Source organism: Sapajus apella, unplaced genomic scaffold (assembly GCF_009761245.1).
Source record: "Sapajus apella isolate SASKATOON/1434 unplaced genomic scaffold, GSC_monkey_1.0 scaffold42, whole genome shotgun sequence".
Lineage (NCBI taxonomy): Eukaryota > Metazoa > Chordata > Mammalia > Primates > Cebidae > Sapajus > Sapajus apella.
Window position 1 is genome coordinate 10077088 of NW_022436982.1, and position 256765 is coordinate 10333852.

The following is a 256765-nucleotide window of genomic DNA, read 5'->3' on the forward strand; positions in this document are numbered from 1 at the left end:
TGATTTATCATAGATCCCAAGTGAAAAATATCAGTTCCTTACAATTGATGCTATGTTCATAAAATAATAAAATCAAATGCAGGATCTGTTTAAGAAAAGCCCTTAGACGTTTTTAATATTAATTGTTAACTAATTATAACATAATTTATACTTATATTAATTTATAAATATTAATATTGACATCTTTATTATTTATTCTAAATATTTGCCAGGAATCATATAGCTATAATATCCACTACAGGAAAAAAGTCACTTAAGTCACTCTTCATTAAAATCACTCTTTATTAAAATATGCTCCACAGTCCATATTCTTTGAGTTGAATTACTATTTTGTAATACCTAATATAAACAATTCTATGACTGACAATTTATCAAAAGGAATGGTTTTCTCCCCTTAAATTCCAGTTGGTCTGTCAGTGTATTGATGAGTATGAATAGCACTAAAAAGATAACTCAGTTGATCCACCAAAAAAAAGCTCAATAAATACTTGTTGATTATTTGACTGACCTGTCTATCAAAGCTAGAGAAACCTACTATCAGCTTAAGGGTATTTCAACTTCAATATTTTCAGCTTGCTATCTTCAAAAGCTATCCTGAAGAAAGGTGATTTTTCCTATTTAATCATACATTTTAATTAATAAAGGACAAAGCATCAGATGGTAACAAGCAGTTATGGTTATGTGAGAAAATGTCACATTTCTTGGATGCATACTAAAAGGTGCTGATGTGTAAGAGTAAAATAACAATGTCTGGAACTTGCTTTAACATACTTTAGCAAATGAATATAGAACAGACATGCACACATATTTTCACCAAAGACATGTACAGGAATATTAATGGCAGCATGATTTCTAATACCAAAGACAGGAAATAACCCAAATGTTCAACAGATTTAAAATGGATAAATAGCGGTCTATACATTCAACTGAATACTATACAACAACAGAATGAACAAACTACAGGTAGGTGAATCTCATAAACATGTTGAGAAAACAAAGACAGATACAAAAATATATACTACATGATTTAATTTATATAAAATTTCCAAAGGAGGTAAAACTAATCTGTTTTTAATAGAGGTCATAATACTGGCTGCTCTTCAAGTTGAGAATAGTGATGGAGGTGTCTGGATGGAGTAAAACAGTGAGGGGGTGTAAGGATGGAGAGAAAGCTTCTTCTCCACACAATGAAGATTTATTAAAATTACTAATAGATTTTTTTTAAAAGGTATACAAATTTATTAACATAATATGGATAGGGAGTCCTGCAAAGCTGAGACTCCAAGAAGGACCAGATGATTGAGGTTTATATACACTCTTCATAGGGGAGATAGAAATGGAGAGTTTAGGCAAATGAGAGGGGTAGTTAATGATTTTCAGGGGAAGTGAATGAGCCCAAAGCTCAAACAATTTTAAGTAAGTGATTCTCCTTGGAAATTGAATGGGACCACAAAATAGATGATAGTTTGGGACAAAGTTTGTGTGGGCTCTGGGTGTGCTGTTTAATGTTTAGTCTCTCCTTTGATATATGAGTTTTATTCTTCTCCAGCTAATGAAACTACAGGGAAGGAACTGAAAGCAAATGTGTTCCTCTTTGGTGGGTCCAATTTTTAGGTAGATAAGGGAATTTCAGAGAACAGTTTTGTTCTGTGGTTTGGGAGAGACTTGAGAGACAGAAGGTCAGGGTAAGGTCAAAGAGACACTGAAACTGCTTCTTTAGTTCATCATGTAAAAGAGCCACGTTTTTATGTATTGTTTTCTGAGCCCTGTTAAATGAAGTTTAACAAAAAGCTGTCCCTTTCATTTAAAGGTTTCTGTAACCTAACTGCAGGTGTAAATAGACTGTAACCTACTCTTGTGCCAGTCACAGAGTTTCAGCCAATTAAAGGTAGTCAACTCTTCAAGCTGGATTCAAATAAGGCAAACTCTGATCTGTAACCAGCCTGTTTCTGTACCTTGCTTCTACTTTCTATATGTCTCTTACCTTTGTCTAGCCATAAATCTTCTTTGACCACACATGATAGCACTGGAATCTCTCTGAAACTATAATACGTTCAGGAGGGCTGCCCTATCACGAATCATTCTTTGTTCAATGAAAGTCTGTTAAATTTAGTTTGTCTAAGGTTGTTATCTTAACAGCCCCAAAAGGGGCAATAGAAATCCTGGGGTTTTGCTGATTTTCTATTTCTTGGTGTAGATGCTTATGCTGGTATGTTCTTATGGTATATGGGACTTTTCCTGCATTTGTTATTCTTTCAAAAAAAAGTTTATATGAAATATTTCTATTAAGTAAAATGTTGAAGCAATCTCGGGAAAGTCTCAGTAACTGTTAAAATTGGGTGATAAAGCGGCGGTTTTGCCGCTGCCTTCGAGCAGCGGTTCTTGGTGCAGAGTCAGAAAAGCGCTATCAATCTGAAAGCCGCTGTTTTGGCCGGCACAGTGGGTTGCTCAGATTCTAGCGCCGGGAATCAACAAGTTGGACATCCATTCAGAAACCCAACTATAAAGACGGTAATTATAAAGACCACAGATGGATAAATCTATAAAGAAGGGAAGAAAACAGCCTAAAAAGGCTGAGAATACCCAAACTCAGAACGCCTCTCCCTCTACAGGGGATCACAGTTCCTCATCAGCAACAGAAGAAGGCCTGATGGAGAAAGACTGTGTTCCATTAGCAGAAGCAGGCTTTAAAAAGTGGATGATAAGAAACTTCTGGGAATTAAAAGAACTTGTTCTAACCCAATGCAAAGAAACCAAGAACTTTGAAAAAAGGTTTGACGAAATGTTAAAAATAACACACAATTTAGAGAGGAATATAAGTGAATTAATGGAGCTGAAAAATACAACACGAGAACTTCGCGAACTATGCACAAGTTTTAACAGCCAAATTGATCAAGCAGAAGAAAAGATATTAGAGGTCGAAGACCAACTTCATGAAATAAAACAAAAAGACAATATTAGAGAAAAAAGGATAAAAAAGAACGAGCAAAGTCTCCAAGAAATATGGGACTATGTGAAAAGACCTAATCTACGTTTGATAGGTGTACCTGAATGTGACGAAGAGAATCAATCCAAGCTGGAAAATACGCTTCAGGATATTATTTAGGAAAACTTTCCCAACCTAGCAAGGCAGGACAATATTCAACTCCAGGTAATACAGAGAACACCACAAAGATATTCCTCAAGAAGACCAACCTCAAGGCACATAATCGCCAGATTCACCAGGGTTGAAATGAAAGAGAAAATACTGAGGGCAGCCAGAGAGAAAGGTCAGGTTCCCCATAAAGGGAAGCCCATCAGACTCACAGCAGATCTCTCAGCAGAAACCCTACAAGACAGAAGAGAGTGGGGGCCAATATTCAACATCCTTAAAGAAAAGAACTTTCAACCCAGAATTTTACATCCAGCCAAACTAAGTTTCATAAGCGAAGGAAAAATAAAATCTTTTGTGAACAAGCAAGCACTCAGAGATTTCATCATCACCAGGCCTGCTTTACAAGAGCTTCTGAAAGAACCACTACAAATAGAAAGGAACAACCAGTATCAGCCTTTCTAAAAAATGCCAAAAAATAAAGAACATCAACATAATTAAGAAATTGCATCAATTAATGGGCAAAACAGCCAGCCAACATTAAATGACAGCATCAAACTCATATATATTGTTATTAATTCTAAATTTAAATCGACTAAATCCCCCAATCCAAAGACACAGACAGGCAAAAAAAGTCAAGACCCATTGGTATGCTACATCCAGATCCATCTTACATGCAAGGATACACAAAGACTCAAAACAAAGGGATGGAAAAAAATTTGCCAACCAAATGGAGAGCAAAAATAAATAAATAGAAAGCAGGAGTTGTAATTTTTGCTGATAAAATAGACTTCAAAGCAACAAAGATCAAAAGAAGCAAAGAAGGATATTACATAAAGATAAAAGGATCAATGTAACAAGAAGAGCTAAAGATCCTAAATATATATGCACCCAATACAGAAATACCCAGATATATAAGACTTATAAAGAGACTTGGACTCCCACACAATAATAGTGGGAGACTTACAGATCAATGAGACAGAAAGTTAACATCGATATTCAGGACTTGAACTCAGATCCGGAACAAGTAGACTTAATTAACATTCATAGAACTCTCCAATTTAAATACATAAAATATATACTCTTATCAGTACCACATCACACGTATTTACAGGTTTAAATGAAATATTGGTTGGCTGCTTGTTAATTATTTTCTTCCCTCATTTTTTTTTATGTCTCTATTATTAAACATAATTACAGGCATACCCATTTTTAGACTGCATTTTAGCCCAGGCAATAAAGCAACAACCCTGTTCTCTCTCCCTCTTCCTCTCCCTCTTTCTTCCTTTCCTTTATTCTTTTCTTTTTCTTTTTATTCTTTTTCTTTCTTTCTTCCTCTAAAAAAATAAAAATAAAAATAAAAATAAAATAAAATAAAATAAAGAGAAAATGGAGCAGAGGAAAAAAAATTGGGTGATAAATACGTGGGGATATCTTTTACTTTTCTTTCTACTTGTTTGTGTTTGAGATTTTTCATGTTAAAAGCTTAAATGTAATCTGAAAAATACAATTATAATTAGGTGAGGATCTGAGAATATAAAATGCATGAACCCTTCAGATATACAAATTTAAGTTATAGGTTTGTAAATACATATGGCATTGACTTTTATGAAAAATCATCAAGAGTCTGCCCCAAATGCCCTTCCCCTATACACACAACAGTTTATTGTTAAATTAAATTGAGTCACGCACCTTAGAGAGACTATCAGACTAACACAAATATAATCACACTGGATTCCAACATTGCCTTATTAAAGATGCTGAAGAAGTTAAACCAATTAGTCAACACTATAACAAAGGTGGACAACTTTCCTGACACCTGAATAAAATAGCTATGCCTAAGTGAGTTTTATTAACGTTTATGGTGTATATTCTAAAAACTAATTATAAAAGATTTGGATGAGGGTGGTAAGAGAAGGAAAAGGAAAAGACTAGTGGCTTCAGAGCTGTACATCTACAATTTTCAGCAAAGTAATTTCAAATTTAGATGCAGATAGAGTTGAACAAAATATTATTAGGCTATTGATTTTAAAAGGTAAAGAAAAATTTACCCTACAAGGAATAGTACAATATTTCATTATGTTAACATGAAACCTCAAGAGTTTGCTGAATAGAGCCTACTAGGTATGCATGCCAGAGACATTGTCTTTCAAATTAGGCCATTTTTATACCCACTATGAAGAGTGCTCTTTCTGATTGTGTTATTAGTTAAGCTTGCAAGCTTAAAAAGGTATTCTCATGGTATGTGAAGAAATAATTGATTTCCCCCTCTGCTTTGTTTTACTTCCATGAATATGCTTTTTGCATTACATATAATCAGAAAACTTGATGTCTGAGGTGAGGCTGAACACTAACAGCTCTAAGTATTGATTTTTTTTTTTCATTTTGAAACCACTTGCTAGATTATTCCTACTTTTTTTGCCTAATTAGAGAAAAAAATGTTTTACAGCAGCAAGTTACAACAGAAGTCTGTTTCTTTTCAAGCAAACTAGCATAGCTTGTTGCTTTTTTGTGTCAAAGCTCAAAAGGAAATCACACCTAGTCTCAGGGTATATGAATTGTAGTTAATAAACCATTACTCTCTGTGAACATTATGATTCTGGGCTCCTACTATTACATATTCCTTAAATTAAAATTTTTTTTAAAGCTCTCTCCATTCAGTACAAGTAGAATAGGCTTAACAATAAGTAATTGCTGATCATTTTTGCCAGATATTTTTATTACAATTACATAGTAACCATTGAAATGGGTTTGCATTTTCTTCAGGAACATTAATTTTTGGATTAAATAAAATACATGGTCTTATTTTAAATCGGGTTCATTTTATACAATACACCAATTTTTAAATGAGCTACCCTACACTTAATGTCATTAGTAAACAATATACTTAGTCACACAGGAATACTAGCCTCATGCATTGAAAACACTTCAGCATCTTGTTATGCCAGCCAAACCCCTGCACAGTGATGTAAACTAATAATGGCCACTTACATAACTGAAAGAATATAGAAATACAGGTTTTCAAGAACAGACATTTACTCTCATCTAGCCTCTCAAGGACAATGTCAAAATAGTAATTGTTATCTTTATACATTTAACCTATTTGGCATTTTCCCGGGAAGACTGAGAAACTGATTGCTATCTACATTTCTACAGAATTCCATGGGAAGTCTGCCGAATGCGATTTTCCAGGTTCTTAGCTCTAGACCTTTATTAAGATATGTCATATGACTTATCATAGGTCACGTCTGTTATGATGCGGCTGACTGTCTACAATGTTAACATCACCTAATTATTAACAACCAATGATTATTAAGAATTTACAAGGCAATATAGTAAATCCTTCACATGCTTAATCTCTATAAATATTCATAAAAGCCCTTCAGTAGATTGTACTTCTACTTCATTTCTTTATTTGACAGGAAAAGAATCTGAGACTGAAAAAAAGCATAAACATTGTGCTAATGATTATACAACTGGAAAATAGCAAACTTGAGATTCAAACTAGGTTTAACCAACTCTGAACAGAAAATCATCCTAGCCAATTTTCTAGCTTTTAAAAATACTGACTTTTTCTTTTTTATTTTGTTCCTTCTATTTAAAAGTAGAGCACAAGCATTTGCTGGTAAACTGAAAGCTGCAGCACTAAATCCAATACAATTCAAGTATCTATGCAAGTCATTTGAAAGTGTCTTGTTTTCTTTATTTGAAACAATCATCAATTGTACTGCTTTTATAAGATTAATTAAAAATGGTAATTACTCAAATGTTTCTAAATTTAATTTCCTAGTTGTTATCAATTATCGTAAAGATGATAGTTTTGATTCTTAAAATAATAACGACATAGAATACACTACGTTTGTAAAAAAGAAAGGAATTTTAAAATTTTTGAATCACAGATACTTGATGGTATAAAAATGTACAAGATCATCTGGTCCCTTTCTGCCTCACAACCCCCAGCTCCAATCCACTCTCCATAACACACACACACAAACACAAATACTAATCGAATGCCCTGTAATAGCATTTCCATAAGCAAAGATTCCATCTCTGCTTAATTGCTCAGGAATAAAGGGAAAAGGAAACTCTGTCTCATAAGTTTATTCCATTTTGCAGGTAGTTCCAACTGCTTAAATTCATTGAAAAATAATGCTTGTCTCCCAGTCTAAGTATGGTAACTAAAAATTTCAAACAAAAATTGGTCAAAATAACAATTACAACATTAATAAATAAGTTGTCTCCCTCTCACTCTATTTTTCCTTGTGAATTTTTATCTTTTTTTTCTTGTCTATGATTTTAATGTAATCTTAGGAGAATACACAAATACGCTTTCAATGCGTTTATTTAAAAGAAAGCTTCTCAAAATTCCTCACCTCAATGTCTGTCTTAAGAAAGGCCTCTTGTGATATATCCACTCCAAAGAGATTTAACTAGGATATGTATAGTGTTTAATTTTTGCATATGAAACATTTCACAGCTAGTTTTCCTATGAAATACTTAAATTTACATATATATTTGCTTAAATGCATAGATTTACACACACAAAACACTTCAGTTTATTGCACACTGAAAATGTATTTTGTTTTATGAGAATGAGCAAAAGGAAAAACAACCTTTTACAATTTTTAAATTAATAATTTAAATTATATATTTTTTTAAAGAATTAATTTAGTTTATAGATTTCTATTAAGGATCAATAAGAAAGAAATCTTCAAAAACTATTTTACCTGTGTTGTAACATCAAAATAAATCAACCAATAGTAGTGACATCTAAAAACTAATTTAGGCCACTTGCGATGGCTCACACCTGTAATCTCAGCACTTTGGGAGACTGTGGTGGGCAGATGACCTGAGGTCAGGAGATCTGGACGAGCCTGGCCAACATGTTGAAACCCATCTCTACTAAAAATGCAAAAGTTAGCCAGATGTGGTGGTAGGTACCTGTAATCCCAGCTAGGGAGTCTGAGGCAGGAAAACTACTTGAACCAGAGGTGAAGTTTGCAGTGAGCCGAGATCACGCCACTGCACTCCAGCCTGAGGGACCGAACAAAACTCCACCTCAAAATAAAATAAAATAAAATAAAATAAAATAAAAACAAATAAAAGACTAATTTGGTTAGTAGTTACAAAAGTATATTTAGATAGCTAGAATAGGTTCTAGTATTCAATAATACAGTAGGGAATTTATATTTAACAATATTGCATATTTCAAAATAGCTAGAAGAAAATAATTGTAGTATGTTCAACACAAAGAAAGGATAAACATTTGAGGTAATGGACAACCCAATTACCCTAATCTAGTATTTTATATTATATCCATGTGTCAAAATATCACAGGCACCCACAAAATATGTACAGCTAGCATATATAATAAAAATACCCACAAAACAAAGCAAAATGCATAAGAAATAAAATATTATAGAATTTAAAAAAAATCAAAGATCAACTCTCCTTCCTAAAAAGCAGTTTGTTTTCCCATTTTAAAATATAAGATTATTTTAAAAATTAGCTTTGTCATTTACTTTTGCATATTCTTCAGGTGAGCAGATGGTAAATAACTTTGTTCTTATTTGTTTTTGAAACACACTTTATAACTACGTTGTAGATTAAGGTAAATGTTATTGCTCTGAGAGTCCATTGGCTATTCAAGAGAGGACTGATTTTCTTATCTTTGTTTATTTGAGATACTTGAGAATCTTCACTCTATACTATCTGCAGGTTAAACTTAAGAGCAAGTCCAATTAAATTACTTCAAAATCTGGCACCAACCAAATGGAGCTAGCAGTTTTCTATCCATTTACTATAGAAAATGACTCCAACAAATTTTTGTCAAAGAGAACTCTCATTTTTAAAGCAAAATTGAGTGATACTATTAGCAGAATAAGTAAGTTAATTAAAAGGTTGGTTGTGGATAAGTATTGTTAATATCTAAATTTAGATGAACACTTCAAGTTATTCCTGTTGCTAAAAGATAGAAATACTAAAATTGATCACAAAATCTGAGATAATACTTGAAGTTAGTGCCTCTCACATAGTAAACAAATGTATTTTGAATGATTTATTTTGAGTTTAAGTGTCAATGAAAAAATAAGATATGCTCCAAGCGGAATAATTTCATTTATCTGAATTACATCTTTAAATATCTAATTATACAAATGTAAATAAGATAGTTTTACTTTCTAAATTGCTTTAATTCACCTAAATCCTTAAAAATATTTTAATTAAAAACTTTGGGCCAGGCTCAGTGGCTCACACCTGTAATCCCAGCACTATGGGAGGCCCAGGCAGGCAGATCACTTGAGGTCAGGAGTTCAAGACCAACCTGAGCAACATGGCAAAACCCCATCTCTACTAAAAATACAAAAATTAGCCAGGCATGGTGGCAGGTGCCTGTAATCCCAGCTACTCAAGAGGCTGAGGCACCGGAGGCAGAGCTTGCAGTGAGCCGAGATCTTGCCATTGCACTCCAGCATGGGAGACAGAGGGAGACTCCGTCTCAAAAAAACCAGCAAAAAACAACTTTGGTGGAGGCCAGGCACGGTGGTTTAGACCTATAATCCTGGCACTTTGGGAGGCTTAGGCAGGAGGATAACTTGAGGCCAGGAGTTCAAGACCAGGCTGGCCAACATAGAGAAACCCTGTCTCTACTAAAAAATACCAAAATTAGTTGGGCATTGTGGTGCATACCTGTAATCCCAGCTAGTCGGGAGGCTGAGGCAGGAGACGTGCGTGGACCTGGAAGGCGGAGGTTGCAGTGGGACGAAATTGTGCCACTGCACTCCAGCATGGCCAAAAGAATGAGACTCCATCCACCCCCGCCCAAAGAAACACAGCTTTGGTGGGCAAATTTAGAACTCAAGAAGAATGAAGCTAAAAAGAGCTAACCCATGTCAGTCAAAGCTAAAGTCAAAGAAAAAGAAACACGATTCTAAATCGAAGATATTCCTGTGAAAAAATTATCAGTAAATTAAAAAATAAAATTAACAGTTCATTTATATGCTACTTTAGATTGTGACTGCTGTGATTTTTCCTTCGTCATAATATTATGAATATTACACGTCAATTTTTGTGAGTGAGGTGGAGGGATTTATGGAGAAGGGAGCAGAACAAGGACAGGGTGTTTAAGAGCAGAAAGGCCAAGGATATTTTAAATGGGCCTTGAAAAGCTAAGAATAAAAGAAAAGTAAGAGGCAATCATTACAGTGAACAGGGAGAAAAAGTCAGAAACCTCTCTAAGAAGAAAGAAAAAAGGAGCAAATAGCAAATAAGAATTATCCCTGTTGAATGTGCAGGGAGAGGGATTTGGTAATTCTAGAAGTAGCCTATTCCCATAATAAAATATTGTAACACAACAATAAAAAAGAAGAAGCTAGAGTAATAAGTAAAAACATGAATAAATTTTACAAATAGTTGTATAATGTTGTGTAAAAGAATACAATGCAAAAATATAAATTGTACAGTTTCATTTCTATAAAGTTCAAAAACAAATATAACTAAATTACAGCATTAGAAATCAAGATAAGGGTGCAGAGGCAGTAATGATTGGGAAGGGGTATAATCCATACTTGTAGCATTTGGGCAGTGTTTTATTTTTTGACCTGGACAGTGGTTTTATGAGTTTTGTTTTGTGTTCAGTTGTTGAGCTATACATTTATACCTTGTGCATTACTCTTTATATGTGTTATATTCAAGGTGGAGCAAATCAAAAAATATGCTGATAAAAAAAATGGCAAGCCCAAAAAGCAATGAGATAGTAGTAAGACCCAAAGCCAAACTCTAAACTTCAGTTATCAAATTATTAAGACTCACAAACTAGTATCAATCTGTGAACATGGATAAGTGGGACTATCAATCTGTGAACATGGATAAGTGGGACTAAATGCCATAAAAAAAGTTTAATTAAAAAAGATAAATAAACCAGTGAATTTAAAATGAAGGTCAATTTTGGCCAGTCACAGTGGCTTACACTTGTAATCCCAGCACTTTGGGGAGGCCAAGGCAGGCGGATCACGCCACTGCACTCTAGCCTGGGCAACAGAGCCAGAACTCTGTCTCAAAAAAAAAAAAAAGTCAATTTTGAGAAATTTTTACTGAGATTAAAGAAAATAGGTTTTATATAAACATTAAATGCCAACTGCTAACATTGGACTTAATAGGGAAACAACAGACACACTCCCACTAAATGAGGAATAAGTAAAAGACATTGTTTACCACCCTTATTGCCCTTATTGTTTAACACTTATGCATTCATTTGACAAATGTTTATTTAGAACCAACTGGTGCTAACCACTATTTTACTCAGAGGGGAAAAATCTTTGTACAAAAATAAATACTCTACTTTCATAGAGACTACAGTATTCAGGGAAAAACCAATGAATACATAAACAAATAAATACTGGATGGGAAAACAGCTATAGATGAAAAATAAAGAAGGGTATATTACAGATGGAATGAGATAAGTTGGAGTAAAGGGTGTAACATTATTATTTTATATGAAGCGATCAGGGATATCTTCTCAAGATAACATATGAATAGCGAGACTTAAAGGAAGTGAGAGCAAATCATGGCGGCATATGGAGGGAAATCATTGCTGTAAAGACATTAGTCAATGCAAACACATATCCGAAAGAGTAAGCAGTATAAAAATTGGATTGGAAAAAATAAATTATCATTATTAGTAGATACTAAAATTGTTTACCTAGAAAATGCAAGAGAATCAGCTAAAAAGCTATTTCAAACACCAGTAAGACAACTGGTTTAATACCAATATACAAACAAATAGGCTTTCTATATTCAAACAACAACTTAAAGATGTAACGAAAAAAAATCCAATTTAAAATAACAACAAAAAGTATAAAACATCAGGAATAAATATAATTAGAAATATATTAGCTTGATATGAGGAAAACCTTAAAATGCCACTGATGGATACAAAACAAAAGGCAATTATGTGGAAAGATATATCGTGTCCATGGAAAGAAAAATTTAAGTTTATAAATAGTTTAATATTCTTTAATTTTTAAATTATAACTTTATCCCAATAAAAATAGTGAGACAATATTTTTGGAACTCCACAAGTGGCTTCTAAAGTTAATGTAAAAATAATCAAAAAAGAATAGTCAGGAAATTCTGAAAAATAAAGGTAATGAAGTAGGAGTAGAGAATGTTTCCAATTCTAGGTATTATGTCATTGAAAAACTACAATACTTAAATCACAATGAGAGAAAGAGGCATCAGCAAGGTGGAAGAATAGGTGGCTTCATACTTTCCCTCAACCTACGGACATATTGAATAAACAGTACACATGGATTAATTTCCTCTGTGAAATATACAGAAACTGAGAGACTCCTATACGTGGGGTGACTGAGACGACACTGATATCAAAACAGATAGGAAAAGCTGAGTCACACTCTTGCCATAAACCCCATCCATAGCACAGTGCCATACAATTAGGAGGGAACTATTAAATTCCAGCTGAAGAGTAATGAGTTGGCATGTCACACCTAGTGCCCCAACTTTTCCAGCTGAGGCCTGAGCAACTGGCTCCTAACTCATCTGTCTCTGTGAGGTAGCAATCTAGCATTCATTAGTCCCCTCGACCAACAAAGAAAAAAGACGTAGTTCAGAATGGATACATGGACACTTCTTGCAGCACTTCCTCCTGGCTCAATGCAGAACAAATAAACAATAAATTCCTGCTCCCAACTTCTTCCTCAAAGAAATTAGACTACATATCTAATATATTAACTTTTCTGACTGCTGCCTAAAGGTTGGTCTCTAACTAGCCTGTCTTTAGGAGCTATGGGGAAGGCAATTGCTAATCGTCTTAAGAGTGTGAATGAGTATGTAAGCACTCTGTGGCTCATCCCCCTGGATTACTCCAGCAATAAAACAGAGGCCTTCAGCTTCTACCTGGAAAGAGTTGAACTACTACACATCTGGCCTCACCCCACTTTAACTTTTCCAACTGTTGCCTGAGAGTGTGGCTTGTAACTCATCTGTTTTAGGTCACTGACAGGATATAGCATGCTCTAGTTTCTGGGGGTTGATAAGAACAAATGTGGTGGATTTGAGGGAGCAAAAAGCTTCAGTAAGTACCAAGCATCTCTGGCCAAGCTGATAAGGGTCATCTCCCCTATAAGGCCGGTATGTGAAGATTGTGTGATATGGTTTGGATCTGTGTCCCTAACCAAATCTCATATCAAATTGTAGTCCCCAGTACTGGAGATGGAGCCTGGTGGAAGGTGGTTGCATTGTGGGTGTAGATTTCTCATGAATGGTTAAGCATCATCCCTTTGGTGCTGTTCTCATGATAGTGAATGAGTTCTCATGAGAGCAGACTGTCTAAAAGTGTGCAGCCCAAAGTAACTTATAGATTCAATGCTATCCCCATCAAGCTACCAATGATTTTCTTCACAGAATTGGAAAAAGACACCATAAACTTTATATGGAAGAAAAAAGAGCCCACATAGCCAAGACAATCCTAAGCAAAAAAAAAAAGCTGGAGGAATCACACTATCTGACTTCAAACTATATTACAATGCTACTGTAATCAAAAAAGCATGGTAATGGTACCAAAACAGAGATATAGACCAATGGAACAAAACAGAGGCCCCAGAAAAAACACCATACAACTGAAAAACCTGACAAAAACAAGCAATGGGGAAAGAATTCCCTATTTAATTAATGGTGTTGAGGAAACTGGCTAGCCATATGCATAAAGCTGAAACTGGATCCCTTCCTTACACCTTATGCAAAAATTAACTCCAGATGGATTAAAGATTAAAACATGAGGCCTAACACCACAAAAACTCTAGAAGAAAACCTAGGCAATACCATTCAGGATATAGGCATGGGCAAGGACTTCATGACTAAAACACCAAAAGCAATGGCAACAAAAGCCAAAATAGACAAATGGGATCTAATTGAACTTAAGAGCTTCTGCACAGCAAAAGAAACTATCAATAAAGTGAACCAGCAACCAACAGAATGGGAAAAAAATGTTGCTATCTACCCATCTGACAAAGGGCTAATATCCAGAATCTACAGAGAACTTATACAAATTTACAATTAAAAACCCCATCAAAAAGTGAGCAAAGGATATGAACAGACACTTTTCAAAAGAAGACATTTATGCAGCCAACAAACATATGAAAAAAGCTCATCATCACTGGTCATTAAAGAAATGCAAATCAAACCATGATGAGATACCACCACACGCCAGTTAGAAGGGTCATCATTAAAAAGGAGACAACAGATGCTGAAGAGAATATGGACAAATAGGAACACTTTTACACTGTTGGTTGGAGTGTAAATTAATTCAACCATTGTGGAAGACAGTGTGGCAATTCCTCAAGGATCTAGAACCAGAAATTCCATTTGACCCAGCAATCCCACTACTGGGTATATACAGAAAGGATTATAATTCATTCTATTATAAAGACACATGCACATGTATATTTATTACAGCACCGTTCACAACAGCAAAGACTTAGAACCAAGCCAAATATCCAACAATGATAGACTGGATAAAGAAAATCTGGCACATATACAACATGGAATACTACACAGCCATGAAAACGGATGAGTTCATGTCCTTTGCAAGGACATGGATGAAACTGGAAACCATCATTCTCAGCAAACTGACACAAGAACAGAAAGCCAAACACTGCATGTTTTCACTCATAAGTGGGTGTTCAACAATGAGAACACACTGACACAGGGAGAGGAACATCACACACCGGGGCCTGGGCAGTTCAGGGCTAGGGGAGGAATAGCAGGGGGTACGGGGATTGAGGAGGGAAAGCATTAGGATAAATACCTAATGTAAATGACGGGGCAATGGATGCAGTAAATCACCATGTGTATACCTATGTAACAGATATGCATCATCTGCATATGTACCCTAGAACTTAAAGTATAATAAATAAATTTTTTTAAACTGTACCGCACCTCCCCCTTCACTTATTCTTGCCCCTGTTCCTGCCATGTGAGGCACCTTATTCTCCCTTTACTTTCCCCCATGACTGGAAACTTCCTGTGGTCTCCTCAAAAACAGAAGCTGCTAATTTTTCTATACAGTCTGTAGAACTGTGAGCCAGTTAAATCTTTTTTCTTTATAAATTACCCAGTCTCAGGAATTTCTTTATAGCAGTGCAAGAATGGACGAATACACTGAGAAAGATGGCTGATTTATCTGATACACAGAAGCCAACACAAGAGTCAAAGAAAATGAAAAAACATGAAAATATGCTTCAAATAAAAGTAAAGATAAATATCCAGGACTTTAATGAAATAGAGCTGTATGATTAAGCTGATGGAGAATCTTTTTAAATTTTCATAAAGAGGCTTGCCAAGGCTAGGAGGAAAACTCAAATTCAATATAGACATTTCAATACTGAAAAATTCAATACAGAAGTTTCAAAAGAACATTAGATCATGCAGAAAAAAGGGTCAGCAAACAAAAGACAAGTTATTGGAAATCATTGACAGAAGCAAAAAAAGAAAAGAATGAAAAGGAGTGAAGATAACTTAAGGAGTACAAGAAAGCAGACCACTGTGCATACTATGGGAGTTCCAGAAGGAAAAGACAAAAAGAAAGTGGAAAACAATTATTCAAAGAAATAATGGCTGAACATATCCCAAACCCAAAGAAAAAAATAGACATCCAAATCCAGGAAACTTAAAGATCATCAGGTAAGATGAACTCAAACTGACCCGAGCAGAGACAAATTATAATCAAATTGTCAAAAATTAAAGACAAGGAAAATTTTGAAAGCATCAAGAGAAAAATGACATGTACAGAAGAATCTTCATAAAACTATTAGCAGAATTTTCAGCAGAAACCTTGCAGAAAAGAAGTAAGATGATATACTTAAGTACTGAAAGAAAAAATCTGCCAACTAAAAATATAACGCTTAACAAAACTCTCCTCAGAAATGGAGACAAAGATTCTTTTAGGCAAACAAAAGCTGGGGGAGTTCATTACCACAAGACCTGCCTTACAAAAAATGCTAAAAGAAGTTCTTCAAATTAATGTGAAAGGACACTAAGCAGCAGCACAAGATCATAAGATAGTATAAATCTCATTGCTGAAGATAAATCTATAGGCAAAATCAGAATATTATATTATTGTAATGATAAGGGGAAAAACACTTTTAATAATAGCGTAAAAAAAGACAAAAATATTACAAATAACTATAAATTATATTAATGGATACACAATATAAATAGATGTAAGCTGTAACATTAATATTACACAATGTGCCACGGTGGGAGAGGTAAAAATATACAGTTTTTATATGCAAATGATGTTGAGTTTTAAAGGTTTAAAATATGCAATTAAACTATTATATATATACACATATATGTATATATATATAAATATGTATATATATTATATGTGTGTGTGTGTGCATGTGTGTGTGTGTGTGTGTGTATATATATATATTGTGTGTGTGGGGGGGAGAGATGGAGTTTTGCTCTGTTGCCCAGCCTAAAGTGCAGTGGCACAATCTTGGCTCACTGCAACCTCTGCCTCCCAGGTTCAAGCAATTCTCCTACTTCAGACTCCTAAGTAGCTGGGATCACAGGTGTGCGCCACCGCACCTGGCAGATTTTTGTATTATTTGTAGATACTGGGTTTCACCATGTTAGCCAAGCTGGTCTTGAAATGACCTCAAGTGATCCTCCCACCTTGGCTTCCCAAAGTGCTGGGATTACAGGTATCAGCCATGATGCTGGGCTTATATATATATTTTAATAGTGATGGGCTCTTGTTCTGTCACCCAGGCTGGAGTACAATAGCATCATAGCATCATCATAGGTCACTGCAGCCTCAAATTCCTGGAGTCAAGTAATTCTTCCTCAGTTTTTCAAGGAGCTAAGACAATAAACATACATGATCATGATCAGCTATTTTATGTATTTTGTAGAGAAAAGGTCTCACTATGTTGCACTGGCTTACTTTTCTTTTCCCTAAAGATGGGGGTATCAAACTTTTAGCCTCATGCATTCCTCACACCTTGGCCTCCCAAAATGCTGAGATTACAAGTGTAAAGCATCATGGTCAACCAAAACTATAACATATTTTATGTAAGAATACTCAAGAAAATATCTATAATAAAGTTACACAAAAGAAAAGAGAGAGATGAATCAAAGTCTATCAGTTAAGAAAAAAAGGTAACAGCTGAGTGCAGTGGCTCACACCTGTAATCACACCACTTTGGGACACCAACGTGGGAAGAACACTTGAAGCCAGGAGTTTGAGACCAGCCTGTGAAACATGGTGATACTCTGTCTCTATAAAAATAAAAATAAAAAATTAGTCAGGTGTGTTGGCATGTGCCTATTGTCCTAGCTGTTTGGCAGGCTGACGCAAGAGAATCACTTGAGCTCATGTCTCAAAGGTTGCAGTGAGCTATGATCATGCCAATGCTGCACTCCAGCCAGGATGACAGAGACCCTGTCTCAAAAAAAAAAAAAAAGGAGGAGAAAAAGAAGACAGAACATACAGTATGACAGCAAGAGAGAAAAAGAGAAACAAAAGAATTACCAGACAAACAAAACAGTTAACAAATTAGTAAATCTGTCCTTATCAATAATAATTAGTTAAATGTGAACGGAATAAACTGCTGCATTAGTTGAAATTCTCTAGAGAAACAGAACCTGTAGGATATATAGAGAGAAACGGAAAGAGATTTATTATACAGGATTGGTTCATGCAATTATGGAAGCTAAAAAAATTCTATCATCTGCTTTCTGTAGACTGGAGACTAGGGAAAGCTGGGGGCAGTAATCCAGTCAAAGCACAGAGGCCTGAGACACAGAGGAGCCAATAGTGTAAGACCCAGTACAAACCTAAAGGCTTCAAAATCAGCAACGCTGATAGTTGAGGGCAGGAGAAGATGGATGTCTTAGCTACAGAAGGAATAAGAACTTTGCCCTTTCTCCACCTTTTGATCTATATGGGCTTTCAATAAAATGGATGATGCCTACCCATTTTTGCAAAGTTGATATTACTCACTGCAATCCAAATGCTGATTTATTCTGAAAACACCCTCATATACCCACAGAAATAATGTTTTCAATCTACCCGGACATCCTTTGGAACAGTCAAGTTGAGACATCAAATTCTGAGACAACAGTAAGCAAATAACATATGCATAATAATAAATTTCAAAGGACAGGAGAGAGAAAAATATTTAAGAAAATAATAGTGGAAAATTTTCCAAATCTGAAAAACAACAAACCACTCAGGTATAGGAAGCTCGGATATCACCAATCAAATTCAATCGAAAGAAGAAATCTTCAAGAAAGAAAATAATAATCAAATTAGCAAAAATCAAATACAAAGAAAGATTACACAAGCAGTAGGAAAAATAAATATAGCACATTCAATCACACTCAAATATGGCTTTCAGCAGGTTTCTCAGCAGAAACTACATGCCAGGAGAGAGTGGGATGCTATATTCAAAGCCAAGGAGGAGAAAACAAAACAAAACAAAACTATTCACCAAGAATACTATACCTAGCAAATCTAACATTTAAATATGAAGAAGAAATACTTTCCAAGACAAACAAAAGCTGAGGAAATTCCCCAATACTAGGCTTATCTTAAAAAAAAAAAAAAAAAAAAAAAGGTAAAGAGCATTTTTCAACCTTAAAGAAATGGAAACCTAAATGTAACAAGGAAACATCTGAAGGTATTAAACTCATTGGTATAAAAAAAGAAAAAAAGGAAAGAGACAAATTCAGAATACTCTAATAATGTAATTAGGTTTTATCTCATCTATAAAGGCCAAAAGACAAAACTATTAAAAGCAATAATAACTATGATTGGTTAAGAGATAAGCCATATAAAAAGATATAAATTAAAAGATCAAGTAATCAAAATGAGGAAGTGTTAACGTATAGCATTTGTTTTGTTACTTTTCTTTGAAATCAAAGTTGTTACCAGTTTAAAATAACATTTTATAATTACAAGGTGTTTTTATAAGCCTCATCACAACCACAATGCAAAAACCTGTAAAAGATAAACTAAAAATGAATTGCATAGAATCAAAACTTACTACTAGAGAAAAATCACTTAACAAGAGTGCACAAAGAAAGAAAAAATGATCTACAAATAAACATAAAACAAGTAACAAAATGGAAGTAATAAAACTATACATATCAATAACTTTCCATGAAAACAGACCGAATTATCTAAATAAGAGACATAGAATGACTAAATGGATAAAAAACAAGACTCAGTTATATACTATCTACAAGAAACTCACTTGACCAAAAAGATATTCACAGACTGAAAGTAGAGGGATATAAACAGATATTCCATGTAAATGGAAAACAAAAAAAGAGAAGGTATTTCTATACTTATTCCATGAGCACAGCATTACCCTTATACCAAAACCAGACACGAACACAAGAAAAAAAGAAAAAGAAACAACTACAAGCCAGTATTATCAAATATGGTTGCAAAAGTCCTTAACAAAATACTAGGAAACTGAATTTCACAACACATTTAAAAGATCATTCATCATGGTCAAGTAGAATTCTTCCCAAGGATGCCAGAATGAATGAACATATACAAATAAATAAACATTATAGAAGTCACTAACGAACCTAGAACAAAAACTGGCAGGCATAGTGGCTCATGCCTGTAATCCCACTGGTGCCTACAAGTTCAATCCTGGGCAACATAGCAAGACCCTGACTCTCCAAATAATAATTTAGAAAATGAGTTAGGCATGGTGGTGCACCCGTGTGATCCCAGCTACTCAAGAGGCTGAAGTAGGAAGATCATTTGAACCCAGGAGGTTGAGGCAGTAGTGAGCACCACTGCACTTCAGCCTGGATGACAGAGAGAGAAACTGTCCAAAAACTAAAAAAATAAAACTACTGATATGGTTTGGCTGTGTCCCCTCCCAAATCTCATCTTGAATTGTAGCTCACATAATCACCACGTGTCATGGAAGTAACCAAGTGGGAGGTAATGGAATCATGCTGGTGGGACTTACCCATGCTATTCTCATGATAGTGAGTAAGTCTCACAAGATCTGAGAGTTTTATAAAGGGACGTTCCCCTGCACACGCTCTCTTGCCTGCTAACACCTAAACTCCTTCACCTTCTGCCATGATTGTGATGCCTTCCCAGTCATGTGGAACTGAGTTCATTAAACCTCTTTTTTTTTTTTATACAGAAATTACCCAGTCTTGGGTATGTCTTTATTAGCAGTTTGAGAATGAATGAATACAGCATATTGTTACCGGGTAGTGGGGTGCTGCTGTAAAGATACCCAAAAATGTGGAACGGACTTTGGAACTGGGTAACAGGCAGAGAATGAAACAGCTTGGAGGGCTCAGAAGAAGATTAAAATGTGGGAAAGTAGGGAACTTCATAGAGACTTGGAGAGCTCAGAAGACAGAAATATGTAGGAAAGTTTGGAACTTCCTAGAGTCTTGTTGAATGGCTTTGATTAATATCCTTATAGTGATATGGACAATAAAATCCAGGTTGAGGTGGTCTCAGATAGAGATGAGAAACTTGTTGGGAAATGAAGTAAATGTCACTCTTGCTATGCAAAGAGACTGGTGGCATTTTGTCCCTGCACTAGACATCTGTGAAACTTTGAACTTGAGAGTGATAATTTAGTGTATTTGGCAGAAGAAATTCCTAAGCATCAAAGCATTCAAGAGGAAGCAGAACATAAAAATTTGAAAAATTTGCAGCCTGACCTGCAATAGAAAATAAAAACCCATTTTCTGGGAAGAAATTCAAGTCTGCCGGAGAAATTTGCATAAGTAACAAGGAGATGAATGTTAATCACCAAGACAATGGGGAAAGTGTCTCCGTGACATGTCAGAGACCCTCATGATGGCCCCTTCCATTGCAGGCCCACAGGCCTGGAAGAGACCAGGTCCAGGGCCCCCTTGCTATGTACAGCCTAGGGACTTGGTGCCCTGCATCCCAGGTGCTTCAGCCATGGCTAAAAGGTACCTAGGTACAGCTCAGACCATGGCTTCAGAGGCTGCAAGCCCCAAACCTTGGCAGCTTCAATGTAATGTTGAGCCTGCAGGTGCACAGAAGTCAAGAATTGAGGTTTGGGAACTTCTGGCTAGATTTCAGAGGATGTATAGAAATGCCTGGATGTCCAGGCAGAAGTTTACTGCAGGGGTGTGGTCCTCATGGAGAACCTCTGCTAAGGCAGTGAGGAAGGGAAATGCGGGGTTGGAGCTGCCACACAGAGTCTCTGCTGGGGCACTGCCTAGTGGAGATGTGAAAAGAGGGGCATCATCCTCCAGACCCAAGAATGGTAGATCAATCAACAACTTGTACCATGCACTTGGAAAAACTGTAGACACCCAACATCAGCCCATGAAAGCAGCTGGGAGGGAGGATATACCATATAAAGCTACAGGGGCAGAGCTGACCAAGGCTGTGGGAGCCCACTTCTTGCATCAGTGTGACCTGGATGTGAGACACGAAGCCAAAGGAGATCATTTGGGAAGTTTAAAATTTAATGACTGCCTTATTGGATTTCAGAATTGCATGGATCCTGTTGCTCCTTTTTTGGCCAATCTCTCCCACTTGGAATGGCTGTATTTACCCAATGCCTGTATCCCCATTGTATCTAAGAAGTAACTAACTTGATTTTGGTTTTACTGGCTCATAGGTGGAATGGACTTGCCTTGTCTCAGATGAGACTTTGGATTGTGGGTTTTTAAGTTAATGCTGAAATGAATTAAGACTTTAGGGAACTGCTGGGAAGGCATAATTGATTTTGAAATGTGAGGAAAAATGTGAGAACAAAAAAGATTTGAGAGGAGCCAGAAGTTGAATAATATGGATTGGCTGTGTTCCCTTCTAAATCTTATCTTGAGCTCCCATAATCTACAGGTGTCATCAGGAGGACCCAATGGGAGGTAACTGAATAATGGGGGTGGGCTTTTCCTATGTTGTTCTCATGATAATGAGTAAGTCTCATGAGATCTGATGATTTTACTTGCCTGCTGCCATGTAAGACATGCCCTGCTCCTCTTCTGCCTTCTGCAATGATTGTGAGGTCTACCCAGCCAGGTGGAAGTGTGAGTCCATTAAACTTATTTTTCTTTGTAAATTACCCAGTCTGAAACTCAAAACAATAAAGGCCATATACAACAAACCACAACTAATAGAATACTAAATGGAACAATAATTGAAACTCTTTTCTCTAAGATCTGAAACAAGAAAAGGATGTCCATAAAATCCAAAATGATATACAGGTTCAGTGTAATCCCTATCAAAATATCAACAACATCCTTTACAGAAATATAAAATAAAAATCTCAAAATTGGTATGGAACCACAAAAGACTCCAAAGAGCCAAAGCAATCCTGAGCAAAAAGAACAAAGCTGCAGATATCATACTACCAAACTTCAAAAGATACTCCCAAACTATAGTAACCAAATCAGTATTGTACTAGCATAAAAACAGACACAGAGACCAATGGGACAGAAAAGGGAACCCAGAAATAAATCCACACATATAAAGCCAACACATTTTGAACAAAGGTATTAAGACATACACTGGGTGAAGAACAGTCTCTTTAATAAACGGTGGTGGAAAAAATGGGATATCCACATGCAAAAGAATGCACCTAGACCACTGTCTTTTGCCATATGCAAAGCCAAATCAAAATGGATTAAAGACTTAAACGTAAGACCTGAAATTATGACACTACCAGAAAAATTCATTGGGGAAATGCTTCAGGACATTTTTCTAGGCAGATTTTTTTTTGTGTGTAAGCCCTCAAAAGCACAGGCAACAACAGCAAAAACAGACAAATGGTATTACATCAAGCTGAAAAGTTTATGCACAAAGGAAACAATTAAAAAAGTGAAAATACAGTTTACAGAATGAGAGAAAATATTTGCAAATTATCTTGGTTCCTTGTCTGGCAAGGGATTAATAACCAGAATATAAAAGGAACTCAAACACCTCAACAGCAAAAAATAATAACCCTGATCTGATTTTAAATAGTCAAATTAGGTTAATAGACATTTCATAAAAGAAGACACAAAAATGGCTTACAAATATAAGAAAAAGTGCCCAACATCACTAATCATCAGAGAAATGCAACGAATATATGAAAAAATGATCAACATCACTAATCATCAGAAAAATGCAAATCAAAACCACAATGAGATATCATCTCATTCCAATTAAACGGTTATTATCAAAAAGACAAAAAATAACAAATGTCAGTAAGAATGCAGAGAAAGGAGAATGTTAGTACACTGTTGGATGGAATGTAAATTAGTATAGCCATTATGGGAAACAGTATGGAGGTTCCTCAAAAAACTACAAATAGAGCTACCACATGATCCAGCAATCCACTGCTGGGCATTTATTCAAAGGAAAGGCAATCAGTATATTGAAGACACATCTGTACCCTCATGTTTATTGCAGCATATTCACAATAGCCAAGATATGAAATTACCCTTGGTGTCCAGCAGCAAATGAATGGATAAAGAAAATATGGTATGTACATATAATGAAATACTATTCAGCCATAAAAAAGAACAAAATCCTGTCATTTACAGAAACATGGATGGAACTGGGAGACATTATGTTGAGTGAAATAAACTATGAACAGAAAATTAAACAATGTAGGTTTTCATTCATATGTGGAAGCTTAAAAAAAGTTTATCTTAAACAGGTAAAACATAGAACAAAGGATACTAGAGGCTGGGAAGGTCAGGAAAAGGAGGGAATAGGGATAGATTTGTTAAAGGATACAAAATTCTAGCCAGATAGAGGAATATGTTCTGGTTTTCTATAGCACTGTAGAATGACTACAGTTAATAATATAGTATATAGTTTCAAATAACTAAAAGAATATTGAATGTTCCCAATACAAAGAAATGATAAATGTTTGAGATAATATAGTAATTACCTTGATCTGATCAAGGTATTTGTATTTGTATTGAAACATCACTATGTACCACATAAATATGTAGAAATAATATATGTCAACTTTTTAAAGTATACTATACTAACTATAAGAATAAATGAAATACCTTAAATATATACAATTCTTATTTATCAATTATACCTCAATAAGATAAAAAAATATTTTTAGTGAGTATGGAATTTTGGCCTATGAATATATATGTGTGTGTGTACATATATATGTATATAATTCATACATGCATACCAGTGAAATATTAATAAACCTAAATAGATATGGGAATATAACAAATGATACAGCATTAAAAATTAGGACGGGGTGGTAGTGAAGATTGACTTCACTAAAAATTTTGTAAATAATTACAAACAGCCTAAAACAAGTCAAAAATATAACATTTAGAAAAAATCATTATCACTCATGCTACAATCAGTAGATTTCTTTAATACAGAGCTAAAAATTTTGTAAATAAAACAAATGGTCCTCAAATTTTGAAATGATTTCACTTTCCCTTAGAATATGAGAAATGCAAATGAAAAGAACAGTAAGATACAATTCTGACAATAAGATACAACTTTTTATGTATCAGATTGGCAAATCAGGATGTTTCCTTACATACTGTATTATATTTTTCTGTTTGTCAGAAAATAAGCATTTTCATAATTTGTCAGTCAGAATGTAAATTGATAAACATTGTCAAAATTTTAAGAATATAAATCATTTTATTAAGAAATTCTACCTTTAGGTATTTTTCCTACCGATGTTCTCAAACAAATGAAAAATGACACATGTAAAAAGAAGAACAGAAATGTTGGTGATAGTAAAATATAAGAAAATCTTAACTGCCTATCAATAGGAAATCAACTAAATATATATTACAGGACATTAAAATAGAAGTTTCTCCCGAGACATATATGATGTTCCAAAGAAAGACTGTTAGAATTTACAGAGCACATTTTAAAAATAATCACTATATCGAACTTTAAAACTTTTGTTCAACAAAAAAATATAATCAACAAAGTAAAAAGAAATCCTACATAATGAGAAAAAGCATTTGAAAATCATATATTGGTTCTTACGAAAGTTCTTAATATCCAGAATTCATATAGAACTACAATGCAGCAATAAGCAATCAAGTAACCTAGTTTAAAAATGGGCAATGCAAAGCAATCAGACAAGAGGAAGAAAATAAAGGGCATCCAAATTGAAAAAGATAAAGCATTATAATAAAATGGTTACTGTTTGCCAATATTATCACATACCTAGAAAACTCTGGAGACTCATCCAAAAAGCTCCTACAGTTGATAAACAAATTCAGTAAAATCGCAGAATACAAAATCAAAGTACACAAATCAGGAGCACTGCTATACTCCAACAACAACCAAGCTGAGAATCAAATCAAGAAGTCAATCCTTTTTACTACAGCTGCCACAAGAAAAGGAAAAAAACTGAAAACACATCTAATGCTCATGAATAGGAAGAATCAACATTGTGAAAAATGACCATACTGTCAAAAACAATCTATATGTTTAATGTAATTCCCATCAAAATACTATTATCATTCTTCATAGAACTGGAAGTAAGAATCCTAAAGTTAATATGGAACCCAAAAGAATATGCATAGAGAAAGCAATAATAAGCAAAAGGGAAAAATCTGGAGGCATCATGTTACCTGACTTAAAATTATACTACAAGGTTATAGTTATCAAAGCAACAAGGTACTACAATAAAAATAGGCACATAGACCAATGGAACAGAATAGAGAACCCAAAAATAAACCCAAATACTTACAGACAACTGATCTTCAATAAACCATACAAAAACATAAATTGAAGAAAGAACACCCTTTTCAATAAATAGTGCTGGGAAAACTGGCAAGCCACATGTAGAAGAATGAGCCTCGATCCTCATCACTCACCTTATACAAAAATCAACTCAAAATGAATCAAAGACTTAAATCTAAGACCTGAATCCATAAAATTTCTAGAAGATAACATTGAAAAAAACTCTTCTAGACATGAGCTAAGTCAAAGAATTCATGACGAAGAACCCAAAAGTAAATGCAACAAAAACAAAAATAAATGGATCTAATTAAACTAAAAAGCTTCTGCACAGCAAAATAAATAAGCAGGACAACAAACAGACAACAAGAAAATATTCACCAACTATGCATCCGACAAAGACTAAGATTCAGAATCTGCAAGGAAGTCAAATCAGCAAGAAACAATTGCATGAAAAAATGGTCTAAGGACATCAATAGACAATTGTCTTAAGAACACACACATGCAGCCAACAAACTCAGGAAAAAAAAAAGTTCAACATTACTACTCAACAGGGAAATGCAAATCAAAACCACAATGAGACACCACCGTACTTCTCCAAGAACGCCCATAATTTAAAAGTCAAAAAACAAAAGATGTTGGAATATATTCATAAAAAGGGAACACTTTGACACTGCTGATGGGAATGTAAACTAGTACAACCACTATGGAAAACAGTATGGAGATTTCTTAAAGAACTAAAAGTATAACTACCATTCAATCCAGCAATTCCACTACTGAGTATCTAACCAAAGGGAAAAAAAATTATATGAAAAAGACACATGCAAACACCTGCTTATAGCAACACAATTCACAATTGCAAGAATATGGAAACAAGCTAAGTGCTCATTACCCAATGAGTGGATAAGGAAATTGTGTCATACTACTCAGTCATAAAAAGAATACTACTCAGTCATAAAAAGAATACTACTCAGTCATAAAAAGAAACAAAATCATTTTTTGGAGCAACTAGGATAGAGCTGGAGGTTATTATTCTAAGTGAAGTAACTCAGGAATGGAAAACCAAATATTGTGTGTTCTCACTTATAAGCGGGAGCTAAACTATGAGGACACAGAAGTATAAGAATGATATAATGGTTTTTGGGGAATGTGGTGGGGGGAAGTTTGGGAGGTGGTGAGACATAAAAGACTACATATTTGGTACACTGTACACTGCTTAGGTGATGGATGCACTAAAATCTCAGAAATCACCACTAAAGAATTTACCCATGTAACCAAAAACCAGTTGTACCGCAAAAAGTATTCAAATAAAATTTAAAAACTAAAATTTAAAATGGGCAAAAGACATTTCTCCAAAGATGATGTATGAATGGTAAATAACCACATGAAAAGATGTTCAACATCACTAATCATAAGAGAAATGCAAATTAAAACCACAATGAGGTATTTCCTCATACCCATTAAGGTGGCTACAATTTAAACACAGAAAATAACCAGTATTAGCAAAGATGTAGAGAAGCTGGAATCCTTGTACACTGTTGGTGAGATTGTAACGTGGTGCAACAGCTATGGAAAAAAAGTATTTCTTAAAAAAATTACAAATAGAGCAACCATATGATGATTCCACAATCCCACTTTTGGGTATATATTCCAAAGATTTGAAAGCAAGGACTTGAAGAGGTATTTGCACAACCATGTTTACAGCAGGACTATTTACAATAGACTATTACAATAGGGGAAAACAACCCATATGTCCACTGACAGATGAATGGATAAACAAAATGTAGTATAAAGATACAATGAAATTTTATGCAACCTTTAAAAAAACAGGAAACCCTGTTACATAATACAACATGGATAAACCTTAAGAACATTGTGCTAAGTGAAATAAGGCAGCCACAAAAGGACAAATATTATTCCATTTATATGAAGCATCCAATGTAGTCAAATTTCTAGATATCAAAAGTAAAATGGTGATTACCAGGGGCTAAGAGGCTATTAGGATATAGCTGTTCTAAAAAGTTTCAGTTCTGAGAGATGAAAAAGTTCTGGAGATTTATTTTGCAACAGTTTAAATGTACTTAACACTACTGAACTGTACATGTAAAAATGTTAAGATGGTAAATGTTATGATATATGCTTTTTACACAATACAAGTTAAAAATAAAAACAATCACTAACACATTTTACTTCTTGAGTATTTAGTATTACCACAAGCACTTTACATAAATTGATTCATTTAAACATTACAAATCTATAAGAACATTATGCTATTATCTCAGTTTTACGGAAGAGAAAACTGAACTTCAGAAAGTTTAAGTAATTTCCCTTGTAACTGGCAAAGGCAGAGTATTAGTCTATTCTCACATTGCTACAAAGAACTGCCTGAGTCTGGGTGATTTATGAAGAAAAGAGGTTTAATTGGCTCACTGCTCTGCATAGTTGTGGAGATCTCAGGAAAGTTACAATCATGGCAGAAGGGGAAGCAAGCACCTTCTTCACAAGGAAGCAGGAGAGAGAGGAGGGAAGAAGAGCAGGAAAAAATACATTACAAAACCATCAGATCTTGTGAGAACTTGAGGGAATGAATTCTCTCCTCAGGTCCACAAGGGGCATGGTTTCAAAGGCAAGAACTTCCCAGCGACATGCTCGACCTGTCTTCTTTCATGTCTCCATCCGGGAGCTTAGAGGTCTTTGTTTAACTTTCACATGCAGGAAGATACACGGCCCAGATGAGCTCCCTTTGTCTAGAAAGCCCGCAAAAAGCTATGGGAGGACTGTAGGCCAAACAACAAATCAGGTGTCAGAAATCAAAGATTAATCACTCCAGGGGAAGTTTAAAGGAACTCCTTTCATAGGACAAAAAACTTGAATGGGGCAGGAATAACTCCCAGGTTAAAAGTCCTCTTCTCCCAAATCTGTGTGGACTCCATCTCTGGATCCCCTCCCAGGACAGTGTGGGAGCTTGCTCTATTTATCTTTTTTTTTTTCTCTGTCTCTGCCTAAATAAATCACTTTCTGCAAAACTCTTTGGGGTCTGATATTTACTTAAAGGAACTGACTGTGCCCAGCAGGGTCCTCTCCCCCATTCTTGGGTGAGTGAGGGACCAAGGAAGAACACATCCAATTAGGGAGTGACCGGAGCCCATTGTCCACAATTTGGTCACAAAGTCACTTACTAACATGAGAACAACATGCAGGAAACTGCACCCATGATCCAATCACCTCCCACATTTGACACAGAAGGATTGCAATTCAAGACAAGATTTGGGTGGGGACAACAAATCCTAACCATATCAGGCAGAATGTGAATGAGCTCATTTATTTCTTGCATCTGTGTCTCAAAATGCTAACCTATACTACCTTTTCTTTGCCTATTTGGAACCAGTTTCAAGACCAGTGGATGTCTCAGCTGGATCAAGGATACAAAAATAGCTCAGTGTATGGAAAGAGGGAGGATTTTGTGAAGCAATTTCCTTGGAGAGAAATGCTGCACTGATATAAGGAGAAAAGAATGAGGGATGTTCCTTCTTGAAGCTCAAGGAAGCAACAGGTGTGACGGCAGAACATAAGGGGGCTATTTTTGGTCATTATGTATAGTGCTGCTATAAACATTCATGTAGAAATTTTTCTTGAGTATATCAATAGTGATAGAAAATAGAGATTGCCTAGGCTGCAGGTGAGATAAGAAAAAGAGGAGTGATTGCTGATGTGCATTTTAATGGGATGATTAATATGTTCTAAAATTCTGATGGCTGGAAACTCTTAGAAAATACTAAAAACTATTCAACTGTATACATTTAATAGATTAATTCTCTTTTATTGGCTCTTACCACAAATTGCTTTATAAAAAGATAAAACATTGTTGATGCTACCGGCAGTACATATATGGTATGCCAATTTCTCTCTGCAATCTCGCTAGTTTTTGATGGGCATTCTTTTTTTTTATTTCAATACAATAGTTTTTGGGGAACAGGTAGTATTTGTTTACATGAATAACCTAGTTAGTGGTGATTTCTGACATTTTGGTATACCCATCACTCAAGCAGTGTACACTGAACACTGCTTGTAGTCTTTTATCGCTCATCCCCTCGCAAACTTCCCTGAGTCCCCAGAGCCCATTATATAATTCTTATGCCTTTGTGTATCTTAGCTCCCACTTACAAGTGACAACATATGATGTTTGGTTATCCATTCCTGAGTTACTTCACTTAAAATTCAGTAGGATTGGTAATAATTCTTACGATAAACATAGGACTCCAATCCCTTCTGGCTTGCAGGGTTTCTGCTGAGAAATCTGCTGTTAATCTGATAGGCTTTCCTTTATATGATTATGTAATAATTTTGCCTCACAGCTCTTAAGATTCCTTCCTAAATTTTGACTTTAGGTAACCTGATGACTGTGCCTATGTGATGTTCTTTTTGCAATGAATTTCCTGGGTGTTCTTTGAGCTTCTTGTATTTGGATGTCTAGATCTCTAGCAAGGCAAGGAACATTTTCCTGCATTATTTCCTCAAATATGTTTTCCAAACTTTTAGATTTCTCTTCTTCCTCAAGAACACCAATTATTAGGTTTGCTTGTTTAACATAATTCTGCACTTCTTGGAGGCTTTGTTCATTTTTTTAAATTCTTTTTTCTTCGGTAGATTGAGTTAATTTGAAAGTCTGTCTTTGAGCTCTGAAGTTCTTTCTTCTACTTGTTAGAGTCTATTGTTAAAACCTTGCAGTGTATTTTGTATTTCTGTAAGTGTGTCTTTCATTTTAGAAGTTGTGATTGTCTTTTCTTTATGATATCTATTTCTCCAAAGACTTTTTATCCATAACCTGCAGTTTAAAAAAAATTTATTTAAGTTGTTTTTCACCTTTCTCTGGTGCCTCTTTGAGTAGCTTAAAAATCAGCCTTCTGGATTCTTTATCTGGCAACTCAGAGGTTTCTTCTTGGTTTGACTCCATTGCTGGAAATCTAGTATGTTATTTTGGGAGTGTTATAGAACTTTGCTTTGTCATATTACCAGAATTACTTTTTTGGTTCCTTCTCTTTTGTGTAGACTATTTCAGTGGAAAGATCTGAAACTCAAGGTCTGCTGTTCAGATTCTTTTGTTTCACAAGGGAATCCCTTGATGTAGTGCTCTCCTCCTTTCTCTAGTGATGGGGCTTCCTGAGAGACAGACTGCAGTGTTTGTTATTGCCCTTTTAGGTCTAGCCATCCAATGGGCTACCAAGATCCAGGTTGGGGAATTTCTGCAAAGACTCCTATAATATTATCCATCTTCAGGTCTCCAAGCCATGAATACCATTATCTATTCCAGTAGAGATGGTAGGGAAATGAAGTGGACTCTGTGGTAGTCCTTCATTGTAGTTTTGTTTAGTGCACTGGTTTTCTCAAATGGCTGGTTATGCTAGCAGTGAAGTTGTCACATAGATGGACTCAGGACCTCTAGTTAGCCAGGTGCTGTAGGTGACAAAATTAGCTGTTGTTTTCTTTTTTGAAACAGGATTCTTCTGTTGTGAGTTTCTGTAATGGTCTGAGTTGGTTGGCCTCTTACCAGGAGGTGGCACTTTCAAGACAGCACCAACTGAAGTAGTAGAAGGGGGATAAAATCTCACCCTACACTGGCCAGGATAAGTACACAGGTTTCTCATCCTGAGCTCAGATTCTCCTTGGGCAGGGTTTGCCACAGTCACTGTGAAAAATGAGGATGTGGTTGCCAGGTAAATAGAGTGATGCTATCAGGGAAATTATGGCTGCCTCTGCTACATCATACAGGTTGCCAAGGAAGTGGGAGAAAGCTGATAGGGACAGGACTCATCTTGTTAGAATGTAGCCAGCAAGGCCAGACTCACTCCTACCATGTCCCCAACCACACTGAGATTATATCCACACAGCTGGCACGCAGGGCTGACTTTTTGCTCCAAGCTCCAAGCCTCCCCACTAAGAAAAGCAAGCAAGGCTCTTGCTCTCAGGCCTTGCCCTTCTCTGCCCGACTGCTTGCCCACCTGGACTGTTGGCTGTGGCTTCTCTGCTGGTGTCTGCACTTCCTGTTCCTGCTCCTGGATTCTGCTCAGGAAAATTCATGCTCAGTTGAAATTATTGCAAAATTTAGCTATGAGCTTCCTTCACCCTCTGGCCCCTCCCCAATTTCACTAGCTACCTTCCCTTCTCCAACAATCTCTGTGAGATAAGGCTAGGAATGGTTTCCCTGGGCTTGAGCTGGGGACCAGCAGTGCCTACAGGAGTCTTCACACTGCTTCTTCTACTTTTATATTTCACTCACCTCCCTAAATCTGTTTCAACTTTAAGTAAGGTTAAATCCTTCTCCTGCGATCTGGACTTTCAGGTTCCTCAGTGGGGATGTGGGTTCAGAGGCAGACTTTTCCCTGCCTCACACTTTGGGAACTCACAGTTGTGCTGTCTCATGACCTTTCTAGCAACAAGCCACTTCTTTCAAAGGGTCTGTGAATTCTTTCAGATTTCTTGATATGTTCCAGTGGTGGTTCTTGGAGTTCACAATGCTTACATCTCCAGATGCTGTTCTATCTATCCAAGTGGGAGCTATGTGTTAATCCTGTCTCCTGTCTACCATTTTGGTCCTTTTCCTGTGTTAACAATGAATTCTATGACATGTGAATATCTCAATAAAGCTGTTATTAAAAGAATTTAGGGGAATGCCAAAAACAATCAAGATAAATAATAGTTTAGTGGAAGATCTGAAAAAATAAAAATGCAAAAACAACTCATGTTGAGGAAAATATCAAAAATGTAAATTAAGACAGGCTGTTGTTTGTTTGCTTTATGACCTGACAGTATTGGGTGATGAAAGAGCCTTTTCCAAACAGCCCTTGTTCCAGGGCAGAAAGCCATATGTCCATCTCATTGTGTATGTTTATGTGGGTTGACAAAGGCACACAAACATATTAGGCAATAGTGAGGCTTTTAAAAAATTTGTTCTGTGAGTGTTTGGGTATGGGGAGAATTTTAAACTTTTTTCATTTTTTTCAAAATATAGGAGGATATTTTGATAAGTGTCCATAGGAGCGCAGATTTTTTATTCTGCTTCAGGTGCCAGTGTGTCTTGGCAAGGAAGTAGGAAGGAGCTTCTGTTGGGGCCAGTGAGAGAGCTCAAGATGGGCTCCCTGCAGGGGCCCAACTATCTGGGTACTGAGAAGTTTGGAGGTGAGAAGAAAGCTAACTTAGCATTTGACAGCGAGATCAAGAGAGTTCTGTGTTGAGAATGGCCCACAGTCCCAAGCTTGGCAAGAGAAAACATGTATTTCTCCCTGGTCCAGTTACAGATGGGAGAGAGAGAACCAAGTTGAGGCCATCTTTAGTTAACCTAAGAGGGCTATTGGTAACTGGCAAAGAATGAGGGGACTCATCACTGTGCCGCTGTGAAGGGTGGACTGTCGGAGAAATGTAAGTTGAAACCAGAGAGAAAAAGACTTGCTGAAGGAAAAGGTTCATGTCTCATGTCAAAAGAGGTATATCTGATGGGATTCAGCAGGGAATCTCTGAAAAGCCCACCAGGTAGAGTTCTTTTTAAACATATGCCAGGTCTAGGGGACATGAAGGAAGCCAGCTTAAAAGAGACTAGACTATATTTCTTACTCTTTCCTATTCTCCCAGCTCCGAAATCCTAAGCTCTGAAGGCTTAGAAACCAGCATATTTCAAGGTGTGGGGAGGCAGGTTAGAGGGGCTCCACAAGGAAGAAAGTTTCACATGAAAACAACTCCATTGCCCTTTTCCTCTGCAGATTTCTAAAATAAAGTTTGTTTGGAGAGAAAATTTTATGTTAAATCAATTTTGAATTGCTTATCTCTGGCCAGGCACAGTGTCTCAAGCCTGTAATCTCAGCACTTTGGGAGGCCGAAGTGGGCAGAGTGCCTGAGTCTAGGAGTTCAAGACAAGACCAGATTTGGCAACATGGTGAAACCCAGTCTCTACTAAAAAAATAAATAAATAAATAAAAATTAATTGAATTGCTTATCTCTGAATTTTGAAAAATCTCTGGCATGTGCATTCTGATTTTTGAATTTGGTCTGTGTTTGTGATAAAGTGCCTGTGGAACTGACTTGTTTCACAAGAGGGAGCAGGAAAGTCATGAGAATCTGCCCAAATTCCTACCCAGAGGCAGGCAGGGAAGATTATGGCCACTGAATACATTTTAAAGGAGTGCAGGCAGAAACAAATGTTTATTTACACTATGTTTCATGAGCCTGAGTTACATAATTTATATATGAATAAAAATGAAATGTTATGTACAATTCAAAAGAGTGCAGAAGTTGAATAAGTTTTTATAAGAAACCATATTCAAGATATAATTTTTAAAATATATAAAACCGTGGCCGTATGCTACTAAGTAAAGTAGACTAAAACAACTTAAAGATAAATTTAAAAACAGAAGAATGGAGAAAAGAAGGATTGCAAACTTAAGGAAATGGAAGATGGAAACAATATCATTAAAGAACTAATAATAAAATTCAATCAAGGAAAAAATGAGATAACAATAGTAAATGCAGATCTTTAAATACAAAAGGATGAAATTAAACAACAAGCAAAAAGTTCATAGAACTGGAGAAGTGATCGATTCTGTGCAACAAAGCAATGTATCTTAGGTTAAAAAAATAATAATAATAAAATAAACCAGAGGAACACATCAATGTATGCAAAGATATAATTTTTAAAAAATGAAAATTTCTCTGAAATGACAAAAATTTAATCTTCAGATTGAGAAGGAACATATATTCCAAGGAGACTTGATACAAACACTCAACACTGAGATAAGTCATTATTTGGTTTCATATCATTCCATAGAAACATTCTTAGCAGAAGCCACTGGAAAATATCTAAGAAATTCTAAAGGAAAAGAGATATAATGCAACATTACAAACCTTCAAGGTATGTAAAAATTCCTGTATATAAGATATGTAACAGCAATAGAGCATATAGATGTCTTCAAACATGCACCCTTTCCCACTAAACCCAAGCCAAATTAAAGAGAAAACCAGGTATGTACACATTACTTGATAATGAAATCCAGCTACTTAAGAAATGACTAAAAGGTAAGAAAATGAGGAAATGCATAAAAGGTCTTGAGTGAACATCAAATCCACTGAAAATATATTTAAATAATTACAGAACAGAATATAAATGTGTAAACCTTGGCAATATATAAATATATATATAAATATTGGCAATATATAAATAAATATTATAAATAACAAGATCAAGAGGTGGGAGAGGGGAAAAGGAGAAGGCTAATGACTTTTTTCTTTCAGAATAGGAAAACAATTGATGCCATAAGCAATTAACATATCTAGATTTTAGAGCTATAATTTCAACATTTTAATGTTTTCAATAATCTCTTCTTAACTTTTAGAGGGATCTCTTAAAAAGATAACATATCCTGCCAGGCAGCAGTGGCTCACGCCTGTAATTCCAGCACTTTGGGAGGCGGAGGCAAGGGGATCACAAGGTCAGGAGTTCAAGACCAGCCTGGCCAATATGGTGAAACCCTGCTCTGTTGAAAATACAAAAATTAGCCAGGTGTGGTGGTGCATGCCTGTAGTCCCAGCTACTTAGGAAGCTGAGGCAGAAGAATCGCTTGAACTCAGGAGGTGGTGGCTGCAGTGAGCCTAGATCATGCCACTGCACTCCAGCCCAGGCAAGAGCGAGACTGTTTCTCAAATAAATAAATAAATAAATAAATATCCTGTACTAAATACAACATTTATTTGAAGTACAGAATTCTACTCCAATTCATTTCAGCTTCATTTGGCTTCTTTCTACGTCAATACTTATTTATAAAAATAGCATGTATTATATGTTAATAATGGTTTAACAAAAAGTATTTGGAGTGATTTTTTTAAACCTCTTTTTACTTTCTGCATGAGTTGAACTCATTATAATGAGCAAGTGTTATATTTACAAAATCAATAGCAATTTTTCTTTTAAAAATGAACAGGAAAGATAAAATCAGAGAGACATTTAAGTTTTTCAACCAAGTGATTTTGAGCTCAATAAAAACAGTGTTGTAATTTAATTATTTCTCAGACTTAAGATTTTTCTCTGCACTTGGATAGATCTCATCTCCAAATTCCAGATAAGCCCTTCCATTTGAAAATCCTTTGATTCTGTAAACATAATTTAGCATGCAGAATAAGTCCTAGTACTTAAATTACTGACTTGGCTGCTAAATCAGTGGCATAGATGTGATCCAGGGTTGGAGCCAGAGGAAATGATGAAGGTTTGAGACTAAAAATTATTACATGATAATAAGAATGCAAAAAACTGCTTTTACTTTTTATAAAGTCATCTTTTGATCAGTCCCTTCTGTTTATACCTGTACACATTTCATTTGAGTTCATCACAATTTATTTGGGGTATGGAGATCCAGTTTTCATCAATGCTTTCCTCATACACATGAAGTATGAAAACCAATACATACAGAATGTGAACTATAGAACAGCATACTCTTTTACAAAGGTACATTCATACAGACTGCAGCATAGTAATTCCTTCCCCAATCTCCTTAGAATTTTTACTATATTACATGAATTCCCTAAGGTCAAAGAGCCTGACACATTTTTATTTGTATTTTATCTTTGTGAATCCTAAAGAGTAGATATTTTTACAAATATATATTTACCATGAGAATTTGTTACCTCACTACATAGATGTGGAAGAATAATGTCCCTCTAAAATGTCCACATTCTAATCCTCAGAATTTGTAAATATATTATATGGCACAGGAGAATTAAGTTTGTAGATGGAATTAAGGTAGCTAATCGATCATCTAGAGATAGGGAGATTATCCTGAATTATCTGTGTAGACTCAAGGTAATCATGAGGATCCTTATAAGTGCAAGTGAAAGGCAAGAGAGTCAGTGTCAGAGCGATGCAATATGAGAAAGATTCAACCTGCCACTTCTGGTGTTGAAGACGGAAAGGGGCCAGGAGCCAAGGAATGTGACTGCCCTCTAGAAGCTGGAAAAGGCAAGGAAATAAATTCTTCTCTAGAGTTTCCAGACGACTCTTAGCCCAGTAAGACCCACTTTGAATGTCTGACCTTCAAAACTTTGTGTTGCTGAATTGTGTTGTTTTAAGCCAGAAAGTTTATGGTAGTTTGTTAGATTAGCAGCAGACAGTGCAGTAAAGATTAAAACGAGGCACAGCATTCTTCCCTGGAACATACTTGTGGAAGTCCATACAAGGTGGCCCTTAGGAAAAACATAAAGTTGCTGTCTTGGGCCACCTGTTTCCTGTAAGCACCTTACTGCTTCCTGTGGGTAGCTTTGCTTCATAGAAACCATAGAATTCCAGGGCAAAATGGGCAGCTCCCAGTGAGATCAATGCAGTAGGTGGGTGATTTCTGCATTTCCAACTGAAGTACCTGGCTCACCTCACTGGGCCTCATTAGACTGTGGGTGCAGCCACAAAGGGCAAGCTGAAGTACGGTGGGGGTTTGCCTCACTTTGCAAGTGCAAGGGGTTGGAGAACTCCCTCCCGTAGCCAAGGGAAGCTGTGAGCAACTATACCATGAGGAATGGTACATTCCAACCCAGATACTAAGCTTTTCCCACACTCTTGACAACCAAAAGACCAGGAGATTCCCTTGGGTGCCTACAATACCAAGGCCTTAGGTTTCAAGCACAAAACTGGGTGGCCATTTGAGCAGAAACCTGCAGAAGCTAGCTGCAGGAGTTTTTTTTAAATAGCCCAGTGGCACCTTAAACACCAGAGACACAGAACCGTTCACTCCCCTCAAAAGGGGGCAGAAGCCACGTAGACAAAAGCCAGCGGATCCCATACCTGCGGAGTCCAGCAAGCTAAGAGCCACTGTATTGAAATACTTGCTGCCAGCACAGCAGTCTGAAGTCGACCTGGGACGTTCCAGCTCGATGTGGGGAGGGGCTTCCGCCATTACTGAGGCTTGAGTAGGCAGTTTTACTCTCACAGTGTAAACAAAGCCATCAGGAAGTTCAAACTGGGTGGAGCCCACCACGGCTTCAGAAAGCTGTGAAGCCAGACTGCCTCTCTAGATTCCTCCTATCTGGGCAAGGCATCTCTGAAAAGAAGGTAGAAGCCCCAGTCAGGAGCTTATAGATAAAACTCCCATCTCCTTGGGACAGAGCACCTGGGGGAAGAGGTGGCTGTGGGCGCTGCTTCAGCAGACTTAAACGTTCCTGCCTGCCAGCTCTAAAGAGAGCAGCAAATCTCCTACAGCGATTAAGTTCTGCTAAGGGATAGACTGCTTCCTTAAGAAGGTTCCTGCCCCCTATTCCTCCAAATGGGAAGACAGCTCCTAATGACAGATACCTCAGACTGCTTCCTTAAGAGAGTCCCTGACCCCTAATACCTCCTATCAAGAAGACAGTCTCTCAGGCCACGTGCAGTCAAATTAGAACTCAGGATTAAGAAATGCACTCAAACTGCACAACTACATAGAAACCGAACAACCACTGTGGAAGACAGTGTGGTGATTCCTCAAGGATCTAGAACCAGAAATACCATTTGACCTAGCAATGACATTACGGGTATATACCCAAAGAATTATTAAATCATTCTACTATAAAGACACATGCACACATATGTTTATTGCAGCACTGTTCACAATAGCAAAGTCTTGGAACCAACCCAAATATCCATCAATGATAGAGTGGATAAAGAAAATTTGGCACATATACACCATGGAATACTACACAGCCATAAAAAAAGGTTGAGTTCATGTCCTTTGCAGGGACATGGATGAAGCTGGAAAGCATCATTTTCAGCAAACTGACACAGGAACAGAAAAGCAAACACTGCATGTTCTCACTTGCAAGTGAGAGTTGAACAATGGGAATACATGGACACAGGGAGGGGAACATTACACACTGGGGCCTATTAGGGGATGAGGGACTGGAGGGGGATAGCATTAGGAGAAATACCTAATGTAGAAATACCTAATGTAGATGAAATACCTAATGTAGCAAACTACCACAGCACATGTATACCTATGTAACAAACCTGCACATTCTGCATATGTATACCAGAACGTAAAGTATAATTTAGAAAAAGAAACAAACAAACTAACCAACCAACCATAGAACGCCAAAACTGAAAAAGCCATGGCCCTTGGGATACCTGCACTGCCCGGTCTTCCCAGGGCCACACACATGGCACATGTTTCAGTTGTTTTCAGTCTTTTGCCATTCATTTCTGAGACACAGGTGGTGTGAGGGACAGCCACAATGAGACAGCCTACAGTGTACAATAAGGACAGAATGTCTTTACATAGAAACAAGGCAAGAGGTTCATTATCCAAAGGAGAGAACATTCCAGGGAAGGTTTCAATCTTTTTTCCTCCTGAGTGGGAAGGATGTCAGGAAGAAAAGAACGAGGAGCAGACTAGGAACAAACAAAGTTGGCAAGTAAATCCTATAGCAAAAAATTAGCAGATATCTAAACATGAAGATGGTGGTTTAATATCAGAGAAACTGAAAGGCAGGTATTGAGCTCTAGGACAGGTGATGAATAATATCTGTGCATGATCATACCAGTCAGTTAATGTACAAGAATCTAATACCCATTAGCAAAGCAAAAGGAGAAAAAGGCAGGAGACTGTTTACCAGAAAAGTATGGTCAAAGTAGAAAACTTTTAGGCTGAATCAATGCTAGGCTGAAAACTTCCAACATAAAGATTCATATATTGTTCTTACCCAGAGATAGGTATCATCTAAATGCAGGGTTGCAGTTAAATGCCCCCATTAGGGAATGGTATAAAGCTATATGAGCTGTTTCCTAGCTTGTCATTATAGAAGTGCTGTTGTCAAAATATAATACTTCTGAGTCTCATTCTCACTGAAGCCTTTATTTATTAGATAATACTGGGTGGGAGTAAATTTTTTTTTTTTTTTTTTTTTTTTTTTGGGACGGAGTTTCGCTCTTGTTACCCAGGCTGGAGTGCAATGGCGCGATCTCGGCTCACCGCAACCTCCGCCTCCTGGGTTCAGGCAATTCTCCTGCGTTCAGGCAATTCTCCTGCCTCAGCCTCCTGAGTAGCTGGGATTACAGGCACGCGTCACCATGCCCAGCTAATTTTTTGTATTTTTTTTTTTTAGTAGAGACGGGATTTCACCGTGTTGACCAGGATGGTCTCGATCTCTTGACCTTGTGATCCACCCGCCTCGGCCTCCCAAAGTGCTGGGATTACAGGCTTGAGCCACCGCGCCCGGCCGGGAGTAAATTTAACAAGATTGAGGCAGCACAACTCAGTACAGAAGTAAGTACAGAAGTAACTTCTCAACCTTCTTTGAGCTGCTGTGTTTTTTTTGTTTGTTTGTTTTGTTTTTTGTCTTGGAGATGGAGTTTTGCTCTTATTGCCCAGGCTGAAGTGCAAGGGCGTAATCTTGGTTCACTGCAACCTCTGCCTCCTGGATTCCAGTGATTCTCCTGTCTCAGCCTCCTGAGTAGCTGGGATTACAGGCGTATGTCACCACACCTGGCTAATTTTTGTTTTTTAGTAGAGACAGGGTTTCATCACATTGGTCAGGTTGGCCTCGAACTCCTGACTTCAGGTGATCCACTCACCTCGGCCTCCCAAAGTGCTGGGATTACAGGCATGAGCCACCATGCCTGGCCTGGGCTGCTGTTGTTTTTAACCCCTACATACCTGAAGGCCGGAGAAGTTAACATAAACCCATCAGTAATAGTTTACCATAGCAAGGGTTCCCATTTGAGGGGACTTTGAAAGGGGTTGTCTGACCAGGAAGGGGTGGTTTGCAAAAGCTCCTTAAGGTGATTCTGTTATATGCCACCTCCTGCCAATAATGCATCACCAGAGGGAATCCATCTCTCTATCCTGATGAAAATCACTGGTATAGTTTAAAGCTTGCCTCACTGGGAATCAGAAGACCAGACTTTGAGTCCTGGCTCCATAACTAATTCGACTTAGACCTTTTGGGATACTTTATAACCCATCTGCAGCAGAATCACCTATTACACTCGTTTAAAAATAAAAATTATCTATCCAGGTCAAAACAACTCTGACATTGTTGCTCAGGGTCTCCATTTTCACAGTCAGAGGTGAGAATCTGGCATTTTAAATATTGAAAGCTTCATATTGTAAATGAGTTTAGCCAAGTTATTTGGTTTTATTATGTGAAAAATAAGAGGGTTTGCATTGGAAGGTATTTATAGTCCTCCCAGTTCCTCACTGTGTGATAGTAGTTACAGGGACTTTGGACCCAAAAGGATATAAGTTCTAATATCAACTGCACTAGTGGCTTAAAACAAAAAAAGCATTTACTCTTGCTTATGGGCCTATGGGTCAGCTCTCCTGATCTTGGCTGGGGTCTCCCACGTTTAATAATTGGCTGGCTGTAGGCTGGTCTGGATGGCCACAGTTAGGACAACTGGACTCTTCGCCACATGATCTCTAATGTTTACCAGGCTACTTTAGGGCTATTTACATGGTGGTACCAGGGTACCAAGGGAGAGGAAAAGTGAAGGACTCTTGAGGCCAAGGCTTCAAACTGGCATGCTGTTACTACTACCACATTCTGTTGGTCAAAGCACTTTACAAAACTAGGCCAGATTCCAGGAGAGTAGATAGAAACTCCTTCTCTTGATGAGAGAAAGTGCAAACTCAATTACAAAGGACATACTCCTTTGCTCAAGCCTACAGCAGTGGTTTTCAAATCCTAGTTTGCATCAGAATAACCTGAAGGGCTTGCTTTTAATAACTAATAGGTTAATGGGTCCATCTTTCTTATTTAGTAAGTCTTGGATAAAGACCAGCAATGTGGATTTCTAACAATTTCCCAGGTGATGACGGTGCTGGCTGCGGATCACGCTTTGGGAATCACTGGTCTATAATAGAGTCTTCTACTCTATGCAAAACATTAAATTAAAATTTAACATATAAGGCTGGGTGCCATGGCTCACACCTGCAATCCTAGAACTTTGGGAGGCTGAGGCAGAAGGCTGAGGCAGGAGGATGAGCACTTTTGTTATTTCTCTACAAAAAAATTAAAAACAATTAGCTAGGTATGGTGGCATGCTACTTGGGAGGCTGAGGTGGGAGGATTAGCTGAGCCCAGGAGATCAAAGCTGTAGTGAGCTGTGATTTCACCGCTGCACTCCAGCATGGGCAATACAGACCCTGTCTCTTACAAAGAGAAAAAAATTAACATACAAAATTTTATTTCTAAGTAAACTTTATTTCCGGTATAGCTTAACATATATTATTCATGATATATTTCTCTCTTATTAAAATATGAAATTTTAAAAATCTAAATACTTTAGAGGACTTTCACTTTCCCTTTTTTCTGAAAAAATTATTTTTAATATTCTACCCTTAATCACATAATCTAATCAATTGCAAACCACTAAATGATTTTATTTCATCTCTCCCCATGCCTACATTGTATCCACCTCCATGATTAATACAATTAGGTGAATAAGGGAAAGGTCTTGTTGAATCAAATGAGAAAACTGTCTTTTATATTTAGTTAAAATTAACTAGAAACAAATTAACTAAAAATAATTGACTAACTGAAAGCTACATTCATAGTCTACATACTCATTGCAGAGATGAAGCAACAGACTCAGAGGAGTTGAGTAATTTGCACCAAAACACTAATTTTTGTTTAATCATCTGTTTGATGTATCATAAACATATATGACCTAAATCAATAGTCATCTACCTTCTACTCTCATCTTAGTTCTCCAAGTAATGAAATATCTCTGGAGATCTTTTGTAAGATCGAAGTTAATTGGTGATTTCCTGGTTCTCAGAAAATACATCCAGTTTTCTGTTCTTTATTAACAAGAGGGAGAGAAGTAATTACCAGGTTCTTACCCATTTTTTAAGAACACTTCTCTGGGAAGACGGTCATTAGTTACATTATACTTTGGAAAATGAGACTTAGATACGCAGAGATTTACCCATTACATCACACATTGGAGCTAGGGCTATTTATTTTAAGATCAAATTTCTTTTCACTGCATCAAACAAAATGATAGATAAAACTTCCAGATTAGCCTAAGTTAACTATCCATGATTAACTCATAATTAGCTAAATTATTTTTAGATTTGCAGTTACTGACAGTGACGCCTATAAATGGCCGAATATTCTTTACATTTTAAGTATTTCAAAGACCCTGCTATTTGCCTAACATGGTATTATCATAAGTAATTCTTATTAATCACTTACTATATGCACAGTATTATACACAAACCCTATATTTATTGTCCTAATTAATATTCAGGACAACTCTCTAAGAGACATACTAATTTTAATCTTCATTTTACAGATAAAAAACAGACTGAAATGATTAAATAACCACTCAAATCACACAGCTAGTAAGTGGAAAAGTTGGAGCTCAAATGAAATTCTGTTTGATTCAAAATTTTACTATGGTATCCATGGCACTATTCTGCCTTGCTACTTGTACATTTTTTTAATCAACTGCAGTAAAGTGATAGTACTACAAAAATAGCTTTGAATCAATTGAACACTGAGTCTGTTTCAGCATAAGAAATTTATGACAGAATGGAAGGGGAAAGGTGAAAAGGAAACATCTGGTTATTCAAAGAAATTACAACTGAAAGTAGCTATGAGACTGACGTGTTTAGCTAACACAAGTGACCAAGTGTGTGGGCCTCCAAAGCAGTCCCTTAGGAAGACATATGCTTATGTGAAAGATGCTATCCTTGCTATAACACATTTTAGACATGTTCTAGATCTTATTATTTTGTGTATATACTAAATTTTTTTTGTAACAACAATGAAAAATCCTGTATTACCTAGTTTTTAGGTGATTGCTCACTTAATTTACTTGATTTGATTCTGAACAACATTTTGGGTATTTTCCTAGATTAAATCCAATCTTCAGAGAACATATTGGATAATATTGCCACATTGCTGACATTCTCCAGAACCGTGATTCACATTGTAAACATGACTCCTAAAGAGGACATTTTAAATTGTATAGAAGCTGGTCGTGGTGGGTCATGCTATAATCCCAGCACTTTGGGAGGCTGAAGATGGACGACAGATTGAGGTCAAGAGTCTGGGGTTACAGTGAGCTATGTATGATTGCACCATTGCACTCTAGTTTGAGCTACAGAGTAAGACCTCATATTAAAAAAAAAAAAAAAATGTGTGGAGCTATGGCACCAAACTAGGATCATCAATTAAATAAGTATTTTATCATTTTCCAAAGTGAATATTCTGAATATTTCAATATAAATATATTCAAAGATAAATACATCCCAGTATGTTTATTTGAAAACAAAAGCAAAAATACATTATTGAAGAAAAGAGAAAATATATTTAGACTCAATATATATATTAGGTTCAGTCTTTTTTAGTACAATTATGGGGCTTCCTCAAAAAGAATTGTCAGTTGTGGGATTTTCAGAAAAAATGGTCCTTACAAACCCATTCCAGTTTCAATAATTTGAGCAGATCATCCAAACCCAAACCAGTGACCTAGTCATAGGTGCATGGGTGGAGTCTCAGAGAAGTTTTTTACCTGAAATTCTTCAAAATGGCTGACATTCAAAGTCATATAGATAATCAAGGCAGATTTTGTTTAACAGCAGAAAACAACGATGGTGGCAGGTATGTCAGTAACATAATATTCAGAATTTTCAGCTAAATATGGCTCAACTAAAGAGCAGTTTATTTTTTCGTATAAAACAAGATGTCTAAAGGCTGACAGTCCAGGACTAACTGAGCAAGTCAAGTTTGCTATCAGAAGCCTGGGTTCTTCTTATCTTCCTTCACCTTCTTTCAGCAATTGGCCTTCAGCTCACACATATTGGTTTATAATCGCAAGATGGTTGCTCTAGCTCCAGATATCACACATACCATGTAGGAAGAAGGGGGTAGGAAGAAGGAGCAAAAAGTGGTGACAGCTGTTGCTATTCGTCTTTCATCAGGAAAACAAAAGCATTTTCAGAAGTTTCCCCAGCAAATACGTATTTACATTTTTTTGTTTTTGAGACAGAGTCTCACTCTGTTGCCCAGCCTGGAGTACAGTTGCTACAATCTCAGCTCACTGCAACCTCCACCTCCTGGGTTCAAGCGATTCTCTTGTCTCAGCCTCCTGAGCATCTGGGATTACAGGCACTCATCACCAGGTCTGGCTAATTGTTATACTTTTTAGTAGAGATGGGTTTTTGCCATGTTGGCCAGGCTGGTCTCGAACTCCTGACCTCAGGTGATCTATGTGCCTTGACTTCCCAAAGTGCTGGGATTACAGGCATGAGCCACTGCGCCCAGCTGTATTTACATTTAGTTTGCCATAACTATGTGAAACAGCCACTACTAGCTGCAAAGAAAACTGGGAAATGAAATATTCAACTTTCAGTCTCTAAGTTAGAGTAAGACAAGGAGGGAGGAGGTTAAAAATTCATGTCGAGTGAGCCAAATTACAATGTCTGTCTCAATAGGACTGACCTTTTACTAGGCAGTATGTTTTTACACTTTGTATCATTAAATCATCACAACTGTAGGAGATGGTCCTTGTTCTTTTAATTTTACTAAAGAAGGAAGTGTGATCCAGAGTAATTAGGAGAATTGTACTAGTTACCCAGTTTATAAGCATTGGAACCAATTTCTGTATGACTCTAGAAACTCTGCCCTCTAACATGGGTAAAGAAATCTTAACAGCATGCAAACAAATGCTTTCCGAAAGACTGAATGTTGAACTTGCTTTTCAAGGGTAGCATGAAAGAGAATCTTTAAAAGCCTTACTGGATTCTTAGACAATGATCTTGTTTTTACATGTAGCAGAACTTGTTGAGAAGTTTCTAAAAGGATAGCCAAGGTTGCTTGGGATGAACAATCATATTCCATCAGCGACTGAAGCCCTTACATGACTCTCAACATTCACCCACTGGTAGGAGATTTATAGACAGTGAATTACTTATTTAATACCTAGCTTATATATTTTCCAGACTGGGTTTGCTTGTATTGATTATAATGTAGTCCTTGATGTACGCCAAAGAAACTCTTCTGCCCTCAATTTTTTCCTGCCATAGATAACACAGAGCCTGAAACACATCACATCTATAATCCCATTAACAAAAATAGAACATATTATTCAGATATTAAACATCTTTTCCAAGTGGTACTAAGGTTATTATGAAGCAAGCTAGAAACTTTTGGTAGGATAAACATTTTTGCAGGACAATAGTCTTTTCAAAAAATATTTAAAGTGTTTTGGGAGCGTTGATAATATCTTTACCTCCCAGAAAAAATGTATTTACATTTAAGTGTATAATTCTTGCCAATTCAGTACAACTGTGTTCCATACTTGGCTGAAGGTCTCTTTATTAAAGCTGAGTGAGTTGGTAAGTCTTAATAATCGCCAATGGTGTTAACTTCTCCCAGGTGCAAGCTTCTGTATCACAAGGTTAATACATTTGGTGCATATACTTATGGGAGCTGTTTTTACACATCTTAAAATTTCATTTATTAAAAGCCCCAGTTTCTAAATTTAAAGTTCAATTACTTAAGTCTGTTTTTCAAAGTTCAAAGAAAATATCTTTCTTCTATTAGTTAGCATTCCCATTCCTTCCATTTTCCCTGACTAAAGTTCAAGGTTAGAGAAGCAGAAAAGAACACAGAAAAATGAACTTAGTAAAGTGGATATCTTCCAGTATGCCTACCACCATTATTGAAAAGTCCATTGTAAACAAACTTACCCAGCCAGCTAGTGAGCTACTTTTTCAAAAATATCCTGGTAGTTTTCAATCAAGATGATGTATTCCAAGAAAAGTATTTAGTATCTTGCCCATCTAGGTCTTAAAGAAATGGAGAAATTTAATAATAAACTTTTAATACACTTTTGCTATGATTACAATTAATAACATACTACAAAACCCATTAACTATTTCCACTCTCAACTATTTTATAGTCATCTTTTTCATTATGCAATTTTTTTTTTTTTTTTGAGACGGAGTTTCACTCATGTTACCCAGGCTGGAGTGCAGTGGTGCGATCTCAGCTCACCGCAACCTTCGCCTCCTGGGTTCAGGCAATTCTCCTGCCTCAGCCTCCTGAGTAGCTGGGATTACAGGCATGCACCACCATGCCCAGCTAATTTTTTGTATTTTTAATAGAGACGGGGTTTCACCATGTTGACCAGGATGGTCTCGATCTATTGACCTCGTGATCCACCCGCCTTGGCCTCCCAAAGTGCTGGGATTACAGGCTTGAACCACCGCACCCGGCTCCATTATGCAATTTTATTAGTAAAACAATGTAAGAGAGGCCGGGTGCTATGGCTCATGCCTGTAATCCCAGCACTTTGGGAGGCAGAGGCAGGTGGATCACCTGAGGTCAGGAGTTTGAGACCACCCTGGCCAACGTGGTGAAACCCTGTCTTTCCTAAAAATACAAAAATTAGCCAGATGTGGTAGCATACGCCTGTATTCCCAGATACCCAGGAGGCTGAGGCAGGGGAATCACTGGAACCTGGGAGGCAGACGCTGCAGTGAGCCGAGATTGAGCCACTGCACTCCAGCCTGGTGAGAAAGGAAGACTCCATCTCAAAAAACAAAAAAGAGGAAATGTTTGAACGGTCTTCAGATGCCCTTATAAAGAGCTATTTACATAAAAACAATTATTTTGCTAATTTTATACAATTATGCATGATACATAATTATATATAATTCTTATTTTTACTCATTAAGGCATATCACTAAGGATTTCTTTTAGGCAAGCTTAAGTTAGTGTTACTGTTAGTCAATTAATTGATCAATTTAGATTTCTTACTAATTCCAACTGGCCTTCTCTTGCCCCCTACCCTTGCTTTTATATTTAATTTTAGGAAATATGGGAAAAGTCTGGTACTACAATAGAGTTTTTAAAAGGTGGGAAAAGCATTTGGTTAAAAAAAAAAAAAAAAAGGCAGGGAGACTTCTGAGGCCTTGCAGGTTTATGACCTGAAAGAATCACTGAGGTCAACATTACAGTTCCTTTTTTTTTGCTGAAAGCCTTCTGACAAGGTCTCTCCTTCCCATCTATTAAAAGTGGTTTCTTGTTAGAAGCAATTAAGAGCTGAAGGTTCTTTTGCCTTCCCTGTGGATCAGAAGCTCTTTGAGGAGTGGCATAAAATCTTTAGTGCTATCCCATGGCCTAGAGCAGGCTGCACAGCCTACACAAATTTTAACTGATTAATAAATAAATGGCTGACATAAAAAAGGAGAGATGCTTCATTAGACATAAATGCCCCGTTTTCTCTATGCTTCTTGCTTTCTCTTAGCTGCTATAAGACAACGATGATAAAAACAGAAGTGTATTACAGAGTCAGAGAAGTGGTGCTCCATAAACTCTAATAAACGTAAATAAATATCCGCACAGTTCTGGAGAAATAGCTCAGGATGTCTGGAAGGCACTTTGTAGCTACATCAGGAGCGTAGAGCATCACAGTTAAGTTGGAAACTGGAGGCTGAGTGTAAAATAAGTCTACTTGTCCACGTAGGGAAATAAAAATCATTCTGCCAGGCTTTCCTATAGAAGAAAAATCGGTGCCTATGAAGTAGGTTCTCGGGACCATTAACAAAGCTGAAAGATGGGGAAAAAGTCAACGGGGTGGGGTCAGTGGGGTGACAAAGATCCAAGGCTCCCCTAAAAGGGGGCGAAAGGAGAGATATTTTCTTTTCTTTTTTTTTTTTTTTTTGCCTCCCTGTGTCAGCCGGGACAACACAGGCGAGACTCAGAGTGGAGTGAGACGTAAAGAGGGTGTTGGGTCGGGAGGAGAAGGGAAGAGGGAGAGGAGGGGGTCTGGTCCCCAACGTGGTGACTTCGCTGCGCACCTGTGGGGCAGACGCTCTGAAGCGGGACGGGGGTGTTGGTCCGAGGGCGGACCCCATCGCCGGGGAAAGGAGGCCTCGCCCGAATAGGCAGTCTCGGACCCTGACACCCTCTCCAGCATCCTGGCAGCCCCTCCCGAGTGGGTCGAACTCCCTTTCCGTCCGGTTGCAGAGTTCTTCCCCGACTGGCTGCGCGCAGCCCGGGTGCAGAAGTTCCTCCTGCAGTTTCCGCCCCAGCTACGGCTCCTCGGGCTTGTTTTATTTATTTCGCTCTTCCCACCGTGCAGCCCGCCCCCGAGACCGTTCCGGGCGCTGGGAGGAGCGCGGCGCACGTGGAAGCGGCGTCCCGCGCCTCGGAGCAGCGCCGCGCCGGCGGCGCGTGTGGACCCGCAGTTGCAAACTATTGGCCAGCGATCGCCCCGCTTGCTCCGGCATCCAAGTCCGCCCCGCTCTCCTCGCCCCTTCAGCCTTCGCTGTTCGATTTTAGGATCTTCTCCTTCCTCAAGTGTTTGGATAAATTCGCCGTCCGTAATCAGTTTAGTTGGAAATTACCCGATGGTGTTCATCATTTTTTTGAACACTGACTGCAGAAAATGCCATAGGGAGGTGGGGGAAGAGGGAGCAAAGTGTGTGTGCGTGTGTGCGCGTAGAGTGAGAGGAGAGACGAGAGATACAGACGAGGGAGGGAGGGGAGAGAGAAAGAGAGACCTGAGGGGAGGGCAGGGGGCTTCCCTCTCCTGGAGGACAGACAGAATGATACATACTGTCATTAACAGTGTTGACCCACCCAGACCCCACCCTTCGGTTGCATCCATCATACAGTCATTACAAAGGGGCAGCGCTGTCACACTGCTTGCCCTGCTCCTGGGGCTCTCGGCTGGCTTAATGAGGTGCACCCAGCCGGGGCTATTGTGCAGCGCGAAAGAGGCAGGAACGAGACGGCAACGGTCCTAGCAGCTGCTCGCAGCAGCAGCCTCGCAGCAGCAGCCAACCCCACCTCAAGTGGATGAATGCCTATGGAAGTGTTTTCCTGAAGGAACCCGTCAGGCAGTGGAAGACTGTGGCAGGGCTAGTGAACTTAAATGGGGCTTTCCTCTCCTGCAGTTGAGCTGGCGGAGGCAAGTGCAGTCACTCGGGTAATCGCGGGGGTGCTGGGGGCGGGGGGAATGATGGTGGTGGTGGTGGTTTTTAAGCCGGTCCACGGTCAAAAGGCGGCTTGGATCAATTTCCCCTCCAACCACTCAACTCTCCCCTTTACCTTTTGTTTTGGTAGCTTGGCTTTTTCCACCCCCATCCTTTCCCTGGTGTGTTCTGAACCGTGCGTCCTGCTCCGGGGTTTGATTGTGCATTTAAATGTAATTCTGATTGGTGAATGTTCTCTCCTTTTTGTTGTGATTACTAGAGATACTTTAGCCCTGCCTTCCCAGTTCTGCGCCCAGCACAAGCAGTTTTGAAAATTTAAGTGCAAAAAGCATGACAAAGCAATATGAGGTTGCCGTGGTAAGTGAACTTTTAAACCGAAAATTACCATTTCTTCTCGTCGGCTCGGTCTGTGGGTGGTTTGAAGGGGAATCCTCACACACAAAGGGTTGAGGGCTGGGAGGAGGGGGTGGTTCAACAACAAAAAGAAACCCGTACAAACCAGTAGTGCTAATTTTGTTTTTTCTCTCTACTATGGTCAGTGGACAAGTTGTGTATTTATATGTTTGAGACTCTTGGAATGATAATGGGCTTGATGCATTTTAAGTGGGTGAGAGTTGGCAGTCAGCAGGGGAGACGTGTAGGGAAGGGAGGCGAAGGGAACTAGGTTATTGTCTGATTTCAAAAGAACCTTGAAGCTCTGACTTCGTGAACTCGGCACATTAGCCGGGTCATTCCTGATCAAAATCTTGAAAAGGAACAGCGGGGTCATCCTCAGCTACTACAACTATGTGTCCTCACCTGCAGTTAGACCATTCTTCCTCACACTTCCTCAGGTAGCAACATTTGAAGCCATCATTCCTAGTCAAATTTTAAATGCTGAATGATGATGAGATAATACATTTGCAAAGTTGTGGTCTTGAAAGATTTGGGGCTGGGGAAAAGAATTGCTTATTAACCCTCCTTCCCACTGCCCTCTACCCCCCTCCCTCTTCCAATTCATCCCAGTTTTTAAAGTGTACAGATTCATTCAAGAGTCCTTCATCGGCATCCTCTCCTAATTAACCCCTTTTGTTTTAAAATAGGAAGTATATTTCAGGGATAGATTCCTGGGTTTTGCCCCTTTATCTCACTCATTTTCCAAGAATAGTCATCCAACACAGTATTTGTGACAAAGTAAACAATTCCAAGTTGGGTAAAAGCCTTTGCTCTGGAGAGTTATAAATTTTTTGGCCTGTTCTGCACTTAAAAAAAAAAAAAAAAAAGGATTAATAGTGCTCAGTAGTTGTAAAACTTTCAGTTGCCTTTTTAACTTATCCAGGGCTGTTGCCATGGAGAGAACTGGGATGCCCCGTATTGAAATGGACCTGCCCATTCTCTAATGAGGCAAGGCCATCTCAGTTTTCCCATTTGAAGGATGGGATGGAAACAGAAATACCTACTGAAAGGAATTGTTTTGTTGAGTCCATTCTTAATTTTCATTTATGTGTGTGTAGATATAATTGCATGTGGCTACATTTCTCAGGACCTATTTTGAAATAAAGATTTTAATAAAAATTAACTATAAACTTCCTGTGATCATAGGAAACACAGAAAATAACTTTAAAAATACGAATTGTATTGCACTAAAGGTTAATGTACTTTAGTGGGCATATATTTTAATAACTTATTTTGACAACTGACTTATTTTTTGCCTATTCTACATGAATTTACTGTAGTTCACCAGTAACTATCACAGGAAAGTGATACTTTATGCACTCAGCTTCCAAAACCATCTTTATTGATTTTAGTCTAGCTGTTTGCAATAACTATCCTTAAAACAGTTTTCAATTTGAGACCTAAAACACCAAAATGGTTAAACTACAAATTTGTTGGCACAAGAGGAATCAATTCAGTAAAATTTGTGAAAAAAGTCTCAGAAGTGTTTAGATTAGAACATAGTATATCTTTGTATTTGCAAGAATTTCACTTGGGAGGTTTGCTTCTCCTACCCACTAATATTCTTAGACCACAGACAATAAGCTAACAATGTTCTTAACTATATAATTAATTTTAGATCATATTACTCAACTATCATAGGATTTAATTTTATAATGAATCTTGAACTTTACTAACACTACCTGGGCTTTAAAAATAAATACCTTGAACTATGTGTATACAGTGCTAAACAAAGTAAGAATTCATTATCTAATACTGATGTATAGATATTTATATATAAGTAAATATATATCCTGTATACATGTAAAATTATGTTACTTTGACATGTGGAGAAAAACCTTTATTCAGAATTATTTTTATCATAATCATAATCTCAAGTCATCAGATTTACTTAGTTTTCACCCAAACACTGAAAATACTGTTTCAGTTAAGTAATACAGTAAAAATTAATATTTAAAATAAGCTGGGTAATTGAAAATTATCTTCTAAATAATTAACAGTGCATATAATTTAACTGCCTATTTAGACTGTTTAATGCTATATAGTCCTCATACTTTCCCTCACCATAATTCTGTGCCAATTTTAGGTTTGCTAAATATTCTTAACATAGAAATTTAAAATGTAAAAGTGCAATAACCAATTTTTTTCTACAAAATACAAATATTTTTATTTTCAGTTTAGTTACTTTTATACCAAAATTATAAATGTTCTATTTATGTTATTGGCACGTTGAAAATACAGTGGTCATGTTCTGATATTTTTCTTGAACCTCAGTTTATTAGAATAAGTCTTACAAATAGCAGAATGCTTATAATGTTCATAAGCACAACATTCTTAAGTGTTTCAACTAAGCAATGCTCTGATAGAAAGTCATTGCTTCCAATAACAGTGACTCACTTTAAGTGAAAAGTATTCATGCATAAAGGAGAAAAGTGAGATGTAGAAAGTGAAGGTGGATGGCAGCCAGGTTATCGAATGGTACATTGCAGGTTTTGCCCTTTGTACGATACCCAGGGCATGCAATGTACCTGCAAGCATAAAGGCAAAAAAGAAAGGATGATGTGACATTATAATTTTAAAAATGCAAAAATAATCTTCATTTATTTCTAATTGGTATTAAAAGTAGTATGTACCCTATGTCAAATATAGAATCTAAAATCTTGAAGACATTAACTTTTAATAGTTAACATGTGTTGTCTACCTGCTATAACCCAGTCATGGATTCAATCATGTATGTAAATGCCTTATATTTAGCATCTCAGTTAATCTTCAAAACGCTTTAGGTGGTAACTTTTATTTCACCTAGAAAGTGAATACCTAAGGTAAGATAGCTCATGAACCATAAAGTAAAGATGTGAATCAAAATCTGTCTGACTCCAAAATTGGATCCAAAATCAAAATGAGAATCAAATAATAGAAGGATAGGAGATACTACTAAATTTTAAAAGGCCGTCTGCGTTAAAACTCATATGTAACTGCCCCAAATTCTGAGCATAGGGATTGCCTGTCAATCTTGGCACTTTCGCAATACAACATTTTTTAAGAAAAAAGTTTCACTGAAATTTTTCTAACTATACCCAAATTGGGTTTGGATACATAGCCTGGTTTGTCTGGTTGTTTTTCTTTTGGGACATTAAATATGGAGAATTTATTCTCGATTCCATTCCAAAAACAAAAGGAGAGAAAGATTAACTCAGTTATAATGACAAAAATACTTTAAAATAAATAGCAAAGATGCCTACTAAATAAAAGGAAGATCTAACAGTACCGTTTTCCTTAAAAGGAAACTTAAATAAGCAGAGTGATTTTCACAATTTTAACAACTAAAATGGGATTTAATTTTTCATTTTCAAGACTTAAAATTTTGATTACACTTACATTTGCTAATATAATAAAATGATTTTTACAGGTAGCAAATCATTTGATATTTTTTACCATAATATATATTTTCTAAGCAAGAGTTTACTTTGATATACTTAATCAATTAACTTCTAATCACAGTGAGTAAGGGGCATTTTTTAAACTGCCTTCATTTTGTGAACTAACGAAACTTGTAAGTGATAAAGAAAATAAAAAGTTTCAAATAGGGCCCTACTATATGATTCCTTTTTAAATATTAAAGATGATAGACTTTCTAATAAATACAGAGAAAACATCCTTTCCCATAAAGTGCTCTAATTTTGATCTTTTTTTTTTACAAAATCTTTGGACCTGAGAAATGAGGATATGAATTTTCTCTATTCTTGGGTTGATTAGCTTAGACATGGAGTAGAGATGATAAAAGTTTGTCAAGGTAATTCATTCAAGCATCTTTAAGTAACAATGAAAAAATGTTTCAGGGCATCATTGACATTCAACAAAAAACTGCTCAATGTTTCACTTTTCGCCTGAGAAGAAATGAAAGCACTCAGAATAACTCTATCTGCATTTTATGCAGTAAATGGGCTTCTGAGTTGTTTTCTGTAAATTTTTTTTAATTGCTTTACTTTTCTTAATGCAGAGAGCTCACAGGTTAAAATAGTGTTTGAATTAATGATCTTGTTAAGTGAATAACTTAAAAAAAGTGATACATCCCATTTTGTAAGTTTCAATTTTTTATAAAGTGAAACCATCCAAATTAGTCATGTTTAAACCACATTACTATGAAAGTAATAATAGATTTTTTAGTCAGATAATTTTGGAATTTTAAGAACCAGGTTATAAAGGGGAGAATTACGAGGCTTGAGCATTTCAACCCCACAGTATTCCAGCATTCAACCATTCAACTCTGTTTTACTTTGATCTTGGAAAAAACCCTCAGTTATTACCCCTCCCAAAACTAATTTTAGTTATTGGTCTAATTTCAAATAAAATTCAGGCCAAGTTTTTATTATAGCTAATAAAATGTTCATATAATTTTCTGTTTCATCCTTGATGTGGAAATTTATATTACATGATTATGTACTAAAATCCTATGACCGTCTATACAATTTTTCTTTCCATTCATATTCATTAAAGTGTACAAATCTGTCTATATAAATAATGAATATGTGTAAGTATACATATAAAAGTTATGGTTATATCAATATGAAGCTAAAGGGAAAATTATTAAAGCAGTTGTTCATTTTTAAATTTATGGTATAATTAATTTTTTAAAATAGAATTTAATAAGAATATTAACTATTATTAACTAAAAATCCAGGAGTATTTTAGGATAGGTCTTCTGGAGTCTATTTTCTTCTACCTCTCCACTGCTTTGTCATAACTTTATACAAAATGATAATTTCACTTGGAAATGTGGTAGAAAAAATGTGAACTATGTTTAAAGTAAGAAAAGAACCAAAGGATCCTAAGGAAGTTGCTGCATAGGTCCTGGAATCCTTCAAGCTATGCACCACAATTCTCCCTATAAATCCTTTTGAATATGAAATCATTACATTTTGTGTTCAAAGTAAAGTTATATGTTGTAGATTTTTAAAGCCTCTCACAGCATTACAGAAAGGGCAGAGTAATACAAGCTAGATACTGCCTGGCTTGACACACATTGACAAAGACTGAGAAGGCAATGTTAATGCATTTAATTTTTTTAAAATAGAGATTATAAAGTTAATGAAACCTGAGGTCATTACCAAGAAGAACTAAGAACTCAGCTTTTCAAGTGTTTTCAGTAAAAATAATTAACTATGGGATAGGTAAAGAGCTGATTAATATTATAAATATTTAACAAAATCTAAAATGCTACCACGATCCTTTGTTAAAGATAATTAGTGCTAAGAGTGCTACAGAAACCTAGACTTTTGAATTTCTAATTTGTTAGTGCTTAATTTATCATTCAATCTGATACTGTTGCAGAAATGGCATTTAATATGTAAGTTTGATTCCTACCATGGATTCCACAACATTTTGATGTCTTAGGATGCAGTGAATGATACACTTCATTCAACAGACATTATTACATACATGGGTTAGACATGGTGGTAGAAACTGATAATACTTGGCTGGAAATGATGGCTGTGTCGTCAAGTAATGCATAGTCTGTGTAAGAGATAGACATGTCAACAGATGGTTATAATGTAATGAGATAATTGGTATCAGAAATATGTAAAAAGTGCTTTTAGGAGTCCAGAGGAAGCTTTCGCTAATATGCCTGTGGTTGGCTTTAGTGTGATATTCAGGAAGGCTTCTCAGTGGAGGTGAAATTTTGCTTACTGACTTTTTTCCATTTTAAAGAAATGTAACACTAGCTCTTCAAATAATATACAGAAAGATGAAGTATATGTTTTTCTTGTCTTTACATATTGATATGTACTTACGATGAGAGAACAAGTTTTCTGTGTAGGATGCTGAGTTTTTCAAGATTCATTAGTGTAATTTCTCAAATACACTGCCTTTCACAAATGTGCACAGCCGGGAAAGCCTTTAATATATTGATTAAAGTTAGCGTTTTGTTGCTAGTAGCATAATGGATAAAGCACAGGCCCCATTTTTATTCTTCTATGCTCTACCAATAAATATATATATATATCTTGCAAATTGTGAAAGGCATACAAAAGCAAAAGTAAATATTGTAAATGATGAGGGAGATTGCCTGTGATCTGGGCTAGAATTAGAAAGGAGGTAAGAAAGAGATTATTTGAGAGGAAATGATATGAAAATGTTTTAAAATAGGAAACAATTGTGTTTTATAACAATAGGTTATCAACTTAAGCAATTTCACTTTCCTTTGTATTACTTTCACATTTGCAATGGAGGAGAAGGGAAATACTATTAATCTGAAATTTTCCTTATTTATGAGTAAGTTATAGCAATGATCAGACAAAAATTTGTTTCTTAAACTCCCAAATGTGTGTAGCTTTACAGTAAAAACCTTCATTTCAGAATGATTAGTACTTTGTGTGAATATCATTATGCATTTTCCTCTCTGATATCGTGACAATACAGTTTAGCCCATTCCTTCTGGGATTCTCTCCTGGCAACAGTTTTTTATTTCCCTGTGTTCATTTTTAGGAAAATCCTCTCAATATTGTTGTATGTATTACTTTATAGGAAGGAAGTATGTAAAATACTCTTGAACTCATTTTACTTGTGAGTTTGAATAGCATTCAGATTAGAATGATTTCCCCAGAATTTTGTAGGCTTGCCCAATCCAGCTGTATATTTTATATGCTAATGTAAATTCTATTTTTGTTCCCCTTGGGGGTTTAAGTGATTATAATTGTTGCTCTTCAAAAGCCAAACAGATGATGATTGCTGCTTCAGGAGTATACCAAAAGAAACTGGCTTTCATTAAACCTGCTCATCCACTTCCTAATTATCTCCATTTTATCTAGCTAAGAAGCAGGAAAAAATGGCAAGTACAGTTCATTGAAGCCAGTTCAGTTATTTAAACATGGCTTTATTGAACTAGCATGAGGTGTTAAAGTAGGGGAAATGTTTTCATTCTAACACTGATATGCAGCCAGTGGCCCAACTCAAGAGTTAGTTGAGCATCAAATGCCAGAGGCCATAGAGAATGAGAAGGGAAAGATTTTGAGTTATTCTAAGAGGAGTCCTCTAGTGGATACAATAAATAGTGCTGCAGTGACAGCTATTCTGAAATATTCTTGTTTGTTTATTTTTCTTCCTATAAAATCAAAATGGAGTTAGCTATTTAGTATCTACCAAGAAGTACCCAGAAATGCACTCTGAGTGAAAGGGAAATTTCCTTTATATGTGAAAAAAAAAGGGGGACATACATTGATAAATTCTAAAAGGACACGGAATTCCTGAGACTGGCCAATATCAAGGGTCCTTCAGGTGACATAAGCCTTGAAATCTGGACATAAGTCAGAAAGTAAATTCTCATGGAGGCTGGTTTTCCTCAAGTGGGAGACTATCTCTACCATTTGGGCTACAGTGGCTCTGAGTTAATCCGTTCTCCAGTCCTCTAGGGTGGCCTTGGAATTGAGTTGCACTGGAACATGTTTCTGACCCCTTTACTGGCTGTCCTCCTGATGGCATAGAGAGGGTCCTTGAACTCTCACCCAGGGGAACAGAAAAATGTCAGAGTCAACAGCTGTTCAGCCTCCAGCTGTGAGAATGCAATTCTCTGCTGGTTAAACAAAAAACTCTGACAGGGCTCCCTCCTTTCTGAAATTTCAAAGAGCCACGTTTTTGAATCCAATTGTCTAAGGCGAGATTTAGATAAAACATTATATTCATAAACAAAAAAAAGAAATGGAAGGTTCTGAAATTTCTATAAATTTTCATTTTTGTGTTCCATGATATTTCAGCAAGTGTCACGCAATTTCACTTTTTGAAGTTTTAATACAGAGTTGTTATCTGATGAGTTGATTTTGAAACTTTGGAGAATCATACTGAAAATGAAAAAGTTTACTTAATTTAAAAAAAGGAAATATGTTTCTGACAGGCATTTGTATAATTTACTAGAAAGTTATACACATTAAAAATTATTTTCCTCTCATTTCTTGTGCCAATAAAAAATTTTCCAGTGTTAATATACTTACTTTTAGCTTTACAATAATCCTACTAAGTAAAACAAGCAAACATCATTCCCTTTATATATGGAAACATAGTGATTCACAAAAGTTTAAAAACTAGAATCTGGGCATACCAACTCCTTCATCAACCTCTTGATCAACATCTCCTTGATCTACCAACAGTTTGCCAATACATAATATTGATTTATATTTAGATGGCAGAGTCATTTCTAAACCCCTAGGGTAGGGAGTCCCCAGAGAATAAGTACTGTCCCAGTGAGCCCTTAGGTAATCTATGCAGTTTCCATTCTTAAATCCAGAGAGAGGGTATAACAAAAGTCTGTTCTCTAGAATCTCTAAATTAAAAACTCTGTCTGGTGGTGTAGCAGTATTGGAATATCCCTGAATTTCTGTATAGAGATATGCCAGCATATAAATCACTCTGGTTTTCTACCAAGAAGGCCTATAAAAGCCTGAGAATGTACCAGCTGCACCCAGACCTGCCCTAGGCAAATGGTGGAAACTATCTGCTTGGTTTCCTTACCTCCTCATCATTTTCTCTTGATACTTCTAGGACCTGACTGTTCTTTGTTCCCCTAGGCTTATGCTGCCACCTTTACTGACATTGCTAATACCCCAGGCCTACTAGGACATATCTCTTTTCCTTCCAAGGTAACAGGTTGTTCATGTAATAAATTAATCTCCACTAATCAGAGGATATTAAGTAGAGTCCTGATTTCTGTTAATATTTAAAATTAGATCCCAAGGAAATTGTGCATGTTTCTGTTAAACAATCATGGTGAGTAACTTGTGGGGTGGTTGTGTCAGTCCAACATGTATATTTTTCTGGTACTTTCTGTTCTTAACAGCATGGCACCACCTGATCTCTATCACTGAGGAGTGTGCTTACCTATCTTGAAGTAGGACAGTTAGAAATGAACTAACTCAAAGGGAAAATACAACTCCGAAAAAACTGATTAGGTAATTTTGGCTTATCTGCCTATGTTTATTAAATAGAAGTAACATAACAAACAGTAAAATATATGTATGCCAGTGGAATGACTGCACTTCCCAGGATTATCTCACATGTTCTTTCATTTTACTAATAGGAAGTTGTAGAAAATCACACTTACTCTCTGACCTCATAGCAATATGAATGTAAATAAAATCTTTTAAAGATGTCCTAGTTAAATCTTTTTCAATATAACACAATGTATAAAAATGGCAATTATTCCAATTAATCTGCTCAACAGAAATAACCAAAATAGTTCAAGCCACTGTTTAACTCCATGTTAATTGCACGATTGAAAAAACTGTACTGATTTTTGCTCTAAATCAGTTTTTCATCAAAATCATCTGTGGAGCTTTTTTTATAAACATAAATGCTTAGACTACACCTCAGAATTAGAGTGAAATCTCTTGAGGTAAACAGGAGGCATCTGTACTTGAAAAACCTCACAGTTAGGTTGAGGCATTGATGCACAGTCATGTGTTAGAACCACTGGGCTTTCCTTTAACCAGTTCTGTCATCCAATGAAGATTCACTCTCTGTCAGACAAATACTTGAGTCACTTAATGCTCACAACAGCCTTAAAAGGTAGATTTTTTTTAATACCCATTTTAAGAATGTGAAAACTGAGGCTCAGAGATGTTAGGCAACTTGCCCAAAGTCATATACCAAGGACACAGGAGAGGCAGAACCAGAATTCAGGTCTGCATGAATACTTTTAACCGAGACAACCCTAAACTTGAAAGGCCTTTTTAATATACAGATTGAAAATGTATGGCTGTATTTTATAGCTGTAATTTCCAACCTAGAAGCTTCAATTTTGCTGCTTTGATTACCCTAAGAATATCTGGAGCGTACAGGGATTGTTTCATTTTATGGTCTTAAAAGAGAGCTACTATATTCATGTGAAAGAAGACATGGTCTAATAGGTAAAAGATACTTTAAAATTACAGGTAAAATATTTTGCTTTCTTTATATAAAGGTCACAGAAGACTTTCTACCTCAGTTCTTAATGCAGAAACTCAAGGAACTGCTGTAAACTACCTATTAATTTCATTGCAAAAATTATTCAGATATGAGACAGAAGAGAATGCTTTTCCTTTCAGGTCAATTTCTTAAAAAAATATTAATAATTTAATAAAATCATTGCTGATAAATGCAGTTTCTAGTGTGGACTGTGCAATTTTAGGATTTGTTCTTTTTGATTTGGGTCTGACACCAATACTTAGAATAGTGATGACTCATGTCTAGGACTGAAATTTGTTTTTCATGGGTTTATACAGTTTTCCTCTTGAATTGCACCAAAAATGTTTTTTTAATTGGCTTTAACTCATGCCCAATAAATTGGACAAAAATTGATTGCCGCAGTCATGTTTGGTTTAAAATTATTCAGGATTGCGCAATGAGTCAAATGAATGCATGAGTGAGGGCGGCGGCACTTTATGTCCTCGGTATATGACAAATAAGTTTTTTTTCAAAACAGTCGTCATTTGTATCTGAAAATTAATATATGTCTGTGGTTTATAAAGCTTAAAAGATAGTAACAGGGCACATTAAAACACATTGCATTAAAAAATAAGTTTCTGTTATTTTTGTATTTTTTCTTAGTATCTTCCAGTTTTACCAATGTCATAAATCTAATAACAGTATTCCTTTTAAGATAAGTAATACCTGTTAGCTCTTGTTAGGTTTTTGGTCATGTTATTAGAATATTTCTAAATAGCAAAATGAAATAAGTAAGAATGTTCAGAGACTGTGCCATCAGTAACAGTGGAGACATTGAGCCAGTTTTCCATCCTCTGAAGAGTGATTTTTAAAGAAAAAAATTAAACAATATGAAAATTGAATTAACTCAGGTGACTGTTTAGGACATCGAAATAGCAATTCACTAATGGTACCTGTCAGGAAGCCAGTTTTAGTTCAATCTCATTATAATTATTTACTGTATTATGGTTTTCACTTACTTATATGCCATAGAAATATAAGCAAATCACTTTAAGGGTTTTGCTGGCTGGGAATGAAGGTTCATTTTATGAGATTCTTAGGCAACTTGAGAAAGGATTTAATAGGGGAAAATAAATGATTAATTCAATGAAAAGAAGAACATTCCTTGAACATAATACAGATAGTAAGTGAAGGAAACAGTTTATGTTATTGTATATAATTAATATTAGGCAATTTTAACTGAACAGAATAGTTATAACTGATATTGTTGTCTAAGAAAATGGTAGATCAGTTCTGAGATTTTTGTCATATTTATTTTTCATGTGTATTAGATCTCAATTTGTTTTTATAAGTGAATATTATTTTGTTTATAAACTATAAAGCTCCAGGGCGGTTATTGTGACCTCTCTCTTAATCTAAGTTGTCTTTTAAGAAGTCACTGGTCCTTACCATCCAGCATCTAGCTCCTGCCCCCACCTGGTGGCTATAGGCCCTCAAGCTTGAGCTGTAGAGTTTTTTTGTTTGTTTGTTTGTTTGTTTTTTCTGAAACAATAAACTACCTGTTTCTCTGATTTATAAAAAAGAATGCGTGCTCAGAATTTTTACAAACCCAGTAATGCAGAAAATGTAAAGAAAAGAAGTAACTATAAATCCGGCTCCCATTACCTCAAAATAGCCAGTGTTTAATGTTCTAGTAAACATCCCTTATATGACGATTAATAAGCTTAATAATATTTCATAAAAATCTACACATTACATTAAATAATAAACACTATCTTTTTAATGGTTTTATAACTATTTACATATATTTATGGAGTAGACTTCTTAAAATGTCTAGAAGCTAAATAATTAAACCGTAAAACAATGTTACCCGCTGGTTAGAATAGCCTAAGACATCTTATATAAAATATTTCTCAAAATCCTATTATATTTAACTTGAATCTTTTTAAAGGAAGAAATCATCCAACTATACATTTTCTCTCTTCTATTTGTCAGCAATAGAGAGCATGGTAAGCTATGAGAGTATGATTATTTCTGAAATAAAAAGAGTTTTATCTGTTTATGTTCATTGTAATATTTATTTTCCCTAGGCTTTTGTTCTCTTGCAAGTGTTGTGTCATCTGTAATTTCTGTTGTATTTATTTAAAATTACCAAATTTGACATCTAAAAAGTACCTTAGAGGTACTCTAATAAAAGCGTTTACGGACTTGGGCCCTAGAAACAGCCCATTTGGGGTGAAAACCCAGCTCTGTTGATTTCTAGCTGTGTTACCTTGGGCAAATTACTTCCTCGGTTTCCTCATCTGTAAAATGATAAGATTCTTGTGAAGATTAACTGATTTAATGCATGTAGAGCAGTAGAATGTTACCTAGCATATAATATACCTACCCATTATTATTATTACTAATCTAGTCCTCTCCTGGGAATCAGGAAGTTTAGTCAGGGACTTTCTGGAGAATCAGCTAGTTAGTGGGAGAAACAATGCTGGGACTCATGTTTCCTTTCTCCACATCTAGAGATCTTTGCTTAGTGCCACAATGTGTGCTCTCTCAGCATTGTTTTTAAAGCCCTCCCTTAGGCACAAAGGTATCTTAGAGGCATCCAGGGCTATGCAGTGCATTAGTCTGAGAGGCTCTTGTCCCTTGTTTCTCTCCCTCACAGCTTCCGCGGGCTTGTTGGCTGAGAAACATTTGCTCAGAACCCTATCTCTTTCCCACTGCTGGTGGAAAGAATTTGGCCATCAAAACACTTTCATTATGAACCCCTCTTCTCTACCTGTTACTCTTTTCCCCGTATCTATTATACTCTGACCCTGCCACCTCATTGCAATTTTAGACGAAAGCTTCTTAACCCTGTTTATGTGTTGGTGCTAATTCCTTTACCTTTGGATATCTTTCTGTTTGGCATTTCTAAAATTCAAAGTTGCCAATAGGTGTATTCTGTGTATCCTGTTTCTAATGGTTGTATGTCTGTACTTCCCTCTGCTGGTTTTCAAAATCAGCATAATGGGATACCACAATACCCAACCAAACTGATTTCCTATGCTTTGTAGCCTACTTCCTCTACTGTAGTCAGACTGGTCTACTTCAGCAAATTCCTGTAACTTTCACTTCTGAACCTCCTTTTATTTGCTCTAAAGCACACACACACACACACACACACACACACACACACACTCACACACACACCCCCAATTGAGTAGATTTATATAAAGATCTTTTAAAACCGAGGACTGAACACTGTAATGTATATGAATATTTTCCTCTTTTATACAAACCTTACAAAGAGGCTCCAACTTTCGTGTATCCTTTTGATATGACTAATAAATGGAGACATGCCTGTCTTTTAGTATTCTTTTTACATCTAGAAATATTGGTATTCTAGCATATATCAGTACACTATGAGTTAAATAATAAACACTGAATAAAAGAAAGTCTTTTATTGTCTACACAAGGAATCCAGAAATATCATCTAGAGAAAAAAAATTCACAGTAAATTGTGTCAAAATAATTCAAGGAAATGTTGATTTGTTACTCATACAGCTTAAACAGTCTGTAACACCATTTATTTATGTTACATCTTCCAATTCGTGTTTACAAAAACTGACATTTCAAGCAACCGTATTCTCTAATTTCTCATACCAGAATGATAATGACCAAAGGAATAGAATATTATTTCTATTACAACAGTATCCTCAGCCTTAAAATGCCCCATCAGAGAAATGGATTTTTTATTTAATCACATCAACATGAAGAGTTAAGAGAGGTTAGTGTGAAATGGTAATAAACAGCAGCACGGGCTGTTCTATGTGTATTCATGTGTTTCTTCTTGGTGCTAATTACACTTGCTCATAGAAGTCTGGCAGTCACATGACTGGGCTTGACCTTGAGTGGGTCAATTTTATCAAATTATATGATACATTTAAGATGCAGACAGATGCTTATTGAAGCTTAAAATAAAAACATTGTCTGTTTGCCATTGTGACTTACAATGAATTTATACCTCTACAAGTTTAAGGTTCCTTCTTTTATCAGCCTGCAAAATGTTGTTTACTTCCATTTCACTTACTGAAAGTCCACAGCTATAGCTCTATATCAATCCATAGCAATGTAAGCCCAGGAGGGAACTGCAAAACTATAAACCATAAGCAGGTTTTAGTATTCTTCTGATATTCTATGTTTTATAATGTCAAGAGGATATTAGTTATACATTTTTGTTTTATTCAAAACAAAACCGTTACAAAAAGCCCTTTATATAGTCTACCACCTCTATATTCTTTTGGATATTTATTTTGATAGATTTTTTCAAACACAATCTAAATAGAAAATTGAGCAGAAAATACTGTTAGCCTATGTAAATGGAATAAAGATAATAGCCTATAAAAATATATGTGGAGTTGGGAGAATGAGCCTAGGGAGAGGTGACTGATAAGTAGATTGGAACTGGTTTCTTTCAAGGCCATAAATAATAACCTTTAAAGTCTTGCCTTAGAAATTAACAAAAATGGTAAATAAGAATAATGTGTGCATATATAAGATTGAATAATAAAAGTGTCTTAACATCAAAATATTTTAATTTGATTAGACTGTTATGGTATATATTTGACTCAACTTGATTTCATCAAGTAATTAACTGAATTTTAAGCTATACTTGGTGCCAAAACTAATAACATTTGAGCCTAACTAAAGTAACAATACCATATTTAATGCCAAAGTGAGTAACAGATTGCAGAAAGACTGATATTCAGGAAAGTTATTTCTATTAACCTTAGAAATATTACCTAAATTCCTAATACCTCTGTTATACCCCCTGAAAATGAGAAATAATTTATGTCCTTCTTTACCTCCTGGGGTTACAATGATAAATATGTAAAAGTACATTGAGCTTTTTGTGATAAAAGGTACTATAAAAACCTAAGATGTTTTTATTATTATATCAGTCAGATGGGATCTCAGACTCAGTTCCTTTTTGAAGACCCACAACTTTTTATGGGTGAATCATGAAATTGTATTGGGAAATATATTGAAGTCACTTAACAGGGCAGATAGAAGATTTTATGCTTTTTGGTGCCTTTTAAACTTGGTTGCAATTAGAAATGTGAGAGGATATTTATCATGAAATATATCAGTTAGGACATTAATGAGAGCTAATGAAAATATTTAAGAGACAATATATAAAGGCAGGAATTCTAATTCTGGCTTTATCAAGTAAATGTGCTAAGTTATCATTTTGGTTCTCATAATTGTAGTTACCATATATTGACTGCTTCCTCTATGCCAGGAAGTTTTGAGTATTTTATACTTATGATTACATCTCACCTCACAGTGATTTTAAATTAGGCATTATTATCACCATTTTATAGATTAGAAAACCAACGCTTAGAGGCAGTAAAGTAACTTGTCCAAGACCCTGTGAAATCAGGTTCAAATCCACGTGTCTGAAGTCAAAACCCAAGCCATTAACAATTTGTAAAACTGTAGCTCCTAGAAGGATAACATTACAATTCCTATATAAAGGAGTAATTTTTTGACAATAATTGACAGTAATTTTTTATATATTTAAAAACGATATTTTGCAAAAATTTGTAACGATGAACAATAATGACATAAACCAGACATTGTGAATATGTATTATACAACATATTAACTAAGTTATTTAAACCTCTTGAATTTTCCATTTACTATTACTGCTGAAAATATAATCTGATTTCCTTCAAGCATTTCTTGTTTCTAATCTAATTTTGTTATTCTGGCACATGCCAGGCACTCAAAGGATGCTTGAATCAAATTGAAATGGGCCTTTTGTCAAACATTAGGAAAAATATTTAGAAATAGGAAATGATTATGTATCACTCATTTGACTCTTACCTGATGATAAATGTTATATCTGGAAGGACATAGTTACGTGTGATATTTTTGGTAATAGAATTATAATCAGTCATTAAACAAAAATATTAAAGACTTTTGGATATTTCAAAAGTTTCTATCATTTTTGCCTGAATACATCATAGGAAGATTGTTTCCCTTAAAAATATAGTATCCCATTTCTCACAGAGGGGGATTAATATCCTTTAAAGCTAATTTTACATTTTTGGTTATTTTATTATTTTTCATCATTTATAATGAATTGTTATGCCTTTAGAAATCACATATATCATTCCTTTTGTGACAAAAATTTATATAAAAATGATTTTTATACTAATTTCATGCTAAAAGATTTTATGTTCACAATAAAAATGTCACTTCTTAAAATTAGTTTTGAAATCTTATAAGCTTATAAAATACCTTTTTTCACATTTCAAACTTATTGACAGTGTATCTTTTAATCTTTATGCAAATTCACATCTTAAAAAATTCTTACCTGTATTAACAAAGAATAGTTTACACTGTCCATTGTGTGCATATTTTCAATTTAATTAAGAAAAAAAAATCAGAGCTTAGGGGCTTATTAAAGCTGGTAATTCAAACTTGTTTTCTAACAAGCAGAAAAATATCTTTTTATCTGATTTTTGGAGATAATATCCTGCCTAAAATGCTGGAATTCATTAAAATAATATTTCTTAATATGCATATATAGTAGCCATTATTTAAACCAGTATAACTCTATGGAAAATATGGTATGGAAAGGACCAGTTGGCTTATATAACCATACATTTCTCTCTCATTAAAGGATACATATAGCACTTATTCATCTATACACTTAAATTTAAAAGAATAAAAAACCCTCAAACACCTTTTTTTAATGTTAGAGATGAAGGATTTTTTTGCATATAACTATTCAACAGAAATGTCTTTGAGATTTCATGACTTACATTTATTTACATACTACCCTATGAGTAATCAAATAACAACTTCAAAGTTTATAATTGTTTTTTATTCAAATAGTTTAATAGTTGCTAAAATTTATTATAGCATCTTAAAATTTTTCTCATCACTTTTTCAACAAATTCATTTTTGATTTTTCCTTACCCTAAAGTGATATAAGCCTTTATGTTGTCAGTTAAGTGCATTCTGACATTGATCACAGTTTTGAAGTAAAAATAAAAATTCATTCATTTTCTAAAGCTGTATTAATTATGTGTTGTCAGCTGAACTTTTTATAAGTGTTTCTAAGACTTAAAATATAAATGCCATTGTGGAAAATGCCATGTATCTTCTCATACTTACTACTCACCTTATAAAGGGACACCAAGAACTTGCAATTCACTTAAGACACAAAGAACAAGATATAATACTAAGACATTAGTGAATCCAAACAATAAGGTCACTGGCTATATGCTGGTCATTATATATATTAAATATTTGTGAAAACATCTATTTAAATAATGTATAAAATTTCAAACCTCATATCCAAAAAAGCAGAGAGAAGAATGTAGATATACAGTATGCCATAAGAATCAGGTAGGTGTCAGAGTGTATACCTGGGATTTTTTGTTTCCTGAATTATCCTATAGCAATTACCGGGGTAAAGGGAGGAGGGAGTTGAAATACAACTGTTATTTCTGTAATTAGCTCAGCAGATTCTTTCCTGTAGGTGACAGCTTGTTAGGCTATTGTAAAAATCATCCTGGAATCTCTCCTGTGGCCCTATCACTTCAACCAAAAGGCCAAGTTAATTTTGATTTATGGTAACTCCTCTGTATCCAGTTGATCTGCTTTTTTTTTTTTTTTTTTTTTTTTACAATGAAAGAAAAACTAGAGTCCATTTGATATCCACTTCCTCTCACCCCTGCTCAGATAAAGACAGAATTCCTTTTTATACCAGATTGATTTACATTGTCCCTTGATCTCTCATCACACCAAACTTCACACAACTTCATACTGTACTTTTCAAATTGTTTATTCATAGTAGCTGTGATTAGGAATCATGGCCAGATGCTCTATCCCTTTTCCACTTCTCACAGCTTCCCTTCCCCAAATAATTTTTAAGCCAGGTGTGCTTTTTCTTCTTACTGCCCCTTCCCACTACTTTTTTTTTTTTTTCTTTAAACAATATCCCATTCCAGGTGCCCCCTCTGCCTGCCGAAAGCATTTTAATGACAGTTTACTTTAGCGGTCTATCAGCAGACTGCTGCCTCTGCCACCTGAATTTCAATTTCTTAATTTACAGCCCAGATAAAACAGAATGGAGCAGGATCTGGGCTTCGCTCTACATTGGGTTGGCCTTATCAAGCGTGAAGTTTGGCGCATTGCAAACCTATTCAAGTGATTATCTGTTGAGGACCTCTCGAGCCATCTCCATCTCTGCAGCGGGCTGATAAGACAGCTGTTTCTCTAGCCGCTGTGTCTCCCCGGGCCTCAGTCTTCTTCTGATACAAACTCCGCCTTTGTCACCGTGCCCCCGTGCCGTCACTTGCTCTGTGGGGCAAGGGTTTGATCTGAACACACGTCGGGGGAAAAGTGTGAGCGCGTGTGAGAACCGAGGAGGGAGGAAGGAGGAGGGGGAGGGCCATGAGAGCGAGGGTGGGGGAGGAGAGAAAGAGTTAGAGACCAGAGGGAGGTGGAGAGCTGGGCGGCGTGCTGAGCGCCCTGGATGGCTCTGATTGACTGGTTGCTCAGCCCGGCTTTATTATTTAAAATTAGACGGGCATCGCACACAAGTGGAAACAAATCTTCAATATAAGAAAGAGCCTCCGAGCATCGGAAGCAGAAAAACCGTTTCTTCCCAGGTCCCGGTAAAGGGGCCGGAGAAAAGACTGATTGCTATAAGCTGAGACAGATGGTTACCTTTAACTTTGGAAACTGCTATTTTTAATTACTTGTATTAATTTTGCATGAGATGTATCGGCTCCAGGGGGAAGCTTAAAGAAGGCTGTTAGTATCCCTGAAAGGAACGCACATAAGGCTGATTTGCCCTTTCTAACCTCCGTGTTTTTTTTTTTTTTTTTTTTTCACCCTGTCTAGTCACCTAGATTTTCCCTTTGCACTCTCAGGAAAGACGTGAGTTTATCCTCCTAAAAGTTGCTATTGAGTAAAAGTGAGGAGGGAAATCTGGGGACATTTTTTGGGAGCGTCTACATAAAATAATCATCGATCTGAGGCAGTAAATATATTTTCCGAGACATTCTGGGGCATGTGCAACAGATCTTAGTCTGAATATCTGCAGGCAAATCATCTAAAGGCCAGTGAACTTCATACGTTAGTTCGCGGGGGTGAAAAAGGGGTGTGTGTGTGTGTGTGTGTGTGTGTGTGTGTGTGTGTAGGTGGAGGGCTGGGAAGGTAGAACTAACCTAGTATGGTCTCAAAGGTTTACCGCGACACTAGTTACATGTTTTAAAAACATTTAAATGAACAATTCATGTGTCTTTAAGTGTAAACAGCAACCTCAGGATTTAGGGGGAATATTCGTTGAGTGTGCTCTCTTTAGTCTTTCCCCCTTGAACAGGAGTTTAAAGACACAATGTAAAGAGAAAGTAAAGGATGTGTGAGATCCCGCTCACTGCCGCCCCTGGCACTGTCTCTAACGAAAGTGTTTTCAGTGTAAAGGATCTTTCGCAAGATAGTCTTGGGAGTCACTCACCTTCGGATAAAAGGCTTTACCCCTTTGCCACGGGTGGAGGGAGCCGGGAGAACTGGGGGAAGGGAGCAATGGTGACCAGGTAGGCATTTTTGCTGCAGTTCCAGCTGGGAATTTCGAGGGTTAAAAACTCTGGAGTATGTTTACCAGACTTCTCGAAGACTACCTGGATTTGCATTTATTTTGTCTGAACACTGACGAAAGGCGGGCTCACTGCAGCTAGGGAATGTACGTAAAAGAGGACAGTGGAGGGTATGCAGCGAGTTCGGGGCTCTAACTCTCCTGGCGGTTTGTCACAATGGCTGAGTCCTAAGAAAAGCCAGCCTAATTCAAAATAAGTGAATTTCTGTAGAGTAGGACAGTCTTTTCCGCAAAGTCCCGTGGAATGAAACATTCCCAAGACGTGCAGTTTCTGTGTCTCACAGAAAGGGACAGAAAATACCCTGTCGAGGTTTGCAAATCTTAATTCGAGGTCTGCTTGTCTCTGTCCATGGTGCTAATTCCTGCCTCATTCTCTTGCGTGGTTACCACGGTATAAATTCACATTGGTGGCAATTTTCACAACTTTTCCTCCCTTACGGTGGAAGGCAAGTCAACATACTACTTTAAGAAGAATAAATAAGAGTAATCAGCAAGTTATATGATATCTGTATTTCTCATGCATACATTAAACTATCAGATTTCCGATAATATGAACCACAACCCCCTACCCCACCAAAGTAACACATAGTGTTTTTATTCATCTAAGGTTTACTGGTGGGAATTACTGCCTTAAGCCAAACATTGTAAACTCATTTTAATAGTTTATTTGCCTAAAAAATGTTACAAGTAGTTTACAGTACCCTTTATTATAAAATGTAAAATCACTCCCTCCCTTGTCCCCAGAAGGACTAGTTTAAGGGAGTTATTTATCCTAAAAGACATTTTCCACAACAGCTTTACATATTCTTGTGAATAACTGTTCTTTTGTATAGAAAGTTTAATAAAATAATTCATTACTTTTTCAGTTTTGAAAACTACTTTTTTGTAACTTTATCCACATCACACTTTTTCTCCAAGTTCACAGTCACTCCCTTCATCTCCCCCTTTTCTGCTGAAATTCAAAATAATGTCAGGTACTTGGAAGACATGTCAGAGTTCATATGACTTAATCATACTCAAATGTCTTTTAAGTGCTTTTCTAGTGCCAGTTCAGATGTTCTGGATAATTCTTTTACATAACCATGAGTGAAGAGGGGTTGACTGTATTTTTTGCTTATTCTAAAATGAGATATTTGCACATAGCCTTCATTAATCACAGGATAGTATGTATCTGTTAATTTTCAAGCTATGACACATGAATTTCAAAGTGAAACATACATCCAGATATCACTTGTTTTAAAGTGGCTGTAATCAATATTTTTTTATTTTTAAAAGTTGAAAAAGTACATGTTGCTTATGATACCTCTATCCACTTAAAAGTTTTAAAATGTAAAAACATCTGTTTTAATGAGGAGGTAAAACAGCATTTTAAGACACTTTCATTTTTTAAAAATAATTTAAGTCCATGTTACCTACAAAAAAAGACAACATGTTAGGGATGGCAATACTTTGAATATCTTGTCACTCTGCCCAAGCTGGAAAAAACCCATAAATACTGAATCTACAGAATTTAGCAATTTGCATTTGAATGAACAAGTCTGCTATTTTCCATGTAGTTTCCTCACATAATACACATGCTAGATTTTCATTACTCCATATCACTCCCAGCTTTCCACACCTGTCCTTATCATTTTGGAAAATATACCACGGTTATCTACAAATCTTTCTTGTGGATATAAACATGTACCAAAAAATAAAACAAAGTGTTAATTTCCACCTAGTTAGAAGGCACTTATGTAATTGTAATGGTAAAGATTTGCTTCAACATACTGAAATTATATGAGCATATGCAACTAATTCAATATTAATTTAAGAGTGTGGTAACGAGAAAGAAAGACAATTCACTTCATAGGTAAGTCTGATTAAATCAAACAGTATTATACTTTCCCCAAATTGTATTCATTTAAAGTTTATTTCTCTGTATGGAGCTGGGGATGAGGGGGAAGACATTGAAGGCAGACTACAAACCCAATCTCCTGTTATTCATATATCTACCCTTTCTGTCTTTTCACCCTTGACTCCATTTCTTCCAACTGTTTTTCTTTCTTCTTGCTTTGAGTTTCACCCAGGTCTAGAGAATAGTTTTAAGTTGAAATTAAGACTCCAGGGGCTGTTGTTACATAAAAAGCGGGGGTGGAGGTTAAGGCTTGATTTTATACATGCTAATTATAAGATAGCATAGATTCAGGCCTTCTTTCTCAACCCCCAGTTATTGTCATGCAAAGTAATAGAACTCATATATTATTATACAGGCTACGCGGGAGATAAACAGGTCTTTTTTTCCACCATTAATCATTTATCAACACTCAAGGACACTCTCAACACCGATTTCCTGTATTCCTCACTTCCAAGTCATTTTATCATCTGCCCCATTCCCCTCCATGACACCCCACCCTTTTGCAATCTCTAACTCTTACCTGTGTCTTCTTTTTCCGGCATTCTCAAAGGTGTTGACTAGTTGTAAATAGGTAAAGGAATTCCTTTCAAAAAGGCATGTGCCTCTGGAGAAGATACGTTATATTGTTTGTGTAAGAATGGTACAAACTGTCTAGGAAGTTGGTGCCATCTTTCAGGATTGAAAGGAGAAATTCTGGCTGGAAAAGAACCTGGGTCAATTGAATATTGATCCAGACGATCCTGAGGACCTCACTTTCACTTAGAGGAAGAAATAATTATCATGCATAAAACTGTATTTTGTTCTCCTGAATGCTATTAACATATGGGATTGTAATAAATTAGTCTTCCTCTATGAAGCAGAAACATTAACAGTACTTGGTCTTCTGGTTAAACTTCTTAAATCCTCACAGAAAGAGCCCTGATATGTTCGTCTATCTTTGCTGTCAACAATATATGTGTGGTCCAAGGACTGTACCTGTCTGCAAATGCAGAAGAGTGGCTTGTTCCAATTTTATGTACAGCTGCTCTTTTTGAGAGCCATTAGACACCTCGAAGTAAAGGACCTTATCTCTACTCCGTACCTCTTTTTCTGGATAGGATTTTTATCCTACATTTTTCTAGTCTAACACAAAGTGCAAGCAAATTGAAGCCGTGCAGCTTTATTTGACAGTATTTCTGACTTTATCCTTATGTTAAAAGGATGCTTTAAAAAGGGGGTGATGGGGAGAAAGATCTGAAATATGCATATATTAAAATAAAGACATACAATTACCTAACATCTAATACAAAATACAGTACTGAAAAAGGCATGCGGACAAGTAATGGATGTACATTCATCCCTTTCACTCAGATCAAAGAGAGGGAGCTCTCAATGATTCATACATACCGGACAGAGTTTAATGTTATAAAGAAATATGCCATAGATGCAGCAGTGATGGCAAAGGAAATGAATCTTTCTGAAGCAGAAAGATTTAAGAGGAAAGGAGATTGTGCCATATCGCAAACTCTGATAGTACAGTTCCAACCCTCCCACGTTGCTGTCTCCACATTTCTTTTTGCTTCTTGCATTTCCCTTCGCCGCCAGTGTTAAGTGTACCTCCCCGCACAACTTACCTTGAAACGGGACTCCATTGAGCTCTCGAGAGTGACACAAGCCCATAGCCAATCGTCTCACGCTGCCCCGTCTGGGCGGCCTCAATGGAAGCGTCTGGACCAATCAGAATCCTGGGGCGATGAGCAAGTTACGTTGTGGCGCCACTCGGCGTATACTTCCGCGCGTGCTGCCCGGGATAGGAGCCTGGCAGAGCAGCTGCACACACGGCAGTGCGGAGGCAGAGAAGGGGTTGGTGATACGGTGCTATAAATCTGTGGTCCAGTCCACCTCCCTTTTAAGACGTCCTCCCCCCTATTTCTGTTCTCAGTTAGAGATGCAGCAGCTTACTCCTGTAGCGACCTACTAAAAAGCAACAAGGAGAAAGACATCGTCTTTTTGAAAAAACGTTCTTTCGTCTCTTTTCTTTGTTCCTTGGTTTGTTTTTCTTGCCCCTTTTTGTTTAGTTGAACGGCAATAGGAGGGTAGTCTCTCCGTCTTTTAAAACTCTTTTTTAAGTTTCCCCTCCCGTTTCATATTTTTTTTTCCGCCATTTCTTTTAGCATTGGACTTTGGGGTCGAAAGCGTTTCTTTTTATTTGCTTCTTTTAAGCCGAGCACAGTTTAGGTTTCGTGCTGTCTTAAGAGAACTATCCAGCAGCTTCTTGCTCATCCTTATTGGGAGAACTGCACCGTTACTTTAAAAACACACATACACAAAAACCTTAAGGGAGAAAGGTAAGTTTCGGTTTGGTTTCTTTAATCATTAGTTGCAGCGATGCGCTGGCAAACCCAGAAAACCTGTAAGTGAGCGGAATACAGAATATGAAGTTAATTGCACATGTTTGTCTCATTTCAAAGCTACTGTTCTGCTTTTTTAATTTTAAAGAGCTAGACTAAAAGACGGTGGACGCATGCTTAGCGTACTGAATATTCGCAAATGTCCATGGCAGAAACTTAAGTGGTAAATGTGGCCAGGGAAGAGCAGGGGTACAATGGGAGGTTAGATGTAGAGCGAGCTTCAGGATTGAAATTGGAAGTTCATTTCGTGGGAAGAGAGGGATAACTTGGGTGTTGGGGATGCATGCCTCTACTTTCGCTCAGCAACCGAAGGACGGGAGAGGCTTTAGAATCATTAAGGGGAATCAGAAGCCTGGACTGGCAGATTAGACCAGCGAAAACCACAGGCTTAATTGCATTAACCAGATAGCATGTGCTGGGGAGATGGGATTGCCAGATGGAATTTAGATGCTGCACCAGGCAGCGAGTTGTAGTTGACTGAAAAAAGTACATGCCGCCTGAGGGCTGGGGCTGGGGCTGGGGCTGGGCTGAGGCTAGGGTTGTTAGAAGCTGTCAAAACTCATCATTGTATGCGGGCTCGGATTCACGGACTCCAATGATCATAGTTCAGTTTTAAAAGAAGATAGCCAATTTGGGGCTGAATTCTTAAGGCTGTACCGGATATGAGATTCCCTTTGTTCAGAAAAGCGTAAATAAGATCCTTGGAGCTGTGTCTGTGAAGTGGCGGCTGCTTGAAAACCTCGCTGTGCTGGGCGATTGGAAGTGGATTCTAAGCCCCTGTCCTTGGTCCTACGCGGCTGACTTCGCCTTCTGGGCGAAGGGGAATCCCTTCGCAGCCGCGAGGCTTGTCAGCCACCCCAAGAGCCAACTCGGCTAGGTGGCCCTCAACCCCTCCTTACCTCCCCCCCCCGCCCCGCTTCCTCGAATAGCTATTGTTAAACTGACGCCAGGAGAAAGATGGTTGGGGATGAGAAGCTGGCAGACAGGCACACGCTTCATTTTAACTTTTGTGATTTCTCAAGGTTTAGGAGAAACCAGCTGGCTTTCAATTGCCAAAGAGAGAATCCAGGGTAGATGTAGGAAAGTGGGAGGATGTTCGCGGGGCGGGGAGGGCGGAAGGGGTGGTAGTGGTGGAACGAGGTGCTGGCTTTGCCTAAGAGAAGTTTAAATTATTGGCACGAGGGGGTGTGGGTGAGTGTGTGCGTGAGAGCGCTCATGTGGTGCTCGAGAGGTAGAGGATGGGGAAAAGGTACAAAGCCGACTGGGGTTAACGTCTCGTTCCTCCTCACCCCACCCACTCTCCCGGCTGGGAAAGCCAGCGCACTGCCAGCCTTCCGGACTCGACTCAGCAAAGGGCGGTGGGGGCTAGGGATGGCAAGGTGGCAGTGCCCGCCACTGGGGCTCCGAGGCGGACGAGACCTCGCGTGGCCATTGTTGCTTAATTTATGCCCAGCACGTTGCTACGTACCTACCTATTTCACGTCTGTAAAGAATTAATACGAGAGCTATACAACTGTGACAAATTGGAGGTTGGTTACGTTCCCCGTTTCCGATTTTCAAGTACCAGTTAGCAAAACTGATGGCGAGACTGGTTATTTTCTCTCGTAATTACCAGATGCAGGTCTGGTTTTATTATGGCGAGGGTGAGAGAAATAGCCAACCGTTTAGTATTTACTCTTAACACTGCTGGACAGGGATGGATGTCTCAGTACTTTCTCCCCGAAATGCACGGATTCTGTCCCCTCCCCCACTCCTGTACAAACACTCCCGTTGGTTAAGATTCTAAACCTACAGCCTTTCTACGTAACCCTATTTATTATACCCAACCTATGAGGGTGGGAAGGAGGTGAATGTTTTGTTTCCGAGGCCTACACTATTAACTGCAACCTATAAAACGTAGGCTTAAAATGAAAATTTTTAGAAAGCACACAGCAGACAATAGTAACCAAAGACATTATTTTCCAAATTGAAAATCAGTTCCTAAAGGTCAGAAAAAGGGTGTTCGTGTTTTGGGGAAGAGAAGAGTAGGAAATGTGTTTGGGCCTTAAGACTTCCTTGTAAAATGGCTTCTTAAATGGGACATCTGAAAGATTTGTCAGAATACGAACAGATAAGTCTGCCAAAAAAAAATGTTGAGAGTTTCAAAGTTGCTTTTTATGGGGTCAACATTTTATTTTTTAACTCTCGCCCTTATTGGTGTCATTGCCTGAGTGTGTCTTACAGCAGGCACTTCTTCCCCTTTCCCTCTTTTAACCAAGTGGTTGGGCACCCCGCTTCATAAAGCTAACCTGTTCTGGAGCTCTTCACAAAAAACCCTTACGGTTATAAGACAGAAGTGGTTTGGAAGACTTGGGGAACTCTTTTGAGAGCTCTCCCACAATTTAGTCAGCGTCAGTCAGGAAGTAGGGCGTAGGGCATTCTAAGAGTTTTAGGCTTGGATTAACAAATTAGGTAGGCCCATTTTCGCCTAACGTTTTGGAAATAGGCATTTTTAGCAATCCCGCGTGCCTGGGATGGAAATATTATAATTATTTATAGAGAGGTCAAAGAGGCGCAGGCGCTTTGAGAGGTTTTCCCAGGAACGCACACAAAGTCAATTAAGGTCATTTAATTGCAAATCGGATTTGGGGTGACACAGAAATGCTGATATAGAATCAATTAGCTATTTCTGTTGTCCCCAAAATGGGTCCCACAAATTGAGAGACGGCCTGTCTCGCTTGTGACCTTGATTGAGCCCCCTACTTCACTATGCTGATTAGTATTCGCCAAAGAGGGCAAATTTGCCTCTCCCACCCCCGCCCTGGGTTAGACGAGTCCTCTCCCTTCCCCCATCCCTGCCCCGCCCGTCGCATGGGGGCGGGGAGCGCTGGGCGCCCTTAGCGGACCTTGCTGCATCAAACCCGCATCGTGCCCTTGAAGCCGTAACCTCGGTCACGTTCTTGCGGCGACTCGGTCGCCCACTGCTCGGTTCCTTTCTCTTACCTCCTACAATTTCAGGTAGGTATGACAGGTGATTTTTTTTAATGTAGATTTTAGGAGAAGGGTTAAAACCTATCCCTTTGCAATGAAAAAAAAAAAATCCCAACGACAGGTGTTCTCTTAATTAAGCTGCGGAGCAGGTGTAAAAACGTGCTCCAGCCGCGTGGCTCCGGGGTCGGTTTTGACTTCCAGCCGTGGGACTGGGGGCTGAGGACAGGCACAGGTTTTTCTGCGGAAAAGGGATTGAGCTTGGCGAGGGGGCGGGCCGAGGCAAGGCAACGATGGGACGCCCCCTCTGTGAAGAGTTGGCCATTTCGGGTCCTGCCGTGGGGGGCGTTGGAAGGATGAGGCTAGCGGCCAGCGTTTGCATAGGCGAGTGCAGGATTTCCTACTTCGCGTTTGAAGCAGAGTATAGCACCCCGCACAGGTACTCTGCGCTTATTTAAACGTCAGATTCCCTCTAGAGAGGCAGGGAGGGGCAGCAGGGGCTTAGCCTTTATTTTCAAAACATCGAGGGACAGGACCCCTTGGCTGCGAAGTAGGGGGAAAAAGAGACTTTTTAAAAGACGCAGACACATAACTGTGTGTGTGTATACTTATATGTATATTTATAAACATTTATTAACACATAAAGTAACCCCCACGTTAGCTCCTCCGACTCCCCGTTGGCGTCCGGAGCCTCGAGGTTTGCAAACTTGCAACTGGAATCGGCCTCCTTTGGGAGCTCGACGCTCTCCGCGCAGTCCGGGGAAACCTTGTCTGGGAAGCCTGGTGGGACTCGGAAGCCCGGAGGGACCGAGTTGAGCTGCTGAAGCCCGGCGTCTCCCTGCAGGCACGGACCGGCGGGGCGGTCGGGCAGGGCACGCGCCGGCGGCGGCCGCGGCGCCGCGAACTCGCCGCCGGCCCCGCCTCCTGGCGCTCTTCCAAGCAAGCCCCTCCTCCCCGCCCCGCTACAAACGGCGGGACCGCGGCGCCCGGGCGTCACTGAGGCAGCAGCCGGCCGGGTGAGGAGGGCGGTCGCCGGCTCGGCGCGGGTGGGGCGGGGGTTCCGCCGGCTTCCAGTCCCACTTCCCGCCGCCGCCACCGTCTCTCCGCGGAGCTCGCCCGGAGCGACTCCTCCGCGGCTCTGCTGACGGCCAGTGGCACGAGCCGTAGTAGCTGCAGCTCCGAGTCACAGCAGGCAAGTGCGGGGGGCGTGGGGGCGGGGACGGCGCCAGCGCCTTGCCCCCTGGTCCATTTTGGACGCCGAGTCTAAGGTCTGTGCGCGCCCCCGCTGCGCCTAGCGGGGTGGGGGTGGTGCGCCTTCGTCCGAGCTCTGGGCGGGAACGCTGGTGGGGGCGGCGGAGGTTGTGCCCGCGAAGTTCCTGGAGCTCAGCCCCTTGCGGCGGGAGTGGAGGGAATTGGGCGCCTTGGGAGGTGGCACCGCCCCTCCCGTGGGCACGAGAAGGTTGGGGGCGGCGGGAGCCGAGCGGGGCCAGTTGCGCCTGGCAGCGTGCACGGGCGTGGACGTGCCCGGGTGCGGCCGCGTGTAGCGCGAGAAGGAAACTGCTGAGACGCAGGTGAGTGTCTTGGAGGGAAAGTGGGGGGAGGGGGCTTTTCTCGAAAAAGGGCAGGATTCCTGTGTTGGACTGGCAACCCCGCCTTGTGGGAAGATGTGTGCACTGGCTTCTCCTGCGGAACACGCCGGGGTACTGTCTGGTGTGTGCCCATTTGCTACGGCGCTTTCTCGCGCGCAGTCCTTGGAGCTCTTGGGCGTTTGGAGACTCGCGCTAGCCGCGCTGTGTGCGGAGGTGGTGTGGGGCCGCGGCCGCCCGAGGGCAGGACCAAGGATGATCCCCTTGAGTGTGTTAGGTGAGGCCCGTCGCAGCCGCGCGAGGTCGCAGCTCGCGGTCACATCTCGGGTTTGCGCGCGAGGCGTGCGCTGCGCGGGAAGCGCGGGCGCTCTGCCGGGCGAGGCCGGCTCTGGGATTTCAGCTCAGAAATGGTTGCGGCAGCTGCTCCTCCAGCTCGGACTGGAGGGCCCGCCGGCAGCGGCGGCCCGGGTGCGCGGACGTGTGTGCGTGCACTGGTGAGATTGGGGGAGCCAGCGTGGGTTCACTGGCCGGTGCTCCTCCAGTGGCCGTGGCAATGACCAGCCAGCAGTCTTTCCCATGGCATTTCCTTAAAAGCCTACTTGTTATCCTTGAGGGCCAGAGCGTAAAACCGTACCTCTAGATGCGAGCTGTGTGCATGGAGTTGTAGCCGTCCAGATGGTCATTTAGAATTGTGTGGATTTTTAAAGACCATCTTTACGACAAAGATTTTCAGGTCCCGTCGTCTCTTCGTTTTCTGAAAACGTGGGAAAAGGAGGTTTTGCTACGGGTTGTCCACTCTCCTTTATTCCCTCCCCCAAAGAAGATTCTTAGTAGTACCAAAATGTAATACCTCCGACAAGGACAAAAGGGCTTTTAAAACTTAATTTTCTAGTGGTCTTATTCCTAATAATTCTTAGTAAAAATGTAGCTCAGCCTGAAAACTTACGGCAAATCAGTCCATTTAAAACCATTCAGATATCAATTGGTGTGTAATTTCCCTATTGCCTCCAGTAAAATCTGTTTGAAATACCGTTTCGTTGCCCTTGAAGAGTTTTCTCAAGAATCGTTTCGCCAGAGTCACTTGAATTTCCCATTTCTTGTGGAAGCTGACCTGGAGTCTCCATTGTGGTGAGTGGGTGGAAAAGTTGTCCTGGATCTACCTTCTCTTAGGAACTTCTGGGTGTAGAAATGGTGTTGCTGAATGGACCTGAATGTTAAGTGGTAGGGCCCTTCTTTATAGGTTTGTTGGGATGTTAAGGTAACACTGTGAAGGTTGTGGGAGGATATACGTAGGGGAAGTTCCCTTGCAAATTATTCGGGGAGAAAGAAGAGGAAGAAAACACCTGGAAGACGAAGGCCAGAGGTAGGAAAATTTAGAATATGAAGAAACACACTATATTAAATTTTCTGTGATTCCTCTTTTGTAATTTTCCTTTTTGAGAGAGTATTTGTGTGTCTGTGTGATTAAAACTGGCCCCTTGTTGCCTGTTTGGGTAACTTTGTGCTGCCACCTTTTGGGGAGTTTTTTTTTTTCCCCCTTCAAAGACAGTACTTTAGGTGTGTAAGCCCGTCCCTCGTCCTTATCTTTAGGTGTTTTCTCTATTGTGTGTGTCTTATTTCAGGACCAATCAAGTCAGCCATATTCAGTGCCCAGTCTTTCCCTGTGGTTCAAGAGAATTTTAGTTTTAGGGTATGCTCCTTGTTTAGAACAAACACCCAGTGCTGGTCAGTGTCTGCCACTCTACCTGTTACTTACTATGGAACTTTTCTTTATGCCTAAGATGTGTTTTTATAGTTCCTTTTGATTTCGTTTTTTTTTTTTTTTTTTTTTTTGGTTGATTTGTTCTGGCTACCGCTTGTTCACAAAAGAAAAAGCCCTTCTGTCCCAGTTTCAGTGGTTTTAGTAAAGACTCAGGTCTTGATAGGTTAAGGGAGAATGATGATATAAGTGGCAAATACCATCATTTTTGAACCAACCTTTTGGTTTTTTGTACATAGACAGATGCTTCTGGCTGAATCCTTCTAACCAACCGCTCTTGGCTCTTCCAGCCTTCCGTGCTTGCCTTATAAAAATAATGTGCCTCCTTCCCCCCGACCCCACTTCTATTCTAGAAGCAAGTCTTAGGTTCTCTTTAATGACACAACAAAGACTTCCAGAATATCCTGACTTCTAAGCTGGGATCAACCTTTTCCTCTTTCTTTGCTGAAAGAAATTTTTTTTTAAAAAACCCGTGATGCGTTTCAGGCATTAGGATGGCACAAGAGCACCACAGTGGCAAATTAGCCTTCATGTTCTTTTCCCCAAAGGACGAGATACTCGGAAATTGCTTCTTAAACTTCTTATCAAGACTGACTTTACCTTTTACCTTTTTGATGTCTGCATGGTAGCATCAGTTCTTTTGCTCCCATTTGATGTCTTGCTAAATCTATCACATCGTCCCATTCTTATTGCCACCTTTACCATTCATGTTTATTTGGAATTGAGAGAGGCTCGAGATCTGTGGTAGTTAGCTTGGTTTGGTTACTTTTTGGTGACATTGTGAGGGGCCGGATAGGTGAGGTGGTATTAGGTCTGGATGGTGTGCCACCCTGTGGAAAACCTGCCCATAGCAGTCTACCCCGGCTCTTTGTTTCTTGGCTACTCAGCTGTACAGGTCAAAAATTATAGTAAGCTACCACATTAGAGTGTAAGTATGTGGGGGGAGGGTTTTTTTTGTTTTTTGTTTTTTTTTGGCATGGGTACTTAGTTATAGGCAGGACTGTTTAGCCTGCTTGTAACCTTTGCAGTTGCACACCTTCACATTTCTTGAAATTCTTAAGAATTTTGGACAAGGTTACCCTGTATTTTCATATTGCCCTGGGACCGGCAGATTAGGTAGCTTATCCTGGTTAGTTGCTTTCCCACTTGTTAGTGTTTAGCTGTCAGTATTGCCACTTTGTTGATACGTTATAGAACTGTTTGGAGGCTTTATGTCTGGTGATGCCACACCTGGTTGTCAAATTCACTATGGAGGACATAAAATGCATGTTTTTTTTTCTTTCTTCGGCTAGTTTAATTTTAAAGATGTAGAAGTCTTCACTGGTTCTGGTTACGTACGGAGCCCATGTATTATAGTTTAGTGCCGCATCCACACTTTTGTATGTTCTAATTTGGGAAGAACATTTATTGTGTATTTATTTGGTTCGAGATACTAGACGGTTTATAATGCTAGTTAATTATTTCAGGATTTCAAATGTAAATATGCTAAGTGGAAACAAAGCGCTTAAGCTTGAAAGGCAGTGGTTATTTTAAGGCTTTTATATATTAAAAGATATATGTTTTATTATGGTTTAAATGATAACTTTTGGAGCCTGAATTAAAAGTAGAAGTTTGCGTAATGAAGTCTTAGATTTTTGTGGCGTACTTAGGACGTTTTTCACTAGTAAAGTTAACAGATTTGGCTTTCAGCTTGTGTGATGTGCATCATAAGTTTCATTTTAGTAAGGTGGCTAGAAGAATTTTTTATTTTTCAAGGCAAGATTTTCTGTATCTCTAGGCTTGTATTCCATTGTGTAAAACAAAACAAGGTAACTCCTGTGTGAGCAGTCCTGTGCTAAATGCATTCTCACAGACATCTTCTCCTTTAATATCAACGCTAACTTTCTACAGATTGGTCTTAATAAAAATACTTATATTTGCAATGAGTAGTATTTTCTCACAGCTTTGAGTTAGGCTTTCAATGCGTCAGTTGAATCGATGTTCTTAATGACATGTTACCTTTTTGAATATTGCTGAGTGTGATAACAGATAATAGGTTTTCATTGTAAGAAATCTTTGTGAAGAGAAGGATGGGGGCTTTGAGGAGGAAAACAGGTAAAATAACCCAGATTGCCGTAAGAATTGGTGGCATGGATATAAAATCAAACCATTTGTAGAGTGCCTTACAGTGTTGTCTTTTTTTTTCTTTAAATAAACTTGCAGTTTCTTAGTATATATCTATATTACTGATTTCCATTATGTCAGTTTCTGACTGAAAATAAATAGCAGATAAGATCTGACATGCAAAATTTCCTTTCCCACTTCGAAAAATATATTTTAAAAAACTCGACAAATTTAAAATTATACTTATTTATTGTAAGACAGTGACAGTAAAATGGCAGCTGCTTTTTTTTTTTAAAGATGACCTGAAAGTTTTGCTTTAGCACCAGTATATTTTGAACCAGGTATATTATGTACAGCTTGATGTACATGTACGTTTTTCCCTTGTCCAGTCTAATATAGATGCTCCTGATAAACCCATTGTAAGTTGAAAATGGCATTAAGTTAAAAATGTATTTAATACACCTAACCTACTGAATATCACCACCTAGTCTAGCCTACCTTAAACATGCTCACAACATTTATGTTTCACTTGGGCAAAACCATCTGGCAGCACAGAGTATCCCTTGTTTACTCTCATGATCCGTTGGCTGAGTGGGAGCTGTGGGTTGGTACCATTGCCCTGTATTGAGAGAGTCTCCTATCACAGACTGCTAGCTCAGAAAAGGATCAAAATTCAAAGTACAGTTTTTCTTAAATGTGTATTGCTTTTATATCACCATATAGTCGAAAAATTGCAAGTCGAGCCATCATAAATTGGGGACCATGTGTAATGATGGTTTTAATACTTGGCTTTTTCCTTTGACTTAAAAATGTTTATCATGAAAAGTAAATTTATATTCTAAATGACTAGATTTTCTTCCAGAATTTTTTTGTTTTGGGTTGTTCATTATTGGAGATTATGTCAGCAACTTTAAAGACTATATTAATGGAATATCACAAAAATCTTTTATAAATATCAAACCAATAAACTATTCCTTCAAGATAGATTTTTAATTTCCTTTTTTCCCACCTCCCACTTAAAGCTTTTAGTACACACTTTCTTGACTTAATTCATTTCTTTGTGGGACTAGGAGGTGATAGTTGCTTGAGATAATTAGCTTTCCTGCATTTCTTTAGAGTCATTGTAAAATTGAAAGTTCTTGTTCATATTGAGGGACTAGAGTCTCTTTAACCATCTGAAAAAAGCTGTAGCTCTCTCTTCCTAGAGAAATATACACAAATAGGCAAGAAATTTCCATATAGTTTTTAGTATCTTGCACTTTGGAAGAAAGCATTAAAATGAGTTTCCATTTGGGAAATAAAACTTTGGCAATTAGAGTTGTCATCTTACACTACTAAGAATGGGATGAAGCCATTCAGAGAGGTTCTTGTCTGCTGTTGCGTTAGCGATGTGGGCCTTTAGCATTCTTTGAAGGATGATTCTAAGCTTGCCCGTCTCCTAGTTTGTTTTACAATCCATTCTGTTTTTGTAAACAGATATCACATAGGTAAGGTCTTGTGAGCACCATGCAGCCAGTTTATTTGCTGAGTTGTCTCAGTAGGTTTTGTCACTTAGTTTGAGATTCTTAATTTAGCACAGCCAGGTGGAAAATGCTAGGATAGAAGTCTGAAGTTTTCAGCGTCTGGCTTGGTTTAATTACCCATGCCCTTGGTTTTTTAACCTTTTGTGTATGTAAAATCTTACCCTCCCCATCTGAAGGAAAGAAGATCATATTGAAGTACAAGATTCTTGGCAGTGAAATGACATTTACTGAATTGGAAAGCTGGTAACAAATAGGTGGTTACCTATTGATTAGTTTTATATTTTTGGCTTTCAGTGTATTACTATGAACCATTTTTAGTGATTTTGTTTTTTATAATACACCATCATACGTGTATATCTGCCATGAAGGAAAACAGTCTCAGACTACAGGGAGGATTTGGGAGAGCTGTTACTTTGGACATCTCAGTATGGAAATAGACATGTTTATACCTGTGATGATGGAACTTGGAAAGTTTAAAATGCATTTTCCTTGAAAATATAAATAATGCTAAAAGATTACATAAGAAACTGACACTTAAGCCAGCAAACATTACAGGAATATAAATTTCTTAATTTAAATTTTTCATATTTTTTTCAGTGAAAAATAAAAATTTTAAATTTAACCATTTATATTAAAATACTCAGTCCACATTTTCCCTGATTTGAATATTAACCTCTTATCAAGGATCCATTCCTATTCATTGCAAAATGGAGTTCACACAGAAATATATTTCCCCCATATTGCTGATGGTGTGAACATCATTGATGGATGCCCTGTCAAGTAAGTTATTGGAAATTGCTCACTTGTTCAGTTTTTAAAAGGATGTTTAGCACTTTTTTATTCTTTAGGTGTTGTTTGTGTGTATCAGTAGTACAAGAGATATTTCTCAAACAAATCAGCGTCTCTGAAAATTCAGTGAACTGGGTAAGATTGGGACAATATTTCCGGAGCACTTGATCTTGAGTTTTCTTTGAGTTGCTTTTCAAAAGTAAGAATTTTCTATTTTACTGATGTTGCTTTATCGGAGATGACATGGCAGGTGAGGGGGTCATCCACGTTTATTGTAGAGGTTTCCAGAATGTGTTAAATATGCAACATTTATTATAAAGTCAGCAAGTTTTTATAGCCTATTCCCAGGTAAGGCCTATTTCTGTATGAGTTTATTCAACACCACTTTTGATCTCCCCAGGTGCTATTTACTAATTGCCAGTTTATTTTGTTTAAACCCTTGGGGTCTTTTCTGGCCTATGACTGTGAATGACTCATGGACTTTTCCCAAATAGGATGTCATCAGTGCTTTTGACTTTCATTTCTTCCCTTCTTCATGGACTCTGCAAGGAACTTGAACTACCTACAGCCTTCCCCCACTCTTTGTGATGCCTCTGTACTTGTTCTCTGTTCTTTGTTTATCCTTTTGAGTCTTGTGCTAGTTCGCAGGCCTGGTAATTTGGGGTCAGATGCATCCTGCTGCTCACTTGTCCCTTTATTTTCTTATGTTGCTTGTGCTTTTTGCATTGGCTCTTAGGCACTTGGTTACATTTTACTCACTGAAGAATATCTTCTGGATCAAGTGAATCACTAATACTGGAGGGAGCAGTGGGTATCAGTGGACAGATTACTTGTGCCACAGGTCCTGAAAGGTGACCCATGGACTGCATATGGCCTGTGTTTTGATTGCCCTGAACTGTTTTAAATAGTTGTGAGTTTTTAGGGTTTGGTAACGTATAAAGATCTAGAGCCAAATGTCTTGTTTCTTGAAAACTCGGAAGGATGGAGCAAGACTGATTTCACATTTATTGACTGCCCCTTTAGGATGAAGCATAGCTTGTTTCACTTTGGCGGTGTTCTGTTTGTCTGGCCTTGGTGTCTCTAATGCTATGCTTCCTAAAGCCGCGTGAATTAAAAGTTAAATATAAAGAAAAAGGCAGTAGTTCTAAAGATTTTATGTTCTTTAGATCTGTGTATTTACAGATAATGTTTGAATCATATTAAATTGTTCCTTACACATTTATATCTTATAGTTTCCTTCACTTTAGAGAAGACTTGGGGCTCTCCTTCCTTCACCCCTGATTGAAAAACAGTTTCTCCTTTTATAAAATGATCTTTTGTCAGCTAAACTTTCCTTTTTTCTCCTCCCTCCCTGGGATTTTAGACCTGTCCCCATTGGGAATGGGGATTTCTCCCTGACAGTTGTTTGCTTGTATTTGTTCAGATACTTTGGGAACATTGTTACTTGGTGCTGTAAAAACTAATAGGGTGCTAGGAGCTGTTTAAAAGAGCCTGTGGCCCACCTGCTAACCTCATTGCTGATGGTTTGAGCTTATAAATGATATTCTCTCCTCAGATTGTTGTAAAAAAAAAAAAAAAAAAAAATTAAAAATCTCATACAAGACTACCAGATGTGTGAGGTTTATGTATGTGTTATTTCTCTTTCTTCCCCCTTTATTTGTTTGTTTTTTTCAATCTTCAGCCTTTTTTCCTCCACCCCCGAAGCAGCAGGGCAGCCTCCGCAAAGCAGTCTCGCATGTGTGCCATAGAGCAGGCTGATGCGCCAGCAGAAGTAGAAGGAGACTCCACATGTCATGTTTGGACCAATGCTGTAATTTTATTTTACAATAAGAAAGGTGGATACTATTAATGTACTCCTGAGCATGATAGCACAATTTGAATAGCAGAGAGCAACTTTGGTGTATGTTAATGTCTAGTGAGATGAATACAAATGAATGCTAAGTAGGTAGAAAATGTCAGTGTAGAGCCTTCCTTTTGGTAACTTTTGAGCACTTACACTTCTAGTCAACTTTTTGTTCAGCCTAGCAAATAAATAGATATGAAGCTCTGTTTTATCAACCCAGCATTAATGTAGCTTCTAGGATGGAACAATGCTCATAAAGCCCTGCTCTCCTGGCAGCCACTTGAGCTAGGCCAGTTATAACGATGAATCAGAATGTGCCCTTCTACTGAACATCTTAGCAAAACCCTTCAGAATAATAGCTTAGTGTTGGCAGTTTTACACATTGGCTTACTCTACAACCCAGCCAATTGTTTTATTTTTTTATATTTGGGGGGTGAGTACAAGTGTCTGCTTACTTAAAAACTTAATTTTGGTTTAACTATGTGTATGATTTTTACATACACACTCATCATTGCAGGTATATTTGGAACTTATTTTTCAGAGGTACTTAAAAATTCTTGGTACCAAGCATCTTCTATGATTACATGAGTCTTTTAGATGAATATATTGCTTGTTTTTGATGCTCCCTGCAGCAGCTGATTGAGGCACCTCAGGGTGGCTTAGTTACTGGGTAGGCATGGGGAATTTCAGCATCAGTAAAAGCAAGCATATTTTATCCCGGTGAAGATTGGGAGTCATTCCCCTGGAACTTCTACTGCGCTATAAGAATGTCTTTTGATATATGTGGGCCGCTAGTTAACTTGAAGTCTAGGGCTTTTCCAAATTCATCAAATTTTGTTTTTAAGTTTTGTTAAAAGATATATAAAAATATCTTCGTTTTTGTATTGACATTATGTTCAGAAGCCAAGAAGATTGTGTAATACTTATTGTTGCATCACAAATTACTGAGTGCTGGATACTGAGAACGTTGGAGATGTTTATAAAGCGCCCTTTTCCTCATTTTCCTTGGGCTGCCTGCCTAAGGAGATGAGGCAGAAAGTGGTAACTTAAAAGTGACACTGACCTCTCCTGCATTTAATAGTAGAAATTGAGTGCTTGAGGAATTAAGCGAAAGGACATATCCCTGTATTCTGGGAGTCAGGGGATCAGGCCAGGTTGTTGCATATTGCTTTAGGGACCGGACTGTGTCTTTTCTTGGTCTGTTTTGTCTTGAGTATTTATTTGCTTTTTGTGCCTTGTTCCCTCCCCACTTCATCCCATATCAATTTTGTTACTTCTGGTTTTCTTTTATGGTATAACTATTTCCTGGTTTGCCAGGAGCTCAGTCACAGGTGAAAAATACGTATGCAAAACCTACCCAAGTTTTAAAGTGTGGCTGGAGAGAGACACACTGTGACTGTCTTGTCCCAGAAGAGTGGATCCAAGGCACGTGTGTGTCAAACTACATGAAGTTTTCCGCTGGGGTTTTATTCTCTTGATAACATTACATGCCAGCAGTCTCCTCTAGGTATAACATTTATTTTTCAAAACACCTAGGAAAAATTCAAAATAACTGTAACATTTTTGGCTTCCTCACTTTTAGGAGTGTAGTTGCAGGAGCAAGAAGAATGTAGCAGGACAGAAGCTGGGATGCTTTTCAGGGCATTGATCTATGCCTTCTCCTTGTGTCTTCTTCATGCCTAAGGCCATGTCTTCCAGGAGCCTGTGTTCTCTGCGCTACTGATGATAGCTTTCTCATGCTGGTGCTTGGTGTTCTGAAGCTTGGCTGCTGCTTTTCTCCCTTACTGGCATTTACATTACTTTTTTTGTTTTAACTTCCGAAAGGTGATTGAACATCCCGTACACTATGTTACCTTTTTGGTTTACTGGAAAGGCTCATTCCTTCACTTGGAACTGGCTCTTTGGGGAATAATTTGTATTCTTGTTTCTTGGACTTAAAAATTCCCAAAGAGTTTGGCTGACTTAGAAACACTATTATAGTGAATAATAGTTTTTGATCTAGACAGGAAGAGTGAAGACATCTGTTTTGGTTTTCCTTTTGTGCAGCTTCTATGGTAACTTCCAAATGACTCTCTCTTGAGAATGCAAGGGTAAGAAATTTTGTGTTGGACAGTCAAGTTAGCAGTGGATTGGGATGGGGCAGCAGGGAGCTGCATGATTTTAGTTGTTGACTGACTCACTATTGGGAAGACAGAAAAATATGTTGAGTTGGCAGTTTGTAGGTGGTGAACTACCCCATGGTGATGAAAGCAGGAGATGGAGCATTTCCTCTAGTAGTGGTGATAACACTCAGTCTTTCTGTCCCTATACAAACTTGTCACAGCTCCCTGGGTGGGATGATGATTTATATGTGAGGTAAATGAAGCTCGGAGGTCAGGTGGTTTGCCCAAGGATACAAACAAGTGGGGAAGTAGTATCAGGTCAGACTCCTAGTTTTGTACCTCTTTCCATGGACCCCAAATGATGTTCGTTCTACTTTTGGTAGTTCTGCTGGCTGTAGTTTATGGTGGCTGAAATCAGATCTAAGAGGCAGCTCAGTTTTCATGTTTGGGAATGTATTGCTTCTCTTAGGGGTGTTTTGTGATAAAATGGTGTGACCCCAGCAGCAACTGTATCGCACCTTCATGTTAAATTGCTGTAGTGGTTGTTTGGTTGTCCAGTGGTGGGGCTGTTACACCAGGATTATATTTGATTTTTATTACTTTTTTAAAGCTTCACTGTGGTCCATGTAGCATTCCCAGCAGTATGCCCACACCTTGTTCCTCAGGGCCAGGATTCTGACCTTGGATTATTTTAGGTCCATGACTAGGTGACTTCTGGAGGCAATTCCATCACAGGCTGATGACTTCCTGATGCCAGCTGGCAGCCTTGACTTGCAGGATTACTTTTTGGAACCATATGAAGTATGGTTTGGTTATTTTCTGTAAGTAAGGAAATGAAGACATTGTCTTCAGGCTTTTTTTTAGGATGCTGTTAAAGTCAAGAGAAAGGTGAAAGAGACATTGAGATAACCTTGGCTCATTGTAGCAGAGAATCTGTAAGAGCTGTTTTTTAAATTTGTTAGGCTTTTGGGGGGAAAAAAAAAAGTGTTCCCAATCAGGTGGGCTTTTAGAAATACCACTTTTTGTTCCCAGAAAAAAGGTGAGGTGAAGTGTTCAATAAGATATGATAACCAAATTTGAATAAACAAAATATCCACCCAGTAAAGTTTGTTCTTGATTAACTTCTCTCCAGTAAATTTTCAGTATTTCTCCAACTTTACTGTCAGAAAAATTGGTTGGGGGTGGATGACAAAGAATTAGATTCAAAATCATCTTTTTTCTTTTCCCTAGAAAGAGGCCATCTGCCCTGTTCATTACTTGATCTCTCACATAGTGTGTTTATAGTAGAAATTCACAAAATATTTGTGAAGGTCACTAGAACAGTAGAACTCAAAGTCTGGAATAAAGATAATAATTTAAAGAAAAGTATATAGTGCATGAGACTGATAATCAATTGAAAGTTATTTGCATCTGTAAGTAAATCATGAATGATTGGTAATCTTATTAGAATTTCAATCTCTACAGGGAAATTTTTGCAAAAAAATACTGACTTAACTAATCCCATTTTTTTCATGTCTTAAATAAGCAATTTTTATGTTGCTTTAGAGTCTCATAAGTTTACTTAATGTTGTGATTCCATGTCCCCCAAAGCTATGAGGTTAGTGATGCATCTTTTAATCCAAAATGTCTTGTAATTGAGAAGCTGAAGTAGCTGCATGCTAACATATTCTCTGATTTATTATCTCTGCAAATATTTTACTCTTTCTAGAGTATAAATATTATCCTTGTGCTATACAAAGCTGATGTAAACCCGAGAAAATAAGGTTATCGAATTGTCTTTACATATTTCAAGCAGGTGCCTCTGGTATAAAATTGGCCCAACAGGCTATGAACAAAGCAGTCTGGTGGGACCCTGCCAAGACTGCTCTGTACTGTTTAACTGTAATTTAGAACATCATAGGATGAAGCGGAAGTTAATTGTTGAGGGTGAAGGCTCAATAGCATTTTACTCATCATTACATTTTATAGGACATCGTAACCTTAAACTTTGACCTTAATGAATATGTACCACTTCTATTTAATTTCTGTTGTGTTTCTTAAATTTGGCATAGACTACCAAAGTTTTATTTGTCTGTTGTCAGGCTAGAGTGCAGTGGTGCAATCTCAGCTCACTGCAACCTCTGCCTTCTGGGTTCAAGTGATTCTCTTGCCGCATCCTCCCAGGTAGATGGGACTGTAGATGTGTACCATCACACCCAGCTAATTTTTGTATTTTTTCCTAATAGAGATGGGGTTTCATCCTGTTGGCCAGGATGGTCTCGATCTCTTGACCTCGTGATCCACCCTCGTCAATCTCCCAAAGTGCTGGTGTTACAGGCGTAAGCCACGTGCCTGGCCGAGTACCAAAGATTTTGTTGGGTAAAATGCTTCTCTAGTTCCCCAGTTCCCTATGGAATTCAGAAGCCTTAAGAGATCCAGGGACTTTGTTAAGTTTTGGGTGTTATATTTCAATCTTGTTGAGGAATTTTCTGGAACTTTATCCATAAGGAATTTTTCATCATGGCTAACATTTCTTTCTCTCTCCCATTCTGTGATTATTCTGTTATCATCTCAAAAAAATGAGGCAATTTGATGACAGTTTATTAAATAGCCTATGAATATTTGAAATGTTTATATCTAAAATTTTTGTTAGTAGCCACTTTAAAACTTCAAACTTTTCTCTCCCTTCTGGCATGTAACATTTTATGATTTTATTATGTCTGGCTTCTTGACGTGAATGGCATTTTGCTCATTTTGACTGTCCTTCCATTTACTGTTTTTGATCACTGATTCAGCCTTTTCTGCCCCGCTGTTTTTTAAAATTGTACAACTCTTTTGCCAGCCTACGTTTGAACATTTCTTGGTTTCCTGTGCAAAATTTCATTTGTTTAGTAAATATTTGTGATCTTACTATGTGCCACATACTATCTTAGGTATTAAGACTGTACTAGTGAATGCACTATACTCCCTGCAGATATGGAACTTAGAGTGTATTAGAGGAGATGTTATGTTAAACTTCTACAAATTATTATATGTAATTGTGATTTGTGCTGTGAAGGAAAATAACCTTTAAGGCTTATAACACAGTGTGGGAGGTGGTTAATGAAAGCCACTTGTTGACTTCCTAGTTACCTTAATTTTGCTGTACATAAAAACAGACTAGTTTTTAATTTTATAGGCATAAAAATAAAGGTTCCTGAAATTAAACTGTTCTCTTCGATATATTCATGGTGAACTTTGAGTCCTGGAGCTGATTCTCATGCCACCTAGCTTGTATCCCACCGTAGATCTGACTTTTATTTTTTTATGAGAAACCAATTTTAATGTTCTCTGTAGGACAGCATAATTTGGCAGCGTTTACTTTGAAAACTATACTGTGAATGCAGAGCCTGGCACTGAGATCTGCATTGTCTTAGATCCTTTATTTTCTTCACCCATGGCTTTGAAAATGGGCTGTGTGTATTGGGTTTTTAAATATTATCGATATTTTTAAAAGTAACACTTTGTAATATATCAAAGATGTGGTAAGAACTTAAGAGGAATATCTGTTAGGCTTTTTGCTTGGCTTAAGTTAGGATTTCACTAATTCATCCACAGTTGTTTTTTGTCATTGATTGTAGTATTTGGTTTGTTTATGAATGACCTTTTAGATAATTCTTCTGACAGCAACTCACTGCTTTACCATATTGTATTCCTTCCAGTATTCATTTAAATTATAACTAAAAAGAAATACCATGTATTTAAAATATTTACTGTGGTGGAAGAGACTTAGGCAGTTTTCTTTGTAGAAACTTTGGAAGACATTTGTTGTTTAAGAGTATTGAAAAATACTTTTTTAAAAAGTGTCAGTGGTTTTTATGGAGTTCCTTAATCCTAAAGGGGTAGGTATGTTTGTAAGATACAGGTAGAGTCTGGGAAATTAAGCAATTGGAAAAGACAAGGAAAAACAAGTTAAGGAAAATAAGGAAGTGACTCTTCCATCTGGCTAGTTTCTTCATTCATACAGGTCACCAGAACTAAACAGTACAGTGAATGCATGACAAAGACATGATATTTTAAAATAGTGTCTTTCTGACCTACTTATTAGATTATTAAGCTTACTTGACTATGCTTTTAGTTTCCTCAGAGAGGTGGACTCTGGCAAACAGTTACTTTTAATATAAGCTAGTCTTTAGGAAAATAAAACAAACTTTCCACGCCTTTTAGTTTATACCACTTACAATTGTTTGATTTGATGTGGGTATAGCATTATTTTTTCTAGGTGGATATTATTTCATCACAGCTTTTAGATTGTAGCCCCTTTTCTTTAGGTGCACAAAGAAGCTACTGAAAATATAGATAGTAGTAGCCTCTACTCTTGATGGAATCTGGAGAGAAGTAAACCAAGTTTTAGTTCAGGAGAGGAGAATTTTACTTTGGGCAATACAGGGCCAGCAGGTATGAGAGTTGAGCTGGTCAGGGAGTGGGCACTTGAGTAACAACTTCCCATTGCCTTGGATATCTGGTCTCTTCTTAACAGCTTTTTAAATTGGTTTAAAATTTTAGGCACAACTTAAATGTTATTTTCAACTCTATTGGAAGCTCTTTGATGTTAGTGATTCTTAAAACTTTTTTTCCTGAATATAGTAGGTTCTATTGTCTCATTACTGATTTTTTTTTTTTTTTTTAGTAAAATAGAGATGGGGTGTTACCATGTTGGCCGGGCTGGTCTCGAACTCCTGACCTCAGGTGATCCACCCATCTCGGCCTCCCAAAGTGCTGGGATTACAGGCGTGAGCCACCGCACCTGGCTGATTTTTTTTTTTTTTTTTTAAGAGATTAAGTCTCCCTCTGTTCCGCAGGCTAGAGTGCAATGACATTTTTATAGTTAACTGTAGCTTCGAATTCCTGGGCTTTAGGGATCGTCCTGCCTCAGCCTCCTGAGTAGCTGGGTCTACAGGCATGCTTTACCACAACTGGCTAATTTTTAAATTTTTTTAGTACAGATAGGGATCTCACCATCTTACCCAGGCTGGTCTTGAACTCCTAGGCTTAAGGGATCCTCCTACTTTGGTCTCCCAAAGTGCTGGGATTACATACCTGAGCCACCTCACATGGCTAGTCTGATTTCTTGAATCTAGTAGGGCCTGTGTCTTTAAAATGAAGGTTAATTATAAAATTATATATGCTAAAGGTAAATATTACATGGAAGGTTTCTTTTTTCTTTTAATTGTTGGGCCTTGGTATTTTGGTTACTATTAAGTTGTATAACTTACATATTTGACCAATTGGAGTTAATAAAAATTGTTAATATTTAAACTATATCAAACATTCCATTTTTTAGATTTCACTTATTACTATAGGATGGTAATTAAGTGCGGGATACTGATTAACTTAATATTTTAAGTTGACCGTTGTATTACAGTACTATTTCTTTTCATCCATCCCTGTGAATAATTAAGAATTTGTGGTATCTATTTGCAGTCTAGTTGATGAGTTTAATTTACTTGGACGACCCAGAAAAAAACATGGAGTGATGCTTCTGTAACCACTTTGACTAGGCTGAAACCATGCCTTTTTACATGTGTTTATGACCTGTTTTTACAGTTTCAAAGCATGCTACATTAAAAGGATACTGGCTGCTGCATGGTTGGACTGATGCAGCTGTGTTTGCCACCAATAAGGAGAGGTCTCCATGGATGACCACTGGGCCAATCATTTCATAGCTGTGTGGAACCCTCTTCGGCTATCAGAAGAATGCTTTCTGCTCTGCTCTGAGTAACTTTGGAAGCAGATAGAGAGTTGAGGTCTAAGGTAGATGCTCTAGATGCTCTAATCATTGATGGCTAACTTGAAGAAGCGTTACTGGGCCATGTTCTCCTGTGGTATCTGCCAGACTCATGCTTGTGCATGAGCACACATGCAAACCCAAAGTACAATAGCAGCTCTATCTGTTATGTATGTTGTAGGCCTGCCTTGACATAGGACTGTTCATTCCAAAGCAACTCATTTTAAAGATGCGTTATGTTAAATGGGCAGTTCTTTATTGAAGACCTTGGATATATTGGCAGTTTATTAGCAGCAGGGTTGTGATCCTACCACTTCTTGTTAATGAAAGCTTTTATTTAGCTTAGAAAATCATATCTCTTGTTAATATCCAGTCTCTCAAATGGTACACTTGAAAGGGATGTTTGTAAATTTTTATTAGTAGCCATGAGGGTACTTTGACCCTTGCTTTGTTATAGCCATTTATCCATATTTCTTTTACAGATATGTGGTTTGTTTTAAACTAGGAAAACCCCCAAATGGTTGATGTCTCTTTTTGTTTTTCATCTTTGAAATGGCTTATCTTTTCTGTTAGGTGGTCATTTCCTTCAGTCCCAATTTCACCTCCATTTTGAAATTCCTAGCAGGGGTTTTATCAGAGCGTTTATGTTCCCAGTGCTGCAGCTGATTTTCTCAGCATTTATTTGTTGTTCTTGGGTAGCCGAAGAGAATAAGCAATCTGTCTTGATATTTAATATACATTTCTTATATATAACAAATTGAAGGACATCAGAGAATGTTACAGCTGGAAAGGCCCTACCCATAGTGTTGAACAGCACTCTCATTTTATATACTTTCAGAACCGATGCTCAGATGTGTTGTCTAAAGCCTTAGGTATAGTGATTGTGGTTGGTGACTGTAACCCAGTAGCTGGTTCCTGACTTGCCTTTCCTTCTCCCAGTACCCTTTCCTCTACACTGCTGCATTACTTCTTTTTTGAAAATGTTGATTATGCTTTGGTGGGATTGCAAACTGATAAGTTGTTAGAAGGTTTTTTTTGGCAGAGACTGGCGTAATTAAAAATGCAAATAGACTACGAACCAGCGATTTCTATCTTTAAATTTACATTTTTGCTTTTCTGTATGAGGTATTTAAAATTGTAAGCACTGTTTAAAATAGCAAAACCTTGTAATGTTCGTCAGTAGGAGACTGGTTAAATTAATGAGGATGTTCTTCTATTATATAGTAATCTTTAAAGAATATGTGCTGATCTTGAAATATAAAAAGATTCAGAAAGCATTCACACAGCTATGTCCGTGTGTTAAGTATTTACTATTCCTCACCTGTGACTTTACATGATTGTATTTTCTTTGAAAGTGTTGAAATTGTTCGTGAAATTGTTAACCTCTCAGGTGTAGATTTGAAGGAATTAAATATTTCTGCCTTTTATTGCTTGAACCCAGGAGGTGGAGGTCGCAGTGAGCTGAGATCATACCATTGCACTCCAGCCTGGGCGACAGAGCAAGACTCCATCTCAAAAAAATTCCTTCAAATCTACACCGAAAACAAATCTGTCTTTTATACAGTTCTGTGGTTATTATCTTTTTTGCATCAAATATATATATTTTTAATTTGCAGAGCTTATTACATTAGAATTACTAATTACTTCAAAAGCTGATTCCTCTTGGGCTTTTCAGAGCATTTCAGTAGATTTCCACTTTCCCTATATGTAAGTTCTTTGTTAGCATTCAGTGCCTGCCTTGAGCTGAGCATTGTGCCTGGTCCTTGGGTGTTCAGAAACACTAGGATGTGGATGTTACTGTTAAGTTCTACAAGTCTGATTGACAGTCCAGAGGCAGAAAACGTGAGTTTAGGAGTTTGGTAATGTCTGCCGCAAACATTGGGAAAAGGTTCCTGAAACCAGGTAGATGTGAGTAGCACTTGTGGAGAGCTTTTATGCAAGTATGCAAGTAGAGGAAGTCTTTTTCTTTTTTCTTGGAGAAGATTAAGTGTGATGTACTCCTAGCATAAGGAAACAGTTTTGATTATTGGAAAATGGGTGGATTTTTAGAGGACATTGAAATGCATGCAGGAACATTTCTGATTTTTTGTTTGAGAGAGCCAAACTTGGGACAATTTTGTAGGATGGCTTAGTGTGAGGAAAACTGAAGCAAAAGATGTGGGCTGATAATGGCGAAAGGGGCCTTGAGAAAGGAACCAGGGCTTCCAGAGGATACTGGAACGTGCTTGGGTGCCTGACTAGTGTGGAAACCCCCAAATGAAAGTGAAAAACTGCTTTCTGGCATGCTTTTATTCTGTAGAGAGACTCATAAGATACTCACGCATTTTTGTAAACCAGCGTAAGTATGCAACATGAAAATGTAATAGCTTGTTATGCTTTAGAAAGCATCTTTTCTGAGAATCAAAGTATACAGTTATATTCTTCCCCTACCATGTTTATGTAAAATTTTTATATTAAAGGAAGTTGAGGTGATTAATTTTTTTTGTTATAAATCAGGGTAGTACTGGGCATAAGAAGTAGTTTACATATTCCCAGAGCTGGAGGAACATCCCTTTGAGGGTAAAGAGAGCAGTTGGAATCTGTTCTAAGGTTTATCTGTATGTGCTAAAGGGATTCACCATAAAGGGGAGCTTATGTAGTAATGAATTAGACCAGTAATTCTCAAACTTCTTGATCAGAGGATCCTTTTATGTGCTTCAGTTATTGAGGACCCCTTTTGTTTGTGTTTTTTCAATATTTACTATATAAGAAATTAAGATCAGAAAGTTTAAAAACATGTTTAGTTAAATAGTAAACCCGTTACATATTAACAAAAATATTTTTAAAGTGAGGAATATGTATGTTTTTCTGAAATAAGGGGTGACATACTTTTACATTTTGCATCTCTTTATTGTCTGGCTTAATAGATATAGTCAACTCTGTTCTCTTATTGCAACAGACTTAATGCAGAAGCAGTTATCAGAAAACCTTTAGAAAGCTCTACTGTACATTTATGAGAGAAAAAGGCATTCTCTTGACCTCCTAGATATATTAGGAAGTCTCAGAGTACTCGTAAGTTCCCAGGCCAAACTTTGAGAACCACTGGGCGAGACTAATGGGTTCTTGGAAGACAGGGTTAGGCCCATCTGAGTCTTAAAACTTGGAATCTGTATTGTAGGGCGGAGTGGACAGTCATCTTTTTAGGGGAGGGATAAATTTAAGAATAAAGCCATGGAATTGGAGTACTTTGGAGGCAAGATTGTCTTCAGGAGTTGAAAACTTGATTGCTATATATGACGAGGTTCTATTACTAGCAAGTTCTATCACTAGAAAGTTTGGCCATGTCTTGGGGCTTGCTTTCTCTGTCTAAAAATTGAGGCTGTGGGCTAGTGTTTGGAAGTCCCTTGTAGCACTAACATATCTATGATTTATTCATGTATTTTTTTTATAGCACTCTCGACACTTTCTATAAATACACACATGCCCACACATCTACGTACAACATACTTGGAGCACTTTGGAAGGTCACATGAGCTAAAAATGCACCTTGGAGTAGTTCACCTACTCCATGCATTTTCTTTTTCCTATATTGGTTTCATTGTCCTAGTTTGTTGCTTAAGTAGAAATTGAGTAAATGGAACTCAGGGTGTGTATAGAATCTTAACCTCTTTCTTCAATTGTGGAACACACCTGCACTTAAAAAACCAAAAAACAAAACAGATTAACAGTCTTGCACTTTAGTTATTCCCCTCTCCCATTAGTCATGGAATGAGGTGGGTAAGGAGGAGACCTGAGATGTTGTCTAAACCACCCTTATCAATCAGGGCTCCACCTGTCAATTCCTGGTTGCAGAACTTCTTAGAAGAGAATGCTGTGGGAGTCCCTTCCCCCTTTAAAATGCAAAATGGGGTGTTGGTGACAAAGGGTGCCAACTTATTTTTCTGTGTATGATTACACATTAAATATTCTAATAGAATTAATTTCAAGTTTCAGATGTGCTGATTTAGACATTTTCTGCATTTTGATTTGGATAACTAATTTCTGAACATTCTGTTGTCAGATAGTGACCTCGGTAAGCCCTGACTGGATCAAGAAATGTCAATAACAGTGACATCTGGCATTCTTAATGTTATTGATTTCTGTTTAAAACTAAAGTCCCTTAGCTAGGACACTTGTGGTGGTGAGGATCATTGATATTCTGGAATTTCTGCTTGCAAGAAATTTACTCATCTGAAAACTATGCAGCCCTTGAAGGCAAAGACATACTTTATATTGAATAAATGACAGTAAAACTTTTCCTTTCAAGCGCAACATTCAGGAGAAGAAATATTAATTACTTTTTAATTTTGAAATCCCTTGTAGCTTTAAAACTCTTCTACCTGTGAAAATTTCTTCTAGTTTAAAAGAAATAAAGTAGCAGTTAAGTTTTAAATGTTATTTTAAAAAATATTAAACTTGAGCCTATTTCCAGTAATGTTATTGTATTTCTTCAAGGTTCCTAATATTTATTTCATACAGCAGATATTCCTGGGTAAGTGTACCTACTTCCAAACAGAACGGGCCATTTTGAGAAATAGTCTGGTGGCCTTCTGTGTCTTTAGGTAGCTCCAAATTGAAATAAAATGTGAAAATGGGGTAGGGGCAGTTGCTATACAGTTCACAATTACTTAGCCTTGATTTATAGATCTCTGCTGGGTCCAACTGTAGAGTGTATTGGTATAAAATGTGTTCTTGATCTGGTAAGCTCTCAAATAAGGTGCCTTTCCTTCCAACAAGCTGGAAGAAAATGTTAATGCCAATTTTCCTGTGGCTTCTGTTTAATAAGAACGGGATCCTGTGAGGAGATTTAAAAAGTGGATTCATTGCCCTTGAAGGCACCCATATTGGATGAAGATCTAAATTAGTGTTTGAATAAAAAAATTTCATACGTCATCTGCTTCCCCATACTAAATTTAAAGTTTAGTTTTAAACTTTTACTGTAAGTTATTTTAAGTAAGCTGAATTTTCTAATTTTGTAGATTCATTTGCTTGAGAAGCATTCTGTACTGATTCTCTACTCCCAAAACCAAGTAATCTGAAGTAGTTTTCCAAAGTTGCGGATAATGACCTATGTCCTTTGAAAGAATTCTTAAAATTTCCATCTCATGTCTTAAGCCTATGGGACTGTAGTGCATTTCACTTGATCCTTGAATGAGAGGGAAGGGGGCTAGGCTGGACATATTCTGCAGCTTGTGATGTCCCCTTTCGTCATGGAAGCATGGTGCCATTTGCTCTTTCCGTCTTAGTAGAGCTGCTCTTGGGCTCTACCTTCTCGGGTTGTAAAGGACACACTTAGGCCCCTGGATGAGCAGATAGCCTGGGTTGCACATGCTGGTGTTAAAATAAGCTGAGGAGAGGAATAGGAACTCTCCTGTTTAAGGACTTGTTACACCTCAGGTTTACAATTCGGGGTCCCTATTCAAAGTGACTCCACCTTTCCAAGAGTTAAATGTCTAACCTAGAGAATGGGAATAATGAAAGGTTGATTGGGATGCTTTGTGGTGAAGCTCTCAGTGTTAGCTACTTTCTTATTTTTGAATTGGGATTCTTTGGAAGACCGAGTAAAACTTGCCTTAATGAGGCTATTTTAGGAGAAATTATTGGACTTCAAGGCTTTGTTTCTTTAATGCTTTGTTTCTCTAATGCTCTAATCCTTCAAATCTTGCTTAGGGAAAGATTAGGTCTGTCCCCTGCAGCCACCCACAGAGTCCTTGGACAGCTATGTTTAAAAGCAGGGGCTTGGTTTAGATTTACTGGGAGACCTCTTACACCTTTTGGGAAATGAAAGAGAATGCAAAACTATAAAGGGCTTAAGATTTCTCTTTTCAGTGATAAATAGACCCCTTTCAGGATTTTCTGATTCTCAGTAGGTTTCTTGCCCAACTGTGTGTCTCTTGTTTGGTGTATTAGGTCTGTAAAGAAGCTTAGTCTAGCCAAAAGGGTCTTGGGTGTGGTAAGGCAATTAGAGGCTCTCAAAGAAGATGCACTAATTAGTGACCTGCCTGTCTTTCAAACTAGGGTGTGGGATGCTGGGAGTAGTAGGAGTTACTGTTAAGCACTGTGACTAAGAATTAATCTTATTTGGTTGAAAATGAGGCTGGATATTGTAATTAGATGTGAGAGACCCAGTGATCAGACTTAAGATTGTAGGCCCTCAAAATTCCACTTTTCCCCACCCCCATAGTGGGGGTGGAGTAAGAGTACAAAATCTTGTTTTGTGTGGAGGGACACCTAGGTTCTAGTCCAGGTTTCACCTTGAGTGCCTTAGGAAAATACTCACTTTTCAGGGCTGGGGTTTCTTATCTCTTAAAATGTGGGATGGGAAACAAGGTAACAAATAGGGTTCTTTCCTCCTTTAAAGATCTGATTAGGTGATGTTAAGAACCAGGGGGAGGTTTGGTGCAACTCCCAACTTTATTTGCTTGTTTTCGAAGTCATAGGCAAGAGGTCTTACTTTGTATTTTGAGCTTTTTTTTTTTTTTTTTTTTTTTTTTTTTTTTGTAGGTAGTTTGGAGATGGGAAAAAATTTGAAAAGCTGTTGTGAGATTGCATTATATTTTCTTAGGCTCTTTAGTCAGTTTATGTCTGTCTTAATTGTGTAATAATTAGCACTTTAGGAAGGCCATTATGATGAGGGCTTTAACAGTGCCTCCATCCTTCACTTTATGTGACCACCACCTGGGAGAAAATTTTGTACATATATCAAGGAAGAAAATGATCAAGTTTTGGATTTAAGAACCTGATTGTTAAGTCTTGATTACATGATGCCTATTAGGTTGTAATTATATCTATAAAAAATGGATGGTAGCAGATTTGATTGCTGCATTTCCTAAAGCAGTTTTTTAAGATAATGAATTTTAATTACACGTGTGCCTGGGAACCATTCTAAACCATCAAGAAGGGAAAAATGGTTGAGGCCTATTGGAAATGGAAAGTGTTCACCTAGGTATATAGCTTTTAGCTTGTGGTTTTGAAGGACAGCAATGGAAAAATCTGACTCCTCCGTTGTCTCCCTTCCCACACAGATACTCCCCCTACAAAGGCAGAATCAATATTCTTACTTTATATGAAATGTTACAATAACATTTATCAGATGCCAAAGAGTGTGGCATAGAAGTGGTTGTATCAGCATAATTTGAAGGAAGCTTCTTTGTGCCAGACACTGTTCTAAAGCAGTGTACATGGATTCACTCACTTGAGTTCTTACAGAACTCTGAGATGTAGGTCATATAATTATCCCCTTCCCATTTTCTAGATAAGGAAATGACAACATAGAGTGATATAAGTTATTGGCCCTAAGATGCAGTAAATGACAGAGCTGGAATTAGAACTCAGGCAGTCTGGCTTCAGAGTACACAATAAGAACGATATTAGAATTCTCTGTTCCCAGGTATTACAACTAAATTATTGAATCAAAGAGTCCTGTTTTGCTGCTGTGATCTTTTTAGCACTAATGTTATGAATTGTCTACTCAGATGAAAAATAACTTTGCAGAATTTAGGCACATTTGAGTTAAAACCTTGTTTTGTTGTTGTTGTTTTTGAGACAGTGTCTCTCTCTGTCTCCCAAGCTGGAGTGCAATGGCACCATCTCCATTCACTGTAACCTCTGTCCCCCAGGATCAAGTGATTCTCCTGCCTCAGCCTCCTGAGTAGCTGGGATTACAGGCGTATGCCACCACGCCTGGCTAATTTTTGTATTTCTAGTAGAGATGGGGTTTCACCGTGTTGGTCAGGCTGGTCTTGAAATCTTGACCTTGTGAACCATCTGCCTCAGCCTCCCAAAGTGCTGGGATTACAGGTGTAGCCACCACACCTGGCCTGATTTAGACCTTGTAAGAGACAGATAAAGGACAGCCTTGGCTCTGTCATCCTGCCTGAAACCTTTATTGACTCCGTATTGCTTACAGAACAGATTCCAAACACTTTTAGGCATTCAGAGTTCTCTATTCCTTGCCAGATGCAATGTTTACTTCATGATCTAGCCAAATAACTTTTTCTCTTGATCATTGCCCATGAATTCTTACCCCATACTTTTTATTCACCCAAGCATATCATTATGGCAGCCCTAAATCCTACACATGGTGCCCTTTAAAACGTGCCCTCTCAGTCTCAACCTTTTACTATTTTTGTCTTTATCAACCACCCATTCCCCACCTCCCACCTCCTCCACTACCAAGCATCCTTTCTGTTTTAAATTTCCAATAGCTGGCCTTTGGGGATTTTATTGAAGTGTATCTTACATGAGATTTACCAGATAACATGAAGATGACTTGTACATTTCTTCATTTAGTTTGTGTTTATATTTATACTGTTCCTGTGATGTACTAGGGATTTAAATTTTAAGATTCGATTTAATGATTTTTAGAAAGTCGTTCTCTTTTTGTAGTGCCTTTACTGGTTGTATTTTTTTTTTTTTTTTTTTTGGAAACGCTTGTGTTTTCCTTTTAAACAGAGGATGGAGGTTCACTTTTGGGCTTAAGTAAAAGTAGGATTTATTCTGGATTTTGGTTCATTTTTGTCTCAAATCTTAAACTCTTCAAATCCTATTGTTAGCAGCTCAGGACTCAGCTGGGCAGATGGTACCTATTGTACAAATTAGGACATTAAAGCATAAAGGTCAGGTTAATTCAACCTGTGTCCATTTAGCTAAATTGGCTACCATGTCATGCTTGTGAGTTGGACTCTGCATCAACCAGCTTTGCAGTCCATTGTCCCTGTCCTCATTCTTTATAGTTAGCTGTCTCTCAGATGCATTTATACTATATGGAATGAGGGAAATGGGGTTAAAATGAATAGATAAGCAACACCAAATCTATTTTCTTTAGTATATTCCATGATCGTGATACTGAATCAGTAGAATAACCTATACAAAGGACATAGAACAAGGGCAGTTGTTCTCGGAATACATTTTACATGTTTGGGGTATTACTGTTTGTTTTGAAGAAAATTACAGAGCTATGATTAAATACCTCCTTGTGTAGGGAACTAACTCTGTACATATAGATTTGGCAATAATAGTATCAAGGTGACCTCCAAGGATGGTAAACCCTGGATATCTTACTTATAGAGAGCCATTGTCCTGGTGAGGCTAATCATACCTCTTTGGAGCATAATGACTAAGCAGCAGAATTATAATCTGGCAACTTGATGGGTTTACCGTTAGAGAGTAAAGCCGTTTTTGCCTTTTGGCAGTATTTTGCTTTCCTCAGGATGGTCTCAGCTTTCATTAAGATTTCATCTGATTGAAAAGATTGATTTTTGAGTAGGTGAGAGTCCTTTTATGTGATGTCTCAAAGGGTAGAGTATGGGTCAAATCGCTCTTCAAATGGATGGTAATTGCGAGGAAGAGGTTTTTTAAATGGAGATCGCAAGTTATCCAAAGCTTATTAGAACTAAGAGCTTTTATATGTAATAAGCTTTCACATTTGTAAATAACAGGAACTGTAATAACCCAGTGAAAGCCCCATAACCAGGGCTTGAACCAGAGTTACATGTTAACATTGATCATCCTTCTAACTTTAGTGTTTTGTACTAGGACCTAGAAAGTTCATCATTTGTCTTTTGGTTTAATTCTTTCTTGGGTTGCTGAAGTATTCTACTGTTCAAATTTTTGTTTCTCATAAAAGTTAAGAATCAATCAAAGGTCAAAGGACCAAAAATGGATACACTTTCTTTTCATGATATTCCAAAATCTGGTGGGAAACCATATTGATCAAGTAAGTCATTTAAATATCCATTTAAGTGTTTTTTTCCCTGGTTTGTAAGGAGGTGGGGGTGCTGCAGAGCAGGCTGTGAAGAGGAGTCAGTATTATTAAAAATTGTTTAGCTCTTGGAAATTATTTTCTGGAAATGCTAAATAGCAATAAAATGAGCTTTCAGGGAGGAGACACGTTGCCATTAAATGTCTTGTTTTTGTCTGAGCTTTTTAATGAACAAATATTCATTCTTAAATATGTGGAATCTTAAGATTTTAAATTCCATTTGAATAGTGGCAACTTAAAATTTCTTCTCTGTAAGAGGTTCTGTTTTTTATGACAGTCCTATTTTTTGAGGCATTTTATATATTAACGACTATGGACATATACTATGTTCCAGTGCTTAAAATGCTGTTTTCTTCATGTCTTTATTTTTTATTGATTTATTTTTCTTTGAGATGGAGTCTTGCTCTGCCGTGTTGAGGCGGGAGAGCAGTGGAGCAGTCTAGGCTCACTGCAGCCTCCACCTCCTGGGTTTAAGCGATTCTCCTGTCTCAGCCTCCCAAGTAGCTGGAACTACAGATGGGTCCCACCACACCTGGTTAATTTTGTATTTTTAGTAGAGATGGGATTTTACCATGGTGGCCAGGCTGGATTCCAGTTCCTGACCACAGGTGATGCACCCACCTTGGCCTGCCAGAAGGCTGGGATTACAGACTTGAGCCACCATGCCCAGTGTTTTCTCTATTTCTTAAATAGTCACTAGCAGGATCTTAGGTTCTTAGGGAATCTTGTATAAAATATAAGCAAACTACTCACTTAATTATAACGAGCCTATGGTCTGTAAAACTAGGGACTTAATTTTGCAAAGTTGTTAACTTTGAAAATATCACCTAGAAATGTGTGTGTGTTTTTTTTTTTTTTTTTTTTTTTTTTTTTTTTTTTATAATGTCTAAGGAGCAGTAATATTATTTTACTACTTTGGTTTGTATTGATAGCAGTTGATCAAAATTTATTATAAGGCATGTATACAGATATTTTCTAGGTTTGCATAAGTTAAAATAAGGGGGGAAATTTGGTTAAAGCAGTGTTAATCTTTTTAGTGTTAGTTAAATTTTATTTTTTTTAGGAGCTGCATATACCTAATGTATATACTTCTGGCTCTCTACTACTATTAAAACAAGAGAAGATGAAACTGTTAATGCTGACTCTGCCATATTTTATCTGTATTCCATTGGTCAGGAAATCTTTCCAAGTTATATGGAGCATTGCCAAGTGGTTGGTGTACTGTCTCTGAAATGATTAGAATGGTTTACCCACACAAATTTTAAACTGATTTTCCTAAACATTTAAGATTGATTTATACTAGCTTTGTGTAACTTTAATAATTACTCTGGTTTGACTAATGTAGTTATTTGATGTGAAAAATGGTTGATACTTTGCAATTCTCAAATTCGAGAAATGTTTAAAACTGAATGTATCTTATTAAGCCTTGCATTTGAAAAAGGGGGGCTATCTATCCAGTATGGATTAGAATATATATCTTTTCACTCCTTAAGAAAAATTGTCCTCAGAAGCTTTTACGTACTCTGGCAGGACAGCTTGCCTTTTCTCCTGCAAGAGGCCTGCTGTACATGTGTTTAACAGTCAATCTGTTGTAGAAAGTGGGTGGTTCTTTTCCCCTCTTGAGGGGAAGCTGATGGCCCAGCCCTTTTCGGCACTTAGTGTTCCAGGAAAGTGTCACTGAAGTCCCTGAATATTATACTATCAATTTACTTCTGATTCCAGACCCTGATTGTAGATGTGCTTGGTGTCATTTCTCTGCCCTACCAACCCTAAGTTAGAAGGGGAAAGATAAGCTTATGTAGCAGCTTGAATGCTCTTGGTATGCTAGTGACATTAGAGTATCTCTGGGTGCTGCTCACTGTAGTCCCCTTTGATTTGGATCAGAGTGATGAAAGAACTGAAGCTCTTCTAGAATTTTAAGTCTCCATTCTGGTTGGGTTTTCTACATAAAGAGATGACCACATATAGGTGGAGTCATTGGTGGGGCCTTACAAATGGCTGTATGATACAGTGCATGCTAAGTTACCAGGAAAGAGCTCTTGGAGGACCATTTTTAAAGGGGTAAGCAGAATTTATTAGAGAAGGTAAGCAAAGCTAATCATGAAGAGCATGTGTGTAAATTGGACTAGTAAGGAGAAGATGATAGTTGGAGAAAATAGTTATAAAAGTTTGGTGGTGGAAAGTCCACTGAATGGGACAGAGGCTATTTTGGGGGCATATAAAAATCAAGAGCCAGGTATTCAGTTTGTTGGAAATCTTGGTACATGACTGTGTTTCGTCACTCACATGATGAAAATCAATAAGGTTACAAGTATAGGTTATGAAGCTCAGTTATGCACTCATAAAGAGTGTTGAAGAGACTTTGTTAAGATGTTCTTTGGAGGATCGATAAGGGAGGGGATGGTTGAAAATTGGGAAAATCTGAGACTATTAGTTTTGTTGCTGGGATTTAGGTGGTAGCTTTAGGAATAAAGTTGAGTGTTTGAGAGAAGAACTCATTGAACTCAGATGAAATCTGTGTGTGTCTTTCATGGTCTCTAGACCTTATGCAGTGCTTAGGATGTTAATATTTAGAGAAGATGAGACCTTCTGAAAACTCTGAATTTCATTTTTGTCAGATCTTCCCATTTTCTATTTATATGGAGCTGAAATTGGTAACATCCTTTAGGTATTGTCTAAGTACCTGGCATGATTTGGTGGGGCTAAAAGCCTATTAGAATCAGTATGTGGCAGAGCAGTATTTTGGGGCAGAAGGTTTTGCCATAAAACCTTACACAATCACAACCCCTTGTGATTGTGTAATGTTGTTCAGAACTTCTTTCTTCCAGCTGCCATTTAGAAAGGAAATAAGCAGAGAGGACATTCCAAATTGTTACAACAATGCGAATAAAAGCGAGGAAGTAGGCCAGGCAGTGGTGCCTCATTCCAGTAATCCCAGTGCTTTGGGAGACCTGAGGGGGCAGGATTGCTTGAGGCCAGGAGTTAAAAACTAGTCTCAGCAACATAGTGAGACCTTGTCTCTACAAAAATTAAAAAATAAAAAATAGCTGGGTGTGGTGACACATGCGTGTAGTCTCAGATACTTGGGAGGCTGAGGGAGGAGGATGGATTGAGCCTAGGAGTTTGAGGCCATAGTGAGCTATGTCCATACCACTGTACTCCAGCCTGGGCAACAGAGTGAGAACCTGTGTATTAAAAAAAATACACACACACACACACACACACACATATGTATGTATGTATGTATGTATATATATGAAAAAAGGAAAGAAATAAAAGAATGCGACAGATTCAGATGATAGTTATTGGTCATTTTGACCTTATGCAGAATTTTGGCTTGAGAAGCTGGGAGAAAACATTAGGGAGGATTAGAAATATGAAAAGGCCCTTGAATGAAGGTCTGTATGTATACAATTGATGGTATTAGAGTAGGCGATAGCATGAGATGTTCTTGGGAAGTTGAAGGTAGCCGTTGTATAAAGATCAGAATGTTGGAGGAGGAGACAGATTTGAAGCAGCGTATATGATGATAAAGGCTTGCCTTGGTGTCGTGGGAATTGGAGGATGAAGGGTACATATTGGTAGACACTTATTTTAGTGAAGGTAAATTAGCAGTTATGGATAGCTGACAGTGTTGATTCAAAAGTGAGGGGCATGGTTCAGTGGCTATAAGAATGCTGTCCAACTTATGATGGGGCTTATGTCCTGATAAACCCATCTTTAAGTTGAAGATACCAGACGTATAAAATACATTTAATATACTTAACCTGCTGAATATCATAGCTTAGCCTAGCCTGCCTTAAATCTTCTTAGAACACTTGCATTAGCCTATAATTGGGTAAAACCATCTAACACAAAGCCTATTTTATAATAAAAGTGTTGAATATTTCATGTAACTTACTGAATACTGAAAGTGAAAAACAGAACGGTTGTATAGTTACTTGAAGTACTGTTTCTACTGAATGTGTATGGATTGTGCACCATTGCAAAGTTTAAAAACTGTTAAGTCAAACCATGTAAGTTGGGGACTATCTGTTTACCTAAGGTTCAGATTCCAGGAAAAGATTGAGTGGCAGCAGTCTGAAGTAAAGGCAACTGGAGAGATTAAGAATTGGTGGGGGGGGGGTGTTGTATTAGTTGGCTTGGGCTGCCATTACAGAATACCACAGGCTGGGTAGCATAAACAATAGAAATGTAGTTTTTCATGGCTCTGGAGGCAGGTAGACCAAGATAAAGGTGTTCTGGCGAGACCTCTCAGGCTTGCAGAAGGCCACCTCACTGTGACCTCATTTAGCTTTTACTGTAGGTATGTAAAGAAGGAGAAATCACTGGTGTTTCTTCCTTTTCTTATATGGACACCAATCCTATTGGATTAGGGCCTCACACTTATGACCTAATTTAACTTTAATTATTTACACTTATGACCTCCTTTAGCTGTTTTAATTATTTCTGAAATAATTGAGGAAATAGTGAAAAACAAAATGATTGTGTAGTTACTTGAATTACTGTTTCTACTGAAACTATTGAACTACACAACCCTATATTCAAATATAGTCACATTGGAGATTATAGCTTCAACATGTTTATTTTGGGAGATACAGTTCAGTTCTATAACAGGGATAAGGGTATGTAATTTCTCCAGAGATTAACAGAAATGATTATTTTTCCCTGAATTTCTGATCTACGGTTGTAGTTTTCCATTTCAGAAGGGAAATGGCTTTCTCATCTTTACAATTGGTCGAGACTCCTTGCTTCCACCCCAGTGATTAGCATTTGCCATTTTCAGCCTGGAGATTTCTTTTCCATTTATGCTGTCTGTACAGCAGTTTCTGACCACCTCTGCCTTTTAAAGTTGAGTTTTGACAATTGATATATAATTGATTTCTTCTCTTACCTCTTCAGTTTTATAGTTTGACCTCTTGTTACACACTGCTTTTAAAGGTACCATGCTTATTCTTTAAAAGCCACTTAAACAGAACATATGTTTAGAAGGCACGATGCTTTTGCCACAGATGTCAGGTGGGTCTTGGTAGTGTTTTCATAGAATGTCTGCTGGTGTCTGCAGCTCTGAGACTCTAGGCACTCTCTACTTAGAGAACATGTAGAGGTTAAGTGTTCATCAGGAGACCCGCAATGTTTGTGTTAGAAATGCTAAGAGATGTGAGGTTTTGGATGTTTTGTGTTGTGTTGTTCTGTGTACTTATTTAAAGCAGGCATCCTCAAGTCAGAGCTTAATGAGTTTCCTGCTAACAGGAAAATCACCAGGGGAACCCTAATACATAAAACATAAAATTACAGTTCTGGGATGAATGGTTAATGCCTAGTTACATTAGCTAGTCAGTTTATAATTAATGGCTCCAGCCTAATTTTGCTGTCTATTCAAGGTAATCATCAGAGATCCAAACCTTTAACTTTTTCTTGAGGGATTGCAGTGAGCCTTTTAGCTTTTTTTACATTGAGGTTTATGGGTGATAGTGAGATGAAATGAAGGATATTATTTCAGTTCCTTCAGTTTTTTAATGTAGCCTCATTTTATTTGAAAGTTAATTCCCAGAACAGCTGATATGCCTGTAATTAATCCTAAGTAGAAAATCTATTCCAAAGCAGAAAATACATTTTGACTTTACCTGTGCAGTCATAGAATGGATAAGGGGGTATCTGGGTCTCTGATAATGTGGATTTAAGTAGTTTGGTTAAAATATCTACTGTCCTTTCATCTAAGCCAGCATTTCAGTACATTTTTGTGCTCCCCCCCCCCCTTTTTCAACCATAGAAGTTTAATTCAAGATTTTCTGTCTTATATCTCCCTGGTATTTATTACACCTGTTAGATCTGTTTTGTTTACAGTGTAAAACAGCACTCGGACCCACCTCTTTTATGGTGGCCCTCTAACCAAAGAATGATTTAGGAGAAAATTTGTCATTTGTTGAAAGGTTTTTTTCTTTTTTTTCTTTTTACTATCAACTGTCATTTTGTAATTGTCTTAATGGATTATTCAGACATTTATAACCCTTTGAAAACTTTGGTTTCAGGCATTAGAAAATAATGTAGTTTAGGAACATGGTTTACCCCTTACCTCTGAGTTTCCTAACTCTATACATTCAGAATAGGGTTTAAAGAGCATAGAACACTTAAAAACTTCAAATATGTCTTCTCATTTATAAGCGATATTTAGTAAAGGCTTGAAAGATAAGAAGCTAACTCTTTTACAACAATACTCTGTTCCTCCCGCCTCCCTTTAAGAATGTTTGTTTCCTTTTTGGGGGGAAGGGAGATATGTGATAGCTTGTATAATATGGTACATTATTTAGGAAGCAATTTCTTGCTATTCAGATTGTGGGTTTCAGGATCATTTAGCTAAAAGATTACCTATTGAGTGTGTGGAAATCGTCTTAAGACAAACTAAGATTTGCGAAAATGAAAGTTGAATAGGAAGTTTTGCAGATGACCAAGCTTTATCATTCAGCAGGTGTCAGATTTTAAGTTGTGTAGATTCTTTTGAGTAATAATTAAAAGTTTTACTGAATTCTATTACTATATTTAACTGTTTTCTAAATACTAGGCCCCAAGAATTCAGTTGAAGACACACATACATTCTAATATATTATTTTGTGTATATATTATATAAATTTAATATATCACTATTTTCACTATTTGCGAAATGACAGTCACTTCAGTAGGGGTAGGGAACATACACTCCACCTTACCATTTAGGAAAAATTCAATTTCAATGGCTGTATCTGGTGTCTGGGCACTAGCCTAGACTGATGTAGAGGGTTACTGAAAATAGGAAGTGAATAAGCAGACCAAACTGATTCCTCATTTAATGTGTCTTTAACAGGACCATCTAAAATTGTAATGGTAAGAAAGAAAAAATTGAGGGATTGTATTCTTACACTGCTCTCTATAAGAATGCTGAAGCTCTTGGTCTCCCTTTTTTTTTTTTTTCTTGGATGACAGTAGTTCCCTTCTTATCAGCAGTTTGGCTTTCCATGATTTCCCTTATCTGCAGTCAGCCGTGGCTCACAGATATTAAATGGAAAATTCCAGGCATAAACAATTCACAAGTTTTACACTGCATGTCCTTCTGAGTAGTGCGATGTACCCGCTTGCTGGCCGGTCAGGATGTGAATCCTCCATTTGTCTAGTGTATCCATGCCTTAGTGTAGCAATCTCGGTTATCAGATTGACTGTTGAGGTATTGCACTGCTTGTGTTCAAGTAACCTGTCTTTTACTTACAGTGGTCCCAAAGCACAAGAGTAGTAATGCTGGCAATTCTGATAAGTCAAAGAGAAGATGTGAAAGTGCTCCGTGTTCCGTTTAAGTGAAAAGGTGAAAGTTCTGGACTTAAAACCAAATATGCTGAGAGAGAGATTACATATACGTGACTTTTATTACAGTGTACTGCTACAACAATTCTGTTATTGTTAAATATCCTACTGGGCTTAGTTTATAAGTTAAACTTTATCATAGGTATGTGTAGGAAAAACCATGGTATTGGTCAGTACTACCTGAAATTTTAGGCATCCATTGGGTCTCTAAGGGGGACTGCCATATCTCATATATTTCTTCCAATAATTGAATGAGGTGATTATTTTCTCCATGTCCTAAATGAGGAAATCAAGACGTAGGAGATCAAATGCTAGAAGGGATCACCATAGAGTTCATGGTTGTAACTACTGGGCTACATTGACTGCTCAGCAAGCCCTGCTTATTGTCGCTCACTTCTTATGTTTTGTATCACGGTCCCTTGGCTTTAGGTTAGTCAACTGTCATTTGTTCCATGTTTTCCTAAAGTTCATACCCATTTGTTACATTAGTTCTAAAAGTAATTTCATGCTCCCTTGTTACCTATAGTCTTTAAATATATACATATATATATTTTTTATTTTTATTTTTATTTATTTTTATTTATTTTTTGAGACAAAGTCTTGCTCTGTCACCCAGGCTGGAGTGCAATGGTGGGAGCTCTGCTCACTGCAACCTCTGCCTCCTGGGTTCTAGCAATTCTCCTGCCTCAGCTTCCTAAGTAGCTGGGATTACAGGCATGCACCACACGCCCAGCTAATTTTTGTATTTTTAGTAGAGACGGGGTTTCACCATGTCGGCCAGGCTGGTCTGGAACTCCTGACCTCAGGTGATCTGCCCGCCTTGGCTTCCCAAAGTGCTGGGATTACAGGCATGAGCCACCACGCCCAACATCTTTAAAGAGATTTTCTAACCTGTACTTTGTTCTTTTGGCAAAATGATTCCAACCTATTTTTTTCATCACCACGTGGAGTAAAGCATGTGTTCAGACTTTCCCTGAACCCTGGATCAGCTTACTTACTCTGTGGTGATCCAGACTTACTCTGGATCAGCTCTGCTTCAGCACCTCCGCAATTTTTGAACTTCTGTTTCTCCCCTAAAAGCTGGATGACTTCCCCAGTCTCTTGATTATTTGACGCTTGTCTGTTCGGCACGACCCAGCTGATAGTCCACTTGTCTTATGAAGGTCTTTTACCGTGACTTTAAACCTTGCCTGCAGATAAGAATCAAATCAGGTGCTTATAAAAATGCCAGTATCTGGGCCCTTAAGAGAGATTCTTATTTAATTGGTCTGGGGTGAAGCAAGATGTTGGTTATTTTAGCTGCTTCATTGATGTGTGGTGCAAAGAGCATGGGCTTTAGAGTTTGTTAGACCCAAATTGGCAAGTTTTCTGAGTTCTGGGCAAGTTAATTTTTTTTTTTCAAGCCTATTTCCTCGTTTTAAAAATACAGATGAGGCCAGTGTGGTGGCTCACACCTGTAATCCCAGCACTTTAGGAGGCTGAGGTGGTTGGATCACCTGAGGTTAGGAATTCAAGACCAGCCTGGCCAACATGGTGAAATCCCATTTCTACTAAAAATACAAAAATCATCTTGGTGTGGTGGCAGGTGCTTGTAATCCTAGCTACTTGGGAGTCTGAGGCAGGTGAATCGCTTGAACATGGAAGGCGGATGTTGCACTCTAGCCTGGGTACCAAGAGCAAAACTCCATCTCAAAAAAAATAAATAAATAAATAAAAAATAAACTGAGAAAAATATGGATGAAATGACCCTTTTTATTAAGTGGTTAGGATCACATGGCAGGATATGCCCCTTAAAAGCTCTTAGAGCATGGCCTAGCACATCTTAATAGCTGTCTTCCTACCCTATCCAACAATGTTGTCTCCTTTTCCAAACGCCCATATTCTTCCTCACTTTTACCATATATCTGTTGCCTTTTCCTCATGTTTGAATTCATGTCTTTCTCATTGAAATTTATTTACAGGTCCAAGGTCCTCAATAATGTTTTGTTTTATTGTGCACTTAAATAAAAATGTACTTTTTACAATATATTAGACATGAAAAACTTCCAAAGAGAAATAGAGAAATAGCATCAGAATTTCTTGGAATAGGAAAATAAACTGGGTCATGTGGGTGTCACTTTAAAATTTCAGTGGCTTAGATTTTTAAAAGGCTTTCCTTTCTCTTTTTTGCCACTAAAGTCTGTTACTGAGACAACTGCAAGTTTCCTGCTTATATACTTTTTGAACACTAATGTCTTCGTTTTTTGGCTTCGTTTTTAGGCTCCTGGTCCTGTCTTTACCTTGAAGTTTAATATTTTCCTCCAAGCTTCTTATAGCTTCAGGGTAACTTTCTGAGTGATATACTCTATCTCCAGTAATAAAGGGCAGATCAACACTAGTTGAAAGGGATAACTGTCTTTCTATTTTTAAAAGGTACATTTTTATTGAACTACATTTTTTTTTTTAAACAGTGAAAGAGACTCTCGCCCTCAACTTTTCATTGTTATTCTTCTGATAGATCAGTAATCATCTTTGGGTTGTCATGATTTTAGTAGCTCAGGGTCCATGTATATTTCTAAATCATTCATGTCCTGTAAATTTCAGTATGAAATAAGCATTCATTGGTTCCTTGCCTGGATAGTCTGAGTGAGCCTGTATAGTTTATCTCAGTATAAATTAGATCTTATTGCCTACATCATTTTGATAAACCTAGGTATTATGATTATATATATTTTTAAGATCTCCTTGACTTTCCTGGTATGTAACAGAATTTTGTTTTTAAACTGCTTTTCTGTTACTTTTTTAATAATAGTGCATATGATGTGGGCTTTCACAGCATTTCTTCGGGAAGGTGACTTTTCTTCATTGTTAACTGAGATAAATGCCCTGCATCTATCACAGATGTTTCTAAGTCCTTGGAAAGACTTAGAAGTCTCTCAAGTTCAGGTAGCTTGAGACAGTGTACAAAATAGAATGTAGCATCAGTGAAGACCAGTCAGGACTGTTCTTTCAGTAGATCACTATTCCAGGTGACCTCATAGTGACCTTCAAGTACCCAAAAGAGTCTGGAATTCTTAGTTTACTCTCCATTCTTTGGGACTGTAAATTCAGTGAAAAGGTTGAGATAATTTATTTTTTGAGCAGGACCCAGTGTCTCCTCCTCTATGAAGAATTCCTCAAACCAATTAACTACTTTTCCCATTGTGTGTCATCTCCATTATGGATCCCTTATTCTGCTCAGACTGGAGCTGGTCATAAGCTTCAGGAATACCTGTTTACAGGTTGACACAGGCTTGGAGCAGCTGCTCGTTGACAGAGTAGGTCTAGATTTCTATGTTATAATGATTAGTACTCATACTGGGAGTTTTGGGTTAACAGACATGAGACAGTGAGGATTGAGCTATAGTGGCTTCAATTTGAAGGGGATTTCCTCCCCTTGTTATTTTCATTTTCACACTATTCTTAAAGTAATGCAAAGTTTAGAAGATACATGATTAAAAATACTTCATTTTGCCTATATTTGACTTTGTAAGCGCAGCTGTGATAACTAAAAGATCATAAGTCCTTTTTTGTCCTTGCGGACACTGAATTAAACTCATCAACATTCTGATTTTATAATATGCTTTGGTCTCTGTGTGGGTTCTTATTTGGCTGCTGAAGAACATTCAATTGTGTGAACTTGTATGACTTTTTAATCTTCATATCTTTCTTGTTCATCTTCTTTGATAAACAGTTTTCATTTCTTGTGCTTTGATGAACGGTGCTGCTGTGAGTTCTGTTAGTGGCTCCACCTACTGCCTCAACCCTCTCTGTAACAGTTGTTCCTTGATACATGTATTTCTCAGGGAAGTGCAATAAGAAATAAAACTGCACATTGTGGGAGGGGACTAATAAGTTTGTCAATTTTGTTTTGCCAAGGATGCGAGGCACTTAAGACAATCTGACACATTTATCTATTATCACTGTCATTTCCTGGTTGCTTAGATGCCCCAAAGTAGGATGCACATAACTTCACAAGAAAAATTGAATATATTTCACTTTACAAAAAACTCATTATATTTCTTACTTTGCCTGAAACCAAATAAAAATCCACAGTGTCTAGTGGAGTGCTTGGCATTTAGGCCCAAGTCTACTTATTTTTCCCTATAGATATTAAGTGTTTCTTGTACATGATCAATTTACTGAATTCTGACATTCCAAATAAATTCTGATTAAAAAGTTAACTGGCAGTGTGATGTAATGGGACTTACAGGTTGCGCCTCACTTCTGCACCTACCTAGTTCACAAACACTGAGCCCATCCCTGAATTTCATTTCCTTCATTTGAAAAAAGGAACCTTTCAGCACAGATGGGTTTCAAGATCTCTATAGCTTAAGTTTTATTCATAATTGTAAAATTCTCCCTGCTGGGTTCCACATATTGCATGTAATTGCATCCCTAGGATGAGATTCCTCAGGGCACAGGTGTCTTATTCATCAGTCCCTTTGCCCCTCACAATATCTACTATGTGTGTGGCACCATCCTCTACCTTCCAAAGATCAAGTATTACATATATCTAATCATGCTTATCTTTAGGTCTCAGCTTAAATATCACTTAATCTGCAGAAGGCTTTTTTTCCGATTACTGTCCAGTTTTTTATTTCTAAAGCATCCTTTTTACCTTCATGGCATGAACTGCAGTTCTTAACACTAGCTTTATCTTTTGGCTTGTTTAAAATCTCTCCCACTAAGTTCCCTTAGTACCTGTCTTGTTTATGCTATAGTCTCTGTGCCCAGCACAGTGTTGGGCACATAGGAGGCATTTTTAGAATGACTTCAACTATGTGTACTTTGCCCTCTATTTGAACCTAGTTAACAGAGAGCCTAGTCCACATGCCTTTCTCTGTTCGGAGCCTGTTTTTTTCTCTGTCATCCAGATATAATCCCTCCTTCTCACACTCACCAGATTGTGTCCTGTGTTGTGACTCTCCATGTGTTCCCTTCTTTGCTTAGACAGTAAGTGGGAACTCCTTATCTGAGTCATCTTGAATATCCAGCACAGTGCCCTGCACATAGGATTTGCATATTAGAATGAATGCAGATGTCTGTCCTTCAAATGTGTTGATATTTGAGGCATATCTTTTTTTTTTTTTTTCCTGTGTCCTTTTAGCAGTGACTAAAGCCTTATTTGAGAGCTCCATCTCCAAGAATTCCTGATGGCTTTATTCAGTGATGAACCTCGTATACTTCCTGCCCTTTTGAGGTATGAGTTTGTGGGATGCATAGAAAATGAAGTGGGCTCTCAATGTAGCCCAGTATTGACCAGTTAGTATCTTGGGATATCTGCAGACTCAGCTGAGCTTTCAAATGGGAGAGGGGATGAAGGTGCAATGAACAACTGAGGTAAGAAGCTAGGATTGGAAAGAAAGGGCGTATCAGAGAAATTTGATCTCCTTCCTGGATTTTCTCTTCAGCTTACTTCTTGTGCCCCTGGGTCTCCATCTTCAGCTATGCTTCTACATTGTGTCCAAGTCTATTTACCAAACCTTGGTAGTGGTCAAGCAGGCTGATAAATAGTTTATTAATAATTTCAGGTAGAATTGCCTCATTGGCAGAATATACCAAGAAGTATTTGGGCATACAAAGTGTGCTTTTTTGGTATGAGATGGAACATACACTAATTGTCTTCAGGCTTAATCTTAGTTCATAGTTGCATCTCTTTAAAATGGCTTAATCTCTTACATGTGAGTGTTTTTGTTTTGTTTTGTTTTTTGAGACAGAGTCCTGCTCTGTCGTCTAGTCTGGAATGTCGTGGCAGGATCTTGGCTTATTGCAACCTCTGCCTCCCAGGCTCAAGTGATTCTCCTGCCTCAGCCTCCTTAGTAGCTGGTATTACAGGGGTGAGCTACCACAGCCAGTTAATTTTTGTACTTTTAGTGGAGACAGGGTTTTGCAATTTTGCCCAGGCTGGTCTTGCATGTTTTTAAGAATGCTAAGACTGTGTTAAACACTATGCTAGCCTCTGAGCAAATGCCCACCATGTACTTTGATTTTGAATTTTCTAGGAATAGCTATAGTGTATGATTCTTTTTTTTTTTAATAGTGTATGATTATTAAATTATCAACTAAACATCATTGTCTGTTGAGTAATAAAGTGTTTTGACTTGGTTATCTGCTTAGACTTTTTTATGTTAAAGAATCTTCTTGGTCGAGCCTGGTGGTGTTCATGCCTGTAATTCCAGCGCTTTGAGAGGCTGAGGTGGGAGGATCATTTGAGATCAGCCTGAGCAATGTGGCAACACCTTGTCTCTACAAAAGATTTAAAAAATTAACGGGGTGTGGTGGTGTTTATCTGTGGTCCCAGCTACTCAAGAGGCTGAGGTGGGAGGATCCCTTGAGCCCAGGAGGCTGCAGTGAGCTGTGATCATACCACTATGCTCTAGCTTGGGTGGCGAGTTAGACCCTGTCTTCAAAAAAAAAAAAAAAAAGCTTTTAAGTACTCTATTCTGCTGTATGCTCTGGTGGCATAAATATTTGATACTGGGAATGTAGTATATTTTGTAGAGTTCCTGATCTGCTTGGTGAAAAAAATGGTCTTTTGAGGGAAAGAAGAAAGCAAAGCTGGGGATGTGTGTCTCTGTGTTTCTTTGACAACTAATTTGAATTTCTCAGGTTTCGGTGATAATGGCAGCTTGACCTTACCATAAATTAAGAGATATGTTTTTAGGAGAGCATGAAAGCAGAAAATAGTTGTCAAGAAGGTTAGTACCTTGAGAAACAATACCATACTTTGTATAGTGTCTGAAATTTTTTATAAGACATTCTTTTATCTGTGATTTATTATAACTTCTTTTAATAAGCCTGTTTTCTAGCAGAGTGGTAAAAATCTGTTCTTAATAGAGGAGGGAAGCTATGAAGGTGAAAAACTTGCTGAGGGTCACAGAACCACTAAGAAACAGATTTAGGACCAGCAGTCATTGTCTTTGGACTTTATGTGGGCTTTTACCTTCATTTTAGTCTTTTTTTTTTTTTCTTCTTCTTCTTCCATATCCTTGTTGTTTGTTAGCCTGGGACTTGAGAATGAGATAATTGCCTCTCTGAGGCCACTCCTAACCTTGACTCTGCTTTATGTGAAATCTTTAATTTGTTCCAAATTTCCTGAATGCTACATAGTGTTTCGACTTGTCCTTTCTTAGCCTTAATTTACCTGGCCATGTCTTAACTCTCCTGAAGAACTGAAGTGAAATCTTCATTTTAATATAAATGAATGCCTTAGCTTCTGACGTTTTAGATATGAAAAATAGTGCCTGTGTTTTTGGTGTTGCTGTGTATTATACATGATCATTTGATTTGAGCTTAGACCAGTCAAATATGCTTACTTCTGTGACCTTGGCCATTGATGAAGCATATAAGAAGAATGTTGGTGATAGCCAACATAGTTATGGATGTGAGCTACGAAGTGTGTCTGTCTTACCAAGGTCACAGTAAATTGACTACAAATATCATAAGAAAATGACTATAAAAAGACTGATAGGATTCAGTATTGTAAACTTTCATCAAATTGAAAATATGCTTAGAAAGCAGTTTTCCAAGTTTATTAAGTTTTAAATTTATCTTAAGAGTTAATAACACCTCAATGTCAAGGGGGAACCATAAACACTTTTTGGTGTTTATATTTAAGTAAAATGTGAGAGTGTCACATTGTATTTAGAAAGTTCTCTATTGTGAGACTGCTTTCCTATTTTTGAATCTCATGCACTAGATCAGGAAAGAAGTATAAAATGACTATTATAATTTATTATTATTTAATACCAATTGTGGGGTCTGTTCTCAGTTCAAAATGTTTTATAATACAGCCCTGGAAAAAGAGAATCAACCTAAGTTATGTGTGGGTGATATGCTCTGTAGATTTAGGAAGCCATACTTCACTCATAATGGAAACTGGACTTGGAAGTTCATGAGGATTTTTTTTTTTTTTTTTAAGGAAAATTACCACAGATTCTGGGAAAAAAGCCAATACCATTAACATAATACTCTATAACCTTAAAGGTTTGCAGTTGGTAGGGAATAATTTAATGTGCCCTATAAAACTCCCAACTTTGGAATTGCTCCAGCTTTTTATTTTTAGCTATGGCTTTTGGTTAATGAGAAGAGTTGAAAGGTATAGTTTCTCCTGGTCTCTGCCTGAAATACAGAAACTTTCCACACTGTGAAGGTTCAGGGGATTCTGGGAGACCATCCTTATGAATTGGGTGGTGGTGTCTCCTCCTCTTTGTTCAGGCCTCTTTCTCTAGAGAATAGGAAAGATTGGTGAGTTGATTACCTTCAGATTTTAACCAAACTGTAATTGCTCTGATATTGTCAAATGCACCTAGGGACAGTCTTGCAGCAATTTGAAAACTTACACAGGAAACAAAATAGCAGCTTTGGAGGCATGGAAGAATGCATTAGTTTCTGAGTCTAAGAAAGCCAGAAGGAAGCCCGCCCACCCACTCTCTAGCTTTCATATTCCCTCAGCCACCTCCCAGATCTTCCATTCCAGTGCTATAAATAGCCAGTGTTTAGGCAGGGCTTTGCTTTCTTCCCTTGCCTTTAAAGACTTTCTGCAGGCCCTAGAATTGCCTTTGTTCCTCTGCCTGCCCATTTTGCCAACGTGAAGCAGGTTTTCATGGGATTCTATTGGTGTAAACCAAAGGCAACAGAAAAGGTGTGAAGTAAGACCCCTTATTTACACTCCTGTTCCTTCCCTACTTCCTGTTTTGCCTCTGAAATATAATTTGTGGTGTGTCATGAGATAGTTTTTAGAGTGTTAACCTGGAAATTTAATGTTAAATCAAGGGCTTCTGGTATAATGCCTGGTGATTTTTATCTTTTTTGTGTGCTATCCTACTCACTGCCCATCCTGAGGATAAAGCACTTAATGGGCCCTTCTTCTTTCTCATAGCAAAATCTTTGATTAGGTTTGGATTAACTTTCTCCTTAGCCCGGGAAGGGACAGGATATACCTACTTCTTTGTGGACAAGATGAATTTCTTTTTTTTTTTTTTTTCTTTTTTTTTCTTTTTTTCTTTTTATTTTTTTGGACACAGAGTTTCGCTCGTTACCCAGGCTGGAGTGCAATGGTGTGATCTCGGCTCACCGCAACCTCCGCCTCCCGGGTTCAGGCAATTCTCCTGCCCTAGCCTCCTGTGTCGCTGGGATTACAGGCACGTGCCACCATGCCCAGCTAATTTTTTGTATTTTTAGTAGAGACGGGGTTTCACCATGTTGACCAGGATGGTCTTGATCTCTTGACCTCATGATCCACCCGCCTCTGCCTCCCAAAGTGCTGGGATTACAGGCGTGAGCCACCGTGCCCGGCCCCCTGACAAGATGGCTTTCTAATCCAAATCCATAGCAGCATGAACAGGCCAAAATGAGTCTTATTTTAGAGTGCTTTGAATGTCTGAGGCAGTCACATTAGAATGTTTAGTAACACAGACTTGATGCTTTTTTGCCTCATTTTTTGTTATGCACATTCATAATAATTCACACATGATTAGGTCTACAGTTAAAGAGCCTCAGTTTAGATGACCTTAGAAACATCCTCCCTCCCCCAGTCCTCTGGCATTCTGAACCTCTCCATCATGGTAGAAAAGCATATACTCTTTCGCACATTGGACATTTAGGCTATGATATTCTTTTACTTAAAATCCAGCCGTTGCAGGGGCTGGGACATTAAGGCTGTATTGGAAGAACTGGAAAGGAGGAGCCCCATTTATAGGGCAACCTGCTGGCTAGTAGCTCTGGGAATGTGGACTCTGGTCAAACTTTTATTATTATTATTTTTAGAGAAATCAGAAATATATTTTTATAAACGTGAAATTGCTTACATTGGTGAAATTTTAAATGTTGAACACTACTGATTTTTTTTTAAAGGACATTGGAGAGACCATATAACATATTTTCAGACTTAATCTACTCTCTAGCTGCCAGTCAGAACTTTGGCCTGGAGGTTGAAGAGTGTTGCAGGTCTGCTGGTTTCTGTCTATCCATTGGGACTTTTCCTTTGTCCTTGTTACTGTGTTCCTGTAATCTCTTTTCAACTTCGCGGGTGATTTATTTAAGCAGTCTATTGTTGTCTTTTTCTTTTTGGTTTTTCCTAACTGGCCCTCAGATTCTGCCATTTATTTGAATGCTTAATACTTTAAGACTTTTGACTCCCACCCCCTCAATGTTTTCTTCTTGGTGTTTATAGCCACTTTGGGGGGCCTTGTTCACTATGCCATTAGGTATATGATGTACTTTGTATCCGGAAGAATGTTTAGAGTGGCCACCTGGCTGGTGCTGTTTACATTGGTCATGTTTATTAGGTCTTAGTTAATGTGTAGTCAACCTTGGTGGGTGTAAATAAGATTCACTTGTTTCCATTTTGGTAATTCTTAATGTAGGAGACCAGCTGTCTTTACTCTGGGCAAGAAAAAGTATGGGTCATTTTCCAGTTAGAGCAAGAAGTTACTTCAGAGAAATACTGTTGTCTTGGTGGCCAGCGATGCAGAGCAGTTCTTCTTTCTTAATCTGATGCCAGTGAAATTTGGTCTAATAACTGTTCCAATGCAGTGGAAATTTTCTTCAGTTTTAATTTACTATTCTTGCTTCTACCTCATGATACCCTCCCTTTCCCCTCTTTTGCTTTTTAGAAATGGAGAATAAAAAATACTGTCCTAATGACAACTCAGTTCCAAGGCCTGCAGTCACCTGATCTTCCTTGTGAATCTTGGGTTTCGTTGTTGTTTTGTTTTTAAATGAATTTATTAAAGATTAGGTTAGGTTGAGATTGAAAGACAAAAATGTATAGATTTTTTTGAATATGTACAGTAAAGGGAATAATGAATATTATAACAATGATATATTGACAAAGGACGGATGTAAAAGCATGCTTGCATGGGGCATAAGGATATAGAAAGGACACGTTTCTAAACCATCTACTTCCATTATAGTGATTCTCAACTAGAAACTGGCACTCAGAATTGTTGAGGAATTCTTTAAAATAGTCTAACATAGAATGATAGAGTGGCGTTTGAGTAGATCTACACTATTCACAGAAGAATTGGAAAATTTGGATTCGGGGTCATGGTTCCCTTTAGAAGAGTGGCTTAAGAATCTTTTTGTTCATACCCATCTCAGATTAAAGTAGTGGATGATAGTGAAAATTTCTTTTAAGCTTGATCTGAAAGAGACTGCAGTCATAACTGCTGTAGACTATACTGCCTGGTCCTTAGTAGGTACTTCCTGAAAGTCTTATCGAGAGTAAGACTGTTTACTGCTAAGCAATTTACGTGTTAAATCTACTGTGCTGAGAGTTCATTTAGAGAAACTTGCACTTTATATAGGATAAAGTTGTAACGGGAAACGGGTACCCGGAAACTCTGAGCAGTTCTAAATCAGGAAAACTTCAGCCTGCCCTTCTTTATAATTTAAAATTTTCTGAGGCAGAAGGCAGAAGTCCGCTTCAATTTTCAGTATCAATGCTGTGCACAGTCTCTTATTGTCTAGCATTTTAAACATTGGGAAGTAAAACGCCTCATTTCTTCTCAAATACATGTCCAAAATGAAATGTTTAAGTTAGAAGTGGTAGTTTCCATAGCAGCAGTGATTTAGCATTTTTTTTTTTTATTTTTAACTTTTTTTTTTTGAATAGCAAAATGTTTAGCATAGGTTAGATAGAGAGGTGATTGTTTCTGGCTAAGGGTTCTCACAGGTTTCCTTCTGTGCCTTTGACTTCTTTGGACACCTTCTTAGGACACAGGTGTGTTCCAGAGAAGCTCCATTGAGGGGTGGAATGAGTGGGGTTTTGTGCATCTTTGTTTTCTTAGCATCTGAGCACAGCGCCTGTTACATGCAGTGGATCAGGGATGTTGCTTTTCTAGCTTTGCGGAGTTTCTTTACTTCTCTTTCTGGTATCATTCTACACACCAGACCTTGGCTGTGTTGGGTAGAGAGTATAAACTTCACGTTTTGTCTTCATTTTTCAGATTGGTGATGAGATTGTCTTATTTTAAACTGTGAGGTAGTGACAATGGAACACACCTGTCCCTGGTTTCTGCCCTGAAGTTTATATTCTTTTAACAAAGGCTTATAGCTAGGAATTTAAAAATGTTTATCCCACTTGCAGTTTGAACGTCCAATATAGAATTAATAGCTATATGTGGAAAGAATTGTGTGTGTTAGTGGTAGGACCTTGACAGCCCACTTTCCCCCTTTTCCCCTTGACAGTCTACCTTCCTCTTTATAAACAACCTGAGATAATATACAGGGTTGCAATGGAAAGTTTTCCGACTTCGCAGGGAACATAAAACCACATGGATAAGTAAGGGGAAAGCTTTTTACTTGGCATTTTGAATTACAATTCATGGCATTCATTCTCTTTGTGGATCTTCTGGATATTTATTATATTGAGGAGATAAAGGTAAGTCAGGCATATAGGAGCCCACAGGAGTTACCTGGTCCAACGGAGTGGTTCACAGAAGGCTTCCTGGAGGCGTTGCCTGCTCTTTTCCTGTGCTGAGGACATTTCCATTAGGCAGGAGAGAAGAAAGGTAGTGAGGCTGTTGTAGGTGGAGAAAACAGGTTGTGTGACACTGGGAGTGGGAAGAACTGCTGGGAGTTTGTTAGAACTTGGGTATATGATGGTGGAGGGGGGATGCTGGGCATGTGGAGGAAGAGTTAGGAGCTGGGTCAAGTCAGCTGCCTCACTAGGGAGCTGAGATGTTACTTCGTAGGCAATGTCAGCAGAGGCTTTCAAGGAGATGGTAGTGGGGTGCTGACCATTTTTTAGTTAGATCCCCGCAGCTGTGGAATGAAGGGAAGATTGGAGAAGGGGGCAAGCCTGGAAGCAGAGAGATCAGCTAGGAAGCTCTAGATATGGGGTCTTAGCACTGATGTCAAATTCCGCCTAATACTGTGTGAATTCCACTTAATACTGTGTGAATTCTTGAAGTTTTGAAATTCTTATTTGTAAACTGAAGAGAACGTAATATAGCTCGTAGTGCATAAGATTTCTTTTGTTTTGGGGACACGGTCTTGCTCAGCCACCCAAGCCGGAGTGCAGTGGTGTTAATCATGGCTTATTACAGCTTTGGCCTCTGGGGCTCAAGCAGTCCTCCCACTCAGCCTCTGTAGTACTTGGAACTGCAGGCACATGCTACCACGCCCAGCTAATTTTCATATATTTTTTTGTAGAGATGGAGTTTCTCCATGTTGCTCAGGCTGGCCTCGTACTGCTGGGCTTAAGTGATCCTCCAACTTCAGCTTTCCAAAGTGCTAGAATTACAAGAGTGAGTCACTTTGCTCGCCCCACAAGAGGATTAAATAAGATTTTGTTTGTAAAATATCTGGCTTGAGACTTGGCGTGGAATGAGGAATCAATAAATGCTAGTTTTTTTTCCCCTTGCCACTAATTCCTTAGCCTTTTTTAGTTGTAGGATTCATTGGATTCTACAGAAGGCAGGTAGATCATCTGAACTTCTTTATTGTAGCAAAAGATACTCAAATCCCATGGAGACTCCTTTTTTATTTTAATTTTAATTAAACGTGAGTTTGAAGTCACAGTTTAAATTCAGGCCATTTTGAAAATCATGATAGGAGAAAGAAGATAGGAGAATGTATGGTTTTGTGTGAAAGTCCATATATGGATCATTTGCCTGATCCATTAATTATGGAAACTTGATCCCGTTATCAACCTAGATTTTAGGGTATTATAGTAAATTAGATTTCTACACTGTTGTTTTCTCTGTATTGTAAATCTGAATATAAGCAGAAGATGCCTGGATCATTTTTGGCATCCTTAGCCAGCAGAATAGGGAGGTAGCAGTTTCTAATCTTACTCAAATTCCAAGAGCCTGAGCATAAGAAGACTTGAAGAGGATGAAAGATGTGTACTTTTTTTGGGGGATGGGAGGGTCATGCACTGTTAAAAGTAAGGTAAATTAAAATAGACAAGGCTGTAATTCTAATGTAAAATGCTTCAGCTGTTGGTACTCTGTATATTTAAACATAGTCTTTGGAGGTCTGGGGTTAAAAATTGCAGCATTGCAAGTAAAAATTTTTAACTTCCTTAGTCACCATTTGTGACTGTGCTAAATGTAGTTTAACATAGCATCTGCTTCAGTGGTCCAGGACAGGAATTAACAGTCATGATTAGGAAAAGTCTGTATACTGTACCTTCTGTCCACAGTGTTTCCTTTTCATGTTAAAAAGCTCCCAATGCAACTCTGCAGCTTTGTCCATTTAGATTTTGGGGCGGCTGGGGCGGTGGGGGCTGGGGGCTGGGGGCTGGGGACTGATAGGCTTAATCCAAAAGTAGATAAGCACATTTTCTATGCTAACATTTTAAGAGACATCATCTTTTGTCCAGCAATAATGATAATAGCCCCTAGTATTCAGTTGGCACCTTAGAGTTTGTAAAGTGCTCTGACATTATCAGACAAAATATGTGTATGTAATTAAAGCTTTTAAAGAGAATGGGCCCCTTTACCTCCTCTGTTCCTTCCCAGAGTGAAAATAATTCAAAGGCTAAATGGCTTTGTGGTTTGAGTCTTAAGAATTTCCTGTTAAAATGTAGCTTGTAATTGCATATGTGTTCCCTTCTCTTCAGCCTATGGGAGAGAGAGGTTTCTCATCAACACTTGGAAATAATGTGTGTATATACACACCCAGGTTATACATATACATACATGCTCATACACCTGCTTTATTTTTCATCTCTAACATGTGGGGACTTGTCTCACCTACTTTTTGAGATCCTTAAGCATTTGTTTCAAATGTGCTTTACCTTAATGATACTAAGATAACTTGGAAAGTGGGAAGTCTGACAAAAGTAGGTGTGAGAGGAGGCACTTTGCTGGGTGAGATGGTAAGAAGTCATCAATATAAGCATCAATCTAAAATTTCTATTTTAAGGAAAATAACTTTCTTAGTGTATGAATCTTTTTTTTTTTTTTTGAAGATGCCTCAAATTCCGCAGTAAATAAATGATAGTCATGTCTCTAAATCAAAAGTATACATGTTTTTGGAATCTATGGACTTTACACATCAACAGAAAAGAAAAACACATTTCATAGGTGAATACCAGTAATGGAGATGATACACAATTCAGAGAGGAAGCTGTCTGTATTGATCAAGGTTTAGACTCTTTGTTTTGCTCTCAACAATACATCAATGAATTATAAGATATTTATATGCCCTGGGATGGCATCCCCTTTATTTTCAGTTTCTCTGAAGTTCTACAGAAATATTTGTAGCCTCCTAACGTTACTAAGGAAATAAATCTGGTTTTGTTAGTTGACATTTTATATGCCTTTATTTTTTTGGTGTAATCTGCTTGAGGTTAAACACTCACTATGTAGCATTTGGCTTTCTACTTCTAAGTCCTGCTAAATAACAGTGAAAAATAAAATGTTAACCTAAGTGGCCAGGAGGAGTATTGTGTCACTTTGTAGCATTTGTGAGTTAAAAAACATTATTTGTGTTCATAAACCTTTCTTGTCTTTTACGTTCCCTTTAAGATTAGTCATTGTTTCCGCTTTGGAATTTGTACATGACAGAGTATTTTAGTGTCTGTATCCAACAGAGGAGCTATGTTTTTAACCTACCTAATGAAAACACTCAACTACTGGGATTAATTTGAGGATTTCCAATCAGCCTTTCACAATTTGTACTACCCTGAGGGGGTTCCTGATTAGCTGTGACGTTTGTAGAAGCATCTGAAGTTAATCCAATTTCTATGTTGATTACTATGTTATCTGTCGTAATTTAGCAATTCAGATTTATCTGCCTATACCAAACAAAACCTCTGCTACAAAACTGAGGGAGTAGTTGATTTTATTCTTATTGTACTCATATATCTTTTTAGACTCTGTAGCCAAATAATGGCATGGAAATTAATTAGGTCCACTGAGGTTGGAATGAAAGAATGGGGTTGGAATGATTCATCACCAGAGGGTAATGATTTAGTGTATTCCAGCCTATAACCAAGATTGAGTTAACCCATGGCTTAACTGTTACTATTGTAGAGGTATATAAATGACCCTGTTGAAAAATACAGATTTTAAAGTTTACTCCCATTTCACAAAACGTGGCTTAATCTCATCTTCACCCACTTTGTTTTTAAACTTTTTGGCGGGGAAGCTTTGAGTGTTTTACCTTGAATTCTGAAAGTTTTAAGGGGGCTCACATAGATTATGAAACAATTTTCAATTTTCTGACATACTGTGTTTAGTAGTTGGATTTATTTATTTATTTTTAATTTTGAGACAAAGTCTTTGTTGCCTAGGCTAGAGTGCAGTGGAGGGATGCATGCTCACTGCGAACTCTCCTCCCCCTCCCCCCTTCAAGCCATTCTCCTGCCTCAGCCTCCTGAGTAGCTGGGGTTAACTAGGCTTGTGCTACCACACCTGACTAATTTTTGTGTTTTTAGTAGAGACAGAGTTTCACCATATTGGCCAGGCTGATCTCAAACTCCTGACCTCATTATCCGCCTGCCTGCCTCAGCCTCCCAAAGTGCTGGGATTACAAGCATGAACCACCACACCCAGCCAGTAGTTGCATCTTTTAAGCCACTGATTTTTGACTTTGTATTTGCTCCTAAATGAATTGGTTGGTTCTTTTAAGAACCTGGTGATGGATTCATTTAGGAGCAAATATAAAGTGAATAGTGAATATCCAACCATAAAGTGAATAACTCTTGATTTAATATTTATAAACTCAAAATTTTTGTTTGTTGGGTTTCCTTAAGGAGGAGATATATACATGTATGTATGTGTTTTTATTTTTTTATTATTTTTTTATTTTAAGGCATGACTCTCCATAAAAGCTTTATCTTTGGTTATTCATCTTGTGTTCTTAGTGTCCAGAACATAGTAATTGTTTTGGTGGTGGTTTGTAGGAATGAGAGCAGTTAGAATCTAAACCAGTTTCTTGACAGTAGAATTTTAAACAGTGTATTGATAGAATTAAAATGTAGCGCATTAGTAATGTGTTTTCTTCTGGGTATATCCAGCATCTGATGACTTCTCCTCGACTTCACCCTGGTTGGAGTCACTGTCATCCTGCACCTGAATTGCTGCAGTTTCTTCATAACTGATCTGTTTCCAAACTCACTGAGTCTTCCTGCACACCCACACACAATTTATTTTCACAGTAGCCACATGCTACTCTTCTGCTCAAAACCTTTCTATAGTTCGCTTTTTTGTTATGGTGGCTTTCAAGGCCCTGTGTGTTCTGGCCTCATTACCTCTTAGACTCATCTCCTCTTACTCTCCCTGTTAGTGTTAGCTCCTTGTCATTCTCTTGCACAGCAGACAGGCTTTGCACTGGCAGGTCTCTGCCTAGAATCTTTTCTTCTAGATATCTCCATGGGGCTGTCTTTATTTCCTCTTAGACCTATAACAAATTAAATTTATTGTCTTGAAACAACGCGGATTTATTACCTTACAATTCCGAAGAACGTCGGAAGTTCAAAGTGGCTCTCAGTGGGCTAAGATGAAAGTGTTGGTAGGGCTGCATTCCTTCCAGATTCTTTATGGGAGATTGTTTCCTTGCCTCTTGGATCTCCTAGAGGCTGCCTATATTCCTTGGCTGGTGGCTCCATTTAAAGCCAGCAATGTCCTTTCAATTTCTTATGCTTCTTCACTCTGACACTGTCTCACCTTCCTCTTTCACTTATAATGAACATTGTAATCACATTAGGCCCACCTCAGTAACCAAGGATAATCTCACTTTCCCAAGGTGAGCTGATTAGCAGCCTTAATTCTACAATCTTAATTCCCCCTTATCATGTACCATAACATATTCACACTTTTGGAGTAGGATGTAGACATTGAGGGGAAAGGGATTATTCTACCTGTCTCAGCAGCTAGCCTGTACCTCCTTCAAACTGACTTAAAGCTTACTTTTTCAAAAAGCCCTGCTTGTTTAATGCCGGAAACTACCCATCTTTATGTCCACATTCTCAACCCCCTTTATTCTTCTCTACATATATTCCAAAGCACACTTATTTCTTGCTAATATACTGTTTTCTTCTGTATGTTCATACTTGCTCCGTATACACCATTCACAGCAAATCAGCACTCCAAGATACTTCTTAATTGCTGTACCTCAGGACTGTCCTGAGTTCCTGGGAACTGCATGCAGATGTTCGCTGAATGGATGAATGAACAAAACATGAAACTTAAGCAGTTGTTTTTCACCAGATCTTTACTTTCTCATTGCCCAACCTGGTTACCTGAAATGGACCTAGACTGAAGAGAAGGCCTTGGGACCCTAAACTCATCTTACCTCTCTAACCTCAAAGCTTTTTAAACCTGCCAGCTCTCAAACTACAACACCTCAGAAAGACTGGCATGAAGGAGACTCTGTACTTTGTCTGTAGAAGTCATAAAGGGCTAAGAGACAGAAAAATGTTAGTGTTTGCTGCCAGAGAACGTTCTCCTTATGACTGCTGCAGCTGTTCAGTGCATTTTCTCTGCAAGTTCGTGGGCCCTTCTTAGCCCCAGGGCCAAAATGTGAGTTTGAGGAATTAGTAGACCTAGTGAGACAGCTAGCATGGTATGTGGGTGGGCTGGAGAATTGACAGGGATTTTAGATTGTAGAAATCCTATTACATTTAAAGTTACAAACCTTTATTTTAGGAACCACAAAGCAAAGAGATTTAAAGAAAACAAACTAATGGCTTGTTCCTGTAACTGACATTGTTAACCTTGTGATTTTAGCACTTGGTTGACTATTCTCTTGCTTTAATAATTAAGTGAAGCCAGAAACATACCCTGAAAATACCACTTAGTAATTTGGGAAGGATCAAGCATTTGCTGTAGGAATGGTATCTCTCAGGCAGATGACCCTATTGGCTGCCTACCCAGCTGTCATCTATAAGCTCATATTATTTCATCAATTATTTCTAGTGCTTTTGTCCCCGCTGCAAGTTCCCCACAAGATGACGTTTCTTGGTAAAGGTCGTGCTGCCTTTTTTGTTTTTCTTCTTTTTTTTTGGTAGTTATGGATCTAAAACTTTAGAGATAGTTGTCCTCTGTTCATGTGTAACTTGGCATTTAGGGAGAGGTTTGATGTAGTCAGAGGGAAGGCCTTGCATTAGGTTGATTCTGTCCTGCTGTGCTGTGCTACTCAAGGTGTTCAAACCTTCCACCTGCATATAAGTGTAGAGACCAAGGTCACTTCATCCAAGCTGGACCTTTCCAGCCTGAAGTGCTTTGCCACTAGCCCTGATTCTTTTCAGAGATGTTATCATTGCTATTTGCCTGAACTTTTCTAGTTAGTATCAAGATCACTTGTGATTCTTGACTTAATCGTGTGATGTGTGTCTAAATGCCTTCTTCAAGATCTGTTTAATTTTCCCACATTTACCTTTACTTTTGCCGTTTTCCTGAAGTTGGACCCAAATTCCACATGCCCTATATCCATAACCCTGCTGGCCAGAGACTTGGATTTGTCCTGTCTTCTAGGGTTTTGTAGTTGGTGTGATAGATTGCTGAAATAAAAGTACACAACTGATCATGAAGGTAAATTGTTTCCTTTGTTTTACTGTATGACAGGAATTTAGACTTCAGTGGATGAGGGTGGCTGACGGAGTGCGCCAAAACTTGAAAACACGCTTCATAATTACTTCTGGTTTGAATACTTGGTAGGATAGAAAAACAAGTTAAAAAATTTGCACACATTTAGGGAGGGGATTTGCTCTTTTATTCTCCAATTTTTAAGAAATTGTTACTGCCCTTTCATTTTTAAATGCTTAGTTTGTCCAAACCCCTGAAATGGAGGTGGATGGTTTTGGATGGAGCCTTGAATAAGGGAGATGGAACTGCATAAGCAAAGCTAGAAAAGTGAAGACCGGATTGTTGGAGGGACAAGGCGTAGTTCAGATCTTAAGGTGCTTGTAGAACTGGGTGGGTAAAAGTAGTCGTACAGGATCTCAGTTTATACCTAGTAGTTTACACTTAATTTGATAGGGAGCTTTGGAGGGTTTAGAAAGTCTTCCTGGGAACAGTGTTAGGGTAGATGAGGATAAGGAGAGAGGGACCTTTTGGAGGCGTTGATTTGGTGGTTTAGAAGATGAGAGCTCAGGTCAGGATGGTGACCATGGCAGTGGAGTGGCGGAGCAGACAGGACAAGCCTTACAGCAGGTCGTTGTACTGGCCCTTTTAGCAGCCTTGCTGTGACTTTAACCCACAGAAGTCTGGTCCCCAAATGAGGTGGTTTGTAGGCTATGGAACCTTTCCCCCTTCTTACAACATTATGCTAAAGTGAACTTAAGAAAAATTCTCAGGATATGTTTAGGAATTTTTTTTTTTTTTTTTTTTTTTTAAAGATAGTCTCTCGCTGTCACCCAGGCTGAAGTGCAGTGGCTTGATCTCAGCTTACTGCAGCCTCGGCCTCCTTGGTTCAAGCCATTCTCCTGTCTCAGCCTCCTGAGTAGCTGGGACTACAGACCACGCCCGGGTAATTTTTTTTTTGTACTTTCAAGTAGAGGTGGGGTTTCACCATGTTGACCAGGCTGGCCTTAAACTCCTGACCTTAGGTGATCCACCGAGCTCGGCCTATTTAAGATGCTCTTGATTAGCTATCTGGTTGGTGGCTGTGTGAAAGAGGTTTGAAAATACTGAAGAAGCTGATTACCTTAGTTTGCAGAATTTTTTAATTGTAAAATTAGAAAATACAGACTTTTTCTCATGTGACCAGAAAACTATTGGATCGTTTTGACTTCTCAAATGCAGATATGAGAAATAAAGCATTTATTTTCTAAATTCCACTATTGTGAAAACTGTAGATGTTAAAATTCATAGAGGACCATTTATAAAACTCTTTATGGCTCTTTGGAAGTAACTGTGTATATAAAAGTAGAGACCATCTTCTATTTCCCAATAAAACCTGTGCTTTCACCAAAGTAACAATCATTTTATCTTAGAGCCCAGTGAAACTTCAGAATATTCTAGATTCATCTATGCTAAAGTGCCTTTTCATAAATTATTACTTGGTTAATAACAGGAGGAAAAGCAGTCTGAATTGGCACAACTGATGTCTAAATTAAGAGGAGAATATATATTGAAACATTATTTTTTTAAGCCTTAAAATTAATGGCTCTGTTTCACTGGAATATGGCCTTTTTTTCTTTCCGAAAAGTTTCAGAGCCAATGGAATCTATAAATAGTACACAGCCCAGTTGTCTGTGGTAGATTGAGTAGAGCAGAATTGCCTGTCCTTAAGTGAAGGGGAAGTAGCTTTACATTTTTAGTAACGGAATTGTTGGCCAGCATAAAGGTAAGGGCCATGTGAGCAACTTATTTATAACTCTCCATAAAGGTATGTGTCTGCCTCAAGCGGAGAGACTGTCTGGGGTGCTTGAAATGTAAAAGTGCAGTAGAATCATTTTCCATACCCAACCTTCCTACCTAGTTGATGCAGTAAAGTGATTGTTCACCTCCCTGGGGCTTTCGGAAAGGGGCGTGTCAATAGATTAGCTCATTAGTGTCCACCTCCTATGGAATAGAAGGGACTGAGGTAGTTAAATTACAGTCTGTTTTATGTAGTGAGGAATGTTTAGACTGAACTCCTGAAGGTATTCAGGACATACATTTGTTCCTGGTTTATCCTGCTGAATGTGGTCCTACTGATATAATCTAACTGCAGTTGGGTTCTTATAAAAAAAAAATCTTTCATGGGTGTAAAATATTTTTTCACAGTTTAGTTTAACTATAAGTAGTTTTTTGAAAAATAAAGAACACAGGGTCAGACTGAATTCTCTTGTTACAGTGGGAGAAGGGAAGAAGAGTAAAATATTTTCATGGCATCCTGTAAAAAAGTTTGTTAACCCTTTTTGGTAGATGCCAGAAAGTGGACTTCTTTGTTATTGGCGACATTGCTAGTATCAAGAGTAAATCACTTACAGCCAGGATTGCCTCTGAGGATAAAATTTTTATAATTATAAATAAGTAAAAGGCATTTTCGGACCTCTTCTGTTATTCACTGTCTATTTTTAGAAGCTAAGTTTTCCAATTATTACATTGACCATTTGAAGCATCTGTACATATGGCAAAAAAGTAAACTTACACTTTTGTGCCAATATCATGGCTCTGTTTGGTAGTTGGGCAAGTTGCAGTAAGTGGTAAATGGCCCATTAACTATATTGGAAGCCTCATAGCAGCACTAATTTCAAATCGTGCTGGGTTTACAATTTACATATTTAAAAATGTTCACTTGATTTCATTCAGGGACAAAGCTGACATCCTATGCAAGCTTTACTCTAAACAATCCTATTTATCGGTCCAATTATTTCAATTGAAGGATGCTGGTTTACTGCCTCTTAGTATATGTGAACAATTCTCAGTGAAACTGTTAGAAACTGGTTTGACTCTAGTGGCAGAAGAACCTCACAGGGTTTCTATTCACTTTTAATTTTAAGTCCCAGGATTAAGGATCATTTGTAGTATAATGTAACAGTGAGGGCAAATATAGCTTCTCTTAATGTCCTTTTGATATTTTGGGAAAGAGTGCTTTATGCAAAGCGATCACTTAGGAATTGCATGATCACTTTTTCTCACTATAAAATTTCATTCACATTTCCTCCCTTCTCCCACATCCTTAATAGAGAAGACAGCCTGCAGTATTTTGCTTCATTTTACTTTACTTTTTTAATTTTTGAGGTGTGGTTTAAGTTAGTTCTTTAGAATAGATGCCAAGATAACTAGTTGATATTGTTTTAAAATCAGGCTCTTAATTGAAAATGCTTATATTTGTGCAAGAAAACTACATGTTAAAATGAATTTGGAAAGATTAGATTGGAATTGCCTCAATTTCAATTAAGCCACACTGCATGGACGTGCTGGGAATATCAATACAATCACTGTAAATTTTGTACAAACTGATTTGTTGCATTATCTTGCTCATCTAACATACGGTACTTTTTGTGTCCATATTGCAGACGGCAACTCCAAACTAACATGGCAGTCAGACTGTGTGATGTGGCTTCTCTGCTTAGAAGTGGTTCGTGGGCAGCAGAGCCTTGGACCGGGGTCTGTGGGATTTTTCTTAAATTCTGTAGGCTACTTTTTTTTTAGCATGTTGCAGGAGTGCTGAGGCCATACCAAACACTTGAATCTTCCATTGGCATACTGAGTATTCTTACATTTAACCTATTGTGGTATGGCCATCATTAGGACTTAAAGCACATTGCAATTTTAACTTTAGTGGTATGTGTAGCATCAGAACCATGCTCTTCTATGTAATTTTTTACAATCTAAATTAGGATTTAGCGTAGACTCAAAAGAGTGACAAGCTTTTTTAAAAAACAAAAAAAGTTTTGGTATGGTCTGAATACTAAGTTACAGTAATTCTATACATTCTGTTTACTATGTATTTTTTTGGTTACTAAATTTTGAAGTTATTTACAATTCTCAGTGCTAAAAAAAAAAAAAGTTGAAATTATAAATCTGGCTGAAAATTATTTGCCCAGTAACTGTTGAAAGAGTTTGCATTCTGTGAACAGTTGTGTTGAGCCTATCAATGGAATATGCATTATTTGTAAAATATAGCACATTAGTATCATTTTATTCTGAGCAGATGGTCCTATAGCAGAGAGATGCTGTAATTTTCAGCGCACACAGCCTACTGCAGCTGTTCACTTGAATGTTGGCTTAGGAGCTCATTCTTGCCACCTGAACATGGAAATAAATGTGCAATTAAGTGAGGAGTGTTTGTTGTCCTTTCTAAATCTTGCTAATTTCTGTCAACGAACACTTTATGTTTCAAATGCTATCCCAATGAGCTTTAGTCCGAATCTTACATCGGGGGCTCTCGTAGTTTCTACACCTATCCAAACTTTTGAATAGTGATTTCAGGGTCTTTGGCCACTTTAATCTTGTAGCTCATTGTTTCCATAACTGCTGGGCAAGGGTTAACCCCAGAAGAATTTTGCTGTGAAAAGAATGACCCACAGCTAATACTCTGCAAACCAGAACAGTTATGTTTTATTAGGAAATCTGAAACTTCTTTTTTCAACCTCAAATAGATTTGTTAATTATAATACAACCCATATCTTGAGTTATTTAAGATTTTTAAATATAGATTTCCAAAGGTTTATTTTCCTTCATCCCTTTAAGTATTCCCTGAGAAAACTTAGCTTACTTACCCAAGAGAAACAGCTTGAAGCTTGCAGAATAAATACCCACTTCTTTGACAAGCAAGGAAATGAAGTCACGGAGAGATTACAGGTTGCTGGATATTTCAAAAGCTATTCTGGGTTTTGCCTCCTGTTTTTTATCATGACAGCACCGATTCTTGTCCAGTCTGACCAGTCTCAATCTGTCCTATACTGCCGCCTTTTATAAACATCTCCTGGCAGTAGAGATTTCTTCCTATATGTTTACCTGCTAATGTGCCCTTTCATTTTTCTTAGGCAAAAAACTGCTTTTTAAAAGACAGTTTTTTTCTCTTTCCTTGTAACCCTCTTTCCCTTTACTTTGCTTTTTTTCTCTGCCTCAAGTTCTTTGCCTTTTCTATGTTAAAGCTTCCCGAAAACTAGCATCCCATCAATTCAGAATTGTCAGTTTTGAGAAGTAGTCTTTGTGGAGGTGAGAGATGTATTGTATGAAACATGAAGGATAATCCTTTCAGTGATGCTTTGATTTTTAGATTCCACCACAGTCTTGGCTGTCCAAAGTTAGGTAGTTACTGAAAAATGCTTTTGGAAAATTTGGGGCTGTGGTTTGTGACTCTTTTCCATAGGATTGGTTTTTAGGAAACTAGATTTAAAACTGCTTACTAAGTGATTTTTAGAGTAGCCTGAAGAGTTTGAGGCCATTTCCCCCCAATTCTGCTCTTTATCTGTATTTGGAGTTTATAGATACCCTGTTACTTGCATTTTCAACAGGCTTATGTGCTCAAATGAGAATTCCTTGGGCTGGTCTGTTTGCAGAAGTTGATGTATTTACATTGGTGTTTTCATTGGCCGAATAGGTTTTCTTTTTTCTCCGGAAAAGCAGAGTCAAGGAAAAACACCATATTGAATTGTTTGGGGATTTTATTTTGATGCTGTAGATCAGTTGCCTTGTTGGTAATTTTTAGCTGCCAAGGTTGACAAGAGTGTCCTGTTACTCTGTTAGTTTCTACCAGGTAGACAAAGTATTCATAGCTTCATTCCCAAGTTACCTTATAATTCCTTTCCACTCCCTAAAACATAGCATCTCTTTTTTTTCTTACCAATAGTAGAGATACGATATTGTCCATCAAAAACATTTTCAATATGTAACCAAAACAGTACATGTTGACAAATTTATATTTTTAAAAGTATTCTTGCTTTTTGATTTTTAAGTTAATGACTCAGTTTTAGAATATTGAACCTCTTAGGCTAACTGAAAATCTCTTCAGAGTTAGGTATGTCATTTTTTGGTTCATTTTGGTAGCATGTTCAGCACTTTTATTTTCTAGTATGATTTTTAGTTAGGGTTCAATTCTCTGCCCTTTGATACTTAATTTCCTCATCTGTGGACACTGCAGGTGAGTAAGGTTATGTGAATAGACCCAGAATCTGATTCTAGAAAATGTTTAAGATTTAGATTATGCTTATGTGCATGTATGGAATATGTACGTGAAAATAAAATTGTAGCCTTAAGTTGAATAGCTTAATATGAAGTAAAAATTAATGTTGGTGTTAGAGTTTTTGTTGAAGCATTGTTGTAATTTCAGCAGAACGACTTGTGTTTAGTGACAGGTGTTTAAATTCTTGGATGGAGTCTCTAATAGGTTGTGAAATATGAAATCTGACATTTCTTATTTTCTCTGTTTTTAGCAGGTAATTGCTGCCATGGAAACACAACTGTCTAATGGGCCAACTTGCAATAACACAGCCAATGGTCCAACCACCATAAACAACAACTGCTCGTCACCAGTTGATTCTGGGAACACAGAGGACAGCAAGACCAACTTAATAGTCAACTACCTTCCTCAGAACATGACACAGGAGGAACTAAAGAGTCTCTTTGGGAGCATTGGTGAGATAGAGTCCTGTAAGCTTGTAAGAGACAAAATAACAGGTAAGCAGTTTTATGTAGATGACTCATATTTAAAGGATTGTGTCTCAAGATATGAGAAAGTAATAAGATTACTGCTTATAAATAATTCACTGCTGCAGTTTTAAATATCTGGATTTTTCTCTTTTATTACATCACCAATATGAAACTTAGTTTAAAATTTTCTTTTTAAAGCATAAACTATTTTGGGGGCAGTATATATTTTAACTGGACTTTAATATACTCTCATCTGGATAGTATCTTTGGAAAACGTTCTAAAAGTGTGTGTCTTGGATAAGAAGTGTCAATTTAACCTTTATCTTTCAGTATTCTGAGTGTATTTAATTTAGCATTTCAACAGTGAAGTACAATATGTGTTTGGGAGAGGGGAAAAAATCTTAAAATGTGTTTTCCTTATGTTAGTATAATCCTTTTGCTAATATATGATGAAATAAATGGTAATATTCACATTGTCAGTGTATACATATTTTCACTGATATGATACTGAGTGTAATGAGATCTTACATTCTGTTCCTTAACAAAGAAAGGACGACATGGTGTATAATTATCCCCCTTGTCATGAAGATAAGGCTTTAATTATAGTACATTTTGAATATTAGGTAGTTGAAAATCTCCTTAGTATTTTTTAAGATTTGACTAAATTTTTAGAGAGAGCCAAAACTTAATTTAAGGAGAATGTTCTTGGAATAGAAGGGTTAATGCTTCCCATAAGAGTTGTTTTCAAACACTAAAAATATATGAAGGTAGACAGACCCCATGGATTTTTCATGTCAGTCAAATTTGATAAATGGTGTGTACCAAATTGCTTTACAAAGCTTATAACCCAAAATATAAACTGGAATATTAGAAATGAGTAAAGGGTACTTAAAGGCAGTGTGAAGAGTGAGACCAGCAGTCTGAACTCACACCTAGTCGTGTGACCTTGGATAAGTCAGCTCTAGGCTTCCGGTTTCCATTGGCAAAATGAGGTAAAAGGCAGAGAAAAGGGGGTCACCCTGGGCCGTTTCTAAGGTCTCTTTTGACTTTTTCATACATAGGACTTTGAGCCATTTCGTTGATCATTACGGAGCATTCTCTTCAAGCTCTCCAAATAAGTTCTAAAGCCTGGGATTCGCCTCATAATCATATTTCCTCAAGCTACAGATTGAGATTCACAGAGAGAATTACTGAAATCAAGTTAAAAACTAAGTACAAACTAATTGTTATTGATCCACATCAAACAATCATATTTTAATTACATTGCTTAAATGCTCACTATGATATTATCAGGAAGGTGGTTCTTATGTTCCTGAACACTGATAATCAAATGGATGAGATTTTTCAATTTATTTTCCAAAATGAGTGTGATCGGCATATGTGAAATTTATAAAGAGTTTTTAATAAGTTGAAGGTGAAGAACAAAAGGCTCTTCTTTGTCTCGGCCCTAATGTTGAATTTTGTCTTCTGTTAAAAACAACATCCCTTAAATGTGGATTTTGCAACCTTTTTAATATAAAAGATAAAATATGATAAATGACTTGAGGGCCATGGCACAAATGAAGTGATTTCTGATTGCTTAGTGGCTCCCCTTACCATCCAAAAGAAAGATGCTTGAACAGAGCATGAAAGTCATGTTTTGTTATGAACTGACATGTGATATTTTATATGATGAAAATATTAAACAAATCATACATCTTTCATATTAGGCATTTGCCACATCTTAGAGATTCTCATGTCTCACCTCTGGTCAGTCTTGAATTAATCTTATGCAAATTGGCAAAATGGGATAAATTTGAGTTTTTTATCTTTACCTCCTTTGCCTCTCTAGCTTTAGTTTGGTAGACTGTGGTAACAGACACACAACACAATGGGTACTCTTTAATACATGGCTAGATACTAAAAAAAACTGTGTAAGTATTTCTTGTCCATTTCCTTCACCTGTGACCCCTGCCTATTGTCTTTTCAGTGGCTCCAGGGGAAGGGTGTAATGGAGATTTCCATTGTGTATATATAGAACATTTTCTTTATCCTTTTATTCGTTGATGGACACTTGGGTTGAGTTGAGTTCATATTTTGGCTATTGTAAATATTGCTGCAATAAACATGGGAGTACATATATCTCTCTGACAAACTGATTTCATTTCTTTTGGGATAACAACATGCAGTGGTGGAGTTGCCGGATCATATGGTAGTTCTGTTTTTAATTTTCTGAGGAACTTTTTATACCATTTTTCATAGTGTGTTAATTTTCCTTCCCACAATAGTATATAAGGTTGAAAGATGTTTTCAGTGTTCGTTTCATGATGACAGACAAGTTTAGGAAATGCGGCACTCTGTAGTTCTTCATTTAAGATCCATTCTGAATAATCACTGTAATAAGAGCTATGAAAACTCCAGCAGTAAAGAAAACCTGTTTGATTTATAGTTCCTCAGACTTACTTGATCATAGAACCTATTTGGAGGAGGCAGGGAGGGTGAGTTTATCTCCCTGACAGTGGATTCCACTGAACATGGAGCTATAAAAGCTTTTGAAATCATTTTTTGTTAACTGGTTATCAGACCCATTTAACCTGTTCACATTATAACATATGAGCATGTTTCCTTAAACATATATGATAATAAGTTAAAAAGTTGATTAAGCAAATCTGAACACTAGGCACCTCAACTTCTGGTAATCTTGTTTTGATTTGGACCACTGACATCTTATTCATAATATGGGTTAAAATGGCTTTTAGAAGGATCTTACTCATTTAGCTTCAATCATAAACTGCTTCAGTACTTTTTTTTTCCTGAGTTTCTTAATAAATATTTATATTGAGTAAAATAGTCTAGTAAATGGTAGTATCTAAAACTGGGTTCTGAGTGGTTGTACTTAGAAAAGTAGGCATACTTCTTAAGAGGTAGTAGTAATTTAGGAAGGGTTTGAAAGAATTTGTGGAGGTTTGGACCCTGCCTTGTGATGTTTAGCGTTACCCATCTTGTGCAGTTTCTCAGTAGGCATTTTAGAGACAGACCAGAGTTTTTTGGTCCTTCTCTAATTATCCAGCTTATTCTACCTCCTGGGGAGCAGCTGGGACTGATTTCTGAATTCTGATTTTGTAGGAGCATGAGCATTAATTGGGTTACAGAAAAACTCTGGAGTTACTCTGCAGGAAGATTTGAAATTTCTCCTTTTCCCTTTTCTTAAATCTTACTTAATGCTGAATTAGGAAACTATATCTCAGGAACAAAAATATCTAGTTAGGAAAGTGTGTGCCTCTTAAGTCCTTGAAGAGAGTGTATAATTTTTAGACTGTCAGGGTTAGCAAATTAATGTTACTATTGTGATAGAGTGAGGATTAGGGAAGTACATTAAGAAATGTCTTCAGTAGCAAATACAATAATCTTCTCTGTAGACTAAGTTCTATTTATTATGTTGTTTGTCAGGTCCGTCTCTTTGGGCTTCTGCCCAGCTGTGTGCTTCAGCCTGTTTCCTATCTATAGGCATTCATCATGAGAAGCTTCTGCTGCTTGTACAGCTTAGCTGATACTAGTCCATCCTTCTGCGTTCTTAAATGCACTTTGGAGTCCTTGACACCTGCTGATGCTGTTTTCTAGATGAGGGAAATGGAGTTTATGATGCAAGGAATGAATAATAAAGCATTACAGTCAGAAAAGCCCTAGAGGTAACCTTAACCAGCCGTCTCCCGTTTTTCCCCCAAACATCACAGGGGTGATGAGAGACCCAGGTTTGTGCAGTGACTAGTCCAAGGCCACACAGCTGTTAAGCGGTATAGAGTAAGGACCAGAATTCAGATTTTCTTATTCTTTACCTGGATGTTTCCTCTTTGCCTCCTTTTTGTTGGAGGCAACACCTCACTCTTTAAAGATTAAGCACAGGGCCAACTCATGAGTTTATAGAGAGAAGTATAATTTTTACGTAGTTATCCAAAGGTGTCTTCGGGTGAGTGTGTCTTCTCTGGAAGAAAAATGGAAGGTATTTGACAGTCAGGAACTCAAGAATACACGAAATGAGCAAGAACATCTATGCTTCTCTTAGAAACATTATAATTATATGGTTGTGAACTTGGATATTCTAACCTGGTAGTTCCCAAATTTGGCTCTATATCCTCACGTAAGGGAGTTTCGGGATCTTGTCAGAGAGCTTCCCGTGTGATTTTGAAGTCCAAAAAGTTTTGGAAATAAGACTGTGTCTCTTGAAGTATGGTCACTAGGATTCCTGCGTTGAAATCACTTGTGATAAGTGCCAGAAATGCATGGTTCTGGGTCCGGTCCAGGCCTACCAAATGAGGGTCTACAGGGTGGACCGCCTAGCCTACGTACTAGTTAGCTAGGAGTTATCCATGTCTTGAACATTTCTCAGGGAGATTGAACCAGGGATTATCAGGTTTACCTGAATTCCAGATTTAGGGGTGTAATGGAAGAAGTGTTAATTATTGCACTACTTAATTCATTGGAAAGTTTAAAGTGCTGTCCCCTCCTCAGCATTGGTCGCAGAGTTAATTCCTGGGGTTCAGGACTAGAGATATTAAGTTTAAGTCATTAGGCTGTGTCTTTACTGATCTGATCTGTTGCTGAAAGTGTGTGTGTGTGCACGCACACGTGTGTGTGTGTGTGTGTGTAAATAATTAGGTTTTTGAAACTCCAGGGTAGATTGTTGTTTCACTGTTAATTATCCTTTCTTCTAAAAGAATGGCTAGAGTAGTAGTTATTGGAAGACCTCAGGTAATGTGTATTTCACTCTTATTCTGAGTTGTTTGAGGTAGGTCCTGTCCTGACCCCATCAGCTGCTAACTAGAAGCTTTGACAAAAGGGGAAAAACAGGAACCCAAATATAAATTCCAGGGGGCCCGAAGAGGTATCGATTACCTCTGAATAGGTAGTGCCTTGCATTATAAGGCTCCTCCCACGCCCCAGCACGTCTTAGGGCTAGTATCATAAAATTTTATTAATATATTAGTGTTCTTAGCTAGGTTTATCTTGAGTCTCTGCATGCTCAGAATTTTAAAGCTAGTTTTGATTCTTGTTTATTCTAAAAATACTGTGGTTTTCAAACTTTAATTTTAATGGCATAGGATTCTCTTCTTTTTAAACAAATACAATCTTAGCTCCTCAGGATTGAAACAAGTAAGTGGTATTTTATTAGACTAATGGGAACCTTCAAATTTAATAGCGCTTATTTCCTGTGAGTCAGTCACAGTGAACACAAAGCTGTTTTGATGAACATTAATTTGAAAATGTGATTTTGTATGCCAGTTACAGTTGTACAGTGAGTCTATGAAATGTCAGTAGTATCAAGAGATCAGGAATTCTGATTCTTGCAGACTAGTAGTTAGAAACAGCAGGGTGGTTGGGTGGGTGGGTGGTAACTTATAAACACCTCATTTTGCAAACTCTGTATGCTGTTTAATTAGAAAGATGGCAAAAAGGCTGTGCGTGTTCTTAGGTTTGTAGGAAGGGAGATGACTGCACAGAGGTAAATGCTTTGGTCCTCAGCGCCTTGACTGTGGAATACAGTGCATTTGAATCTATTTTTAGATTTTAGTGGCTAAGTTTGTATAAAATGAAATTTGTATCAAGTTTGTGGAACCACTGTTTTTGGAACATCTCTCATGGGTAAAAGGTAATGGAGAAACTTTATTTGCATCTTCATTAATGTATCTTTAATTATTTTTTCATTATATCTTCTTTCTTTGCCAAATCTCATGCAGTCATTTGAAAAATCTGGTATTATCGCTGTAGAAGCTTCATATAAAACTTGGGAGAAATAAAGTTTATTGTTCTAGGTTCACTTTTTACTTGAACCTCGGTGTTTTAATAGAACAATTTTCAGTGTCAGTCTTGATTACTTCAGATGAAAGATTACAGGATGATGAAACTAGAAATTTGTAACATTTTAAGAAATCAAATACAATACAGTTCTTTACCATTGTTAGGGAAAACAACCTCTTTCCTCTTGTTTAGTACCTGGAGACTTGCAAATTAACTGGAGAAATGGCACACAAATTTTGTTAGTATTTTATGTGTTTGGGAGTTGACAGAAAAGTGTTAGAAAATTAAAGAAGTGGTCAGAGTTGAGGGCTTACATACCATTTTAACAAATGAAAGTTTGGGCTTTGCGGGCTAGGAAATTGTGGGGAAGTGTTCAGAAAATATGTAGAGGAAGTAAGACAGATAAGGGAAATTTTAGCAAGATTTGTTTATGCAGACCTGTATGCATAAACAGTGTGGTGTCAACTGTCTGAAGTAATGAGTCACTCTCCTCTGAACTGGTACAAGACAGAGGGACACCTTCCCATCGGAAATTTATACTCTGCTTTTAGGGAGAAAAGGGAGGGCAGAGAAGTCTTTCATCTGTTGATTCTCATTTGCCCTAGCTTAAAATAATATTTAATGCTGGTCAGGCATGGTGGCTCACATCTATAATCCCAGCAATTTGGGTGGCTGAGGTGGGCAGATCACTTGAGGTCAGGAGTTCAAGACCAGGCTGGCCAACATAGTGAAACCCTGTCTCTACTAAAAATTCAAAAATTAGCCAGGTGTGATGGCAGATGCCTATAATCCCAGCTACTTAGGAAGCTGAGGTGGGAGAATCGTTTGAACCTCAGAGGCATAGGTTGCAGTGAGCTGATATCATGCCACCACACTCCAGCCTGTGCCACAAAGCGACACTCCACTTAATACCAAAGTGGAATATTTTGGGGTGGCAAATCTGGACCTCTTCATTATTTGTAAGTTAATTCCCAGTAAACAGCTTTTCATAAATCAAAGAGCTGCTGCTTTAGATACCGTGTAGTAATAAAGCCTTTAAAGGCTAGTTGCTAGGAAGAAGAAACATCTATTGTGAGGATACAGAAAAGTATGAAACAGTATTCTTTTTAAATTTGTTAATCATCCAGATTCATTTCTCTGATTTCCTGATATTGATAATTGTGTTATTCAGTATTTTATTCCCTTAGAATACAGTGTGAAAAAATATGTGCTACTTCCAGTAGACACATATTTCCCACACAGTTTCCCAACAGCTTTCTTAGAATGTTTACTGGGAAAATAAAGTTGAACCTATTGTGTAAATGAGGTTTAGGAGTTTTAATTTTGTGCTTTCCTGGCCTTATCAGAGGAACTTCTAGCATAGCCATATTTGCCTTACCAGTAGATGAGGAACAGTCAGTATTCACTACCTTTCTCTTTGTTCCTTTTCTAGTTTGGTAGAAAACACAAACTTTCTAAATGTATTCATAGAAAATAAAATCAGAGTTGAAATTCTCTTGTAACATTTGCCCCTTTATAATTTAGCATAAGAATGCATGTGTGCTATTTGCTATTCCAGACTTTTTTTTGGAGGGTAGTCTTTGCTTGCTTTATATCAGGAGATTGGTGGTATAGAAGAGAAACCATTCTTAATGTAGTGCTTGTCATAGGGATGACTGAAAAAGAAGATGGTAAACTAAAATGGAGATAGTTGGATTAGGAGATAAAAAACAGTTAAATTGTGATACAAACTTGTTGTTTCTTTTTTTTGTAATTTATAGAATGTTAAAATTCTTTTTCCTCTCTGTTATGAAAATGATTTATACCCCGATTTTTATGATACAGTACACAATCAACCTGTTTTTGACAGTTTTTAGTCTATTTCACTATCTTATCTATTGTACAACTTTAGTCACCAGCCTTTTTTTTTTTTTTTTTTTTTTTCTTTCTTTAAATTCAGAATAGAGCAAAGCACTTTTATTCTGTACCTACTGGAACATTTCCTTTCAAATATTCTTGAACAGAATAGTCTATTGTTGAAGCTAAAACAATGCTTCAGAATTTACCAACTTCTTTTAAGCTTGTTCTAAGTTAATTGACTTTCAGCTGAGTACACTGCTGCTACTGAATCTTGAGAGCTTTGGAAACCCTCAGAGCGTGCTTTTCCAGCAAAAAAGGTCAACTTTAACGGATATTTTTCTGGCATTTTACTTGTGAGTGTCATTTGATTTGTCAGGTCTACACAGTGGCTTAATTAGCATTTTTAGTCCTTAAGCTATTTGTTTTGGCTCCTTAAAGTTTCAGAATGTCAATATTTCAACACCCTTGGATGCTCCTTTTATTGGTGATGGTAAATGTAATCAAATATTTTTTGAGGGACTGTAAACCACAGAGTAGCATTGGCTGCTCTAAGTATTGTGAAGAAAAGGATCCTCAGTTAAAACCATCTTTTCAGAGTCTACTCAGTAATCTGACGTTATCATCTTCAGGTAATCAAGGAGTAATCATTCCGCATTGTTCTAAATTAGAACAAAGATTTCCACTTCTTACCTCGTGCCTGCTTTAAGGGAGAAAAAGCAAAATGGAAAGTATTTCAGCTGTGTTTATAAGAGGTCCTTGGCTGGGTGTGGTGGCTCACACTTGTAATCCCAGCACTTTGGGAGGCCAAGATAGGTAGATCATCTGACAGCAGGAGTTCGAGACCAGCCTAGCCAACATGGTGAAACCCTGTCACTACTAAAAATACAAAAATTATCTGGACATGGTGATGGGTGCCTGTAATCCCAACTACTCGAGAGGGCGAGTCAAGAGAATGACTTGAACACAGGAGGCGGAGGTTGCAGTGAGCCAAGATCGTGCCACTGTACTCCAGCCTGGGTGATAGTGCGAGATTCTGTCTCTAAATAAATAAATATTAAAAAGAAAGTTTCTTATTGTCTTGTCAAATGGACTTGAATGCAGTGGTAGTAGGATTTACTAAACCCTTTAGTACACTGAGGTTGTTACTTAGTTTGGGATGAAGTTTGAGTCAAAATACCTGTTGCCTTCTCCTGTTAGGGAGGTGGCCTAATGGATACTAATCTTAGCAGTTTTAGCTTAGAACATTGTTATTTGGTTCCAGCCTAGCCACTTAATTTGTGTTGCAGCCTTATGTGTGCTTTTGGACTCTGAACTTTAGTTTCTTTCATAAAGTGCCTAGCACACAGGAGTACTGTCTCTTTCCCATCCTCTTCTTACCAGCTAATATCCATTGAGTTACATGACAGTTGCAGACTTTTTTTTTTTTTTTTAATAGGTAAACCAAGATGTTTTGAAAAACATCTTGAAGTAGATCTGTTGTCCTAGAATTCTTAGAGTTTCTTATGATGTCAGAAGAATGCAAAGCTCATATTCTATCCTTTGCTTTCTAGGTGATTTGACCAACATAATTGATTTTCCAGGGGTGGAACAAAGTAAGAATAGAAAGTATGAGGCAGGACTTGGGAGCCTAGAATGATGATTAATGATATTACGCCAGCCTTTGTGAACTAGAGCACTGGAGTGTGGAGTTACTGCTCTATGTGGTATTGTGTGAATGTTATTCAGAATGAATTCGCTTGACTTAAAATATGAAGGCACTCTCAAGTGAGCTTCCCCAGTGGGCTATTACTGGCCTTCAAAGGTCAGCAAGTTGTTAAATTGAGCTGTGAAGTATTGGCTAGATAAAAACCAACGGTGGCTTATTTTTACTTTTATTGACATCATCTTCCTTAAGGTGAATATCCCTTTATATAATATAGTGTAAATAATATATAATGCAAATACTGTACTAAATGTTATTTTATCAAATAAGATGTTCAAGTCTAGATATACAGAGACCTGTGTTTTGGGATGTTCAGAAACCTAGCATTCGTGCAGCGTTAGCAGATCAGAAGACTGAGGAAAAAAATTACTATCCCTTTGTTTTCTTTTCTGTTGAAGTATTCATTGACAAATTTAAAGCATTGCTTCATTCAGTCATCACAGACGTTACTGATTTCAGTTCGTGTGTATGGGAGGGGGCAGTTTCCATGAGGGTATGGTTAACTTAGCAGATGCAATTTTACATCTTGTTTTCCTTTTTTTGTTAAATCCTTATGCATATTGTGAATTAGAGTTTATTTTTAGCTCTTAATGAGTTCTTTTCTCATCATTGTACTTTTTGTTGGAACTCTGTTTTGTACATACTGCTTTGATTTTGAAGGGAAAATGTGTATGGCGTACAAGTCCTATATCTACCACCCCCCAACCCCCATCCTCCAGCTCAGCAAAAATTTGCATTTCTTGGTGAGAAATGATAGACTTGAATGTTGATTACCTTGTGGAGTAGATCTGGTGGTGCCCTTGACTCTTTACAACCTGTTTGACCTTTGGACTTAATACTGAGAAAGTCAGATCCTCCTTTTAATGTAAACTTTTAAGGGGGGCATATCTGCCTGTAAACTGGTAAATCAGGATCATTGCACTGTTTTCAAGGTCACTGGAGCCTGAGAGAACAGTTTTATTTCCTCGAATTTTGATGCTTTAAATCAGTCTTAAGGAATTACCCTCAAGGATACTGTCTTACGAATCCTTCTTCCTAACCCTGGTAGTAGGCCATGGAAGCTTTTTTCATTCCACTTGAATGAATTGTAGTTTGCTCTTACTCTACTTTAAACATTTTGAACAGAAATGAGAGATTGATTATGATATATCAAATCAATTGACATCTCCTCATGCAGACAATAAAGAGCTCTCCTAAATGACTTCCCAAATCGTACCTCTAAAATTGTGACTTTTTATCTTTTGTGAACCTGAGTGTTAGGTTATCTTTTCTTAAATATGGTGCAAAGTGATTTAGCCATATATGGTGCAGTCAGCATATTACCTTCTCAAGCAGAATGATTTGGGATCTGAGATCTTAAAATCTCACAATATTATAACAAGTTTGTTTTTAGACTCTGCTATTCTTTAATATTTGTAGACCTTTTTAAACAGGAATAAACCCTTTTATACAGGTTGCAGTAGGATTAGAATATACAATTGTTAATACCAATTTGTTCTGTTTTACAGCAATGTATTTATTTTTAAGTGCTGGAAATTGGGAGCCTTTCCAAAAAAGCATGATAACGTTCCATTATATCCCCAGCTCTAGAACATTGGAAGCTAGTCCTGATGTGCTGTTTAAAAGTAGAATATGGAATCTTCTGGGGTTAGTTTCTTATGCTATTTGAGATTTTAGTTCTCTTAAAGGTTAATGGAAAACAATATAGTTGGACACAGCCATCAATGTAAGGAAGATGTCTAATATTCTTTCCTGGCCTTTGTAGTTGATCAATGGACTTCTAAAGAGTCTCTCTCTTCCTTTTTTAAGACAGTACCTTTGGAGGCCACCGTGTTCATGACCAGTGACTCCTTGAGACTACATTTATTCTAAATGGACCTATCTTAGTATAGTGTATACCTAATTTTGGGTAGTTGTTAGTAGGCACCAAAGGAGGAAGAGTGAGTCTTAGTTGCTTTATAGGTTATAATGAAAGCAGGTCTCAGGCCAGATCCCACTACACATAGAAACATCTGTCTAGCAAGCAGGACCAAAGTGATGGATAAACCTTTTCTGAAAGCTTGGCAAAGTCCCACTTCTCTGTTCTTTAAAGTGCTTTGAATACACCTTACATGAAATGTTTACTGGAGGCTGATAACTTACCAAAAGTAGCATTCTGCACCCTCAATTTGCATCATGCAAAAAGAAGCCACTTTAAGCAAAAACTGGAACCCAGGACCATTTATATTTAGGGGTTTGATCCATAAAGACATAGCCACCTTGGGTTATTGATTTTTTTGCCCTGTTTATACAAGGGTATGTAATGTCTCTAAACTAATTTAGCCCATCTGCATATCTTGAATTCCTTTAATTTTACGAGTAAGACACCATTTCTAACACTAATTATACTAACAACTGGTTTGCAGAACAAAAACCTATTTTGACGTTCATTGTGTGAATCAGCCAAGAGTTGGTTGTTGATTTAGGTATGGATAGTATGTAGGCTTACACTAGTCGTTTGAATTTTAGCCATTACTTGTATTAGGCTAGTTAGCTACTTCTGGATTATGCATTAATGATAGTAAGTTAGATGACCACCCAGAAGTAAAGCTTAAATGGCTGTTGCACATGTGTCATCAGATTAATTCCAAACTTTAAAGAGAAATGTTTTTATTGTGGCAAACCATAACATAAAATTTATTATTTAAGCCTTTTAGGTTTACACTTCATTGAGATTAAGCACATTCACATCCAGCACCATTATCCATTTCCAGAACCTTTTCATCATCCCAAATGGAAACTCTGTAACCATTAATCCATAACTCCTCACCCACCTCCTTTGCTCCCAGCCTTTGGTAACCATTATACTTTCTGTGTCTCTATGAATTTGCCTATTCTCGGTACCTCATATAAATGAAATCATAGAACATTTGTTGTGCCCAAGTATTTTGAAAGTAAATTATGATAATTGTTCTCAGGAGGTACTAGTTTTTTTTTTCCCCTTGGGCTGCAGACTGTGTATTTTATTTTTCTTCCTCTCCACGTGGCTTTAGGGACCAACCCCTCCCCATGAAATAAATAGCTTGTCTTCAAATTTAGTTCTTGCCACATTCCTTATAAAAGAAACATCCAATTAAAATACTGAATTTGTGCAATATTTTGCCAGATTGCTGATTACTTGCAAGGACTTCATCTTACCCCCTTTGCAGTTATTCAGTCTGGTTTTAGGCTTCTTTCATTCTCTTGAAAATTGCCTTCAGTCTCTGTCACTTCTCATCTAATGGAAAGTCACCTGGAGGAAGAGGCATTGGTGTGTGTACAGTAGGTCAGAAAGAAGAACTCAACTAGTTTTGTTCCCTAGAATCTCCTCTGCCTTCACACTTTTCTACTTCCTCTTCTCCCAGAGAGTCTGAGCATCCAGGGACAAACATCTGTGTGAAGTCTTGGGACACAGGACACAATGTGCAATATCCCCAGACTTCTTTTAGTTACCTCACTTCATCTTCTGCTGAGCACTTGAAAAAAATATTGGCAGAAAGCCATTCCTCAATCAGAGTCAATGAGCGAAGAGTTAGAAATTCTCTTCTGTAGTTTTACTTCTTCCATTTTTCTCCCCTTTCCCTAGCACTCTTTTCCCCTACCCCTCACAGAAAGCCCCCGTCAATATAACAGTCAACTACCCCACCAAAAACCCACACGGCTGAGCCATTTCTATTTTTATACCACTGGAACAATTATTGTCTTTACAGAAGACTTAAATATCTTTTTGAAGCAACCTTGGGAGACAGATGCTGATGTTATGTTGAAACTAAAGGCAGGTGGTTTGCGGCCTATTTCTGCCTTTGCATTATTTCAGATTCTGTTACTGAGTAGAACAGTCCTTCAAAAAAATAAAAAAATTTAGGTCTTATATCTTGGCCTCCCGCCTTCTCTGTTGGCATCAGCCAAATTCATGTTGGCTGCAAGTACATCATTCCACACTTAGTGACTGGGTTTATTTTCAGACATTGGCTATTGACAACTGAAAAGCAATTTCCTGTGTGATGCTTAACAGAAAGCCTCCCCTGGGTTGTAAGAGTTTAAAATAATAAAAAAGGGGAATATTTCATGGTTAAAGTCTTAATGCAAGCTTTGTGTAGACTTCTCCCCACTGCCTACTTTGCACTCATATTTGTAGGGAGTTTGCAAAAACCTCTGATTGGCATGAGGAAGATCTTCTACCTCTGGAGCTGTAAGGTCTTGTCTTGACTAAAGATGACTCAAGCTTAACTGGCTGTTAAGCAGTCTTTGAGATTTTTGGGTGAGCTGGAGAATATCAGCCACTGGTAGGTTCTTGATTTCAAGTGGAAACTATCCGTTGAAGAAAGCCAGTGTCATGAAATACAGTAGTCCTCCCATTATCTACAGTTTAACTTTCTGCAGTTCTTGTGGTCAACTGTGATATGAAAATATTAAATGGAAAATCCCAGAAATAAACAGTTCATAAGTTTTGAGTTAGTTTTCAGAGTATTGTGATGAAATTGTGTACTTGTCCAGGATGTGAATCATACCTTTGTCCACATTATTCATGGCTGTAGATGGTCCCTGTCCTTTAGTCACTTAGAATCCATCTTGATTAACAGATCAGAAAAAAAGAAAGTAGTGTATATATTGGATTCAGTACCATCTGTGGTTTCAGTTATCCACTGGAGGCCTTGTAACCCCCAAGGATAAGTGGGAGACTGTTGTACTCAGCTAGTGGAAGTTGTTGTGATGCATCTCATGGTTCAAGGGAGGTAGAGAAGGAGGGAATTGTCATACTGAGCAGGTGGAATGCAGGATGCTCTAAATTAGTGTTTGTTTGATTGAGCTAAGATACAAAAGTATAGTCTGCTCCACTAACAATTTGTTGATTATTTCCTTTGATGGTTAATATTTGATGCAGTCATTTATTTGAACAGAAATGAGAGAGGCGTTTTTTCTTTGCAGTTTGCATGGAAAGATCTCTGAGGATGTTCATGGATCTAAGACAAACTTGTCTCAGTCTTTCATTTCATTAGGACCTTTGCCTGTTGGGGAATTATCTTTCCTAGTATATTGCTGATGGGAAAAAAGCTAATTCCAGAAGCCAGTGGGGTGGGTCCTTTCTCTTCCTGCCTTCCTATTGGCAAGCAGCCAGTAAGGAACCCAAGTAAAGTCAGTCAGACATTTTCTCCCAGGACCTAGGCTCTTAAGGAAGTGTGGAAGGATAAGATCGTGATGATGACTTGCCTCTCTGTTCTGAGGGTGGGGGTAGTTTTACTTCCTACTACTTAAGTCCTTGGAGTCTGGTTCCAAGCAGTTAGTCATTCTGAAAACCCTCTGTGCCTCTTCCAGTGTGCTGCTTTTTGCCAGTTAGCTAGAGTCAGTGTGCAGGCTAGAACACCATTGAAATAATTTTTATGTAATTCATGTTTTTTTTCTACCAGTGTTTTTCAGCTGAGAGGTAAGCTTATTTTTTATTGGTCTCGATTTGACCCATAAGAGAGTAACTTTTGTAATTCGTTGGAAGCCCCCGTTATGAACTGGCCATAGCTATTGGTAAAGGAGTTTGTCTGTTTTGAGAGGTATGTATGTATGTGTATTTTGTAAATAAAGTCACTTTTCAGTGTCTTTCAAACAATTTACTGATAATTGTGTCACATTGTTAGTATAGGGGAAACCAAAGTTTGAATTTAATTATGCAAAATAGTAGGTGCAATGAAGATGCTGATACTCCCTCCTAAGTAACCTCTTATGACTTCCTCCCCCTTTCAATTATGTTTTTTGGGCACTATTAGCTCCTTGAGTGTGAGCAAGAAGAACCTGAAGAGTGACAGAGTGACCACCAGCAATAGCATTCTCTGTGATCACACAGCAGGTCTTTTTGGATGTTTCATCTCTAGCTTTTAATCTTCAGAGGTCAGTAATGTTTGGCAGCTCCCATTGCTTTTAGCAGCTGAGGAGAGCCATATATCTTGTGGTAAAACAGATTTGCCTGTGAATGACCTACGTTTATCTCCTCTGCTTATTTAGTGATCATTTATTTAAAACACTTCAGGTAACCCTTTTGGTGTCCAGACCCGTAGGGTCATATGTATGCTTACAGGCATTAAATTTCTGTGTCCCATGGGATATGTAGTATATGCCATCAGTAGGTTTTTGGACAGTCTTTGGTCCTCCTTGAAGAGATTCAGGTCCAGTTTTATCTTTATATACAGTGTGTTTTTTCCCAGCAAGTAAATCATTGATGCAGAATCACAAGTGTAATTGTTCAAAAAAGAATCCAGTCAGTTTCATGTTCCTCCTTACAACCTATTAAGATATTTGTGTACACCTAATGGATTTGACTGGGATATCTGTTCGGGTAGCTTTAGGTGAAAATGTGGTGAGTAGAGCTGGGGAATGACCTGGCCAAGATGCTACCAGGTTATGGAGGATGCACAGAAAATCTTTGCATAACATCTTAATTTGGCTATAGGTTTTATATTCAGAAAACATACTTCTTTGGGGATTGTAAAAATCTACCATAACTCCTGCTTATTTGATGTGTATTTTGTTTGTTTCATGAGACAGAGTCTTGCTCTTGTCACTGCTCAGGCTGGAGTGTGGTGGCATGATCACAGCTCATTACAGCCTCAACTGCCCGAGCTCTAGTGATCTTCCCACCTTGACCTCTAGAGTAGCTGGGACTGCAGACGTGTGTCATTTTACCCAGCTAATTTATATACAGATTCTCCCTATTGTTGCCTAGGCTGGTCTTGAACTCCTGGGCTTAAGTGATGCTCTAGCTTCAGACTCCTCAAGTGCTGCTCTTTGGAAGCCACTGTGTTCAGCCTTTTTCTAAAGAATTTTTTTGTGTCACTTTCTTTACATCATAGATGAAGATGACAGAGAATGCAAATGAAGGAACAAATTAGCTTTGTAGGGAATAATGCTATCAAGGAAGTTCTAATTCCTTTAGTATGAGTATTAGATTTAATTATTTTGGGGGAGCAAGAAGGATAAAGAACTCCAAAATAGTGTAGTAGGCTTTTGTGTTAAAATCCATTTCAGTATTGAAATTTTTTTTTCCTAAAAAAAAAAAAAAAAAAAAACTCTAGCTTGAGAAAAATAAGTTTAGTAATCTAAGTAGAATGCCTGAATAATGTTGTCAGTTAGGGTAACTAGAATAAGCACTTAATAGCTTATATTCTATTTCGATATAGGGGCAAGTAAGTGATATGGCACCATACATATTTCAAGTTTTTCTCCAATAAAGGAGATTATTTTTATAATATGTAACTATTTGGTTCCTTATTCCATTATAAAAGCAAAGAAGTTGTCAGCAACAAACTAGGAAAACTCTTGACAGCAAAGGCTATTGAATATTGGAATGAGCTGAAAACTAGTTATTTGGTGAAACATTCATTTCTCTGAGTAGTATACTTGTAATTGAATCCCTAACATTTTGTGTGGCATTCTACATTGTAGGAAGCTCTTTAACAAGACTGATTATAACATGCAGATCTGAATTTGTGAAACTTAAGGTGGAGATGGTAGAATCATAGGCAGGGTGAGCATTAGAGAGCACCTTTAGTGCAATTTCTTTGCCCACAGATGAGATCTCAGTTTCAAATTTATAAGGCCAGTTAACTAGAGGCCTTAAACTCCTAACCTCCTTTTCCTTAGGGACCTCTTTGTGGTAATAAGATGGATTCTTCTGGTCTACTTGTCTCTGCCTTAATCTTAAAAATGTGTTTGCCAAGTGGGCATGTAATGTGGCCCAAATAGCTGAGAAACTCTGTGTATAGAAGTTAACTTCCCACATCAGATGGTCCTTCATATTGTTTAAGCTGGTGCCATAAAAACATAGCGCCTTCCCCAAGAGTGGGTCTCAGATATGTGAATAAGCAAATCGAGTAACTTCAGTAAGAGCAGATTAAAGAAAGCATCACATTAAAAGTTTTTAAGTTGAATTAAAATTGAGGGGTTGTTGAATAAGAATCTTTTTTGCCTCTACCCTGCTGTAGATTTAGGAGTACTTGAGATGATAAAATGGTAATATGTTAAAAAATTATTTTTGTGTTTAGGTTCTTCCTGTTTCATGGGAAAGATGTATCCAGAATTAGTAGCAGTGGTCAGGTGCACTAAGTTGCTGGGCATATGATTTAGATATTTCGTTTTTAAGATACTTTAAAGTCAGTGGTAAAAGACATGCCTCTGTGCTCCCCTTATTTGGCAGGATAGTGTGTTTACTACATCATGTTCATATCAATGGTGCCACGTTACTTTTGTGTCCTCAGGAATCATTGTCAAGGTAAAATCTTTTAAGCAAACTCTTCTTCAAAGTGTCTGTGAATTTTAAATTTGGAGGATTACAATAGCTAATCACTTCAACTTTTAAATGAGGTGTTGTGGGGAAGAAATGCTTATGTGTGATATGAATGTGGCAGTTGCAGGAGCTGCACCATTTTGTACTTCTCTTTAGCAGCCATCTGTTAATTGGTGGGCAAGTTGCCCTGTGGTCTCAGAGTGGTTTGCTGTAGCATAAGCTGTCCCTGAGCAAAAACAAAATTGATATTTATTTCTCTCAGGGTACCTCTTTGACTTAATTCATAGTCATGGTTCCCATCTGACCCATAGCTTTTATAACTTTAACCATGTACAGCGCAGTTTCCTCTGTGGACTGTGTTCCATTGGGATTCCTTCACTTTATTGTGTGACAGAGCATTTTTGAAGCTGTGTCTATAGTATTTAAATAGGTTTCCTTTATACTCAGCATTTTACCTCCACCTTCCCAAACACCATCAGTCTGTTTGGGGATTTTTCCTAAGCATATAAAAATCAGTGCTGTGTGTGACTCTTTTAAGTTTAGAGGAAGGAAAGAAAAATGTTCCTCGTACCCTCTTGGTTAACTACCTCTTCATTAACTATAAATTAAGCAACATGTCCAGTGCAAAGGAAAATCACATGTTATTTATACTTAATCTTTGTATCAACTGGGGATGATGGATATCCTTTGGAAATTTACTTCCTTTGTCTCGGCTAAAAATATCTCTAATTATTCTCTTTCTTTTTGATATAAAAGGAACTACAGTGGACAGTTCCCCCTCCTGATATCCCTTTATAGCAGATACTTTATGATCAGTACACATAAGGTGAAATATGTTTTTACTTTATTGAAACATCGATCATGTGATGCTATCCAATATTCCCTTCTTAATGACCCAGGTTCCCTCTCTCTCTCACTCGTTTTCTAACTTGGTGTCACCATATCATATGTGAAGAACATAGGTATGTGCATGCATTCACACAATATGTATAATTTTGCAATTGCTGCTCAGAGTTTAAAAATAAGGTTTCTTAACACTTGTAGTTTCTCCCCACTCATAACAGCAGCTTAACTGGGCAAGGGGTGGGAATTAAGAGGATACAGGTACTTGTTTTTACGACTATGTAAAGGAGGTCTCAGAAAATCATAAGCCCTTCCTGACGTAGTCATCTTGGGTTTAGCTTTTTGGTGATCAGGGTTATCCATATCTGTTAGTTTTATAGTGCAAGAATATTTGCAAGGTCGCTGAGTTGGTGTCTTGTATTAATCTCTGGGTATTATGGTTCAGAAGGTTTCTTGTCTTCTGGTTACTTTTACAAAGACAAGACACTATCATGCCGAGGAAGTATGGATCCTCCTGGGACACAGGGAGTTGCTAGGTTTCAATCCTGGCCATTACTCTAGAAGGCCTGTAACTGAACCCAGCTTCAGCTCTTGGCCACTTGAAAGCCAGAACGCCAGAGGCAAGGATGAGTGGAAGGAAAAGCAGTTTTAATGGGAGAGTCAGCAAACGGAGAAGATGGCAGAGTAACATTCTAAAGTACCATCTTCAATTTAAAAATTTACGATAGATCAAAGGGAAATTTGGTATGGGAGACATGCAGCAGTGGTACAGGGTTCAGGATCTGTGTGTCTTGTTCAGTGGCTCTCTTGGGTGTCTGAAGTTCTGGTTGGCATTATCTTGCCTTTGGCCTAGAGGTGGTGGAGTAATTATGACTCTTCCTAATTGTGAGGATTTTGCAGTGGGGGCTCTGCGCAGGGCTTGTTTCAGAATTAGCCTTTGAGATTTCTTAAGAACATAAGTAGATAAGCATGCTTTGGCTGAGGGGATTGTCTAGAGAGGAAAGAAATGGAGAGGGAAGGGAAGAAAGAAACAAGAAAGTGGGCGATTTTTAACATGGAGGTCCCAGTTACAGTCCTACATTTGCATCTGCTCAGTGATTGTACCAGTCACTAAGGTGACTGTCCCTGGGTCCCTCCTGTGTCTCTTTCCTCATTGTTGCTCAGTGCTTGGTACATCCTGCAGTTGGACTGCTCTAAACCTTCACAAGGGCGAGCCTTGCTCCCAGGATTGGAAGGCGGCTTGCTTACCTCCACATAGACCCCTTATGTTTGGCATAGTGTGCCTTTGGTCTGACCATCTCCTTTATAGTTCTTTACAAGTTTGTTCTTCTCTATGTTCCTATTTCCTGAATTTGTCAGGAAACACCTCAATTTCATCTTCTCTGTTTTTGACACACTGAAGAATTCACTTTTTTAAGCTGGTCCTGGTTAAGCGTGAAACTCCTGGACATACTTTGTGTATTTCATGTTCATTAGGTGCCTGTGTCTCCCTTTTTGACTTTGTGGTGTTTAAAATGTTTGAGCATCTTAGAGGGCAAAGACCATGTGGTATTGATCCCATGTTCTTTTCCACTGCTGTGAAACCGTGCTATGCGTATGAAAGCATTTTAATGCAATCTGCTGAGGAGAGAAGCGTCTTGTGTGGGAGACGGTTTTGGCAGTAGCAAACATGTTTGGCTTTAGCCATAAGAACTGCTTTCTGAGTTTGGAAAAGGAGTATGTAAATTAAGGCCCATTTTTAAATGAATCTTTTTATAATGCAGATACCTCTCATCTCTCTGTTTTGTAATGATGGGTTTGTTTTGAGGGCTTAAGTGGTTTGTGCACCTGCAGGGTGTCCTTCCTTTTCTTTCAGGTTCGATTATTTTTGTTTTGTTTTTTTAAATAAATAGTCTCTTGGATGGATTAAGAAAGAATTGAAGTTCCAGTAAATTGATTTCATGACAAAGAACAAGAAAAAAATACAGATGTATTTGGAGATTATAAATACTCTGATTCAAAAGTTGTAAACTTTGGATGTACAGGATTCTGCCACAAAATATTTCCCACACATGGCCTAAGGCAATAAAGTGTACAGTTGTGGAAAGACTGAGTTTGGAAAGGTTAATTGTAACTTGGAAACCTAACTGCTCCTTCCATCTAGCTGTGTGTGCCTTTGAGCAAGTTAAATTAGTGTCTCTGAACCTCCAAATTTATGTCTGTAAAACAGATACCGATGTATCTACATGTAGCCTTGTGGTGAGAATTAAATGTGATAGATGTAAGGATCATAGTTGGTTGATATTTTGACAGTGGTACTCTTGACTTCCAGAAAGGTAGGCATGTGTTTTTATGGGGCAGTGGGAATGGATATTTTCCCCAATAAACTTACCTTTTCATACTGGAAGGCTTGAGCTGGCAAAACTTTAACTTTTGGGTGAGAGGGTGATTTTAAAAAAAAAATGTTCAAGAAGAAAATTTATCTCTAACAAGAATTTTTTATAGCGTGGACCTTGTGAGTTTGGTAGAGTCTAATTTTATAGTTTCTCATCCTTGACAAAATGGGGAGCCCTCCATGGTGGTTTGTAGGACTCTGACATAGTTTCAAAACAGGCACTGATGTAATTATAGTGGATAGGGCCTTAACTTTTTTTTTCCTTGTGATATTGGAGTTAAAAAATGATCTCTTACACAGAGAAAAACACATTATTAAGAATATGTACTGCCTCTTAATGGGTTGCTTAGTGGTGTGTGTGTGTGTGTGTGTGTGTGTGTGCGCGCGTGTGCAGGCACAAGCAAGAGTGCATGTTTGCTAAGATTGACACCAGCTGGTCGCACAAGTGACAGCAGATGCCCTTTTTACTATCACAGTTAACTTGTTACCACAGTAGTGTTTTGAGGAATGTGGTTCCTTTGCCTTCATCCCAAATGATACTTACTTGAACAACTCCTTTGCCTTTTAAGTAAACACAAGATAAAGCAATAATATAAGCCCCTGTTAGTGTGTGTGTGTGTGTTGTGGCAGGAGGTGGGTGGAATCTGTACCGAATTAATTGTGTTTAACAGAGATATGAGAAAGTTGCAGCAGACCCAAATCTTTAATTGAAAGTAGACAGCACTAGCTCAGAGTCGTTAATGTCCTAACCTTTTTTGAATTGTTGCATATCACTTTCAGGCTGCCTGAATGTTTTTTTGGCATTCGCTCTGTCCTGGTGGCACCTCCAGTGTTTGAAGGTAGAACTGCTGACCTATCTTTTAGAGAAGCTATCTACATCAATAAGTAATGAGAACTACCTTTTGTTTTGATTGTGGTGCTGAGGATGCTACAGTGTCTCAGTCACTTTCTTTCAAGTGGGAGAACCTGCTTTCATATAGAATCTCATCCTGTGTATTATGGAAGAATTGGTTTATTTTCCTACTTCAGATAATTTTTCCTAATTTTCCTGGTCTTGGATGCAAGACATCTTTGTGTACCCAGTGTAACACTTGACAAGAATTTAGAAGATTTAATATGCTGTTTCTGTTCTCAATAGTCTAAGACTGAGTTGTGTGGGAGTTTTTAATGTTGTCTGAAAATGTGATATATTAAGAACCCACAGTTTCGCCAACTTAAGCAGGGTCATGCTGCATTGCCAGCAGATTCATAATTACTGGGACTGGAACTACAGGAAAATAGAGCTCTACCAGTTGCCTAATCAGGGGACAGATATGGCCATTAAAATTAACTTGAAAGAAAACGCCCGGGTGCTGAGGACATTAACTGCTGCCTCTAGAATTAGGCTGCTTAAGTAATATTTTCCAAATGTTCACTGTTTACAACTTTGATTTCAGCAGAAAAGTTAGAATTTAAACTCTTCTGTATTAACTCCATGTATCTGTAAAGTCCTGTAAATCAGAAACATTGGGGCCTTTCAATCTCAGGCCAGCTTTATTAGCATTTGGATAGAAGATGAGTCTTTGAGTGAGCCATCTGTTTTCTGTATTATGTGAGTGTCTAGGTTGAATTCTCTATCCTTGTGATAATCCCTGGTGATGTCCTTTGGGAAGCTGGTAGAAATGCTCCCAGCTTTCAGGAAGCCTGGCTTGGACTGTAGTAATAGTATCTCACCAGTCTTCCGTATTACAATTTGATCTCACGCATTAGAGGGCAGCAAGGAGGACCTGTTTAACTTGACCCGAGTTAGTTGAGTGTTTACATGGAAGGACCTGCTGCATCTGGCCTGCTACATTTGAGGAGACTCAGGCCAAGTTAGGAATTAAAATTTGGAGAAAAACGTGACTAGAGAGAATTGCATCCCTGTGTTCTAAGATTCTCTCAAACCTTTTCCCTGCTGTGTGATACCCACATGGTTTTTCTGCGTATCAGATCTGAGATATTAAAAAAGCTCCTTGTAAAGTCTGGTGCAAGTTGCTTTGGTGCCAGAGTTGCAGTGCGCAGCCTGTCTGAACAGACACACATAATGAGTGTCCAAGAACAGCAAGTCCATCTGAAGAAATACAACATATTTGCAACTTTATTGTATGTTTACTGGGGAGGATATTGGGAGGGAACATGGTCTTTATTAAAAACCAAAAATTTTCCCCCCCTTGTAATGAAAACTTGTTTTCGTAAATCTAATTATTTGCTTTTTTTTTTTTTTTTTTCCTTTTTAAGGCTTACAGTTTTATGCAAGGCCTGTGTTTGGAGAAAGTAAATCTTTCCATTTAGCTTTTTAAGGTATTGCATTATTAAACCCTCACGTTGCAAGTCTTGCTTGACAGAGAGGACCATAGTGACCTGTTTCTGCCAACTGTGGGATTTTAAAAAAGATTCACACTGCTTTTATTCTTTTATTTGATAAAACATTGCTACTGCTCTAAATGAAATAATAGATACACATCAATCAGTGTAGTCACCTTTTATTGTTGATTCACTACCAGGTTTTTACAGAATTCGCTCTGCATTTTATTTGACTTGTACATGAATAGTCTTGGCAGACTTAATTATATTAGTGAAAAAGTACTTTAAACAAAATTATATGCTGACATCCCATAATTCATACTTACAGATTTGTAGAACAGATTTATGTAAATCTATCAAATTACTCTAGGTGACATTTTTTAAAATTGAGACTTCGTCTTAATGGTATTTGTAGAAATTTTTAATATGAACAATTTTACATGAATTGTTAAAACACTCGTATGACTTCCTTAGGAAGGCAGAATACAGTAACATTTGAGCATCTTGTCTCCACATGTTTTTTAACCCATCTGGTACAATTTAGGGACATGAGGAATACATTTATAAGGGCAACCCTGTTCTAAACCATAAGAACCTGGAACATTTAATGATCTGTGTTAAGTTCCTCTTTGTCAGGAACTATGTTCTGCTTGCCTTCGCTCAGCAGTGTAGTGAGGAGGCATCCAAATGGACCCCAGACACATGTAGTAAGGTAACGGAATAATATAAGAAGCTGTGGGAGGACTAGGTGGGAGGAGCACTGAACAGTGTGCATTGGGGATGGGGCAAGTTGTAGTAGGAAATGGCCTCAGAGTCTCAAAGGATACACAAAGGATACATGGGAGTTGGCTACTTGGAGAGCTGTGTTCAGGCATAGAGAACTGGATGTGCGTTTTAGGGTGTATGTGTAGGAGTGGTGGAAGATGAGCAAAAGTAGAAGTAAGCAAAAAACTGAAAGTGACTGGAAACCAGAGTGTGGTTAGATTTGTATTTTAGGAAGATGTTACAGTGGAAGATGGCTGCTGTTGGAATTAACGGGAGTCAAAGCAAGGGGTGTCCTATTAGGATAGTATAGCAATAATCAGGGTCAGAATAATACAGTACCAATGCTAATGCAGACAAGAAGCCGATTTAGCGGGTAGAACTGGCAGATTGTGATTTGTGTATGGTAGAACTTGGTTGGAATATGTCTTGCCAATCTTCACTGTTAGACTTCAGCTAGTTCCTTCAAGCCTTGGATCACATGTTACCTGCAGGATGGGACCACTTCTGACCATTTTGTTTAAAAAGCAGCCCTGCTTCTCCACTCCCCACTCTCATCCCCTGCTGCTGTTTTCCCCTTAGCTCTATTTTTTCTAATACCCTATATAATATGTTCATTTATCTCCCCCATCAGAATTTAAGCTTTATGAGAAAAAACTTTTTGTCTTGTTTCTCAGGACCTAGTAGAAAGTATGGTTTCCATAGGTATCGAATGCTTATTGTAGATGAGAAATTTGTAGGGTTACTCTTGTTTTTTTTTTTTTAAATAAAAAATTTTATTTTTCACAGTTTTGTGTTGAGGGTCTCATTTAATATTGGTTGGATAAAATTAATGTGCCTTTTAATCAGGAATTATGGTAGTCTGTTGCCTTTGCTTTTAAACCTGAGGGGGTAATTTGACTTTTCTGAAGATTGGTAGTAATTTAAAATAGAAAAGACTAAATAAAGTGACCTTTGAATGAAACAGGTCCAGAAGATTGTGTATTTTTAATTAAAATATGCAATGAAAATTTTAATTAAAGTAGGCTATTAAAAGCAATGTAGGTGGCAAGGGAATGGCTGATGCTTTGAATTACACACAGTTTGGGATAAATTGGCGTTTACTGTGTTTCCCACAGTAGCACTTTGCCACTAAATGGATTCTCTTCCTGTTTTCCTCTCCTTGCTCTGACCCCCCCTCTCAGTAGTCTTTGGTCTTCTTCAGAGGCCTGTGGAGTGCTTCAGCTCTGTGGTATAGATCCCTTGACCATGATTTCTACTGACCTTTTATAACTATTCTCCTTGTGCCAGGAGCATTTTATAAGCTATTTTTCTCTCTTGTGAAGGTTTCTTTTCTGTGGCATATGTGTTAGATTAAAAAGAAGGGTATAAAACAAAAGGCTTTATACACGACAGTGCAGTACAGGGTATAGGAAAGCTCTGGAATCCCTATCAGCTGTTAGAATCAAGACTTGGAACTGGGCATGGTGGCTCACGCCTGTAATCCCAACACATTGGGAGGACGAGATAGGCCGATCACATGAGGCCAGGAGTTGGAGACCAGCCTGGCCAACATGATGAAACCCTGTCTCTACTAAAAAAACCAAAAAAAAAAAAAAAAAAAAAAAGCCAGGTGTGGTAATGCACACCTATAATCCCAGCTACTTGGGAGGCTGAGGCAGAAGAATAGCTTGAACCCAGAAGGTGGAAGTTGCAGTGAGCTGAAACCATGCCACTGCTCTCCAGCTTGGATAACAGAGAGAGACCTTGTCTTGAAAGAAAAAAGATTTGGATTAATGGTTCAAAAATTCTTAAGAACATGTGACCACAGTTAGCTTTTGAGAATAGCTGAGGACATGTGGCCTTGACCCTCTTCTTGATGTTCAGTTACCAGTCGAATATTTTGGCATTTAAAGACAGGATTTGTTTTTCTTAAAGGCTTTTTTTTTTTTTTTTTTTTGAAGGGCCTTAGCTTTGTCATTTTGGTCAAAATAGTCTTTTAATCATGTTGGGTTCTGTAATGGTTATACTTGGAATTTAAATTTAGAGCTTTATAAAATTTTTAAAGAAATGAATCTTGGTTTGGGGATTATCAGTATGCACATTCTAAATTCAGAGAGACTTGAAAAATAGATTTGGATGATATGGATAAATAATGCTTGGTTTCTAAACCTTCCCTGGGTGGCCCATGACGGCTACTGATGAATACAAGAGTGGGAAGAGGGTAGGTTAGGTTTTTTCTTTTTTAATGTTTGACTTGCTACTGCTTTTATTTTTAAAAACTGTGCACTCACTTCCAACCAGAAATATGCACTATATAAATAAGATGCAATTTATGTTGTCATAGGAATGAATAATGGCACAGAAATTGATGTATAATAAAACTGATATTTGTACAGAAGGTACAGAAATTTGAGATAGTAGTCAACCAGGAAGCAACTTTTGCAGTAAAAGTGTCAGAAGTGCCTGCGTACATTATTATTCAGGCATATTGGGTACAAACTAGTCCTGGGCATCCACACATTATGCCTGAATTCTCAGTTCAGGTATAAACTAGTTGTTAATCGAGTATAGAAGAGCCACAGGATTTGAGAGTCCTGACTTCAAGTCCTGACTTTACTACTTCCTCCCTGCCTTTTTGATTTATAGAAGCTGATTGACCTTGCCAAGCTTCAGATACCATTTCTACCTTGTAGGAGAAGAATCTGAATACCGAACATGGTTAATGTGAAGCTACAATTAAACAGTAAAATACCATGTAGCTAAAAGGTGAGAATGGGGAGGCTTGCCTATCTTGGGATCATCTATGATGCCCTTCATATATTTTAAACACCCAATAAATATTTGCTGCCTTGATTACAGATTTTTACTGTAAAGTAACTTAAAGTTCTAACTCCCTTTTGTTACAGTGCCAACATTTTAATGCAACAACAGTGGTAGGTTTAGGAGTACAGTCTTTCAGTGGCACACACCCCACCCAAACTTTCATATTATTTTGCTTAGGATAAGAATACAGTTTTGCTTACCTGAAACATATTCTGAGTGGCATTCATCCTGATAATGCCACTAGTCAAATAAGGAACTTGTTACAAAGAGAAGTCATTTGGGGATAAATATTTCTGAGTATAAACAACTTAACAGATATTAGATATTTGACTGACTCATTATAGCTAGTCATGATTGCTTGAGGGTGTCAGGTGGAAGACCCATTTGATAGTTGGGTCCTCTGATGGTGGTGATGATGATACCTTTGGTTAAATAAATAACAACAGGAAGTTTCTCATTCTTTGATTTAGTAAACGTTTGAGTGCCTACAGCAGGCCAGGAGTAATGGTTCAGAGGCCACAGCTGGAAACAGCTAAGTGGGAAGTAAGCAAGACAGGCTTTTCACTTTACCCAGTGATCTAATCTCAGTGGGCACTCCTGTGCCCCAGACTGACCTCAGGAGGCCAATAAACTGTTTCTTTGAAATAATGGATAACTTGAAGATTTTAGAAGAAACACATCCATATATATCTAAACAATTCAACTGTGAAATGGCAATCTTCCCTGCAAGACCTTTCTTAGGCCTCTCAGCAGCCCCGTTATAGCCCCAGCTTGGTTCTCACCATTAATATAGTGATTTCTCAAGGTGCAGGTTGTATGTTAGTCACCAGGGTTTTAAAAAGGTACTACCAATGCCTCACGACAGACCAATAAAATCAGAGCCCAAGATGAAAGGATCACTTGAGCCCAGGAGTTCAGGTCCATCCCGGCCAACATAGTGAGATCTCATCTCATGTACACACACACACATACACATGGCCAATGTAGTGAGATCTCAATATACACACACACACACATATGTGTATGTACATATATCTATCTTTAGGAGTGAGATTCCGGCATCAGGTTTTTTTGTTTTAGTTTTTTTAAAGCTTTCTAGTTGATTGCAGTGCAGCCCAGGTTGAGAATGCACTGGGGTCAGAAGCTGCTAAGATGCAGGTGGAGGAGAATAGTATGAGTAGAAAGGGTAATTAAGCTATGCTGATACAATTGATTTGTTTTGTCATAGAACAGCAGTGTGACAAAACTATATATGATATTTGGCTTGCCCTTTTTTTTCTGTTACATTTGTAGCATCTTTTTAATTTTAGTGAATACACTTAAAATCTTTAACAGTAAGCATGGTATTTTTTCTCATGTAATATTTTGACTAGGGTGATCCACTTTGATCATTGAGTATTTTCATCATTGTGTCAGCAACCTAGTTGGGTAGGAATTACCCTCATTTTAGAGATAAGGAGGCTGTGTGGTTCAGTGAGATGTTAAGTAGATTCTTCAAAGTTGCATAGCTGACTGACAGCCAGTAAACACCAGAGCGAGTATTAGAAGTCCATCTTCTTTACACTGTAAGCTGGTTCCTTGAGCAGATCTTGTTACACTTAGCCAATTTAATTCTACTCAGTGACAATTGGACTGCAACACATTTACATAGGAGGGGCACAATGCACACAGTAGACACGTGCTAAATGTTGAATTAATAAAAACCTGAATTTTTAAAAATACGGTGGCTTCACATGTGACTCTTTACTAGAACTGTAAAATAAAACCTCTCAATATTAGTGTGAGATATACAAAATTAACCTAATTAGTTTTAATTCTCTATTCCTTTTTCTTTTTTAAAAACAGGAAAAAATATGTTTTCATAAGAGCGCATATATTAGCAGTGATTATCCAAAATTCTGATCGTGGTCCCAAAATACAATCACCAGTTTTCATCTTGGGCACTGTATATAGCCTTCTCTTTTCGTTTATGTAGTAACAAGTAGCCACATTAAGATAACCAGATTATCCGTCCTAAAAACTACCATTGATAACGACTTGGACCTACGGTGCCCCATCAAGAACAAATCCCTCACTTCCCTGTGAAATTCACGCAACAGTAGTACTTAATAAAAGTGTTTGGACTGTCCTTGGGCATCTGGGAAATCTTCATTTAGTTTGTTTTGACTTTTGAAGACTAAACTTTTCTTATGCCCATTTTTGTCATCTGTATAATGTTTTTTGCTTTAAACTGAGAAACTTTTCCTTCATTGAAAACTTGAGACCTTTGGGATTAACTTTAAACTAATCTTTGCATTCCGTTTATTCAACTGCTTTTGATAGCTCCGATTTTCTGAGATTTCAAGCATCACTGAGCCAGGAGTGAGAGGGTTCAGATGATGGGGGGAGGGTGGCAACAACAACAAACACTTACTTTGCAGCAACTCTTATTCCATACTTTTTTTTCTCTTGTTATGTTTGTTTCTGTTCTTTTTCTTCTTTTCCCATATGTTCTCACTGGCTTGCATGTCATCACTGCAAATCTTTTGTGTTCATATTTCCCTGTTCTTATCTAGATCATAAAACCCTCTTTGGAGAAATTTGATTGAGTTTATTTGAAGAGAAGCCCTCCTCTAAAATAAACTTAAGATGTATACACACCCACACATGGTTCTTCATCATTTCAGACTCCAACATAATTGTACTTGGTAAAGGCTATAAATGTGTCAGGGTAGAATTTACAGAACGCTGACAGATTATTGGTTAATGTTTTCCGTCTTCCCATTTTATGGCTAAGGAAACTGAAGCTGAAAAGGTCTCGTCTGTTAAGCCCTCTCCATAGCAGAGAGATTTATCCCTACAGTCTCTGAGGCTGAGCATTGTCTTGTTGCTGGTATACTCTGGCTCAGGCAGGTCATGTATGTTGGAATCCTTTGGGGATGTGTGGTTTTTTCTCTAAACAGCACTGCTTGCTGAGTTCTAAAACTTGCAAATGTAGTAGATGGAAGACAAAAAGACTTCAGGTATATTTCTAGAATTAATAGAGAGCTCTTTTTACTATTGAGGAAATATGCTGGTGTTAATGACAAGACCATATGCCAAAATGAAAGTCAATCTCTGTCAGCAGTGTAGAACTAATATGTGCCTTTTTCCCCTTCCCTTTCATTAGGGCAGAGCTTGGGATATGGCTTTGTGAACTACATTGACCCCAAGGATGCAGAGAAAGCTATCAACACCCTGAATGGATTGAGACTTCAAACCAAAACAATAAAAGTATGTTTAAAAGTTTTTTATATCTACTTGTAGAACAGAAGTTTTTAAAAAATTAAGCTTTACTTGCAGTTCTTTCCTTTCTTCCTTTTGGGCCCATATGAACAATTACCTTAGACACATCGTGGAATTTTGGTGTTTGTTGCATGACGGGAGAAACGACTTGTTCAAGAGTACTGTATATAATCATTCACGTATTCGCAAAGGGCCAGAGCAGCAACTTTCTTAGATAAATATTTTAGGAAGCCTACGGAATCAAATCTCCTTCCGTCATAGAGAACTACTTGCCCTGTAACTTGAGGAAACCTTGTTCTTCTATAAAGGTCTGAGTACTAAATAAGCAAGGTTTTGTGAGCCATGTAGTCTGTCACAATTTCTCAACTCTGCCTTTAGAGATAAAGGAGCAATAGCCACTACATAAACAAATGGATGCAGCCATGGTCCAATAAAACTTTATGGGCAGTGAAACTTGAAATCATAAGATGTTCGTGTATTACAAAATATTCTTTTCATTTTTTCCAAGTTAAAAAAATGTAAAAAAACATTCTTAGCTCATGGATTATACAAAAAGGTGGCAGGTTACATTTGGTGCTTGAGTTGTAGTTCTAGCAAATTCAGCTTGCTTTGAGGAGGAACTTACATGACACAGGTTATTTTTCTTATTATTTTTCTTTTTAAGACATACAGTAAATAATTTTGTGAGTACTTTGTTGCTTTTGTGAATCTTTGAAATTCTTACATAGATTCTCTCTAGAGAGGGAGCTAATCCAATTCACAGCATAGATTTCTTTTCCTTTAGAAAATAAGAGGGATGTTGCGTCTAGCAAATTCTTAGTACGTGTACCATCAATTTATTCTCTCCTGCCCAGTGCAGACATTGCCAATCAATCATGGAATGCTTTCTCACTGAGTCTAGATGTGGCTCCCAAATATTTTTCAAAATAGTGTTCCAGACAACCTCTATCAATTGATTCAGGTTTGAACTTATTTTCCATCCTTGATTTAAGAAACCAGCTCAGACTATAGCCTGAAGTGGTGAGGGGAAGTTAGTCAAGGCTGGCTGTAGTATCCATCTTGCTTAGAGACTTGTCTAAGAGATTTTTGCTCATTTTTTTGAGGTATCTGGAAATGCAGTGTCATTTTTGTGCTTTAAAGTTGCTTTTCTTAGAATTACCAGTTAAGGTAATTGATTAGCCCTGAGTGGTTTTGACAAATCATTCTTTACATTTATTGTCCCCTAAGAAAAATACCTACCAGCCCTGTCTTATCTAAAGGAAAGTATGTAGTGGCTCCCAAATGTACGTGGGTATGAGAGGTCCAAGAATTCCAGATGTTTCTTAAGCAAGGAAAAGTCCTATGAAAAGATTCACCATTCAATCAGAAAATAAACTGGTTACTATATATTATCAAAATGTGAAGGGGAAAAAAATTAGATTTACAGTGAAATCTAAGATAAAGCCTTAAGTTTGTTTTGAAGTTTTTTCAGTCTGGACTGCTTTTTCTAATTATCCACATTTCTCTGCATACTTTTTATTTGTGTCAGAGATCTTTTACTAGTACTATTAAGTAACAATAAGTGTTCTTTAATAAAAACACCTAATGTTCTGTTACCTTCAGACCGTGTGCTTTCTATCCTACTGCAGTTTTTTGCAGGCTTCTCTTCCTCAATTTATATTGATCTCCTGGATTGCTGCTAATTTGTCTTAGTTCTGAGGTCCTGAGTTGTGATTGAGAAGAAAATGAAATGGATGGTTAGGATGGCTCATCCCAGTAACTGTCCTTTTCTCCATTCAGAAATAATTACCCTTATTTCATTCCAGTGTGTCAGTGTTTTTGTTACATATCCTCACTGCACTGAGATCCAGAAGAAGGTAGGAATGCAGGGGAAATAAGTCTCCACAGGAGAAATGCCTGTGGCCTTCAAGGAGACAGTTGATGACAGCTGCTTCCTTCCTTTGCCCCATCCAGCCTTCTCTCCTTAGGGCCCAGCTGCTTGGGCTGAATATGTGGAAGAAAGGACAGTAATGCCTGTGGCTCTTATACTGTGATATCTCTTTCTGATTTTCTGAGATGTGGGTCAGGGTGATTGGGCAAACAGCAACCTACTTCTTTCTCCGTCCCCACATAGTTCCTGTAAAAATATCAGATAGGCTGAGCACCATGGCTGATGCCTGTAATCCCAGCACTTTGGGAGGTGGAGGCAGGTGGATCACAAGGTTTAGGAGTTTGAGACCAGCCTTGCCAACAAGGTGAAACCCCGTCTCTACTAAAAATAGAAAAATTAGCTGGGCATGGTGGCATGTGCCTGTTATCCCAGCTAACTCGGGAGGCTGAAGTGGGGGGATCGCTTGAAACTGGGAGGCGGAGGTTGCAGTGAGCCAAGATTGCACCTTTGTACTCCAGGCTGGGCGACAGAGCAAGACTCCATCTCAAAAAAAAAAAAAAAAAAAAATTAAGATTACAGCTAGTATCCAGATTTGTCTGAGACACAAAGCAGACCATTTCACACAAGTATATAGCACCCCCTTTGCCTGTTTGTTCTGTGTTAACTTATTTCCATCAGACAGGTCTTGTGCTCATGTACAATGTCTTAAACCCAGTTTTTTTGTATTCACAGCTTTAAGAATGTTTTGGAAGTTGAGTTTAAGCCTTTTCATTTCCTGGGATACTGTTCTCTAAATTAGTCGTTTTCCCTCCTCTCTTCTATGTTGATGATGGCTGTCAGCACCACTTTATTACAAAGCCCTCTTTAGTCATGTTACTGCTCACTCAAAATTCCATGGTGTTTCTCTAGTTTTACCCTTGTCATCTGTCTGAGCTTTGTAGGAGTGACGCCAGTGCTATTGCTGTTCTCCACTGTAGTCAGACTGGCTCTTCACTTGTAAGGTGATCTCATTCCTAGTGTCTATGCATATGCTTTTGCAGCTCCTACTTCCTGGTATAACCTTTCCCACTCATTTATGGTTTAATTGTGGTCATCTCATCTTTTGGAGCCCATCTAAAGGAATTCCATCCTTCAGCTTCTGTCTTGCCAGGTTGTTCAAGTTCCTGCTGAGTTCCCCCTTCTTTGAAGCCTAGATTCTTTATCCACAGGGAACCACAGAGGTTTTGGAATTAAAGGGGGACCCATATGTAATTTAGGCTTAAGCACTGTTCTCTGTCCCTAGTCAGAGTGGAGACTGGTGGTCGTACAGTTTAGCCAAGACCAGGTAGTTGAAGAGAGAGCTGTGACACAAACAAATCCTTATCTTCTGATCATTACATCAAAACTCTTGCCCTGAAACTGTGTTTTGCTTTAGAAAGGTGTACAGAAGATTGGTTAGTATATACAAGTGTTTATGTCCTGTAAGCCACTAAGCATTTAGTATGCGTTTGGTAAGATTCCTGGTTATTGGGATATTGAAACAGTGAATCAAGTGCTGTGAGAGGTGGTTTATTTAGCAGTTTCTCCTGGGGCTTCCTAATAGCATTAGCTCAGTAGGGTTTTGTGCAGTAGTTGGTGTTTTGAATAAATGACAAATACTCAGTATTTCCATGGTGAGTGCAGTGAAGTCCCTCAGGCTCTGTGAGATCCCAAAGCAGTTGTTCCCAAACTTTGGTTGCATCTTAATTACAAGGGAAGTGAGTTAGAAATATAGTTTCTGGGATCCACTTTACATCTACTAGATACCTGTTCTCATGTGATATTCAAGATTCTGTTTTCTGTTATGCTTCCCAGGTAATTTACGACAGCAAGTCTAAGGCCTGGCACTTAAGGAATCACTAAAAATGTTTGGTGGTTCTCTACACATTTGGTATTTCTGTGTGCAAAATTCAGTTTGTCTTCTAACATTTTACCTTAGCAGTCTTCCTGTGGTTCATTCTGTTAAACAAAATATTAATGTGTTTTCTTGAGCATGCTGGGTGAAAGTTTAGCATTCAGAGTTCAAGGTGGTTCACCACCCTTTGCTTTTAAAAAATGGCGTAAAAATTGAAAACAATGTGTTCACCTCATCTTAGGATGCTGTTTATTGTAAGTAGTATCAAATACAGGTTAAAATCTCTAGGTAGTTATTCTCTTGTCCTAAGGGTCACTTTTTTTCCTAGTTAAGGAGATGTTCCGGAGGCACACCTTGCTGGTGAATCACGTCATCCCTGTATTGCATGGGAGGCAGCTATTATGGATTAGGCCTGCTCACATTGTCCCCAGTGTTGGCATGGTAAATAAAGTGTGCATATTAGAAAATGTTTTAAAATTCTGTTTAGGGAGGGTAGTGAAGAGGTGGTATGTGTACAATTCAGGCATGGGGGTGGGGGAATAATTTCATGGAGGTGTCAAATTGTATGCTAGTGAGAAGGAGAGAGATTTTTCACCAAGAGCCCTATGTTTTCAGGTCCCTATGGGAATCTTTCCTTTTGTGGCTTATTCATGAGGTGAGTGGTTGTGCCTAGTATGTTGAGTCTTCATGCTGTTTACCTACTCATTTTATTTTTAGGGGTCTTAAATATTGAAAAAAATCTAAATGGTATGTGAAACTTTTATGGCTTAAAGCCAACACTTTTGACTTGTTAGGTTAATATTGTCAGACTTAAACTCATGATTAGCAAACTAAAATCATTCATTTCCTAAAATATGTGTAAACTTCCCCTCTCCCCTGCATATAGTACTCTGGATAGGGGATTATCACATAACACAGTGAAATGGATGCCTGGGTCCCAGCATCTCTCTCAGCTTTTCTCTCCTCTGCAATGGGCCTACGTTGCTTTATTTTTCCTGAAACTGGGGTTGATTTATCTGGAAAGAAGGAGCTATTATCTCAGGGAACAGAATGTTTTATTGTTATTAGTAGGTTCTAGCCCCTCAAAAGAAGAAGGAAATTCTGTATAGAAGTAGTGCTACCATAGAAAAACTGCTCAGTTTTGGTCTTGGTTAAATAAATGTTTTCCTTAATCATTCAGGCATATACCAGGCTAAAATTTACCTTTGCTTGAGTTATTAATTGGTATACAATCATATGAAATTTCTTAAACTGAAATAACTAAACCACGATTTAACTGCATATGGAAAATACTATTACAAAAATGAGAATATTAAAAATAGTACTATTTTTTGTCTTCAGTTTTAGAGTGATTAAGCAAAGCTAATAAACCTGTATTCTAAGCTGTTGTATTTATGTTAATTTTTTGTTAAATGTATACCTTTTTCTAACTAGCTTATCCTTTTCTCATTAGTAAATGTCATATTTATACTTTTTTTTCTGTTTAGTATGAACTTGACCCTTAACATAGGAAGAATATAGAACTATATTTCTAAAATCTTACCCTGACTTAATTACCTTACTAAAATGATTTAATTCGCTGTGTAATCTTGGACAGATCTTTTAACCATTTAAGCTTCCATTTATATCTTTAAAATAATCATCACTGTGAATGTTCATTACCTGCCTTTTAGGGGAGGAAAAATAGCTTTTCATGGTCTACAAGTTGTATGTTAAGGAAAAAAAGTAACTTTTTAAATGAACTTATGTTTATTATATAGAGTGATTTAGTGGTGAAAAGCAACACTCTCTCCTGAAGAGAGAACAATTTTAACTGCCTTTCTCTTTCACTGTTGGAAGTTTAACAGCCACTGTAAACTTTATTTTGGGATTCGCTTTTCTAGTTTAACCTCCTTTTGCCACAGGATTATTGGGATGGGGTTGTTTTTTCTTTTTCATTGTAAATTGTTCTTTTATAAAGTTTAATGCTGATCATTAGAAATATTCTTAGATGCTGTGTAAACCAGTCCCCACTATAGAAAAGGAGAGGGCATGCAGGCAGCAATGTAAGTAAAGCTATGCTGAGGGCTTGCCATCTAGTAGTTGTTCTGTTAAAATACCTGCAGTACAATTCTGTGTTTGCGATGAGTGGCTGTTTTAATAGCCATGATGCTTAGAGTTCATGGCTTTTTTAGGGCATGGAAGTTTTAAAGCAGTTGTTAGGGGAACCATACATAGAATTTGCCAAAACAAAAAGCAGGATGAGGGGCAAACATGGAAATGAGCCTGAGAGGGATTGTGGGTTGTAGAAGGTGAGTGCACATGTAAAGACATGGATGTTTTGTTATGTAGGTGAGGGAAGGACACCAGAGGGTTTTGAGCAGAGCAGTTTTGGTCTTGACCTTGAGTATTTATTAAAAGATGAAGGTTTGCTTTGTATTTAAACTCTAGCATCTCAGCCAACCCTAGTGTTTTTCTGGTTTGTACAGTTTTTTTCTGTGATGGTACAAAGGGTAGAAATTTATAAATTGTCCTCTACAAAGTACCCCTCATTTAAAAACTTGTGTATATATATACATTCACTTCTCTTTTACCTTGAGCAGATGTGGAAAATTTAGAAGTAATAGTTTGAAGGACAGGCCTCACATTAACTGACCTACTTATGAGATGTTAGCCTAATAACTATTGTTTATCTGGACAAAAAAAAAATGAAAAAGTACATACCAGGAGTGAGGCAAAAATGGAAACATTGAGTTAAATTGTTCCTTTGCCTTTTAAAAAATACAGACTGACCAAGTACATGTTTTCTTAACTTCATTTTTAACTTGTGTTCTGGAAATTTCCAGAGCCACCTGTCAAGTTTTAATAGTATATTACATCTGATTATCAGCACCTCATCAATACATTTAAATAAAATTATTCCATCTATATTGAGTCCTGTTTACACAGTCCTTATTTGAAGTGAGAAGTGACAGATGACTTCTTGATTATTTGTACAATGCCTTTCCTGTGTTTTGTAGAATGCTCTCTTGTCAGCTTTAATTTTTTTCATACATAAAAAAAGTCTGTTGTGGTCTAGGGGATGTGAGTAGTACCCAAGTAAGGTCTGAATGTCCTGTCTTCAGGCCTCTTGTGTTACTTCTGTTCCTTCTAGCTACCTACAAAGCAAGAGTTGATCAGAATTCCCAAAGGGCAGTAACCAGGCATTCTTCCAGTTGACTGACTTTAGATATTTTCCCACAGTTGTTGGAGCAGAGGCAGAGCCTGCAAAGAGGGAAGGATGAGGAACAGGGTTCCTGGTGGCAGTGTCCCCAGCTTACTTCCTGCCTGTCAGCCACAGTGGGTAGTGATGGTGGAAGAGTCTCAACAGTTGACTGAACCCACCTTGCTTGGAATTCATGGGTCATTTTGTTACCTAAGCATGCTCCACAAGGGATGTCATAGCCCCTCGTGGCAGATGTTTTGAGAAGAAAACTGGGATCTGGAGTTTTCTCTCCTCATTAAGAGAAAACTGTCTTACTTATGACCAGTAAGAAAACTGGTCATACTTAGCAGATAAGTGAGTTAACATTGATTCAGTTATTTCTGTTGTAATGAGCAGTAAAATTATTATTACAGTAGTAACTTACTGAATTTGTTTTTTAGGTGGCTACTCATTCTTCAAGAAAGTTTTTCTGGTAGGTTCATGTAAGTCTTAGATGCCAGTTTAAAAATTACAGAAACATGCATTAACATTCATCTCTCTTTAAATTTGCATAAACTCTTTAGAAAAGCATGGATGGTACATTTTCTTTTACTTTGACTTCTGCCAGCCATTCTTATCATTACTTGTAGGGTCGTTTTCAGCCACATGTGCTACATTAGAAGTACTTGCGGTTGTTTTATTTCCAGAAGCGTCTTGACATGCTGCTGCTTTTGGGCAATGAGACAGGACTGTACGGTTTACACTTGAACAATTCCGGGGCTAGGGGTACCAGCCCCCACACAGTAAAAAGTCTAACTTTTGACTCCTCAGAAACCTAACTGTCAGTAGCCTAGTGTTGACTAGAAGCTTTACTGGTAATAAAGTCAATTATCACATATTTTGTATGTTACATGTATTACATATGGTGTTTTTACAATAAAGTATGCTAGAGAAAAGAAAATGTTGAGTGTCATAACGTAGAGAAAACTTATTTATTGTTCATTAAGTGGAAGTGGATCATCATAAAGATCTTCACCCTTGTCATCTTTATGTTGAGTAGGCTGAGGAAGAGGAGGGGTTGGTCTAAAATCCCTTAAGTGCACCCACACAGTTCAAACCCATGTTGTTCCAGGATTAATGGTATTTTAAAAACAGTACAGGAAATCTGATACTTGTCTCCTCTTCCTCCCTTCTGTGAAGAACTCTTGAATGCTGCAGTAGGACTTGGAGATGTAAGTCCTGGATTTGTGTTCTGTTCTTGGTTTCTTGATCAGGTGAGCTGTAAGAAGGGCAAGGAAAAATACAACTACGTAGTCCTGGGAACTGATAATTCAGAAGAAGTTTTACTTCCCAGTTTTGTTAAATGTCTATCTGTAAATTTGTGCCTTCCTTAACCAAATAACCCTATTCATATTCCTAGAAAGGATCATTGAGGGAAGCTCCTAACTTCATAGAATGAGGCGCAGTGGCCTTTTTGCCGAGACTAACTCAGCTGAGCCACATCCAGCCAGTGTGGGTTCTTGGAAATACTTTGGATGAGTTTCATGGGCTTTATTTTACGCCTGCATATTTGCATTTGCAGGTGATTTATATTCCTAAGTGCTTTGCTTTCAAGCTACCTGGCATTTGTCTTCTTTAGAAACTGTCAGTGGATGGTAAGGAAAAGGGCTTGGCACCTGTGATTGTTATGAGCTATGTAGGAAACCCTAATATGCCCAGTTTTGAGAACTATTTCAATTCGCTTTACACAGGAGACTCACAACACTTTAATGTTTATGTGGATCAGTGGGGTATGGTGGTTGATAAAAATGCAGATTTCTGCACCCTGACCAAGACTTATCAAATCTGATTATCTGCAGAGAGAGATTGAAGAAATTGTATTTCAACAGCTAGCACAGGTGATTCTTAAGCAGGTGGTGGTGTGACCTGAGGAACATTGTTCAATGGAGATCTTAATGATTTGCACTTAGGTAGGTCTGTGTTGCTTGCTTTAAATCTACTTGTAAATAATATGATTTTCATTTGTGTGTTACATCAAGCTATCTTGAATGGCTGGGATTCACTAATGTGTTTTTAATGAATATAGTGCTGGATTTAGCTAAGAAATAATGCATATTCTCACACACAATTTGCTCATTTTCAGAGCATTTGTGTGTCATTAAATACTTCAACATTACAATTACATTAGCATAATTTATTTGCTTCTGAGTATTTAGAGCATTTTCAGTCTGGTTCTTTGGGGCCCATCCATTTAAAATGGGTGTCCCCACTAGGCGAGGTGGCTGAGGTGAGCGGACCACCTGAGATCATGAGTTCAAGATCAGCTTGGTCAACATGGCGAAACCCCATCTCTACGAAAAAGTACAAAAATTAGCTGAGTATGGTGGCAAGTGCCTGTAATCCCAGCTACACGGGAGGCTGAGGCAGAGAGAATTGCTTGAACCTCAGAGGCTGAGGTTGCCCTAGCCGAGATCGCGCCACTGCACTCCAGCTTGGGTGACAGAGCGAGACTCCGTCTCAAAAACAAAAACAATACAAAACAAAAGAGTGTCTCATAGATATTGGGAGTTAAGTTATATGATCAAAGATGTTAGATTATGAAAGTGGCTTTTATAATTTAATAAAAATGTGCCTTACATTTATAGTCTGCCATCCACACCCCTCTTCCACCCCTTACCATTGTCTTGATATTTGAGCTCTGTAGCCAGGTCCTGAATAAATGGAAATTCGCTCCATTATAAGAGCTTCCACACATTTTATGCTGTAATTTTTTAAAGGAAAAAAATTTGCTATATGCAGCCTTAATTTAGAAACCTTTTGACCTGTAAACTGAATGTTGCCCCAAAGCTACATGAAAGCAGTGCATACTTTTGCCCAAAGGCCTAGAATGTTTTCCTACTGCTCAGTTGCAAAAATGAATTAATAAGAAACCAAGAAATTTTCTTCATGTTCTTCATTAAGTGATGTCTTGGGGAATTGTAAGATATGCATTGTCTACAAACTATCCTGGTGCACAAAGTCAAATGGACTGTGAAGGTGAGGGGTAAAAACACCTCTCTCACCTTTGTACTTTGTTCTTCGGAGCATTAAAGAACATTGATCTGCGCCAAGTGGCAAAGGGGATACTATTTGGCGGTTTAATTACAGTCAGTGAGTGTTATTGATGCTATCAATCAGCAAGACCCAGGGAAACGGCCTGGTGCCAAATCATTCAGTGTAATTAAATACCTCAGGACTAGATTCTCAAGGTGCTTCTGCAGATCTGAAGCCGGAGAACACTTTGTCTCAGAACAAAGATAAAGGTGGTTCTTCCCCTCCTCACTGCCCCTCTTTAAATTTCTGCAGGTGTTGTATAGATGGCAGTGATATAATGTCTTTATTGTGTACAGTGAAGGTTGTCCACATTTTTCTTAAAAGCTTTAAAAAATCTTCACAACTGTCAGACAAAGGGCTTCAGGAATACAGTAATTACTTTTTGTTAAAGCTGTTAGGGGGAATATACAGCTCAGGTGTCTAATAGATATTTGCCGAATGAAGAATCGTCTTTGAATGAGACTATTAGTCTTGCAAATCAGTTCATTTAAAAAAAACTTTCTCTGTGGTTGTTCTCTAATGTCTAATCATGTTGTGAGAGAAATATCTTGGTAGACTTAAAGTCATAAAACACTCACTAATGTTTCAGGGGTTATCCCCTTAAGTATTGAATAAATTTTTCATAGTTGTATAACTTAGGTCGGCTCCACAAAATATGTGTAGGTAAAACTTCTTTGGCTCTGTGGGGAGGGCTTTTAATGACCTTTCTGTTATTCTTTTTCCTTACTTTCTCCTTTATCATATGTGCCTCACACAAATTTCCATCTCAGCCTGTTAAATGCCATAAGCAATCTGCAGTGTTTGCTGTTACTGCTTTTTTAAACAGTTTCTACTGATTGAGGCTTACCAAAGACAGGCTGCCCTTGAAAGAAAGTGAGCTGGCTTCCTCACTTTTTTGTGTATGTGTACCTGAGTACATACATTAGATCCCTGACAATTGGGTCAAATCAGGGCCCAACACACTAAATCTTGGATAGCATATGGTTTACTTGTAATATAGATAAGGTTTGCAGATTGTGTTTTAAAACAGGTGTTTGAATGGGGATTGTTGAAATAAAATATCCTTTAAGAGGAAGGTTATTTGTTAGGAGTTTTTCTCTGGGTGTTCGAGGAATAATATATTTAAAATACATTAAAGATTTAGTAGAAGTGGTTATTTTATGTTCAAGACTTCCCTCTTCTTCCATTATACTATATGGAACCATAACAAGACCAGTAGGCCTGTCTCCAAGTTGGTAGGGAAGGTCGATAACTTTAAAAGATGTGTGTAGTGCTCCCCTTGCCCACAAAACAAAGGGCCAGGATGAACAAATGTAAAAATTTTTGAAAAATATGTAATTGCAAGTTGGTTTTGTTTTGTTTCGTTTCACTGAGACCATGTAATCTTGGCTGTACTGTGTTGGACAAGGAATATCTGTAATTAAAAAGTACTTAATTCCATAAACATTTTGAGTGCTTACTATGGGCCAGTTAACTTTGGTAGATGTTGGAACACATTAAAATAAGACAAGAGGTAGCCTTGTCCTTGATGTCATTGTGTAGTGGGGGAGACACACTTAGGTTTATATGATCATTATTTGGACATATGATAACGCAGAGTGCAATGAACATGGATATGCCACTTGTTGTCTAGAGTCCTCTGTAATGATTTCATAGGTGATAGTGTTTTACAAGCTAGGATTTATTGGGTGGAAAAAAGCAATGTATTATACCTAAGGGAGTGTCTCATCCAAAAGCACAGAGACCTTCACGTGATAATGTACCTTTTAGGAGAAGCTTACATCTGAACACCATAAAGTATACTTATTCTGTCATAGAATAACCTTCTATAAAAATGGCAGGAAAATTTGATTAAACCTTGCCCCATTTATAAGAGAAACTGTAGGAATGAATTTTGGGTAGATGAAGTAAATTGCTCGTAGAAACATATTTGCCTTGCTCTGCAAATATCCATGGAGACTTATGGGACTCATTTAAGTATTTACAAATGGTATCAAAATGAAGTTCTCTAAGCAGTATTTAGTTTAAAAACAGAGGAAATGATCATTATATTTTCATTACTGAATATATAAGTAGGTCAAAGAAGACTTGGGTTTCTGAACATTGTTGCAAAGCAGTTTTTCTTTTAGTTAGAGTACAAAGGGAAACTTACTGTAGATGGCATTTACATTTTACTTTACCACCACACTGATGTTGACTGTTCTCACCTAGGTTATGATGGGAAACTGTTTCTGTATTCTCCTTCCATACATTTTTGTCTGATAATACTTACCAACATTTAGATTGCCATTCCTCTGCTCATAAAAGTTTTACCCTGACATTAAAGAGAGCCCCCGACTCACTCTTCTAGTGTTTTCAGTGTCCTACAGAAATCTGTTCTGGCTCAGCTGGGCCCGTCATTGTTCAATATGCAAAACTAATTCTCCATGCGTTGGATTATTCTCTGCCTACACGGCCCTCTACCCGTCATTTACAAAGTTTTATTTGGCCATAAAATAAAAAATGTATTAAGTGGATAAAAATTTATTCACTGTACATTACCTTTCTCTTTTATTTGGTGGTGTGTTCTGAGGGCAACAAGATTTTAGTCTTTAGACAGCAACTTACAGAATGTTTTTATTTATAACCTCTGCATGAGGAAGCTTCTGTTGCTTATAATTATGAGACAGTGAAGACTTGCTCTATGTGCTCAAAGACGGAACAAGTCAGTGTAAGTGAAATTAAAAGTTGAAGTTCTTGGGGATTTTGTTTTGTTTTTAAATGCCAGCCTTAACTTTGGGTGTGTAGTTCAAAACTTGTTGGTAGGTGTCACTCTACATTGAAGATATGGTTGAGTGAAGGCTATGTAAAGGACTTAACAGCTTTTTGGTTTCATACAAAAAAACTACAAAGATTTAAGTAAAGGCATCCTTTTATGTGAGATTTTCTGCATAATGTCCACCTACCTATGTCTTATCATCCATTTCTCCTTTTCATATACTTCTCTTTTCTCAGATAATGAAGTGTCTGAAAGTCCTAGGGTGTTTAATTCGCCAAAATTGGCTTGATGAGAACCTTTTTTCTTTTTTTCACATTACCAACCAGTAGTGGTTGGTTTTTATCCTAAGACAGCTGCAGTTTCTTTATGCCAGCCAGTGTGTAGTCCTTCTTTAGTTTAACATTCTAACTCAGCATTTTAATCTATTGACAGTGCCTTAGGCATACTAGCTATTCAAATACTACACAAATTATTTCTTAAGTATATTTTTGGAGATAAACTTGCCATGGTTATCTTGATAGTATGGCATCTGTTGGAGATGTCATTTGGTCAAATTTTAGAATCCTGAAAGACCCCTTAAGCCATTGCTGTAGAATGGGTTTCTAACAGTTGGATAAGTACATCTGATTTTCTGCAAGCCAATTTAGCCTGCATTGTTTTCAGTGAAGCAGCAAAAGCCAGGTGGTTTGGGCAAATGCCACAACTTCTAATCATCTTGCTTGAGAGGTATTTCAGAAAAGCCACCTGCTCTAGGCCATGGAATATATATTCAAGTATTAGAGTCCCTGCTTGGTGGGCGGGACTATATAAGATAGGCATCATATAAGACTTAGCTTCAACCCTCTAGGAGTATAAAACTTGGTAATATAAAAGCTTTGAACTGCGATACTATTAACATGGGACGAAGCTTTCAGTCTAGTTCTCTGGCCGTATTTAAGAAGGCACAAACCCATCTGAGTACTGACTACTAAGTACTGAGATTTTTCTTTTAGTCCCTGTAATGTATTCATAGCATATTTAAGGAAAGTATCTAAAGTGAAAGTTTTATAGTGGTACTTGCTAGTGTAGCCTCTTCAGTATTTTTTTTTTAAGTGGAAAATCATATTGAATCATCAAGTGTCTGATTGCATGATGGCTTGCAACATATTCCACATGTACAAACATACACATAATCTTCACCTGAAGATAGAAATTATTCCATGAAGTTCATTTATTATTTCTGCTCCTGTCTCTTCAAAATAGTACTTCTCATTTCACATCTTACTTTACTGGCTTAGGTTCTAACAGTTCTCCACAAAAGAGAATTGAGGCAGTGGGAGGCTTAATGTATAACAGCTTGATGGGAGAAATAAAATCTTGGGGACTTACTGTTGGCCCATTTAAAGATGTTGAATGTTTGCTCTCTGCATGTCAGTAAGACAGCTGCTTCCTTATGTTCCCTCCATCCAGGCTGCAGGCTTCCCAGCACACTCATCTGCTGTCATCTTACAAAATACTTGGAATATTCAAGAATTAACTGTAATAATTATCATCCTGGATTTGGAAGAAGCCTCATTTATATATGTAATTTTTTAACTGCTTCTGTGTTAGAGTACATAGATTGTTCTTTTGCCAAGTCTTCTCCTCTGTGTCATCTTTCCTGTCCTCAAATGTAATAGTATTCCTTGAGTTTTTGTTATGTAAATTGGAGATGATGATAAGACCTAATCCATAGACTTGTTGGGTGCAGCAATTGAATTAACATATGTAACATATACAGAACAGTGTCTGGCACATGGTAAACACTTATTAAATGTTAGGGGCTATCATTTTCTGAATTGTTTCATATGTATGTATATAAAATCATATGATTAAAACATGGTTCCCAAGCTCTGTGCTAATATTGTTTTATTTAATACTTGTAAGGTTTCCATAAAGTAAGTACTATGATTAACATCAAATTACAAATAAAGAAATAGAAGACGTAAGGTGATGATTCTAAAGCTATATAACTGGTAAGTGACAGAGCCCAGACCTGGGCCTAGCTCTGTGTGACTCCATACCATATGTTTTTACTCCTTAACATTGGAGGGTTCTGATCGAAACATTTCATTTGATTCTAACCATTAGTTCATAGTATGCCAGAACTTCACCAGTGATAATGTATTCTCTTCTAATTTTTCTAAGATTTTTTTATCTTTAAACTGCTGCTAAGCTAACTCATGTTTGCCTCAGTTCCAGCCTATTCACATTACTTAATATTTATTATGTGGCCAAATAAATGTAGGCTCATTTCTGAAGTTAAAAGAAAGTAAGGGAGTTAGCATTCTTAACCACTACTAAAAATTTTCTAATGCAGAGAGGGCAGGAATAGATTCTTTGGGGGCTATAGCCAAAACTCTCACCTATTTTTTAATAATCCTTTAGTGCAGTTACCTTCTAAAGTCTGAAAAGGCTAAGCAAATATACAGGATTGTAAATGGATTGTGGAACATTTTGATTGACAGGCTTAGACATGGACTGACTAGTCTACTGCTACTACCATAGTGAATTTGATTTCACTGCCTCCACCTGAGATGCCATATCCGCTACCATTGTTTAACTGTGTTTTATTTTCTGTTAATTTTTTTACCTGCAGAGATACTTAAGAAGCTGGAAGGTATTTGTGGCCTAAGTTGCATTTCAAGAATATCTTTACCCAATATCCCATTTGCCTTTCCTAGTGTGAGATGTCCTTGTTGGACCAACTTCATACTACAACCAAGGAGAAACAGCAATAAAAGGGCAGAAGTGACCTACCAGTTGTACTTCAATAAAAAAGAGAGGCCTGTCAGGGCAGCCTATTAAGACCCTCATTTAATTGATACACATGGATGCAGCTGTTCGGGTAGCATTTAATAAACCTCACTCAGTGTAGTTTGTCAGAGGCTGTTTAAGATGTGTGAAAAAGGAGGTCTAATTTGTCAAGTCTGTACATTATGATTAGTTGCATGATGAAGATCTTGAAGCCAACATACTTTTTATTTTTCTGTGGCAATTCAGTAGTTTTATTACTGTCTTTTAGCAATGTCATAGATTCCTGGCTTCCTCTTTAAGTTGAAGCTAACATAAACTGCCTTGACTTTTATTTTATGACGCTTTGCTAAAACTTGTTGTGAAACTGAGAAGTCTCCCCAGTATAAACAACCAGATACTATTCTCTTTTCCTGTTAAATGGTTTGTAATTTTATAAAAGGGAAGAGACACTTCTATCAAAAAGATGCTGGCTAGTCAGTACACTTTAATTGGAAAATGCTGGTCTCGGGATTCTTAGTTTGATTTTATTTTTTCTCTTCCAACTCCCAAACAATTAAAATTTTTCTATAACATCTCCTAAATAATTCTTAGGCATTACTATAGAGGAAATATATAATAACTGTCCTAAGACAGTTATTTTGGTGTGTTTTATATTTGCTTCTGTGTATACTAGAAAATATTCTGTGTAGCAAAGCTAAGGTTCTTTCTTGGAATAGTTCTTATTTCTCCTTGGAAATGTCTGATTATCTTCCCAGTCACTATCATTTCGCAGGAAAGTTTTATGATTTTGAAGACTATGTTTGCCGCTAATGGCATAATGAAAAACCCGTGATGAAGAGCTAAGACCTCCTGAGTCCTACATGCAGCTCTTTTTCTTTGTGTCTTTGGACACGTTACTTTACCTTTCTGTGCCTCAGTCTTGCTCTTTCCCAAATAGAAAGAAATTGGACTAAATGATAACTATATTTTCTTTTTGCTCCAAAATTAAGACCCCCTCCCCACACCCATCAGCAGCATGTTATTATGTTATTTTGTTGAAGATTGTGTCGCCTCTGGGAACTTGAATTCCCAGTTTGAGAAATAAAACTTTATTTTTGAAATGTTTAATGGAATTTTTATTCTAGACTGTACACAAAGTACCATTGCCTATAATGTTTGGTATATTACAAAGGTTGTAGCTTCTGTTAACTTTTAAACAGTATTTCAAAAATAAACTCTCAATTTAGTGTGTGATTATAAATCATCTTCATTGCAATAAATGTGTGGTAGGTACCAGGATGTACAAAGTAGGATGATGACAAGGTTTCTTATTTCAAGGGGTTAAGTCAGCGTCAAGACAGCGTTAAGAGACAAGTACATTTTGGTCGAGTCAGTCTTTTAAGAGAACAAGGCATATAATGCAGTGTGGGTTCAGGTAAGAAGTACCTAACTCAGACTGTAGTGGAGAGGACTGATTAGTGTTGACTTGAGGACGAGGTGATACCCATGCAGTGTCTGAAATGACTGAAATTTAGCTGATTGGAAGGAGAGCAGTTTATTTTTAACACAGAAAAGGGAGAGCAGGAAGCTTGGAAAACTACTGAAGGTTTTGTATGCTTATAGAAAAGGTAGCCAGTGCTCTGAGCATAAAGGACTAAGAATACTAAAATGGATCTGAAAGTTTTAGGGGGCCCTTGAGGGAATTTAAGTTGAGAATGACATTATCAAATATATTCCATGGTATCTTTGAACTTCTCACTTGAATTACAGCAATTGTTTAGTGTTAAAACATTCAACAAATTCAGTTGAAATAAAATTTGAGGTTCCAGATGTATTTCCCACTGATAGTTTTCTAAATTCTTTATCTTTGAATATTCATTAGAGGTAACTGCTGTAACCTTTAATACCTTTTATAAAATTTCCTGTTAGATGTGATTCTTTTAGCTCTAACGACTTTGCTGGAGCTAATATTTACTTTCTTTTTATCTTAGGCTTATTCATTCTTGACCTGTTGTGAAATATGCCCTTCCTTACTAAAAAGTTCACATTGTACTGTGATACGTGTATGCCTTGATATATGTTTGAGACTCATTCCTGGTAGGATTTTGTATTTAGAAGCAGATCAAAGTACACATCTTCCTTTTGGGTGAATTTTGAGGTTTGTAGTTTCAGCTGTGGCCAGAGATCTCCTCCTCCTGTGTTACACTTCTGAGCTCATTTGGAGGATCCAGTGTAGTCAACTGTCTAGATAGCCATGATGCTGCCACATGACCTTTGCTACTGCCTACTTAGAGCTAGAGCTAACTTTGAGTTATAGTGTCATTTTTCACATAGTTCCATGAAGACTTCATCTTTAAAAAATATGAACAGCAATTAACTATCCATTTAAATAGGCATAACTGTGACCATTTAACTGGAGAGATTGAATGGAGCTTTTTGAAAAAAAGTCTAAAGTGGCAGGTGTCTAATTTTCAGGTTTAATGTTTGTAGTCCTGGATTAGTAATTGACAAGTGATAAAAATTGTTCAGTGGTGATCTCAGTGGGTGACTTCTCAAATATTCGTAGTTTAAGAAAGGGGGAACTTCTTTGTTCATTTATGGACCTTATCACTTTAATGTGTTGGTATTAACGTCCCCTGTCACTGATCTTTCCATCGATGAATCAGAAAGGAGAGCAGTTGTGTGTTTGGACAAAAGCTTGTCGAGGGACTTATGAAAGTGATGCATTAGGACTTTAAAGATTGCTGTGTACATTTAATAAAGTACTAATTCTTATTCAAAAGGTGCTTTTGTTTCTTTGTCTATTTTGAATAACTTGGGTTTTGATAGCCCACTCCTAGTATTTGTGTTACTCGTCTTTGCATTTTATTGTATAATTTGTTTTAGCTGCTGCTGAAGACATGAGCTTTGAATTACAAGGAATACAGTATATTTCAAACTATTTCATTTTCAAGACATAATTAAATATATTTTTATCTTTATTTTGTCCAGTCTAGGTTTGTTTGTGAAGAACAATTTGAGAAGCCATGGGCTAGAGCATTTACTTGCCTGTAGTAGCAAGTACTTACTGCCTCTCCTCCCGCTCCCCTTCCCATCCCCCTTCCCATCCCCCTCCTCTCCCCTCCCCTTCCCATCCCCCTCCTCTCCCCTCCCCTTCCCATCCCCCTCCTCTCCCCTCCCCTTCCCATCCCCCTCCTCTCCCCTCCCCCTCCCATCCCCCTTCCCCCTCCCCTCTCCCCCTCCCTTCCCCTCCTCCCTCCTCCACCTTCCCGCTCCTCTCCCTCCCCTTCCCCCTCTTCTCCCCTCCCCTTCCCTCCCCTCTCCTTCCCTCTCCTCCCCTCCCCTCCCCTCATATAATCTCAATATTGCTTGTGTTTATTATATCACTTGTAGGATTAAGAGAAATTTCAGAATAAACCTGAGTTTAAAATTGCTATCTTTGGAGTAGATTGGTGTTCAGTGTTGTACTCCATGTATCATCTTTAAATATTTAAATTGCAGACTCTTTGGCTGCCTCTTAAATTAGATCCTTCACTTAGTAGTTTTGACATTTCATAACCTTGCTCCTCATGCATTAAATATTCACCTGTTTAAGTGGCAGTGAAAATTTAAAATCCAAACCCATATATGAATCCAGCAAATGTAGATTGGAGAACAGCTTGCAGGTGCAGAAAGAGGCTGTCTTTACCTCAGTAGGACATATGCTGGAAGTCCATTGTATTGAAGCATTTATAATACAGAATTTGTCATTTAAAGCAAACCCTCTCTTGGGTGTTCTTCAAGGGAATTTAGTTTTGAAGAACCAAAAAGATACTTAACACTTTCTGAAGATAGCCCATGCATCATTCCCTAGGTGCGTAAGAAGGCATCTGTACAAGATCTAAATCCACAGGGGGAAGAAAAATCAGAATGAAGAAGGTTGCTGATAATTGTCAGATACAAAATTTGGTTTGGTAACTGATTTGAATCTCCAGAATGCTAGTCCTTATTCCACTCAGCCTTCTTCCCACTTTGGTCTAAGTACATTTTTTATTTATAGTATTTTGAGATGGAACAAGAAATGTTTTCCAGGAAAGCAGTATGTTGATGACAGTGATACCCTTGATAGTGGAAGGGAAAGGAAGCTGTTTTAATTTTAAGAAGAGTCAGTAAAAGGGATTGGGTGGGTCCTTGAGCATTGGTCTGGGAGGAAGGAGAAGGCAGTTACCCTTTCTTACGTCTTAATTTCCTCAAAGTGAGTAGAAATGGCATTGCTTACTTCTGAGAATTAGTAACAAAAGTTTAAAATTCTAATGATGTTATGTAGTTTCTCTGGTTAATTAGTGGTGACTTTTCTTTAAAAAAGTTACTCTTAAAAAATATTAATGGAGCTGGGCATGGTGGCTCATACCCGTAATCCCGGCAGTTGATCCCGAGGCAGGCAGATCACCTGAAGTCAGGCATTCAAGACCAGCTGGCCAACATGGTGAGACCCCATCTCTACTAAAAATACAAAAAAACTTAGCCAGCCTGGTGGTTGTATGTCTGTAATCCCAGCTACTTGGAAGGCTGAGGCAGGAGAATCGCGTGAACCCAGGAGGCGGAGGTTACGGTGAGCTGAGATCATACCACTACACTCCAGCCTGAGCATCAGAGTGAGACTCTGTCTCAAAAAAGAAAAAGAAAAAAATTTCTAGCAATATCCTGTTGTCAATGCCCAATTTCTGTGTGTGCCTTTAAGAAACAGCCACAATTCCTTTAATTTTTCCTAACTCTTAGAACAAGTGAACGGAAACACTCAATTACCATAGTGTGGTATTATGGAAGGAAAACTGGATGAGACCAGGACACGGAGTGAGGAACACCTGAGTTTGAACCTGGTGGAAGTCAACATAGGCATGTTATTTACATTGTCTATGCCTGTTTCCGCTGCTATAAAATATTAATATGTATGCTGCTTACCTCATGGGATTGTTGTGAGGCACAGACAAAATACTGTAGTTTGTGAAAAAACCTTGTAAATGGTGAAGTCTCATAAGCCCCTAAATGTAAGTTTAACATTCAACATTGTTACCAACATAAGTTTATATATAATCTAATCACTTCTGTCCTGCCTATGGTAGTAGAAAATGGTCCTTTGACAATGCTACTGAAAGATACTGTTTTGAGAAGTTTTGTCTTAGAGCCTTTTTAACGTGGCTGGGAACTAAAGATGTAATATAAACTGAAGAGTGGACATTGGGGAAAAAAATCACATAACTCACCTAGGTATGTTTTCAAAGCCTTTATATAAGCACTAAATATAAACCCATTTTCCTAAATATATTTTAGGGTGACTTTTAAGACACACTACCCACACTCATTTGAATTGCACAAAGCAGTGAATGTCACTGCTTGAGTAAATTATTCTAGAACGTTGTAATGGACCCAGGTTTCCCTCTACTTTAATGGGCTGGGTATTTACCTAAATTTTCAAATGCATGTAGAGGTAAACAATATTTATAATGTCACATAGGTTTTAGACTCTGAAGCTTTTCGTGTGGATTAGAAGTTATTTAATTATTCCTAATGGCCATACAAAGAAGGTAGAATTGTGGTAATAAGCTTGAACAACTCAATTCTAAGTTCACAGAGCCAGTAATATATTAAACCTAGTTTTGAGCCCAGGCACACTGATTAGCCATTACCTCTAGCCACATTTCCACTGCCTCCTGTGGCACTTGATTTCATGCAGAGCCTGTCTACTGCTGCTGCTTGCTTCATCAGTCTTTGGAAGTTAGCCTCGTTGGAGAATGTGTAGATGCCTGCCCTGGATCCTATGGGACATGGCTCTTCATAATGGGAGTACTTGAGTCACATGATCTGGAACAGAGTAACAGCTGACTTGTTGAGCACTCCCTCTTGTGGAAATAAAACCATAGAATCTTACATAGGGATGGAGGTCCCAACTGCTGCGGTTTCAGCTTTCCTGTATGATTGAGAATCTTACACCAGAAAAGAAATTAGGTTTTCATTGATTCATATTACTGAATGTATATACAATTCATTGGCCTTGTTTCATCAGTTTATAGCAGTTCCAAGACTTGATTCCATCTAACTTACATTAATCACTTGAAATTGGCTGTTTGGTTTTCATTTACATTTAAATTCCCCGATCTTCATTGTTCTTAAGTATTTAGGCAAAGAGGGAAAAAAAATGTAGTACATGAATAGTTACCTATGTTCTCTCCACCACTATTCCAAATTCTTTGTTTCTGTAGGATAGACAGTGCTAATGTAACTTCCAGATATAGCCTTTGGAACAACAGGTATATTTTCACTTATTAATAAGCACACTGCTTGAATAAAGAGAAGCATTAAATGTTAACAATGTTGGGTCAGGGGTGTGAAAGATAATGAGAGCTTTATAGAGTAGTATAAAATCTGGCTTATGTTTTTTTCTGGAACGCCAAAACAAAAGTGACAACAGAGAGCTGTGGGCATAATTCAAATTATGGAGAAAATGTTTGGTGTTTCATACTAAAAGTTACTTAAAATTTAGTGTAAATTTGGAAAGTTTTGTTTTTTTTTTAAACTGAATTTAAAGTGAGTACCAGTGATAAAATGAGCAGGTAGTAGTTACCACTATACCTCAGCAAATTAACCCTAGATCCATTGATATTTTTAAGGAATAATCTGGAAGATGGGGTATGTTGTGAAATTTCTGACACTTGCAGTAGGCTAGTCCAGAGCATTACAGTTAAACCAAAGGGAAAGTGGTTTCAGGAATAGCTCATGAAACTAAATATTGGCAAAGATAGGTTATAGGCAGAGAGAGCCATGAGTTACAATGGGGGCAGGAGATCCGGATGACTTGAACTGATCCTTAAATGCCCTGGTTCAGTAAGCTGTTGTGGATCTGCATGATCAGTGCGGTATTATTGGATGGGCTTTATTCACCAAATACATTAGCATCTATCACATGCCAGGCATTCACTAGGCATTCAGGATCCGTGATGAGCAAGAACGATGTGGTTTCTTCTTTCATGGAATTTACATGAGGAATGATGATTATAATCAAGTACACACAGAACTAGTTTGTCTTTCATCCTTGTGGGATTTTGTTTGCCATATCTCAAAGACCTAAAACTTTTCAAAGAGTACATACAGTGGCGGGTAAAGTTAAAGGGACTTAAGACCCTTTGAAAATTAAGATTAAAAAGATCTGTGGATGAGAAGACAGCAGACAAAGGATAGTGAGGGCTTGTTCATACATTTCAATTTCTGGGACTTTACGGACAATTATATGGCATATGTCAAAAGAAGAGCATACTTACTGATAAGGGTGAAATTTTTTTTTTTTTTTTTTTTTTTAAGAAATGTACAATACCACCTACACAGATGGGAGAGGCTGGAAAACAAAAATCTCTTCAGTAAATTTGGAATCTTAAAATGATTAGGCCTAAATCCCTACTCTAGGGCAGGTGTCCCCAACCCCTGACCGTGGACCCGTACTGGTCTGTGGCCTGTTAGGAAGCAGGTCACACAGCCATAGGTGAACAGCAGGCGAGCTAGCATTCCTGTGTGAGCTCTGCCTCCTGTCCGATTAGCTGTGGCATTGATTGTCATAGGGGCACGAACGCTATTTTGAACTGCACATTCGAGGGATCTAGATTGTGCGCTTTTTATGAGAATCTGCATTCCCCACCCCGGTCCATGGAAAAATTGTCTTCCACAAAATCAGTCCCTGGTGCCAGAAAGGTTGGGGACCACTACTCTAGGGGGTTGGCCTCACAGAGGACAAGTTGTTACCATGAATAGTACTGTGCTATATGCATCACTAGTCTGTTTTAGTGTAAACTGGGAAAGGCATTTTTTTTTTTTTAAACTGGATTAAAGGTGGGTATTAATGATAAAATGAGCAGGCAGTCATTATCATATCATTGTACCTCAGCAAATCAATCCCAGACACATTGGCCATTTTTAGGAATAATCTGGAGGATGGGGTATATTGTGAAATTTCTGTCCCTTGCAGTAGTCTGGTCCAGAACATTACAGATACTCTTCCCTCTCCACCCAGGGGAGAGTGAATGAGAGTACTACTTCCCATGTGTCTAGAATTTTCCCAGAAATGAATAAAGCAGTTAGCTCCCGGCATGCTTGAGCTTTGTGTTGTACGCTCTTTATGGGAAAGTTACTGAGGCAGTCTCACCGAGCTTCTAAAGGGAGGTGAGTGAGCATGCATATACATTTAATTTTATTTTCCTTTTCCAGGTTTCCTATGCTCGCCCAAGTTCGGCTTCTATCAGAGATGCAAATTTATATGTCAGCGGACTTCCGAAAACTATGACTCAGAAGGAGTTGGAACAGCTTTTTTCACAATATGGACGCATTATTACTTCTCGTATTCTTGTCGACCAGGTCACTGGTAAGTAGACAGCCACTCCGGACAGTCTTTCCCTGTCTGTGACTAGCTGATGGTGAAATATTCTGTCTTTCCATGTAGCAGTGTTGCCTCTAGAACACATCAAAGGTGTATGTGAGCCAGAAAATGCAATTTTCTGCTGGAATTGTTCATAAATATGCATGGATAAAAATAGATTGTGGAGTATAGTGAGCGTGCTTGAGTCATTTCCACCCTGAAGGTGCAGGTTTGAAGCCTATTTCATGGCTTGTCATAAATTTATAGATGCTATAATCTTCATTTCCAAGCCACTGTGTGAAAAAAGCCCCATCCTGCTTATAAAGTACTAATAAACAATCTTACTTTTATCAAAAAGTGAAGTTTAATGCAGCAGTATGCAGCTAGTTCTCCGAGGGAGGATTACACTACATCCACACTGGTAATTGCTGTTCAGACTGTTTTTCAGTTTCATGCTGTGCTTTATGGGCATATGTAAGAGTATTAAATTTTGAATGTTAAAAATTTATTTTATGCCTAATATCACTGTTAGCCAAACAAATGGGAAGTCTAAGATGTTCCTTAAAACTTTTGAATGTAAGGGAGCTGTTCTGCCAAATCTTGTAGTTAAAAAGGCTAGCAACATAGATTTGATTATAGATTTTAAAAATAAATACAGAGATAGTTTTCTTTAATAAAAACAATGCTTGTTCTTTTACAAACAGTTAAAAAGTAGAGAAACATTGTGAGGAGGAAATACTAGCTATAGTTCCATGTACTGAAGCTGCCATGTGAAGATTTGTGAGTTTTTTGTTTTTTAAGGTAGTTTTCTCTTTACTATTTGTTTCTCTCCCCCTTCCAGCAAAATGATAATACCCTGGAGGCATGTTGTATATTACAGTGCATAATTTTTTTAAAGCAATGACTTCAGAAGAAAATGGAGCCCGATTTTTCATTCAAGTGAAGATCCATGTAGTTGATCTGAATCTGCTCAGAGGAGCCCCTATTACTTGCCTCTGTGCTGTTAATTGGCTTCATAGGAAGCACCGTAAGAGCTCTGAGTAGAGAGAGCTAGCACTACATGCATGCCTGGGAGAATAGCCTAAAGATTTTGCTGTCATGAGAATATTTAGACAAGTGAGGGTATATAGAATACAGCCTTGACTGTGTTGGTTAATTCATGATACTCATACATTGTCACCCTCTGTTGTTATCACATAGACTAATAATGGGGTTAAATAGAAATCCAGGCCTAGCAATACAGATAAATTTGTTCAAAGCAACAAAAATATATTTTATATCATTCATGCTTTCTGATTCATCTATTCTTAATGAGATCTTGTGAAGTGAGAGTAGGTTTCACCTCTGACACAAAGTGCATTTCATCTCTTAACTGACAGTCCATCAGAGGTGGATGTAGCTTGTGGTTTAGTCAGTGGTTCTCAAGCATGTACCACACCTGCAGCAGCATCAGCATTCTTCTGGAACCCTGCTGAAAATGCAAATTCTTGGGCTTCATTCAGGACCTACTGAAATAATGTGTGAGGGTGATCCACAGATCGTTCTTATGCATGCTCAAGTATGAAGATCACTGGTTTAGGTGGCTCAAGCTGTGTAGAGGCTGTTTTATTGCGAATCTAATGCTTTTCTAATGGAACACCTAAGTTCTAGGGGTTAATAATTCTTAATAGGAGATACTACATAAATGAAAAGATATATTTGCTATCATTTTGCCATTTATTCTTTATACTTGAGGCTTTCAATGTGAACTTACTCAATTAACCTGAAATGAAAAATGAAACCCTGCAATTTTCTTACTCAGCCATCAGGTGGTAATAATGTGTAATGCATATTCTTTAAATAGAAAAGGTAAAGTAATAGGGGTTGTCTTAGATAAGCATATGTGGAAAAAAATGCTTTATCTACATTAGAAAATTCTAAGTCATTGACCTTACACAGTGTTCATTTTAAAGCAAGTAGAGCTTCATTTTTTTTTTAAGTTCTGCAAGTGTGATGGTCCAGTGCTTTTTCTCTGCATACTTTTCGTAGTAACCTCTGTTGTTTTTTTCTTCACTGGCATCATCTGAATCAGCTACACTTTCTAGCTACTAGTCTAATCTGGTTCTGCTAGTACTCATTTACTTGCCAAAAAAATATTTCCCTGTCACCGCTTATCTCATGATGACCAGCTGTGGCCACCCCACTAGCCTGTTCACGCTAATTAAATGGAATGAGCTGGGTTTCCCTCTACAATTTTTCATAACCTGGAAAGGTTCTTGGCTATCCCTCTTCTTTCCCATTTGTGTCTTTCACACTGGGGAGAATGTGGGGCAGGTAGTGATCTTCTGTAGTCAGAAGTGACGCTACTGAGGTCAGAAAGCTTTGATGCTTCTAGAAATTTATTTTTAAAATCTAGATCTTTTCTTTTTCTCCATATAATACTATTTCTGTAATAAAATATAGATAACGTTAAGAGAGCTTCAGAGAACTGGAAGAACCTCTTCAGGCATTTTTTCCTAAAGGACCTATATCCTATACAATATTATTAAGTTGAATATATTATTTAAAATTTCATCTGAAATATCTTTCTACCACCGTGTATGTATTTTTAGCATAGCTTTGTAGCATTTTTAGCAAATTCCTCTGTTCTCCTTGTTTCAAGGACAGGAACTACTGTATCCCTCATTTCTGAGCTCCTTGTCCAATAGCACAATTTGAAAAATGGAACTCCAGTATACTGTTGATATTAAAAGAGTGTACGGGAGAGAGGCAGGAGAGAGAGAAAACATGGATGTGCTTGTGCTTTCTTAGCTTAGCTTATTGGAATGTATGTGATAATGGGCACTCAGATTACATAAGTGACATGAATTTTTTTAAAATGCAAAATTGTAATTCTAAACTGAATGGCTAATACGTTAAGGGGGAAGTTTCCTCCTGGTGTGATTTTGTGGCAAATGTTATATGTAAGTGAAAACATGTTCTTGAGAATGGAAAATTAATATGTCCTTTTTTCTCTCCTTCCCCTCTCCTCCTACTTCCTCTTTCCTAAATGTTTACTCAAATTTACCATAGGCATATCAAGGGGTGTAGGGTTTATTCGATTTGACAAGCGAATTGAGGCAGAAGAAGCTATCAAAGGCCTAAATGGCCAGAAACCTCCCGGTGCCACGGAGCCAATCACTGTAAAGTTTGCTAACAATCCAAGCCAAAAAACCAATCAGGCCATCCTTTCCCAGCTGTACCAGTCTCCAAACAGAAGGTATCCAGGACCGCTAGCTCAGCAGGCACAGCGTTTTAGGTAAGTCTGGCTGATTCTTGTGCCCAACTATTAAACTGAAAGAGAATACTCAGGTTTATTTTCCAGTACTTTTTTTGACATGATCTTTGGTTTGCTTTTATCAGTGTTATTGTAGCTTTCATTGTTATTAATTTTTATTTCTTCATGGGCACAGAGAGAATCTACTTTTGAGGAATAGTGTCTTTTGCTAGTATTGAAGGTGGGGACCAGAGGACAATAACCTACAGCAGTGATTCGTAAGCAAGGGTGATCTTTGTCTCCCAGGGAACATTGGGCAATGCCTGGAGATACTCATGTTGGCTTAACTTGTTGGGGTGCTACTAGCATGTAATGGCAGAGGTCAGGGATGCTGCTAAGCCCCTGTGATACAGAGCATAGTCCTGACAATAAGAAGTTACCTGGCATTAACAGTGCTGTAGCTGAGAAATTCCAGTCTGTAGATTGCTGGGGTTATCTTAATTGTTTCCAGGGCTTCCTTTTTTTTTCTGAAAAGATTTTATTCTCATGTGTCAATTTTTAGGTCAAGCCATTTCTCTTCACTTCATAGTTTGTGCACCATTAAGGATATATAGCCTATGTGACTACATTAAGTTTCTACAAATGAGTTCCTCTCTTCCTTTTGAAAATTGTTTACAAACAGGTTGGCAAACTTTCTGTGTTAAGTACAAGATAGTAAATATTTTAGCTATATGGGTTATGATCCCTGCTGTATTTGTCTTGTTTTGTTTTTTTCAACAACCTGTTAAAATGTAAACGCCATTCTTAGTTTATAGCCCATATAGCGACAGGCGACAGGCAGTCTTCCTTTGGCCTGTGGGTTTTAATTTACTGACCTCTGTATAGTCCATAGAATGACCATGACTTCAGCCCAAAGAAGACGCACTATCTCATTGACAGATAGAAATATTCTAACTTTTTAAGTTTTATTCTGATCCTGGGATCACAAACCCAGGAGTCATTCAAAAAATCTCTAATGTGCATGTAAGAAGAACAATGACTTTAAGAAGTTAAGCAGAGCACAGAGTTTCTGGTTTCATAAGCAAGTCATGCAGTTTTTATTTTCCAGGACACTTTAAAAATATCCTTTTTTTGGCCATATGGTGTACTACACCCAGAATGCTATCTGACCCCACACTGATTTTTTTAATTATTATTTCCAAGAGCATATCAATTTTATTTATTTCATTCCTGGTACAGAATAGTTAATTACCAAAAACATAATAAAAAATATAATGTAATAAGATTAGGGAGTTTTCTAGCTTAAATCTATGCATTTATTTTTTTTTCCCATTGGAATATTTGCAGTGCTGAAGTGAGTGGAGATAAAATCAGTCAAAATATCTCCTTTTTAAAAATACTAAATTATATTGCTTGAGGTATGAGATGGAAATTTGCTATAAATGTCACATTAAATTTCAACTTAAGTTGGCCTTTGCTGTAGGAGAAGAGGTGGTACTGTCAAAAGGCTACATCTGAACTCTGGATTATTAGGTTGCCAGTGGATTTAGCTTTGTACTTCAGGCTCTGCTGTGAGGAAAAGGCCTTGGTTTAAAAAACCAAAAAACAAAAAACATTTGTCACCTTTGACTTCCTATGGTAGTGGCAATCAGACTACATTAAGATGGGTGGGGCTGCTTGATGCTTGCCTTTGTGGAGAAAAAAGTCTTAGAAAGCCCTTTTTCAGCTCTGCCCAGTAGGCTTCCTCTATGACATCATAACTGAATAATATATGTGTAAATATACTTTTTAAATTGCAAACTTAGGGGAAACAAACCTGAAGGAGTTTTACAGGTATTTCCTAGGCAGCTTGTCCAGTTAATTTCAGAACTCTTTAGGGCCTTGAAAATGATTTTGAGTTTAGATAGAGAAAAGTTCTTCAAAACGTATTGGTTAATTTTTAACATTGTGAAGGTATAAAATGTTTACTGTTAGTAGAAAGTTCTATTAGTTGTTACATTTGTTTCTGATTGAAGCAGTGGTTTTGTTTGATAGTTACTGAGTAAAACAACATTCTTGGAATCAAGATTGAATTCTTAGGAAGATTGAGCAAAAGGACTGAGAAGACAGGATTTAGAAAAGTGCCTCATTATTGAAATGGCAAGGTTTGTAGGCCACTCAGGCGCTAGGTCATTGATGGGTGTCAGCCCTTAGGTTTACCTAGCCTTCATCCCTGCAGGCTATGTGCTTTTTATTTTTGGTTGGGTAAAGCTTTTCAGGATGTTCTGATGGTCAAATTTAATTATCCTTTTCTGGCCCATTCTGTGTTTTTATCTTTTAGTACCATATGTTATCATTAACTTGAAAATTCTTTTTCCTTGACTCCTATAGAAAGAAATTGTGGAAGAATAAGAGATTGTCAGTTGTAAGGGAAACTTGGTTTCAGAAAATGGAAGAAATTGTTATTCTCTCTTTAGATTTTAAACTGTTGTCCGGTTCACCCCATTTCTCATTCCTCCCATGATTCCTGTTCAGATAATAAAATGTGACTGAGTTAGTGTGCTCAGATACAGTGTTTGATCTAGATTGGGTGTGTTGGAAGAAATTGTTCCTGGAATTCAGGTTTAACCTGATGTTTGGTGCTTTTCTTTAATACAGTATATTTAACTTGGCTGTCATTATCTTGATTTCTGCCCCACTCTCCCTTCTTCTTTGACCTCATAAAGACCCTTGAATTAAGGGCTTGCTTGTTTTGTTGGTATTTTGCTCTTTTCTATAGTCTGAGTTGTAAATCACCACATAGATATTTTGTCCCTGATATTTGTGTTTTAATGCTCTTGCCTTGAGTTTGCCACCTTTCAGCAGACACGTAGAAAATTTCTCACTGTATTTTTATGTTGTTATGGTACCTTGGGAGTTGAGAGACATTGACGAATACAAGTTATATATATTATAGACAAGAATACTTTTAATAATCATGAAGTATAAGCCATATAATAAGGGTTAAGTTTAAAAGTGAGTTTGTGAGGTTTATGGCTTAGTCAACCCATGTGACTTAGAAAATCATTTTAATATGAGCACTGCTGGTCTAATATGCTTATTTAATTGACTACAGTTTTCAAAATAGGGCAAGCCTTATTTATTTGGATGGATGGTATAATTCAAACCCCTTAAGTATATTCTTGGGACATTGTATCAGAATTAAACTTTAAGCCAAAATTTTTCATGTTCTTTTCTTGTGGAAGCAGCTTTAGTTTTATTGAATATGATTTAGTCTGATGCCCTGTGTGCCTGCTTCTATGAGCCTTTATGCATTTTTTAAAAAGCCTTTGAAATCAGCCCTTGAGTTGCCTCTAAGGCATGTGCTGGTTGTGTTATCACAATTTCCTTTTGGAAGAAACTGGTGTCAATCCCCTTGATTAATTTTCCCCTTTCTTTTTTTTTTTTTTTTTTTTTTGAGACGGAGTTTCGCTCTTGTTACCCAGGCTGGAGTGCAATGGCGCGATCTCGGCTCACCGCAACCTCCGCCTCCTGGGTTCAGGCAATTCTCCTGCCTCAGCCTCCTGAGTATCTGGGATTACAGGCACGTGCCACCATGCCCAGCTAATTTTTTTTGTATTTTTAGTAGAGACGGGGTTTCACCATGTTGACCAGGATGGTCTCGATCTCTTGACCTCGTGATCCACCCGCCTCGGCCTCCCAAAGTGCTGGGATTACAGGCTTGAGCCACCGCGCCCAGCTAATTTTCCCCTTTCTTAGAGGACAGATGCTACCATCTAATTGAATAAGGCAGTAAGATGATGGTCTTGTTGTGGATAATTTCCAAGTAGTTCTTGGTTGGTGCTTTGGAGAGATTTTGATAACCATTATTTGTGGGATTCAGACTATATTTTCTTACTCATCAATAACTTCATATTTTTATTTCTCATTAATTGGTTTCACATTTCCCCTTTACTTACATGTAGACCCTCTCATAGTCTATTTTTATTTTCTACTTATAAATACCTAGCTTTGAAATAGGAATGATCTACCTGATACATGGTTGTATTCAAAATGTTGACAAGATATAATTGGAGCTGTGTTCCTGTTGATAGAAAAATGTTTGTACACGTATCTCCTATGTGCTTTTTTTTTTTTTTTTAATAAACTACATATGTACATGGGCTTGTGCTATTCATTAAATTAGAAACTCTAATCAAACATTAAAAAGGATAAAGATGAGACAATCAATATATTAAATGTCTTGCTAATTACTATACTGGTTGGCTTCATTTTCCATGTACCTAATATCTTAATAAATACAATATCTTTTAAAGCAAGACCCAAAAAATAATTTCAGATTTCCCATCTGACTTCATGTGATGTATGTTGGATTATCTTGTGTGTAACCTCATAATGTAGCTTGTACTAAGACTAGGAGAAATAATTGGCTCTCCCTTTCCCTATTATATTTCCTTTCCTTTAGTTTTTACTGTGATTTTTATTTGTAACAAGTAATTTTTTTAAGTTACATTTTTTTTAAATGAAGGTTATTTCAATTAAAGCAGTTTATCCAGCCTAATCTTCCATATCAGCTTGCTGCGTTATTTGTAAAATGAATTGTGTTCAGTCTAAAGACCAGGGGAGAGTGCCACTGGCCACCTCTCCCCTTTGAGACTGCTCAGTCTTCCTGCAGAGAGGCAGGTGATACACAGGACTGAAAGGGTACTGGGTTTAGTGCATCTATTAAATATAAGTAAAAAAATACTTTATGTTAAATACATGTTTATTTATATTTTAATATATATATATGTATATGAAATGGCTACTTAAATATTTACCTTCCATAATGTAGTACATTATCAAACACCTTCCCTCCCTGAGTTATTCTGGAGGCAGCTAGCATGCTCTCCATTTAAAAATTGACTTCCATTTCTAAATGACAGTAAGATATGTCCTTGAGCTATATGGACAGACCCAGCAAAGACTTATTTGTAGCAGCTTATAGTAGTCCTTGTGTCTGAGGTGCTGTACCATTTTCTCCTACAACTGCTTACGTTACCGTTTGCCAAGTGCTACTAGATTTGGAGTGTATGGTGCCCATGTGGAGCACCTGCTGCCTTTTCTGAGCTCCCATGGGAAACATGAATGTGTGGCACTGAGAAAGCAAGGAAACACTTCTGGGCCAAGCTGCATACAGGCAGTGGTTTCAGCAGTGCCTGGGCCCAGTTTTCTAGGTTCCATGCTTCTCCCTACACTCGTTGGTGATGAAGGAGAAGAAAGAATAGAGTTGATAACTTGGCTTAAATTCCAAAGGACCTTTTTTTTATTATTATTGTTTTTTTCAATGAGAGAGAAGTGGAGAAACCAGTGAAGATCATTGTATCATATAAGACTTCACAGGTAGATATGATGCCCTATCATAATTTGGAGGGTTGTCAAAGATCCTGTTATAAAAATTCCACACCTGCTATCTGGAGATACCAGAGATGGAAGTTGGGGAGATGGAGGATGGAAACGAAATGTTTCTCCCTTAATGCATGTACAGTCATGCGTCATATAGCAGCGTTTTAGTCAATCACGTATATGACCGTGGCCCCATAAGAATATAGTGGACTGCAAAATTATTCCTATTGCATAGTGATATTATAGTTACCCTAATATTTTCGTGCAATGAATTACCTTTTCTGTGTTTTGATATGGTTAAATACATAATACTTAGCATTGTGTTAGAATTACCTACAGAATTCAGTACAGTAACATGTTATACAGGTTTATAGCCTAGGAGCCATGGACTATACCATATAGCTAAGCGTGTAGTATGCTATACCATCTAGGTTTGCATAAGTACATTCTATGATGTTCGCACAACGAGATAACCTAGTAACACATTTTCAGAGCATACCTCCATTGTTAACGCATGACTGTAATTCGCTTCAGGGGCAGGTGTGGTTTCTACCCTGTTTGAAAATTCTGAAAACTCAATTAGGGTATTCTTTCTCTGGGTGTTTGCTTGGTGTCCTGAGTGGGTGGTGGCAAAGCGTGACCATTCCCTACCTGGATGCAATTAATGGGCATAGATGGTGTAACTTTTGAGTGAATTGATAAGGTGCCTCTGCGTTCTGGGCCTTCTAGTACTTTGGATGGAGACCTCAATGTGCTGTTCTTTTCTACAGGTATCGTATGCCAGATGCATTTTGTATTGATCATTCTAGCAATTTGATTAAATTGCATTATTACTTTATAATTGGTAATACTGATATGTGTTTGTCTTAATTGCCGGTAATTGTGACCCTTGTTCTTGACTATAAAGGCATGGCATCTTTACTATACTCATCTCTGCAAAAATTAAAACCCCACATATGTGCTCTCTTTACTATGTGCAGACAAGGTCATCCAACCAATCCTCTCAGTAGTTTTCATTCTAGACTAAGTAGTTGACAATACTTTTGGTAACCTCATTGTCTTTATTTGGTCATCACATACTTATTATAAACCATCAACGACCCTGGCTAGTGTCATTGTGGCCTGTTCTGTTTCCTTACCCTTTGCATAAGCTCAGTTCTTTTTATCTTTACAAAACAAGATTTTCATTGGAGATTGAGGTCAGGGATACGGGGAGACAACATTTTTTTCCCCATTCTGAAAGACCAGATGAGATGTTTTTTTGGCTTTCATAAAACTAAAAGAGTTGCTTTTGCATGTATACTTTAGCCTGACTTGGTCCCACGGGTTAGGCAGTATGGTTGACACTTTTTTCAAACGTACCTTGCACAGGTGTTAAAGAAAAAATTTCCCCCTCCTTGCTCCCAAATCTTGGAGGGACAACCCTGAGGTGTCTTTGGAGAGGGTTGGGCATTGCAGCAGTTGAGGGTGGTTGTGGGCTATGTATTAAGTTATGCCTACCTCCTCAAAACACTTAATTAATTGGTAAGCACTGTGGAAATTTGGGACATTAGAGTGGTTTTTGAAACTGATGAAACAAGAATCAAATACTGTAAAACTAATTTTTGATACAGAAAAACGGTAGAAGGTTTTAAACAGTACCAACACCCCTCGCCCCCCACCACCGCTATTTACTTTCTTTAAACATTTTAAGAGAAGCTCAGGTTGGCTTGTTTTGTTTCTTACTTGGCCTTTGAAAACTGAGTAGGATGACACTTCCTACAGCATAATTTGAATACAGCATCCAGATCAGGATCTGAACTCCTGGCTTTGTTGCACACTAGAGTGGTGGGATTTTCTTTCTTCCTTCTTGACCTCAGCTGAGCACATTTGAGACAGGAGGGTTAGCTTGGGTTGTCTATAAGATTTTTTTCTATCTGTAATTATAGCTCTTTGATTCTAAGAGATGAAAGTCCTTCAAAGTTGACAAATTAAAGGGAAATTTATAGAATTCTGTAACCTGCAGAGTTTGAATATCAGTGCCGTAATTTACTAGCCCTGAGCAAGCCACTTAAACTCTGCCTTAGGTATTTGCAGGGACCAACAGAGTCGTGAAAATCAAAAATAGTATAAAGAACATGTAGCTATACATTGACCCGATGAGAACACTAAAGTTAACTATCACAGAACTTTGGCACTTCCTCTCTGAAAGGTATCCTCAGATGACCATCACTGTGTCCCATGTACTGCCCCTTGTAGAAAGAAACCATTGATTGGAAGAACTGTCTGTCCTGTGGCAGTCGGTGCCCATTAGCTCAAGAATGTGAAAAGACCCAGTGTTCTGAGACTTCACTTATAATCAGTGTACAGATATCCCCTCAGAAGATGGCAGTAATGAGTCCAGCTTTCTTGAACATCAAGGGGAAAATTAAAAACTGAAGTTTGCTAAATGTGTGTTTTGCAGGTTGGACAATCTGCTCAATATGGCTTATGGAGTAAAGAGGTAATGATAGAGGTTCATGATACTCATAATCCCTTTCCACAATTGATTGGTTTCTTTGATTTTGGGAGTGCTATTTACACCCCTCATAAGTTTTTGTTGGGTTTTATTTTGCATGTGCAACCTAATGAAAAACTGCTTTTTGAAGCACAATTGACTCAAGAAATTTTTACACCACTGGATGCCACCTGGTCTTTTAAAAACCCATCATTTGTTTCATATTGCGTTGCGACGTTATAGCATGTTTACATGTGTGTTGGTCCCTCCCCCTGCCAATCCTGCTTAATTCATGAAGCCAGTTCTAAATATATTTCTTTGCTATAGTGGATGATATTTAGTACAGTAAATAATGGTCATTTCATAAGTTTTAATATCTCAGTAGTGTAGCATGTCAATGCAAAGCCACACACAGTACTTGGTCAAAACATCAAATAGTTTATTTGTTGGGGGAGGAGGATTACTAAAATTCTTGGGGATGGAAAAGGTAAGGTATAAGTCCATTGCTATAACCAGCCTGTGTTTCTGTTTTTTGTGTGTTTGTGTGTATTTCCTATTCTGTTTAGTAGGTTTTCTCCAATGACCATTGATGGAATGACCAGTTTGGCTGGAATTAATATCCCTGGGCACCCTGGAACAGGGTGGTGTATATTTGTGTACAACCTGGCTCCTGACGCAGATGAGAGTATCCTGTGGCAAATGTTTGGGCCTTTTGGAGCTGTCACCAACGTGAAGGTCATCCGTGACTTTAACACCAATAAATGCAAAGGTTTTGGATTTGTGACTATGACAAACTATGATGAGGCTGCCATGGCGATAGCTAGCCTCAATGGATACCGTCTGGGAGACAGAGTACTGCAGGTCTCCTTTAAGACAAACAAAACGCACAAAGCCTAATGAGCTCTTGTCCTCAGTCCATTTATATATGAAAACTATACAACAAAGGCAAGTTAAGAGAAACTTTATACATTAGTAAATGTCTTTGTAAGTCAGTGTTGAGATGGGGATAAAACGACTACTTAGCATCCTAAGAAATATGTGAGATTTTTTATTGCTAGTATTTGAATTAAAACTTCTTAAATATCTTTTATGTTTGAATATGGACAAGAGGTACAGGGTTTTTACCTGTCACATTGCATTCTATTGCCTTCTTTGAAGAAGGTGGACCTTTTAAAGTGTTTCAGCTAAGGGAAGACATTTCTTTTCTTTTTACATAACTGCCTTGAACCTGTGAGTAAATATTGAGGCTTTGTGTTGTAATTCTTCAGTTGGTTGTATCTTTTTTTCCCCCCTTTTTTTCCTTTTTCTGATTAGCTTTGTGTTTGGTTTACATTTAAAGCATTGCTGTTATGTCTAAGAAAAGTATTTTGAAGTTTACATTTTTATTTATGAAGTTTAAAACAGTATTTATTTTGTAATTATGATTTGGGTTGGGGAAGGGGGGGCTACATTATAAACGCTTATTGTAAGAATACTGGAGAACTTTTCGTAAAGCAGTACCTTGCCAAAGAGATAAGAGCCTCTTTGATGTGGGTTTAAAAAAAGCATCTATTTTTATAAAAAAGAAAATTTGGAGAAACTTTTTACTGGTCCTGGAACAAATATTTTGACTTGAATACTTTGAGAAATCTCTTCATATGACACCTAGTGAGCTTTTAAAATTTACCAGGAAATTTGCAGTGGTTGGAAAATTTAGAAAGATTTATGGTGTAGAAAATACTTTTGAGATCTTTGTATGAAAGGAGTAGAATCAATGGGTGAAACACTGCTGATTTCATTTTTGTAATCACCAGTGGAGCGTCTGATCATCCTGGTTATTATGTGATAGGTGGCTCACATTGATTTGTGATTTTGAAACAAATAAAAAAATTTACAAAAGAATATATAAGAGCAGGCAAGAAATTTAAATTACCAAGAGATGGGGGAAAAAATCTGTTCTTCCTAAAGAAATCCCTTCAGATAGAGCTCATGGTGTTTAGTGATGTACTTGCAGTATTGTTTGAAGAATTGTTTTGTCTTAAGGAAAAAAGATGTTGCACATGATTTGTACTGCAGCAAATCAGCAAAAGTGATCTGAGTTGGATATATTTGAAGGTATTTTGAAAGTTACGTTCAAGGCTAACACCTGAGCTTTGTGTAATGTAAATAAGACCTTGTGTTTATGAACCTTTCAGCTAATTTGATTTTTTTTCCCTTACATGCCAAGTGATGTTCAGGTTTTGAATGTTTTTGTATCAGTTTTTTCCTTTGTAAATGGCATTAACATTGTTACTTGAGGTCTTGCTTAATCACTTTTGTTGTCCTGAGGACTTGAATTTACAGTGCATCAGATTTGTTGCTAATTTTGTCTGTAGATAGTCTAGCTTCAGCTGTTTATGGTGATGCTACATTTTCGTTTATAAATATGTTTGTGGTATAAAAAAATGAGTATAACCATAGGTTTTGAACAAATTTCCTTACATTTTTCATACAAAAATCATAAATATCTGTATGCTATTGAAATTTAACTTTGTATGATGCTTAAACCACTATTTGGGGAAATAATAAAATAAGTCTTTACCATGTATGAAAGAAATTTTAAAAATACAAAATATTTTCTGATTAGCATCTAGCTTATAATAAATTTTCAAAAAAGCTGAAGGCAAAAATGCCTTCATCAGGATGCACTGAGAACTATATAGTTACGTCCTGCTTTTTGTATAAACTGAGATGCTCACATGCTTCCCCTTAGAACAGGCAATGTGCTATGCATAACATAGTTGTACATTATCTTTGCGGTTGCTTTGAGTTTTATTTTTTATTATTTAAAATTGTAGTTATAAAATTTTTCAGTATAGTACAGTACATATACTGTGAGGCGCGTGCTAAAGTGAATAAGCGAGTTTTCATGCTGACCCACTCAATGCTATTCAGAAATCAATTGGCTTAGCACTTTCTCATATCCTTAGGTGCATTTAGATTGTCAGAGTTAACCTTCTGCGTTTAAAAAAAAAAAAAAACACTAAAAAATAAAATACATGTATATACTTAAAAAAAATAATAAGGTTTCCCTCAAGGGAAAATAGCAGCTACATGCTTCTTTCCTATACTACTGTAGCAAACCAAGGCATTGATGAGAGGGCATGCAAATTGTGCTTCACTTTACAGTGTTTATCAGAGCACTTAATAAAATGTAAGGCTGGTATTTATTTGAAGTTGTACAGTATGACTTAATTCACATCTGTTGGAATAGAAAATATATTCTGTTGAGTATTTAAGAGGCTGTACATGTTTTCTTTTGTGTTTGGATTCTTTGTACTTTTTCATGTTCAGTACATCAATAAACAAAGTTGAAGGGAAAGAACAGTGTGGTGAGTAGGTCTTTATACACAATTTGGGGGCACCTGTGCTTAACAGACTTGCTCTCTTGAGTTAAAAGAAGTACCCTCAGAATTTTAGTTGAAAGCAGTGTTATCTCTTAGAATTTCAAAAGGCAAGCTAATTGAAGTAGAACATGCAAAAAATTTTTGGACTGAATGGCACCTTCTGATTAGTTTTCAAATATTACTAAATGAGTAATTCTTACAGGAAGACATAGTTTCATCTGCTAGTTGTAAAGTTTGGGAAATCGGATGTCGACACCATCTTATGGCTCTGATTCAACCTTCAGCTTTTTGCACAAATAGGAATTACCATTACACATTTATATGAGTTAAAGAAAAACCAAATGGAAGGTAACTTACTCGACTTCCACTGGCAATATTTAATTCACTCATGGGATTAACTGTTGGTGTGTCAAAAGTTATTTTTTTGCACAAATGCTGGCCTAAGAGATTCTTTTCTAAAATCAGAAACTCAGTTTCTATTAAGTTAGTGTTGGTGTGTGTCACACACGTTACAGACCATGAACTCTGCCAACCCCGTCACATACAAGTTCAGTTCTGGTATACACCTTTAGCAGATCTGTGAAGAAAAAAAGATTTCCCGCTGTTCTGTTATTTAAGGATTCTGTTTCTGTATAACTTCAGACAAATGAGTATAATAATGAAGTACTTTTTTTTTTTTTTTTAAACAAAGTGTACTAAATGACTTTATTGAATCTGTTGGCTTTTTTGGTGGAAGCCATTGTAAAAGTAATTGTCCTGAATTCACAACCTACTAGTCAAGAGCATAGTTGAGTGATAAGACACTTCCTTTTCTTTCAACATACAATTAATCTGAAATCTCCGTACTCCCTCTTTTTATTATATGAATTTAATACTCCAATTTTGTGATGTTGGAACATCCTCCCCTCACTTCTCTCCTTCTTGCATGCTTTATCAGTATTTTGATTGGTTTGAATGTCAGCAGTTGTTTTATAATTCAGCAGATAGTGGAAAAATTCTCAGCAAAGGAAGTTGGTATAGTGACTACTGGTATATTTGAGGGGAAGTTTTGTTTTTCTCCCTTTCTTACCTGTGCTTACAAATTATCTGAACAATACTGAAATTCAGTGTTAGAGTGGCCAACATGAAATTCTAAATGTTAACGTCATTTTACATTATTTTAATCTGAGAAAAAATGTTAGCAATTTAACCTTCCTGCTTTTAAAGATAAAGAGATTATAAGATTTCTTTCTTTTATAACAGGATTAAAAATAAATTGTAGTAGAAACTGACAACTTCTTGCTTACAGGGTTACCTAGGACAAAGAAAATGTCTTTTAATAAGTTTGTTGAAATTTTAGTATCTAGGCCTATTAAGCTACGTAGCAACATGCCATTATACCTTTCATTGGGTAAAGAAAGGAAAAGAGGGGAAGCCATTTAACTTCTTTATGCCTCTGTTATATTGGAACCTCACACTGCGGGACCAAACAAATACTGATAAAATCACGACAGTTTATTATTGGATGCAGAACATTTACAGTCCATCATTGCAGTGAATAGCCCATATTTCTCTACTTCTAGTAGTATTCACACCCTTACTCTGAAAATTTACAAAAGTAGGCCTTTGTCCCTTCAGCTTGGAAAGATTGAATATTTACACCATTAATACAGACATCCTGTTGATATAGGATGGACCTTACTGAAATCAACCTTTCTAGAATTCTGGTTCATAGAAAGAAACAAATTTTTTGGTTGGTCAACACATAGGTAACTATCTAGTATACTGTGCCCTGGGTCTCTAAAAATGAGCAAAATACTGCTCTTAACCTTCTTGGATACCACCTAGAAGGGAAAACAAAGAAGTCAGAAGGCTATGACTGCAGCGTTCTAAGTGCTATGAGAGCCCAGAGCAGCTGTCAGGCTAGTTTGCTATAGTTTTTATAAATCTAGTTACAACTCACAAAAGTAAACCTGTTCTACTCTTAGAGATTAATCTTTTCCTTTCTTGGATTAATTGTTGGCTGATTGTTTAATTTTCAGTCTGACAATGGTATCACTTAATTTCGCAAATCTTTTAATGCTGTCATACTCAAGTTGCCCAGATCCTTTCTTTAAAAAAAATTAAAGCTACTAATACACAATAAGACATTGTATATATGAATTATTGGATGATCTGAGGTATTTGGCTGGATAGTCTTGCTCTCTCTAAACATAATCTATGGAGTGACAATTTGGAATGTACTAATACAGTACAGTAAAGTACCCTGGATATTAAAAGTATGTTTGACGGGTTTTATCCTGGCTTAAGAAACACCACTATATTAGGATCTTAAACTTAGTATTAACATTGTTCTTACTTTAAATAACTAAAGATGTAGGTGAAGACTACCTTGATACTAAGCCTCAAAAACGCTCATAGGTGTTGTTTTTTCAAATAAGTACCTTGTAAACAAATAACAGTCTATTTCTGCAGACATAAATGTGTGGAAGACATGCCTTTCTGCTCTCCTGGAGCCTGTCATGCTCTAGAAGATTATATCTGCAAGTAACTATACAGTAAAGAGAAAGTGTGTACAAAGTGCATTAAAAGGAGGAAGGGAGTTTCTCCTTATGTGCATGCAGTCGGGCAGAGGGTGTTTGTGGGATGGGAATGCTGAGCCACACAGAAGTGGCAGCAGTTGAGCTGGATCAGTAAGTGTAGGTGGGATTTTGAAAGAGATTGGGGGAGGCAGCTAAGGAAGAGATCCCTGTGATCCAAGACATGGGCAAGACTCTATCCACCTCTTTTATTTCTGGAGAATTAGTAAGTCATATTCAGTATAGACTTACGAGTTCTTTGAACATTTTTGTGTCCATGACTAGTTAAGGCTAAAAGATGGCTAAACAGCAAAACTTTTTGCCTTCTTGCCCATTTATACTGCAACACTAAAAATTATTTGCCATGATAGATTGTATGTTGTTTGGGGAGTTCCATAGAACTTGCTAGGGACATTGCTCTCTTAAAAGAAGTATTTATTTGGGATGTGTCAGGTAATCAGTATATATGAAAAGATCAAACAAAAACAATCTCTCCAGCAATAGAATACTAATCTTTTTCTCCCACCTCTATACCTATCAAACTCTACTGTTTAAGATGATAAAAGTGATCATTTTTTAGTATTTATACTATTTTCTAGTGTTATAGTACCTGATTCATTTATTTCTTGGATATGTATTTTACACTCTTCTCACCCATATCACTCAAGCATCATCTTACTCGAAGGTGAGGGGAAAACTAAAAAATTCAAATATTTCACAGATCTTTGCCAGATGATCTTTTAGTTGGATAGGTTTTTGCCTTTTTTTTTTTTTTTTTTTTTTTGGTGTTTGGAAACTAATAACCATTTCAGTGATGAACCTTGCTGACTTATTTATCCTGTAGGCCCTTTGACCTACAGGTTGTTGATAGCCGCATGCTATCTCTAATGCTGATTTTCATGGTGTACTTCTTTTGACAATCCTCCTTGTCCTGTTGAATGCATGCTTCAGAAGCAACCAGCCCATCTGTGGATTTTCCTGCAGACATGGTGAAACCAGCAGCCACTGTCAGGGTGACTCATCCTTTGGAAGGAAGCACAGGTGGCGGCAAGGTAGCTTTGTTATCTGGATTGCCGGTTTTTAACTGCAGTTGTGGCAAAGGTGCAGTTATAGCCATGAGAATAGGGGAGGGAGGTAATGACCCATAAATCTATGTAGGCATCCAAAAGATGCAGTGCTTTATTCCTTGGACCTTGAAGATAAAAAACCAGCCTGTCAGGAAGCACCATTGAGCACCTTGTTGAACGAAAATTCCTATACTTTTACATGATGTTATATATAATCTATTTCTTTAAAAATGTTTTGTTATAGGGTAGGTAGTAGTAATTACAAGAAATATGCAGAATTTAACACCAAAAAAAACCCCTGAGTTACTATCAGAAAGGTTAAGCAGATATTACTATACATGCTGAACCAGAAATTGCAGTTGACACTGTATTAAATGTTCTTTAGTAGAAATTTCATGTCTTGAGAACGATTGCTTCAGTGTGTTGTCTGTATGTACAGAACTATATGTTGAATGTATTCTGTTTTTCAGGAGTTACTCTTAAAAAAGTACCTGTCTTCTATTTGTACACTACATAAAGGCCTCTTTGCTTAAGTAAACTGCTACTTAGGTTTTCTATCTTAAGATGGCCTGAGTACCAGATAATAAGCCAAGCATTTGGTCTTTCCTACCTAAAGAGTGGTGAGAACTTTTCATAAGTTTAGTCTGAAACCTAATCCTAATAAAGAAATTTATGTTATTTTTTGCTGTAGTAGTAGTGTAAGAGTTGTGCTTCCTAAACTGTTTTATGTCATGAGAGCCTGTCCTGAGGGGGAACCTTTATCTCCACATGGGCACAACCACTTCTAGGCCCAGCAGCACACCAGGGCTTATGTGTGGGAAGCTCTGTTTTAAATACATACTTTACTTTTTTAAAATTTCCATGAATTCTCTCACTAAATGTACATCAGGCACCTGCTCTATACCAGTCACTATGCCGTAAGATTTAGGCTAAAAACTTAATTTGTGTTCTATTTCTCAGTCTGGTTTTGACTAGGACGACAGTCTTCAGTGGTCTTTTTCAGCACATCTTATTTTGCATATGTATGAGCCAGGCCCAGAGAAGTTAAGGTTCTCCAAGATTTTTGCTAGCCTGAGACCTGACACTTAATCCCCCCCCTCCCCACTCCTGGAACTTTGTCCTTCCTGCTATCACAGTACTAAAACACAAGCTAAGTTAACTTTTACGAGCTGTGTCCTTTTATGGGGTCAAGTTTTTGAAATCCTTCAGGATATGTGTGACATCTAGAAATTGAACATAGGTAAGTGCGTATAGTATTTTTTGATGCGCTCAGTATTATTTACCTTCCTAAGAATAATTTTAGTCAATATAGTCACTGTGGAAAATGTATAAAGTACAAAAAAATACAAGTCAAAATTTACCCAGTTCTTTCATGGAAAGAAAACATTTTTGAGTACGTTTTGTCTCTGCCACTTTAATCTTTTCTACAACATTATTTATTTAATTTTTGAGGTGGAGTTTCACTCGTTGCCCAGGCTGGAGTGCAATGGCATGATCTCGGCTCACTGCAACCTCCACCTCCCGGGTTCAAGCAATTCTCCAGCCTCAGCCTCCCAAATAGCTGGGATTACAGGCATGTGCCACCACACCGAGCTAATTTTGTATTCTTAATAGACGGGGTTTCTCCATGTTGGTCAGGATGGTCTCAAACTTTGAACCTTGGGTGATCCGTCTGCCTCAGCCTCCCAAAGTGCTGGGATTATAGGCGTGAGCCACTGCACTGGACTCATTTCTACAACATTTTTAAACATTCAGATTTGCTTTTTTCTTTAATACAGATGTTTTTGCTTTTTAAATTGTGTTCTCTGCATGTAGGGAGAATATTTTTTGAGACATAAAATGTATTATTTTTAAGACATGTCAAACAAAAGTTCATATCTGTTTTTTGTATATTGATTGTGGCTGACATTATGTCAGGGAGGTATAAAAATTAGGAGTTCTATGTGGTTTCCTATTTATTACAAGTCTATTTCTCCAGGCTTCTTTTTTTTTTTTTTTTTTTTTGCCGAAGAGCCTCACCCCATCGCCAAGGCTGGAGTGCAGTAGCGTGAACTTGGCTCACTGCAACCTCTGCCTCCCTGGCTCAAGTGATTGTCTTGTCTCAGTCTCCTGAGTAGCAGGGATCACAGGCATTCACCACCATGCCCAGCTAATTTTTTATTTTTTTGGTATTTTTAGTAGAGACAGGCTGGTCTTGAACTCCTGACCTTGTGATCCACCCGCCTCAGCCTCCCACAGTGCTGGGTTTACAGGTGTAAGTCTCCAGACTTTTATTAAGGCTAGAGACAAATTAACTCCACACACTAAACTCATCTCTCCAAACCTCAGTTTGAGGTATTGATGCCTAAATGACTATTTGCAACTGTATTAGGTGGGCAGTTTGGTTTCAGGCATCAGCTATGCAGTAGGGTTGCAGGGAGAAGTATGAAGCTACTTTCTCTCTTCATGGTTAGAGGGCAAGTAGATGTCCCAGAGTACTGAAAAGTCAACTACTACTGTCCTTTCTTTTCTTAGCTAAAGAAAATGCTTCCTTCCCTAATGGGGACAAGGAGGAGAGGACAACGATGAACCCAACTGTGGGTAAGTAATTTTTCCCCCTCCTTCCTGGGTCTCTGATTGCCGTGATGTTCTGTCTTGCAAGGGTCTGGGTAAATACTGGCTCCTTACTGCCTGTGCTCAGAGAAGTAGCTGATGGTAGAAGAGCACTTTTAAAAGAATTGATGAGACTGAAAGCTGCTCGTTAGAGTGCACCTGGATCCTGCCATGACATCACAGGCGTCCCATAAACGGCTCTCCAGAAAGGACGACAGCCTTTTTTCACCCCTTTCTTAACAATGAGACGTAGATTGGGCTTGTTCTCTATTCAAGCATCCTTATGAGTAAATGTCTATTTTTACGGTAGAGCTGCGCTTTAAAAATAGCTCCAATCAGTGCGACTCTTTTCCCCCATATGTTAAAAAGTTATACATGAGTTAAAATATCTCAGATTGCTTAAATTCTTCCAAACGCAAGGCACATTTTTTTTCTTTTTTTTTTTTTTTTTTTTTAGTGTTGGGGAGGGGGCTAGGTGGGTGGGAGGAGCGGATTAACTACAAAATAAGGACTTTTTTTCAGGGCCTCCTTAACTGTTTCTTTGAGACTTTTTAGCACTAGCAAGGTTTTTAAACCAAGATATGAGATTACTGACTTTAAAAATTCATTAATATTTGGCGGATACAGTCTCCTTCCTGACGTGATTGTTTATTTTTGTTGCCGAGAGCAATTAGCTAGAACAGCCACAGTTGCAGCTGTTAGGTACCATAAGCTCCAGCGGAGATCACAAAAGGCCTTATGCACATTTAGAGTATGTATTTGGATTGTTTTTAATGGGTGATTCTTCTGGAGTCTACTGTGGTCGCAAATTCGATTGGGCGATCCTGAGCCAAATCAAATGTTCAATGGGATCATCAGCATGCTGTGTTGATCAGAGTCACTTAAACACCTTGCTGCTTTGTGCAAGCCAGGATGGCTGTGGCTGCATGTGCAGAAAAAACATGTACTCTTTTCTTTTCCTGAATCCTCCCCATGCAGACCTGAATGTGACTCATCTCAAAACATTATGCTGTTTTTTCAGGAATTTTTCCTTTTGTGTTTACTTCTTGTTTGCTGCTTTTGAGTTGTTGGAGCTTTTGTGGGATAATCTGCATGTGCATGCATGGGAAAGAGATTCACAGATACAATCTGGTGCCCATTGATTTCTGTCTTTTGGATAGAGTATCTTTTTAGATAATCTTGGCTCCAGTTTAATGGCTGACACTTCAGAAACAGCAGCTCAAATGAAAGAGTTGTTTCAGTATTTTTCTGGTGTCTGTACTTCTGCCTATGAATATCATTTTGGTGAAGGAGTGTGTATTTCTATGCATATCCATAATCTTAACTGCCTTAGGATTCACAACATGCTTCATGTGTGAGTATTTTTTATTGAGGTATGGGACACAGAATGGGAAATGTCACCTTGGGGTAGGATATGCCCCGCCTACCAGGGAAAGTCAATCTGCATTCTAATCTTTCTGGAGTACTTTTTTTTTTTTCTTGAGATGGAATTTCATTCTTGTTCCCCAGGCTGGAGTGCAGTTACAGGATCTCGGCTCACTGCAAACCCCACCTCTCAGGTTCAACTGATTCTCCTGCCCCAGCCTCCGAAGTAGCTGGAATTACAGGTGCCCACCACCACACCCTGCTAATTTTTGTGTTTTTCAGTAGAAACGGGGTTTCAGGGGGGTCAGGCTGGTCTCGAATTCCTGACCTCGGGTGATCCACCCACCTCAGCCTCCCAAAGTGCTGGGATTACAGGTGTGCACCACTGCACACATCCCTTGGGTACTGGATGTAACTTTTTCTTCTTGGAGCTGTTCTTGCTGCCAGCAGCGTCTTCAGGTCCACTGCTGACTGGCTCCTTCCTCATTGGTGGAGAATTTCCTTATTTTATTGGCCATGCTCCTGTTGCCTGCCTTTTTGGGATCACCAACTGCTTCCTCCTTGGGTGAAGTTGTCTTGCACTTGGGAAGACTGATGCTGCCAGCAGTCTCTTCTCAGTGGCTACTAACCGATTGCTCCTTTGAAAAAGATTTATTTTAGGTTCGGAGAAAGAGTTAGATGGGTCTTTCATTCCATTCTCCTGAGGACCCTCCTGGGACTTTTGCTTTTTCTTCTTTTTAGGTTTTACACTTGTTTTTGCCCACTCCTCTGGAGTACTCCTGTTTTCCAAAGATGCGTCGGCAAGGACAGCTGGCATTTTCTTTCCCTCCTTTAAACGTTTCTACTCCTGTTTCTTCAGCTTCCTAATAATCTCAGCAACCATTTTCTCTGCCAGAGCCACTTCTGTCTTCATGACATCCAGATTCTTTGATGGGATCTCTTCAGTCTCATAAAAAGACAGTCTCTCCTTAACTTATTCTTGAAGCTTCTTTCCAGATATGCTTATGAGCACCTGGGAGAAGCAGTTGATTTGCAAGGCAGTATTGCATTTGTTTGCCAGGTATTGGGAGATGAGGCCTTTATTCTTGGCAGCTGCTTAGCCAGTGAAGGTGGAGTGGAAAAGGAGTCCATATTTTGGTGTGTTACTCCTTGTCGTTAGGGCTCTGGAGACTTGGTCCGTTTTCTGGGCCCTGGGAAACAAATATACTTTTACATATATTCCCTCCTCTGATTCTCAGCTTGTGAAGCAGAGAATTCTGCATTGTCCCCCTTTTACAAAAGTGTATATAATCTGAGTTGGTAAATAGCCACCTGCTTAGTTTTATGTACTGTTGCCATTTTGTGGAAATAAGAAAATGCATCTTTTGTATATTCTGTAGATGAAACAAGTTGATGGGCTCCCCTGCATTTTAAAGGCTAGCAGAGATTGCTCTAATTGTAGGACTAGTTTATAGTGGCTTTATAGTAAGTGAAATCAGGAGATGTTACTGTGTCTCTTTTTGGGGAAATAATTTGAGAATCTTGGAGGGTTTAGGTAATTGTATTATAAGTAGGAATCTAAAGTGTACATTGCAAGTTTGTTTCCTCCTAGCTAGCATAAGTTAATTAGAAGTCATTACATTTTGATGAGATTTAAGCACTTACATGAAGATATTTTTAGAGCAGCTTTTCAAATGGCAATTGATTGACCAGATGGCAATCTGTTTGAGTAGCCAGCTTAGATCTATTACTAAGTCAAGTAGTGTAGTTCTTTAATCACACCTCCCTGCAATAGAAATTTTTATATAATTGGAGAGATATAAATGCTGGTATATTTTATCTAGTAATTTATCTAGTCATTTTAATAAAGCTTTTTCTGTAAATATTTTTATCTCTCTCTGGAAAACTGTTTTTAAATAATACCATAGTCTCCTACAGTATTTGTGTTTTGAATTGACCATTTGAAATTGCGAATTTCAGCAAATGCAATTCTTTTCCTTTTTCCTTCTAATGAAGATTAAATGAACAATTATTTATTGTAGTAGTAGTGTGAATTGTTGATGTATTTTTTTGTTTCTTTGAGGCAATTTATATTTTATCTGTTTGGAAACCTAGCCAATATATACTAGGGCACCAAAAACATTAGAATTGAAGTCTAATTAGATAGTGTTTTTCAATACTCAGATGTGATAATAAATTTATTGAAAGCAGTGTGGTAGCATCATCTTGAATAAATTAGTTAAGGACCCATCAAAGATACAGAAAAGCGAGATGAGAAGGATGTGGAGCTGTGAGTGAGGATAGATGGGCTGACAAGACCTCTGGGTCGAGGGATCAGTGAGGGTACCTCCATGTCATGCTCTCCTTTCCCCCACATTGAGCCGGAGCCCTGGGCAAGGAGTGGAGGTAAATCAGAAGGAACTCCATTAGAAAGACTTCTGAATGAAATTTTGGACAGTGATCCTGAGGTTTTGAAGACTAGACAGCTGTATTCAGCTCAAAGTGAAACATCAGATCTTAGCTGAATCATGTCTCAACAAATATTGAAACACAAAACATTTTGTCTTCCGCTGTGGCTGTCAAACTTAGGTATGCGTAACTCACCTTTGGAACTTACTAATACAGATGCTTCAGACACACCTGGATTCTGATTCAGTGGATCTAGGGTAGGTCCCAGAAAAGGCTTTGTAACAGACAGGGCTTTTTCAGCCAAGGCGGAGACACATTTGTGGTTGGAGTTAGCTGGAAAGAGTATAGGAAATCTGAGCTGTTCCTGCCCTGGTCGTTCCTCCTCTTCCTCCTCTGTTGTGTCCTCTTCAGGGTCCAGGAAGTCTGTGGTAGTCTGTTGATACACCACTTGACACCCAGAAAACTTACATTTGACTAAATGTTTTGGGTCAAGCACTGTGCTAAGTACTTTATGTGCATTATCTCACTTAACGTTATGAGAGAGATACTCAAATACAATTTTATAGAGGAATAAAATGAGACTGAAAGAGGTTTAAAGACTTGTTCAAGTTCTGCAGTTAGCAAATTGTTAAGCTAGTCTTAAAAACACAGTATATTATAATGGTTAATTGTAGGTTACCTTGATAGAAATATTTGAATTTTACACTTAAGTGAGGTGGTTTGGTTTTACTGCTGAAAATACGTCACTTGGAAAAAAAGTCTAGCTGGGCTTTTTGTGTGTGTGAGGGGAAGGCTATAATACATATATAACTTAATTCATGTTTCAGCTTTCTAGACTGGAAAATCCCTTAGAGCAGTACCTTTCTTGCAGTTGAGCTTGGTGTTCTGTTCCCTCTATATCTACCACAGTTCCTTGAGTATCATGAGCATTCAGAATGGTATAGGATACATAAAAGGGGAGAGTGAAGTCTGAGGAGTTACTACCTACTCACAATTGGGTGTGAGGCTTGGCTCATTCTAAAATTTATTATATCTATAAAGGTTTTGGTGATAATAATTTTATTTTTTTTTTTTTTTTTTTTTTTGACATTTTGGATTTGAGCGTGTATCAGCGTTGAAAACATGCCTTAATTATAAAACAGTGACTCCAGGAAAAGTATGGGAAAGGAATTACTGTGTTTCAATAGAAAGTGCAAGTGTACACACTTAGTAAACCGCTACATGTTGTTTCTGTTCTCCTTGAATAAGAAGGTCTTTTAAGTGTGAATGTTTCTCATGCAAAATTAGTGATATAAACAATTATAATGTCTTCCTTCTTGGACAATATATAAACTGGTCCTTTGAAGTGGGGTATGTGTGTGTGTATCAGTAAAAATCAGACAAATGTAAAGTTGAAATGTCTGAGGTTCTATTTCTTAAGAGACCCAGGCAAGTGGTATTTAGTGTATACCTTTAAATACAAGACTTTTTATAATTTTCCCCTTTTTGATGGAAATATTATGGTGTTAATTGCCAGAAAGTTACCTGACCTGCTCGAATTTATTCTTAGTAGTAGAATACTGTCTGCTTAGAGTTGATAGCTTGACTAACGCCATTTATTGACCAAAGTCGAATCCTGAGAGAGTCATAAAACAACATCAGGAGGTTATGTGTAGTGTGGAGTTCTTGGGTGTACTTGGGCAGATATTTCTCTTAGCATCAAACTCTTATATAAATCTGTCTTGTTGTTATGGCTTTCTTTTGCTGAATGTAGACCATGACCTATTTACTAATTTTCATAATTCTGAAAGGTGCATATTGTCCCCATTTCACAGATAGGAAAACCCAAGGTTTGGGAAGACAGAGCAACCCCTGATGGAATAAGGAGTTAGGGTTTAGCTTCTTTCATCATCACAGAGTAAGATGGAAAGATCTGTTTCTAGGTAAGTGAATGAAAAAGACTAAAGCATGTATCCTGACTAAAGCATGGTCAGGGTCTAAGTTTTTGGAATAGAACCCCAATTATCTCCTTTTTGTCTTGTGGTATGGGAACCTTGCAAGCTTCAGTAGTTCAAAGATTCAGATTAAAATCTTTATTTTTCTACCTTCAAAGACAAGATAGCATTTGTTCTTTTGGTGGCAAGATAGGGAGTTATCTTAACTGCTTTTTATCTGTAGAAAATTATCTTGGTGGCAGTTGTGGGTATTTCTGTTTTTGCTCTTTCCTTTTGTTCATGAATACTGTTACACCCATAAGGAATAATAAGTCTTGTGGATTAGTTGATGCAAATGCCTTCATTTGGCAGGTGCGGAACTCTGGTAAAGGAAAAGTGATTGACTTGACTAATGTTGAGCACTCTGTATGAAGAGAACCACAGACCTCCAGGTACCAAGCTGTGATTTAGTAGAAACTGAGTAGTATGTGAATGAAATAATACCTGGAAATATTCAAGTACATTTTTACAGTAGCACTCGCTCTCTAAAATGAAATGGATAAAGATGAATGATATGGACTTTCTGAAATAAAATGTGCAGTATTTCAGACAGTGGTCCAATTACCACCATACTGCCTTCAACATCACATAATCTTGATTGCCAAATTAAATTGCTAATAAATTATTATAGTAGGTAGAATAAGAGCAATGGAATCTGTTCTCAAGGTCTTGCTGTTCTAAGTATAGTCCATGGATCAATAGCATTGATACCTTTTGGAAACTTATGCAAATTCATTGTATAATAGCTTCTACCCCTAAACTACTGAGCCATAGTCTTCATCTTAACAGAAGTCCCAGGTTGATCCATATGCACATTAAAGTTTGAGAAGAATTGCTGTGAGGCAGTGTTTCTTGAACTTGAACATTCTTAAGATTGACCCAGAGGGCTTGTTGAAACATGTATACATGGATTCCTGGGCCCAAAAATTGATTTTATAGGCCTGGGGTACATGCATTGGGAGTTGTCTTTTCCCTGGACAACTTGTAGCATGGTTGAATGGCCCCCAGGGCTGGACTATTCCAAGTGTCATTTAGGTGGTTGAACTCAATTAGTTTAAGGTTGTGTCTTAGTCCATTTTATGCTGCTATAACTGAGTACCACAGACTGGGTAATTTTCTTTTTTTAATTTTGTAAGCTCTGGAGTACATGTGCAGGATGTATGGGTTTGTTACACAGGTAAACATGTCCCATGTGATTTGCAGCACCTGTCAACCTGTCACCTAGGTATTAAGCCCAGCATGCATTAGCTATTTTTCCTGATACTCTCCCTCCCCATGCACAGCCCCCAGTGTGTGTTGTTCCCCTCCCTGTTTGTATTTATTCACATTGCTCAGCTCCTGCTTATAAATGAGAATGTGCGGTGTTTAGTTTTCTGTTTCTGCACCAGTTTGCTGTGGATAATGCCTTCCATTTCCATCCATGTCCCTGCAAAGGACAGGATCTCATTCCTTTTTATGGCTGCATAGTATTTCATGGTGTATATGTACTAAATTTTTCTTTATTCAGTCTATCATTGATCGACAATTGGGTTGATTCCATGTCTTTGCTATTGTGAATAATGCTGCAGTGAACGTATGTGTGCGTGCATCTTTATAATAGAATGATTTATATTCCTTTGGGTATATACAGACTAGGTAGCTTGTAATGAACAGAAACTTATTGATATCATGGTTGTGAAGCTGGGAAGTCCAAGAGCATGCCACCAGCATTTGGGTAGGGGCTTCTTGTTGAATCATCGCTAGGGGGAAAGCTAGAGGGCAAGAGAGAATGTGAGAGCAAGAGCAGAGGCTGAACTTGATTTTCATCAGGAACTCACTCCTGTGGTAATGGCATTAATTCATTCATGAGGGCAGAGCTATCAATGCCTAATCACCCCCTAATGGTTCTACCTATTATACTGTCACAATAGCAGTTGAATTTCAACATGAGAGTTGGAGGGGACATTCAAACTATAGCAGATCCTTTGCAACCAATTCTGGTTACTTTTACCAAGGGCTGGAGGTGGAGTCTATAGTAGTTCCACATTTATTTGTTAAAAGTTATTCTGCAAAAGACTATGGTTGATGGAAAAAACTGTTCTGTGGTTACGAGAAGTAAAAATCTATTTATAGATAAATAGACCAGGGAATGATATGCGAACAGTTTCCAATAAACCATTTAATAGGTTTGCTAGGGGCGTTGCTCTTTTTGTCCATTAAAGTGAAAAAACAAATTGCATATCTCTGCTTTTCTAAATTCTACTTCTAAGAACTTTGATAATGTCGTTCTTCTTGCCAAGTACAGCCAACACACACCAGAACCTGGCTGTTGACATGGACATTTGGTTTTTCCATATGTAAATTGATTTACGGCAGTTCTCAAGCAGCCAAGGCTTGGCCGCCTCCTACTTTGCCTTAAGGTGTTTTGTGTGTTTATACACTGAGATCGCGGTTACATTCGAGGATTGCCAACTGTTTGGTTGATCAGTGTGGTCAGGAAGTACTGGCCCTTAGCCTTGTAAGAATGCTAAATCTTAGACTGTGGAAACAGGAGGATTTGGATGTTAGATGAGTTTAATAGTAATGTTTGTGTTCTTGTCAAAATGAAAACTCTTTTGAGTTGACACATATTCTTGTTTGTGTTGTAAAATCCTAATATAGCAGTGGCATACACACCCCCAAAATTATATGCACCCCAAAAGTAAGTTTTTCTAGAGGGTATTTTTTCTGTAGTGTTTAAATCATTATTTATCTCCTCTGGTTCACATCAAGTACTTGATATGTGTTAATGGAAGGGAAAGAAGTTGCTACTTGCAGTGGATGCATTCCTTAGCAAACTCTGCTTTTTAGATTTGTGGGTAAAGCCCGGGTATGTGATGTTTTGTTCATTTGCCCGTAATTTTCACTTACCTCCTTTAATAAAAAGTAACTCATTCATAGATAATATAAAGGAATTGCTAAAAGAGGGTGTTCCTATATGACAGGTGTCAGGATTTTTAAAGCTTTACTACCTGTAAATTTCTTTTGTTTCAGCTTATAAAGGTGTGCTTTTTGGAACAACGTAAGAATTGAAAAGGTTGGATATTTTCTGGGAAATGTGTCCTAGGAAAAGTTTTGTATTCATTTTGGCCATTTCATATTATATATATATTTAAAATATAATACTATAAAGCCATTGGATAATTACAGAAGATTTATTTGCAAGGGACCACAGGATTGGAAGAAGAAAGCCGTTACTTCATTTAGTATCAATTGTTAGCCCTGCTTTGTGTGCACCACCTCATAGTTGTACAAAATGAGTTGAGTCTTCCACTCTTACAGCTGAGGAAACAAGAGTCTAAGTAGAGTCCCAAGATTTATTTGGAGAGCTAAGATTTAAATTTGGGGTTCTAACCTGGCCTTTGGAACCCATTCTCACCTTGAACCCTGTTTTATTGAAAGCTGGATAAAATAAATTTGAGTCCATGCCACCATTAATAATGATGATGACTTCAGGGTTGTAAATCTTTGAATATACATTTTAATTTGATCTGCAGAATCTTGTGAGATAGATAGGGAGGTGCTAAGATGCTCATTGGCATTGGGGTGAGAAGGTAAGAATCTGAATCTCAGGAGACTGAAGGACTTGCTAGATGTAACAAAGGCCTGTAAATGGCAGAGCCTGGGATTATCCTTGCTCCTGGTGACTTCGAGACTCATAGACTTTCTCATGCCTGTCCTACCAGTTTGTTAAAAGTATATTTAAAAGAGTCTGGAGAAATTAAGTGGAATATTTCAGGATTATAACATTTCATAAAAAGGGCTGTAAAATACTCCTTTATTTGCACTCCCCCCTCATCCTTTCTAAGCTGACTTCTGTAGGAAGCTGTGTGGAGCTGAGCGCCACCTGGATGAAGTATGTTAAGAGTTAGGGGTATCTTCAGAGCTAAATTTTCTTAGGAAAAAAAAATGCCCTGCTTTTTTGAACATTAATTATTTTTTCCAGTGGATTGATTATACTTACTATAAAGGTTTGTTGATCTTTTGGCTTATGTCACCATGTAATGTTTATGTGATTAATTCTTCTTGTTTGCATGAAAAGGAGGTTTTACTTAGCACAAGAACATTTTTAACCTTTTTGCTCTAGAGACATTTGGAGTTCAATGGAAGTATGTCATGTGAATACCTGGGGCTTTGATAGTGATTGTTGCATGGTGGGTTTTCTTCTTTTTGGAGGCCAGCTTTGCTGTTACGATGACCTATTATCCCTGTGTGTCTGGCTCTGTCTAGTCATATGTATGGGTCTTTTCTTCCTGTCTGGTCCACCCAGGCTTGGGAAGTGACTTGTCAACCCTGCCCTCAGAGCCTGCCTGAGAGGGCTGGCAAACTCACCCCGTCCTGCTGTGAATCCCTCAGGCTTGCGAGGGACGACAGATGGTTGAGCTAAACTCGGTGCCACCCCTCTACGTAATGATGAAAAATGACCAGCCTCCTGGTAAGTGGAAATCAGGACCATGCACCTTTTAATTCTAATAAACGGGACTTTGAAACAAAGAGTGAAGAAGGAAGAGAGAAATTTTATAAGCTAGCTGTCTTTGTTAGTCCTCTGTACTTTTTAGTAGGAAAGATCTTCATGTATGTATATGCTATGTTATGTAGTCACTACACATAGACTGCTGGGACTAAAAAGTCATCCTGTGTGCTCTTTTGGATATAAATAATCTCTGTAAATGCCAGAAATGTGAAGCAGAGAACAAACGATGGAGAATTGCTTTGTGTACTACATAAGCAGCATGGAGCTCACTGATCTTATGGCCCCTTCCATAGGTGTCTGCCTTTCCCATAACTTCTGAAGTCGGGGCCCTCAGCAGCCCTTCAGACCCCCACTCTTGTTCCTGGCCTCAGTTAATTGAATCATTGGTACCCAACTCAAGGACAGCCAATCTGTAGCCTAGCCAATGAGTGACTTGGGTCAGTTTCAGAGAACAGAAACAAGTTAATAGAAGGGAAAGCAGATAGGCAGAGTAGCCTAGTGCCAGTAATAGTGATACACAGGAGTGAAGACCCATGAAGTTGTGCTGCCTGGCGTCCCTCCAGTTACTTTGGCTCTACTTGTGGTCTACCTGAAGCATGTTTTTCAGCTCTTATCCTTGTCGTCCGCTTTACTACTCATATCCTTATGACACTCCTTTGTGAAGAGGCTTACGTGAATCTCAGTCCATGGTCAATATAGTATCATGGTTACAAGTGAAATTAGTTTCTGGAGTCAGCAGATTAGCTTCAATACCAGCCTTACCCATTCCAAACTGATAAGCTCTTGGGTAAGTTCCTTAATTTCTGTAAGCATCTATATTCTTCCTCTATAAAATGAGGCAATAGTACCTACCTGAGAATGTTGGAAGACTTAATAAATAACAGATGTAACCATTAACATAATGCTTGGTACATGCTCAAAAGATGTTAGCTGCTGCTGTTACTATTATTAATGTGTGATGCTGTTGGGGCCTTTTAACACTGACATTAAATGATGCAAGGCTTTCTTTTGCTTTCCCTATGCCCCTTAGAACTCTGACCATTGGCCTGATCATTGTCTACAAAGCTGAGGCTCTTTGCAGCTGCTGCTGTTTGAGAAACATCTAACCTACAAAGGGAACCGACAAATCTCACAAGTTTCAGATTACTAAGGGATTGTCATACCTGGATAAAATCATATTTATATGATGTCTTCCTTCACTATATGCACACTTTAAATATCTCTCTGCCAACTAATTATGAAAGGGAAAAGGAGTTTAAGACATTCCATTCTATTTTCCCAAATGACTGTTGTTGCTCACTGAAATTCACATGCTACAGTCTTTTGACGGTATCTCTTCTCTTTTGATGACCAAGGCTCTCTAGGTTCTCTCCTGCTGACACCTGGACCAGGATAAGGTAACAGACATGGTCTACTATGGATGGCTCACCTTTGGCTTAGTGCCCTACTGCTTGTATATAGGAAAGAGAAGTAAAAAGAAATTATTTAAGAGAACTTCCCTACTGTCTGTGCTGTGACCTCCTTCTCTGACAGCCAACTTTTTAAACAAGCATCTTAATATTTCAGCAGATGGTGCTAAGGTTTGTTGAAGCAGCCTACAGTATTCCCAGTTCGTTCCCACATTTCTGGATTCTTTGTAATTAGCTCGCAACATGGGTGAAAGTGAGCTCAGATGTAAGCTAAACCCATGGAGCTTGGAAAAAGAGAAGCATCTGCTGAGAGGAGCAGGGTTAATCTTGATTTGCTTTCAGGAAGTTGCCCCAGAGGTGAGCTTTATGAGATTATCAGCGGCTAGAAGTCATCACAGCTGTGTTCTGTCATCTGCCCTGGCTACCCATTTGCTTCTAGTTACAAATCAAGTATTGCTTTTCATTTGTCAGTTTTGTTCCCAGCCTGGTTGTCATGAAATCAACTCTTGTTTCTTGGTTTATTGTTTGTTCATGGTCTCTGTTCCTACAGTTTGTGCCTATGTCTAGGACCCCATGTAGAAGGTGTTAACAGTTTTAGAAAAGTACAGAGTTAAATTTTGTAAACAGATAGTATATTCATACTTAAGAAAACATTGTGAGGCTAAATTTAAGCCTTTAACGTGTTAGGATCAGTGATATTATTTTCCTAACGTTACAGCTACTTATGCTTTGTCTAAGAAACATTTATTTTACAACCCGTGTAGCAGTGCTGGGGATGTAACTATTTCTGGATTGATTTCTGTGGCACAGCATCATCTGCAGAGACCTGCATTATGTGAAGCAGCATCTTCTTTCCCCTTAATGTTGAAACTGGGTGAAGGGTCTTGTCAGGCTCACAGGTATGGCCATACAGGGTTTTGGGACCAAAAGCACTAAGAATTTTCCTTTGTCTCCAAGTATATGACTCAGAAGAAAGTCAAGAAAGATATCTTTCCCTTGTTACTTCTTCTCTGCTCCGCCTTCGTTTCTGCTTCTAACAGCAACTATGCTTTTAGCAGGAACTTTGCTCAGTAATGATTGTTCAGTGCATATTAAGGACTTACTGTGTTGTAACTCAGGCACTATTAAATTACTTATATGTATTTTTTGTTCAATCTTTACAATAACAACAGTAACTACGATCTTATTTTCTTTATAAATGAGGACTCAGATTATCCAGGTAGTAAATGGTAGGCGCATGTGAGCTCTATATAACTACTCAACTCTTCCAGTTACACCCAAGTCCATCTTCAGAAGCCTGTTCGCTGAGATTGAATAATCAATTATCTGTCAGCAGTTGCTTTTCTTAATGCCCATGCTTCTAGTTGCCTAACTTTCCCCCTATGTTTGATCTTAATATTGTCTCTTTCCTATTTATGGCCCGAAGAGAACCAACCCTCTATGGCAAGCTTGTCCAACCTGTGGGCTGTATGCAGCCCAGGATCGCTTTGAATGCTGCCCAATACAAATCCATAAACTTTCTTAAAACATGAGATTTTTCTTGCGATTTTTTTAAAGCTCATAAGCTATCATTAGTGATAGTATATTTTATCTGTGGCCCAAAACAGTTCTTCCAGTGTGACCCAGGGAAGCCAAAAGATTGGGCACCCCTGCTATGCTAGCACGCTTGTCCAACCCATCTTATTTTGTTTTTGTTTATTGCTTATTTTGTTGTTTTTGGTTTGTTTTAGGCTTTTAGCAGCCTGAGTCCATGTCAAACCTGGATAAAGCATATTTATATGGAGTCTTTCTTAAGTATATGCACACTTCAAATGTCTCTCTGCCAATTAATTATAAAAGAAAAAGTCTGAGACATTCCATTCTATTTTTGTGTAGTTTTTAGATTCTGTCTCAAGTGATAAGCAGAAAAGAGGGATGAGGAAGGGGCTTTACTGGCCCAACCATATACAGAAACTAAGAACCCATGACTGTTCTCTCCCTTGGACACCCCTGGCCAAGCATTAGGAATGAAATGGGGGAAAATGAGAGATCCGAGTCCTAATTAACTTTGCAGATTTATGGTTTGTTACTCGGGGAAATATTCGTTAGTATAACAAGGTCTGGATATCAAGGATGAGTTAAGGTGGTTAATGAGAAGGAGAAACATTGTTACATCTAGAGGAGAGCTACTGTTGTTAGCAAGTCAAAAAGTATTGTTCTTCCTGCTTTCTGTATGTAGCAGAATATCGGTATTTTTCACTTAAGGGAAAATTTACTTCAGAGAAAGTGAAGAAATTCTCTGAAAAGGGGTCCCTGAATAAGTAGTTGGCCATCCTTGTCTTCATCCTTATAATCATCTTCTGTCATAATTACTTGAGACTTCTTGTCTCAAGGGCTGTACTTAACATTTTGACAGAGAGCAGATACTTGAGGTTCTAGCCTTGGAACTTAGGATTCCCCTCCTGAATGTTAAGCAAACCCGAATAGCAAAGGTACTCCTAAGGAATCCTCTTTGGCCAGATGGATCAGGGATACATTTCCAAAATTAGTGCTGCACAGAGAATTCTCTCTCATGGACTAATTCTTCTCCCCCTCTCTGAGGACCATCTGTCTCATGGGCAGAAGAAAAATAGGCATCTGTTCAGATTTGCAGGGTTGCCACCTGGACCTGTTCCTATAGTGTTTCCAAGCAGAGGGCTGGGATGTCTGTGGGCCAACCCAAAGCCTTAAGTACTTGGATCTTCAGTGAGAATTGCAGCATTAAGACAAAATAATTTTGATCTAGAACCAGGTTTTGCAGAGTAAGAATTGGTGAGTGCTCCACTGTTCTAGACCAGGGATTGGCAAAATTTTTCTGTAAAGAGCCACGTAATATTTTAGGCTTTGCAGATGATATGATCTCTATACAACTACTCAGCTCTTCCACTGTAGCACAAAAGCCATAGTAGTTAATATTTAAACGAGTTAATGTGGCTGTGTGCCAGTAAAACTTCATTTACAAAAAAAGTGGCTGGCAGGAATTGGCCTGCAGGCCATAGTTTGCTTACCCTTTTCCTAGATTACAAGAACTCAATCTGTATAGGAGATTTTCCCATCCAAGAATTTGGGTTCATGCAATGCATTTGACAAGGCTGCTGTTGTGACATCTACACCCTTTGGTTTTGTAAGTTTGGTTTAAGATAGTTTAGCCCTGCACATACACAGTGTTCAGTCTCGAATACTATTCACAGTTCTAGTTATTTAGCAGTAACGTTATCAACACCAAGAAGATCTCCTGCTGCTGCTGGACTCCCAGTGGAACACCAGGTACCTTGGAACATCCACCAGAACACATCCCTTTAGATATGCTGCTTTTAAACGGAGTGTGACTAGATCAGCCCTGAGACATTGTTGGGTATGCTGAATAAAGTTAATCATGCTGAATAGACTGTTCCTTTACTTCTGGATTCTGCCCCTATGTGGGCTGGAGTTCTTCAGCATGAAACTAATAGCTTCCTTCTCATGATGCTGTGGGTGGTTCAGCATATCACAATCACAGTGATGGATTTAGGCCCAGTAACTTTGTTCCCTTCCTCGTTTGGTTCTGAAAAAAATACATTGAGGGGGAAAAAGCTGCAGATGTGAGCCACCAAAATAAACACACTTGTGACAGAACTTATGCTTCCTGTTTCTTGGTTGGGCTTGAATTCTTTACATCCAGACTGATGGTTAACTGTCTAGGCAAGTGAATTAGAAATGGTTTGCAAGCTGGAATGTGAATACCAGTTAAGTGTTTCTGCAGTATTTTGCATCATTTCCCCCTGTCTCTCTTCTCCCTTGGGAGGTGCTAATTGTGCCCACCTGAAAGTTCTTCTGCTTTATCTGCCCAGTTTAAAGAGGACTGTGCCTTGCTTTTGATGTGTCTGGTATTTGCCTTTGGATTTGTGAGAGGAATATGTGGCAGGGAGAGGAATATTTGCCAGGTGATTGGAGGGCAATATTAACATTTTAAATGTTTTATCAATTTTCTTTGATTGGATGAGTCAACAATCAGGCAACTGGTTGTGCCCCCACTTGAAATAAACCTCTCAGTGTTGGAGGTATAGGGAAGCCTCAAAGTCCCGTGGTGCCTTGGGCACTCAAGAACTTGTTTTCTCTGGGAGAATTTACTCTCAACAGAGAAGACTGAATGAAGAACAGAGAATGTGAGGAAATGTAGTGACAGAGAGATGAATATACTAACTTATTTTCTCCCATACAAGTCCAGTGGACTTGTATGCTTCTTGGTACCAACTGAGGTTAATGAAATTTATGTAATAGTCTCTTGAAAATGGTACATGGAGCAGTGGTACTTGTTTGTATATTAAGTTGACTCACTTACTCTCATACTGATGGATGTTTGTTAAGCCCTCAAGGGGGCCAATAGCTAAGGTATGTATCTAAGAGCAGAGGAAGTAAGTGGAAGAGAGTGGACAAAATTATGTGAACGCATAGTTTTTCTTTAGTATTTTCCTTCAGAATTTGACGAAGAGTTCTGAAAAATGAGTAATATATGAGTGAATTCAATAGTATTGGCTTGTAATAGAAAATAGTTCATTTTTTTCGTGTGTGAGATGGCAGATGCTCAATAGCTGCTTAAGGTAATAAATGAAAAAGACAAGTAGAAAAGCGTTTGCAATACTGAATGCTGAGTGTGAGTGCATCAAGGTGCGTAGAAAGCAAAGGAACATACCTTAGATGTGAGGAGACAGACATGTCTTCCTGATGGACAGAACCTATCACCTGAGACTCAGAGATAAGGGGGAATTAGCTGGGCACATGTGAAGAGCAAGGAGAGGCATGCCATGTACAGAGGTGGTCCTGTGTAAAGGCTCAGAGGTAAGAAAGAATAGATGAGAGTTTAAGAACTTCCCAATAGTTCTTTTAACTAGCGTCAGGGACAAGGGAGGGAATAGTGAGAGGCAAGGCTCACAGATATGTATGGGGGCCAGATCTTGATAGACAAGGCATGGGACCAAGTTATAGAGGTCCATGAATGTTCTTTGTGAGGCCAGGTTTGTAGATCAGAAATAGTGACTTAGTTTGAGCTGTATTTGAAGGAGAATTCAAGAGAGATGGAAGAGGACTTAGAGATCAAGTGACTTTGCAATAGACAAAGTGAGAGGAAAGGAAAATGGCTATGGAACTGAAATGAAGAGACTTGCAAGAAAATGGAAGTATAGATGTCGTTGGAATTTGGCAGTAATGTGGAGGAGGTTTAATACAATTCCACAGAATTCTTGCTTGCAAAACTAGCTCAATCTTGTCTTTCTAGTTTTACCCTATACAGTTCCTTTCACATGCTTACACCTCAGCCAACCTAGATAGTTTGCAGTTTCATAAATGTGAGCTTCATTTTCCACCCCCCTACATTTTTTTCTTCATCTTAAATGTCCTTTTCGCACGTATGAATCCCTGATGAACCTGGAAGGGAGGGTAGGATTTTAATGAGAAAAGGGAACCTTTTCTCTCTGCCAAGCTTTACTTCAAACATCACCCTCTGAATTCTTCCATCTTGGTCTAAAGTCTGTTGTAGTGCTTTTATCATGGTTAGTGGGTCACACTTCTGTTTCCACTAAGCTTTAAACATGTTGACCACATATGTCTTGATTATTCATGTCTGTTTTCCTCATTTTACCTAGTAGTTTCTCAGTAAAAGTATGCACATGTTTGTTAGAACCAAACCGGCCAGGAATGAATCTGTGCTGTTTACTTCTTGGCTCTGTTACCTGGAACGACTGAAATAAATCTTGGAGCCTCAACTTCCTCATCTGTAAAATGAACATAATAAAACGTACCTTAGAGATTTGTTGTGAAGGGGTACTTAGGTAATGCATATCGAGTACTTAGTGTTATGTTTGGCACATGACAGATGCCATTATTGAGAGATATTAATAACAATGTGTGGATATTGGGTTATAAGGAGCCCTTCCCATGAGAATTTCTTATAAATCACAAAGGACACCTATGCTAATGGATGTCCCAGAATGTATGGATGAGGGGATACCAAAATGATCGATTCTAATGATTTTCCTCTACTTCTGGAGGGGCTGACAGATACCTAAATTATATCAACAGGAACTTCATGGAAAAGAGAACTACAACCATCATAAACCCAATCATGTTTTACTTGGTGTTGAAGGACATTTAAAAAATCTCCCCTCCAAGATGTTGATTACTACCTGTGGGGGCCTGTCTTGCAAACCCTGACTCTGTGACAGATGAATAAAATACACTCATATACCAAGTACAGTGAATGAGTGAGCTAGGGAGGTTGTCAGCTATTCTTGGAGGGAGATTGCAGCTACCTAAGCTCTTACTAGCTGTATAGATTTAATAACAGAGGTTCTGATCTAAGTCAACAGGCTTGTGGATAAGTAACATGATTAAAAGAGTGGTGTTACAAATGATAAAAGCTTTGGTTCCCAGAACAAACACCATTAATGGGCAATTCCCCTTCTATACCCCACACCAGGGCCGTCCGGCACAAAGTTTACATGAGTAAACAAGGCAGTTAGAGTAGAGACAATGGAATGTGGGATAAACTTCTGTTATCCCTCATCTTCACCTTTCAGCCTTCCAAAAGGTGTGAGACTATATTCTATAACTTTCCCTTATATCTCCCTTAATATTTGCCAACTACCCTGAGTGTATCCCAACACCCTCCATCTTAATTTGCCAAATTATCAAACAAATCCTGTTCTCAGATCTCAGAAAATCACCTGGCTCAATATAACAAAGCATCCTGATTGCTCCCTCATCTTGAGATGTCAGGAACCCTCAGAAAGCTTTACAGAGGTGCCCTAGAAAGTAATATGCCTCCAAAAGGAGCAAGTCTGATAGTGAATGAATTTATCTGTTTGCTTCACTTAAAGACTGTTTAGCTCTACTTATGTCTCATATTTATGATGAATCTTTTTTTTTTAAGAGACGAGGTCTTGCTCTGTCACCCATGCTGGGGTGCAGTGGCGCAGTCATAGTTCATTGCAACCTTGAACTCCCGGGTGCTTAAGCGATTCTCCTACCTCAGCTTCCTAGAGCATTGGGATTACAGGCACGGCCACGGTGCCCGCCCCCCGACTTCTTAAAGGTTTACAATTTTATTTTACTTTTTGCTACTTAGAAGAGATTAATTACATGCATTTGATGAACTTTTATTCAGATTTACCTTTGTCTTTCACTTGAAAAAATGGACTTTGCCCTACTTGAATAAACAATAAACTAGCCGTCTTGGGATCCAGCTTGCAAAACCCCTTTTTCCTTCTGCCCCCCAACTAGACAGGGGGAATTCATGTATGAACTGTGTCTCTAGTTCTTATTTTTCTCATATTCCCCATGGATATTTTTATGTGGCTCATAGTCTGTAGATAACTTTTCACATCCTGAAAGTTTAGCGTCTCACACAATCATCTTGAAGTGAAATTTGTTTGTGTTTTTAATCCAGACAGGCAGTTTCCCGTTATATAATAAAGCTTTCACAGTTGAGTACCACTGATCTCTTGTGTTCTTGAAAAGGGTGATTAAAATCACCCTTTTTGTAAGCAGCTACCTACTGTTACTCTCCACAGAGAATAATAAACCACCATACACAGAAATATTAAGATACCACTTAGAGTATTAGAATTTTAACCACTTCATGTGGCTGAGGCACAGGGGCCTTTTCAGCCCCAATGCTAGTTTTCTCATAATTGGTAATGCGGCCCAGCGTTACTCTTATGCTCTCATGGGCCCAGGCTGCCTCCTGCAGTGCGGTGTGAAACTTAACTGTAATTTGTTGTGACTGATCCCTAATGCAAGTGTTAACAGTGGCTACTTGCCATGAGTAGGAGAGTGAGAGTGAGTGTTGTTTATCCAGACAAGAAGTGATACCGAAATGAGACTGGAGGTGTGATTCTAATTTGCACCTCCGTTTCATTTGCCCAGAGGAACTACATTTTTTTGTCATTATTTCTGAATATATATAGTGACAGGGGAAGGCTTACCAAATGCATTGCTAACAGATGTGGCAGTCACACGTCTGTGCAGTCCCTCTTTTTGTTCATTCATGCTTTCATCAAATCACCTTGTGTTTTGAAGAAAAAGGCCCTTACCAGAATTGCCTGATCAGCCAGGTAGGAAACAGTAATTATGCCAAAGAGCATTGTGGAGCATAACCACTGTGCTTTATTATTTTGTAATATACGTGGCACTATATAAAATATCCTTATGATAGACACGTAGAATCCTGTGTCCGAGATTGTAAAGATAGTAAAATATTTCAGACATTTTTAAGTGGCCTATTCCAAAGATTCAAAAAGTTTCATGGAACACTAGCCCTACAAAATGTTGTATTTGATGAGAAAAATTCAGTAAGAAATTTTTTTAAATTCCTAATACATGTCAGAATATTAAAAGTTCAGAAATGCTACAGAAAGGTAACCCATTTAACTTTTATTTAACTCTGTACACCTTGTACTTTTTTGCTCATAGAAAACTGTTTATTTTACTATCCGCATAATGAATGACACTTTGGAAAACAACCACCTTTTCTGATTGTTAAAATAGACATTTCTTGCTACATCAGTCAGCTGTTGTGGCCCTATATTTTTGGGTAGACTGACTGTAAATTCAATGCCTAAGCAAGGTGCACAGCTTTTCAGTAAGAATATTCATGACATTGTCATTATTTTTTGTTGCTACAATTGACTTTAAACAGCTTTATCCTAAAGAAAACCAAAGTGTAAGTTCAGGAAATAAAGTATAGTTGGAATCAAGCTGAGACCATTGTATTTTTCACTCATGCAGTTGAGGAGAGTGGGAAGTCCTGCTAGAAATCTAATCTTAGCAGCTGTGGGAGTCTTCACTAGTCAAATGCTGAGGAATGCTTTTACCCTGTGGTCTTACTTATTAGAAAGCCATGTTGGAGGTTTTTGGGCAAATTGAGACATTTCTTCTTTTCTAGCACTTTCCACATATTGTGGAAATAAAGCTTTAGGAGATGCACAATCTATTAATGCCTTCCTTCGCTTTGTGACTTTTTAGCAGTATGTTACAAATATGTACTTTGAATCAAATAAAGAAGTATTATATAAAAACAGCAATACTGAACTGCATTGCCTTGTAAAAATGCATGGCTGAAAAATGCATTTCTAATGAATCAAAAGCAGCTCTGGCTTCACTGGTCAGCATTTGATCACTTTAGAGCGTGACTCATGTAATTGGTTTTCATGTTGTCATATGACAGACATATCAACCCAATATTATATCAGAAAGCTTAAAAATAAACAGCCTACATAGGGATGTCTGCAACTAGGAAAGAAGAATGCCTGCAGTTTAGCTCTGGTTGCTCTTTTCAAGTTTACACCTCAAGGTGTGGCTTTGTGAAGAGAATTATATTCAGTGGGAAAGTGTGCAGATGTAAGTAATTGTAAAATCAAGGATCTTTTTCAAGGAGATTTCACCACTGATATTCCTGTGTGAACAGAAAGTTGGGCAGGTATAAAATAACTGCTTGTTTTTCCAAAACCTGGCCCGTTACAGTGTGAAATTCACATGGCTGAAGTGAAAAGGATTAAGCCTTTTTCAGTAGAGCAGGTACGAGGGGACTCCCTACTTGGGAAGAAAAACTGTTGTATAGGAAATGAACACGGTTCCTATTCCAGTCACATTTTATGCACATGAGAACTGGGTGAGCAGAGTATTATCCCAGACATACACAGCCTGAAGATCTTTTTAGGTTCTAGATTTTTTTCCTGTGATAGAGCAGTTCTAGTTTAAAAAAACTATTTCCCAGGACCCAGTTCCCTGGCTTGCTGGCAGGTTTCAGATAACTGTGATTGGCCCCCTTTGGGGACTTTGAGGGATCTGGAGACAAATTCACATAACTAGTGCTGACAGGTTATTTTCTCTTCAATTAAGTTGTGGCATGCACCAAAATCAGATTGTTCTACCTGAATTAAAGATGTTCCTCCTGTTGCCTTTTGTGAAGCAGGAGAAAATCAGATGACTAGTGGAACCATAACAGTGAGAAGCTCATCAGCTTCATGAACAGACCACAGACCAATCAGTGAATTCCTGCCCTGCTTTCACTTTGTTTTCCATGCTGTGTGGAAATATGAGCTCTCCTCGTGGGGCCAGTGTGAAGAACAGAGAGCAAGCACTGATTGGGTGGAACCTGCCAAAGGTAGCTATGAATAATAGGACAAAAATAATATTTATGAGGGAAAGGTGAAGTTGATTAGGTCTCAAATTCTCCATTTCTAAGCATAGGCTCTTGTTAAAGTTTGTACCCAATAATGTTTATTCCCACCACGGATCCACCATTGTTACTCATCGTTATTCTGTTTTTGGTAGCGCTAAGGAAATGAAATGGATAAGGCAATTGATTCAGCAAACCCGTAAGACCTATCATCGTACCCAGAACTTCAAGCTGCCGGTAGCCTGGTGTTGGGGATGGGGGGGAAGTCCCTGCTGTGAGTCACATAAGCACCAGTGTGAATACCCAGTTAAGTAGTAAGGCACAGTCCCTGTGACAGTAAGTACTCATTTCATTGATGGGTCCAGAGAGCAAAAATAGCATAAAGAGGACCTCTGCAGTTGTATAGGGGAGCAAGCATCACTTTACTGGGGTAGGGTACAAGGGGGCCTTTATCATCACCAGCATCTGCTTGTTCATGCCAACATCATTTTCTGATAAAGCGGATGGAAGTTCCAAAGAAGAAGGCAGGTGCTTTAAACTCTGGGCTGTTCTTTATTCTCCAACATTGATTAAAACTTGCTGTGACAGGGCTCTGCCCTAGGGCTCTAGGATACAGTGAATAATACATATGTGGTGCCTACCCTCGTGAAGCTTTCCTTCCAGTGGGGGAATACAGGCATGAATAAGTAATAAAAATAATTGTAGAGCTGATAAGTGTTTTCAAGGGAACAAAAATAAGAGGCTGAGATGAAGAATCATTGGTGAAGGGTGAGAGGAAGCCATTTTTCAAATAATATTAGGGGGAAGAGTTACTGAAATTGAGACTTGAATGAGAAGGTAACAACATAGTGATAAAGATTCATGAAAAAGGAAACATACCAAGGCCCTAATGTGTTTGAAGAAGTTTGAGAAAAATGATGTGACAGTTTATGGTTATATTAGGGTTACACACAGAAATAGAACCAATAGGAGATACACATCTAGGTATGTACATTTATACAGCTAGTTCTTGACTTATGACCACGATTGGGACCAGCAGACTGGTCATAACACTATTTGGTCGTAAGTTGAGTAGGCCATATGTACAGTTGAAATGGTGCACGCGGAGATGGTAGTGCTGCCGGAAGCTGGTCCGCACTGTCGTATGCCCAGCTGGGCAACGTTTGCGCTGCCAGACGCGGAGCAGTCGTGGCTAGCGATTGTGGTTGTAAAGTCAAATGGTCGTAAGTTGCATAGGTCGTAAGTCGATCAATACCTGTGTGTGTGTATATATATATATATATATGCATTTATATATACATTTATATATATATATATATACGCATTTATATTTATATATACACACACACACACACACACACACACAGAGAAACACACAAAAGTTTTTGTGTTTGTGTGTATAAAGGGATTTATTATAAGGAATTGGTTCACACAATTATGGAGGTGGGCAAATCTCAATATCTGCAAGGTGAGTGCAAGCTCCAAACCCAGGACAGCCAATGGTATAGTAATAACATGAGTCCAAAGGCCTGCGAAGCATGAGCTCTTGAGACCCAGAAAGATCCAGTATTCATGTCTGAAGGAAGGAAAAAGTCAACGTCCTAGCTGAAAAGCAGTCAGGCAGGAGGAGTTTTCTCTTTGGTAGAGGGTCAGCCTTTGTATTCTATTCAGGGGTTCAGCTGATTGGCACATTCACATTAGGGAGTGTGTATTGGTTAGTTTTATGTGTGGGCTAATGGCTAATGTAAGAGAGGCCCAGATACCTAGTTCAACATTATTTCTGGGTGTTATCTGTGAGGGTGTTTCTGTTAGAGATTATCATTGTAATTGGTGGACTGAGAAAGCAAATTACCCTCCCCAGTGTAGGGTGGGTATCATCCAATCCATTGATGGCCTGACTGGAACGAAACAGCAGAAGAACATTAATCCTTCTTTCTCTCTCTCTCTGACTGCTTGAGTGGAGACATCAGTCTTCTCCTGTCCTTGTACTGGGACTTACAGCATTAGCACCCCTGGGTTTCAGGCCTTCAGATTATAATTTGTACCATTTGTGGGACTTGTTGGCCTCTGTAATCATGTGAGTCCATTCCTTATCTCATTTCGGATATACAGATATTATATACATATAATCTCCATCTCACTGGTTCTGTTTCTCTGGAGAACGCTGAGTAACAGAGGGCAATCTGCTTTACTTAGTCTACTGATTCAAATGTTAATCTCATCCAGAAACACCCTCATAGACACACTCAGAATAATGTTTTACCAGATATGTGGGCGTCTGTTAAGCCAATCAAGTTGACACATAAAATGAATGAACCATCACATACAGTCAAAGACGAGAGGATAACAAAGTTAGGGAGGCAGGGCCTTGCAAGGCTTGGCACAGAGAATGGAGTTTATTCTGATTATATTTGGGGAGTAGGCTATTGACTACTGAAGGAGCTTAAACAAGAAGTGACGATGCCATTTCTGCCATCTTTTCAAAGTGCGTCACTGTGGTTGGATATTGACTACTTTGGAGGTAAGATTATTGTACAAGATGAGGTGGAGGCCATGGGAGAGATGATGGGAGCAGAGACAAAGGAAATGGAGACAGTGGACCCCGTTGGAGGAATACTTTGGAGGATTGGGTTTTGGGAGTGCACAGGGATAAATCAAGTACCGAGCTTATGAAGAAAGGTTCTGCATGTTGCATTTTTGGTTACAGAAAATGAGTTGTCTCATCCTCTCAGGAGTTGTCAAACTGCAGACTCCTGTTTTTGCATGGCCTTCGAGCTAAGAATTATCTTTATGTTTTTAAATGGTTGAGAAAAATCAAAAGAGTATTTTTTGACCTGCAAAAATTACATGAAATGCAAATTTCAGTGTCCGTAAATAGTTTTATGGGAATACAGCCATGCTCATTCGTTTATGTATTTTCTATAACTGCTTTTGCCCTAGAACAGCAGAGTGGAGTAGTTGCGACAGAGACCATATGGCCCACAAAACCTAAAATATTTATCATCTGGCCCTTTACAGAAAAGTTTGCTGACCTCTGTGCTAGTTTATTTAGCAGTCTCTGGAAAAACATGCTAGTATTTACATGTCCAGCACATCTAACCCTTAGATACCTCTTGGCAAGGATGCTGTTCCACGTGTGAATTTCTCTGTCTTATCTCTGTAGACTGAAGAAAGCCAACTTATTAAAGGAGCGCTTCGTTTGCCAGCCTTAGGGCCTTGACCTTTTCCAGAAGCCAATTAAGGCATTTCCCAATTTTGGAGAGCTGGTAGAGGTGATCAGCGATGATCATGAACAAAGCCTCCTGTTATGCTGGGGTTTCCACAGGTTTCTTCTGTCTTGGAAGGTACCAGCTGGGCCGTGTTGGAGGGAAAACAAGCTTGAGGACTTGTGCACCCTGACAGTAGAGGGGCAAACTGTCAGAAGGGAGTGAGGAAAGGAGTGCTGACAGTAGCTTAGACCTAACCTTTTTCTTTTTCTTTTTTTTATTCAGATTCTCCAGGGATTGTCTCCTGGCTTGATTCAGCTCTTCCAGCCCTGGAGATGAAGTTCTGTGTCAGGTACCACACATCTGTTCTGCCATAGGCAGCTGGAGGTCATTCTCTTGATCATCTCTTGTGCAGACAAGTTTTGCTACAAGCAGAAGCCCATCCCCAGGCATCCTCTAGTGCTGACTGACAAGATAGGAGCAAAAGTCACCCAGCCTGCCTTTCAGATGCAAAAAGAACATTCTTAAGTCCTTTGAGACACTCTGTCAGTGTGGTAAATATTCTCTAATAGGTATAAATTTGATACTAATTTTATTTGGGAAAAAATCTGAACATTTATGGTTGGATACAATTTCCTAAAACTGATACTGTCGTTAGAATGTACTTACACAGATGTGAACATGACCTCATGATTTAAGATCTCAAAAGCATAGAATGGCTTTTAGGTAGGGCTTCTCAGCCTAACTCCCTTATTTTTATTAAGGATTCCCAGGAGTCAAGAGATTATGCAAAAAGGCACTCTGGTCAGTGAGAAAGTCATATGCTGCCGTCACAGGCCATCAACAATGTGCTCCATGCTGCCCTGGCACTCCCCACACCGTCTTCCGAGAGGTGCCTTTCTGAGCTCCATGCATCTGTAAGCTCTACTGATTCACCTTTAGTGACAGAAGAGTATGAGAGTCCTGCTGTCAGAGAAATGGCGTTATAGCTTTTGATAGCTGAGATAGCGTAAGTAGGACCCAGGCTTTCACTTTTGAAGCCAGAAATGGGAGGTTTCCCAGTGCAGCTCTTGACGTTTGCGCATGCAGAGATTCTCTCTTGGGCTCAGTGAAATTTCTAGAGCAGTGTCACGTCTTTAGTAAAGAGTATTTAATGTTCCTTTTTTGTCTCTGCTTACTTTCTGTTTCCATCTTCTTGACCTGAGATTCCATTTTGCCTTTGCTTATACCTCATGGAGGAATCCGAAAATAATACTGAGCAGGAAGCGTTCTTAAAAAATGGAAAAAAAATTCTGCTGTTCCAGCATTATTTTTTCATACTATGGTAATCATTTTTGAATACATTGTACAGATGGTAGGTTGTATTTTAGCAGAGGGTTTTTTTCAAGCCAAGTTCATAGACATGATCTTGAATTTGTAATGCTATATTCCTAAGTGTCTTTTTTGGCTGTCAAAATAGTGCTGTCTTTAAAAAGTACAATGTAGCTACTCTGGGTAAGGCTGAATATTTCTGCTTTCTTTATAGAAATGAATATTTTCTCTTATTATCAAAGTAATATTTACTATAGAATATTGGGAAAATAAAAGTAAAAAGAGGGACAGTAAACTGGTTTAAGTACCACCCTTAAAATCAGCTACCTCCTTTTCTTATCCCCAGTCCTCTCTTTGCTTTGGTCATACAATAAGCATCCTGATATAAATTCATTCAGTTTCATCTTTATTGTCTTTATGTCTGGTATAGAGAGGATTAAAGTATCTAGCTTGGAGGATGAATTAGTAGAGGGCTTAATTGTGTGGTTTTTATGAGAGACTGAAAGATCATGGGTTTTGGGGACGTAGTGATCTGGGCTTTAATTCTTATAGAATTAAAGTTCTGTGTTTCATGTTACTTGCCTGCATTTTAACTATAAATTAGGGTAATAGTTATTTGGGGAAGTATAATGTAAAGAGCCTCAGGTAATGCCTGGAAGGGAGTCATATCCATTGAAATAGTAGCTGGCAGCATTGATTCCCACCTCCTGAGCACCTACTGTGTACAGGCTTGGCTATGGCAGACTTTATTGTAAAGGGCCACATAGTCAATATTGTAGGCTTTGTGTAGTTAAGAGTCAAAATCAAGGGTATGAGGTAGGTACTTACATACCATTCAAAATGTAACCGTTTTAGAATGTAAACAGAAAACTTTCTTAGGTTACCTGCCATACAAAATAGGCAGCGAGCCAGATTGGGCCAACTCCTGTTGTAAGGTATCTTCACATTTACTTGTAATTCTCACAACTTTATGAAATAGTCACACTTCTTTTTTTTTTTGGAGACAGGGTCTCACTCTGTTGCCCAGGCTAGAGTGCAGTGCCATAGTCTTGGCTCACTGCAACCTCTGCCTCCCAGGAGTTCAAGAGATTCTCTTGCCTCTGCCTCCCAAGTAGCTGGGACTACAGGCATGTGCCAGCACACTCAGCTGATTTCTGTATTTTTATTAGAGACAGGACTTTGCCATGTTGACCAGGCTGGTCTCAAACTCCTGGCCTCAAGTGATCCGCCTGTCTCGGCCTCCGAAAGTGCTGGGGTTATAGGCATGAGCCACAGTGCCTGGCCTAGTCACACTTTTTATAAATGGCAAATCCCAGATTCAGTGTGAGGCAGCTACAGCCAGGAGCTGCTTCAGTTGGAATCACTGCACTCCTGCCAAAGGCCTGTTTTACAGCTAACCACTAGGACCCTGTTTCCCTCATCCTGCACCTTCAGGTTTGCCCCTGTCTGCTGTCCCCACCCCCTCAACCCTGCCCTTATGCCAGAGCTTGCTGAGCTCTCACTCCTCAGGGCCTTTTCGTGTGCCGATCTGTCTTTGTAGAATACCTTTCCCCTGGTTGCTTGAGTAACTCCTTATTCTTCAGGTCTCAGTCCAAATCTTATCTCATTTGGAGAATCCTTCCTAACATATTTATCCTTGGGCCCTAGGTGTTCTATCACTTATTCTCCAGATGCTTTGCCTGCTTCCCTCTCTGCCAGCATTTATCACGTTCTGTAATTGTATTATGCTTTCTCTTTGTTTATGTGTTTGTCTGCTTCTGCGCAGTGGAATATAAACTCCTCAAGGGCAGGATCAGGAGTTTGTCCTTTTCACTGATACATTCCCAGGTCCAGAACAGTGTCTGGAACATAAGTGCTTAGTAAATATTTGACAAAATGCCTTAATTTGCTTGCCTACTGTCCTTGTTTTTCAGAAATCAGCTTAAATTTTCAGCATTGGCTTTTCTGATCCCAAATCCAGGTAGATTTCTTATAGTGCCTCTATTATTTTCCTTTATAGCTATAAAAGTCACCTAAAATTTGGTAAACTCAGCACCTGAGGAAGCGAGTCAGCACCTCTCGCGTGGAGGGGGAGATACGATGCATGAATCTTCGTAACCTATAGCAGCCAGTGTTCCTGCATGAGGCAGAATCTCATCTGCAGCAAGAGACGGGAAGTCACGCAGGGAGAAACATGCTTGGCAAAGTCATTACCTGACTCCAGATGTGGTAGGAGCGGAGGGTCCTGCTTCGCAAACCTTCATGTGGGCAAAACATGCCTGGGATCTTGTGCACTTCTGATTTAAATAATGTGGGGTAGGGCCATAATTCTGAATTTCTGACCTACTTTAAGATGCTGCTAAAAGCTCTGCTATTTCAACAGACCACATTTTTGATAACAAAGATTTGGATCAAGGTGTTTCAACCTCGGCAATGTTGACATTTGGGGCCAAATTATTCTGTTATCATAGGTATTATAGGGTATCTAACACCATCCCTGGCCTTTACCACTAGACGCCACTAGCACTCCCCCAGTAGTGATGACCAGAATTGTCTTGGACATTACCAAGTGTCCCTTGGGGGACAAAAATAATCTTGACAACCACTGGCCTAGATGCTGTTCCTAGTTTGCTTTAACTCTTCCTTGGAATCTCTGAGCCAGTGAATTTCCCTTTTGCCTGAGCTAAGTTTAGTTGGATTTTTATGAGCTTATAATTGAATCCTGCAGCTTACATACTTGACAGTATATAGTTATTTGTGTGCTGTTATATATATTGCCCGTCTACTCTGCAGTTCTTCATTTCAGTACTTAGTGTGGAGTCCAAACTGTGGGAGGTAGTTGATACTGCCTGTTGAAATTCTATAAGGGATGAGATATACATGCTTTTTTTTTAAAAAAAAAGTTACTGAAGTACAATATACATATTTACCCAAAAGGAGTGCACATAAGTGTACAGCTTGATGAGTTGTCACACTTTGGAAGTGCCTATGTCACGGACCTCCAGGTTAGGAACAGAGTGAGACCAGCATCCCAGAAGCTTCCCTCCATCTATTCTGTAATTTTGTAAATTTCTCACAGATAGAAGAATGTTGACCTTGGTGGACAGGTAGGACCTTTAAAATAAAGGTAGAAATAAATAAATAAATGAATAAATAAATAAATAAATAAATAAGTGTGTTCTAAAACTTGAAGTTTCTCAAAGACAACAGAAGATTTTATTGGATGACTAAATCCATACTCTGTAGGTCAGGGTTCAGCAACCCTTTTCTTTGTAAAGAGCCAGATTGTAAATACTTGAGGCTTTGCAAGCCGTTGGCCTCGGTTGCAACTGCTCAGCTCTGTTGTTGTAGTGCTGAAAAAGACAGATAATACATAAACAAATGGGTGTGTCCGTGTTCCAGAAAAAATTTATTTACAGTTAACATCCAGATTTGGACTGCACATCCTAGTTTGCCAATGCCTACTCTATTATTATTGAAAATGTGTCCTGTGTATTGAAATGTGAATATCCACAAAATAACACAGTTCAGAGTATGGGATGCAGTATTAACTTTTAGCTCTTTTTCACAAAGGATCTGGTGGGGGACACCGTTCCTTTAGGGCCGGTCTACTTGCCCCTCTCATGTTCTGCTGATTGTCCTGTATGTCCTGCAGTGATGTTGTTCTTCCCCTCAAGTCTTTTTTGGAATCTGTTACCTTCCTTGCATGGGTTTATCAGTCTTTTTTAATGAAAGTAGCCAAAACTTGCTTCAAGTCCAAAGTCTGTTTAGTTGCTCACTTGTGATTTACATCGTTTTCTTCACAGATATATGCAACTCATCACTGCTTATCAGCGAATTGCTGTGTTGGTGTTACATGGCAGCTCTGCCTGCCCTCTGCTCTGATTCCCTGTTCATGCTTCAACCTCCCTACAGTAGTGTGAGAAGTTATATTCTACTCTCTCAGGTAATAAGAGTCCCTGTTGAAATGAGGTTCAAACTAAAGGTGTTTCTTAGATGCAGATGCCCTCTAACTTCCAAATAATTACTATCTAAAAGCCCAATCTCTATCTTCCAAAGCTGAAGGTTTTACTTCTTATTTCTTAAAAGTACCATGTCTAATGTTACATGGTTACACTTAACAGGAGCATTGCTGGTACTTATTTTTTCTGTTCTTGATGAAGGATTCAGAGATCAAAAGTGACTTTCCTTCATTAAAGTGATTGAAATTATTTCCAGATCAGGATTTCATGGCTGAGATAGGCTAAGTTATATAATAGTAACAAAAAAACCCAAACCTCATTGGCTTAAAATGGCATTCATCTGATTCATTAGTGGTCAGCTGAGTGCTCTGCTTTGCATTGTCTTTACTCTGGGATGCATCCGGACTCATGGAGCAGTCTCAACTTCTAGGTGCTTCTGTTCTCTCCAGGTAGATATATTTAATGAGCTACCACGAATCCTTCCTATGGTGGGTCTTTTTTTACCCTTTCTTGTTAACAGTCAGTCACTACCTGACTTTAAGACTTACTATAAAACTGCAGTAATTAAGACAGCATGGTATTGCTGAAAGAATAGACAGTAGTGGAGCAGAATAGAGACACTAGAGACCCACACAAATACTGTCAACTGATCTTTGACAAAGGAGCAAAGGCAATTTATTGGCGAAAGGACAGTCTTGCTAGTAAATGGTTCTGGAACAACTGAATATTTTTTGCAAAAGAGGACTCTAGATACAGACCTTAAACCTTTCACAAAAATTAGCTCAAACTAGATTATAGTCCTAAATGTAAAACGTAAAGTATAAAACCCTTAGAAGATAACCTAGGGTAAAATAGAGGGAATCTTGGGTTTGCTGATGACTTTTTAGATACAACAACAAAAAGCATGATCCGTGGGCAAAAAAGTCGATAAACTGGATGTTATTAAATTTAAAACTTTTGTTCTGCAAAAGACGCTGTTAGAAAATGAAAAGAGAGGCCACAGACTTGGAGAAAATCTTTGCAAAACCCCATTATCTGATAAAGGGCTATTAACTAAAACGTACTTAAAAACCACTTAAACAATAAGAAAACCCAATTAAAAGAGGCAAAAGATCTGAATACTTTAGCAAATCATATATATAGATGAAAATAATTATATGAAAAGATGCTTGACATGTTAGGTAAACTAAAACAACAATAAGATACTGCTAGACATCTATTAGAATGACTAAAATTCAAACGCTTATCATACCAAATGCTGGTGAGAATGTAAAGCATGGGAAACTCATTCATTGCTGGTAGGAATGTGAAATGCTACAGCCACTTTGGAAGACAGTGTGGCAGTTTCTTGACTGCAACCCAGCAGTCAAGCTTCTAGTTATTTACCAAAATGAAAACTTACATCCATGCAAAAACCTGCATGTGAATGTTTATAGCAGCTTTATTCATAATTGGCAAACATTAGAAGCAATCACAATGTCCTTTAATAGTTGAAGTGATACACTATGGCACATCCATGTGATGAAGTACTCTTCAGTGATAAGAAATGTACTATCCAGTCATGAAAAGACACGGAGGATCCAGCATACTGCTAAGTGAAAGAAACCATTGTGAAAAGGCTACATGCTGTGTGATTCCATCTATATGACATTCTGGAAAAGGCAAAACTATATAGAGACAATAAAAAGATCAGTGATTTCCAGAGTTGCAGGGGGTGAGAAGGATGAATTGGTAGGCATGGGATTTTTAGGGTGGTGAATCTATTCTGTATGACACTGTAAAGGTAGATACATGACACTGTGCATTTGTCAAAACCCACAGCACATGCAACACACAGTTAACACTAATGTAAACAATGAACTTAATCATATATCCATAGTGGTTCATGAATTTTAAAAATATACCACATTAATGCAAGAGGTTAACAGTAGGGAAAACTACACATATCAGGGTGGGAAGGAGGGGTATTTGCACTTTATACACATTTTTCCTGTAAACTAAAACTGCTCTAAAAAAGTCTTAATTTTTTAAAAACTTGGACACTTAGCTTTTCTATACAACTTTATCAAAATAAGCTTTTGAGAGATTTTCACACCATTTTAATATCGAAATAAGGTTTTGAGGGATTTTCCTGGGGAAAGGTGCTGTGTCTTTAGTCACTAACCAGTATGACATCTGTCTTCACCTCTTAGAGACCTTTCTACTTTTTGGGTGGTTCTCCTGGGTATTGTTGCTTGACAGCTAAGCTCTGGACAGATGGGATATTAACTTTGCATTTATTGTCCTTTGTGTTTGTTTTTTCTTCTCTCCTTCAAAGTGAATTTAGAAAGAGTCACGAATGTATAAAAAGTGATGAAGCTTCTAGATTTGTAGAGAAGTGATTTGCCTACTGAATATGTCCTTTTTGGAAACCTTTACCCTGGGTACGTTTTAGAATGTGGGTTAAAAGTCATTTGTACAAAACCTTTGATTTGAGAGGAATAATTCAGTAGCTTGTGAACTTGATCTACCTATTACTGGTTCTTTGCCTTCCTTAAGTACCCCATCCCTTAAGGGGAAAAACATGTTCTTTACCTAGTATTTGGTTGTTTTTCCCAAATCACAGTTTCAGCTCTGTACCTCCCAGACTGTGACTTTCCATTCAGGAAATGCCTTCAGGATAAAGTCCAGTCTCTCCAGCAAAGGTACTAACATGATTGGGCAGTGGTACTAGTGTGTGAAGGGTGTTGCTGAGAGTACCAATCCTGCAGTTATGGCTTCTCTGCCTGTACATGGAGCCCCATCTCTTACTCCTTGACACCATTCCATACTCAAAAGGCCCACAATCTCAGGCACCTTGCGGCTTTTGCATGTGCTTGTTCCTATGTTTGGAAAGGCTCCTGCTATGTCTGTACTTCAAGAAGCAACTTAAGCTAGCTTCATGCTCCCATTTCCACAAAAACTTCCAGAACTCTGTACACATTTCATTCATAGGACTCAGGACCATGCATCATTGGATTTTTGTCTAGTTACATTGTTTCTTTTACTTGGTGAATTTTCTGGTTGAGTCGCTTGTTTATTTTCTGTCATGTTTTAAGTACCTAATGTGTTTTTGTTTTAACTGAATCAATGCATAAGTTAACAAATCAAGCAAAACCAATGTATCAGTAAAGCTGATGCTAGCTACTGCAAGGAATAAGTGCCAGTCATATATATTTATTCCTCCAGACTTCTGCCATTGTGTGGCTCTGCCAGCCTTCTTGAGCACATGGCTTCTGAGGCTGGTGTGGAGAAAGGTAAGGGATGTGGAGAATTGTTTCACTGGGGGCATATGAGCCAGGCCAGGAAGCAATGCACATTCCTATACTTGCATTTGATTGAGCACAATCTTAGTTCAATACTAATTGTAGGTGAGGCTGGGAAATCTAGTCTAGCTTTGTGCTCATGAAGAAGACAAAATGGGTTTTGAACAGCTAGCAAGACTCTACTACAACCTTTATTTGGAATTGATGTTCAGATTTGAATTCCCATTATTTTACACTGAGATAGTAATATGTTTTTCAATTTTTTTTGAAAGATACGGGCTCATGCTCTGTCACCCAGGCTAGAGTGCAGCAGCACGATCATGCTGCAGCCTTGACCTGGGGGGCTTAAGCAATCCTCCTACCTCAGCCTCCCAAGTAGTTGGGACCACAGGTGCATGCCGACCATACCTAGCTGATTTTTAAATTTTTTATAGAAACAGGGTCTCCCTGGGTTGCCCAGGCTGGTCTCAAACTCCTTAGTTCAAGTGATATAAGCCACTTTTATGTCGAATATGGTATAGAGTGAGGTATTAGGAAAGGGAATTAAGTCCCTCTTGAAGAAAAGTGAGCTATTTAGATTGTTACTCTGTTTTCTAGTAGTTATATATAATTCATTCCATATTTGTGATATTCAGCCATCAATACTTTGTCAGGTTTTCCAGAAGACTACCTGAAAAAAATACCATGCTTCCTATGTACAAGGTACTCCTTGGCATAGTACCACTACTTTTATCACTATATGACAATGACACTACCTTGTTCAGTGAAATGATGCATAAGTTACATTATTTTTGGAGGATTAAGGAGTTCTTATGTTTCTCAGTGGTACCAATGTTTGAAGGAAATGGGTTTCTAGAATTCAACACTGTAAGAGAATTAGAATTCAATCAGTATGATAAATCATTGAACTTGCTGTTGAAGGACCTAAATTTAAATTAAACCTTTAAATGCAATAACTTCTCTTCAATTTTGGTACTACTTGGAGATAATGGAGCTCTTAAGTGGGATGAATTTGATTCATAAGTACAGCAATTGTTCCTTCAATTGCCGATGTTTCCCACAGTATATGTTTTATTCTTGCAAAGTTTAATCAATAAGCTTAGTGAGTTGTCTCTCACTGTTTCCTATATACAAAGTTCTCTAGTTTCTAGATGTGTGGGGCTTTTTTTTTTTTTTTTTTGGACTCAGGATGTAGGTGTGGACATAATTGTGTCAGATGCATATTTGAGTAATTTTTTGGCAAGAGAGATGACTTTAAACATAAACTAAGACTCTTAGGGAATGATATATTTAATGATAAACGGACATTGTCCCAGGTAGTTTTCACATGACCGGATTCACATCTCTCAGATTTAGTTAACACACTTCAACAGTACGACTAAAATGAACCACACTCAGAGCTTGCAAGCCACTGCCTTTTTAATCCCTGCACCAGGGCAGAGGAATAGTTACCGAAGGTGGGGACTGTCTTCAGGACCCTGTCAACCAGAAAGTCAGTTTCCCAGCCTTGTAAAAGTCAATACCACTTATTTACTTGAGACTGGGGTATTGCGTTCATTTTCTATGGCTTCTGTAACAAATTACCACAAACTTGGTGGCTTAAAACAACTAATTCTCTCACAGTTCTGGAGGCCAGAAACTGAAGGGGTTTCACTGGGCTAAAATGAGTGCTTTCACAGAACCACATTTCCTCCTGGAAGCCATTTTCCTCACAGTCTCTAAGAGAGAAACTGTTCCTTACCTCTTCTGGCTTCTGGTGGCTGCCCCTCTTCTTGGCTGTGGCTGCATCACTACAAGCAAGCAAAGGCAATGATGTGAGCCCACAGCTGTGCTCCCATCTCTTTGTTAGGGGGCCTAGGCTGTCCTTTCAGTGTCATTTTGTCCAGGATGATGCTCCCAGTCTTAAGTGATTAATGCGCCCTTGCTAACCTTTTGCAATGGCTGCCTCTTCAGAGGGGTTGACAGTTCCGGGCCAGCGAGGAAGACGCCTGAAAGGCCCCTGGTCAGTTAGTTAAGCACACACGTCCAGCCTGGACCCTGCAGAGAGGGCTCTGGGGTCTCCGGCCAGTGCCTGGGGGAGAAAGCCAGAAGCTCCTGTCCCACTGACCTCGAGTCTTCCTCAGCACCGTCCCTTCTGCCCAGGGCCCCCTCCAACCGGAGGCCCTCAGGAGCCCTCCCAGGAGTGGGGACCAAAGGGTGGGAACTGGGCTGCGGAGGGTCCAGCCTTTCCAAAACCCGCCACCCCTGCGTATCTCCACACGGAGCCTGAGAGAGGTAAGGTGGTCCGGGAAGGCGTCCTCGGAGAGCCAGGCACCCCAGGAATGAGCCACCAGCTCGTGTTCAGTGTGCCTGGGGCTCCCCTCCTGCCTGAGGGCCCCAGAGAGGCCTCACGCCAGACTTCCGGGACAGACTTCCTGAGGACACAGGGTGGCCGCCGTGCCCCTGAGCTGCTCAAGCACCAGCTTCCGGAGACCTGCGCCAGGAGGGGCCGCTACTGACGGCGGCCGGAAGCAAAGAGAGGCAGTGGATGAAGGGGGAGGGGGGCAAGGAGGAAGTGGATGAGGACCACGCCGGCAATGAGTCCTCCCCCCAAGACTCCTCTCCCTCCCAGGTCTCCCAGCCTCCCCAGGTAGCCCCCAGAGAAGCCACCGATGTCCAGGCCTCCCTGCGGAGGGTGCCATCCCCCTTCCTGTCATTTTCCTCTCCAAAGTTTCCACAGAGCCCTTGGCCTCGGAGCCCCCACGGGCCCAGTGCAGGGCCGGCTGAAGGACAGGATGCGACCACAGGCCTTCTCCTGTATCATGACATCACCTTCTGCTTCCCTATTACAAGGACACACCTGACTACAGTATATCTAGAGTTCACCCAGATAATCCAAGATAATCTCCCCATCTCATGATTCTTAATCATGTATCCTCAGAATCCTTTTTAAACATATAAGGTAATATTCACTGACTCCAGAAATGAAGACATGGATATCGTGTGGGGGTCGGGGGGCAGTAATCATTATCCAGCCTACCACAGACAATAGAAACTGGTCCGTAAATGACTGCTCTGAAAGTAATTTATTGGCTATAATGCTAATGATTTCTTTTTTTTTTTTTCCCTTATCCGAGTTCTAGGTAGGTAAAAACAGTCTGCTGGGCATTTCCTGTGAAAGTGAAGATTCTCCTTAATGAAGAGCAGCTCATGACAAAACAGAGGCAAGGTTAGCACTTTTGGGACATTTTTCATGTTTTAGTTTTAATTTCTGATCTAGGTTTTCTGAAAATATGATTCGTTATGAAGATAAAAATCACAGCATTATAACTATTTATGTTGTGAAATATCCTCTGAGAAGAAAATATGTTAGACTGTCTTTTAAAATGATCCTTATATTTATTTTCTGATTAGAAAAGTATAGCTCATTTTAGGGAATTTATAAAATGCAAAACAGTATGAAGAAGAAAACTCATAATCCTAACTTGGAAATGACTACTGTTGATATTTTGAGTTCTTTTAGCATAAGACATTTGTTGTCTTCCTAGAGTGTTTAGCAATTGTTATATCAGTTGTCCAGACTGATTTGCAACACCGTCATCATTACTGTAAAGAAACAGGTTTTTTGGAATGTTGGAAAACTGAAGAGGCGGAGTCATTTTTAAGGCTTAGACTCAACTTTCTTTCTCGGTTGAAGACATAGCCTTATTGACCTGAATTTACAATGTTTACAGACATTTCCTTGAATAGAAGTCCATCAACTGTTAGTGTAAATTCTTCCTGAATACATCTTTAAGGCATTTTCTAGCATTTTTTAGAACTCAAATGCTGAGAGATACTCTGGAGAAGGAAAAAAAGTTCATGAACAAGTAAATTTGGGAAGTAGTGAATACACACAGTCACACACACACATGTTTTAATAAAAGTCTCAGCATGTATTAGTGTATTAAAGTATCAGAGGCTTTCCAGAACAATGGAGCTTGTTAAATCTAGAGTTTCCCCCAGCTGATTGATTTCTTTTTCCTAATGCCTATAACATGGAACTTTGTGGAACAAAATTTGTGAAGTATAATAATAATTTAGATAAGGGATATTCAAATGTTTTTGTTAAGAAAAGACTTTGGTTGGTCAAAAAAAGATGTGTGTGTCTGTGTGTGTGGATGTATGAATAGACGGAGGTGTGTGTGGATGTATGTTTCTATATAAATATTTTTTTTGCCACCCATGCCAAAATCAGTTTTTAGAAAGTGGTTCATTTGATTCTGGTATCATAAAAACTTTATTAAAGATGTCTTACATTCTAACACATTAGATGGCTTTTCTCTGCCCTTGGGGGAATTTGGAATTAAAATCTAGGAATAGTATCAAACAGAGTGAAAGTTCAAGGGAAGAGTGAAAGAGATTTGTATTTTTTCTTTTTTTTAATGTGTGAAAGCCTCCCAACCTCTCCCACCAAGTGTCATAATGGCCTGAAGCTGAATTAGTTCTTATCTGATTAAATCAGAACCAGATTCTGCTACTTCCTAACTGCTGTGAAGTGCAGATTTTTAAAATGTGTTAAAAAAAAAAAAAAAAAAAAGGCAAGAATGTAATCCTAGTAGGAAACAACTCTCTGAGATAAATTAGCATTTTTAATATCATCATTTTACAACTTTTCTACATACAAAATTATTCACCCCATTTATGTAACATGTAATTGTTAACCGCCTGGTCAGAATATGAGCATTAATTTTGAAACTGAAGTTTCTTTGTTTCTGTCCATGAAGGTTTGAGAAATCATAGGCGTGGATGGAAAACCATACTAACCTTGTTTTAGTGTCTGTGTCTGTCGAATCTGAGATTTGGTGATTTCAGTAATGTAATTAAACTTTTGATTTTTATACTTACAGAATAGAAAAGGGGCTCAGGTAATAAAAACAAGTGTGTAATCCAGAAATTGGGTAATCAAATTTAGGAAGCAGCTGCAAGGGCACATTTTTACAACTTATTTCAAAAATATTCTCTCAAATATTCAGGGAGCAAAAACATGGTTTCTCTGATGGATTACAAATTTAAAAGCTGAAAGGAAGAGTAGAAGAGGTCATTGTAATTGAAAAACCCCTTGCTGCTAGATGATTTTACTTGACTTGGCTTATTTATCTTCATGGCTGTCCTGTAGGGCAGTGGCTCTCAGGAATATCAGGACTTCAGCATCACCTGGTGTGATGTTTAATTTTGGGTGTCAATTTGAGTGGGCCATTAAGCCCACTTGTTTGCTCAAACACCACTCTAGGTGTTGCTATGGAGTTATTTTTTAGAGGTCATTGATATTTAAATCAGTAGTCTTTAAGCAAAGCAGATTACTCCTCATAATCCTGGTGGGCCTGATCCAATCAGTTGAAAGCCTTAAGAGAAAAGATCAAGAAAGCCAGAAAAGAGGAATTCTGTTCCAGTTTGTCTTCAGACTGAAGACTCAAATGGTGAATCCTATTGGACTTTAACCCTGCTGGTTTGCCCTGCAAAGTATTAAACTTACCAGGCCCATAATTGTGAGAGCCAATTCCTTGAAATCAGTCAATCTCTCCCTTCTATCCTTGTTCCCTTTATACACCCGCCCCCACACACACACAGTTGATTTTCTTTCTCTGAAGAACCCTATTACACTTGAGTACTTGTTAGAAATGGAAATTCTTACACCCCACCCAGACCTGGTGAATGGAAAGCGGGTGGGCCCCAGCGGTCTTCTTTAACAAGCACTCCTGCTAATGCTGTTGACCCCCAAGCCTGAAGGCCACTGCAGGCAAATGAAAGGAGCCTCTTTTTGCCATTGATGAAATTTAGGTTCAGAAAGATTTAAGTAACATGTCCAAAGTCATCCAATTGGTTAATAGCATCAGCCAGATCTATTCTTGGTACTTTCAGAAAGATAAAGTACTATCCATGGAGATCTTAGCAATTTTTGAATCTGCTTTTATATAATAGTTCATTGTTGTGATGTCCATTTTCCTTCAGGAAAAAACATAATGTGAAGGGACCCAACTGTTTCAGTATGGTATGTGAGAGCAGAGATTCCAAATCTTTGTACCACCAGGCATCACTTCTATTATTTAATGTAATGAAAGATTTTGTTGACTAAACAAGCTCCATTTTACAGAGGTATTTATTTGGCCATACTGCACCTCCAGGCTCCTCACTGGCATGAGTTGGCCAGTGCTGCTAGCTCAAGTGATGCATCCCAGCCAAAAGCAAAGAGGCTTGATGTTTTATTTAGCCTGGAAACCTAAATGTAGAATTTTCATTAGGCATTTCGAATATTGAAAATAGCTAAGGACTTTCATTACTATATTACAGTTTTTCAAAACACCTGGAGACCCTTGTGGGATATCTTTGCACTGAAGAACATTTTCATGTATAGTTGCTCAGTTGCTGCCATGTGTGCAACTAGGACGTATTATAAGGGTATAAAAGATAAATGCCCAGATCTTAGTAGTACACCACTTTTTCAGTCACCGGTTCTGGTTTAGGTGGTGGCTCTCCTGCAAGCAGTAGATCACAGACCCACGGTCAGTCTTTCTGTCTTGAGGCTCCGTGGCCGTCAGCATGTAATTTCCAAGGTTGTTAGGTAGGCAGGAGAGTGAGGAGGTGTTTCCTGGCCAGGCTGGGAAGTGGTGTGCATCATTTCCATCCATGTTCTGTTGGCGGGAACTCAGTCACATGGACTCATCCAACTGCTAGAAAGGCTGGGGAATGTCTTCTGATCGTGTGCCCAGGAACAGGAAGAAATTAGTTTGATGATCATCTAGCAGTCTCTGCCACCTGCGGCTTAAGTGCTCTGAGGTTCGTAGGTTTGTGCTGCTGCCCATGATGGATTTTTGTCCTTTCCTGATAACCACGTTATGGCAGATATGAGGGGTAGAAATAGAGTTATGTGTTACCAATACCACCTGACACTCTGATTGCTTCCTAGCTTGTGGAAACAGTAGAGCCACAGAAACAATAACTCAAATTGTACTGGCTCTTGCCCACACCCTCAGCTGCGATCTTCTACCACCCCTAGGTATTCATCTCTTTATACCTTATGGACTACTCTATTGGCATTACTTACCACATGGCCTCTATCATCATTTTCCTCTCCCACTTCATATGCACTCCTACCTGTCTTGCCACCATTTCAATTCACTGCCCATTTAGTCATCTAAGGGCTCCTCAGCACTACCACTGTGCCAACAGGGTACTGTCTCTTGGGATCCAAAGACCACTGTCTCTCCAGAGGCTTGAGTGATACTATATTCAGGGCAGAATTAAGGAGAATACCTTTGTCGTAGTTATCTGTTGCTGTGAAACAAATTATTACAGAGAGCTACAATTTATTTTTCCTCCCAAGTCTGGGTTGACCAGGGTAACCGAGCAGTTGTTCTGTTCCATGTGCTTTTGGCTGGGGTCACTGAGGTAGCATTCAGCTGGAAACTCTGGCTGGAGCAGATAAGTCCCAGATGGCCATATCCTTCAGGGCTTCTCACCATGTGACCACTCATCCTTCAGTAGTCTGTCCTGGACTCCCTTAGAGCTTGGCTTCAGGGCTCTAAGAAAGTGGCAGCCACCAGGTCTCTTAACCTCTTGGGAGTCTCTCATCACTTCCACTGCATTTTTATTGGCCAAAACAAGTCACAAAGCCAGCCTAGATTTGAGAAAGGAAAAAGGTCTTGTGTGTTCAGGGATGGGAGAAATTGTTGGCAATTATCACCATTTCTTGTCAGTGTGTTTACTTTGCCACTTGTACCTCAAGGCTGTGCCACCTGTTTTGCAGTATGTCAGTCACCCATTAAATGATTCCCTCTACCACCACTATAATCTTTCTCCAGAGTGTTAAGACTATTGCCATCATCTTTATAGCCTCAAATCTTGGAATGTGTGAGGTATGCAGAGGAAATAATGAATGAAACAGTTTGGCTGGTGCTAAGAGCTTGTGTTAGGAGGGTAGTGAGCTTGAAGAATTAAGTAGTTCCTGAATTCTAGGCTAATGGGCTGGGGAGCCTTGAACTAGTGGTGGTAAATTGCAGAGTAGTGTTTAGGGAACATGAATCCCACAACAGTGTATAATGAAGTTTGATTTGTGACTTATATAAATAATCATTGTAAATTTCAAAATTGCTGAAAAAGAGTAGGTCTTAAATATTTTTACCACAAAAAATAAGTATGTGAGGCGATGGATTTAATAATTACCTTGATTTAATCATTCCACAGTATAAACATATATCAAGACATCACAGTGTACCCATATAATGCATACATATGGTTTACATATATACATAAATACAATTATATTTGTCAATTAAAAGTTAAATTTTAAAAGGTATTAAAAATGAAAACATCTTTAAAATAAGTAAATATTAAAACAAGGGTTGAAGGGTAGTATCATTGGTCATGGCCACCATATGCAGACATGGAATGAGAAGGAATAGACTACGGGGGAATAAGAAGGCCTAAAAGAAACAGTCATGAAAGGCAAAGGAATAATCACCAAGACTCTGAGAGGGTGTGGGGAGGCAGAAAGAAGGAAGGGGAGGCTGGGAGCAATAAACTTTTTCATAAATAACAGTTTAAAAATATTGGTGACAGATTTGAATTTACTATGGAACACCAGCACTAATTGGAAATAACTGAGGAACTGTTATAATTATTTAAATCCTAGGTTGGTCTTGTGGGGGTTGCTGGTAAATTTGCTTCAGTAGTCAGCTTAGAATGTGTTATGCTGTGGTAACTAACAGCCCCACATCTCAGTGGCTTATGGCAACCCGGTTTCTTTTTTACTCATATTTTGACTATGGCAGGTCAGTTCAAATCTGCTTCACATTTTTTTTGCTATCCAGGCTGAAGAAGCATATCCTGTCTAGGGCATACCTGTCTCAGGATGGAGGAAAAAAATTGATGGAAGCACATGGTAAGTCTCAAGGTTTCTGTTGGGAGTTGCACGTGTCCCTTTCACTCATATTTTATTTTTATTTCATAGTCAAAGTACGTCACATCATTAAGCCTGATGTCAATGGGGACGAGAATTATACTCCTCCCATAAAAAGAGGCACCGGGAAACGGTTCCTAAGAGGGGGCAGTGGATATTTTTGAATAAATAGTGTAATCAGAAACAGTTGCATTTCTTCTATGTATATTACACAAATAATGAAAAATCATCATAGAAAATACAGAAGAGCACATGGCAAGCATTTCTAATCACCCCCAAAATTTCTCTCACTAGAAATAGCTCCTGCTGTTAGTATGTCAATGTAAATATCTTCAGACATTTTTCTCTGGGAAATGTTTATAACGGAGTCAAATGATATATACTACCCCTTAACTCACATACTGACCTAGTGGGACAAGATGAACATGTATCCACATCAGTAAGTATTCGTCTACATCCTAATTCATACTTGTCCTCTGGAATTTCACTGTATGAAGACACCGTAATTTATTTAATTATTGGCCATGTATATTTTTCCAATTTGACTCTTTAATAAAATGTTATAAGCATCTAATATGTACATATTTTGCACATTTAACAGACTATTGCTCTTGGATAAATTTCTAGCAGTAAAATAATTGAAAGGAAAATCTTAAAAATCCTTTTTGATACATCATTGACAGATTTTATAGCTTATTTTTTGAGGCCCAGTCTTTCTTTTCCCTCTCGTACAATGGAGTAGTGTTACCATAGCAATAGGAAAAAAAAATTCAGTGCTCTCATAGAATTGCCTAATTTATCTTTGTCTTCATTTTAAGTCAGCAAATTATATTTTGTGGCAAGGTTGGCACATAAAATACCTGAGCAGAGCCTCTTGTGGATTAAGAGATCAGTGCCCTCCAAAAGGTGGCCTCTGCCATCTCTGGTTACCATTTCACAAATTGGCTCCCCTATTGTCTTCTGGGGAATGAATGCTTTGTTAGGAACAGTTTGTCAGATAAGTTGTAGTCAGTAACTAATAGGTGTCCCATCAGCATATAATTTGGAAAATGATCAATCTTAAGGCAATTTATGGAAAGATCAATTAATTTTTGGAAAAACATGGTAGATTTATTTTGGGATCTGATACATTTCTCACAATGGTTAGAAGGCACGATGCAATCTAACTGTCTTCTGGATTTTCTTGGAGAGAGGGAGAAAATCTGATGATGATGAAATGGTTAATTTAGTGATATTTAGTCCACACTCTAGAGAGGGACTGCTATTATGAAAGCTAACTCCCAAATCTGAATTTGAAAATGGGTGGTTGAAGGAAAAGATGGTCATAGCTGGTGCAGATGTAATGTGATGCATCCACGTGAGGTCCTCATGGGGTAAAGCGTGGAATGCTGGACTTGGGGAATGGGGAGGGCAGAGGTGAGCATCAGAAAAACATCTTGGCTGGCCGGGCGCGGTGGCTCACGCCTGTAATCCCAGCACTTTGGGAGGCCGAGGCGGGTGGATCACGAGGTCAAGAGATCGAGACCATCCTGGTCAACATGGTGAAACCCCGTCTCTACTAAAAATACAAAAAATTAGCTGGGCATGGTGGCACATGCCTGTAATCCCAGCTACTCAGGAGGCTGAGGCAGGAGAATTGCCTGAACCCAGGAGGCAGAGGTTGCGGTGAGCCGAGATCGTGCCATTGCACTCCAGCCTGGGTAACAAGAGCAAAACTCCGTCTCAAAAAAAAAAAAAAAAAAAAAAATGAAAAACATCTTGCTTATCCATCTGTCTCCATTGGGCTGGGAAATCCTGAAGCTAGACTTATACAACTCTTCAGTAGTGTTAACTAATATACCAAGTTACCTATTCTGTATGGCAGAAAATACATTTACGTTTATATTATAAAATGCAGTTTCATGTGGTAACTGGAACAAGAGCCATTATACTACATTCTTATCTTGCTTGCCTTTTTTCCTTAGAGAAGGCAGTGTAGCAAAGAGGTGAGGCATGAGCTTTGAAGACAGTGGGGCTTGAGCTTTGGCTATGCAACTTTCTAACAGTGTAACCTAGGTTCTCACCTTTTACCTCTAAGCTTTCTCCTTTACAAAATGAGACATAGTAGCAATATCTACCTTATAGGAGATATGTGCGTGTATATATATGTGTGTGTGTGTGTGTATTTAT

At 38.0% G+C, this 256765-nt stretch overlaps 1 protein-coding gene, 2 long non-coding RNA genes and 1 pseudogene across 31 annotated transcripts in view; 3 read left to right on the plus strand and 1 right to left on the minus strand.

Annotated features, from left to right (window-relative positions):
* Positions 1-1733, plus strand: part of LOC116566054 — an 18980-nt gene extending 17247 nt beyond the window's left edge. The window contains exon 3 of the long non-coding RNA XR_004275706.1: positions 1721-1733. This is a non-coding gene — a long non-coding RNA (uncharacterized LOC116566054). The remainder of the gene's footprint in view (positions 1-1720) is intronic.
* Positions 1734-50041: 48308 nt separating this feature from the next.
* Positions 50042-205897, plus strand: ELAVL2 (ELAV like RNA binding protein 2). 29 transcript variants are annotated; one of them, XM_032300036.1, is made up of 8 exons: positions 50042-50134; positions 134528-134618; positions 137393-137636; positions 167473-167576; positions 191332-191485; positions 194531-194756; positions 202522-202560; positions 203124-205897. In XM_032300036.1, the coding sequence occupies exons 2-8, from the start codon at positions 134547-134549 to the stop codon at positions 203449-203451; spliced, it is 1167 nt and encodes a 388-aa protein (XP_032155927.1). In that variant the 5' UTR covers positions 50042-50134; positions 134528-134546; the 3' UTR covers positions 203452-205897. The 29 variants fall into 29 exon arrangements, with proteins under 29 accessions (XP_032155927.1, XP_032155930.1, XP_032155932.1 ...); XM_032300039.1 differs by having other exon boundaries at positions 137396-137636; positions 203121-205897; XM_032300041.1 differs by having other exon boundaries at positions 137396-137636.
* On the minus strand, positions 94819-98734 carry LOC116566058. Its single transcript, XR_004275709.1, has 2 exons — positions 98155-98734; positions 94819-98106 (listed from the first exon to the last, which is right to left on the minus strand). It is a non-coding gene; the product is annotated as an uncharacterized LOC116566058 (long non-coding RNA).
* Positions 205898-242803: 36906 nt separating the features above from the next.
* On the plus strand, positions 242804-250218 carry LOC116566050 (annotated as a pseudogene).
* The last annotated feature ends 6547 nt before the right edge of the window (positions 250219-256765 follow it).

Coding starts and splice junctions, on each gene's coding strand:
- ELAVL2 (XM_032300028.1), top strand. CDS start 134,566: ATGTGGCTTCTCTGCTTAGAAGTGGTTCGTGGGCAGCAGAGCCTTGGA. Junction 134,644..137,392: donor TGGGATTTTTCTTAAATTCT/GTAGGCTACTTT, acceptor CTCTGTTTTTAG/CAGGTAATTGCTGCCATGGA. Junction 191,486..194,530: donor TCTTGTCGACCAGGTCACTG/GTAAGTAGACAG, acceptor AATTTACCATAG/GCATATCAAGGGGTGTAGGG.